Source organism: Haematobia irritans, chromosome 4, assembly GCF_050003625.1.
Source record: "Haematobia irritans isolate KBUSLIRL chromosome 4, ASM5000362v1, whole genome shotgun sequence".
Classification (NCBI taxonomy): domain Eukaryota; kingdom Metazoa; phylum Arthropoda; class Insecta; order Diptera; family Muscidae; genus Haematobia; species Haematobia irritans.
The window spans coordinates 28,583,464-28,871,821 of NC_134400.1; positions in this window are offsets into that span (position 1 = coordinate 28,583,464).

Sequence of the window (288,358 nt, forward strand, 5' to 3'; positions counted from 1 at the left end):
TAAGTTTCTACGCAATCCATGGTGGAGGGTACATAAGATTCGTCCTGGCCGAACTTACGGCCGTATATTCTTGTTTGATTTAATATGTACCACGTATGGACTTACATACAATTTAGAAGACAGTGTTAGGAGGTTTTAAGATACCTTACCATCGGCAGGCGTTACCGCAACTTAAGTAATTCGATTGTGGATGGCAGTGTTTAGAAGAAGTTTCTACGCAATCCATGGTGGAGGGTACATAAGCTTCGGCCTGGCCGAAATTACCGCCGTATGTACTTTTATACCCTCCTCCATAGGAGGAGAAATATTGCTGGTGAAATTCTGAGTCGATCTAAACATGTCCGCCTGTCCGTCTGTTGAAATCACGCTAACTTACGAACGAAACAAGCTATCGACTTGAAACTTGGCACAAGTAGTTGTTATTGATGTAGGTTGGATGCTATATAAACGGATCCCCTGATTTGGCTTGCGGAGCCTCTAAGACTAGCATATCCTATCCGATCTAGCTGAAATTTAATACATAGTGTTGGTATATGGTATCTAACAACCCTACAAAAATTGGTCCACATCGGTCCATAATTATATATAGCCCCCATGCCAAAATTGGTCCGTATCGATCTATATTATATATAGCCCCAAATAAACCGATCCCCAACCACAGAAAAATAACGTTTACCACTCGAGCCAAAAATAATGTACCAAAATGTTATTGCCATAGAAAACTTTGCCAATTTGTATATTTCTATAGAAAATTTTTGTCAAAATTTTATTTCTATAGAAAATTTTATTGCTATAGAAATTTTTGTACGAATTTTATTTCTGTAGACTAGCGTAACCCGGCCCGCTTCGCTGCGCCTTCCGAAGCGTATTTGGAGGAACATTTTGCGTTAACTTGGCCAAGTATATCCTTCGTGCTGAAAACAAATTCGAAAAGATTTGAATTATTTTAAACAAATCGGACTACTTGATTTTTCGTTTATAGGTACAAATACGGCGGGAATGCATATGTAAAACGGTTCGTCTTAAAAAATGTCGTGGAGAGGGTGTACCCTTTCCTCCAAATTTTTTAGATAATGTTCTGTATTCAAGTAGTTGAACAATCTTCTATATTTCTTGTGAATTTTAAATGTGGTTTGTCAAGGAAAGGTATCCTTCTCCTCAACATATCTGAAAATTAAGCATTATATTATAATAACATGCAAAAAATTACTGTTTCCCATCCAATAAATCGGAAAAAGCAAAAATAGTAAAATATTTTACCACATTAACATTTGCTAAAATGTTGGAAAATGATGCACCCTCTACGTTGGCTGCCAATTTCATGTAAATTGAAGTTCTTTACTAAAAAGAAGTCTGGCAGGAGCCTGTGCAAAAATCATAAAATTATTACCGAGTTCCCATTTACGGACAACCCTCTACTTTCAATTTAAGAATAAAAATGGACAAAAGGGAACCCTCTCCCCACCTTCGCTCCACTACGACCTGATATAAATCAACAAAATTTATTTCACTTTTCCCCTTCCCCAACCCCCATTCCCCATCGAATTTAAAAATCATGTACAAATTTAATCACCTCCTCCCACGTTCCCTGTAAATTTCAAGTAGATCGAAGATGTTTAAAGTTTGCTCTATTGTTTTAAAGGGACGTCACTTTCCCCGATACAATATCGACAAACACCGTAGTGAATAGCACCCCTAACCTTCCCTGAAAATTCTTGAAACTTTCCTTCAAGTGCGGTGGGGGGAGGAAAGGAAGTGTCCTCTTCGTTCATAACCTTCCCCCACTGCCTATGTAAATTTCAAGAAAACGTAAGAATTGTTTTTTTTTTCAGTTTTAGAGGAGGACCTCCTCCCCGACCAAGGCCGTAGCCAGGATTTTAATTCGGTGGTGGGGGGGGGGGGGGGGGGTTCAATTTAAAAAAAATATTCATATAATCTCATGTGCAGAAATTTTTATTTATGCATAGGTATGTATACAATATTTTTATAATATTAAATTGATCCGACGGGCTTTTTGGGCAGCAAATAAATCAATGACTTCTTCAGTCGGCACATTTATTCGGCGATGAACCGACATTAATGCCAATCTATTAAGTCTAGTCTTGCTAGTCGAATTTCTAAGATACGTCTTTAATCTCTTCATTGCTGAAAATGAACGTTCGGATGAGCACGTAGTAACTGCAGGGATGGAAAATTCAGTACTATAGTAATTTTTTCAATACTTTTTCACCACGGTCAGTACCGTAGTACCCCCGCGAATGATTTAGTACCTTTTGTGTAGACATTTTTGAGTCGATATCAGATTTATGGTACAATAGCTTTGACAAAATATTTTAATATTTTGAGAAAGTCTTTATCAATCTTATTTGTTAATAGTCTTTTACAAATATGGCAAAACAGACATGTTCATGTGGGAAGAAAATCTCGATTTTGTAAGACATAGTCAAAAACAGGATTTTATTGAACTTCAAGAAAGTTTTAGTCGAAAAAAGAATGCGATTCTATATTATCGATTTTTTATTTCGGTAGAAAATGTTGTCAAAATTTTATTTCTATATAGAATTTTTGCAAAATTTTATTTTTATAGAAAATTTTGTCAACATTTTATTTTCTTTAAAATTCAGTCTCTTGACAATAATCTTCCAGTGAAATTTTTGTTGAAATTTAGTAAAAAGTACCTTTCCGCTCAAAAAATACCTTTTTTGTACTTTCTTAAAAATTGTATTTTCCATCCCTGAGTAACTGGCAAAGTGACCAAAATTTTTAAAAGAATATGCATGTTTGGAAATATCTCTTTATTGCACTCTCCAAGTGCTTCCATCGCTGAATTAGGCTGGTTCTTTTCGCAGGTTTTTTTTTTTTTTTTTTTTTTTTTTTATTTAAGCAATTTCTACAATCATACTATGCTTATATTAACTACAACTAGTCTCTTTATACAGTAGTGACTAACCAGTAGTTTAATTAAGGAATTTTGTAATGTTAATTAATTAATGAATCATAAATTAAAAGCAAAATTTAACTGGTTGTAAAGCGAGTAATAAGGTCATGCGGCTTAAATCTTTGTAATCTTCTTCTCATGTTGCCAATTTGAGAAAGTTCTGCTGCTCCCATGTTTACATGTTGTTGCAGTCTTTCATTATGCCTCTTTGCGAGGTTTACTATTTCTTCCTTTACGGTTTTTACTTGCAGGTCCCGATGCAGATCGCTATTCCTAATATACCATGGCGCGTTTACCGCGTTTCGTAGAACTTTGTTTTGGAAGCGTTGTATTTTCTCAATATGGGTAGCTTTTGCACATCCCCAGAGTTGTATGCCATATAACCAAACAGGCTTTAGTACTTGGTTATAAATCATAAGTTTGTTGTCAAGAGATAGGATGGAATTGCGTCCAAGTAGCCATTGGAGTTCTCGGTATTTTGCCTTCAATTCTACTTGTTTTTTGTCGATATGTTCATGCCACTTGAGTTTGGAATCTAATGTAATCCCGAGATATTTTGCTGAATGCGAATGAGGAATCTGGTTTCCATTTATGAATAGAGGATTGTATGTTATTTGATTTAGAGCGAAATCTATGTGAATTGATTTGTTACTGTTTAATTTTAGATCCCAATCTGTCGTCCACTTATATAAGCTATTCAATGTTAATTGCAAGTTTTGTTTGGTTTCTACAGTGTTTAAACCAGTCGACATGATGACCGTATCATCCGCAAAGGTACCTATGAAACAGTTTTCGCTCGTCGGAACGTCGTGGGTATACAAAAGGTATAACGTGGGGCCCAGAATGCTTCCTTGTGGAACACCAGATGTGATTTGATGTAACTCACTATATGAATTTTCGTAACGAACTCTAAAGTATCGATCTTCCAAGTACGATTGAAGAATATAACAAAATTTAAGCGGTAGTAGCGTACTAATTTTTTGAATGAGGCCAGCATGGTTCACTCTATCAAAAGCTTGGGAAATATCTAAGAATACTGCAGAGCAGACTTTTCTATGTTCAAAAGCCTCTTCTATGTAATTTGTTACCCTATGAACTTGATCTATCGTTGAGTGTTGTTTTCTGAACCCAAATTGATGATATGGAATAATATTCTTCGAAGTTATAATGGTTTCCAATCGGTTGCATAAAAGTCTTTCAAACAGTTTTCCAAGCACGGGTAGTAATGAAATTGGTCTATATGACTGTACATCGTGGGGATTTTTTCCCGGTTTTGGGATCATAATAATTTCGGCAACTTTCCAACAAAGCGGAAAGTAGTTTAACTTCAAGGCGGCATTCATGATGGATGTTATGTTTGCTACACTTATGTATGGTAAGTTTTTCAGAATTTCTCCGCTAATTAGGTCGAATCCTGGTGATTTTTTGTTTTCGATTTTATTTATAGCATCCCATACTTCCTTAAAAGTAAATCTTTCCAGGGACATTATACTGTTGTTCTGAAGAGGATACGTTGGAGTCGTATAATCAGCGCCATTCGATTGTGAATTAGAAAAAGTTGTTTTAAGATGTTCGGCGAAGTGTTGGACTTTCTCAGAGTTACTTTTTAACCATATTCCGTTACAATTGCGTAGTGGAGCTTTCTGATCAATTGGTCTGTTAGTTTGTTGTTTGGTAGTTTTCCAAAGAGAATAGTTAGTTTTACTATCATAGGTAAGATTGGATATAGTTTTATAAAAACATTCTTCATTATATTTTTTAATTATTCTGTTTAATTTCTTCGACGCATTGTTGAAAATTCTCTTGTCTGCCGGAGAACGTGATATTTGCCACCTTTTGCGGAGTTTCCGTTTGGATTTTATTAGATTTATTATGTAGGAGGGATAAGTTCGTGTATTTGTTTGGAAGTTTGATGGTGGAGTACTTTTCCAAGCAGCTTGTTGGATGTTATTAGAAAATTTGAGCACTTCATCTTCGATTTCATCGATGTTTGTAATTTCAGAAATCATTGTCGAATTTCTAACTAAAAATTTGAAGTAATTCCAGTCTGTTTTCTTGTTTGTCAGGGGGAGATTGTAGTTTTGGTTTATGCACTTTTGTAAGTTAAATATATTGGTGTATGATCGGAGCTGAGTTCATAACCATCTTCTATTGCTAATTTGAAGAAGGCAATCTTTCTAGTAATAAAAAAGTCAATTAAGTCAGGACATTTTAAAGCATCAGTTGGCCAGTATGTCGGGTTACCGGTGGAAATTGATTTGCATCCTGTTTGCTTGAGAGCTCTTAACAATTCTTTACCTTTGGGAGTCGTTAGTCTGGATCCCCAGTGTGTGTTTTTTGCATTAAAATCACCGCCCATTATAAAACGATATTTGTGTTTCTCAATTATTTCCCTGTATCTTTCACACTTTATATTGTGTCTAGGTGGACTATAAACAGATGTTACTGATAATGGCATATTGTTTTCCATTAACGTAATTGTTGTGCATTGGAAATCGTCCGAACTATACGTGCTTTCTAGGTAATGATTTATCGATTTTTTAACTATGATTGCGCTTCCTCCTCTTGCATTATTGCTGGGATGTATAGTACTATATATATTGTAGTTTTTGTAATTTAAATAAGATTCTTTGACAAAATGAGTCTCACTCACCAGGCAGACATCGATATTTTTATATTCCAAAATATTTAGGAGTTCGTCTTTATGCCGCAGGTTTTGCGCCATTTAATTTACACATGTGGGTTTGGCTGTTTCGTTGTTGTTGCTATGGCCAAACAAAGCGAGTCATGTTCACAAAAAGAATAACAAACACACATAAAAAGCAGAAAGACATTTTCCAAAAATGAAATTTGTGGTGCGAGAACAAAAACAATTTGCTTTTTTCGACCGTCGTTTGACGGGCTTTTCAACTAGTATTCTATGATTTGTGCTAGTTTTATAGGTAAGCGTTTTTCAAAATAAAACCTCCAGCTTTTCTTCAACATCTTCGATAAAATTTTTCTATGCAGCTAAAAATATATATTTATTTATATCAAAATATTCATTCATTTCGGGGGGGGGGGTTTATCCCCCTCATCCCCCCCCCCGGAATACGGCCTTGTCACCGACTAAATATCGAAAAGTGATGTAGCGTATCTTTTGTAAACGTCCCAGAAAATGTCAAGCAAATTATAAGCCTAAAAGGGCGGCATCTCTTCCGTCCAAATATCACAAAATCAGGTATCAACTATTAATATCGTAACCTCTCCCCAGTCCTTTGTAAATTTCAAGTAACTCGGTAAAAGTTTAATTGTTTCTCTGTATGTACTTAAGAGAAGCGGATGTCTCCCTATGCGCTTTTATTTTTATTAAAAAATCAGGAACCTGATATAAATTTCATAACCCCACCCATTTGTTCCGTAAAATTTCAGACGGGGGAGTTTAGTTTTGTTTGTACTTTCAAACAAAAAAATTTGGGCAAAGGGGTGGTCACCCTCCCCGATCAAATATCGAAAAATCGAAAAAATGAAAATTTCAAGCAAATCGCATAATTTTGTTCCAAGTTTCAAAAAGTAGGGCAAGGGGGAGGTCCCCCTCCCCATCCACATATGAAATCATCGGGTACCCCATATTAATTCCATAACCTCACCACATGTTCTCTGTAAATCTCAGATACTTTAAAGAATTTTAGTTTGTTTCACTGTACTTAAAAAAAAAAAAAGTCGAACAAAGGGGAGGCCCCCCTCCGCCAACAAATATCGAAATAAAAAGTAGCGGATCTTTGTCTAGATGCCAACTCCAATCTTCAATGAAAATTTCAAGCAAATCGGTCAACTTTGGTCCAATTTTCAAAAAGTCTGACGAAGGGGAGGTCCCCCTCCGCGACCAGGTGTCAAAAAATGAGTTACCCTATTTTCACCACATGAACGCCCCCTACGATCTCTGAAAGTTTCAAGTAAATCGGTTCAGCCGTTTCGGAGCCAACTCGGAACATACAAACAAACAAACAAACAAATAAACAAACATAGATTGAATTTTATTTCTGTAGATAATTTTGTCAAAATGTTATTTCTATAGAAAATTTATGAAGCATTTCATAGTTGGAGAGGAATATTTGGCAAAATCTTCCAAACATGAACAATTCTACCAATCTACCAAACAGTAAAAAATCTGCCATTTTAGTTAGACTTGTGTTAATAATTGTATATAGACCCCATATAAAGCGACCCCCATATTTCAATTCTGGCTCTATAATTTCCTATATACACCGGTCAATAATTGAATATATATGTATTTAATCGACCTTTCTTTTGTCTACTATATATCCCGTATCGACTAACTTCCAATTTAGAAGATGATGTTAAGAAGTTTTAAGATGCCTTGCCACCGGCCGCAACCGAAGTAATTTAATTGTGGATAACAGTATTTCGTAGAAGTATCAACGCGATCCATGGTGGAGGGTACATAAGGTTCGGCCTGCCCGAACTTACGGCCGTATGTACTTATTTTTGTTTTAATTTCTTCATTCATAAGGATCCAAAAAACGGAGTTCTTCCGTTCTATAACAAGCCCCAGTAAAATTCTTTGAAGATAATCCAAGTTTGCACTACTAACGGATCACACCCCCATCCGAGAGTGCATTATATCAATTTGTAACACTTTGTTTCAGCTATATGATACAATCAGGGATATAAGCTTTTTCGTACCAATTCTTAATTGTGTATGTGATTTTTTCTCATTTTCACAATTTCAGAGTGATGTCCAAGAACACCAAGGCTTCCAATGAATTTAGGTCACTGCAGTTCCATAAACCAACGAACACCAAGTGGAGCCATCAAACATCTTTCACCATTTAACTGTTAAGCCGATGACACTTGGGTCATTGTTGAATTTGTAGCTTGGAAAAAATATATTCAACACTTTTTTATTATTGTTCTGGTGGTTAGAGACTATTCCGATAGCAGCAGCAGTCGATTTGCAACATATCCGCAAATATGTTGACGCATTTTTTCTACTGATCCGTCTTACTTTTCAATTTGCACCGACTGTTGGTACTTTGGTTTGTCGTTCGGTAAACTTTAAACAAAGCAAAAGCAGAATCCATGCCTAGTTATTTCTTCCTCATCGTTGCCATCATTTACCTTTGGCAAACTGTTTTTTTTTTTTTTTTTTTTTGACGCATCACTTAACTGATTGGTCCATCAGTCTACATCCATTGAGTTTGTCATACTGGGCAAAGACGTTAAGCCTTTTTGGCTGAACAATCATGAGTGCGTTTCATCATCAAATGCCAGACTGATAGTACCCGGTTGGCGTGTGAAGAAAAGAAATATTTCCAAACCTAGACCTACACAGCACACAAACAAAAAAAATCCCAATTATATACTGCCGTAAGTTCGGCCAGGCCGAATTTTATGTACCCTCCAAAATGGATTACGTGGAAACTTCTACGAAAGTCTGCCATCCACAATCGAATTAATTGGGTTGTGGTATCTTAAAACTTATTAACATCGTTTTCTAAATTGTGAGTTAGTATATACGTGGTATATATTAGTCAAAACAAGTAAGGAAAGTCTAAAGTCGGGCGGGGCCGACTATATTATACCCTGCACCACTTTGTAGATCTAAATTTTCGATACATACATTTAAAGATCACTCGATCTGGACAGAATTTGATAGACTTCTACAAAATCTATAGACTTAAAATTTAAGTCGGCTAATGCACTAGGGTGGAACACAATGTTAGTAAAAAACAAGTAAGGAAAGTCTAAAGTCGGGCGGGGCCAACTATATTATACCTTGCACCACTTTGTAGATCTAAATTTTCGATAGCATATCACATCCGTCAAATGTGTTGGGGCCTAGGTTTGTCCCCAATACATACAATTAAATATCACTCGATCTGGACAGAATTTTATAGACTTCTACAAAATCTTTAGACTCAAAATTTAAGTCGGCTATGATGGAACACAATATTAGTAAACAAATATGGGAAACATTTAAATCTGAAGCAATTTTAAGGAAACTTCGCAAAAGTTTATTTATGATTTATCGCTCGATATATATGTATTAGAAGTTTGGGAAAATTAGAGTAATTTTTACAACTTTTCGACTAAGCAGTGGCGATTTTACAACGAAAATGTTGGTATTTTGACCATTTTTGTCGAAATCAGAAAAACATATATATGGGAGCTAAATCTAAATCTGAACCGATTTCAACCAAATTTGGCACGCATAGTTACAATACTAATTCTACTCCCTGTGCAAAATTTCAACTAAATCGGAGTTAAAAATTGGCCTCTGTGGGCAAATATGGGAGCTATATCTAAATCTGAAGCGATTTGGCTGATATTTTGCAAGTTTCTCGAGACCCATAAAATATTCGGATGTACGGAATTTGAGGAAGATCGGTTGATATACACGCCAATTATGAACAGATCGGTGAAAAATATATATGGCAGCTATATCTAAATTTGAACCGATTTTTTCCAAAATCAATAGGGATCGTCTTTGAGCCGAAACAGGACCCTATACCAAATTTTAGGACAATCGGACTAAAACTGCGAGCTGTACTTTGCACACAAAAATACATCAACAGATAGACAGACAGACGGACAGACAGACAGACAGACAGACAGACATCGCTAAATCGACTCAGAATTTAATTCTAAGCCGATCCGTATACTAAACGGTTGGTCTATGATTACTCCTTCTTGGCGTTACATACAAATGCACAAACTTATTATACCCTGTACCACAGTAGTGGTGAAGGGTATAAATATGGGAAACGTTTAAATCTGTAGCAATTTTAAGGAAACTTCGAAAAAGTTTATTTATGATTTATCGCTCGATATATATGTATTAGAAGTTTAGGAAAATTAGAGTCATTTTTACAACTTTTCGTCTAAGCAGTGGCGATTTTGCAAGGAAAATTTTGGTATTTTGACCATTTTTGTCGAAGTCGGAAAAACATATATATGGGAGCTATATCGAAATCTAAACCGATTTGAACCAAATTTGGCACGCATAGCTACAATACTAATTCTACTCCCTGTGCAAAATTTCAACTAAATCGGAGCACAAAATTGGCTTCTGTGGTCATATGAGTGTAAATCGGGCGAAAGCTATATATGGGATCTATATCTAAATCTGAACCGATTTCAACCAAATTTGGCACGCATAGCTACAATGCTAATTCTACACCCTGTGCAAAATTTCAACTAAATCGGAGTTAAAAATTGGCCTCTGTGGTCATATGAGTGTAAATCGGGCGAAAGCTATATATGGGAGTTATATCTAAATCTGAACCGATTTCAACCAAATTTGGCACACATAGCTACAATGATAATTCTACTCGCTGTGCAAAATTTCAACTAAATCGGAGCAAAAAATTGGCCTCTGTGGTCATATATGAGTAAATCGGCCGAAAGCTATATATGGGAGCTATATCTAAATCTTAACCGAGTTCAACCAAATTTGGCACACTTGACTACACTACAAATTCTACTCTTAGTGCAAAATTTCAACCAAATTGGGGTAAAAATCTGGCTTCTGGGACCGTATCGTATCGTCACGAAATGAGTAAATCAAAACATTTTTAGTGAAGATAGAATAATTTGCTTTAGCAACGACGAAACTTTGTATGAGACACGAAGTAACTATCAAACAAAAGACAAACACAATCGTCGATCAGTTGATTGGCAGAAGTCAATGAATGCAGGCTGTGAGCGGGTCTGTGCTTTTTATCGTATGTGCCAACATTAAACAAAATAGGAATGGTGTGTATGTGTGTGTAACAGGGATGGAAAATACAATTTTTAAGAAAGTACAAAAAAGGTATTTTTTGAGCGGAAAGGTACTTTTTACTAAATTTCAACAAAAATTTCACTGGAAAATTATTGTCAAGAGACTAAATTTTAAAAAAAATAAAATTTTGACAAAATTTTCTATAGAAATAAAATTTTGCAAAAAAATCTGTAGAAAAAAATGTTGCAAAATTTTTTCTATAGAAATAAAATTTTGCAAAAAATTCCTATAGAAATAAAATTTGTACAAAATTTTCAATTGAAATAAAATTTAGACAAAATTTTCTATAAAAATAAAATTTTGCAAAAATTCTATATAGAAATAAAATTTTGACAACATTTTCTACCGAAATAAAAAATCGATAATATAGAATCGCATTCTTTTTTCGACTAAAACATTCTTGAAGTTCAATAAAATCCTGTTTTTGACTATGTCTTTTACAAAATCGAGATTTTCTTCCCACATGAACATGTCTGTTTTGCCATATTTGTAAAAGACTATTAGCAAATAAGGTTGATAAAGACTTTCTTAAAATATTAAAATATTTTGTCAAAGCTATTGTACCATAAATCTGATATCGACTCACAAATGTCTACACAAAAGGTACTAAATCATTCGCGGGGGTACTACGGTACTGACCGGGGTGAAAAAGTATTGAAAAAAGTACTATAGTACTGCATTTTCCATCCCTGGTGTGTAACATACTCTTATAGTTATATATAGAAAACGAAATAACTTCATCTACACAGAAATGGAAATTATAACACGAATGGATTTGGAATTCCGATTACATTCGAATACTTCAAAACATTGTTGAGTGCTTGCTTTACTGGGTTCTATTTGTTTTGGTTCACAATGTGCAAAGTTTCTATTTCACTCGTTTGAGAAATGGACACTGAAGTTACTACTCGAATTGTGTGGCGTGAGCTTGAAGTATTCGCTTGTGTATTCGTAGCAGAGGTTTGATCTATTCTGAGCCAAAACACATACTTGTGCCAAATTTGAAGTCGATTGGACTAAAACTGCGACCTAGACTATGATTACTAAAATGTGTTCACGGACAGACGGACATCGCTATATCGACTCAAGAGCCCACCCTGAGCATTTTTGCCAAAGACACCATGTGTCTATCTCGACTCCTTCTGGGTGTTGCAAGCATATGCACTAACTTATAATACCCTGTTCCACAGTGTGGCGCAGGGTATAAAAAGGTATGTATAGGTAAGTCTACAAATAATTACGAATCCATATGGACTTTTGCACGGTACGTAGAGAGCTAGAATTGAACAAGTATATACGGCCGTAAGTTCGGCCAGGCCGAATCTTATGTACCCTCCACCATGGATTGCGTAGGAACTTCTACTAAAGGCTGTCATCCACAATCGAATAACTTGGGTTGCGATAACACTTGCCGATGGCAAGATATCGTAAAACTTTTTAACACTGTCTTCTAAATTGTAAGTTAGTCCATAAGGGGTATATATTAAACAAAAAAAGGCCGATTAAATACGTATATAATTCAGTTTGACAATTCAGTTTGACAAGATTTTCTATAGAAATAAAATTTTGACAAAATTTTCTATAGAAATAAAAACTTGACAAAATTTTCTATAGAAATAAAATGTTGACAAAATTTTCTATAGAAATAAAATGTTGACAAAATGTCCTATAGAAATAAAATGTTGACAAAATTGTCTATAGAAATAAAATGTTGACAAAATTTTCTACAGAAATAAATTTTTTACAAAATTTTCTATAGAAATAAAATGTTGACAAAATTTTCTATGGAAATAAAATGTTGACAAACATTGCTATAGAAATAAACTTTTTACAAAACTTTCTATAGAAATGAAATTTTGACAAAACTTTCTATAGTAATAAAATTTGACAATTTTGACATGGCTGTTAGAGGCCATATACTAACGAAATGTACCAAATTTCAACCGCATCGGATGACTTTTGCTCCTCCAAGAGGCTCCGGAGGTCAAATCTGGGGATCGGTTTATATGGGAGCTATATATAATTATGGACCGATATGGACCAATTTTTGCATGGTTGTTAGAGACCATATACTAACACCACGTACTAAATTTCAATTGGATCGGATGAATTTTGCTCATCCAAGAGGCTCCAGGGTTCAAATCTGGGGATCGGTTTATATGGGAGCTATATATATTTATGGACCGATATGGACCAATTTTTGCATGGTTGTTAGAGACCGTATACTAACATGAGGTACCAAATTTCAACCGGATCGGATGAATTTTGCCCCTCCAAGAGGCTCCGGAGGTCAAATCTGGGGATCGGTTTATATGGGGGCTATATATAATTATGGACCGATATGGACCAATTTTTGCATGGTTGTTAGAGACCGTATACTTAGACCACGTACCAAATTTCAACCGGATCGGATGAATTTTGCTGCTCCGGAAGGCTCCGCAAGCCAAATTTGGGGATCGGTTTATATGGGGGCTATACGTAAACGTGGGCCGATATGGCCCATTTTCAATACCATCCGACCTACACCAATAACAACTACTTGTGCCAAGTTTCAAGTCGATAGCTAGTTTCGTTCGGAAGTTAGCGTGATTTCCACAGACGGACGGACAGCCGGACAGACGGACGGACGGACGGACATGCTTAGATCGACTCAGAATTTCACCACGACCCAGAATATATATACTTTATGGGGTCTTAGAGCAATATTTCGATGTGTTACAAACGGAATGACAAAGTTAATATACCCCCATCCTATGGTGGAGGGTATAAAAAGGGGGTCGTTTATATGCGGGCTATATACAATTATGAACTTGATATGGACCATTTTTTGTGAGATTAGGGATCGATTTATCTGAGGGCTATATATAACTATAGATCGATATGGACCTAGTTAGACATGGTTGTTAACGGCCATATACTAGCACAATGTACCAAATTTCAACTGACTCGGATGAAATTTGCTCCTCCAAGTGGCTCCAAAACCAAATCTCGGGATCGGTTTATATGATTATGGACTGATATAGACCACTTTTGGCATGGTTGTTAAATATCGTATACTACCACCACGTACTAAATTTCAACCAAATCGGATGAATTTTGCTTTTCCAAAAGGCACCGGAGGTAAAATCTGGGGATAGGTTTATATGGAGGCTATATATAATTATGGACCAATTTCGACCAATTTTTGCATTGGTATTTGAGGCCATATATTAACGCCACGTACAAAATTCCAACTGAATCAGAAGAATTTTGGTTTTCCAAGAGGTCAAATCTGGTGATCGGTTTATATGGGGGTTATATATAAATATGGACCGATGTGGACCAATTTTTGCATGGTCATTAGAGACCATATACTAACACCATGTACCAAATTTTAGCCGGGTCGGATGAAATTTGCTTCTCTTAGAGGCTCCGCAAGCCAAATTGGGGGATCGGTTTATATGGGAGCTATATATGATTATTGACCGATATGGACCTATTTTTGCATAGTTGCTAGAGACCATATTCTAACACCATGTACCAAATTTCAGGCGCATAGGATGAAATTTGCTTCTCTTAGAGGCTCCGCAGGGCAAATCGGGGGATCGGTTTATACGGGGGCTATATATAATTATGGATCGATGTGGACCAATTTTTGCGTGTATGTTAAAGACCATATACTAGTACTATGTACCAAATTTCAGCCGGATCGGATAAAATTTGCCTCTCTTAGAGGCTCCGCAAGCCAAATTTGGGGATCGGTTTATATGGGGGCTATACGTAAAAGTGGACCGATATGGCACATTTGCAATACCATCCGACCTACATCAATAACAACTACTTGTGCCAAGTTTCAAGTCGTTAGCTTGTTTCGTTCGGAAGTTAGCGTGATTTCAATAGACGGACGGACGGACATGCTCAGATCGATATAGTTTATGGGGTCTTAGAGCAATATTTTCATGTGTTACAAACGGAATGACAAAGTTAATATACCCCCATCCTATGGTGGAGGATATAAAGAAATTTTGTCAAATGTTTATTTCTATGGAAAATGTTGTCAATTTTTTATACCCTCCATCATAGGATGGGGGTATATTAACTTTGTCATTCCGTTTGTAACACATCGAAATATTGCTCTAAGACCCCATAAAGTATATATATTCTGGGTCGTGGTGAAATTCTGAGTCGATCTAAGCATGTCCGTCCGTACGTCCGTCTGTTGAAATCACGCTAATTTCCGAACGAAACAAGCTATCGACTTGAAACTCATCGATAACAACGCAAGTAGTTGTTATCGATGTAGGTCGGATGGTACTGAAAATGGGCCATATCGGTCCACTTTTACGTATAGCCCCCATATAAAGGGACCCTCAGATTTGGCTTGTGGAGCCTCTAACAGAAGCATCTTTCATCCGATCCGGCTGAAATTTGGTACATGGTGTTGGTATATGGTATCTAACAACCATGCAGAAATTGGTCCACATCAGTCTATAATTATATATAGCCCCCATATAAACCGAACCCCAGATTTGGCTTGCGGAGCCTTAACGAGAAGCAAATTTCATCCGATCCGGCTGAAATTTGGTACATGGTGTTGGTATATGGTCTCTAACAACCATACAAAAATTGGTCCACATCGGTCCATAATTATATATAGCCCCCATATAAACCGATCCCCAGATTTGGCTTGCGGAGCCTAAAAGAGAAGCAAATTTCATCCGATCCGGCTGAAATTTGGTACGTGGTGTTGGTATATGGTCTCTAACAACCATGCAAAAATTGGTCCATAGCGGTCCTCAATTATATATAGCCCCCATATAAACCGATCCCCAGATTTGGCTTGTGGAGCCTCTAAGAGAAGCATATTTCATCCGATCCGGCTGAAATTTGGTACATGGTGTTGGTATATGGTCTCTAACAACCATGCAAAAATTGGTCCATATCGGTCCTTAATTATATATAGCCCCCATATAAACCGATCCCCAGATTTGGCTTGTGGAGCCTCTAAGAGAAGCATATTTCATCCGATCCGGCTGAAATTTGGTACATGATGTTGGTATATGGTCTCTAATAACCATGCAAAAATTGGTCCATATCGGTCCTTAATTATATATAGCCCCCATATAAACCGATCCCCAGATTTGGCTTGCGGAGCCTCAAAGAGAAGAAAATTTCATCCGATCCGGCTGAAATTTGGTACAGGATGTTGGTATATGGTCTCTAACAATCATGCAAAAATTGGTCCACATCGGTCCATAATTATATATAACCCCCATATAAACCGATCCCCAGATTTGGCTCACGGAGCCTCTAAGAGAAGCATATTTCATCCGATCCGGCTGAAATTTGGTACAGGATGTTGGTATATGGTCTCTAACAATCATGCAAAAATTGGTCCACATCGGTCCATAATTATATATAACCCCTATATAAACCGATCCCCAGATTTGGCTCACGGAGCCTCTAAGAGAAGCATATTTCATCCGATCCGGCTGAAATTTGGTACAGGATGTTGGTATATGGTCTCTAACAATCATGCAAAAATTGGTCCACATCGGTCCATAATTATATATAGCCCCCATATAAAACGTTCTCCAGATTTGACCCCCGGAGCCTCTTGGAGGAGCAAAATTCATCCGATCCGGTTAAAATTAGGAACGTGGTGTTAGTATATGGTCGCTAACAACCATACCAAAATTGGTCCAATCACACAAAAATTCGTCCATATCGGTTCATAATCATGGTTGCCACTAGAGCCAAAATAATCTACCAAAATTTTGTTTCTATAGAAAATTTTGTCAAAATGTTATTTCTATAGAAAATTTTGTCAAAATTTTATTTCTAGAGAAAATTTTGTTAAAATTTTATTCGGTTCATAATAAAATTTTCATCATTTTCAAAATTTTATTTCTATAGAAAATTTTGTCAAAATTTTATTTCTATAGAAAATTTTGTCAAAATTTTATTTCTATAGAAAATTTTGTTCAAATTTTGTTCGGTTCATAATCATGGTTGCCACTCGAGCCACAAATAATCTACCAAGATTTTATTTCTATAGACAATTTTGTCAAAAGTTTATTTCTATAGAAAATTTTGTTAAAATTTTATTTCTGTAGAAAATTTTGTCAAAATTTTATGTCTACTTTGTCAAACTGAATTATATACGTATTGGATCGATCTTTTTTGATTTAATATATACCACGTATGGACTTACATACAATTTAGAAGATGGTGTTAGGAGGTTTTAAGATACCTTGCCATCGGCAAGCGTTACCGCAACTTAAGTAATTCGATTGTGGATGGCAGTGTTTAGAAGAAGTTTCTACGCAATCCATGATGGAGGGTACATAAGCTTCGGCCTGGCCGAACTTACGGCCGTATATACTTGTTTTTTATTGAAAATCGTGATTGTTCCTATATTCCATACACCAATTACAACGGGAAATCTGTGAAGTGGTCAAACAATGATGAATTCAAAAATGCACCCTTCAATTTAACAAAAGAATAAAGAAGTTAACGCCAAATTGTTTTCACCTAAATAGAATAGACATTGGACAACGCTCTGGCCTCAATGGAGTGATCCAGTTGGAAGCTTGCATTTTTACTACAGGCACATTGCGAATCAATTCAGAACGAAATACAAAAATCCCTGAATAAATTCTGATCAGAATGTTGGCTATGTTTTAGCATTATGCCTGCCTCACATGGCAATGTGGGCCAGCATTATACAGTCTTCTGCAAGTCAAAGCAGCCATGACCAATGCCAATATTGCCGGCTTATGGATCCCACGATGGAGGTCTCAAAAAGAATCTCTGTTTCCATGACTACCACCACCACCTTCGATAGGAATTTATGAAGTGTAGAATTAAAAATAATGTTATGGATTCAACTGAAATTCCACATCGTACAATAATTTTCTGTATTATTAGCGGTAGTGATTTGGATGGGGCCAGACTTCTCAGACGACAATGAATAAAATGCAAGCATTGCCAATCAGGTTTCAGCTTCATGGCTTATGCCGTCATTCCAAGACGAACGAAGCCAGTTGATGTTTGCTCTCCAAAAACGTAACGTTTGAGTGAGTCATTTTCGATAAATTTATGATTATTGTTGATGGATAAATAAATAGCTTAACTCTATGGTCATAATGCCTTAAGTGTTAATAATTGTTGTTGTAAATTATTATTAAGTCTTGTTGTTTTCGTTTTTGTTTTAGGGGTTTTGTTGTTTCATTTAACAAAATCTTGGGGATATTTAATGGCTGTAATATTTAAATTTGATTGTTCAAGATTTTAATGGAAAACGGACGTACCATTAACTTTGTAAAAATGTCACAAAAAAAAAACTATGATGACTCTATACGAAATAGTAGATGGCCAGTTAAGCTAGTGGGAAAAAGTTTACCCACAATCTCTTAAGTGACTCAATTAAATTGAATTCCACTCAATGATCCAAGAGATATTTACATACCCTTCACCGCAGAAAAGGAATTATACTATACTCTTCCATTCCATTTAAAGAGCATCGTAATATTGGCCTCATACCCCAGTACACTCGTATATGCCCTACGGAATATTGACAAAAAATAACAAAATTTTCTATAGAAAATTTGACAAAATTTTCCATAGAAATAAAATTTTGAAAAAATTTTCTATAGTAGTAAAATTTTGATAAAATTTTCTATAGTAGTAAAATTTTGATAAAATTTTCTATAGATAGATTTTGGCAAAATTTTCTATAGAAAAAAATTTAATGAATATTTTCTATAGAAATACAATTTTGATAAAATTTTCTATGGAAATAACATTTTGACAAAATTTTCTATAGAAATAACATTTGACAAAATTTGCTATAGAAATAAAATATTGACTACATTTTCTATAGATATAAAATAAAAAAATTTCTATAGAAAAAGTTTAATGAACATTTTCTATAGAAATAAAATTTTGATAAAATTTTCGAAGGAAATAACGTTTTAACAAAATTTTTTATAGAAATAAAATGTTGGCGAACTTTTTATACCCTGCGCCACACTGTGGAACAGGGTATTATAAGTTAGGGCATATGTTTGTAACACCCAGAAGGAGACGAGATAGACACATGGTGTCTTTGGCAATAATGCTCAGAGTTGGTCCCTGATTTTCGAAGAAATAGGTTCAGATTTAGATGTATCTCCCATATATATCTTTCGCCCGATTAGCACTTATATGGCCCCAGAAGCCAGAGTTTAACCTTGATTTACTTGAAGTTTAGCAGAAACATAACACTTGGTCGCAGGGAGCCACCGTGGTGCAATGGTTAGCATGCCCGCCTTGCATACACAAGGTCGTGGGTTCGATTCCTGCTTCGATCGAACACCAAAAAGTTTTTCAGCGGTGGATTATCCCACCTCAGTAATGCTGGTGACATTTCTGAGGGTTTCAGAACTTCTCAAAGTGGTTTCACTGCAATGTGGAACGCCGTTCGGACTCGGCTATAAAAAGGAGGTCCCTTGTCATTGAGCTTAACATGGAATCGGGCAGCACTCAGTGATAAGAGAGAAGTTCACCAATGTGGTATCACAATGGACTGAATAGTCTAAGTGAGCCTGATACATCGGGCTGCCACCTAACCTAACCTAACACTTGGTCGCATAGTGTCACAAGTGTGCAAAATTTGATTGAAATCGGTTCAGATTTAGATATAGATCCCATATATATCTTTCGCCTGATATGGCCCCAGAAGCCAGAGTTTTAACCTAATTTGCTTGACATTTTGCACTAGGAGTACAATTAGTAGTGTAATCAAGTGTACAAAATTTGAAATCGGTTCAGATTGAGATATAGCTCTCATATATATGTTTGCGCCGATATGGACTTATATGGCCCCATAAGCCAGAGTTGTAGCTCCCATATATATCTTTCGCCTGATATGGACTTATATGGCCCCAGAAGGGAGCCACCGTGGTGCAATGGTTAGCATGCCCGCCTTGCATACACAAGGTCGTGGGTTCGATTCCTGCTACGACCGAACACCACAAAGTTTTTCAGCGGTGGATTATCCCACCTCAGTAATGCTGGTGACATTTCTGAGGGTTTCAAAGCTTCTCTAAGTGGTTTCACTGGAATGTGGAACGCCGTTCGGACTCAGCTATAAAAAGGAGGTCCCTTGTCATTGAGCTTAACATGGAATCGGGCAGCACTCAATGATAAGAGAGAAGTTCACCACTGTGGTATCACAATGGACTGAATAGTCTAAGTGAGCTTGATACATCGGGCTGCCACATAACCTAACCTAACCTATGGCCCCAGAAGCCAGAGTTTTACCCCAATTTGGTTGAAATTTTGCACTAGGAGTACAATTAGTAGTGTAGTCAAGTGTGCAAAATTTGAGTGAAATCGGTTCAGATTGAGATATAGCTTCCTTCGCCCGATTTACACTCATATGACCACAGTGGCCAATCTTTTACTCCGATTTACTTGAAATTTTGTGCAGGGACATTCCAACTGTCTGTACCAAATTTGGTTGCAATCGGTTCAGATTTAGATATAGCTCCCATATATATCTTTTTCTGATTTCGACAAAAATTGCCAAAATATCAACATTTTCCTTGTAAAAATTACTAATTTTCCTAAACTTCTAATACATATATATAGAGCGATAAATCATAAATAAACTTTGGCGAAGTTTCCTTAAAATAGCTTCAGATTTAAATGTGTCCCATATTCATATATCTTCCACCATATTATGGGGGTATATTAACTTTGTCATTCCTTTTGTAACACATCGAAATATTGCTCTACGACCCCATAAAGAATATATATTCTGGGTCGTGGTAAAATTCTGAGTCGATCTAAGCATGGCCGTCCGTCCGTCCATCTGTTTAAATCACGCTAACTTCCGAACGAAACAAGCTACCGACTTGAATCTTGGCACAAGTAGTTGTTATTGATGTAAGTCGGATGGTATTGCAAATGGGCCATATCGGTCGACTTTTACTTATAGCCCCCATATAAACGGACCCTCAGATTTGCCTTGCGAAGCCTCTAAGAGAAGCATATTTCATCCGATCCGGCTGAAATTTGGTACTTGGTGTCGGTATATAGTCTCTAATAACCACGTACAAATTGGTCCACATCGGTCCATAATTATATATAGCCCCCATATAAACCGATTCCCAGATTTGGCTTGCGGAGCCTCAAAGGGAAGCAAATTTCATCCGATCCTGCTGAAATTTGGTACATGGTTTTGGTATACGGTCTCTAACAACCATGCAAAAATTGGTCCAAATCGGTCTATAATTATATATAGCCCCGATATAAACCAATCCCCAGATTTGGTTTGCGGAGCCTGAAGAGAAGTAAATTTCATCCGATCCGGTTGAAATTTGGAACATGGTGTTATTATATGGTTCTAGCAACCGTGCCAGAATTGGTCCATATCGGTCCATAATTACATATAGCCTCCATATAAACCGTTCTCCAGATTTGACCTCCGGAGCCTCTTGGAGGAGCAAAATTCGTCCGATCCGGTTCAAATTTGGAACGTGGTGTTAGTATATGCACCTTCAAAAAAATCGCTTCTTTAACATATGTTCCAAACTTATTTTGCAGGGAGCACATATATTATTGGATACTGCCGAAATATTAATATGTTAGTTTTATGTGAACATATTATATGTTTGGAAGCATTTTGAGCCCAAAAATATTATATGCTTGGAAGAATTTTTCGCAAAGACGATTGTGCTCATTCCCTAACATACTCGTAATTTTCAATTCTACGAAATATTTTAGTTCTTGGCACCTTTTTCTGCAATACAAATAATGTTGAAGAAATTATTCACTTTTATAAATTTTTTAAATTTTACCTTTCGCCTGCACGGAGAATCGAACCGAGGACCATACAGTTTGTAAGCCAACACACTATCCACTGGGCTACGTAGCTGTTATATTCACCAGTGGATAGTTATCGTTATAAGTTACATTCATATAGCATATTTTGCAGTGCCCACGAGCCCATGCAAACATAACATTATTTAACAGAAACATACATTTGTTTGCCACGTTGAGCAGTGGTTAGCATGTCTGCCTTGCATGCAAAGGATCGTGGGTTCAATCCCTACTCCGACCAAACACTTTTTTTTAATTTACACATTTATATTAATACTATATTAAATTTTTATAATGAAACTTCGAAATGTGGGTTATTAAATATTTATAGTCAGTAACAGTGCTTGATATAAACGAAATTGACTGATTTTTGGATAAAATAACTTTTTTATTGCAAAAATAAAAATTTGCTAACAAAAAACTGTTTTTGGTACAAAACTTTTAAATTTGGAAGGAATTCAAAAACTCTAACAAAAGAAGAACGTGGAGTCGAGTATGAACATACATAAATAATTTTATAATATATAAATTAATTTATTTAGGCATAAACAGTTTTTTAGTAGCATTTAACACCATCGCTCTACAACGCCTTTTATTTTTATACCCTCCACCATAGGATGGGGGTATATTAACTTTGTCATTCCGTTTGTAACACATCGAAATATTGCTCTAAGACCCCATAAAGTATATATATTCTGGGTCGTGGTGAAATTCTGAGTCGATCTAAGCATGTCCGTCCGTCCGTCCGTCCGTCTGTTGAAATCACGCTAACTTCCGAACGAAACAAGCTATCAACTTGAAACTTGGCACAAGTCGTTGTTATCGATGTAGGTCGGATGGTATTGAAAATGGGCCATATCGGTCCACTTTTACGTATAGCCCCCATATAAAGGGACCCTTAGATTTGGCTTGTGGAGCCTCTAACAGAAGCATATTTCATCCGAGCCGGCTGAAATTTGGTACATGGTGTTGGTATATGGTCTCTAACAACCATGCAAAAATTGGTCCACATCGGTTCATAATTATATATAGCCCCCATATAAACCGATCCCCAGATTTGGCTTGCGGAGCCTAAAAGAGAAGAAAATTTCATCCGATCCGGCTGAAATTTGGTACATGGTGTTAGTATATGGTCTCTAACAACCATGCAAAAATTGGTCCACATCGGTCCATAATTATATATAGACCCCATATAAACCGATCTCCAGATTTGGCTTGCGAAGCTTCAAAGAGAAGCAAATTGCATCCGATCCGGCTGAAATTTGGTATATGGTGTTGGTATATGGTCTCTAACAACCGTGCAAAAATTGGTCTACATCGGACCATAATTATATATAGCGCCCATATAAACCGATCCCCAGATTTGGGTTCCGGAGCCTCAAAGAGAAGCAAATTTCATCCGATCCGCCTGAAATTTGGTACATGATATTGGTATATGGTCTCTAACAACCATGCAAAAATTGGTCCATATCGGTCCATAATTATATATAGCCCCCATATAAACCGATCCCCAGATTTGGCTTGCGGAGCCTAAAAGAGAAGAAAATTTCATCCGAACCGGCTGAAATTTGGTACATGGTGTTAGTATATGGTCTCTAACAACCATGCAAAAATTGGTCCACATCGGTCCATAATTATATATAGACCCCATATAAACCGATCTCCAGATTTGGCTTGCGAAGCTTCAAAGAGAAGCAAATTGCATCCGATCCGGCTGAAATTTGGTACATGATGTTGGTATATGGTATCTAACAACCATGCAAAAATTGGTCCATATCGGTCCATAATTATATATAGCCCCCATATAAACCGATCCCCAGATTTGGGTTGTGGAGCCTCTAAGAGAAGCATATTTCATCCGATCCGGCTGAAATTTGGTACATGTTGTTGGTATATGGTCTCTAACAACCATGCATAAATTGGTCCATATCGGTTCATAATTATATATAGCCCCCATATAAACCGATCCCCAGATTTGGCTTGCGGAGCCTAAAAGAGAAGAAAATTTCATCCGATCCGGCTGAAATTTGGTACATGGTGTTAGTATATGGTCTCTAACAACCATGCAAAAATTGGTCCACATCGGTCCATAATTATATATAGACCCCATATAAACCGATCTCCAGATTTGGCTTGCGAAGCTTCAAAGAGAAGCAAATTGCATCCGATCCGGCTGAAATTTGGTATATGGTGTTGGTATATGGTCTCTAACAACCGTGCAAAAATTGGTCCACATCGGTCCATAATTATATATAGCGCCCATATAAACCGATCCCCAGATTTGGGTTCCGGAGCCTCAAAGAGAAGCAAATTTCATCCGATCCGCCTGAAATTTGGTACATGATATTGGTATATGGTCTCTAACAACCATGCAAAAATTGGTCCACATCGGTTCATAATTATATATAGCCCCCATATAAACCGATCCCCAGATTTGGCTTGCGAAGTCTCCAACAGAAGCAAATTTCATCCAATCAGGTTGTAATTTGGAACATGGTGTTAGTATATGATCTTTAACAAGCGTGCCAGAATTGGTCAATATCGGTCCCTAATTATATATAGCCCCCATATAAAACGTTCTCCAGATTTGACCTCCGGAGCCTCTTGGAGGAGCAAAATTCATCCGATCCGGTTCAAATTAGGAACGTGGTGTTAGTATATGGTCGCTAACAACCATACCAAAATTGGTCCAATCACACAAAAATTGGTCCATATCGGTTCATAGTCATGGTTGCCACTAGAGCCAAAAATAGTCTACCAAAATTTTATTTCTATAGAAAATTTTGTCAAAATTTTATTTCTATAGAAAATTTTGTTAAAATTTTATTTCTAGAGAAAATTTTGTTAAAATTTTATTCGGTTCATAATAAAATTTTCATCATTGTCAAAATTTTATTTCTATAGAAAATTTTGTTCAAATTTTATTCGGTTCATAATCATGGTTGCCACTCGAGCCAAAAATAATCTACCAAGATTTTATTTCTATAGAAAATTTTGCCAAAAGTTTATTTCTATAGAAAATTTTGTGAAAATTTTATTTCTATAGAAATTTTTGTTAAAATTTTATTTTTGTAGAAAATTTGTCAAAATTTTATGTCTACTTTGTCAAACTGAATTATATAAGTATTGGATCGCTCTTTTTTGATTTAATATATACCACGTATGGACTTACATACAATTTAGAAGATGGTGTTAGGAGGTTTTAAGATACCTTGCCATCGGCAAGCGTTACCGCAACTTAAGTAATTCGATTGTGGATGGCAGTGTTTGAAAGAAGTTTCTACGCAATCCATGATGGAGGGTACATAAGCTTCGGCCTGGCCGAACTTACGGCCGTATATACTTGTTCTTTAATAATTCATTTTAAAGAAAAACTTTTTAAATTGTTTTAGCTGCAAAACTCGAACTTAATGCCCGCTTTTATATGTGAAGGTGTCCGTCAACTCCTCGTGGACTACTTATTAATAAAGAGGAACTAAACTTTGTTTTTATACATTGTACTGTGTAATTTTTCACTATTTCCTCCTTATTTCATTTTACTGTTCCAACTCTAAAAAGAGTATAGTTGCCTTTCGTTATTTTTATGAAGACCCCTGATTTCTTTTAACGAACCAAGAAAAAAATTGTGCCCATAATGCCAAAATGATAAACAAAACACATGTCCACACACATATAAAATGCTGCTCTCAAGGCGAAAACATATGCTGTTTGTTTTTCAAATGTCTATTCTCTTGGTTCCGAATGTCTATTCTCTTTATTCAAATTAAATAACATTTAGACTTAAGCATATTAAATTTTTGGCCTTATCATAAAACAGTTTTCCGAAACAACATACAAGCGGTTTCACAGAAATTGTTCTCTTTTGATTCTTTCGCTGTGTTATGTTGATATCTTTCGTCAACTCACCCGGTTTCCATCTCTATTTCTTCATCTATACTCTCTCTGTCGCTTTGAATATAAAATCTCAACATATGTATGTTTAATTGAAATTTGTAAATTTATATATGTTTGCATTCACACATATGATTTTTATGAAACATTCATGCCCCAAACATAATATATTCTAACATATTAACATAGATGTCCCAAACATTTAGTGTTAGTTTAGGAACATTACATGTTTGCACTTAAATATATTATGTTTTAAAATTGTGCCCAAAACACATTTTGTTTATATCGGAACATATGAAAAACATATTTTTCTAACAGTGTGGCCGCTAAAAACCATTCCAAAAGTGGTCCATATCGGTCTATAGTTATATATAGCCGATCCCCAATCACACAAAACGTGGTCCATATCGGTTCATAAACACGTTTGCCACTCGTGCCAAAAATAATATACCAAATTTTATTTCTATAGAAAATTTTATAAAAATTTTATTTCTATAGAAAATTTTGTTACAACTTTATTTCTATAGAAAATTTTGTCAAAATTTTATTTCTGTAGAAAATTTTGTCAAAATTTTATTTCTATGGAAAATTTTGTCAAAATTTTATTTCTATAAAAAATTTTGTTAAAATTTTATTTGTATAGAAAATTGTTTAGAAGAAGTTACTACGCAATCCACGGTGGAGGGTACATAAGCTTCGGCCTGGCCGAACTTACGACGGTATATATTTGTTTTTAATAACATTATGTTCCACTCTAGTGCATTATCCGACTTAAATTTTGAGTCTATAGATTTTGTAGAAGTCTATCAAATTCTGTCCAGATCGAGTGATATTTAAATGTATGTATTTGGGACAAACCTTTATATATAGCAACCAACACATTTGACGGATGTGATATGGTATCGAAAATTTAGATCTACAAGGTGGTGCAGGGTATAATATAGTCGGCCCGCCCGACTTTAGACTTTCCATACTTGTTATAGAAATAAATTTTCACAAAATTTTCTTTATAAACAAAATTGTCCGTCTAAGACCATGTTATTCAAAACAGGACAACACCCCCATATAAGGACAACAGGGTTACCTAGAAATGGCATACTCATGACAGTCTAAACATTGCTAACAATTTGCAAAAACATCTGTTTTTCCAAATCCTCAAAAGCACCTTGACTCTTGTCCACTCATCAAGCCACCCCTCTCCTGGCCAGTGTCATTGATTGGGAAAAATAAACACCTGATTGTGAAAACACACCACCATCACCACCACTATCATCGCTATACAACCGGGGGAATCGACTCAGAGCTGAAATAACAATGGCAATTTGTTAATATGATAAAGTCATGCTACATAAAGAGCCTTGGAAAATTTTTGCTTGTTCACTAAACCATCGAAATTGAGGTGTTCCATGAGTAGTCGCATGTATCACAGATAGTTGTCCCCTTTTTTGCTTTTGTGGCTACTCTCTGTTGATTTTATGGTCAAGTGCGACTTACCATACATCCTCGGGCTAGTGGCAAGGCCATTGAACTTGGTTTTTATTTTTATTCAATGTAGGATTTGTTAGCTAATGTGACCACATTAGCTACACAGTTAACAGGAATATGCGTTTCTAACAAGGCACGAAGAACACAATTGCATCAAAACAAGTGGAAATGGAACAATTTTGTTGTTAATCGATTTAAATGCAACTTCCCAAAATCGACTAAAACAACCACTGGAGTGTTTAGTGTGAGAATGTACATCCAGGAAATGGAGGGTTTGGTTTCCATTCGAACTAATGTCACCAAATGGCTGTACAAGTAAAAACATAATGTACACTGCCCATATAGAGCAGTCGCTGACAGGATATAGCAATATGGAAAGATTACACTCAAAGAAAAGAGTGAGCAGCAGGGGAATTCAACAATCCCTTTAAAAGTAGATTGAGATTTTATGCTATATTAGTGTAGATTAGGGGACTGTAGGTACATGAAACGATGAAGCACACTAGGTATGCAAGTATAATTTAATTTGGGAAGTTGCCAATCGATCCAAAAATAATTTACAAAAATTTGAAGAAAATTTTACCAAAAATCCTATTTTGCAGTTTTTGATCACATTTTATTTCTATAGGACATTTGGTCAACGTCTTATTTTTATATCAAATTTTTTCACAACTTTATTTCTATGGAAAATTTTTTAAAATTTTATTTCTATAGAAACTTTTGTCAAAATTTTATTTCTATATAAAAGTTTGCTAAAATTTTATTTCTATAGACAATTTTGTAAAAATTATATTTCTATGGAAAATTTTGTCAAAATTGTATTTCTATGATACAAAAATTTGAAGAAAATTTTACCACAAATCCTATTTTGCAGTTTTTGATCACATTTTTTTTCTATAGGAAATTTGCTTCACGTCTTATTTTTGTATCAAATTTTGTCACAACTTTATTTCTATGGAAAATTTTTTAAAATTTTATTTCTATAGAAACTTTTGTCAAAATTTTATTTCTATATAAAAGTTTGCTAAAATTTTATTTCTATAGACAATTTTTAAAAATTCTATTTCTATGGCAAATTTTGTCAAAATTGTATTTCTATGAAAAATTTTGTCAAAATTTTATTTCTTTTTTGTCTATGTCAAAAAATTATTTCTATGGAAAATTTTGTCAAATTTTATTTGTATAGAAACTTTTGTGAAAATTTTATTTTTTAGCAACTTATGTGAAAATTTTATTTCTATAGAAAATTTTGTCAAAATTGTGTTTCTATAGAAAATTTCGTCAAAATTCTATTTCTAGGGAAAATTTTGTCAAAATTGTATTTACATGGAAAATTTGTCAAAATTTTATTTCTTTTTGTCTTTGTCAAAATTTTATTTCTATAGAAAATTTTGTCAAAATTGTTTTTGTATGGAAAATTTTTGTAAAAATTTTATTTCTATAGAAAATTTTGGCAATATTCGATTTCCTTGGATTTTTTTAAATGTTATTTCTATAAACAATTTCTTCTATAGAAAATTTTATCAAAATTTTTTTTCTGTATCAAATGTTGTCAAAATTCTATTTCTATGAAAAATTTTGTCAAAATTTTATTTCTATAGAAAATTTTGTCAAAATTCTATCTATATGGAAAATTTGATCGAAATTTTGTTTCTATAAACAATTTTGTCAAGATTTTATTCTTATAGAAACTTTTGTCAAAATTTAATCAGGAAATTTTATTTCTATAGAAAATTTTGTCAAACTTTCATTTCTGTAGAAAATTTTGTCAAAATTTTTGTTCTATAGAAAATTTTCTCAAAATTTTATTTCTTTAGATAATTTTGTCTAAATTCTATTTGTATGGGGAATTTTATCAAAATTTTGTTTCTATAAACTTTTTTCTCAAATTTTTATTTCTATAGAAAATTTTATTTCTTTAGAAATTTTTACCAAAATTTTATTTCTATAGAAAATTTTGTAAAAATTCTATTTCTATAGAAAATTGTGTCAAAATTTTATATCTATAGAAAATCTTGTCAAAGTTTTATTTCTATAGAAAATTTTGTCAAAATTTTATTTCTATGGAAAATTTTGTCAAATTTTATTTCTATAGAAAATTTTGTTTCTATAGAAAATTTTGTCAAAATTCTATTTCTATGGAAATTTTTATCAAAATTGTATTTCTATAGCAAATTTTGTAAAAATTTTATTTCTTTTTTGTCTTTGTCAAAATTTTATTTCTATAGAAAATTTTGTCAAAATTGTATTTGTATGCAAAATTTTTGTCAAAATTTTATTTTTATAGAAAATTTTGTCAATATTCGATTTCGTTGGAATTTTTTTTAAATATTATTTCTAGAAACAAATTTGTCGAAATTTTTTTCTATAGAAAATTTTTTTTCTGTATAAAATTTTGTCAAAATTATATTTCTATGGAAAATTTTGTCAAAATTTTATTTCTAAAGAAAATTTTGTCAAAATTCTATTTGTAGGGAGAATTTTATCAAAATTTTGTTTCTATGGAAAATTTGATCGAAATTTTGTTTCTATAAACAATTTTGTCAAGATTTTATTCTTATAGAAACTTTTGTCAAAATTTAATCAGGAAATTTTATTTCTATAGAAAATTTTGTCAAAATTTCATTTCTATAGAAAATTTTTTCAAAATTCTATTTCTATGGAAAATTTGATCGAAATTTTGTTTCCATAAACAATTTTGTCAATATTTTACTCTTATAGAAACTTTTGTTAAAATTTAATCAGGAAATTTTATTTCTATAGAAAATTTTGTCCAAATTTCATTTCTATAGAAAATTATGTCAAAATTTCATTTCTATAGAAAATTTTGTCAAACTTTCATTTCTATAGAAAATTTTGCCAAAATTTTTGTTCTATAGAAATAAAATTTTCTCAAAATTTTATTTCTATAGAAAATTTTGTCTAAATTCTATTTGTATGGAGAGTTTTATCGAAATTTTGTTTCTATAAACTTTTTTTTCAAAATTTTATTTCTATAGAAAATTTTATTTCTTTAGAAATTTTTACCAAAATTTTATTTCTATAGAAAATTTTGTCAAAATTCTATTTCTATGGAAAATTTGATCGAAATTTTGTTTCTATAAACAATTTTGTCAATATTTTACTCTTATAGAAACTTTTGCCAAAATTTAATCAGGAAATTTTATTTCTATAGAAAATTATGTCAAAATTTCATTTCTATAGAAAATTTTGTCAAACTTTCATTTCTATAGAAAATTTTGCCAAAATTTTTGTTCTATAGAAATAAAATTTTCTCAAAATTTTATTTCTATAGAAAATTTTGTCTAAATTCTATTTGTATGGAGAATTTTATCGAAATTTTGTTTCTATAAACTTTTTTTTCAAAATTTTATTTCTTTAGAAATTTTTACCAAAATTTTATTTCTATAGAAAATTTTGTCAAAATTCTATTTCTATAGAAAATTGTGTCAAAATTTTATTTCTATAGAAAATCTTGTCAAAGTGTTATTTCTATAGAAAATTTTGTCAAAATTTTATTCTATGGAAAGTTTGTCAAATTTTATTTCTATGGAAAATTTTGTTTCTATAGAAAATTTTGTCAAATTCTATTTCTATGGAAATATTTGTCAAAATTGTATTTCTATAGAAAATTTTGTAAAATTTTTATTTCTTCTTTGTCTTTGTCGAAATTGTATTTCTATAGAAGATTTTGTCAAAATTGTATTTGTATGCAAAATTTTTGTCAAAATTTTATTTTTATAGAAAATTTTGTCAATATTCGATTTCTTTGGAATTTGTTTTTAAATATTATTTCTATAAACAAATTTGTCGAATTTTTTTCTATAGAAAACTTTGTCAAAATTTTGTTTCTGTATAAAATTTTGTCAAAATTCTATTTCTATGGAAAATTTTGTCAAAATTTTATTTCTATAGAAAATTTTGTCAAATTGTTATTCCTACAGAAAATTTTGTCAACATTTCATTTGTTTATGCTGAGTACTGTTAGAATGAACATGGTCTGTGGCCCAAATGTTTGTCAGTCCATGACAGCAATACCGACTAAAAGAAATTTTCTTCTGAGTGTCTGCTGTCTTTCTATACTAACACTTGTTTATGATGATTTTTTTAATATTATTTCTATAAACAAATTTGTCGAAATTTTTTTCTATAGAAAATTTTGTCAAAATGTTGTTTCTCTATAAAATTTTGTCAAAATTCTATTTCTATGAAAAATTTTGTCAAAATTTTATTTCTATAGAAAATTTTGTCAAAATTCTATTTCTATGGAAAATTTTGTCAAAATTTTATTTCTATAGAAAATTTTGTCAAAATTTTGTTTCTATGGAAAATTTGATCGAAATTTTGTTTCTATAAACAATTTTGTCAAGATTTTATTCATATAGAAACTTTTGTCAAAATATAATCAGGAAATTTTATTTCTATAGAAGATTTTGTCAAAATTTCATTTCTATAGAAAATTTTGTCCAAATTTTATTTCTATAGAAAATTTTGTCTAAATTCTATTTGTATGGAGATTTTTATCAAAACCTATAAACCTTTTTTCAAAAAAATTTTTTTTCTATAGAAAATTTTATTTCTTTAGAAATTTTTGCCGAAATTTTATTTCTATTGAAAATTTTGTCAAAATTTTATTTCTATAGCGAATTTTGTCAATTTTTTTTGTAAAAATTCTATTTCTATAGAGAATTTTGTCAAAATTTTATTTCTATAGCGAATTTTGTCAAAATTTTATTTCTATAAAAAATTTTGTCAAAATTTTATTTCTATAAAAAATTTTGTCAAAATTTTATTTCTATAAAAAATTTTGTCAAAATTTTATTTCTATAGAAAATTTTGTCAAATTGTTATTCCTACAGAAAATTTTGTCAACATTTCATTTCTTTATGCTGAGTACTGTTAGAATGAACAGGGTCTGTGGCCGAAATGTTTGTCAGTCCATGACAGCAATACCGGCTATAAGAAATTTTCTTCTGAGTGTCTGCTGTCATTCTATACTAACACTTGTTTACGATGAGCCAAAATGAAAAACACCAAAATACCCACCAGTGAAAACAATAATATTTGTAACAATTGTTTGTTCTAAACATGTTTTCAAACATAAAACCTTATTTGTTATGTGGACGGATGCATAGAATGGCGAAAACACCCATTTTTGTACGTAATGGCAGTTTGAGTCTGTTTTTGTTGTAACCGTAACCCAATGTCTGGTTTTGTTTTGATTGCTGCAGACCATTTTCACTACATGGCAATGCTTTTGTTTTGGTATCGGTGTTGTGTTGATTCTATTGTGTTTTTTGCTTTCTAATAACAACAAATGTTGTTTTATAATCATTTCTCCTTTGGAAAGGACCAAAACTACAAACACAATGTGTTAATCAAACATCATAGCAATAGAGAGAGAGTAAAAATGGGTGTGGTAGCCATATTTGTCTAAAAGGGGCATATGTTCATATGGGAGTTATAGACAAATCTGAATCGATTTTGACGAAGTTTGAATATCAATTCCACCGAAGGGGGAATAAAATATGGGTTATCTCAGTATATTTTGATAAATCGGAAGTTCATAAACGTATATTTGAGAGCTATGGACACAGATGTCACTCAAACCAAATATAATCGACCAAAAAATTAAGAACATTTTACCAAGAAAATCTTATTTTGCAGTGTTTAATCAAATTTTATGAAAAACAAAATATTTCTTTGATAGTATGACATAAAACGAAAATTCAAATTCTTCGCCACTTAATACTAAATTTTTAGAAAATTTAGTCATAATTTTATTTTTATAGATTTTTTTTATATTTCTATTTTTCTAGAACATTTTCTTTCCTATAGAAATTTTTGTCAAATTTGTACTTCCGTTTTATTTATTTCTATCGAAGATTGTGTCAATAATTTATTTCTATAGACATTTTTGATAACATTTTATTTCTATAGAATTTTTATACCCTGCGCCACACTGTGGAACAGGGTACTATAAGTTAGTGCATATGTTTGTAACACCCAGAAGGAGACGAGACAGACACATGGTGTCTTTGGCAATAATGCTCAGGGTGGGTCCCTGAGTCGACATAACCATGTCCGTCTGTCCGTCCATCCGTCTGTCTGTGAACACATTTTTGTGATCAAAGTCTAGGTCGCAATTTAGGTCCAATCGCCTTTAAATTTAACACATGTTCCTAATTTGGGTCAGAATAGAACCCTATTGATTTTGTAAGAAATCGCTTCAGATTTAGATATAGCTCCCATATATATCTTTCGCCCGATATGCACTAATATGGACCCAGCAGCCAGAATTTTATACCGATTTGCTTGAAAATGTGAATAAACATAACACTTAGTCGTATAGTCAAGTGTGCAAAATTTGATTGAAATCGGTTCAGATATAGATATAGCTCCCATATATATCTGTCGCCCGATATGGACTTATATGGCCCAGAAGCCAGATTTTTGGCCGAATTTGGTTGAAATTTTGCACTAGGAGTACAATTAGTAGTGTAGTCAAGTGTGCAAAATTTGATTGAAATCGGTTCAGATGTAGATATAGCTCCCATATATATCTTTCGCCCGATATGGACTAATATGGTCCAAAAAGCCAGAGTTTTGGACCAATTTGGTTCAAATTTTGCACATGGAGTAGATTTAGCATTGTAGCTATGCGTGCCAAATTTGATTGAAATCGATTCAGATTTAGATATAGCTCCCATATATATCTTTCGCCCGATATGCACTTATATGGACCCAGAAGCCAGAGTTTTATCCCGATTAGCTTGAAATTTTGCACAAGGAGTACAATTGGTAGTATAGTCATGTGTGCCAAATTTGAATGAAATCTGTTTAGATTTAGATATAGCTTCCATATATATTTTTCGACCGATATGGACTTATATGGCCGCAGAAGCCAGAGTTTTAGCCCAATTTGGTTGAAATTTTGCACTAGGAGTACAATTAGTAATATAGTCAAATCGCCACTGCTTATTCGAAAAATTATAAAAATGACTCTAATTTTCCTTAACTTCGAATACATATATATCAAGCGATAAATCATAAATAAACTTTGGCGAAGTTTCCTTAAAATTGCTTCAGGTTTAAATGTTTCCCATATTTATACCCTTCACCACTACTGTTTATACCCTGCGCCACACTGTGGAACAGGGTATTATTTTTTACTAACATTGTGTTCCACCCTAGTGCATTGGCCGACTTAAATTTTGAGCCTATACATTTTGTAGAAGTCTATCAAATTCTGTCCAGATCGATTGATATTTAAATGTATGTATTTAGGACAAACCTTTATATATAGCCCCCAACACATTTGACGGATGTGATGTGAATTTAGATCTACAAAGTGGTGCAGGGTATAATATAGTCGGCCCCGCCCGACTTAAGATTTTCCTTACTTGTTTTTTAATATTTTATTTCTTTAGTTTTTTTTTTGTCAAAACTTTATTTCTGTAGAAATAAAATTTTATTTCTATCGAAAATGTTGTTAAAATTTTATTTGTATAGAAAATTTTGTCAACATTTTATTTCTATACAAAATTTTTTCAGAATATTATTAATTTTTCAAAATTTTATTTCTATAGAAACTTTGGCAAAATTTTATTTTTTAGAAAATTTTGTCAAAATTTAATTTCTGTGAAAACTGTCAAAATTTTATTACTATACAATTTTTTTTTTTTTGAATATTTTGTCAAAATTTTATTTCTATAGAAAAATTTTATCAAAATATTATTTCTACGAAAATTTTGTCAAAATTTTATTTCTGTAGAAAATTTGGTCAAAAGTTTATTTCTATAGAAAATTTTGTCAAAATATTATTTCTTTAGAAAATTTTATTAAAATTTTATTTCTATAGAAAGTTCTGTCAAAATTTCATTTCTATAGAAAATTTTGTCAAAATTTTATTTCTATAGAAATTTTTGTCAATATTTTATTTCTTATATTTGTTTAGTTCGGCTTGAAGTTATGTAAATAAAAACAAATAATTTTTTTTTTAGTTGTACTTTTTATTTAAAATATTCTAATAAAGGGTGATTCTTTTGAGGTTAGGATTTTCATGCATTAGTATTTGACAGATCACGTGGGATTTCAGACATGGTGTCAAAGAGAAAGATGCTCAGTATGCTTTGACATTTCATCATGAATAGACTTACTAACGAGCCACAACGTCGAATTTTCAGTGAATGGGCCCTAGAAAAGTTGGCAGAAAATCCGCTTTTTTATCGACAAATTTTGTTCAGCGATGAGGCTCATTTCTGGTTGAATGGCTACGTAAATAAGCAAAATTGCCGCATTTGGAGTGAAGAGCAACCAGAAGCCGTTCAAGAACTGCCCATGCATCCCGAAAAATGCACTGTTTGGTGTGGTTTGTACGCTGGTGGAATCATTGGACCGTATTTTTTCAAAGATGCTGTTGGACGCAACGTTACGGTGAATGGCGATCGCTATCGTTCGATGCTAACAAACTTTTTGTTGCCAAAAATGGAAGAACTGAACTTGGTTGACATGTGGTTTCAACAAGATGGCGCTACATGCCACACAGCTCGCGATTCTATGGCCATTTTGAGGGAAAACTTCGGAGAACAATTCATCTCAAGAAATGGACCGGTAAGTTGGCCACCAAGATCATGCGATTTGACGCCTTTAGACTATTTTTTGTGGGGCTACGTCAAGTCTAAAGTCTACAGAAATAAGCCAGCAACTATTCCAGCTTTGGAAGACAACATTTCCGAAGAAATTCGGGCTATTCCGGCCGAAATGCTCGAAAAAGTTGCCCAAAATTGGACTTTCCGAATGGACCACCTAAGACGCAGCCGCGGTCAACATTTAAATGAAATTATCTTCAAAAAGTAAATGTCATGGACCAATCTAACGTTTCAAATAAAGAACCGATGAGATTTTGCAAATTTTATGCGTTTTTTTTAAAAAAAAAGTTATCAAGCTCTTAACAAATCACCCTTTATATCGAAACGTCTCCGATGTATCGTCTTAAGGGAAATTTCTTTAAACAAATAACAGAAAACATTCGACACATTAATAAACAAAAATATTGATAATTACTTTTAGAAGAAAAGAACAATAAACTTATTCGCAAACGAGTAAATTTACAACTAAAGGCTAATTTGATTTTCTAGATTTTTGTAAAATATTTCGATAAATATGTGCAAAATAGTCTGTATCAGTCTTAAAATTCATCCGCCTTTCTGTATGTACATTTATAATATGTAGCATTTCCAGTGTAAATCTCCTTTTATAGTTGGTTTCTTGCGTAAAAATAATAAACTTATTCGCAAACGAGTAAATTTACAACTAAAGGCTAATTTGATTTTCTAGATTTTTGTAAAATATTTCGATAAATATGTGCAAAATGGTCTGTATCAGTCTTAAAATTCATCCGTCTTTCTGTATGTACATTTATAATATGTAGCATTTCCAGTGTAAATCTCCTTTTATAGTTGGTTTCTTGCGTAAAAATATCTACGTCCTTAAGATTTGGCTTATGTCCTGTTAGAGTGCAATATGCAGCAAGTGCCGTCTTTTGCTCTAAGGGTTTGTCAGTGACTTCTGATGAGATTCTACTTTTTAATTTATTTTTATAAGGAACATTTTGTCCAAATTTTTTTTCAATAGAAAAATTTGTCAACATTTTATTTCTATAGAAAATTTTGTCAAAATTTTATCTCTATAGAAAATTCAGTCAAAATTTTATTTCTATAGAAAATTTTGTCAACATTCTATTTCTATACAAAATTTTGCCAAAATTTTTTGATATAATTAGTTAAAATTTTATATATATATATATATATATATATATATATATATATATATATATATATATATATATATATATATATATATATATATATATATATATATATATATATATATATATATATATATATATATATATATATATATATATATATATATATATATATATATATATATATATATATATATATATATATATATATATATATATATATATATATATATATATATATATATATATACATATATTTGCATTCAACTAACTCGGATGAAATTTGCTCCTCCAAGAGGATCCAAAACCAAATCTCGGGATCGATGTATATGGGGGTTATATATGATTATGGACTGATATGGACCACTTTTGGCATGGTTGTTGGATACTATATACTAACATCACGTACTAAATTTCAACTCAATCGGATAAATTTTGCTCTTCCAAGGGGCTCCGGAGGTCAAATGTGGGGATAGGTTTATATGGGGGCTATATATAATTATGGACCGGTTTCGACCAATTTTTGCACGGTCATAAGAGACCATATACTAACACCATGTACCAAATTTCAGCCGTATCGGATGAAATTTGCTTCTCTTAGAGGCTCCACAAGCCAAATCGGGGGATCGGTTTATATGGGGGCTATATATAATTATTGACCGATATGGACCAATTTTTGCGTAGTTGTTAGAGACCGTATATTAAAACCATATACCAATTTTCAGCGGGATCAGATGAAATTTTCTACTCTTAGAGGCTCCGCAAGCCAAATCTGGGGATCGGTTTATATGGGGGCCATATATAATTATGGACCGATGTAGACCAATTTTTGCATGGTCATAAGAGACCATATACTAACACCATGTACCAAATTTCAGCCGGATCGGATGAAATTTGCTTCTCTTAGAGGGTCTGCAAGCCAAATTTGGGGGTCCGTTTATATGGGGGCTATACGTAAAAGTGGAACGATATAGCCCATTTGCAATACATCAATAACAACTACTTGTGCCAAGTTTCAAGGCGGTAGCTTGTTTCGTTCGGAAGTTAGCGTAATTTCAACAGACGGACGGACATGCTCAGATCGACTCAGAATTTCACATCGACCCAGAATATATATATTTAGTGGGATCTTAGAGCAATATTTCGATGTGTTGCAAACGGAACGACAAAGTTAATATACCCCCATCCTATGGTGGAGGGTATAAAAAGTGTTGAAAAAATTTAAAAAAAAAAATTTTGTAGCTTTTTGGCCAAATTCAAAAACCTTAGTTAAACTCAATTTTCTTTCATATAAAAATACCCATTTTTGAGTCGAATCTCTTAATTATAAAAACAAATCAACTTCATAGAAAAGTTTATCGACTTTTGGACAAGGAAAAAAAACTTTATATCAGAGAAATACGTCGTCTATGCTAAGCAAAATTCGCATTCGTATTTTTGGTCTCACGAAAATATTTGTTTCAGTGTATAAAGCAAACACCCTATCAGGCTTTGATATCCATCACGAATGACTTTATTTCTGAATGCAATAGATCAAAATGATTTGATATAATGAACTGTCACTGGAATAAATCTGTTAGCTGTGAGACGTGCGAATTACAAGTAATAGCAATCTGAAGTTGGTTTCAATACATATCAGCCACACTGTTGAAGAAACTACAGTCAAATCAAAGCCATAATGAATTTTCTCTAGGGAATAAGTTTAGCATTGGCCCTCAAACATCAGGGTCCAGCTATTGCATAGAAATTTCATGTTGCACAACAACGAGCAACACGACTTTAAGCCGTCATATTCTAACAAATTCCCTTAGAACCATTTCCGTTTTTCGCATGTACATGCATGCATGTTTGCTTTGTATCAAATTCTCGCTATGCATGTAATTGTGCACAGGATTCATGCAATTTCCTCCGCTACCTATCTACCCTACCACTAGAGCCTTTATGTCTGATAGTTCTGTCGCCGTTGCCCCAACACTATTGTTTCCCTTACTCTCTCCCCACTCCTTTGCCATGGATTCATTGTTTGGTTGTTCGTTCGCTATGGTTAACGTTAATGGCGTTACAAATGCATTGCAATACTACTGTTCGGTAAAAATTCGTTTCAGCTACGAACAATCCACACATTGTGGACTCTCACTCACTCATATCGGCCTATTCCAAAGCAGACATACATGCTCACACACACTTACGAGAGTTCTCCCACTTGTAAGCAGTTTTCATTCACCCTGAAACTCCTGTATTTTGCGCGCTGTGTTGTCGCTCTGATTGTGCATATACTAGAAAATGCTCTAGTATTAGGTGTATGTGAGTGCGTTTAAGAGAGATATGTTTATTACTTTTGTGCCTGCTTATGTGTAGCACTATGTGGGGTGGCAGCTGGCAAGGGGTGGTGTTGGTTGCATTGTTTTCGAGGACATGTTCTTCAACAGGAAATTTGCGATAATGGCACGTGTTTTTATCATAATAGAAACAATAGGACCGTTTCTATATAGAGAATTGTTTTTTTGATCCACACTTTACAATTATGAGGAATGTTCTAATAATGTAGGAAACTCATTTTGTGAATGTCAGTTCAATCGGATGAAACTATGATGAACACAATAAAAAAGCCAAAGTGAAGCTATCCGAAGTGAAAATATAGGTGTAGTTATAGTTCTTCAGCACCGTGAAAATTGGTTAATTTGGGAATATTATTTATCGTATGTCATTTCTATTAACAGGTTGGCTGATAAGTCCCCGGTCTGACACATAGATGGCGTCGCCAGTATTAAATGCATATTATTATACCCTCCACCATAGGATGGGGGTGTATTAACTTTGTCATTCCGTTTGTAACACATCGAAATATTGCTCTAAGACCCCATAAAGTATATATATTCTGGGTCGTGGTGATATTCTGAGTCGATCTGAGCATGTCCGCCCGTCCGTCCGTCCGTCTGTTGAAATCACGCTAACTTCTGAACGAAACAAGCTATCGACTTGAAACTTGGCACAAGTAGTTGTTATTGATGCAGGTCGGATGGTATTGAAAATGGGCCATATCGGTCCACTTTAACGTATAGCCCCCATATAAACGGACCCCCAAATTTGGCTTGCGATTGCTCTAAGAGAAGCAAATTTTATCCGATCCGGCTGAAATTTGGTACATGGTGTTAGTATATGTTCTCTAACAACCGTGCAAAAATTGGTCCATATCGGTCCACTTTTACGTATTGCCCCCATATAAACGGACCCCCAAATGTGGCTTGCGATTGCTCTAAGAGAAGCAAATTTCATCCGATCCGGCTGAAATTTGGTACATGGCGTTAGTATATGGTCTCTAACAACCATGCAGAAATTGGTCCATATCGGTCTATAATTACATATAGACCCCAAAACCGATCCCCCGATTTGGCTTGCGGAGCCACTAAGAAAACCAAATTTCATCCAATCCGGCTGAAATTTGGCACATGGTGTTAGTATATGGTCTCTAACAACCATGCAAAAATTGGTCCACATCGGTTCATAATTATATATAGCGTCCATATAAACCGATCCCACGACTTGGTTTGCGGAGCCTCTAAGAGAAGCAAATTTCATCCGATCCGGCTGAAATTTGGTACATGGTGTTGGTATATGTTCTCTAATGACCATGCAAAAATTGGTCCACATCGGCCCATAATTATATAGCCCCCATATAAACCGATCCCCATATTTGACTTCCGTAGCCTCTTAGAGGAGCAAAAAACATCCGATCCGATTGAAATTTGGTACGTGGCCATGCCAAAATTGGTCCATATCGATCCATAATTATATATAGCCCCCATATAAGCCGATCCCCAGATTTGACCTCCGGAGCCTCTTAGAGGAGCAAAATTCATCCGATCCGGTTAAAATTTGGTACGTGGTGTTAGTATATGGTATCCAACAACCATGCAGGAATTGGTCCATATCGGTCCATAATTATATGTAGCCCCCATATAAATCGATCCCCAGATTTGGCTTGCGGAGCCTCTAAGAGAAGCACATTTCATCCGATCTGGTTGAAATTTGGTACGTGGTGTCAGCACATGATAACGGTTCATAATCATGGTTGCCACTCGAGCCAAAAATAATCTACCAAAATTTTATTTCTATAGACAATTTTGCTAAAATTTTATTTTTATAGAAAACATTGTTAAAATGTTATTTTTATAGAAAATTTTGTCAAAATTTTATTTCTATAGAAAATTTTTTCCAAATTTTATTTCTTTGGTTTTTTTTTCCAAATTTTACTTCTATAGAAAATCTTGTCAAAATTTTATTTCTATAGAAAATTTTGTTAAAATTTTATTTCTATAGAAAAGTTTGTTAAAATTTTATTTCTGTAGAAAATTTTGTCAAAATTTTCTTTCTATAGAAAATTTTGTGAAAATTTTATTTCTATAGAAAATTTTGTTAAAATTTTTTTATGTCTATGGAAAATTTTGTCAAACTGAATTATATACGTATTTGATCGATCTTTTTTGATTTAATATAACCACGTATGGTCTTACATACAATTTAGAAGACGGTGTTAGGAGGTTTTAAGATACCTTGTCATCGGCAAAAGTTACCGCAACCCAAGTAATTCGATTGTGGATGGCAGTGTTTAGAAGTTTCTACGCAATCCATGGTGGAGGGTACATAAGCTTCGGCCTGGCCGAACTTACGGCCGTACATAATTGTTTTTATATAGTACCAACCTTCAAATGATTCGTGTCAAAATTTGACGTCTGTAAGTCAATTAGTTTGTGAGATAGAGCGTCTTTTGTGAAGCAACTTTTGTTATTGTGAAAAAAAATGGAAAAAAGGAATTTCGTGTTTTGATAAAATACTGTTTTCTGAAGGGAAAAAATTCGGTGGAAGCAAAAACTTGGCTTGATAATGAGTTTCCGGACTCTGCCCCAGGGAAATCAACAATAATTGATTGGTATGCAAAATTCAAGCGTGGTTACCGACGAAAACATCAAAAAATCCACAAAATGATTTTGAATGACCGTAAAATGAATTAGAAGAGGCCTTAAAAATATCAAAGGAACGTGTTGGTCATATCATTCATCAATATTTGGATATGCGGAAGCCCTGTGCAAAATGGGTGCCGCGCGAGCTCACATTTGACCAAAAAACAACAACGTGTTGATGATTCTGAGCGGTGTTTGCAGCTGTTAACTCGTAATACACCCGAGTTTTTCCGTCGATATGTGACAATGGATGAAACATGGCTCCATCACTACACTCCTGAGTCCAATCGACAGTCGGCTGAGTGGACAGCGACCGGTGAACCGTCTCCGAAGCGTGGAAAGACTCAAAAGTCCGCTGGCAAAGTAATGGCCTCTGTTTTTTTGGGATGCGCATGGAATAGTTTTTATCGATTATCTTGAGAAGGGAAAAACCATCAACAGTGACTATTATATGGCGTTATTGGAGCGTTTGAAGGTCGAAATCGCGGCAAAACGGCCCCATATGACGAAGAAAAAAGTGTTGTTCTACCAAGACAACGCACCGTGCCACAAGTCATTGAGAACGATGGGAAAAATTCATGAATTGGGCTTCGAATTGCTTCCCCACCCACCGTATTCTCCAGATCTGGCCCCCAGCGACTTTTTCTTGTTCTCAGACCTCAAAAGGATGCTAGCAGGGAAAAAATTTGGTTGCATTGAACAGGTGATCGCCGAAACTGAGGCCTATTTTGAGGCAAAATCGAAGGAGTACTACCAAAATGGTATCAAACAATTTGAAGGTCGTTATAATCGTTGTATCGCTCTTGAAGGGAATTATGCTGAATAATAAAAACGAATTTGACAAAAAAAATGTGTTCTTCTTTGTTAGACCGGGGACTTATCAGCCAACCTGTTAGAAGCATATAAAACCCAAAATCAGTCATCTCTTTTGCGGGATCTATAAGGAAGCCTACAGCTGGGAGTCACCGTGGTGACAAGGGACCTCCTCTTTATAGCCGAGTCCGAACGGCCTTCCACATTGCAATGAAACCACTTGGAGAAGCTTTGAAACCCTCAGAAATGTCACCAACGTTATTGAGTGGGATAATCCACAGCTGAAAAACTTTTTGGTGTTCGGTCGAAGCAGGAATCGAACCCACGACCTTGTGTATGCAAGGCGGGCATTCTAAGCATTGCACCACGGTGGCTCCCCATACAGGACTTGCTTCATTTCCACCACAAAATCTCCGGATCTCAATCCGTTGGGCTTTTGCGTATGAACCATTTGGGGAAGTAGGGTCCGCAATAAGAATAAGTATGTTAAGTCTAAAGCAGGACGGTGCCGACTATATTATACACTCCACCACCAAAATTTTTGGTACAATCTCAAATCCATCAAACTCTGAACCGATTTGGATAAAATGTTTTAACTCTAACAAGTTCTCTACAATTACAATTTAAATTGGATAACGCCTTACACGGACGAAAAAGGCTGTTTTTCATATGTTTGGGTGTAAGAATTACATGTTTGGAACTCAAATTTTTTAACACAATATTTTTAAGTGCAAGCATATAATGTTCAAAAACTAGTATAATATGTTTGGGACATATATATTAATGTGTTAGAACATATTATATTTGGGACATAAAATATTTGTAAATATAATATGGTTAGATGCAAACATATATTAATTTGGAAATAGCCTCTAAACATATATGTGTTTAGAAAGAGAGACCTAGAGAGCATGCTGCAAGTAAAATAATGGAAGTAACCAATTGTTGCCTTAAAAAAAATTCATTAAAATTTTTTACTACCAGTATATGCCCTAAGGTGAAACATAATATGAAGCAAAATGTGTTTGGGGTATATGTTACAGAAGCGATTTTTTTAAGGTTGTAGGAGGAAACACAATGTTGGTAAAAACAAGTATACACAGTAGTAAGTTCGGCCGGGCCGAATCTTAAATACCCACCACCATGAATCAAATACAATAGTTTCCTTCGAAAATTTCAGGGGGGTTTGATGACAGATATTTTCCCAAGCAGATCAGTTCAACCAGTACACTTACCGAAGATAAATGTAAAGATTTTACCTATGAAGACTAGATCACATTCTGATTTTATAAGAACCATTTTTGTTTGAGTTTTAGAGGAATCATAAACATCTCTTGTAAGTGTGCAGGAAAATGATCAAATAGCGCCTTGATTTGAAATCTAAAATCTGTGGATTTTCATTCCAATTATTGAAATGATTACGAGAAGTAAAATCTGGAAATTTTGCATTCCGTTTCAAGCAATTTTCATGATCAGTGCTCCTTCTAAAATCCTCAATAAGTGAAATCGGTCTATATGGAGGCCTTACCAAATGGACCGATAAAACTAAATCATATACCCTTTATTATGGGTCCAAAATCCCAGTATATTTTAAATTTGTGGCAAATCGGATAAAAACTACGGATTCTGGAAGCCTAAGAAGTAATATCGTGAGTTTGGTGTAACGGGGCTATACCAAAACATGGAAGGATACACACAGTATCCAGCACATTTAATTGTAGTTCTAGAATCTATACTCCAAATCGGGTGGCCAGTTTATAAGGGGGCTATATCAAAGACTCTACCGATACTCAATATATTCGGCACACTTCTTTATGGTCCTAGAATACCTCTAGATTTCCAATCTCAGGCAAATTGGATAAAAACTACGGATTCTAGAAGCCCAAGAAGTAAAATCGGGGGATCGGTCTATATGGGGGCTATATCAAAACAGGGTCCGATAATCACTATTTTCGGCACATCTCTTTATTTTCCCAGAATACCTCTAGATTTCCAATCTCAGGCAAATTGGATAAAAACTACGGATTCTAGAAGCCCAAGAAATAAAATCGGGAGATCGGTCTATATAGTGGCTATATCAAAACAGGGTCCGATAATCACTATTTTCGGCACATCTCTTTATTTTCCCAGAATATCTCTAGATTTCCAATCCCAGGCAAATTGGATAAAAACTACGGATTCTAGAAGCCCAAGAATTAAATCTGGAGATCGGTCTATATGGGACCGAAAATCATAATTGACCGATAATCACCATTTTCGGCACATCTCCTTATTTTCCTAGAATACCTCTACATTTCTAATTTCAGGCAAATTGGATAACAACTACGGATTCTAGAAGCCCAAGAATTAAATATGGGGATCGGTCTATATGGGGGCTATATCGAAACAGGGTCCGATAATCACCATTTTCGGCACATCTCTTTATTTTCCTAGAATACCTCCAGATTTCCAATCTCAGGCAAATTGGATAAAAACTACGGGATCTAGAAGCCCAAGAATTAAATCTGGAGATCGGACCGAAAATCATAATGGACCGATAATCACCATTTTCGCCACATCTCTTTATTTTCCTAGAATACCTCTACATTTCTAATTTCAGGCAAATTGGATAAAAACTACGGATTCTAGAAGCCCAAGAAATAATATCGGGAGATCGGCCTATATGGGGGCTCTATCGAAACAGGGTCCGATAATCACCATTTTCGGCACATCTCTTTATTTTCCTAGAATACCTCTAGATTTCCAATCTCAGGCAAATTGGATAAAAACTACGAATTCTAGAAGCCGAAGAAATAAAATCGGGAGATCGGTCTATATGGGGGCTATATCAAAACATCAGCCGGTACTCATTATTTTCGACACACGTCTTTAAGGTCCTAGAATACCTCTAGATTTCAAATTTCAAGCAAATTGGATAAAAACTACGAATTCTAGAAGCCGAAGAAGTAAAATCGGGAGATCGGTCTATATGGGGGCTATATCAAAACATGGACCGATACACCCCATTTTCTGCACACCTCTTTATGGTCCTAGAATACCTCCAGATTTACAATTTCAGGCAAATCGGATAGAAAATACACTTTCTAGACGCCCAAGAAACAAAATCGGGAAATCGGTTCATATGCGGGCTATACAAAAACTTGGACCGTATACTTTTTGATGGTCATAAAATACCTCTAGATTTGCAATTTCAGGCAAATTGGATAAAGACTACAGTTTTTATAAGCCCAAGACCCCAAATCGAGAGGTCGGTTTATATGGGGACTATATTAAAACTTGGACCGTTATAGCCCATCTTCGAACTTGGCCTGCCTGCAAACAAAAGGCGAATCTGTGCCAAATTTCAGGATGATAGCGCCATTATTGAAGGCTATAGCGTGATTACAACAGACAGGCACACGGACAGACGGACATGCTTACATCGTCTTAGAATTTCTCCCATTACCGATTTTCGAAAAAATGTTAGAGTTCTGCAATGACCTGAGGTAGAACACAAAATGTCAATACAAAACAAGTAAGTAAAATCTAAAGTCGGGCAGGGCCGACTATATTATACCCTTCACCACAATGTACACCAAAATTTGTCTTGCCATCGCAACTTCTTCAAATTTGTTTGGAGTTATTATGAAGGTTTATATTCCCATATTGAAATATATATATCTTAACCGATTTGAAGATATATGGTCTATTGTGGGTTATGAAGATATATGGTCTATTGTGGGTTAGCAAGTCGGGCGATATTTACACAAGTCTTATTTAAAACTTATTTAAAACTCAACCATTCTGTGGAAAGTCTGGCATTACAGTGTGTAGGTTATGATTACGATATTGGGAAATCATCACAAAATTTTGTGTACAATGTGGGTATTTTGAACAACTATATTGAGGATTTATTTAAATCTGTACCAAATTAGATCACACTTGACACACTTAAATAGCGAATTAAATATATTCTCTGTAGAAACTATCAAATGCCATTAAAAATGGGCTTAAAATATGAAACATTCTACCATATTTCCCAAACTCTGGTGTACACATACATGGGAGCTGTATCTAAATCTGAACCGATTTTGACCAAATATGACATGCATAGTAAAAATAATAATTCTGCAATCTGTGCGAAATGTCACGTAATTAGGAGTATAAATTTGGCCTCCGTGGTCATATGAGTGTAAATCGGGCGAAAGTTATATATGGGAGCTATCTATCTAAGGGCGTTTTCATTTCGCAAAAAATATATTGCCCTGGTGTTACACTACTTTTTCCCTCATTGTATTTTCGCTCAAATTATAGTGTCATTCCAAAGTTATTGTTAATTCGTAATATTGTGAGGGATTCAAGATCCAAAATCTATGACAGTGTCCTTTATATTTGGCAATCAATTTCGAGAATGTTGCACCTTTTTTCCCAATCGAAATCACCATAAGCTATATCTAAATTTGAACCTATTTCAACCAAATTTGGCACACATAACGATACCATCAAACGTACCTCTCGTGCAAATTTGAAGCAAATCACGTCAAAACTCTGGCTTTTGAGGCCATATAAGTCCAAATCGGGCGAAAGATATATGTAGGAGCTATATCTAAATCTGAACCGACTTAAATCAAATTTACCATGCATTGGTAGAATATCAATACTACTCTCTATGCAAAATTTCACGAAAATCGGTAGTAAACTTTGGCCTCTGTGGTCATATGAGTCTAAATCGGACGAAAGATATATATAGGAGCTATATCTAAATATGAACCGATTTGACTGATATTTTGCAAGTTTTTCGAGACTCATAAAATATTCGGATGTACGGAATCTGAAGAAAAACGGTTGATAAAGACGCCAACTATGACCAGATCGGGGATAAATATATATGGCCGCTATATCTAAATCTGAACCTATTTTTTTCCAAAATCAATAGCGATTGTCCTTGTTCCAAAAAACGACCCTATGCCAAATTTAAAGACGATCGAACTTAAACTGCGACCTATACTTTGCGCACAAAAATATATGAACAGACATACAGACGGACAGACAGACAGACAGACAGACGGACATCGCTAAATCCACTCAGAAATTAATTCTAAGACGATCGGTATACTAAACGATGGGTCTCAGACTTTTCCTTCTTGGCGTTACATATGAATGCACAAACTTATTACACCCCGTACCACAGTAGTGGTGAAGGGTATAAATATGGGAAACATTTAAATTGGATCCAATTTTTAGGCAAATTCGCAAACGTGTATTTATGATTTATCAGTCGATAGATATGTATTGGAAGTATGGGAAGATTTGAGTCATTTTTACAAACTTTAATTTTTGCCCAAAATGGGGAAAAAACTTATACACTGGAGCTGAACCGATTTCAACCAAATTTGACACGCATAGCTACAATGTCAATTCTATTCCCTGTGCAATTTCACGTAAATCGGATCACAAATTTGACATCTGTTGTCATAGTTATGAGTGTAAATAGGGCGAAAGATATATATAGGAGCTATATCTAAATCTGAACCGATTTCAACCGAAATTGGCATGTATATCAAGAATGTGAGTAAAACTTTGGCCTCTGTGCGTATATGAGTCTAAATCGGGCGAAGGAGATTTATGGGAGCTATATCTAAATCTGAACCGATTTCAACCAAAATCGGCACACTTTACGACACTATTAATGGTACTCCTTGTTCAAAAGATAAAGCAAATTTGGGTAAAACTCTGACATCTGGAGCCATAAGTGCACCCTCCAAAAAATCGCTTCTATAACATATACCCCAAACACATTTTGCTTCAAGCATATATATTTGCAGGATTGGTCCAAACAAAATATTGTTTGTATTGTTCAAAACTTATTATGTTTCACCTTATCAGGAGTGATATCTGACGTCTCGAGAACACTAGCATATCTAGTGTACGATTGAAGTTTAAATTTAAAGTAATTCACATCACAAAATTTTTAATTCACATCCAAAACACTGAATTCGTATCACACTTAAGAAGTGATGTCAATTCAGTGCAACGGTTGTTGAAATGGCGGACATCCCTCCTTTGATAAGCCCATGTTAAATTCACCGGTTCTGCGACAATTTTGTACCACTTCCGGATATACAAAAAGAAAATTTTCACTACTTCTTTGGCGACTCTTTTTTTTTTGCTGCGCAATTTAGAGAACAATACTTCGAAGGTACAGTACAGAACATTAAGGTACAGCTATCACATTACCAGTGATTCGATTGCGAGTGAATTTAGTAAAGTTTTTGTACGTAAGCCATGGAATGGGGCACATACCATTCGGCATGGTCAAACTTTATACTATCTACACATAGGTCCATTTACAAAGCAATATTTTACTGATAAACCTAAGAAGATGGAGGGCTTTGATACCACTTAGCTATTGACAAAACAAAAAAAAGAAACAAGTATAAAGGGTGATACGGTCAAAATTTGGTCAATATAAGCTTGACGTATATCTTTCAATTGTGCATTTAAAAAACCTGAACACCCCTCATTTTGAAGGTGTGTGTGTGTGTAGAATGTTGCTCCTATTTTGATTTTGGAATTCATTCTTCAGTTGTCAAAATGCCGTCCAAGCAAGAAGAGCAGCGTATCAAAATTTTGCTCGCGCATCACGAAAATCCGAGCTACTCGCACGCAAAGCTGGCAAAATCGCTAAAAGTTGCCAAATCTACCGTTACAAATGTAATTAAAGTGTTTGGGGAACGTTTGTCGACAGCCAGGCAGTCTGGATCGAGGGGAAATCGAACACCGGAAGCCTCTGAGACGACAAAGAGAGTTGCCGGTAGTTTCAAGCGAAACCCTAACCTCTCTCTCCGAGATGCCGCAAATAAGCTGGGTGTATCGTCTACAACCGTGCATCGAGCCAAAAAACGAGCCGAACTATCGACATACAAGAAGGTAGTGACTCCAAATCGCGATGATAAACAAAATACGACGGCCAAAGCGCGATCCCGGAGGCTGTACACGACGATGCTGACGAAGTTTGACTGCGTGGTAATGGACGACGAAACCTACGTTAAAGCCGACTACAAGCAGCTTCCGGGACAGGGGTTTTATACGGCAAAAGGAAGGGGAAAGATAGCAGATATTTTCAAGCACATAAAACTGTCAAAGTTCGCAAAGAAATATCTGGTTTGGCAAGCCATCTGTAACTGTGGCTTGAAAAGCAGCATTTTCATAGCTTCCGGGACTGTCAACCAAGAAATTTACGTGAAAGAGTGTTTGAATAAACGTCTGCTGCCTTTCCTGAAGAAACACGGTTGTTCCGTACTGTTTTGGCCGGATTTGGCATCTTGCCATTACGGTAAAAAGGCCATGGAGTGGTACGCCGCCAACAACGTGCAGGTGGTTCCCAAGGACAAGAACCCTCCCAACACGCCAGAGCTCCGCCCAATTGAGAAATACTGGGCTATTGTCAAGCGGAACCTAAAGAAGACCAAAAAAACTGCTAAGCACGAGCAGCAGTTCAAGGCAAACTGGCTTTCTGCGGCTAAGAAGGTGGACAAGGTGGCTGTACAAGATCTGATGGCAGGTGTCAAGCGTGAAGCCCGGCAATTCGGATTTGGAAAAGCGAAAGCCTAACTGAATATTTTTCCTGAATTTTATACTAATTGAACTTGAAAAAGAAATTTAATTTGATTTTTTTAAATAAACGATTTCACCGATTTACATGCGTTTTCCCTTGACCAAATTTTGACCGTATCACCCTTTATATGGCCGTAAGTTCGGCCAGGCTGAATCTTATGTACCTTCCACCATGGATTGCGTAGATACTTCTACGAAAGACTGTCATCCACAATCGAATTACTTGGGTTGTGGTATCTTAAATCGTTTTCTAAATTGTGAGTTAGTCCATACGTGGTATATATTTGACAAAAAAGGTTTGTGTAGGTAAGTCTACAAATAATTACGAATCAAAATCTCGGGATCGGTTTATATAGGGTCTATATATGATTATGGACTGATATGGACCACTTTTGGCATGATTGTTAAATATCATTTACTACCAACACGTACCAAATTTCAACCAGATGGGATGAATTTTGCTTCTCCAAAAGGCACCGGAGGTCAAATCTGGGGATCGGTTTATATGGGGGGCTATATATAATTATGGACTGATATGAACCAATTCCTGCATGGTTGTTGGATACCATATACTAACATCACGTACCAAATTTCAACCGAATCGGATGGATTTTGCTCTTCCAAGGGGCTCCGGACGTCAAATCTGGTGATCGGTTTATATGGGAGCTATATATAATTATGGACCGATGTGGACCAATTTTTGCATGGGTGGTTGAGACCATATATTAACACCACGTACCAAATATCAACTGCATCAGATGAATTTTGGTCTTCCAAGAGGCTCCGGAGGTCAAATCTGTTGATCGGTTTATATGGGGGCTATATGTAATTATGCACCGATGTGGACCAATTATTGCATGGTCATTAGAGACCATATACTAACACCGTGTACCAAATTTCAGCCGGATCGGATGAAATTTTCTTCTCTTAGAGGCTCCGCAAGCCAAATCTTGGGATCGGTTTATATGGGGGCTATATATAATAATGAAACGATGTGGACCAATTTTTGCACGATTGTTAAATACCATATACTAACATCATGTACCAAATTTCAGGCGGATCGGATGAAATTTGCTTCTCTTAGAAGCTCCCCAAACCAAATCGGGGGATCGGTTTATATGGGGGCTATATATAATTATAGGCCGATGTGGACCAATTTTTGCATGGTTGTTAGAGACCATATACTAACACCATGTACCAAATTTCAGCCCGATCGGATGAAATTTGCTTCTCTTAGAGCAATCGCAAGCCAAATTGGGGAATCGGTTTATATGGGGTCTATATATAATTATGGACCGATGTGGACCAATCTCTGCGTGGTTGTTAGAGACCATATATTCATACCATGTACCAAATTTCAGCCGAATCGGATGAAATTTGCTTCTCTTAGAGGGTCTGCAAGCCAAATTGGGGGGTCCGTTTATATGGGGGCTATACGTAAAAATGGACGGATATGGCCCATTTACAACACCGTCCGACCTACATCAATAACAACTACTTGTGCCAAGTTTCAAGTCGATAGCTTGTTTCGTTCGGAAGTTAGCGTGATTTCAACAGACGGACGGACGGACGGACATGCTTAGATCGACTCAGAATTTCTCCACGACCCAGAATATATATACTTTATGGGGTCTTACAGCAATATTTCGATGTGTTACAAACGCAATGACAAAGTTAATATACCCCCATCCTATGGTGGAGGGTATAAAAATACTTGTGCCAAGTTTCGTTCGGAAGTTAGCGTGATTTCAACAGACGGATGGACGGACGGACATGCTCAGATCGACTCATAATTTCACCACGATCCAGAATATATATACTTAATGGGGTCTTACAGCAATATTTCGATGTGTTACAAACGCAATGACAAAGTTAATATACCCCCATCCTATGGTGGAGGGTATAAAAATGCCATATACCAATTTACATAAGCCTGACTATACACATGGTTCATCGCTGGCTAATTCAAATTTGTATTGCCTTAAGTTTAGATCTGGCAGTGGGAGATAATTCATTTTTCGTCTTATTACTATTTTCCTGTAGAAATTACGAGAATTATTCCTCTCAAATTGAACCATTTTTCAACACCACTGTGCATCATCATTTCCCAAATTCCAATACCATCCCTCGTTTGGCGGCACACTTCTCCTACTCATATCATGGCAATGCAGACTAGCATATAACTTGCAGCCTCTCTACAAAGGCACATGTATCATTAACATCCCCCTCACTAAAGTGTGCCAATGGGAATCGTACTCCGGTCCATGCCATTCACGTGCAAACGGCGAACGGTTACATTTTTTCTCTAATTATCCATTGGTCTTGGTCGACATTGGTGTTGGTGTTTACGCTGGCGTCTTCATATCAATACATATTACATACTTTGTTCATGTGCACATATTAAAGCGATACAAAAAAGAAAAATTAATTAATTTTTTCATTTAGTAAATTTCACACTTTTACACAATTTTACTATATATCAAATGTGATTGCTGACGCCGGGGTGGGTGAGTCCTTGCCGTTTTATTGTTTTCTTTTTACACTGGCGTTTAATAGTAATTAAATTGATAGAAATCTTTTGTTCATTTAATTTCATCTCTTTTACTTCCTATATGTGCCATAACAAATTATTGTGGCATTTATATGGAATGCCATTGTAACTCAGTGCAAATGCAAGGACTAGTAACTTTGTGGAAGTATGGGTTTGTAAGTGTGTCTGTGTGTTAGTAATTTATTACGATAAATTTCAAGTTCCGGTTTGAAATTTATTTTTTAGATCTTTTTATATTTTCTTTTATATCATCAATATCTTGGAGATAGGCATTCACATATTAAATCCCTTCACATATTAAATCTCTGTCTAATACTTTTTCCTCGGGAGCAGTGTTGCCAGTAATTCTCTGGATATTGTCCACAAATTCGGATGCTTTCGTTCCCAAACATACCCAATTTTTGACAAAATTTTATGACTAAAATAAATAAATAGACTCTACTGTAGAATATTAGTAATGATTGAAATTTTTGCAGTACCTGTTGGCGAATTGCAATAACATAAAGATTTCGAAACAAAAAAAAAATCACCATAAATTCCCAAATTTATGGAAATTCCCCATCAAATCCCAAGAATACCAGTTCAAAAATGTCGTGCCCATTCACGAAAATATACCTAATTTGAAGAAAAAACAAGTAAAGGGTTATTTGTTAAGAGCTTGATAACTTTTTAAAAAAAAAAAACGCATAAAATTTGCAAAATCTCATCGGTTCTTTATTTGAAACGTTAGATTGGTCCATGACATTTACTTTTTGAAGATAATTTCATTTAAATGTTGACCGCGGCTGCGTCTTAGGTGGTCCATTCGGAAAGTCCAATTTTGGGCAACTTTTTCGAGCATTTCGGCTGGAATAGCCCGAATTTCTTCGGAAATGTTGTCTTCCAAAGCTGGAATAGTTGCTGGCTTATTTCTGTAGACTTTAGACTTGACGTAGCCCCACAAAAAATAGTCTAAAGGCGTCAAATCGCATGATCTTGGTGGCCAACTTACCGGTCCATTTCTTGAGATGAATTGTTCTCCGAAGTTTTCCCTCAAAATGGCCATAGAATCGCGAGCTGTGTGGCATGTAGCGCCATCTTGTTGAAACCACATGTCAACCAAGTTCAGTTCTTCCATTTTTGGCAACAAAAAGTTTGTTAGCATCGAACGATAGCGATCGCCATTCACCGTAACGTTGCGTCCAACAGCATCTTTGAAAAAATACGGTCCAATGATTCCACCAGCGTACAAACCACACCAAACAGTGCATTTTTCGGGATGCATGGGCAGTTCTTGAACGGCTTCTGGTTGCTCTTCACTCCAAATGCGGCAATTTTGCTTATTTACGTAGCCATTCAACCAGAAATGAGCCTCATCGCTGAACAAAATTTGTCGATAAAAAAGCGGATTTTCTGCCAACTTTTCTAGGGCCCATTCACTGAAAATTCGACGTTGTGGCAGATCGTAAGTCTATTCATGATGAAATGTCAAAGCATACTGAGCATCTTTCTCTTTGACACCATGTCTGGAATCCCACGTGATCTGTCAAATACTAATGCATGAAAATCCTAACCTCAAAAGAATCACCCTTTATATACGCCCGTAAGTTCGGCCAGGCCGAAGCTTATGTACCCTCCACCATGGATTGCGTAGAAACTTCTACTGAAGACTGTCATCCACAATCGAATTACTTGGGTTGCGGTAACTTTTGCCGATGACAAGGTATCTTAAAACTTCCTAATACCGTAATATATACCACGTAGTCCATACGTGGTATATATTAAACTTAAAATGGCCGATTAATTACGTATATAATTAAGTTTGACAAAATTTTATATAGAAATAAAATTTTGATAAAATAAAATTTTCACAACATTTTCTATAGAAGTAAAATTTGAACAAAATTTTCTATAGAAATACGACTTTAACAAAATTTTCTATAGAAATAACATTTTGACAAAATTTTCTATAGAAGTAAAATTTTAATAAAATTTTCAAAATATTTAAAATTTTGACAACATTCTCTATAGAATTAAAATTTTGACAACATTTTCTATAGAAATAAAATTTTGCCAAAATTTTCTATAGAAATAAAATTTTGACAAAATTTTCTATAGGAATAAAATTTTAACAAAATTTTCTATAGAAATAAAATTGTGTTAGATTATTTTTGCTCGAGTGGCAAGCATGATTATGAACCGATATGGACCAATTTTTGTGTGATTGGGGATCGGCTATATATAACTATAGACATATATGGACCAATTTTGGCATGGTTATTAGCGGCCATATATTAACACCACGTTGTAAATTTCAACCGGATCGGATGAATTTTGCTCGTCCAAGTGGCTCCGGAGTTCAAATCTGGGGATCGGTTTATATAGGGGCTATATATAATTATGGACTGATATGGACCAATTTTTGAATGCATCTTTGAGACTATATACTAATACCATGTACCAAATTTCAGCCGGATCGGATGAAATTTGCTTCTCTTAGAGGATCCGCAAACCAAATCTGGGAATCGGTTTATATGGGGCCTATATATAATTATGGACCAATTTCTGCATGGTTGTTTGAGACCATATACTAACACCACGTACCAAATTTCAACCGGATCGTATGAATTTTGCTCCTCTAAGAGGCTCCGGAGTTCAAATCTGGGATCGGTTTATATGGGGGCTATATATAATTATGGACCGATATGGACCAATTTTTGCATGGTTGTTAGAGACCATATACTAATACCATGTACAAAATTTCAGCCGTATCGGATAAAATTTGCTTCTCTTAGAGCAATTGCAAACCAAACTTGGGGGTCCGTTTATATGGGGGCTATACGTAAAAGTGGACCGATATGGATCAATTTTTGCATGGTTGTTAGAGTCCATATAGTGACACCATGTACCAAATTTCAGCCGGATCGGATGAAATTTGCTTCTCTTAGAGCAATCGCAAGCCAAATTTGGGGGTCCGTTTATATGGGGGCTATACGTAAAAGTGGACCGATAAGGACCAATTTTTGCATGGTTGTTAGAGACCATATACTGACACCATGTACCAAATTTCAGCCGGATCGGATGAAATTTGCTTCTCTTAGAGCAATCGCAAGCCAAATTTGGGGGTCCGTTTATATGGGGGCTATACGTAAAAGTGGACCGATATGGATCAATTTTTGCATGGTTGTTAGAGACCATATAGTGACACCATGTACCAAAGGATCGGATGAAATTTGCTTCTCTTAGATGCTCAGATCGACTCAGAATTTCACCACGACCCAGAATATATATACTTTATGGGGTCTTAGAGCAATATTTCGATGTGTTACAAACGGAATGACAAAGTTAATATACCCCCATCCTATGGTGGAGGGTATAAAAACCTGGCGGATTGCAATAAAATTAAGATTTCGAAATACAAAACTTCCAAAAAAAAATTCTTAAGATTTCGTCACACAAAAATCCCCACAAAATATTCTCAAATATATGGAAATTCCCCATCAAACCCCCCTAAGTTCCCAGCTCAAAAATGTCATGGCCATTCACGAAAAATATACCCAATTTGGAGAAAAACCCGTGGCGGATTTCAATAAAATCAAGATTTTGAAACACAAAAATTCCAAAATCCCTAAGTTCCCTGCTTAAAAAATGCCCAAAATCTATTTAAATTCCCCACAAAATCTCCAACTCTCCAGCTCAAAAATTTCGTGCCCATTCACGACAAAATATCCCCAATTTGGAGAAAAAGAAACTTGGCGGATTGCAATAAAATTAAGATTTCGAAACACAATAATTCCAAAATCAAATTCTTAAGATTTCGTAACACAAAAATCCCCACAAAAAATTCCCAAATATATGGAAATTCCCCATCAAATCCCCCTAAGTTCCCAGCTCAAAAATGTCGTGCCCATTCACGAAAAATATACCCAATTTGGAGAAAAAACCCTGGCGGATTGCAATAAAATTAAGATTTCGAAACTCAAAAATTCCAAAATCAAATTCTTAAGATTTCGAAACACAAAAATCCCTTAAATTTATTGAAATTCCCCATCGAATCCATCCACGAAAAATATACCCAATTTGGAGACAAATTCCTAGCGGATTGCAATAAAATTAAGATTTCGAAACTCAAAAATCCCCACAAAAATTCCCAAATTTATGGAAATTCCCCATCAAATACCTAAGATGGATAAAATTTCCTGGCAAATTGTAATAAAATCAAGATTTCGAAACACCAAAATGCCCAATAAATCCCCAAATCTATGGAAATTCCCCACAAACTCCCCAGCTCAAAAATTTCGTGCCTATTCACGAAAAATATACCCAATTTGGAGAAAAACACCTGGGGATTGCAATAAAATCAAGATTTCGAAACAAAAAAATTCCAAAATCAAAATCCTAAGATATAGAAACACAAAAATGCCCACAAAAAATTCCCAAATATATGGAAATTCCCCATCAAATCCCCCTAAGTTCCCAGCTCAAAAATGTCGTGCCCATTCACGAAAAATATACCCAATTTGGAGAAAAAAACCTGGCGGATTGAAATAAAATTGAGATTTCAAAACACACAAATTCCAAAATCAAATTCTTAGGATTTCGAAACACAAGAATCCCCACAAAAATCCCTTAAAATTATGGAAATTCCTCATCAAATCCCTGCTCAAAAATTTCGTGCCCATCCACAAAAATATACCCAATTTGGAGAAAACTTCCTGGCGGATTGCAATAAAATGAAGATTTCAAAACACAACAATTCCCAACTTTATTGAAATTACCCCATCAAATCCCTAAGTTCCCAGCTCACATTTGAAGAAAAACACTTGGCGGATTGCAATAAAATCAAGATTTTGAAACACAAAAATTCCAAAATCCAATCCCTAAGTCCCCAGCTCAAAAATTTCGTGCCCATTCACGAAAAATATCCCCAATTTGGAGAAAAATTCATGGTGGATTGCAAGATTTTGAAACACAAATATACCTAAACGTAATGGAAATTCCCTATCAAATCCCTAATTCCACAGCAAAATTTCGTGCCCTTCAATGAAAAATATTCCCAATTTTTGGGAAAAATCCCCAATACCGTCAACACTGCTCTGGAGGACACTTTATGTCGTACAATAAAATTTGCTTTGGCATTTAGTTGATAATCAGTCATGGGTAGGCAGATAAAAAGAGGCATGACATTCTTCTATTACTTTACGGCAAAGCAGCAACTTACCTAAATAATTAAGGATACATTTGAAGGATTTTCGAAAAATCCATGATAGAGCTCTAGCGATTATGGAGATTAGTTCACTGAACAATGGATAATTTAAAGAATAAACTCGTTTAACCACTAATTAAATGTGGGGGTGAATTTAACATCAAGGCCAATTACAAATTTAAATATCTTGATGGAGTATTCACTTAACAAATGAAGAAAGTGACAAAGCAAATAAAATTTAAATTTAGAGCATAGCCATCACCATTCACTGAAAATATTAATTTCTTTTCTAGGAAACGAAATTTTTGACCATCGAATTTTTATACCCTCCACCATAGGATGGGGGGTATATTAACTTTGTCATTCCGTTTGTAACACATCGAAATATTGCTCTAAGACCCCATAAAGTATATATATTCTGGGTCGTGGTGAAATTCTGAGTCGACCTTAGCATGTCCGTCCGTCTGTTGAAATCACGCTAACTTCCGAACGAAACAAGCTATCGACTTGAAACTTGGCACAAGTAGTTGTTATTGATGTAGGTCGGATGGTATTGCAATGGGCCATATCGGTCCACTTTTACGTATAGCCCCCATATAAACGGACCCCCAAATTTGGCTTGCAATTGCTCTAAGAGAAGCAAATTTCATCCGATCCGGCTGAAATTTGGTACATGGTGTTAGTATATGGTCTCTAACAACCATGCAAAAATTGGTCCACATCGGTCCATAATTATATATATAGCCCCCATATAAACCGATCCCCCGATTTGGTTTGCGAGGCCTCTAAGAGAAGCAAATTTCATCCGATCGGGCTGAAATTTGGTTCATGGTGTTAGTATATGGTCTCTAACAACCATGCAATTGGTCCACATCGGTCCATAATTATATATAGCCCCCATATAAACCGATCCCCAGATTTGGCTTGCGAGGCCTCTAAGAGAAGCAAATTTCATCCGATCCGGCTGAAATTTGGTACATGGTTTTAGTATATGGTCTTTAAAAACCATGCAAAAATTGGTCCACATCGGTCCATAATTATATACAGCCCCCATATAAACCGATCACCAGATTTGACCTCCGGAGCCTCTTGGAAGACCAAAATTCATCTGATTCAGTTGAAATTTGGTACGTGGTGTTAATATATGGCCTCAAACTCCCATGCAAAAATTGGTCGAAATCGCTCCATAATCATATATAGGCCCCATATAAACCGATCCCCAGATTTGACCTCCAGAGCCCTTTGGAAGAGCAAAATTCTTCCCATTCGGTTGAAATTTATTACGTGATGTTAGTATATGGTATCCAACAACCATGCAGGAATTAGTTCCTATCAGCCCATAATTGTATATATATATATATATATATATATATATATATATATATATATATATATATATATATGTATATATATATATATATATATATATATATATATATATATATATATATATATATATATATATATATATATATATATATATATATATATATATATATATATATATATATATATATATATATATATATATATATATATATATATATATATATATATATATATATATATATATATATATATATATATATATATATATATATATATATATATATATATATATATATATATATATATATATATATATATATATATATATATATATATATATATATATATATATATATATATATATATATATATATATATATATATATATATATATATATATATATATATATATATATATATATATATATATATATATATATATATATATATATATATAAACCGATCCCCAGATTTGACCTCCGGTGCCTTGTGGAGAAGCAAAATTCATCCGATCTGCTTGAAATTTGGTACGTGGTGATCGTATATGATATTTAACAACCATGCCAAAAGTGGTCCATATCAGTCCATAATCATATATAGCCCCATATAAACCGATCTCGAGATTTGGTTTTGGAGCCTCTTGGAGGAGTACTGTGCTAGTATTTGGTCATTAACAACCAGTTATAAGATACCACAACCCAAGTACTTCGATTGTGGATGACAGTCTTTCGTAGAAGTTTCTACGCAATCCATGGTGGAGGGTACATATGATTCGGCCTGGCCGAACTTACGGCCGTATATACTTGTTCTTTCTTTGCATGCATACCTCGAAATTTTTAATATCAGGCAAATCGAATAATAATTGCGGTAAGAAAGGAGATGCTGGGCTCCATTTACTTTCAAGCTCTCACTGATCTGCGGTGATAGCCTGAGAGTTAAGGAACATACTTCCCTTCATCAGGGTCTCTGGTTGGTTGTTATAAGATTCTTCTTAAATCTTAAGATACAATATTCTTCTTAAATCTAAAGATACAATATTTCAATTAATTTAAGGACGAATTAAAAATGAGTTTCTTTACTTTAAGGAAATTTTGCCTTTGTTCAAAGACATACGACTTAAACGGAGGGACGCAAATTTTGCAAAATTTCTGTCCTAAATTTAATAAAAACAAATCTTTGACGCATTGATCATAAACTTTATTTCAATTTCATTATTTTAAAGAAATTTGTGCTTAATATTTTGCAAATTGCACATCCAACAATTAAGGTTGCGTAATCTTTAATACCACTTAAAAAATATTTTTTTTTTGTGTTCGCGAACTTAGCCTATAGCCTCTATTAACTATGCTAAAAGTGGTCCATATAAACCGACCAATTTTTGCATGTAGGCATATATTGACATCACACAAGGGATGATAAATGATGTTGACGAAAAAGTAATAACACGGATATACGGCAGTAAGTTCGGCCAGGCCGAATCTTATGTACCCTCCACCACAGATTGCGTGGAAACTTCTACGAAAGACTGTCATACACAATCGAATTACTTGGGTTGAGGTATCTTAAAACTTCTTAACATGGGTTTCTAAATTGTGAGTTAGTCCATACGTGGTATACACTAGACAAAAAAGGTATGTATAAGTAAGTCTACAAATAATTACGAATCGATATGGACTTTTGCACGGTACTTAGAGAGCCAGAATTGAAATATGAGGGCCGCTTGTATGGGGGCTATATACAATTATGAACTTGATATGGACCAATTTTTGTGTGATTGGGGATCGATTTATCTGAGGGCTATATATAACTATAGACCGATATGGACTTAGTTAGGCATGGTTGTTAACGGCTCACTTAGACCATTCAGTCCATTGTGATAAAGTAGTCGACCCCATAAAGTAGTCTCTAATAACCATGCAAAAATTGGTCCACATCGGTCCATAATTATATATAACCCCCATATAAACCGTTCCCCAGATGTGATCTCCGGAGCTTCTTGGAGAAGCAAAATTCATCCGTTCCGGTTGAAATTTGGAACGTGGTGTTAGTATATGGCCGCTAATAACCATGCCAAAATCGGTCCATATCTGTCTATAGTTATATATAGGCGATCCCCAATCACACAAAAAATGGTCCATATCGGTTCATAATCATGGTTGCCACTCGAGCAAAAAATAATCTACCAAAATTTTATTTTTATAGAAAATTTTGTCAAAATGTTATTTCTATAGAAAATTTTGTCAAAATTTTATTTCTATAGAAAATGGTGTTAAAATTTTATTTCTATAGAAATTTTTTTTCCAAATTTTACTTCTATAGAAAATGTTGTCAAAATTTTATTTTGTCAAAATTTTATTTCTATAGAAACTTTAAACTTAATTATATACGTATTTAATCGGCCATTTTTAGTTTAATACATACCACGTATGGACTAAATGGTGATACGGTCAAAATTTGGTCAAGGGAAAACGCGTGTAAATCGGTGAAATCGTTTATTTAAAAAATCAAATTAAATTTCTTTTTCAAGTTCAATTAGTATAAAATTCACGAAAAATATTCAGTTAAGCTTTTGCTTTTCCAAATCCGAATTGCCGGTCCTCACGCTAGACACCTGCCATCAGATTTTGTACAGCCACCTTGTCCACCTTCTTAGCCGCAGAAAGCCAGTTTGCCTTGAACTTCTGCTCGTCCTTAGCAGTTTTTTGGTCTTCTTTAGGTTCCGCTTGACAATAGCCCAGTATTTCTCAATTGGGCGGAGCTCTGGCGTGTTGGGAGGGTTCTTGTCCTTGGGTACCACCTGCACGTTGTTGGCGGCGTACCACTCCATGGCCTTTTTACCGTAATGGCAAGATGCCAAATCCGGCCAAAACAGTACGGAACAACCGTGTTTCTTCAGGAAAGGCAGCAGACGTTTATTCAAACGCTCTTTCACGTAAATTTCTTGGTTGACAGTCCCGGAAGCTATGAAAATGCTGATTTTCAAGCCACAGGTACAGATGGCTTGCCAAACCAGATATTTCTTTGCGAACTTTGACAGTTTTATGTGCTTGAAAATATCTGCTACCTTTCCCCGTCTTTTTGCCGTATAAAACCCCTGTCCCAGAAGCTGCTTGTAGTCGGCTTTGACGTAGGTTTCGTCGTCCATTACCACGCAGTCAAACTTCGTCAGCATCGTCGTGTACAGCCTCCGGGATCGCGCTTTGGCCGTCGTATTTTGTTTATCATCGCGATTTGGAGTCACTACCTTCTTGTAAGTCGATAGTCCGGCTCGTTTTTTGGCTCGATGCACGGTTGTAGACGATACACCCAGCTTATTTGCGGCATCTCGGAGAGAGAGGTTAGGGTTTCGCTTGAAACTACCGGCAACTCTCTTTGTTGTCTCAGCGGTTTCCGGTTTTCGATTTCCCCCCGATCCAGACTTCCTGGCTGTCGACAAACGTTCCCCAAACACTTTAATTACACTTGTAACGGTTGATTTGACAACTTTAAGCGATTTTGCCAGCTATGCGTGCGAGTAGCTCGGATTTTCGCGATGCGCGAGCAAAATTTTGATACGCTGCTCTTCTTGCTTGGACGGCATTTTGACAACTGAAGAGTGAATTCCAAAATCAAAATAGGAGCAACATTCTACACACACACCTTCAAAATGAGGGGTGTTCAGGTTTTTTAAATGCACAATTGAAAGAAATACGTCAAGTTTATATTGACCAAATGTTGACCGTATCACCCTTTATTTGCTTTATAGATCTCACACCTCTATATATTTATGCCAAAGTTGCTATATCCCCGCCCATCCATTACCAAAAAATTAAATGCAACACACTTTTCTTATAGCGACCAGATACGCATTTGAATACGAATATTGGTATACGACTATAGAACTTTGCATTAGGTATGAATTGTATACAATTAATGCAACACATGTACGTACGTTAGGCATTCCAGGAAATTTTCGAAAAACTTTAGAAACTGTCCAAAACATATGTGTACAAGAAACTACCATTAAATATTACAATGTTATAGACCCAAAGCAGGGGATGCGTTTGGGTTAAAATTAATTAAATGCAATGAGATTTCATATTTGCAACTGATATCAATTAAGGCCTATTAATAAATTATTATATGAAAATCTAATTAATAAACTCCAGCGGCAACTGTTTCCAGTGCAATTCTTACGGCTCATAGTAAAAACAAATCATGCAAAAAGTCACATAATCGATATCTGAAGCAAATTTCTGGCCTCTCCCCACTTTGGCTTATGTGAGACCTTTATTTACTGAGCAAATTGTGTTTTTGTTTAGTTTTTCCATGTTGTGATCATTGCTAGAGGCCCTCTATGCCTAATTCTCTCCACTTCAATAGAAAATGAATATTTCCTTTTCTCTTCCCAGAAACTATCTAGCCACATCCCCGACCCCCCACCCTTGACAAATAAAGAATTTCACTACAAAAGCATAAAACTACCATTAAATATAATCAAGTGGAAATTTGTGGTTAATGTTTTTGCATAGATTTTTTTACATATACCCATGAAGAATTGAACATATTTCAGGAGTTTCGATTATAACTAAATGCGACGGAGGGTGCGAGGGAACTTCTATTCGTAATTCAAGTCAACCATTCTCTTTGTTTTCCATGTCACAAAAGTTAGTTTGTAATAAATAATAAAGCAAATGTTATGATTTCCAGTCCATGTTCAGTCTTTCGATTTTGATATTAGTCACGCATTTATCAAGGTGCCTTACACAACGAACTTATGGCAAAATGAAAATGACCCATAAGTGCTCTTGATTGCTGTGCGTTGGTGGATATAAATTATTAAAGTTCACCATTAATAATAATAAGAAATTTTATATTAGAAGAATTTCATTTGCGCACATTTAATAAATGTTATGGACAATTTCAGCAATGTGTTCAGCATAATAATTTTATTGCTATAGAAAATTGAATAAAAATTTTATTTCTAAAGAATATTATCTCAATTTTTTTTTTGTGTTTTTGAAAAATTGTTCTAAAGAAAATTTTTTCAAAATTTTATTTCTTTAGGAAATTTTCTCAAAATTCTATTCCGAGAGAAAATGTGTCAAAATTTTATTTCTATAAAAAATGTTGTCAAAATTTTATTTCTATAAAAAATTTTGTCAAAATTTTATTTCTATAAAAAATTTTGTCAAAATTTTACTTTGTCAAAATTTTATTTCTATGGCAAATTTTGTCAACATTTTTTTTCTATCGAAAATTTGGTCAAAATTTTATTTCCATAGAAAAGTTTGTAACAAAAATTTATTACAATAGAAAATTTAATCAAAATGTCTATTCTATACAAAACTTAGTCTAAATTTTATTTCTATAGAAAATTTTGTTAACTTTTTATACCCACCACCATAGGATGGGGGGTATATTAACTTTGTCATTCCGTTTGTAACACATCGAAATATTGCTCTAAGACCCCATAAAGTATATATATTCTGGGTCGTGGTGAAATTCTGAGTCGATCTGAGCATGTCCGTCCGTCCGTCCGTCCGTCTGTTGAAATCACGCTAACATCCGAACGAAACAAGCTATCGACTTCAAACTTGGCACAAGTAGTTGTTATTGATGTAGGTCGGACGGTATTGCAAATGGGCCATATCGGTCCACTTTTACGTATAGCCCCCATATAAACGGACCCAAAAATTTGGCTTGCGAGGCCTCTAAGAGAAGCAAATTTCATACGATCCGGCTGAAATTTGGTACATGGTGTTGGTATATGGTCTCTAACAACCATGCAAAAATTGGTCCACATCGGTCCATAATTATATATAGCCCCCTTATAAACCGATCCCCCGATTTGGCTTGCGAGGCCCCTAAGAGAAGCAAATTTCATCCGATCCGGCTGAAATTTGGTGCATGGTGTCAGTATATGGTCTCTAACAACCATGCAAAAATTGGTCCACATCGGTCCATAATTATATATAGCCCCCATATAAACCGATCCCCAGATTTGGCTTGCGAGGCCTCTAAGAGAAGCAAATTTCATCCGATCCGGCTGAAATTTGGTACATGGTGTTAGTATATGGTCCTTAACAACCATGCAGAAATTGGTCGATATCGGTCCATAATTATATATAGCCCCCACATAAACCGATCCCCCGATTTGGCTTGCGAGGCCTCTAAGAGAAGCAAATTTTATCCGATCCGGTTGAAATTTGGTACATGGTGTTAGTATATGGTCCTTAACAACCATGCAAAAATTGGTCGACATCGGTCCATAAACCCAGCCAACTGCACTCAAATCGATGATTTGACGGTGGCAACGGAAAAGAGAGCCGGCTATCATGTAAAACCCTTCTTCGGAAGGTTCAAGTGTGGTTCATTGTAGGGTTTAATGAACTGCCTCAATTTATTCTGATATTGGTTGATAGTTTTGCTGCAAGTAGAGGATGCTGATGAGGAATGTGGTAATTCCGAAACGTGCGTTCATCCAACCATCTTGCACTCCATAGGGCTTTGCCCAAATAAATTTGACAAACATTCTTTTCCTGTTGGTTAAGCTACACTTGTAGTTTAGTCAATGCATGGTTTTAAGCTGAAATTGAAAAAACAACAAATAAAATTTTGACAAAATTTTCTATAGAAATAAAATTTCTTACAAATATTTTTGAGTGTTGTTGACCTATTTTATGTTTATTCTGATTATTAATTTTATTCGGCTTGAGGTCATAGAAACAATCGATTATTGATTTGTTTTAATATTTATTTCCAATATTTCGGTTAGTGCCACTAACCATCTTCTGGGATTTTGTATCTACATAAAATACAAAAATTAAATTACTTTTAATGTTCACAAATCACAATATTATTTTAGATATAATATATTGAAAATAACTAACGTTACAAAATTTTTTATAGAAATAAAATTTTGACAAAATTTTCTATAGAAATAAAATTTTGACAAATTTTTTATAGAAATAAAATTTTGACAAAATTTTCTATAGAAATAAAATTTTGACAAAATTTTCTATAGAAATAAAATTTTGACAAAATTTTCTATAGAAATAAAATTTTGACAAAATTTTCTATAGAAATAAAATTTTTTAAAAATATTTTTGAGTGTTGTTGACCTATTTTATATTTATTCTGATCATTAATTTTATTCGGCAAACAATCGATTATTGATTTGTTCTAATATTTATTTCCAATATTTCGGTTAGTGCCACTAATCATCTTCTGGGATTTTGTATCTACATGAAATACAAAAATTAAATTACTTTTAATGTTCACAAATCACAATATTATTTTAGATATAATATATTGAAAATAATTAACGTGACAAAAATTTTAATAGAAATAAAATTTTGACAAAATTTTCTATAGAAATAAAATTTTGACAAATTTTTCTATAGAAATAAAATTTTGACAAAATTTTCTATGGAAATAAAATTTTGACAAAATTTTCTATAGAAATAAAATGTTGACAAAATTTTCTATAGAAATAAAATATTGACAAAATTTTCTATAGAAATAAAATTTTGGTAGATTATTTTTGGCTCGAGTGGCAACCATGATTATGAACCGATATGGACCAATTTTTGTGTGATTGGGGATCGGTTATATATGACTATAGACAGATAACACCACGTACCAAATTTCAACCGGATCGGATGAATTTTGCTCCTCCAAAAGTCTCCGGAGGATAAATCCGGGAATCGGTTTATAAGGGGACTATATATAATTATGGACCGATGTGGACTAATTTTTGCACAGTTGTTAGAAACCATGTACCAACTTTCAGCCGGATCGAATGAAATTTGCTTCTCTTAGAGGCTCCGCAAGCCAAATCTGTGGATCGGTTTATATGGGGGCTATATATAATTATAGACCGATGTGGACCAATTTTCGCACAGTTGTTAGAGACCATATACAAACACCATGTTCCAAATTTCAACCGGATCGGATGAATTTTACTCCTCCGAGAGTCTACGCAAGCCAAATCTGAGCGTTGGTTTATGTGGGGGCTATACGTAAAAGTGGTCCGATATGGCCCATTTTCAATACCATCCGACCTACATCAATAACAACTACTTGTGTCGATAGCTTGTTTCGTTCGGAAGTTAGCGTGATTTCAACAGACGGACGGACGGACGAACAGGCTTAGATCGACTCAGAATTTCACCACGACCCAGAATATATATACTTTATGAAGTCTTAAATATTTCGATGTGTTACAAACGGAATGACAAAGTTAATATACCCCCCATCCTATGGTGGATGGTATAAAAAAATAATTCTATAGAAAGTTTTACTAAATGTTTTTTTTTTTTTTTTTATAGAAACTTTTGTTTAAATTTTATTTTTATAGAAAATTTTGTCGAAATCGTATTTCTATAGAAATTTTTTTCAAAATTTTGTTTCTGTAGAATATTTTGTCAGAATTTTATTTTTTATAGAAATTTTTTTCAAAATCGTATTTCTATAGAAAATTTTGTCAAAATTTGATATCTATAGAAATTTTTTTCAAAATTTAATTTCTGTAGAAAATTTTGTCAACATTTTATTTTTATAGAAAATTTTGTCAAAAATTTATTTCTATCGAAAATGTCAAAATTTTATTTCTGACGAAAATTTTGTCAACATTTTATTTCTATCGAAAATTTATTTCCATAGAAAATTTTGTAGCAAAAATTTATTACTATAGAAAATTTAATCACTGTCATTTCTATTGAAAATTTAGTCACAAAATTTTATTTTTATATAACATTTTGTCAAAATTTATTTTTTTAGAAAATTTATTTTAATAGAAAATTTTGTCAATATTTTATTTCAGTAGTAACTTTTGCAAAAATTTTTTCTATAGAAGATTTTGTTAAAGTTTTAATTCTACAGAAAATTTTTTTGTCAAAATTTGATTTCTATAGAAAATTTTGCCACAATTGTAATTTTACTGAGAAAATTGTGTCAATAGAGTTGAATAGAAAATTTTGCTAATTTTTTTTACAGAAAATGTTGTCAAAATTTTGTTTTTATAGAAAATTTTGTCAAAATTTTGTTTTTATAGAAAATATTGTCAAAATTTTGTTTTTATATAAAAGATTTTATTTCTATAGAAAAATTGTGTGAAAATTTTATTTTTGTAGAAAATTTTGTCAAAATTTTATTTTTATAGAAAATTTTGTCAAAATTTTATTTCTATAGAAAATATTTGCGAAATTTTATTCCTATAGAAATTTTTCTCAAAATTTTATTACTGTAAAAAACTTGTGACAAGTTGTTTTCTATAGAAAATCAGCTAATAATAAGGCTTTTGGCCTTATTATTAGATGATTCTAGTATAAATTGGAACGGATAGTTTACCTGCAGGTACAGGTTATACATTGTCTGGATATGGCTCTTGTAGTCACCAGTCACTTGACCTTGTCTTATTAGCCATTCCAACCCAGACATACAACAATAGCGTATGTATCTCTCAAAAGTAGACAGTGGTTCAAATGTTCAATTTCGGTTCTGAAAAGTAATTATTGTCTTATACCCCAATATTCCTATATCCAGAGATGAAAACACGTATATAAGTCCACTTTAGTCTATTCATCTATCTCTATGTCCATCCGCTACTGTAGTTCACACACTGTTTGTGAGTGTGTGTATGGTTTTTTTTTAAGAGGGATTAACGTCAAAAAATTCAAGTAGCTGCCATAAATATTGCATCTGACAGATGCAACAAAGACAAAAGCAATGCAGACAATGGGGCTGAGTACCAACATACTGATAAAATCGCTCATGTAATACCGGCATTTACAAGATACTCTTACTTGGACTGTGTGGAAATATGCTGCTGGTAAAATGGATACAGAATCCAAATAGCATGTGTCGCTTATTGGTTTAAGGTTCAATTTTGTTTGTATCAAACCATCTGTCCGTCCATCCATCTCGGTAAGTACTTCAGTCTACATGTCAGTCTCTCTGTTTGGCTATCATAAGAGATCTATGTGAGTATGACCAGTCTATGAAGTTAATCTCAACTTTTATGAGAATAACTTAAAAAAGTATATGTAGCCAAAATACATGCTACGAGAATTGAATGGATTTTCTTATTTAATTAATTTCTATAGATTTTTTTTGTCAAAATTTTATTTCTATGGAAAAATTTGCAAAATTTTATTTATATAGAAAATTTTGTCAAAATGTTGTTTCTGTAGAAAAATTTTTTAAAATTTTATTTACATAGAAAATTTTGTCAAAATTTTATTTTTCATAGAAAATTTTTTCAAAATTTTATTTTTCATAGAAAATTTTGTCAAAATTTTATTTTTCATAGAAAATTTTGTCAAAGAAAATTTTGTCAAAATTTTATTTTTCATAGAAAATTTTGTCAAAATTTTTATTTTCATAAAAAATTGTGTCAAAATTTTTTTTCTATAGAAAAATTTGTCAAAATTTTATTTATATAGAAAATGTTGTCAACATTTTATTTATTTTCATAAAAAATTGTGTCAAAATGTTTTTTCTGTAGAAAATTTTGTCAAAATTTTATTTCTATAGGAAATTTTGTCAAAATTTTATTTATATAGAAAATTTTGTCAAAATTTTGTTTCTGTAGAAAAATTTGTTAAAATTTTATTTATATAGAAAATGTTGTCAATATTTTATTTATATAGAAAATTTTGTCTAAGTTTGCTAAACAAATTTTAATTCTGCAGAAAATTTTTTCAAACTTATATTCTAGAAAAATTTTTATTTCTAGAAAAATTTGTATTTGTGTGGAACATTTTGTCAAAATTTTTGGAACATTTACTCACAGTTTTATTTCTATAGAAAATTTTCTCAAAATTTTACTTCCAAAGAAAGTATCTCAAAACAATGTTCCAATAAAAAAAATTATTAGAAACGTTTCTCAAATGTTAATTTCTATAGATTTTTTTTTGTTAAAATTTTATTTCTATGGAAAAATTTGTCAAAATTTTATTTATATAGAAAATTTTGTCCAAATTTTGTTTCTGTAGAAAAATTTGTTAAGATTTTATTTATATAGAAAATTTTGTCAAAATTTTATGTTTCATAGAAAATTTTGTCAAAATTTTATTTTTCATAGAAAATTTTGTCAAAATTTTTATTTTCATAAAAAATTGTGTCAAAATTTTTTTTCTATAGAAAAATTTGTCAAAATTTTATTTATATAGAAAATGTTGTCAACATTTTATTTATATAGAAAATTTTGTCAAATTTTGCCTAAAAAAATTTTTGCAAATATCTCACGTTTCTTTTGCCAAGTCAAATCATCGATATCGATGTAGTATGAATTTATTTTTGTGGAAAATGTTGTCAAAATTTTATTTGACAAAAAATTTAGTCAAAATTTTGTTTCTGTAGAAAAATTTGTTAAGATTGTATTTATATAGAAAATTTTGTCAAAATTTTATTTTTCATAGAAAATTTTGTCAAAATTTTATTTTTTATAGAAACTTTTGTCAAAATGTTATTTCTATAGAAAACTTTGTCAAAATTTTATTTCTATAGAAAAATTTGTTAAAATTTTAATTATATAGAAAATGTTGTCAATATTTTATTTATATAGAAAATTTTGTCATATTTTGCCTAAAAAAAATTTTGCAAATATCTCATGTTTCTTTTGCCAAGTCAAATCATCGATATCGATGTAGTATGAATTTATTTTTGTGGAAAATGTTGTCAAAACTTTATTTGTCTTTGTAGAAAATTTTCTCAAAAATTTTCCCAAATTTTATTTTGATTGAAAAATTTCTACAAATTTTACTTTATAGCAAATATTGTCAAAATTTTATATCTATTGTAGGTTTTGACAAAATTTTATTTCTATTCTCAAAATTATAGTTCCATAAAAAATTTTTTTCATAATTTTATTTCTATAGAAAATGTTCTCAAATTTTTATTTTTAAGGCCATTTTTTATAAATTTAGTTTCTATGTTATATGAAATTTTGGCAAGATTTTGTTTGAAAATAAAATTATACCAAATTTTCTATAGAATTAAAATTTTAAGAAGATTTTGTATAGAACTAAATTTTTCATTCAATTTTTTATTGAAATAAGCATTTGAGAAATTTTCTACAGACATACAATTTTGACAGATTTTCCACAAAAATAATTTTTTTTTTTAAGAAATTAAAACTTTGAAGAAATTTTCTATAAAAATCAAATTTCGACAAAATTTTCTATAGAACTAAATTTTTGACAAAATTTTCTATAAAAATATAATGTCTAGAAATTTTCGAAATAAAATTTGGGAAAAATTTCTATAGAAATAAATTTTGAGATAATTTTCTAGACAAATAAAATTTTGACAAAATTATCCACAACAAGTATATACGGCCGTAAGTTCGGTCAGACCGAATCTTATGTAGCCTCCACCATGGATTTTGTAGAAACTTCTACTAAAGACTGTCATCCACAATCGAATTACTTGGGTTGTGGTAATATTTACCGATGGCAAGGTATCTTAAAACTCCTTAACATCGCCTTCTACTTTGTAATTTAGTCCATACATAGTATATATTAGACAAAAACGGTATATATAGGTAATTACGAAACGATATGGACTTTTGCGCGGTAATTAGAGAGCCAGAATTGAAATATGGGGGCTATATACAAATATGAACCGACATGGACCAATTTTTGTGTGATTGTTGATCGGTTTTTTTGAGGGGTATATAACTATAACTATAAACCGATATGGACATAGTTTTGCATGGTTGTTAGCAGCCATATACTAGCAACATGTACAAAATGTCAACTGAATCGGATGAAATTTGCTCCTCCACGAGGCTATATATGATTATGGACGATATGGACCAATTTTTGCATGGTTGTTAGTGTCCATAAACTTACACAAAATATACAATTTCAACTGAATCGAATGAAATTTGTTCCTCCAAAAGGCTCCAATACCAAATCTGGTGATCGGTTTATATGGGGGCTATATATGATTGACCAATTTTTGCATGGTTGTTAGAGATCATATACTAACACTACGTACCAAATTTCAAACGGATCGTATGAATTTTGCTCGTCTAAGAGCCTCCGGAGTTTAAATCTGGGAATCGTTTTATATGGGGGCTATATATAAATATGGACCGATATGGATCAATTTTTGCATGGTTGTTAGAGATCATATATTTGTACCACGTATCAAATTTCAACCGGATCGGATGAAATTTACTTCTTTGAGAAGCTCCGCAAGCCAAATCTGGGGGTCCGGTTATATGCGGGCTTTACGTAAAGTTGGTCCGATATCGCCCATTTGCAATACCATTCGACCTACATCAATAACAACTACTTATGCCAAGTTTCAAGTCGATAGCTTGTTTCGTTTGGAAGTTAGCGTGATTTCAACTGACGTACGGACGGACGGACAAGCTTAGATCGACTCAGAATTTCACCACGACCCAGAATGCATATACTTTATGGGGTCTTAGAGCAATATTACGATGTGTTACAAACGGAATGACATAGTTAATATACCCCTGGTGTAGGGTATAAAAATAAATTCATACTGTACTCGAATCGATGATTTGACTTTGGCAACGAAAAAGTGATAGAAATAAAATTTTGAGAAAATTTTCTATAAAAAATAAAATTATGAGAAATTTCCTAAAGAAATAAAATTTTGAGAAAATTTTCTATAGAAAATAAAATTTTGAGAAATTTTTTAAAGAAATAAAATTTTGAGAAAATTTTTAACAGAAATAAAATTTTGAGAAAATTTTCAATAGAAATAAAATTTTGTCTGGAAATAAAATTTTGATGAAATTTCCTATGAAATTAAAACTTTGAGGAAATTTTCTAAAGAAATAAAGTCATGACAAAACTTTCTATAGATATAAAATATTGACAAAAATGTGTATAGAAATAAAATTTTGTAAATATTTTCTATCGAAATTCAATGTTGAGGAGATTTTCTATAAGAATAAAATTTTGAGCAAATTTTCTATCAAAATAAAATGTTGAGAAAATTATCTATAGAAATAAAATGTTGAAAAGATTTGCTATATAAACAAAATTTTGAGAAGATTTTCTAAAGAAATAACATTTTGAGAAGATTTTCTATCCAAATAAAAGTTTGAGCAAATTTTTTATCGAAATAAAATGTCGAGAAAATTTTCTATAGAAATAAAATTTTAAGAAGATTTTCGATAGCAAAAAAATTTGAGAAAATTTTCTATAGAAATCAAATTTTGATAAAATTTTCTATGGAAATAAAATTGTGATACAATTTTCTATAGAAATAAAATTTTTACAAAATTTTTCAAAGAAATAAAATTTTGACAAAAATTTCTATACAAATAATATTTTTAGAAGACTTTCTTTAGAAATAAACATTTGAAAAATGTTTAATAGAAATATATCTTTTATTTTTATTTAATTTGTCTATAGAAATAAAATTTTGACATATGTTAATGTTCAATATATCTATGGGAAATTTATTCTATACACGCTCACAAAAAATCGCTTCTGTAACATATACTCCCAAACATATTTTGCTTCAAGCATATACATTTTTGGGTATTGCCCAAACATTTATATGTTTGATCTCTTCCAATATATAATATGTTTGAAAGCATATTGGTCTAAACAATATATGTTTGGGTAGTCTAAGTTCCAAACATTTTGTATTTTTGCATCCAAATTCAATAATGTTGTCTTCCAAAAAACAATATGTTATTATGTGAACATATAATATGTTTGGAAGCATTTTGCACCCAAAAATATTATATGCTTAAAAAAAATCTCCCAAACAATATTGTGCTCAAAATTTTATTTATTTATTTATATATTTACAATCATAATGAATTATGAAAATGAACAGGTAATATAGGTGCTAACAACATAGGTTTTCGACCTGAATGCTCAAAATTTTGTTTCTCCCCCACATCTTTTTCACTTCCACGAGATTTTTTAGTTCTTAGCACCTTTTTCTGTAATACAAACATTGTAGAAGAAATTATTCAATTGTATGATTTTTTTTTATTTTAATTTTACCTTTTGCCGGACGGGGATTCGAACAGCGGACCACACAGTTTGTAAGGATCAAAGAAGTAGCTGATCAATTGCCCAAGGAAAAATAAAATGTTAATTTTGTAATAACAAGCAACAACCACCAACTTAATTCAATATCGCTCCCTGTTAAATAGCGCCCCAAGCTACTAAACACATATATGTTTATAGGCTATTTCTAAATTAATATATGTTTGCATCCAAGCATATTATATTTACAAACATTTGATGTCCCAAACATAATATGTTCTAACATATTAACATATATGTCCCAAACATGTTATGCTAGTTTATGAACATTATATGCTTGCACTCAAAAATATTGTGTTTAAAAATTTGTGTTCCAAACATATAATGTTTATAGCCAAACATATGAAAAACAGTCGTTTTCATCCGTGTAGAAAACATTTTATTTGTATAGAAAAATTTTGTCAAAAGTTGTTTTACAAAATTTATTGTGAGCACCTCGTAACTGCAGTGCCCCATCTACGAATTATACCTCATTCATTCATTTTTGGGATTTAGTTCATTTGCTCCATGTTTCTATTTTGGTTTATTAGACACTTGATCCATTCGTAATTTATGCTGAGATTTGTGTTAATAGCTTTTTATAGCTCCGCCAGAATGGTTATAGTCAGACTAATCAACCATCTACTCAAGTGCTGCCATAGTAGTCTATGGCAAACTATTTATTTGAAATACAATTAAAGTTTATTTGAAAAATACACACTTAAATGTACAAAGATTTTCTTTCTTGTTATTGATGTTCGTGTTCATATTCTTCTGGAATTTAACATGATATTCTGTTGAGTAGGTCTTTCTCGAAGATAATTGAGAATAGGGCACGTTATGGAGAAGTTTTTCCCGCTTGACGTTTTTTTTCCTCTATTTTTGTCAAAATATCATGCAGTGTTTAATTTTGGTGGTTGGAAACATAAGAAAAATGAATTTTAGTTTTTTCAAATTTAATGACTTTCTAATCCTATGTGCGTGCTCATAATTGCCGGAAGTTTAATTCTTCTCATAGGTACCTTATTTATTGATGCATTATGACTGGGTTAGTTTCATCTCTTCTATCATAGCGAAATAGAAAATTTTAGGGAATTTTTCATAATTCTATTCAAATATAAGGCTTGGCTGATATTTTCATAAAATTCCAAAGGGGAAATTATGGACCATTCTCTCTCTCCTTTTGCTTTGGGAGTATGGGAATATTGCAATAGAAAAATTTTATTTCTATAGCAAATTTTCCAAAATTTATCTTGTATAGAAAATTTGGTCAAAATTTCATTTCTACGCCCTCAGAAAAAATCGCTTCTCTAACATATGTTCCAAACATATTTTGCAGGAAGCACATATATTAGTGGATACTGCCGAAACATTAATATGTTTGTTTTATGTGAACATATAAGTTGTGAAGCATTTTGAGCCCAAAAATATTATATGCTTGGAAGAAATTTCCCCAAAGAAGATTGTGCTCATTCCCTCACATAATTTTCACTTCCACGAATTTTTTTAGTTCTTGGCACCTTTTTCTGTAATACAAATAATGTTGAAGAAATTATTCAATTTTATAATTTTACCTTTACCTGGACTGAGAATCGAACCGGGAACCATGCAATTTGTAAGCCAACACACTACCACTGGGCTACGTAGCTGTTATAGTTACCAATAGACAAATATCGTTATAAGTTACATTTATATAGCATAGTTTGCAGCGCCCACGAGCCGATGCAAACAAAACATTATTCAACAGAAACATATATTTGTTGGCCACGTGGAGCAGTGGTTAGCATGTCCACCTTGCATGCAAAAGGTCCTGGGTTCAATCCCTACTCCGACCGAACACCAATTTGTTTTTTAATTTTTGTATTTATATTTATACCCTGCTCCACACTGTGGAACAGGGTATTATAAGTTAGTGCATATGTTTGCAACACCCAGAAGGAGACGAGATAGACACATGGTGTCTTTGGCAAAAATGCTCAGGGTGGGTTCCTGAGTCGATATAGCGATGTCCGTCTGTCCGTCTGTCCGTGAACACATTTTTGTAATCAAAGTCTAGGTCGCAGTTTTAGTCCAATCGACTTCAAATTTGGCACAAGTATGTGTCTTGGCTCAGAATAGATCCCTATTGATTTTGGAAGAAATCGGTTCAGATTTAGATATAGCTCCCATATATATATTTCGCCCGATATGGACTTATATGGCCCCAGAAGCCAGAGTCTTACCCTAATTTGCTTAAAATTTTGCACAAGAAGAACAATTAGTACTATAGTCAAGTGTGCCAAATTTTATTGAAATCGGTTCAGATTTAGATATAGCTCCCATATATATCTTTCGCCCGATATGCACTAATATGGACCCAGCAGCCAGAGTTTTATACCGAGTTGCTTGAAATATTGTATTAACATAACACTTAGTCGTATAGTCAATTGTGCAAAATTTGATTGAAATCGGTTCAGATTTAGATATAGCTCCCATATATATCTTTCGCCCGATATGGACTTATATGGCCCCAGAAGCCAGATTTTTGGCCGAATTTGGTTGAAATTTTGCACTAGGAGTACAGTTGGTAGTATAGTCAAGTGTGCAAAATTTGATTGTAATCGGTTCAGATTTAGATATAGCTCCCATATATATCTTTCGCCCGATATGGACTAATATGGTCCTAAAAGCTAGAGTTTTGACCCAATTTGGTTGAAATTTTGCACAGGGAGTAGATTTAGCATTGTAGCTATGTATGCCAAATTTGGTTGAAGTCGATGCAGATTTAGATATAGCTCCCATATATATCTTTCGCCCGATATGCACTTATATGGACCCAGAAGCCAGACTTTTATCCCGATTAGCTTGAAATTTTGCACAAGGAGTACAATTGGTAGTATGGTCATGTGTGCCGAATTTGATTGAAATCGGTTCAGATTTAGATATAGCTTCCATATATATTTTTCGCCCGATATGGACTTATATGACCCCAGAAGCCCGAGTTTTGGCCCAATTTGGTTGAAATTTTGCACAGGAAGTAGATTTAGCATTCTAGCTATGCGTGCCAAATTTGATTGAAATCGGTTCAGATTTATATATAGCTCCCATATATAGCTTTCGCCCGATTTACACTCATATGACCACAGAGGCCAATGTTTTGCTCCGATTTAGTTGAAATTTTGCACATGGAGTAGAATTAACATTGTAGCTATGTCTGCCAAATTTGGTTGAAATCGGTTCAGATTTAGATATAGCTCCCATATATATGTTCTTCTGATTTCGACAAAAATGGTCAAAATACCAACATTTACAAGGCCACTGTTTAGTCGAAAAGTTGTAAAACTGACTCTAATTTTCCTAAACTTGTAATACATATATATCCAGCGATAAATCATAAATAAACTTTTGCGAAGTTTCCTTAAAATTGCTTCAGATTTAAATGTTTCCCATATTTATACCCTTCACCACTACTGTGGTAAAGGGTATAATAAGTTTGTGCATTTGTATGTAACGCCAAGAAGGAAAAGTCTGAGACCCATCGTTTAGTATACCGATCGTCTTAGAATTAAATTCTGAGTCGATTTAGCGATGTCCGTCTGTCTGTCTGTCTGTCTGTCTGTCTGTCTGTCTGTCTGTCTGTCTGTCTGTCTGTCTGTCTGTCTGTCTGTCTGTCCGTCTGTCTGTCTGTTGATGTATTTTTGTGTGCAAAGTACAGCTCGCAGTTTTAGTCCGATTTTCCTAAAATTTGGTATAGGGTCCTGTTTAGGCTCAAAGACGATCCCTATTGATTTTGGAAAAAATCGGTTCAGATTTAGATATAGCTGCCATATATATTTTTCACCGATCTGGTCATAATTGGCGTGTATATCAACCGATCTTCCTCAAATTCCGTACATCCGAATATTTTATGAGTCTCGAAAAACTTGCAAAATATCAGCCAAATCGGTTCAGATTTAGATATAGCTCCCATATATAGCTTTCGCCCGATTTACACTCATATGACCACAGAGGCCAATTTTTTGCTCCGAGTTAGTTGAAATTTTGCACAGGGAGTAGAATTAGCATTGTAGGTATGCGTGCCAAATTTGGTTGAAATCGCTTCAGATTTAGATATATCTCCCATATATAGCTTTCGCCCGATTTACACTCATATGACCGTAGAGGCCAATTTTTAACTCCGATTTAGTTGAAATTTTGCACAGGGAGTAGAATTAGCATTGTAGCTATGCGTGCTAAATTTGGTTGAAATCGGTTCAGATTTAGATATAGCTCCCATATATAGCTTTCGCCCGATTTACACTCATATGACCACAGAGGCCTATTTTTTGCTCCGATTTAGTTGAAATTTTGCACAGGGAGTAGAATTAGCATTGTAGCTATGCGTGCCAAATTTGGTTGAAATCGGTTCAGATTTAGATATAGCTCCCATATATATATTTTTCTGATTTCGACAAAAATGGTCAAAATAACAACATTTTCCTTGTAAAATCGCCACTGCTTAGTCGAAAAGTTGTAAAAATGACTCTAATTTTCCTAAACTTCTAATGCATATATATCGAGCGATAAATCATAAATAAACTTTTGCGAAGTTTTCTTAAAACTGCTTCAGATTTAAATGTTTCCCATATTTATACCCTTCACCACTACTGTGGTACAGGGTATAATAAGTTTGTGCATTTGTATGTAACGCCAAGAAGGAAAAGTCTGAGACCCATCGTTTAGTATACCGATCGTCTTAGAATTAAATTCTGAGTCGATTTAGCGATGTCCGTCTGTCTGTCTGTCTGTCTGTCTGTCTGTCTGTCTGTCTGTCTGTCCGTCTGTCTGTCTGTCTGTTGATGTATTTTTGTGTGCAAAGTACAGCTCGCAGTTTTAGTCCGATTGTCCTAAAATTTGGTATAGGGTCCTGTTTCGGCTCAAAGACGATCCCTATTGATTTTGGAAAAAATCGGTTCAGATTTAGATATAGCTGCCATATATATTTTTCACCGATCTGGTCATAATTGGCGTGTATATCAACCGATCTTCCTCAAATTCCGTACATCCGAATATTTTATGAGTCTCGAAAAACTTGCAAAATATCAGCCAAATCGGTTCAGATTTAGATATAGCTCCCATATATAGCTTTCGCCCGATTTACACTCATATGACCACAGAGGCCAATTTTTTGCTCCGATTTAGTTGAAATTTTGCACAGAGAGTAGAATTAGCATTGTAGCTATGCGTGCCAAATTTGGTTGAAATCGGTTCAGATTTAGATATAGCTCCCATATTAGGTAGGGTCACGGCCTAAGGCAAAAAAAAAAGTTGATGCAGTCACCCCCCAGTTTTGTAGCATATTTGAAGACAATTTCAGAACACTAAAACTTTTTTTTTCCGTGCACCCTACGACCCCCCGAAATACAATTTACTGTGCTGTGTCGTCATTTGAAGTCCGATCGAAAAGAAACGCATATCGTTGTTCATGGTTGATCAGGGGCTATATTTCGTGCATTGGTCATTTTTGACTCCGACGTCAAATTTGATTTTTAATTTTTTTATTTCGCTTCTTATACCCCTGTGATGCCCATTTCTTATAACCATTATAAAGATCTTATCAAAATATGAAACTTTTGCTTTGAAAGTATTTAATTATATTCATAAACAAAAAAGTTACAGAGATTTTAAAAAGTCAATAGGTCACCCTACACCATCAAATAGCTTTTGCTGTGTTGTCATGATATACGATCGAAACCACATGCACATCGTTATTGACATCTACGAAATTAATTTGAAAGGTATTTAATACACACAAACTGTTTATCTGTAAATTTCTAACCGTATCATTGTATACATACTCGTTGTGTGTACTACGGCATTTTCTGCGTTATGCAAAGTGCATGTGTTTTTGCTAGAACAATTTGAGAGCCTACTGTTTTCATCACGTTTATTTATAAGGTTTATTAATAATTTTCTAATTGATGTATTTCCGACAGTTGGAATTTTCGTAATTTTCCATAATTCTGTTACCACTTACTTTTATTGTTAGATTGATTGTTAGATTTTAAAACAGTAGGCTCTCAAGTTGTTCAAGCAAAAACACAAGAACTTTGCATAACGCAGAAAATGCCGTAGTGCACACAACGAGTATGTGTACAACAGAGAACTGCAACCGGTGGCTTTTTTTCGTATTGCAATCTTACCCACAAAATATCGGTGGCAGTGAGTAAGACACCAATTACCATGCGATCTATTACATTGATACAAATGCGAGAATAAAAACACCAATAATATATAACAATGTTCGTATGCAGTGTCTTGCAATCATAAACCAATCGACATCGTAACAACGCTCGGTAAACAAAAAACGAGGTTGGCACTTAAGTGTGATTGCACTCAACAACAACAATTACTAGCAGTTGGCATTAGCTCAAGAGAATTGAGAGAGTAATACATAAGAGAATACCAAACTGCTGAGATATGGGTAACCAATTTGTGTGATTGCTTTACTACGGTGTTTTCGAGAGACCAACACTCATACTAACAAACACCGACAGTCGTCGGTTGCATTGGATATTGGTGGTTGAATTTGTTTTTACCAATTGGTGTTTTAAGATTGCAAATGTTGGTGTTTACTAAATACACTGGTCGGCTGCGGTAGATCGCAGCCGTTCTCTGGTGTACAATGATACGGTTAGAAATTTACAGATAAACAGTTTGTGTGTATTAAATACCTTTCAAATTAATTTCGTAGATGTGAATAACGATGTGCATGTGGTTTCGATCGGATATCATGACAACACAGCAAAAGCTATTTGATGGTGTAGGGTGACCTATTGACTTTTTAAAATCTCTGTAACTTTTTTGTTTATGAATATAATTAAATACTTCCAAAGCAAAAGTTTCATATTTTGATAAGATCTTTATAATGGTTATAAGAAATGGGCATCATAGGGGTATACGAAGCGAAATAAAAAAATTAAAAATCAAATTTGACGTCGGAGTTAAAAATGACCAATGCACGAAATATAGCCCCTGATCAACCATGAACAACGATATGCGTTTCTTTTCGATCGGACTTCAAATGACGACACAGCACAGTAAATTGTATTTCGGGGGGTCGTAGGGTGCACGGAAAAAAAAAAGTTTTAGTGTTCTGAAATTGTCTTCAAATATGCTACAAAACTGGGGGGTGACTGCATGAACTTTTTTTCGCGACCCTATCTATCCCATATATAGCTTTCGCCCGATTTACACTCATATGGCCATAGAGGCCAATTTTTAACTCCGATTTAGTTGAAATTTTGCACAAGGGGTTGAATTAGCATTGTAGCTATGCATGCCAAATTTGGTTGAAATCGGTTCAGATTTAGATATAGCTCCCATATATATGTTTTTCTGATTTCGACAAAAATGGTCAAAATACCAACATTTTCCATGTAAAATCGCCACTGTTTAGTCGAAAAGTGACTCTATTTTTCCCTAACTTCTAATGCATATATATCGAGCGATAAATCATAAATAAACTTTTGCGAAGTTTTCTTAAAATTGCTCCAGATTTAAATGTTTCCCATATTTATACCCTTCACCACTACTGTGGTACAGGGTATAATAAGTTTGTGCATTTGTATGTAACGCCAAGAAGGAAAAGTCTGAGACCCATCGTTTAGTATACCGATCGTCTTAGAATTAAATTCTGAGTCGATTTAGCGATGTCCGTCTGTCTGTCTGTCTGTCTGTCTGTCTGTCTGTCTGTCTGTCTGTCTGTCTGTCTGTCCGTCTGTCTGTCTGTCTGTTGATGTATTTTTGTGTGCAAAGTACAGCTCGCAGTTTTAGTCCGATTTTCCTAAAATTTGGTATAGGGTCCTGTTTCGGCTCAAAGACGATCCCTATTGATTTTGGAAAAAATCGGTTCAGATTTAGATATAGCTGCCATATATATTTTTCACCGATCTGGTCATAATTGGCGTGTCTATCAACCGATCTTCTTCAAATTCCGTACATCCGAATATTTTATGAGTCTCGAAAAACTTGCAAAATATCAGCCAAATCGGTTCAGATTTAGATATAGCTCCCATATATAGCTTTCGCCCGATTTACACTCATTTGCCCACAGAGGCCAATTTTTAACTCCGATTCAGTTGAAATTTTGCACAGGGAGTAGAATTGGAATTGTAGCTATGCGTGTTAAATTTGGTTGAAATCGGTTCAGATTTAGATATAGCTCCCATATATAGCTTTCGCCCGATTTACACTCAAATGACCACAGAGGCCAATTTTTTGCTCCGATTTAGTTGAAATTTTGCACAGGGAGTACAATTAGCATTGTAGCTATGCGTGCCAAATTTGGTTGAAATCGGTTCAGATTTAGATATAGCTCCCATATATAGCTTTCGCCCGATTTACACTCATATGACCGTAGAGGCCAATTTTTAACTCCGATTTAGTTGAAATTTTGCACAGGGAGTAGAATTAGCATTGTAGCTATGCGTGCTAAATTTGGTTGAAATCGGTTCAGATTTAGATATAGCTCCCATATATAGCTTTCGCCCGATTTACACTCATATGACCACAGAGGCCAATTTTTTGCTCCGATTTAGTTGAAATTTTGCACAGGGAGTAGAATTAGCATTGTAGCTATGCGTGCCAAATTTGGTTGAAATCGGTTCAGATTTAGATATAGCTCCCATATATATATTTTTCTGATTTCGACAAAAATGGTCAAAATAACAACATTTTCCTTGTAAAATCGCCACTGCTTAGTCGAAAAGTTGTAAAAATGACTCTAATTTTCCTAAACTTCTAATGCATATATATCGAGCGATAAATCATAAATAAACTTTTGCGAAGTTTTCTTAAAACTGCTCCAGATTTAAATGTTTCCCATATTTATACCCTTCACCACTACTGTGGTACAGGGTATAATAAGTTTGTGCATTTGTATGTAACGCCAAGAAGGAAAAGTCTGAGACCCATCGTTTAGTATACCGATCGTCTTAGAATTAAATTCTGAGTCGATTTAGCGATGTCCGTCTGTCTGTCTGTCTGTCTGTCTGTCTGTCTGTCTGTCTGTCTGTCCGTCTGTCTGTCTGTCTGTTGATGTATTTTTGTGTGCAAAGTACAGCTCGCAGTTTTAGTCCGATTTTCCTAAAATTTGGTATAGGGTCCTGTTTCGGCTCAAAGACGATCCCTATTGATTTTGGAAAAAATCGGTTCAGATTTAGATATAGCTGCCATATATATTTTTCACCGATCTGGTCATAATTGGCGTGTCTATCAACCGATCTTCTTCAAATTCCGTACATCCGAATATTTTATGAGTCTCGAAAAACTTGCAAAATATCAGCCAAATCGGTTCAGATTTAGATATAGCTCCCATATATAGCTTTCGCCCGATTTACACTCATTTGCCCACAGAGGCCAATTTTTAACTCCGATTCAGTTGAAATTTTGCACAGGGAGTAGAACTGGAATTGTAGCTATGCGTGTTAAATTTGGTTGAAATCGGTTCAGATTTAGATATAGCTCCCATATATAGCTTTCGCCCGATTTACACTCAAATGACCACAGAGGCCAATTTTTTGCTCCGATTTAGTTGAAATTTTGCACAGGGAGTACAATTAGCATTGTAGCTATGCGTGCCAAATTTGGTTGAAATCGGTTCAGATTTAGATATAGCTCCCATATATAGCTTTCGCCCGATTTACACTCATATGACCGTAGAGGCCAATTTTTAACTCCGATTTAGTTGAAATTTTGCACAGGGAGTAGAATTAGCATTGTAGCTATGCGTGCTAAATTTGGTTGAAATCGGTTCAGATTTAGATATAGCTCCCATATATAGCTTTCGCCCGATTTACACTCATATGACCACAGAGGCCAATTTTTTGCTCCGATTTAGTTGAAATTTTGTACAGGGAGTAGAATTAGCATTGTAGCTATGCGTGCCAAATTTGGTTGAAATCGGTTCAGATTTAGATATAGCTCCCATATATATATTTTTCTGATTTCGACAAAAATGGTCAAAATAACAACATTTTCCTTGTAAAATCGCCACTGCTTAGTCGAAAAGTTGTAAAAATGACTCTAATTTTCCTAAACTTCTAATGCATATATATCGAGCGATAAATCATAAATAAACTTTTGCGAAGTTTTCTTAAAACTGCTCCAGATTTAAATGTTTCCCATATTTATACCCTTCACCACTACTGTGGTACAGGGTATAATAAGTTTGTGCATTTGTATGTAACGCCAAGAAGGAAAAGTCTGAGACCCATCGTTTAGTATACCGATCGTCTTAGAATTAAATTCTGAGTCGATTTAGCGATGTCCGTCTGTCTGTCTGTCTGTCTGTCTGTCTGTCTGTCTGTCTGTCTGTCTGTCTGTCCGTCTGTCTGTCTGTCTGTTGATGTATTTTTGTGTGCAAAGTACAGCTCGCAGTTTTAGTCCGATTTTCCTAAAATTTGGTATAGGGTCCTGTTTCGGCTCAAAGACGATCCCTATTGATTTTGGAAAAAATCGGTTCAGATTTAGATATAGCTGCCATATATATTTTTCACCGATCTGGTCATAATTGGCGTGTCTATCAACCGATCTTCTTCAAATTCCGTACATCCGAATATTTTATGAGTCTCGAAAAACTTGCAAAATATCAGCCAAATCGGTTCAGATTTAGATATAGCTCCCATATATAGCTTTCGCCCGATTTACACTCATTTGCCCACAGAGGCCAATTTTTAACTCCGATTCAGTTGAAATTTTGCACAGGGAGTAGAATTGGAATTGTAGCTATGCGTGTTAAATTTGGTTGAAATCGGTTCAGATTTAGATATAGCTCCCATATATAGCTTTCGCCCGATTTACACTCAAATGACCACAGAGGCCAATTTTTTGCTCCGATTTAGTTGAAATTTTGCACAGGGAGTACAATTAGCATTGTAGCTATGCGTGCCAAATTTGGTTGAAATCGGTTCAGATTTAGATATAGCTCCCATATATAGCTTTCGCCCGATTTACACTCATATGACCGTAGAGGCCAATTTTTAACTCCGATTTAGTTGAAATTTTGCACAGGGAGTAGAATTAGCATTGTAGCTATGCGTGCTAAATTTGGTTGAAATCGGTTCAGATTTAGATATAGCTCCCATATATAGCTTTCGCCCGATTTACACTCATATGACCACAGAGGCCAATTTTTTGCTCCGATTTAGTTGAAATTTTGCACAGGGAGTAGAATTAGTATTGTAGCTATGCGTGCCAAATTTGGTTGAAATCGGTTCAGATTTAGATATAGCTCCCATATATATATTTTTCTGATTTCGACAAAAATGGTCAAAATAACAACATTTTCCTTGTAAAATCGCCACTGCTTAGTCGAAAAGTTGTAAAAATGACTCTAATTTTCCTAAACTTCTAATGCATATATATCGAGCGATAAATCATAAATAAACTTTTGCGAAGTTTTCTTAAAACTGCTCCAGATTTAAATGTTTCCCATATTTATACCCTTCACCACTACTGTGGTACAGGGTATAATAAGTTTGTGCATTTGTATGTAACGCCAAGAAGGAAAAGTCTGAGACCCATCGTTTAGTATACCGATCGTCTTAGAATTAAATTCTGAGTCGATTTAGCGATGTCCGTCTGTCTGTCTGTCTGTCTGTCTGTCTGTCTGTCTGTCTGTCTGTCCGTCTGTCTGTCTGTCTGTTGATGTATTTTTGTGTGCAAAGTACAGCTCGCAGTTTTAGTCCGATTTTCCTAAAATTTGGTATAGGGTCCTGTTTCGGCTCAAAGACGATCCCTATTGATTTTGGAAAAAATCGGTTCAGATTTAGATATAGCTGCCATATATATTTTTCACCGATCTGGTCATAATTGGCGTGTCTATCAACCGATCTTCTTCAAATTCCGTACATCCGAATATTTTATGAGTCTCGAAAAACTTGCAAAATATCAGCCAAATCGGTTCAGATTTAGATATAGCTCCCATATATAGCTTTCGCCCGATTTACACTCATTTGCCCACAGAGGCCAATTTTTAACTCCGATTCAGTTGAAATTTTGCACAGGGAGTAGAATTGGAATTGTAGCTATGCGTGTTAAATTTGGTTGAAATCGGTTCAGATTTAGATATAGCTCCCATATATAGCTTTCGCCCGATTTACACTCAAATGACCACAGAGGCCAATTTTTTGCTCCGATTTAGTTGAAATTTTGCACAGGGAGTACAATTAGCATTGTAGCTATGCGTGCCAAATTTGGTTGAAATCGGTTCAGATTTAGATATAGCTCCCATATATAGCTTTCGCCCGATTTACACTCATATGACCGTAGAGGCCAATTTTTAACTCCGATTTAGTTGAAATTTTGCACAGGGAGTAGAATTAGCATTGTAGCTATGCGTGCTAAATTTGGTTGAAATCGGTTCAGATTTAGATATAGCTCCCATATATAGCTTTCGCCCGATTTACACTCATATGACCACAGAGGCCAATTTTTTGCTCCGATTTAGTTGAAATTTTGCACAGGGAGTAGAATTAGCATTGTAGCTATGCGTGCCAAATTTGGTTGAAATCGGTTCAGATTTAGATATAGCTCCCATATATATATTTTTCTGATTTCGACAAAAATGGTCAAAATAACAACATTTTCCTTGTAAAATCGCCACTGCTTAGTCGAAAAGTTGTAAAAATGACTCTAATTTTCCTAAACTTCTAATGCATATATATCGAGCGATAAATCATAAATAAACTTTTGCGAAGTTTTCTTAAAACTGCTCCAGATTTAAATGTTTCCCATATTTATACCCTTCACCACTACTGTGGTACAGGGTATAATAAGTTTGTGCATTTGTATGTAACGCCAAGAAGGAAAAGTCTGAGACCCATCGTTTAGTATACCGATCGTCTTAGAATTAAATTCTGAGTCGATTTAGCGGTGTCCGTCTGTCTGTCTGTCTGTCTGTCTGTCTGTCTGTCTGTCTGTCTGTCTGTCTGTCCGTCTGTCTGTCTGTCTGTTGATGTATTTTTGTGTGCAAAGTACAGCTCGCAGTTTTAGTCCGATTTTCCTAAAATTTGGTATAGGGTCCTGTTTCGGCTCAAAGACGATCCCTATTGATTTTGGAAAAAATCGGTTCAGATTTAGATATAGCTGCCATATATATTTTTCACCGATCTGGTCATAATTGGCGTGTCTATCAACCGATCTTCTTCAAATTCCGTACATCCGAATATTTTATGAGTCTCGAAAAACTTGCAAAATATCAGCCAAATCGGTTCAGATTTAGATATAGCTCCCATATATAGCTTTCGCCCGATTTACACTCATTTGCCCACAGAGGCCAATTTTTAACTCCGATTCAGTTGAAATTTTGCACAGGGAGTAGAACTGGAATTGTAGCTATGCGTGTTAAATTTGGTTGAAATCGGTTCAGATTTAGATATAGCTCCCATATATAGCTTTCGCCCGATTTACACTCAAATGACCACAGAGGCCAATTTTTTGCTCCGATTTAGTTGAAATTTTGCACAGGGAGTACAATTAGCATTGTAGCTATGCGTGCCAAATTTGGTTGAAATCGGTTCAGATTTAGATATAGCTCCCATATATAGCTTTCGCCCGATTTACACTCATATGACCGTAGAGGCCAATTTTTAACTCCGATTTAGTTGAAATTTTGCACAGGGAGTAGAATTAGCATTGTAGCTATGCGTGCTAAATTTGGTTGAAATCGGTTCAGATTTAGATATAGCTCCCATATATAGCTTTCGCCCGATTTACACTCATATGACCACAGAGGCCAATTTTTTGCTCCGATTTAGTTGAAATTTTGCACAGGGAGTAGAATTAGCATTGTAGCTATGCGTGCCAAATTTGGTTGAAATCGGTTCAGATTTAGATATAGCTCCCATATATATATTTTTCTGATTTCGACAAAAATGGTCAAAATAACAACATTTTCCTTGTAAAATCGCCACTGCTTAGTCGAAAAGTTGTAAAAATGACTCTAATTTTCCTAAACTTCTAATGCATATATATCGAGCGATAAATCATAAATAAACTTTTGCGAAGTTTTCTTAAAACTGCTCCAGATTTAAATGTTTCCCATATTTATACCCTTCACCACTACTGTGGTACAGGGTATAATAAGTTTGTGCATTTGTATGTAACGCCAAGAAGGAAAAGTCTGAGACCCATCGTTTAGTATACCGATCGTCTTAGAATTAAATTCTGAGTCGATTTAGCGATGTCCGTCTGTCTGTCTGTCTGTCTGTCTGTCTGTCTGTCTGTCTGTCTGTCTGTCTGTCTGTCTGTCCGTCTGTCTGTCTGTCTGTTGATGTATTTTTGTGTGCAAAGTACAGCTCGCAGTTTTAGTCCGATTTTACTAAAATTTGGTATAGGGTCCTGTTTCGGCTCAAAGACGATCCCTATTGATTTTGGAAAAAATCGGTTCAGATTTAGATATAGCTGCCATATATATTTTTCACCGATCTGGTCATAATTGGCGTGTCTATCAACCGATCTTCTTCAAATTCCGTACATCCGAATATTTTATGAGTCTCGAAAAACTTGCAAAATATCAGCCAAATCGGTTCAGATTTAGATATAGCTCCCATATATAGCTTTCGCCCGATTTACACTCATTTGCCCACAGAGGCCAATTTTTAACTCCGATTCAGTTGAAATTTTGCACAGGGAGTAGAATTGGAATTGTAGCTATGCGTGTTAAATTTGGTTGAAATCGGTTCAGATTTAGATATAGCTCCCATATATAGCTTTCGCCCGATTTACACTCAAATGACCACAGAGGCCAATTTTTTGCTCCGATTTAGTTGAAATTTTGCACAGGGAGTACAATTAGCATTGTAGCTATGCGTGCCAAATTTGGTTGAAATCGGTTCAGATTTAGATATAGCTCCCATATATAGCTTTCGCCCGATTTACACTCATATGACCGTAGAGGCCAATTTTTAACTCCGATTTAGTTGAAATTTTGCACAGGGAGTAGAATTAGCATTGTAGCTATGCGTGCTAAATTTGGTTGAAATCGGTTCAGATTTAGATATAGCTCCCATATATAGCTTTCGCCCGATTTACACTCATATGACCACAGAGGCCAATTTTTTGCTCCGATTTAGTTGAAATTTTGCACAGGGAGTAGAATTAGTATTGTAGCTATGCGTGCCAAATTTGGTTGAAATCGGTTCAGATTTAGATATAGCTCCCATATATATATTTTTCTGATTTCGACAAAAATGGTCAAAATAACAACATTTTCCTTGTAAAATCGCCACTGCTTAGTCGAAAAGTTGTAAAAATGACTCTAATTTTCCTAAACTTCTAATGCATATATATCGAGCGATAAATCATAAATAAACTTTTGCGAAGTTTTCTTAAAACTGCTCCAGATTTAAATGTTTCCCATATTTTTTTACTAACATTGTGTTCCACCCTAGTGCATTAGCCGACTTAAATTTTGAGTCTATAGATTTTGTAGAAGTCTATCAAATTCTGTCCAGATCGAGTGATATTTAAATGTATGTATTTGGGACAAACCTTTATATATAGCCCCAACACATTTGACGGATGTGATATGGTATCGAAAATTTAGATCTACAAAGTGGTGCAGGGTATAATATAGTCGGCCCCGCCCGACTTTAGACTTTCCTTACTGGTTTTTTACTAACATTGTGTTCCACCCTAGTGCATTAGCCGACTTAAATTTTGAGTCTATAGATTTTGTAGAAGTCTATCAAATTCTGTCCAGATCGAGTGATATTTAAATGTATGTATTTGGGACAAACCTTTATATATAGCCCCAACACATTTGACGGATGTGATATGGTATCGAAAATTTAGATCTACAAAGTGGTGCAGGGTATAATATAGTCGGCCCCGCCCGACTTTAGACTTTCCTTACTGGTTTTTTACTAACATTGTGTTCCACCCTAGTGCATTAGCCGACTTAAATTTTGTCTATAGATTTTGTAGAAGTCTATCAAATTCTGTCCAGATCGAGTGATATTTAAATGTATGTATTTGGGACAAACCTTTATATATAGCCCCAACACATTTGACGGATGTGATATGGTATCGAAAATTTAGATCTACAAAGTGGTGCAGGGTATAATATAGTCGGCCCCGCCCGACTTTAGACTTTCCTTACTGGTTTTTTACTAAAATTGTGTTCCACCCTAGTGCATTAGCCAACTTAAATTTTGAGTCTATAGATTTTGTAAAAGTCTATCAAATTCTGTCCAAATCGAATGATATTTAAATGTATGTATTTGGGACAAATCCTTGTATATATCACCCAACACATTTGACGGATGTGATATGGTAACGAAAATTTAGATCTACAAAGTGGTGCAGGGTATAATATAGTCGGCCCCGCCCGACTTTAGACTTTCCTTACTTGTTTTATATTATTAAATGAAATTTTTACAATGAAACTTCGAAATGTGTGTTATTAAAGATTTACAGTCAGAAAAGAACAGTGCTTGATATAAACGAAATGGACTGAGCTTTTGGATAATTTTTTTTATTGCAAAAATAACAATTTTGTAGCAAAAAACTGTTTTTGGTATAAAAGCTTGAAATGTTGGAAGGAATTCAAAAACTCTAACAAAAGAAGAACGTGGAGTCGAGTATAAACATACATAAATAATTTTATAATATACACATAAATTTAGTTAGCCGTGAACAGTTTTTTACTAGCATTTAACACCATTTTAAATGCATTTAAAACTTATCTTATTTTGTACTTAATTTCATTTTTATACCCTTCACCACTACTGTGGTACAGGGTATAATAAGTTTGTGCATTTGTATGTAACGCCAAGAAGGAAAAGTCTGAGACCCATCGTTTAGTATACCGATCGTCTTAGAATTAAATTCTGAGTCGATTTAGCGATGTCCGTCTGTCTGTCTGTCTGTCTGTCTGTCTGTCTGTCTGTCTGTCTGTCTGTCTGTCTGTCTGTCTGTCTGTCTGTCCGTCTGTCTGTCTGTCTGTTGATGTATTTTTGTGTGCAAAGTACAGCTCGCAGTTTTAGTCCGATCGTCCTAAAATTTGGTATAGGGTCCTGTTTCGGCTCAAAGACGATCCCTATTGATTTTGGAAAAAATCGGTTCAGATTTAGATATAGCTGCCATATATATTTTTCACCGATCTGGTCATAATTGGCGTGTATATCAACCGATCTTCCTCAAATTCCGTACATCCGAATATTTTATGAGTCTCGAAAAACTTGCAAAATATCACCCAAATCGGTTCAGATTTAGATATAGCTCCCATATATAGCTTTCGCCCGATTTACACTCATTTGCCCACAGAGGCCAATTTTTTGCTCCGAGTTAGTTGAAATTTTGCACAGGGAGTAGAATTAGCATTGTAGCTATGCGTGCCAAATTTGGTTGAAATCGGTTCAGATTTAGATATAGCTCCCATATATAGCTTTCGCCCGATTTATACTCATATGAGCACAGAGGCCAATTTTTTGCTCCGATTTAGTTGAAATTTTGCACAGGGAGTAGAATTAGCATTGTAGCTATGCGTGTCAAATTTGGTTGAAATCGGTTCAGATTTAGATATAGCTCCCATATATAGCTTTCGCCCGATTTACACTCATATGACCACAGAGGCCAATTTTTTGCTCCGATTTAGTTGAAATTTTGCACAGGGAGTAGAATTAGCATTGTAGCTATGCGTGCCAAATTTGGTTGAAATCGGTTCAGATTTAGATATAGCTCCCATATATAGCTTTCGCCCGATTTACACTCATATGACCATAGAGGCCAATTTTTAACTCCGATTTAGTTGAAATTTTGCACAAGGGGTTGAATTAGCATTGTTGCTATGCGTGCCAAATTTGGTTGAAATCGGTTCAGATTTAGATATAGCTCCCATATATATGTTTTTCTGATTTCGACAAAAATGGGCAAAATACCAACATTTTCCATGTAAAATCGCCACTGTTTAGTCGAAAAGTTGTAAAAATGACTCTATTTTTCTTAACTTCTAATGCATATATATCGAGCGATAAATCATAAATAAACTTTTGCGAAGTTTTCTTAAAATTGCTCCAGATTTAAATGTTTCCCATATTTTTTTACTAACATTGTGTTCCACCCTAGTGCATTAGCCGACTTAAATTTTGAGTCTATAGATTTTGTAGAAGTCTATCAAATTCTGTCCAGATCGAGTGATATTTAAATGTATGTATTTGGGACAAACCTTTATATATAGCCCCAACACATTTGACGGATGTGATATGGTATCCAAAATTTAGATCTACAAAGTGGTGCAGGGTATAATATAGTCGGCCCGCCCGACTTTAGACTTTCCTTACTGGTTACCCTTAAGGCCGGTATTAAGTTGGCATTATCGTTCTAAAATGACCCTGTTTTGCCTTTTACTTTTCTTTAATAATTCATTTTAAAGAAAATAACCTTTTTCAATTTTTTAGCAAAACTCGAACTTAATGCCCGCTTCCGAATGTCTATTCTCTTTACACGAGTATTCAAATTAAATAATATTTAGACTTTCCGAAACAACATACAAGCAGTTTCACAGAAATTGCTCTCTTTTGATTCTCTTGCTGTGTTATGTTGATATCTCTCGTCAACCCTCCCGGTTTCCATCTCTATTTCTATACTCTCTCTCTCTGTCGCTCTCTGAATAAAATATCACAATATAAATATGTTTACTCGAAATTTGTAAATTTATATATGTTTACATTCGCACATATTATTTTTATGAAACATTCATGCCCCAAACATAATATATTCTAACATATTAACATATGTGTCCCAAACATTTAGTGTTAGTTTAGGAACATTACATGTTTGCACTTAAATATATTGTGTTTAAAAATTGTGCCCGAAACACATTTTGTTTATATCGGAACATATGAAAAACATATTTTTCTAACAGTGTATAGAAAATAATATAATTTCATTTCTAAAAATTTGTCAAAATTTCATTTCTATGGAAAATTTTGCAAAATTATATTTCTCTAGAAAATTTGGTAAAAACTTGATTTCTGTAGATTTTTTTAAGAATTTTATTTCTATTAGAAATTGTTATCAAAATTTTATTTCTATACAAAATTTTGTCAAAATTTTATTTCTATAAAAAAAATTTGCCAAATTTAATTTCTGTAGGCAATGTTCCCAAATATTTATTTCTATAAGAAAATTTGCCAAAATTTCATTTCTATAAAAAAAAATTTCAAAGAGAAATTTTATTTCTATTGATAATTTGGCAAAATTTAATTTCTATTGAAAATTTTGTCAACATTTTATTTCTAACGAAAATTTTGTCAACACTTTAGTTCTATAGAAAATTTTGTCCAAATTTTATTTCTATAGAAAATTTTGTCAACATTTTATTTCTAACGAAAATTTTGTCAACATTGGATTTCTATAGAAAATTTTGTCCAAATTTTATTCCTATAGAAAATTGTGTCACAATTTTGTTTCTATTGGAAATTTTGTCACAATTTTGTTTCTGTTGAAAATTTTGTCAACATTTTATTTCTATAGAAAATTTTGTCAACATTTTATTTCTATAGAAAATTTTGTCCAAATTTTATTTCTATAGGAAATTAGGTCCTAATTTTATTTCTATTGAAAATTTTCCCTAGAAAATTTTGTCAAAAGTTTAATTGTAAAGAAAATGTTGTCAAAATTTTAGTTCTATAAAAAGATTTTATTCTTATAGAAAATTATGTCACAATTTTATTTCTATTAAAAATTTTGTCATCATTTTATTTTTATAGAAATTTTAACAAAAATTTTATTTCTATCTAAAATTTTGTCAAAATTTTATTTTAATAGAAAATTTTGTCAAAATTTTATTTCTATAGAACATTTTTTCAAAAAATTTTTTTTCTATAGAAAATTTTGTCAAAATTTTATTCCTATAGAAAATTTTGTTTAAAATTTTTTCCTATAGAAAATTTTATCAAAATTTTTATACCCTTCACCACTATTGTGTGTATAATAAGTTTGTGCATTTGTATGTAACGCCAAGAAGGAGTAATCATATACCAACCTTTTAGTATACGGATCGGCCTAGAATTAAATTCTGAGTCGATTTAGCGATGTCCGTCTGTCTGTCTGTCCGTCTGTCTGTCTGTCTGTCTGTTGGTGTATTTTTGTGTGCAAAGTACAGCTCGCAGTTTTACTCCGATTGTCCTAAAATTTGGTATGGGGTCCTGTTTCAGCTCAAAGACGATCCCCATTGATTTTGGGAAAAATCGGTTCAGATTTAGATATAGCTGCCATATATATATTTCACCGATCTGGTCATAATTGGCGAGTATATCAACCGATCTTCCTCAAATTTCGTACATCCGAATATTTTATGAGTCTCGAAAAACTTGCAGAATTTCAGCCAAATCGGTTCAGATTTAGATATAGCTCCCATATATAGCTTTCGCCCGATTTACACTCATTTGCCCACAGAGGCCAATTTTTAACTCCGATTTAGTTGAAATTTTGCGCAGGGAGTAGAATTAGCATTGTAGCTATGCGTGTCAAATTTAATTGAAATCGGTTCAGATTTAGATATAGCTCCCATATATAGCTTTCGCCCGATTTACACTCAAATGACCACAGAGGCCAATTTTTACTCCGATTTAGTTGAAATTTTGCACAGGGAGTAGAATTAGCATAGTAGCTATGCGCGCCAAATTTGGTTGAAATCGGTTCAGATTTAGATATATCTCCCATATATAGCTTTCGCCCGATTTACACTCATATGACCACAGAGGCCAATTTTTAACTCCGATTTAGTTGAAATTTTGCGCAGGGAGTAGAATTAGCATTTTTGCTATGCGTGCCAAATTTGGTTGAAATCGGTTCAGATTTAGATATAGCTCCCATATGTTTTTCTGATTTCGACAAAAATGGTCAAAATACCAACATTTTCCTTGTAAAATCGCCACTGCTTAGTCGAAAAGTTGTAAAAATGACTCTAATTTTCCTAAACTTCTAATACATATATATCGAGCGATAAATCATAAATAAACTTTTTCGAAGTTTCCTTAAAATTGCTTCAGATTTAAACGTTTCCCATATTTATACCCTTCACCACTACTGTGGTACAGGGTATAATAAGTTTGTGCATTTGTATGTAACGCCAAGAAGGAGTAATCATAGACCAACCTTTTAGTATACGGATCGGCTTAGAATTAAATTCTGAGTCGATTTAGCGATGTCCGTCTGTCTGTCTGTCCGTCTGTCTGTCCGTCTTTCTGTCTGTCTGTCTGTCGGTCTGTCTGTCTGTCTGTCTGTTGATGTATTTTTGTGTGCAAAGTACAGCTCGCAGTTTTAGTCCGATTGTCCTACAATTTGGTACAGGGTCCTGTTTCGGCTCAAAGACGATCCCTATTGATTTTGGAAAAAATCGGTTCAGATTTAGATATAGCTGCCATATATATTTTTCACCGATCTGGTCATAATTGGCGTGTATATCAACCGATCTTCCTCAAATTCCGTACATCCGAATATTTTATGAGTCTCGAAAAACTTGCAAAATATCAGCCAAATCGGTTCAGATTTAGATATAGCTCCCATATATAGCTTTCGCCCGATTTACACTCATTTGCCCACAGAGGCCAATTTTTTCTCCGAAATTTGAAATTGAAATTTTGCATAGGGAGTAGAATTAGCATTGTAACTATGTGTGCCAAATTTGGTTGAAATCGATTCAGATTTGGATATATCTCCCATATATAGCTTTCGCCCGATTTACACTCATATGACCACAGAGGCCAATTTTTAACTCTGATTTAGTTGAAATTTTGCACAGGGAGTAGAATTAGCATTGTAGCTATGCGTGCCAAATTTGGTTGACATCGGTTCAGATTTAGATATAGCTCCCATATATATGTGTTTCCGATTTCGACAAAAATGGTCAAAATACCAACATTTTCGTTGTAAAATCGCCCCTGCTTAGTCGAAAAGTTGTAAAAATGACTCTAATTTTCCTAAACTTCTAATACATATATATCGAGCGATAAATCATAAATAAACTTTTGCGAAGTTTCCTTAAAATTGCTTCAGATTTAAATGTTTCCCATATTTATACACATCACCACTACTGTGGTACAGGGTATAAAAAGTTTGTGCATTTGTATGTAACGCCAAAAAGGAAAAGTCTGAAACCTATCGTTTAGTATACCGATCGTCTTAGAATTAAATTCTGAGGCGATTTAGTGATGTCCGTCTCTCTGTCTCTCTGTCTGTTTGTCCGTCCGTCTGTTTGTATATATAATTTTGTGTGCAAAGTACAGCTCGCGGTTTAAGTCCGATCGTCCTCAAATTTGGCACAGAGTTTTTCATTGGCTCAAAGACAATCGCTATTGATTTTGGAAAAAATCGGTTCAGATTTAGATATAGCTGCCATATATATTTATCAGCGATCTGGTCATAATTGACGTATTTATCAACGAATTTTCTCAAAATTTCGGCCAGCCAAATATTTTGGGGCTTTCGTAAGATGTGCAAAATATCAGCCAAATCGGTTCAGATTTCGATATAGCTCCCATATATATCCTTCGTCCGATTTGAACTTACAAGACCTCAAAAGCCGGAGTTTTGTACTGATTTGCTTCAAATTTTGCACAAGGAGTACGTTTAATAGTATAATTCAGTGTGCTAAATTTCGGTGAAATCAGTTCAGATTTAGATATAGCCCACATATATATCTTTCGCCCGATTTAGACTCATATGGCCTCAAAAGCAAGAGGTTTGCCATGATTTCTTCAAATTTTGCACAAGGAGTACGTATGAGTAGTATCGTTAAGCGAGCTAATTTTGGTTGAATAGCTTCCACATATATCTTTCGGCCGATTTACACCAATATGACCACGGAGGCCAAAATTATTCTCCCATTTATGTTTTTTGCTGAGATAGCCGGATTATTATTCTAACTACACAGAAACAAATTTCACGAAATTTTTTCCAATTAAAGTCTTAATTGAGTTTTAAACCAGTAAGGAAAGTCTAAAGTCGGGCGGGGCCGACTATATTATACCCTGCACCACTTTGTAGATCTAAATTTTCGATACCATATCACATCCGTCAAATGTGTTGGGGCTATATATAAAGGTTTGTCCCAAATACATACATTTAAATATCACTCGATCTGGACAGAATTTGATAGACTTCTACAAAATCTATAGACTCAAAATTTAAGTCGGCTAATGCACTAGGGTGGAACACAATGTTAGTAAAAAAATATGGGAAACATTTAAATCTGGAGCAGTTTTAAGAAAACTTCGCAAAAGTTTATTTATGATTTATCGCTCGATATATATGCATTAGAAGTTTAGGAAAATTAGAGTCATTTTTACAACTTTTCGACTAAGCAGTGGCGATTTTACAAGGAAAATGTTGTTATTTTGACCATTTTTGTCGAAATCAGAAAAATATATATATGGGAGCTATATCTAAATCTGAACCGATTTCAACCAAATTTGGCACGCATAGCTACAATACTAATTCTACTCCCTGTGCAAAATTTCAACTAAATCGGAGCAAAAAATTGGCCTCTGTGGTCATATGAGTGTAAATCGGGCGAAAGCTATATATGGGAGCTATATCTAAATCTGAACCGATTTCAACCAAATTTAGCACGCATAGCTACAATGCTAATTCTACTCCCTGTGCAAAATTTCAACTAAATCGGAGTTAAAAATTGGCCTCTACGGTCATATGAGTGTAAATCGGGCGAAAGCTATATATGGGAGCTATATCTAAATCTGAACCGATTTCAACCAAATTTGGCACGCATAGCTACAATGCTAATTGTACTCCATGTGCAAAATTTCAACTAAATTGGAGCAAAAAATTGGCCTCTGTGGTCATTTGAGTGTAAATCGGGCGAAAGCTATATATGGGAGCTATATCTAAATCTGAACCGATTTCAACCAAATTTAACACGCATAGCTACAATTCCAATTCTACTCCCTGTGCAAAATTTCAACTGAATCGGAGTTAAAAATTGGCCTCTGTGGGCAAATGAGTGTAAATCGGGCGAAAGCTATATATGGGAGCTATATCTAAATCTGAACCGATTTGGCTGATATTTTGCAAGTTTTTCGAGACTCATAAAATATTCGGATGTACGGAATTTGAAGAAGATCGGTTGATAGACACGCCAATTATGACCAGATCGGTGAAAAATATATATGGCAGCTATATCTAAATCTGAACCGATTTTTTCCAAAATCAATAGGGATCGTCTTTGAGCCGAAACAGGACCCTATACCAAATTTTAGGAAAATCGGACTAAAACTGCGAGCTGTACTTTGCACACAAAAATACATCAACAGACAGACAGACAGACGGACAGACAGACAGACAGACAGACAGACAGACAGACAGACAGACAGACAGACAGACGGACATCGCTAAATCGACTCAGAATTTAATTCTAAGACGATCGGTATACTAAACGATGGGTCTCAGACTTTTCCTTCTTGGCGTTACATACAAATGCACAAACTTATTATACCCTGTACCACAGTAGTGGTGAAGGGTATAAATATGGGAAACATTTAAATCTGGAGCAGTTTTAAGAAAACTTCGCAAAAGTTTATTTATGATTTATCGCTCGATATATATGCATTAGAAGTTTAGGAAAATTAGAGTCATTTTTACAACTTTTCGACTAAGCAGTGGCGATTTTACAAGGAAAATGTTGTTATTTTGACCATTTTTGTCGAAATCAGAAAAATATATATATGGGAGCTATATCTAAATCTGAACCGATTTCAACCAAATTTGGCACGCATAGCTACAATGCTAATTCTACTCCCTGTGCAAAATTTCAACTAAATCGGAGCAAAAAATTGGCCTCTGTGGTCATATGAGTGTAAATCGGGCGAAAGCTATATATGGGAGCTATATCTAAATCTGAACCGATTTCAACCAAATTTAGCACGCATAGCTACAATGCTAATTCTACTCCCTGTGCAAAATTTCAACTAAATCGGAGTTAAAAATTGGCCTCTACGGTCATATGAGTGTAAATCGGGCGAAAGCTATATATGGGAGCTATATCTAAATCTGAACCGATTTCAACCAAATTTGGCACGCATAGCTACAATGCTAATTGTACTCCCTGTGCAAAATTTCAACTAAATCGGAGCAAAAAATTGGCCTCTGTGGTCATTTGAGTGTAAATCGGGCGAAAGCTATATATGGGAGCTATATCTAAATCTGAACCGATTTCAACCAAATTTAACACGCATAGCTACAATTCCAGTTCTACTCCCTGTGCAAAATTTCAACTGAATCGGAGTTAAAAATTGGCCTCTGTGGGCAAATGAGTGTAAATCGGGCGAAAGCTATATATGGGAGCTATATCTAAATCTGAACCGATTTGGCTGATATTTTGCAAGTTTTTCGAGACTCATAAAATATTCGGATGTACGGAATTTGAAGAAGATCGGTTGATAGACACGCCAATTATGACCAGATCGGTGAAAAATATATATGGCAGCTATATCTAAATCTGAACCGATTTTTTCCAAAATCAATAGGGATCGTCTTTGAGCCGAAACAGGACCCTATACCAAATTTTAGGAAAATCGGACTAAAACTGCGAGCTGTACTTTGCACACAAAAATACATCAACAGACAGACAGACAGACGGACAGACAGACAGACAGACAGACAGACAGACAGACAGACAGACAGACAGACAGACAGACAGACGGACATCGCTAAATCGACTCAGAATTTAATTCTAAGACGATCGGTATACTAAACGATGGGTCTCAGACTTTTCCTTCTTGGCGTTACATACAAATGCACAAACTTATTATACCCTGTACCACAGTAGTGGTGAAGGGTATAAAAATATTCAATTAAACATTTAATTGAATCAACAAATGTTTTAATTGAAATTAAAATCAATCACACAAATTAATAGTTTCAATTAATTTTTTAATTGACTGTCAATTAATTTTTTAATTGATACTATTATTTCTGTGATTGAAGACATTTCAATTAAACATTAATTGGATCAATTAGTTTCGTGACTGAATCAGAAAAAATTTTTTTTGTGTGTATGCATGTCAAATTTGGTCAAAATCGGTTTATATTTAGATATAGCTTCCATATATATGTACGCCAGGGTAGGGGAAATATGGTAGAATGTTTCATATATTAGACCCATTTTCAATGGGAGTTTCCTCTAATTGACTCGATAGTGTCCACAGAGTATACATTTAATATGTTTTTAAAGTGTGTCATCTTAAGCTAATATGGCCAAAATACCCACATTTTACACAAAATTCTGTGATGATTTCCCCATATCGTAAACATATTCTACACACTGTAATGCTAAACTTTCCACAGAATAAATAAAAATAAAGCACCGACTTGTGGAAATATCACCCGAATTGGCCAAATAATATATCACAACCCACAATTGACCACATATCTTGGCGAGATTTGACCAATGTCCTTGTAAAATTGCCACTGCTGAGTAGCAAAAATTTTAAATATTACTCAAATTGTCCTATATCTCGAATACATATGTATATGTATATGTTTCATCCCAGGGTGTTAGCCGATTTAATTTTTAATTCTAGCGATTTTGTAGAAGTACAAAAAATTGTCTCCAAATCGTTTCACATATAAATATTTGTATATAGGAATATAAATTTTGATAATAACTCCCAACAAATTTGAAGGAGTTGATATGATAACACGAATTTTGGTCTTCATAATGGTGAAGGGTATAATATAGTCGGCCCCGCCCGACTTTAGACCTTACTTACTTGTTTTCCTATAGAAAATAAACCAATTTTTACGAACCTTCTATTCGACAAACACCAAAATGAAATCGTAATTTCCAGTTGAGATGTTCTTCCAGTTGTAATCCCCGTATGAATTTCTAACAAAGCCATATTTTTACTCATAACAAGCAGAAAAACAAATGCTAAAAAGAAAAAAACTCGACCATCAATATGAGCCAAACATTTTTTGGAATTTCATCAAGGCAAAGCGTTTGCATCTACATAAGAAAACAAAGAAACAAATATGCATAGTTTTCTAAGCAAATAATAACAAAAAAAAAAAAAGGTTAACATTGTTTGCATTCTTTCCGAATTATGCAGATCCATATAAAGCATCAGCTCAGTTCTAACATCAAAGAAGCCAAATAAATGGATGTTTCACTATACGCATAAAAAATGCAACGCACTACACTTGTGGAGAATGCCATTGGGACAGCCTTAGAAGCTCAAACTTAAATGTTTGCACGCAGAGAAGGAATATGATCACTTCAAACATATTTTAAGAGCAAAATGTTATTTTTGTATGGTGACCATGTAACATGTTTGCCACTAAAATGTTATTTTCTCGTCAAATATAACCTGCTTGCCGAAATCAGATACATGATTTCCGAGAAAATAACATGGTTGCGGAAACCATATTACATGGTCACCACCCAAAAATAACATTTTGCTCTTAAAACATGTTTGAGGTGATCATATTCCTTCTCTGGGTGTGGATCGAAATCTTTGTGGTGGAACTGTAGGGCCCAATGTCTAGTGGGTGAACCCTTGGTCCGAAAGTTTTAGTGGTGGAATTATAAGCTTAATATCTCTCAGTAAAGGAACCTTAAGCTGAAGATCTCTTTAGCTTTAGGTCCGAAAATCTCAATTTTGAAACTTTAGTCTGAAGGTCATTGCGGTGGAAATGTTGGCTCTAAAGTCTCAATTGTGTTTATTTCATGGAATATTTTTTCATGCCTTATTTAAAAATATATTTAGGAGAGAATTTTTCAAGGGTTTGCTGATTCTAATAATTTAGCCACCACTTTATATGGATTCTAATATATTTCTCTTGATGTTTATTATTTTTTTTTTCGACTATACAGCAACTGAAACAATAAACATTATTTTTTAGCATACACTACCTTATATGCAGCAAAATCCGACACAAAAAATCTAAAAAAAAAACATTTTTGTTTTTATTTCAAAGCCTCAAGTGAGCAGCTGTAGTACAACAAAATGTGGGATTTATTGGATTGTAATAGCAGAGAGTTAGATAAAACAAATATATTCGGCCGAATCTTATGTACCCTTCACCTAAATTGCAAGTTAGTCCATACGGGGTATATATTAAACAAAAAAACAAATTTTGACAAAATATTCTATAGAAACAAAATTTTGACAAAATTTTCTATAGAATTAAAATTTTAACAAAATTTTCTATTGAAATAAAATTTTGGTAGATTGTTTTTGGCTCGAGTGGCAACCATGATTATGAACCGATATGGACCAATATTTGCATGATTATTAAATACCATATACTAACAACACGTACCACGGATCAGGGAGCCACCGTGGTGCAATGGTTAGCATGCCCGCCTTGCATACACAAGGTCGTGGGTTCGATTCCTGCTACGACCGAACACCATACAGTTTTTCAGCGGTAGATTATCCCACCTCAGTAATGCTGGTGACATTTCTGAGGGTTTCAAAGCTTCTCTAAGTGGTTTCACTGGAATGTGGAACGCCGTTCGGACTCGGCTATAAAAAGGAGGTCCCTTGTCATTGAGCTTAACATGGAATCGGGCAGCACTCAGTGATAAGAGAGAAGTTCACCACTGTGGTATCACAATGGACTGAATAGTCTAAGTGAGCCTGATACATCGGGCTGCCACATAACCTAACCTAACCTAACCTAGAGACCATGTACCAAAATTCAGCCGGACCGGATGAAATTTGCTTCTCTTAGAGGCCTCGAAAGCCAAATCGGGGAATCGGTTTATATGGGGGCTATATATAATTATGGACCGATGTGAACCAATTTTTGCATGGTTGTTAGAGACCATATACTAACAGCATGTACCAAATTTCAGTCGGATTGGATGAAATTTGCTTTTCTTAGAGGCCTCGCAAGCCACATTTGGGGGCCCGTTTATATGGGGGCTATCATCACTTGCAGTATATACGTGCGTCCAAAAATGGCTCAATATACTACCATTACATATTAGCCATCTTTACACGACTTAATCCTGCACTCACCATTGTATATATTTCTTTTGAGAAATCATTTTTTGATCCACAACGTATTGTAATTCACTTTTTTTCTACACCCGTTTATAAATCATTATTCATTTTATATCTTTACCGCTTCAAGTTTTTTTATACCCACCACCATAGGATGGGGGGTATATTAACTTTGTCATTCCGTTTGTAACACATCGAAATATTGCTCTAAGACCCCATAAAGTATATATATTCTGGGTCGTGGTGAAATTCTGAGTCGATCTGAGCATGTCCGTCCGTCCGTCCGTCCGTCTGTTGAAATCACGCTAACTTCCGAACGAAACAAGCTATCGACTTGAAACTTGGCACAAGTAGTTGTTATTGATGTAGGTCGGATGGTATTGCAAATGGGCCATATCGGTCCACTTTTACGTATAGCCCCCATATAAACGGACCCCAAAATTTGGCTTGCGAGGCCTCTAAGAGAAGCAAATTTCATCCGATCCGGCTGAAATTTGGTACATGGTGTTAGTATGTGGTCTCTAACAACCATGCAAAAATTGGTCCACATCGGTCCATAATTATATATAGCCCCCATATAAACCGATCCCCCGATTTGGCTTGCGAGACCTCTAAGAGAAGCAAATTTCATCCGATTCGGCTCAAATTTGGTACATGGTGTTAGTATATGGTCTCGAACAACCATGCAAAAATTGGTCCACATCGGTCCATAATTATATATAGCCCCCATATAAACCGATTCCCCGATTTGGCTTGCGAGGCCCATAAGAGAAGCAAATTTCATCCGATCCGGCTGAAATTTGGTACGTGATGTTAGTATATGGTCTCTAACAACCATGCAAAAATTGGTCCACATCGGCTCATAATTATATATAGCCCCCATATAAACCGATCACCAGATTTGACCTCCGGAACCTCTTGGAAGACCAAAATTCATCTGATTCAGTTGAAATTTGGTACGTGGTGTTAATATATGGCCTCAAACTCCCATGCAAAAATTGGTCGATATCGGTCCATAATTATATATAGGCCCCATATAAACCGATCCCCAGATTTGACCTCCAGAGCCCCTTGGAAGAGCAAAATACTTCCCATTCGGTTGAAATTTGGTACGTGATGTTAGTATATGGTATCCAACAACCATGCAGGAATAAGAAGTTTTTAGATACCACAACCCAAGTAATTCGATTGTGGATGACAGTCTTTCGTAGAAGTTTCTACGCAATCCATGGTGTTGGGTACATAAGATTCGGCCTGGCCGAACTTGCGGCCGTATATACTTGTTTTTATACCCTCCATCATAGGATGGGGGTATATTAACTTTGTCATTCCGTTTGTAACACATCGAAATATTGCTCTAAGACCCCATAAAGTATATATATTCTGGGTCGTGGTGAAATTCTGAGTCGATCTAAGCATGTCCGTCCGTCCGTCCGTCCGTCCGTCCGTCCGTCCGTCCGTCTGTTGAAATCACGCTAACTTCCGAACGAAACAAGCTATCGACTTGAAACTTGGCACAAGTAGTTGTTATCGATGTAGGTCGGATGGTATTGAAAATGGGCCATATCGGTCCATAATTATATATAGCCCCCATATAAACCGATCCCCAGATTTGGTTTGTGGAGCCTCTAAGAGAAGCATATTTCATCCGATCCGGCTGAAATTTGGTACATGGTGTTGGTATATGGTCTCTAACAACCATGCAAAAATTGGTCCATATCGGTCCATAATTATATATAGCCCCCATATAAACCGATCCCCAGATTTGGCTTGTGGAGCCTCTAAGAGAAGCATATTTAATCCGGCTGAAATTTGGTACATGGTGTTAGTATATGGTCTCTAACAATCACGCAAAAATTGGTCCACATCGGTCCATAATTATATATAGCCCCCATATAAACCGATCCCCAGATTTGGTTTGTGGAGCCTCTAAGAGAAGCATATTTCATCCGATCCGGCTGAAATTTGGTACATGGTGTTGGTATATGGTCTCTAACAACCATGCAAAAATTGGTCCATATCGGTCCATAATTATATATAGCACCCATATAAACCGATCCCCAGATTTGGCTTGTGGAGCCTCTAAGAGAAGCATATTTAATCCGATCCGGCTGAAATTTGGTACATGGTGTTAGTATATGGTCTCTAACAATCACGCAAAAATTGGTCCACATCGGTCCATAATTATATATAGCCCCCATATAAACCGATCCCCAGATTTGGCTTGTGGAGCCTCTAAGAGAAGCATATTTCATCCGAATCGGCTGAAATTTGGTACATTGTGTTGGTATATGGTCTCTAGCAATCGTGCAAAAATTGGTCCACATCGGTCCATAATTATATATAGCGCACATAAAAACCGATCCCCAGATTTGGGTTGCGGAGCCTCTAAGAGAAGCAACTTTCATCCGATCCGGCTGGAATTTGGTACATGGTATTGGTATACGGTCTCTAGCAACCGTGCAAAAATTGGTCCATATCGGTCCATAATTATATATAGCCCCCATATAAAACGTTCTCCAGATTTGACCTCCGGAGCCTCTTGGAGGAGCAAAATTCATCCGATCCGGTTCAAATTAGGAACGTGGTGTTAGAATATGGTCGCTAACAACCATACCAAAATTGGTCCAATCACACAAAAATTGGTCCATATCGGTTCATAATCATGGTTGCCACTAGAGCCAAAAATAATCTACCAAAATTTTTTTTCTATAGAAAATTTTGTCAAAATTTTATTTCTAGAGAAAATTTTGTTAAAATTTTATTCGGTTCATAATAAAATTTTCATCATTGTCAAAATTTTATTTTTATAGAAAATTTTGTTCAAATTTTATTCGGTTCATAATCATGGTTGCCACTCGAGCCAAAAATAATCTACCAAGATTTTATTTCTATAGAAAATTTTGTCAAAAGTTTATTTCTATAGAAAATTTTGTTAAAATTTTATTTCTGCAGACATTTTTGTCAAAATTTTCTTTCTATAGAAAATTTTGTGAAAATGTTTATTTCTATAGAAAATTTTATTTCTATAGAAAATTTTGTTAAAATTTTATTTCTGTAGAAAATTTTGTCAAAATTTTATGTCTACTTTGTCAAACTGAATTATATACGTATTGGATCGATGTTTTTTGATTTAATATATACCACGTATGTACTTACATACAATTTAGAAGATGGTGTTAGGAGGTTTTAAGATACCTTGCCATCGGCAAGTGTTACCGCAACTTAAGTAATTCGATTGTGGGTGGCAGTGTTTAGAAGAAGTTTCTACGCAATCCATGATGGAGGGTACATAAGCTTCGGCCTGGCCGAACTTACGGCCGTATATACTTGTTTTTTTTTAAACTGAGCATACCTAAAGACTTACAAAAAAAATTCATAAACATAACGGTTCCTGCCACTATTTTTATCAACTATTTTAAAATTTAAGAAAGAGAAATAACCCCCAACATCCATATTGGGGAATTATTTCATTATGACAAATTTGGGTGTTATTTCATTTGAAATAACTCCCCAGAATTGAAAATGAAATAGTTCTCCAAAATATGAAATAACTCCCCAAAAGTCGTTGTTTTTGGCCCCTGTAGAATAAATTGGGGACATATTTCATTTTTATACCCTCCACCATAGGATGGGGGTATATTAACTTTGTCATTCCGTTTGTAACACATCGAAATAGTGCTCTAAGACCCCACAAAGTATTCTGGTTCGTGGTGAAATTCTGAGTCGATCTGAGCATGTCCGTCCGTCCGTCCATTCGTCCGTCCGTCTGTTGAAATCACGCTAACTTCCGAACGAAACAAGCTATCGCCTCAAAATTTGGCACAAGTAGTTGCTATTGATGTAGGTCGGATGGTATTGCAAATGGGCCATATTGGTCCACTTTTACGTATCTCTCCCCCATATAAACGGACCACCAAATTTGGCTTGCGAATCCTCTAAGAGAAGCAAATTGCATCAGATCCGGCTGAATTTTGGTACATGGTGTTAGCATGTGGTCTCTAACAACCATGCAAAAATTGGTCCACATCGGCCCATAATTATATATAGCACCCATATAAACCGATCCCCCGATTTGGTTTGCGGAGCCTCTAAGAGAAGCAAATGTCATCCGATCCGGTTGAAATTTGGTACATGGTGTCAGAATATAATCTCTAACAACCATGCAAAAATTGGTTCACATCGGTCTATAATTATATATAGCCCTCATATAAATCGATCCCCCGATTTGGTTTGCGGAGCCTCTAAGAGAAGCAAATTTCATCCGATCCGGCTGAAATTTGGTACATGGTGTAAGTCTATCGTCTCTAATAACTGTGCAAAAATTGGTCCACATCGGTCAATAATTATATATAGCCCCCATATTAACCGATCCCCCGATTTGGCTTGCGGAGCCTCTAAGAGAATTTTGGCATTGGTCTCTAAGAACAATGCCAAAATTGGTCCATATCGGTCCATAATTATATATAGCCCCTATATAAATCGATCCCCAGATTTGGCTTGCGGAGCCTCTAAGAGAAGCAAATTTCATCCGATCCTGCTGAAATTTGCTACATGGTGTTAGTATATGGTCTCTACCAACCATGCAAAAATTGGTCCATAGGGGTTCATATGTATATATAGCCCCCAAATTTGACCTCCCGACCAAATTTCATCCGATCCGGTTGAAATTTGGTACATTTCGCTAGTGTGTGACCGATAACAACCATGCCAAAATTGGTCCGTATCGATCTATATTATACATAGCCCCCAGATAAACCGACTCCCAATCACAGAAAAATCACGATTGCCACTCGAGCCAAAAATAATTTACCAAAATGTTATTGCCATAGAAAATTTTGTCAAAACTTTATATTTCTACAGAAAATTTTGTCAAAACTTTATATTTCTATAGAAAATTTTGTCAAAATTTTATTTCTATAAAAAATTTTGTCAACACTTTATGCCTTTAGGAAATTTTGTCAAAATATAATTTCTATACAACGTTTTGTCAAAAATTTTTTTAAAATTTTGTCAAAATTTTATTTCTATAGAAAATTTTGTCAGAATTTTATTTCTATAGAAAATTTTGTCAGAATTTTAATTCTGTAGAAAATTTTGTCAAAATGTTATTTCTATAGAAAATTTATGAAGCATTTCATAATTGGAGAGAAATATTTTGCAAAATCTTCCACAACATCAAGAATTCTACCAATCTACCAAACAGTAAAAAATCTGCCATATTTGGTAGACTCGTGTTCATAATTGTGTATAGCCCCCATATAAAGCGACCCATATATTTCAATTCTGGCTCTATAATTACCACACAAAAGTTCATATCCGTTCGTAATTATCTCTTTCCTATATATACCGGTCAAGAACTGAATATATACGTATTTAATCGAGCTTTCTTTTGTCTACTATATATCCCGCATGGACTAACTTACAATTTAGAAGATGATGTTAAGAAGTTTTAAGATGCCTTGCCATCGGCCGCAACCCAAGTATTTTAATTGTGGATGACCGTCTTTAGTAGAAGTTTCTACGCAAACCATGGTGGAGGGTACATAAGATCGGCCTGGCCGAACTTACGGCCGTATATACTTGTTTTAGTTCTTAGCGGTCGTATACTAACGTCACGTACCAAATTTCAAACGAATCGGACAAATTTCAGAATTTCACCTTGACCCAGAATCTATACACTTTATAAGGTGTAAGACTGGTCGGTGTGTTACAAACGGAATGACAAAGTTAATATACCCCTATGGTGGTTTAAACATTTTAACTAATAGAAGCTAGAACACATCCAATGCATAACATGCATGTATCCTAAAAACTATTCCAACTTTACACACGCAAACATTCCAAAGGATTCAAATGGCTTTGTATTCGCATTTGCTATGAGTGTGTTTGTGTGTGTAGTCGTGTGTGAATGTGTTTATCTTCATTTAACACTGTATGTACTGGCTTATTTGGACCTGTTTAATATTTGAAATGTAATCCCCAAAAAACAATTGGAATCTTTCTTTCCTTGTTCCATTTGCTAATGGTTATTGCCATGATTGTAGTTGCATCGACATTGGAATGAATGTAATCGCCTTTTTGGATGTTTTTTTTTTTTTTTTGATAGCTAAAAATCACATCACCAGATGCACATACTGGTGATCAGGTAATCGGTAATGGGGTCATTACCATTACCCACATTCGTAAGTACGTATTTGTAAATACTCAAGAAATGTTAATAGACAATATTGTCAAAATTTTATTTCAATAAAAAATTTTGTGAAAATTTTATTTCTATAGAAAATTTTGTCAAAATTTTATTTTTATTTATTTAGAAAATTTTGTCCAAAATTTTATTTAAATTGAAAACTTTGTCAAAATTATATTTGTAAATACTCAAGAAATGTTAATAGACAATATTGTCAAAATTTTATTTCAATACAAAATTTTGTGAAAATTTTATTTCTATAGAACATTTTGTCAAAATTTTATTTTTATTTATTTAGAAAATTTTGTCCAAAATTTTATTTAAATAGAAAACTTTGTCAAAATTATATTTCTATCGAAAATTTTGTTAATGTTTTATTTATATATAAATTTTGTCAAAATTATATTTCTATAGAAAATTTTGTCAAAATTTTATTTCTATAGAAAATTTTGTCAAAATTTTATTTCTAGAGATTTTTTTTCTAGAGAAATGTTTTCCAAAATTTTATTTCTATATAAAATATTTTCAATATTTTATTTTTATATAAAATGTTGTCAAAATTTTATTTCTATAGAAAAATTTTTTCAAAATTCTATTTGTATGGAAAATTTTTTAAAAATTTTATTTCTATAGAACATTTTGTCAAAATTTTATTTCTTTAGAAAAATTTGTCAAAATTGTATTTCGTTGTTGTTGTTTTTGATTACAGCTTAAAACCATACATTGAGTAAACTACAAGTGTAGCTTAACAAACAAAGGAAAATAATATTTGTCAAATTAATTTGGGCAAAGCCCTATAGACTGCAAGATGGTTGGACGGACGCACGTTTCGGAATTACCACATTCCTCATCAGCATCCTCCACTTGCAGCAAAACTATCAACCAATTATCAGAATAAATTCAGGCAGTTCAATATACCCAAGGCGAACCACACTTGAACCTTCCGAAAAAAGGTTTATGACAGCCGGCTTATGTCGAAATAAATTCATACAAACATTTCTCTTTTCCTTTCCTTTCCTTTCCTTTCCTTTCATTCCTTTCTTTCAAATCATCGATTTGAATGCAGTTGGCTGGGTTTATTTTGAGCGTGCTTCCTATTTATACCCTTCACCACTACTGTGGTACAGGGTATAATAAGTTTGGGCATTTGTATGTAACGCCAAGAAATAGTGGTCATAGACCCATCGTTTAGTATACCGATCGGCTTAGAATTAAATTCTGAGTCGATTTAGCGATGTCCGTCTGTCTGTCTGTCTGTATATGTTATTTTGTGCACAAAGTACAGCTCGCAATTTAAGTCCGATCGTCCTCAATTTTGGCACAGGGCCGTTTCTTGGGACAGAGACAATCGCTGTTGCTTTTGGAAAAAATCGGTTCAGATTTAGATATAGCTGCCATATATATTTATCCCCGATAATAAGCCACCGTGGTGCAATGGTTAGCATGCCCGCCTTGCATACACAAGGTCGTGGGTTCGATTCCTGCTACGACCGAACAACAAAAAGTTTTTCAGCGGTGGATTATCCCACCTCAGTAATGCTGGTGACATTTCTGAGGGTTTCAAAGCTTCTCTAAGTGGTTTCACTGGAATGTGGAACGTCGTTCGGACTCGGCTATAAAAAAGGAGGTCCCTTGTCATTGAGCTTAACATAGAATCGGGCAGCACTCATTGATAAGAGAGCAGTTCACCAATGTGGTATCATAATGGACTGAATAGTCTAAGTGAGCCTGATACTTCGGGCTGCCACATAACCTAACCTAACCTAACCTATCCCCGATTTGGTCATAGTTAGTGTGTTTCACAACCGATTTTCTTGAAATACCGTACATCCAAATATTTTATGAATCTCGAAAATCTTGCAAAATATCAGCCAAATCGGTTCAGATTTAGATATAGCTCCCATATATATCTTTCGTCCGATTTAGACTCATATGACCACAGAGGCCAAAGTTTATTACCGATCTTCGTGAAATTGTGCACAGAGGGTAGAATTGACATTCTACCAATGCTTGGTAAATTTGATTGAAATCGGTTAAAATTTAGATATAGCTCCCATATATATCTTTCGTCCGATTTGAACTTATATGGCCACAAAAGCCAGGGTTTTGCCGTGATTTGCTTCAAATTTCGCACAAGGAGTACGTTTAGTAGTATCGGTAATTGTGCCAAATTTGGTTGAAATCGGTTCAGATTTAGATATGGCTCCCATATATATCTTCCGTCCGATTTGCACTCATATGACCAGGGGGCCAAAGTTATACTGCCATTTACGTGAAATTTCGCATAGATAGCAGAATTATTATTCTAACTATGCATGTCAAATTTAGTCAAAATCGGTTCACATTATATATAGCTCCCACATATACGTACACCAGAGTTGGGGAAATATGGTAGACTGTTACACATTTTAGACCCATTTTCAATGGAAGTGTCCTCCAATTAACTGGATAGCGTTAGCCGATTTAAATTTTAATTCTAGAGATTTTGTAGAAGTAAACAAATTGTCTCCTCTATGTTATATAGCTTCCAGCAAATGTGAAGTAGTTGAGATGGTAACACAAATTTTGGCCTACATTGGGGTGAAGGGTATAATATAGTCGGCACCGCCCTACTTTAGACTTTACTTACTTGTTTTTTATTCGTTTTGTTTTATATAGAAAATTTTATCAAAATTTTATTTCTATAGAAAATTTTGTCAACATTGGATATCTTTAGAAAATTTTGTCAAAATTTTATTTCTGTAGAAAATTTTGTCAAAATTTCTTTCGAAAATTTACTTTGACAGAGTATTCTATAGAAATAAAATTTTGAAAAATTTTCTATACAAACAGAATTTTGAAAAATTTTCTATAGAATAAAATTTTGAAAAATTTTCTATAGAATAAAATTTTGAAAAATTTTCTATAGAATAAAATTTTGTCAAAATTTTATTTCTAGAGAATTTATTTTCAATTTTTTTTCTAGAGAAATGTTTTCCAAAATTTTATTTCTATAGAAAATTTTGTTAATATTTTATTTTTATATAAAATTTTGTCAAAATTTTATTCTATAGAAAATTTTTCAAAATTTTATTCTATAGAAAATTTTTTAAATTTTATTCTATAGAAAATTTTTCAAAATTCTATTTGTATAGAAAATCTTTCAAAATTTTATTTCTATAGAACATTCTGTCAAAATTTTATTTCTATAGAACATTTTGTCAAAATTTTATTTCTTTAGAAAATTTTGTCAAAATTTTATTTCTGTAGAAAATTTTTGTCAAAATTTTATTTCTTTAGAAAATTTTGCCAAAAATTTATTTCTATAGAAAACTTTGGAATACATTTTTTTCTTTAGAAATTTTTGACAAAATTTTATTTCTTTAGAAAATTTTGCCAAAATTTTATTTATATAGAAAATTTTGTCAACATTGGATTTCTATAGAAAATTTTGTTAAAATTTAACTTCTATAGAAAATTTTGTCAAAATTTTATTTCTATAGAAAATTTTGTTAAAATTTAACTTCTATAGAAAATTTTGTCAATTTTTTTTTCAAATTTTTATTTTTATTTCTTTAGAAAATTTTGTCAAATTTTTTTTTTATTTCTTTAGAAAATTTTGTCAAAAATTTTTTTTATTTCCTTAGAAAATTTTGTCAAAATTTTATTTCTATTGTCAGATTTTGTCAACATTTTATTTTTATAGAAAATTTTGTCAAAATTTTATTTTTATAGAAAATTTTGTCAAAATTTTATTTTTATAGAAAATTTTGTCAAAATGTTATTTCTTTAGAAAATTTTGTCACAATTTTATTTCTTTAGAACATTTTGTCAAAATTTTATTTCTATAGAAAATTTTTCAAAATTTTGTTTCTATAGAAAATTTTGTCAATGTTTTATTTATATATACAATTTTTCAAAATGTCATTTCTGTAGAAAATTTTGTCTATATTTTATTTTTGTATAAAATTTTGTCACCATTTTATTTCTTTAGAAAATTTTGTCAAAATTTTGTTTCTATAAAAAATTTTGTCAACATTTTATTTCTATAACAAAAATTTGTCACAATTTTATTTCTATAGAAAATTTTGTCAAAATTTTATTTCTATAGAAAATTTTGTCAAAATTTTATTTCTATAGAAAATTTTGTCAAAATTTTATTTCTATAGAAAATTTTGTCAAAATTTTATTTTTCTTTTTTTAGAAAATTATGTCAAAAATTTTTTTTGTTTCTTTAGAAAATTTTGTCAAAATTTTATTTCTATAGAAAATTTTGTCAAAATTTTATTTTTATAGAAAATTTTGTCAAAATTTTATTTTTTTTTTTTTGAAAATTTTGTCAAAATTTTATTTCTATAGAAAATCTTGTCAAAATTTTATTTCTATAGAAAATTTTGTCAAAATTGTATTTCTATAGAAAATTTTGTCAAAATTTCATTTTTATTTCTTTAGAAAATTTTGTCAAATTTTTTTTTTATTTCTTTAGAAAATTTTGTCAAAATTTTATTTCTATAGAAAATTTTGTCAAAATTTTATTTTTATAGAAAATTTTGTCAAAATGTTATTTCTTTAGAAAATTTTGTCACAATTTTATTTCTTTAGAACATTTTGTCAAAATTTTATTTCTATAGAAAATTTTTCAAAATTTTGTTTCTATAGAAAATTTTGTCAATGTTTTATTTATATATACAATTTTTCAAAATGTTATTTCTATAGAAAATTTTGTCTATATTTTATTTTTGTATAAAATTTTGTCACCATTTTATTTCTTTAGAAAATTTTGTCAAAATTTTATTTCTATAAAAAATTTTGTCAACATTTTATTTCTATAAAAAAAATTTGTCACAATTTTATTTCTATAGAAAATTTTGTCAAAATTTTATTTCTATAGAAAATTTTGTCAAAATTTTATTTCTATAGAAAATTTTGTCAAAATTTTATTTTTCTTTCTTTAGAAAATTTTGTCAAAAAATTTTTTTGTTTCTTTAGAAAATTTTGTCAAAATTTTATTTCTATAGAAAATTTTGTCAAAATTTGATTTTTATAGAAAATTTTGTCAAAATTTTATTTTTTTGAAAATTTTGTCAAAATTTTATTTCTATAGAAAATCTTGTCAAAATTTTATTTCTATAGAAAATTTTGTCAAAATTGTATTTCTATAGAAAATTTTGTCAAAATTTTATTTCTATAGAAAATCTTGTCAAAATTGTATTTCTATAGAAAATTTTGTCAAAATTGTATTTCTATAGAAAATTTTGTCAAAATTTCATTTTTATTTCTTTAGAAAATTTTGTCATTTTTTTTATTTCTTTAGAAAATTTTGTCAAAATTTTATTTCTATAGAAAATTTTTTAAAATTTTATTTCTATAGAAAATATTATTTCTATAGAACATTTTGTCAAAATTTTATTTCTTTAGAAAATTTTGTCAAAATTTTAATTCTATAGAAAATTTTGTCAATATTTTATTTCTATAGGAAGTTTTGTCATAATATAGAAAATTTTGTCAACCGTGAATGAGATACGCCGTTCGGACTGGATTAGGTTAGGTATAAGCCATTGTGATGTCACAGTGGTGAACTTCAATATTATCATTGAGTGCTTCCCGATTTCATATTTAGCTTAATAAGAAGGGACCACAAAGGGATGACAAGTATTTGTGGTTTTACCAAACAATTTCCACTGTTTTCATTGATTTTACCTCCAAACATTAAGGGTAAACCAATAGATCAAGGAACTAATTTTTTTTTTTTCAAAAGACTCCACTCATTTTATGTCATTGGAGAGTCAAGCACACAGTTTTTATTTTCAATCTTTAAAATTGCCCACTAAGTTATTTACCTTAACAGCAGGATGCATTCCTTGGAACCTTAAACAGCTAAGGTTTTTGCGTGATTATGGCACTCATTGGGTTACATTTGCGGGGGGAGGCATGGCCCAAAAAATATAGATCTCCTGCTGTGAATACGAGTAAAGCTTTTTCAAATAATCAAAGTTATAGCTTCATTTTTACATTTATTGTAAGCTAACAATGAAGCCAAACGAAGTAGACGAAGACTTAGATGGGAGGGAAAAAAATTCTCGCAATTTTGACTGACATTTATTCATGCTGTCATGTACCACTCAAGTTTGGACCATAAAGAAGAGGAGAAAACAACCAAAACTGGGTACAACAATTGATTGGGGAGGTTAGATGAAAAAAAAAAACCAAACGCTTCTGGCTGATGGATTGGGTTTTTCTTGGATTGAATTGGTACGAGTATGCAGAATATTTGGTCTAATTCAACCACCCCCAAAAAATTCCCATGTAATAGTGGTTTTGCTAATTCATGAGGAATTTCACTATTGTTCACCAAGAGAAACACAAAAATTCTTTAGCAAACCAAGCATCTCAAAGTTGTAGTCCTGTTAAAATGCTTAAGAATAAAAATGGACAATTACATCAAAATAAAACGAATTCCCCATTCAATGCAGACTCTACAAACCACCCTGCAAGAGTAACAAGATAATAGTACGTGATGGTGGTAGTGCTCATGGACAGTGGTACAAAATAATAAATAAGGGAACGTATATATGAACGTAAGTTCTTATGACTGAAATTGAGTCCTCCAGGAGGCTCCAGAAGTCAAACCTGTGGATCACTCTATGACCAATTTTTAATACCGTCAGATTAACATTAAGAAGAACGATTCGTGCTAGGTTTTAAGCAGATTTCAACAGACAGACCGAAATTTTCAGATCGACTCAGAATTCCACCCACCCGACCAAAAATAAATATAAAGTAGGGGGAAACATGTAAGAAAAGTGTAAAGAGGGGCGGGGTTGACTATATTATACACTACAACACTCTGACTGCGACCTTGACTTTGATAGTAAAAATGTGATCACAGACAGACGGACATGGCTATATCGACTCAGGACCGGCCCTAAGCATTATTATTTCTCGGTTCATTTCTACAAAACTCCGGATCTCAATAAATTTTTGCGCATGGGACATTTTGCACGCAGAGAAGGAATATAATCACCTCCTGGAGCGAAATGTTATTACACAATTCTTGCAATTTCTTACCAAACATAAAATGTTTGTCGAAATCAAGTACTTTATGTTCGAAAAAATAATATGGTTTCGACAACTATGTTACATGTTCACCGTTCAAACATTACATTTTGCTCCAGGCGGTGGTTAAATTCCTTCTCTGGGTGAGGAGAGTACGGTTGGCATTAATACAATACCAAAGTGTCGATCATCTCACTAAAGCGCTTCGCCGGGAATGGGCTAAAACCACGGTCGGCCATAGTTTCTAGAATTCTAACAAAGTGGTAGATTTTTTACCGTTTGGTTGATTGGTAGAATTTTTGAAGTTTTGATAGATTTTGAAAAATAATGGTCTCCAACTAAGAGATCCTTCAATTTTCTATAGAAATAAAATTTTGTGAAAACTTTTTATAGAAATAAAATGTTGTGAGAGGAGGGGGATCACCACTTTTTCCGACTTTTTTTTAAGTACAATGAAAAAACTAAAATTCTCTAAATTACTTGAGATTTACCGAGGACATGAGGTGAGGTTATGAAATTAATATGGGGTACCTGGTGTGTTCGTATGGGGACGGGGAGGGGGACACCCCCCTTACCCGGCTTTTTGAAACGTGGAACAAAATTACCCTATTTACTTGAAATTTTCATAGCGGCTACTTTATTTTTCGATATTTGGTCGGGGAGGGGGACCACCCCTTTACCAAACTTTTGTAAAGTACAGTAAAAACAAAACTAAAATCTTCTGACTGAAATGAAACAAGTATATACGGCCGTAAGTACGGCCAGGCCGAAGCTTATGTACCCTCCACCATAGATTGCGTAAAAACTTCTACTGAAGACTGTCATCCACAATAGTATTACTTGGGTTGCGGTAACACTTGCCGATGGCAAGGTATCTTAAAACTTTCTAACACCGCCTTCTAAATTGCAAGGTATTCCATACGTGGTATGTATTAAACTAAAAAAGCCGATTAAATACGTATATAATTAAGTTTCACAAAATTTTTTATAGAAATAAAATTTTGACAAAATTTTCTATAGAAGTAAAATTTGGACAACATTTTCTATAGAAATAAAATTTTGTCAAGATTTTCTATAGAAATAAAATTTTGACAAAAATTTCTATAGAAATAAAATTTTGACAAAATTTTCTATAGAAATAAAATGTTGACAAAATTTTCTATAAAATAAAAAACAAGTATATAAAGCAGTAAATTCGGCCGGGCCGAATTTTAAATACCCACCACCATGAATCAAGTATAATAGTTTACTATGAAAACTCTTGGTCGTTGTGGGTTACTTGATAATATATAGAATTGTAGGGGGTTTGATGACAAATCTTCTTCCAAACGAGCCAGCTCCCGAAGACAAACTTTAAAGATTCTACCTATGAAGACCAGATAAGATTCTGGATTTATGAGAACCAATTTTGTTAGAGTTTTAGAGAAAATATAAACATGTCGTTTAGAGAAAATCTTAAATCTGTAGATTTTTCCGCATTTATTTAAATACGATGAGTAAAATCTGGAACTTTTACTTTCAGTTTGAAGCAATTTTCATGATCAGTGCGCCTGCTATACCCTGAAAGAAGTGTATTCTTTTTTGAGAAACGTAATTTTAGACAAGCAAAGTTTCCTTTTGACACAAATTTTAGAGACAATCGTTGAATAAACGAAAACACTTTATAATTTTATTATAGATTACTAATTTCCAGCAAATCGGATAAAAACTACGGATTCTAGAAGCCCAAGAAATAGAGCCGGGAGTTTGGTGTATATGGGGGCTATACCAAAACATGGACCGATGGGCACCATTTTCGGCACACCTTTTTATGGTCCCAAGAGAACTCTAGATTTTCAATTTCAGGAAAATCGGATAAAAAATATAGTTTCTAGAAGCCCTAGAAGCAAAATCGGGAAATCAGTCTCTATGGGGGCTATATCAAAACATGGAACGATGAGCACCATTTTCGGCACACCTTTTTATGGTCCTCAAATACCTCTAGATTTCCAATTTCAGGCAAATCGGATGGTAAATATAGTTTCTAGAAGCCCTAAAAGCAAAATCGGGATATCGGTCTATATGGGGGCTATACCAAAACATGGACCAATGAGCACCATTTTCGCCACACCTTTTTATGGTCCTCAAATACCTCTATATTTCCAATTTCAGGCAAATTGGATAAAAAGTACGGTTTTTATGGGCCCAAGACTCCAAATCGGGAGGTTTGTTTATATGGGGGCTATATCAAAACATGGACCGATTCGGACCGTTTTCGACACACCTCTTTACGGTCCCAAAATACCTTTAGATTTTCAATTTCATACAAATCGGATAGAAAATACTGTTTCTAGACGCGTAAGAAGCAAAATGGGGAGATCGGTCTATATGGGGGCTATACCAAAACATGGACCGATATGGACCATTTTCGACACACCTCTTTATAGTCCCACAATACCTCTAGATTTCCAATTTCAGGCAAATCGGATGGTAAATATAGTTTCTAGACGCCCAAGAAGCAAAATCGGGAGATCGGTCCATATGGGGGCTATATCAAAACATGGACCGATACGAACGATTTTCGACACACCTCCTTATGGTCCTAAAATACCTCTAGATTTTCAATTTCAGACAAATAGGATAGAAAATACTGTTTCTAGACGCCTAAGAAGCAAAATCGGGAGATCGGTCTATATGGGGGCTATACTAAAACATGGACCGATACGGACCATTTTCGACACACCTCTTTATAGTCCCAAAATACCTCTAGATTTCCAATTTCAGGCAAATCTGATAAAAACTACGGTTTTTATAGGCCCAAGACCCCAAATCGGGAGGTAGGTTTATATGGGGACTATATCAAAACTTGGACCGATATAGCCCATCTTCGAACTTGACCTGCCTGCAAACAAAAAACTAATCTGTGCCAAATTTCGGGACGATAGTGCCATTATTGAAGGCTGTAGCGTGATTACAACAGACAGACAGACAGACAGACGGACAGACGGACATGCTTATATCGTCTTAGAATTTCTCTCTGATCAAGAATATATATACTTTATATAGTCGGAAATCGATATTTCGATGTGTTACAAACGGAATGACAAACTTATTATACCCCCGTCACCATTTTATGGTGGTGGGTATAAAAATATATGGGGTCTGAGACTAATATTTCGATGTGTTACAAATGAAATAACAAAGTTTATATCCTATGGTGGAGGGTAAGAAAAGGCACATTAAAATTAACCTCTCATAACACCTCCCAAATGTGCATAAAATTTAAATTTAAGCGACCGTGCGCGTCCACCTTTCAGAGGTTTCACCCCCTCCCATTTTAATTCGTCGAAAAGATAGAAATATATCGTGAATTACGATTTGTGATATATACGAGTATGTACTCTTCACTTAACTCTGAAAACCACTGTGCAATTCATATGTGTATGTATATGTATTCATCAGTATTTCGTACTCATTGTGGGTGGTTGTAAATCATTACCCATATGTGTTCCCCGGCTAAAGACGAGTATTTAGCAAACCTCAAGAGTCTCACTTTAAGACGCATTTCGTTTTAGTCCTTGTCCTCTGGGGAGGGGTGGGAGTAATGCGTGAGTGAACATGAGGGTATGTTGTATACTCGTCTATACATAGAGATGAGGGTTGGCACTAGCATGGTGGCTCCCACTGAGAGTTGGGGGGCTTAAAGCAAAGACCCTCTAATGATGGCAAAGATACCCTTTTTGGGTATCGTAAATAAATTGTCCTTAGCTCTAAGGGTTGATTTTCATAACAGAAATGTTTCCTTTTTTTCAATTTATGTTCATTTTTTTTTCTGTGCCTTGTAAATTAACGAGTAGTAGTAGTCGAATTTTCACTATTCCATGTATGTCATGCCAATGTCTACACTAAAGCTTTGTTATTCACTATGGGAATCATTCGAATCAATATTCGTTTCATTTTAGCCATATAAATTTCGATTATTACTCGTGCAGAAATTCCTCATGGTGTGAAGGGAATACATAGTGATAGAAATAGAAAGATTTTAAGATTTTATTTAAGCAGTTTTATATTTATTTATTCGATGGTATATAAACTTATTCAAACAAATAGTTTCTGATTTACATGTTTTTATCTCAAGACTTATAAGATCCCAAAGGACAAAAAAAATCTATAGAAATAAAATTTTGACAAAATGTTCTATAGAAATAAAATTTTTAGAAAAATTTCTTTAGAAATAAAATTTGAGAAAATTTTCTATAGAAATAAAATCTTGACAAAAGTTTGTATAGAAATAAAATTTTGACAAAATGTTCTATAGAAATAAAATTTTGGCTAAATTTTCTATAGAAATAAAATTGGGAGAAAATTTTCTATAGAAATACAATTTTGACAACATTTTTTTTATAGAAATAAAATTTTTGATACCATACTCTATAGAAATAAAAGTTTGAGAAAATTTCCTATAGAAATAAAATTAGAAATTATAGAAATTAAATTTTGACAAAATGTTCTATAGAAATAAAAATTTGACAAAATTTTCTATAGAAATAAAATTTTGACAAAATGTTCTATAGAAATAAAAATTTGACAAAATTTTCTATAGAAAAAAAAAAATACAAAATTTCCTATAGAATTAAATTTTGACCATATTTTCTATAGAAAGAAAATTTTGACACAATTATTTATAGAAATAAAATTTTTGCAAGATTATTTATAGCAATAAAAATTTGAAAAAGTTTTCTATACAAATAAAATTTTGAGAACATTTTCAATACAAACAAAAATTTGACAAAATTTTCTATAGAAATAAAATTTTGAATATTGTCTATAGGAATAAAACTTTGAAATAAAAGGTAGATAAAATTTTCTATAGAAATAAAATTTTGACAAAATTTTCTATAGAAATAAAATTTTGACAACATTTTCTATAGAAATAAAATTTGGAGATAATTTTCTATAGAAATAAAATTTTGACAAAATTTTCTAAAGAAATAAAATTTTGACAAAATGTTATATAGAAATACAATTTTGACCAAATTTTTTTATAGAAATAAAAAGTTTGAGAAAATTTCCTTTAGAAATGAAATTAGGAATTATAGAAATTAAATTTTGACAAAATATTCTATAGAAATAAAAATTTGACAAAATTTTCTATAGAAAAAATTTTTTAAAAAATTTCCTATAGAATTAAATTTTGGCCATATATTCTATAGAAATAAAATTTTGACACAATTTTTTATAGAAATAAAATTTCGGCAAGATTATTTATAGCAATAAAAATTTGAAACAGTTATCTATACAAATAAAATTTTGAGAAAATTTTCAATACAAACAAAAGTTTGACAAAATTTTCTATAGAAATAAAATTTTGACAAAATTTTCTATAGAAATAAAATTTTGCCAAAATTTTCTATAGAAATAAAATTTGGAGAAAATTTTCTATAGAAATAAAATTTGGAGAAAATTTTCTATAGAAATAAAATTTGGAGAAAATTTTCTATAGAAATAAAATTTTGACAAAATGTTCTATAGAAATACAATTTTGACAAAATTTTTTTTATAGAAATAAGATGTTTGAAAAAATTCTCTATAGAAATAAAAAGTTTGAGAACATTTCCTTTAGAAATAAAATTAGGAATTATAGAAATTAAATTTTGACAAAATTTTCTATAGAAATAAAAATTTGACAAAATTTTCTATAAGAATGAAATTTTGACAAAATTTCCTATAGATCTAAATTTTGACCAAATTTTCTATATAAATAAAATTTTGACAATATTATTTCTAGTAATAAAAATTTGAAACAATTTTCTATACAAGTAAAATTTTGAGAAAATTTTCAATACAAACAAAAGTTTGGCAAACTTTTCAATAGAAAAAAAAATTTGACAATATTTTCTATAGGAATAAAACTTTGAAATAAAATGTAGCAAAATTTTTATATAAAAAATTTTTTTTTACAAAATTTTCTATGGAAATATAATTTTGACTAAATTTTCTATAGAAATAAAATTTTGACACAATTTCTTTATAGATATTTTATATATTGACACAATTTTCTATAGAAATAAAATTTTAACAAAATTTTGGATAGAAATAAACTTTTGACAAAATTTTTTATTAAGATTTTGACAAAATTTACATAGAAATAAAATTTCTATAAAATTTCAAAATTTTCTATAGAAATAAAATTTTGACAAAATGTTTAATGGATAGAAATAAAATTTTTCTTACTTCAAAAACATACGATGCATATGTTTTTAACTCATGGACGAAGATATTAAAGATTCATGACCTAAATTTTATGAAAACAATTTTTAAGTAAAGATTATGAACCTTCCTTTAATTACAAATTTCCTATTAAAAAAGATCTTTGATATTGTGAAAATTGCATGTGCTACAATGTATTTGGTATTGTCCTGAGTATTAGTACAATAGTTTTTTTGACTGTATATTAATATTACATTTCCCATGTCAAAATTATTAACATATTGTAAAGCTTAAAACGCATAATGTTCTGAAGCGTAACATCAAAATTGTTTTGCAACAGCATTTGGAAAATAGTATCATAACCTCTTCTGCAAAAATATCACACAGTTATTGGGGTACCCTTGAAGATATGGAACACAACTAGTAGACAAAATAAATATTTTTTTTTTTTGACATTTTAGAAGCAAAAAGATAAGTCAAATGTCATCATTTCGAAAGGCTTTTTCCAAATGCCATCAATTTCGAATGACAACATTGAAAATGGTGTGTATTCAAAGGGGAATAACGAAGAGGAAACAAATCCCAAAACTCTATATGAATTAATATTCATACAACATACAGGGTAGACGAAAAATTTAAGGGAAGCCTATCACATGACATGGCGTAAGGAGATAAAGAGATACACACGAAAAAATAGTTCTGTACTACAAAACGAAAATGTAAATCAACCAAGGAAAATAATTTTTAAAGTAATGATTATAACTGTTGTTTTAATTGTTTGTTATAAAGAAATTCGTCCTTAATATTGCGAAAATTGTCTGTCTTAAAAAGTAGGTTCCAACTCTTTAATTTTGGTTCAATTTTTGCTACAGTCTATAAAGACATGATAGGTAAGTAACCTTTGTCGAATTTACTTTAGCCTGAAAAGAGCAACTTCAACTTCAAAAGAAATCTTCGTTGATCTTAAATTGCGTTTCCTGCACTGAAAAAATTATGTCGTGAGGCCAAAGATTTCATATCCTTAACATTCGAATGCAAAATCTAGCTTGGCATAGAACACGCATTACTCTGATGTAAACTTTTTTCGTTGTCCAGAAGTTAACAAACTTGTCAATAGACATGTTGTATTTATAGTTAATTCGTCTTAAAAATGATTACCTTACCATGAAAGTATATAGAAATAAACGTTTGATAAAATTTTCTATAGAAATATAATTTTGACAAAATTTTCTATGGAAATAAAATTTTGATAAACCTTTTCCATAGAAATAAAATTTTGATAAAATTTTCTATAGAAATAAAATTTTCAAAAGATTTTCCATAGAAATAAAATTTTGACAAAATTTTCTATCGAAATACAAATTTGACAAAATTTTCTATAGAACTACAATTTTGACAAAATTTTATACAGAAATAAAATTTTGATAAAAATTTTTATAGAAATAAAATGTTAATAAAATCTTCTATAGAAATAAAATTTTGACAAGATTTTCTATGGAAATAAAATTTTGACAATATTTTCTATCGAAATAAAATTTTTACAAATATTTCTGTAGAAATAAAATCTTGACAAAATTTTCTATAAAAATAAAATTTTGACAAAATTTTTTATGGAAATAAAATTTTGATAAAATTTTCTATGGAAATAATATTTTGACAAAATTTTCTATTGAAATAAAATTTTGACAATATTTTCTATAGAAATAAAATTTTTACAAATATTTCTATCGAAATAAAATGTTTACAAAATTTTCTATAGAAGTAAAATTTTGACAAAATTTTCTATAGAACTAAAATTTTGATAAAATTTCTTATAGAAATAAAATTTTAATAAAATTTTCTATACCTTAACATGAAAGTATATAGAAATAAACTTTTGATAAAATTTTCTATAGAAATATAATTTTGACAAAATATTCTATGGAAATATAATTTTGAGAAAATTTTCTATAGAAATAAAATTTTGATAAAATCTACTATAAAAATAAAATTTTGATAAAATCTTCTATAGAAATAAAATTTTGATAAAAATTTTTATAGAAATAAAATGTTAATAAAATCTTCTATAGAAAAAAAAAATGTTAATAAAATCTTCTATAGAAATAAAATTTTGACAAGATTTTCTATGGAAATAAAATTTTGACAATATTTTCTATCGAAATAAAATTTTTACAAATATTTCTATAGAAATAAAATTTTGACAAAATTTTCTATAGAAATAAAATCTTGACAAAATTTTCTATAAAAATAAAATTTTGATAAAACTTTCTATGGAAATAATATTTTGACAAAATTTTCTATTGAAATAAAATTTTGACAATATTTTCTATAGAAATAAATTTTTTACAAATATTTCTATCGAAATAAAATGTTTACAAAATTTTCTATAGAAGTAAAATGTTGACAAGATTTTCTATAGAACTAAAATTTTGATAAAATTTCTTATAGAAATAAAATTTTAATAAAATTTTCTATACCTTAACATGAAAGTATATAGAAATAAACTTTTGATAACATTTTCTATAGAAATATAATTTTGACAAAATATTCTATGGAAATAAAATTTTGAGAAAATTTTCTATAGAAATAAAATTTTGATAAAATCTTCTATAGAAATAAAATATTGATAAAATCTTCTATAGAAATAAAATTTTGATAAACCTTTTCCATAGAAATACAATTTTGATAAAATTTTCTACAGAAATAAAATTTTGACAAGATTTTCTATAGAAATAAAATTTTAACAAGATTTTCTATAGAAATAAAATTTTGACAAAATTTTCTATCGAAATACAAATTTGACAAAATTTTCTATAGAACTACAATTTTGACAAAATTTTATACAGAAATAAAATTTTGATAAAAATTTTTATAGAAATAAAATTTTAATAAAATTTTCTATAGAAATAAAATTTTGATAAATTTTTCTATAGAAATAAAATTTTGATAAAACTTTTCTCTAAAAATAAAATTTTGATAAAATTTTCTATGGAAACAAAATTTTCTATGGAAATAAAATTTTGACAAAATAACGTTTTTTATAGAAATAAAATTTTGATAAAATTTTCTATAGAAACAAAATTTTGACAAGATTTTCTATGGATATAAAATTTTGACAATATTTTCTATCGAAATAAAATTTTTACAAATATTTCTATAGAAATAAAATTTTGACAAAATTTTCTATAGAAATAAAATCTTGACAAAATTTTCTATGAAAATAAAATTTTGATAAATTTTTTTATGGAAATAAAATTTTGACAAAATTTTCTATGGAAATAATATTTTGACAAAATTTTCTATCGAAATAAAATTTTTACAAATATTTCTATCGAAATAAAATGTTTACAAAATTTTCTATAGAAGTAAAATTTTGACAAAATTTTCTATAGAACTAAAATTTTGATAAAATTTCTTATAGAAATAAAATTTTAATAAAATTTTCTATACCTTAACATGAAAGTATATAGAAATAAACTTTTGATAAAATTTTCTATAGAAATATAATTTTGACAAAATATTCTATGGAAATATAATTTTGAGAAAATTTTCTATAGAAATAAAATTTTGATAAAATCTACTATAAAAATAAAATTTTGATAAAATCTTCTATAGAAATAAAATTTTTATAACAATTTTTATAGAAATAAAATGTTAATAAAATCTTCTATAGAAAAAAAAATGTTAATAAAATCTTCTATAGAAATAAAATTTTGACAAGATTTTCTATGGAAATAAAATTTTGACAATATTTTCTATCGAAATAAAATTTTTACAAATATTTCTATAGAAATAAAATTTTGACAAAATTTTCTATAGAAATAAAATCTTGACAAAATTTTCTATAAAAATAAAATTTTGATAAAACTTTCTATGGAAATAATATTTTGACAAAATTTTCTATTGAAATAAAATTTTGACAATATTTTCTATAGAAATAAATTTTTTACAAATATTTCTATCGAAATAAAATGTTTACAAAATTTTCTATAGAAGTAAAATGTTGACAAGATTTTCTATAGATCTAAAATTTTGATAAAATTTCTTATAGAAATAAAATTTTAATAAAATTTTCTATACCTTAACATGAAAGTATATAGAAATAAACTTTTGATAACATTTTCTATAGAAATATAATTTTGACAAAATATTCTATGGAAATAAAATTTTGAGAAAATTTTCTATAGAAATAAAATTTTGATAAAATCTTCTATAGAAATAAAATATTGATAAAATCTTCTATAGAAATAAAATTTTGATAAACCTTTTCCATAGAAATACAATTTTGATAAAATTTTCTACAGAAATAAAATTTTGACAAGATTTTCTATAGAAATAAAATTTTAACAAGATTTTCTATAGAAATAAAATTTTGACAAAATTTTCTATCGAAATACACATTTGACAAAATTTTCTATAGAACTACAATTTTGACAAAATTTTATACAGAAATAAAATTTTGATAAAAATTTTTATAGAAATAAAATTTTAATAAAATTTTCTATAGAAATAAAATTTTGATAAATTTTTCTATAGAAATAAAATTTTGATAAAACTTTTCTCTAAAAATAAAATTTTGATAAAATTTTCTATGGAAACAAAATTTTCTATGGAAATAAAATTTTGACAAAATAACGTTTTTTATAGAAATAAAATTTTGATAAAATTTTCTATAGAAACAAAATTTTGACAAGATTTTCTATGGATATAAAATTTTGACAATATTTTCTATCGAAATAAAATTTTTACAAATATTTCTATAGAAATAAAATTTTGACAAAATTTTCTATAGAAATAAAATCTTGACAAAATTTTCTATGAAAATAAAATTTTGATAAATTTTTTTATGGAAATAAAATTTTGACAAAATTTTCTATGGAAATAATATTTTGACAAAATTTTCTATCGAAATAAAATTTTTACAAATATTTCTATCGAAATAAAATGTTTACAAATTTTTCTATAGAAGTAAAATTTTGATAAAATTTTCTATATAACTAAAATTTTGATAAAATTTCTTATAGAAATAAAATTTTGACAAAATTTTCTATAGACAAAAAATTTTGACAAAATTTGCTATAGAAATAAAATATTGACAACATTTTCTATAGATATAAAATATTGCCCAAATTTTCTATAGGAATAAAATTTTGGCAAAATTTTCTATAGAAAAAAATTTAATGAATATTTTCTATAGAAATACAATTTTGACTACATTTTCTATGGACATAAAATTTTGACAAAATAAGATTTTTTATAGAAATAAAATTTTGATAAGATTTTTTATAGAAATAAAATTTTGATAAAATTTTCTATAGAAATAAAATTTTGACAAGATTTTCTATTCAAATAAAATTTTGACAATATTTTATATCGAAATAAAATGTTTACAAATATTTCTATCGAAATAAAATTTTGACAAAATTTTCTATAGAAATAAAATTTTGACAAAATTTTCTATCGCAATAAAATTTTGACAATATTTTCTATCGAAATAAAATTTTGACAAAATTTTCTATGGAAATAAAATTTTGACAAAATGTTCTATGGAAATAAATATTTGATAAAATTTTCTATCGAAATAAAATTTTGACAATATTTTCTATCGAAATAAAATTTTTACAAATATTTCTATCGAAATAAAATTTTGACAAAATTTTCAATACAAGTAAAATTTTGAAAAAATTTTCTATAGAAATAAAATTTTGACAAAATTTTCAATGGAAATAAAATTTTTACAAATATTTCAATCGAAATAAAATGTTTACAAAATTTTCTATAGAAGTAAAATTTTGACAAAAATTTCTATCGAAATAAAATTTTGACAATATTTTCTATCGAAATGAAATATTTACAAAATTTTCTATCGAAATAAAATTTTGACAATATTTTCTATCGAAGTAAAATTTTTAGAAATACTTCTATCGAAATAAAATGTTTACAAAATTTTCTATAGAAGTAAAATTTTGACAAAATTTTCTATCGAAATAAAATTTTGACAATATTTTCTATCGAAATAAAATTTTGACAATAGAAATAAAATTTTTACACATATTTCTATCGAAATAAAATATTTACAAAATTTTCTATAGAAATAAAATCTTGACAAAATTTTCTATGAAAATAAAACTTTGACAAAATTTTTTATGGAAATAAAATTTTGATAAAATTTTCTATGGAAATAAAACTTTAACAAAATTTTTTATGGAAATAAAATTTTGACAAGATTTTCTATCGAAATAAAATTTTGACAATATTTTCTATAGAAATAAAATTTTTACAAATATTACTATCGAAATAAAATGTTTACAAAATTTTCTATAGAAGTAAAATTTTGACAAAATTTTCTATAGAACTAAAATTTTGATAAAATTTTTTATAGAAATAAAATTTTCCTTAACATGAAAGTATATAGAAATAAACTTTTGATAAAATTTTCTATAGAAATATAATTTTGACAAAATTTTCTATGAAAATAAAATTTTGATAAAATTTTCTATAGAAATAAAATTTTTATAAAATCTTCTATAGAAATAAAATTTTGATAAACCTTTTCCATAGAAATACAATTTTGATAAAATTTTCTATAGAAATAAAATTTTGACAAGATTTTCTATAGAAATAAAATTTTGACAAGATTTTCTGTAGAAATAAAATTTTAACAAAATTTTCTATCGAAATACAAATTTAACAAAATTTTCTATAGAACTACAATTTTGACAAAATTTTGTACAGAAATAAAATTTTGATACAATTTTTTATAGAAATAAAATTTTAATAAAATTTTCTATAGAAATAAAATTTTGATAAAATTTTCTATGGAAACAAAATTTAGAAAAAATTTTATATGGAAATAAAATTTTGACAAAATAACTTTTTTTATAGAAATAAAATTTTGATAACATTTTCTATAGAAATAAAATTTTGACAAATTTTTCTATGGAAATAAAATGTTGACAAAATTTTCTATGGAAATAAAATTTTTACAAATATTTCTATCGAAATAAAATGTTTACAAAATTTTCTATAGAAGTAAAATTTTGACAAAAATTTCTATCGAAATAAAATTTTCACAATATTTTCTATCGAAATAAAATGTTGACAATGTTTTAGGGTCGGTTTCTATGAGGCCATTTATAATCTTGGACCGATATGAACCAATTTTTGTATCACACACCAAATTTCAAACGAATCGGATGAGGCTCCGCTACTCGAGCCACAACTATTCTACCAACATTTGAAGAAAATTTTACCAAAAAACTATATAATAAAAATATTATTTTCTAGTTCTTTATCGAATTTTTATGGTTGTTGTGAAAACAATTGCTTTTTCGATAGAAATGATTTATTATTTTATTGTAGATGTTAATTTATTAATATAGTGACCATTTATGGTCACTATTAGGATTGTTCATAGGATTAGGATATTTTATATTAGAGAAAAGCGTCTTCTATGCTAAGCAAAATTTGATTTCGTATTTTAAAGACACGAAATGTTTGACCTCACGACAATAATTTTGTCAGTGCGTGATTTTAACAAACGGACGGACGGACATGCTAGGTCGACTCAGAATTTCACCACGACCCAGAATATATATACTTTATGGGGTCTTAGAGCAATATTTCGATGTGTTACAAACCCCCCGTCCTATGGTGGATGGTATAAAAATTGTGTCTAAAATTTGTCCTTTCTTCAAATCTCCACTTCTTTGGCTGGGAATCAATACCAAAATATTTAATATAAAGAAAAAATCTTTGAAACCGCTCATACTTTTTTATAGTGTAGAAAAGATTTTTTTTTGTCGTGTACAATGGATAAGGGGCACGTCAATAGAGACTTGCCGGCATCTACTGAATGACAGCCAGCCCATCCAAGATGAAGGTAGTTCAAAAAGTGGTGAATGGGGAAGGGAGACTGCTGGTTCACTACTCACTACTGGTGGCTGCTGTCTTCTGAGGTTTTTTGATATCATTATTTGTTGATTTTTAGATTAGTTGTTGACATGCGGCTTCATTAGTTGTTATTATTTCTCAGCTTTGCTCTGAGAAAAGAAAAAGCAAATTCATTAGAAGAAATATTTTTCCTAACTGAATGGCATTTGCGGCGGCTGGGAGGGTATGATGGTGGTTGATCCCCTTACACTTCCATTTCCATGCATCATAATAATAGAAATCCCATTCGAAACCAATAAAAATTGCAAAACAATATCATTAAAATGATTTTGATTGATGCTCCCGGAAGGGGTTGGTTGATTGGTTGGTTGGTATCTATCGCTTACACTCACCCACACACATAAAGCAAACATTCACACATAGTTATTTTTCTATTTGCCTCAAATATGGAGAAGTCAGATCTACGGTTAGACGCAAATCAATTTTCATTTTTTTTGATTGCTTGTTTTTTTTTTCTACTGTTACTGTCATATTGATATTTGACACTTTGCCTATATCGGCTAATTTGTAGCCAAAAATGTCATTTAAAGATGATTTCTATGTCGATAACCATAGTTGCCGATTCACTTTAAGCCCAATAACATTTATTGGCTAAGGTTTATTTATTCCTTACTTAAGAGCATAACCCTCGTTTGGACTTATTAGAAAATTTAACTTGAACTCTTGAATTTCCATGAAATGTTTTGGGATATATAAAAGGAAACTCTGTGCTTTAATACCCAGCAAAAAAAGGAACGGACACTCCATTAATTTTTTCCAGACCCAAAAAAGTGAACCCACCATGAAAGAAAATCTAGGTTTACTTTAGAAAGTTTTAACTAAAATAATTTTCTAATTGCAACATGTTACAAATAAGTCAATAATTGAAGAAAATTTATTACAAATGTTGTTAAAAAAAGTTCTTATGTTAAAAGAAACAAGTATATACGGCCGTAAGTTCGGCCAGGCCGAAGCTTATGTACCCTCCACCCTCCACCATGGATTGCGTAGAAACTTCTACTGAAGACTGTCATCCACAATCGAATTACTTGGGTTGCGGTAACACTTGCCGATGGCAAGGTATCTTAAAACTTCCTAACACCGTCTTCTAAATTGTAAGTCAATCCGTACGGGGTATATATTAAACTAAAAAAAGGCCGATTAAATACGTATATGACTAAGTTTGCCAAAATTGTTTATAGAAATAAAATTTTGACAAAATTTTGTATCGTAATAAAATTTTGACAAAATTTTCTATAGAAATAAAATTTTGACAAAATTTTCTATAGAAATAAAATGTTGACAAAATTTTCTATAGAAATAGAATTTTGAAAAAATTTTCTATATAACAAAATTTTGACAAAATGTTCTATAGTAATAAAATTTTGACAACATTTTCTATAGAAATACAATTTTGGTAGATTATTTTGGGGGATCGGCTATATATAACTATAGAACGATACGGACCAATTTTGGCGCAATGTACCAAATTTCACCACGTACCAAATTTCAACGAGATCGGATGAATTTTTCTCCTCCAAGAGCTCCGGAGGTCAAATCTGGGGAACGGTTTATATGGGGGCTACATATAATTATGGACCGATATGGACCAATTTTTGCATCGTTGTTAGAGACCCTATAATAACACCACGTTCCAAATTTCAACCCGATCGGATGAATTTTGCTTCTCCAAGAGGCTCCGGAGATGAAATCTGGGGAACGGTTTATATGGGGGCTACATATAATTATGGACCGATATGGACCAATTTTTGCATCGTTGTTAGAAACCATGTACCAACTTTCAGCCGGATCGGATGAAATTTGCTTCTCTTAGAGGCTCCGCAAGCCAAATCTGGGGATAGGTTTATATGGGGGCTATACATAATAATGGACCGATGTGGACCAATTTATGCATGGTTGTTAGAAACCGTATACTAACACCACGTACCAAATTTCAACCGGATCGGATGAATTTTGTTCCTGCAAAAGGCTCCGGAGGTAAAATCTGGGGATCGCTTTATATGGGGGATATATATAATTATGGACCGATGTGGACCAATTTTTGCACAATTGTTAGAGACCATATACTTACACCATGTACCAAATTTCCGCCGGATCGGATGAAATTTGCTTCTCTTAGAGGCTCCGCAAGCCAAGTCTGGGGATCGGTTTATATGGGGACCGATTTGGACCAATTTTTGCATGGTTGTGAAAGACCATATACAAACATCATGTACCAAATTTCAACAGGATCGGATGAAATTTGCTTCTCCTAGAGGCTCCGCAAGCCAAATCGGGGGATCGGTTTATATGGGGGCTATATATAATTATGGACCGATGTGGACCAATTTTTGCAAAGTTGTTAGAGACCATATACTAACAGCATGTAATAAATTTCAGCCGGATCAGATGAAATTTGCTTCTCTTAGAGGATCCCCAAGCCAAATTAGGGAGTCCATTTATATGGGGGCTATACGTAAAAGTGGACTGATATGGCCCATTTGCAATACCATCCGACCTACATCAATAACAACTACTTGTGCCAAGTTTCAAGTCGATAGGTTGTTTCGTTCGGATGTTAGCGTGATTTCAACAGACGGACGGACGGACGGACATACTTAGATCGACTCAGAATTTCACCACGACCCAGAATATATGTTCTTTATGGGGTCTTAGAGCAATATTTCGATGTGTTACAAACGGAATGACAAAGTTAATATACCCCCTATCCTATGATGGAGGGTATAACAAGTTTTCTGTTAAAATTTTATTTCTATAGAAAATTTTGTGAAGGTTTTATTTCTACGAGTATAGAAAATTTTGTTAAAATTTTTTTCTATAGAAATGTTTTTTATACCCACCACCATAGAATGGTGACGGGGGTATAATAAGTTTTTCATTCCGTTTGTAACACATCGAGATATCGATTTCCGACTATATAAAGTATATATATTCTTGATCAGCGAGAAATTCTAAGACGATATGGCCATGTCCGTCTGTATGTCTGGCTGTCTGTCTGTCTGTTGTAATCACGCTACAGTCTTCAATAATGAAGCAATCGTGCTGAAATTTTGCACAAACTCGTCTTTTGTCTGCAGGCAGGTCAAGTTCGAAGATGGGCTATATCGGTCAAGGTTTTGATATAGTCCCCATATAAACCGATCTCCTGATTTTGCTTCTTGGGCGTCTAGGAACTATATTTTCTATCCGATTGCCTGAAATTGAAAATCTAGAAGTATTTTAGGACCATAAAGAGGTGTGTCTAAAATGGTCCGGATCGGTCCATGTTTTGGTATAGCCGCCATATAGACCGATCTCCCGATTTTGCTTCTTGGGCGTGTAGAAACTGTATTTTCTATCCGATTTGCCTTAAATTGAAAATATAGAGGTATTTTAAGACCATATCGAGGTGTGACGAAAATGGTCCGTATCGGTCCATGTTTTGGTATAGCCGCCATATAGACCCATCTCCCGATTTTTATTCTTGAGATTTTATAAACTGTATTTATTACCCGATTTGTTTGAAATTGGAAATCTAGAGGTATTTTGGGACCATAAATAGGCGTGCCGAAATTGAGGTGTATCGGTCCATTTTTTTGGTATAACCCCCATATAGACCGATCTCCCGATTTTACTTCTTGGGCGTCTAGAGAATATATTTTCTAGCCGATGTGCTAGAAATTGAAAATCTAGAGGTATTTTAAGATCACAAATAGGTGTGTCGCAAATGGTGCCTATCGGTCCATGTTTTGGTATAGACCTCATATAGACCTATCTCCCGACCTTATTTCTGTGGCTTCTAGAATCCGTGGTTTTTATCCAATTTGCCGGAAATTAGAAATCTATAGGTATTTTGGGACCATAAAGAGGTGTGTCGAAAATGGTCCGTATCGGTCCATGTTTTGGTATAGCCCCTATATAGACTGATCTCCCGATTTTACTTCTTGGGCTTGTAGAATTCGTAGATTTCACCCAATTCGTCTAAAAGTGGAATTCTAGAGGTATTTGAGGAACATTAAGAGGTGGTGAGTATTGGTCCATGTTTTGGTATAGCCCCCATATAGTCCTAACTCCCGAATTTTTTTTCTGGTACTTCTGGAATCCGGCTGACCACAAATAGGTCAGTCGATTATAGTGTGTGTCGACCCATGTTTTAGTATAGCCTCCACATAGACCGATCTCCAGATTTAAATCCTTGGGCTTCTAGAAACTGTAGTTTTTATCCGATTTGCACGAAAATGTATATACACTGGAATTGTAGACCCTCAAAACTCTGTATCGCATTTATTTTTACCAGTACGTTTGGTAAGGCATCGATATAGACCGATTTCTCTTCTTAAGGGTACACCCAAAGAAAAAATATTTTCCTCCGGAATGAAAATTTAGACAATGATCATTAAAATTTCCAGATTTTACTCATCGTATTCATTTAAATAATAGCGGAAAAATCGACAGATTTAAGATTTCAAAACAAGGCGTTCTTTCATCATATACACGATATGTTTATGATTTCTCTAAAATTCAAATAAAATTGGTTCCCATAAAGCCAGAATCTGATCTAGTCTTCATAGGTAGAATCTGGTTGAACTGATTTGCTTGGGAGAAAATTTGTCATCAAACCCCCTAAAATTCTATATATTAACATGAAACCCGATACGACGAAGAGTTTTCAAAGTAAACTATTTGATACATGGTGGTGGATATTTAAGATTACTGCTGTATATACTTGTTTTTATACCCTCCACCATAGGATGGGGGGTATATTAACTTTGTCATTCCATTTGTAACACATCGAAATAGTGCTCTAAGACCCCATAAAGTATATATATTCTGGGTCGTGGTGAAATTCAGAGTCGATCTGAGCATGTCCGTCCGTCCGTCCGTCTGTTGAAATCACGCTAACTTCCGAACGAAACAAGCTTTCGACTTGAAACTTGGCACAAGTAGTTGTTATTGATGTAGGTCGGATGGTATTGCAAATGGGCCATATCGGTCCACTTTTACGTATAGCTCCCATATAAACGGACCCCCAAATTTGGCTTGCGAGGCCTCTAAGAGAAGCAAATTTCATCCGATCCGGCTGAAATTTGGTACATAGTGTTGGTATATGGTCTCTAACAACCACGCAAAAATTGGTCCACATCGGTCAATAATTATATATAGCCCCCATATAAAGAGATCCCCAGATTTGGCTTGTCGAGCCTCTAAGAGAAGCAAATTTCATCCGATCCGGCTGAAATTTGGTACATGGTGTTGGTATATGGTATTTAACAACCATGCAAAAATTGGTCCACATCGGTCCATAATTATATATAGCCCCCATATAAACCGATCCCCAGATTTGACTTCCGGATCCTCGTGGGAGAGCAAAATTCAACCGATTCGGTTGAAATTTGGTATGTGGTCTTAATATATTGCCACAAACACCCGTGCAAAAATTGGTCGAAATCTGTCCATTATCATATATAGCCCCCATATAAACCGATCCACAGATTTGACTTCCGGAGCCCCTTGGAAGAGCAAAATTCATCCGATTTGGTTGAAATTTGGTACGTGATGTTAGTACATGATATTTAACAACCATGCCAAAAGTGGTTCATATCAGTCCATAATCATATATAGCCCCAATATAAACCGATCCCGAGATTTGGTTTTGGAGCCACTTGGAGGAGCAAATTTCATCCGAGTAAGTTGAAATTTGGTACGTGATGTTAGTATATGGTATCCAACAACCATGCAGGAATTGGTTCATATCAGTCCATAATTATATATAGCCCCCATATAAACCGATCCCCAGATTTGACCTCCGGTGCCTTTTGGAGAAGTAAAATTCATCGGATCTGGTTGAAATTTGGTACGTGGTCCATATCAGTCCATAATAATATATAGCCCCAATATAAACCGATCCCGATATTTAGTTTTGGAACCTCTTGGAGGAGCAAATTTCATCGGAGTCAGGTGAAATTTGGTACATTGTGCTAGTATATGGCCGTTAACAACCATGCCGAACTAGGTCCATATCGGTCTATAGTTATATATAGCCCTCAGATAAATCGATCCCCAATCACAGAAAAATTGGTCCATATCAAGTTCATAATTCTATATAGCCCCCATATAAGCGCCACCCATATTTCAATTCTGGCTCTCTACGTACCGTGCAAAAGTCCATATCGATTCGTAAATATTTGTAGACTTACCTATACATACCTTTTTTGTCTAATATATACCACGTATGGACTAACTCACAATTTAGAAAACGATGTTAAGAAGTTTTAAGATACCACAATCCAATTAATTCGATTGTGGATGACAATCTTTCGTATAAGTTTCTACGCAGTCCATGGTGGAGGGTACATAAGATTCGGCCTGGCCGAACTTACGGTCGTATATACTTATTTACTAATATTGTGTTTATCGCAGGGCGTTAGCCGATTTAAATTTTAAGACTACAGATTTTGAAAAAGTCTAAAAATGTTTGTCCTAATTTGAAGGAGTAACGATGGTATCAAAAATTTGTAAATAAAAGTTTTTTGGTATACATAGTGGTGAAGCGTATAATATAGTCGGCTCCGCCAGACTTTAGGCTTTACTTACTTGTTGTTGTTGTTTTTTATGCCTTTGTTCAATAAAATATGCTAACACATAAACACTCCAAACGTCTCTACACTGAAAAAAATATTGACCTAATATGGAAGATTATGCCACTTAAATTTTGGGACTCAAAATTTACGCAATGCTAAGGACAAAACAATCGTTAAAACAATGACATTTTAATTAAAAGAAAGTTTATAAACCTTACTTCAAAAATTTTTTTCATTAAATTTAGGACACGAATCTTGAAGTTTTGCATCTCTCTGCTGAAGTTGTAGATCTATGAAGTAAGGCAAATTTTCCTTAAAATAAAGAAAAACATTTTTAATTTAAAGACGTCGTCTTTAACTCAACTGACATATTGAATTTTTAAATTTAACATAAAAACGCTTCAACTATAGGCTAAGACTTATTTTAGGGATTTGCATCTTTGGTTTAAAGTTTTTTTTAGCATTAAGAAAACTGTTTTTACTTTGAAGTACCTGGCATTATTTGGATTTTGAAATTGGAATTTGTTTGTACATAAATAACATACCTTTATTAATATACCGCAAAAAGAAAATAAAAACTCGATGAATGACACGATGAATCTGTATCCAATTTTAATTTTATTGATCGTAGATTTAAAGCTAGGGAGGTCCATAAAAATGTCTTTATTTTAAAGAAGCCGTATCTTTGGCTCGAAATTAATACCAAAATCCTTAAGGGAAGGTCAAAATCTTTGGATCCAAGTAAACTTTTTGTGAGTGTAATTATAAATTTTGGGATAATATTCGGCTTCGGTCGATTATAGCTTTTTGCCGACTATCGGCTTCGGTCAAACAACCACGCTTCGGTCAAGCTCTATTATATATAGCTCGTTTAAATTTGGAATTTTTTGTCTTTTTATTTATTTTTAGAAAAAACAAGTAAGGAAAGTCTATAGTCGGGCGGGGTCGACTATATTATACCCTGCACCACTTTGTAGATCTAAATTTTTGATACCATATCACATCCGTCAAATGTGTTGGGGGTATATATAAAGGTTTGTCCCAAATACATACATTTAAATATCACTCGATCTGGACAGAATTTGATAGACTTCTACCAAATCTATAGACTCAAAATTTAAGTCGGCTAATGCACTAGGTTGGAACACATTCTTTGTAACAACTATGGGAAACATTTAAATTTGAAGCAATTTTAAGGAAACTTCGCAAAAGTTTATTTATGATTTATCGCTCGATATATATGTATTAGAAGTTTAGGAAAATTAGAGTCATTTTACACAACTTTTGGGCTAAGCAGTGGCGATTTAATAAGGAAAATGTTGATATTTTTACCATTTTTGTCGAAATCAGAAAAACATATATATGGGAGCTATATCTAAATCTGAACCGATTTCAACCAAATTTGGCACGCGTAGCTACAATGCTAATTCTACTCCCTGTGCAAAATTTCAACTAAATCGTAGTTAAAAATTGGCCCCTGTGGTCATATGGTTGAAAATCGGGCAAAAGCTATATATGGGAGATATATCTAAATCTGAACCGATTTCAACCAAATTTGGCACGCATAGCTACAATGCTAATTCTACACCCTGTGCAAAATTTCAACTTAATCGGAGTTAAAAATCGGCCTCTGTGGTCATATCAGTGTAAATCGGGCGAAAGCTATATATGGGAGATACATCTAAATCTGAACCGATTTCAACAAAATTTGGCGCCCATAGCTACAAAGCTAATTCTACTCCCTGTGCAAAATTTCAACTAAATCGGATCAAAAAATTGGCCTCAGTGGTCATATGAGTGTAAATCGTCCGAAAGCTATATATTGGAGCTATATCTAAATCTGAACCGATTTCAACCAAACTTGGCACATATAGCTACAATGCTAATTCTACACCCTGTGCAAAATTTCAACTTAATCGAAGTTAAAAATCGGCCTCTGTGGTCATATCAGTGTAAATCGGGCGAAAGCTATATATGGGAGCTATATCTAAATCTGAACCGATTTAAATAAAATTTGGAACACTTGACTATAGTACTAATTGTTCTTCTTGTGCAAAATTTTAAGCAAATTAGGGTTTCTTATATGGCTTCTGGGGCCATATAAGTCCATATCGGGCGAAATATATATATGGGAGCTATATCTAAATCTGAACCGATTTATTCCAAAATCAATAGGGATCTATTCTGAGCCAAAACACATACTTGTGCCAAATTTGAAGTCGATTGGACTAAAACTGCGACCTAGACTTTGATTACAAAAATGTGTTCACGGACAGACGGACAGACGGACATCGCTATATCGACTCAAGAGCCCACCCTGAGCATTTTTGCCAAAGACACCATGTGTCTATCTCGTCTCCTTCTGGGTGTTGCAAACATATGCACTAACTTATAATACCCTGTTCCACAGTGTGGCTCAGGGTATAAAAATAATTACTTTTACGTTGCATTCGTCTTTCGTCTTCTTGGTGAATTTTCTTATTTGGCCTGGTCTTAAATATCTAAGATTTCTAAGATTTACCATTGAGAAATGGCATACATCAAATTTTGTGTACAAGAAATTTTCTTTTAAAATAAGTAATAAGGAAAATATTATTTTTGGGAAATTAAATTCAGGTCCTTTGGCACTAAACGCACCTACATCAATTTTCATGCTATTCTTCGGAGTACAAGACTACAGGTAAAATCCAAGTACAACTACTGATGAAGGGCAGAATTGAAGTAAGGCATAAAATAACAAAAAACACAAAAGTTAGTGGTGTGGCATTATAATGAAACAGGCAACATAAAAACAAAATAACAATAACAAACCATTGGCAAACATCATGCGAGCAGCAACAGCAACCTTATTACAATAAAAGGAGCGTGTCCTACAACGTCCACAACTAGGCAATTTATCCAATCCATAGAGAAAACAAGAGCAACAGTACTACCAGCTACGAGCAAAGAGCGAACAAACAAACAAACCCACCAATGCCAATTGCAAACATCATTCGAAGCGCAGCTACAGCTATAGGGCTAAATGAAGTAAGGAAATTTTATTTCACATACAAAGCCGTGAGCCGAGAATAAACAGTTCTCAATTTAATTATGTCTAAATTTGGTTTTGAAAAATAAACACTCACAGGGTGTCGTGGTGTAAGTCAAGCGACCTGTAAGTCTGTTACAATGTCTACTGGTTGAGTGGCAGTCACACGCGACTTGGAAAACTAAATAAACGATGTCGATTTTAGCAGTATTCCTATTTTTTCAGAAAAAAAAACTCATTGCATCCAAAGGCAAAGAATAGTCACTGGGAAAAAATTCTGCTAAAAACAAAAACAAATTTTTCCATAGAAGTAAAATTTTTACAAAATTTTCTATAGAAATAAAATCTTGAAAAAATTTTCAACAGAAATAAAATTCTGACAACATTTTCTATAAAAAAAATTTTTTTTTGACAAAAATTTTTATAGGACTATAATTCTGACAAAATTTTCTATAGAAAGAAAATTTTGACAAGTCTTAACACGATTTTCTGTATAAATAATATTATGACAGAATTTCCTATAGAAATAACATTTTGGCAAAATTTTCTATAGAAATAAAATTTTGGCAAAATTTTCTATAGAAACAAAATTTTGGCAAAATTTTCTATAGAAACAAAATTTTGGCAAAATTTTCTATAGAAATACAATTTTACCAAAATTTTCTATAGAAATAAAATTTTCTATAGAAATAAAATTTTAGCAAAATTTTCTATAGAAATAAAATTTTAGCAAAATTTTCTATAAAAATAAAATTTCGGCAAAATTGCCAATAGAATTAAATTTTGTCAAAATTTTTTATAAAAAAAAATTTGAGACAATTTTTTTATAGACATAAAATTTAGGGAAAAATTTTTTTATAGAAAAAAAATTGAGAAAATTTTTTATAGAAATAAAATTTTGGAAGTTGCTAAAATTTTTTATAGAAATAAAATGTTAAATTGTTTTATAGGAATAAAATTTTGGCAATATTTTCTATAGAAATACAATTTTGACAAAATTTGCTATAGAAGTAAAATTTTGACAAAATTTTCTATAGAAATAAAATTTTGACAAAATTTTCTATGCAATAGAAATGAAACGTTGATAACATTTTCTATGGAAATAAAAGTTTATCAAAATCTATATATATAAAATTCAATCTATGTTTGTTTATTTGTTTGTTTGTATGAACCGAGTTGGCTCCGAAACGGCTGAACCGATTTACTTGAAGCTTTCAGAGATCATAGGGGACGTTCATGTGGTGAAAATATGGTACCTCATTTTTTGACACCTGGTCGCGGAGGGGGACCTCCCCTTTGTCGGACTTTTTGAAAATTGGACCAAAGTTGACCGATTTGCTTGAAATTTTCATTGAAGGTTGGGGTTGGCAACTAGACAAAGATACGCTACTTTATATTTCGATTTTTGGCGGCGGAGGGGGACCTCCCCTTTGTTCGACTTTTTTTAAAGTACAGTGAAAAAACTAAAATTCTCTAAATTATCTGAGATTTAAAGGGAACATGCGGTGAGGTTATGGAATTATTATGGGGTACCTGATGATTTCATATGCGGACGGGGAGGGCGACCTCCCCCTTGCCCTACTTTTTGAAACTTGGAACAAAATTATGCGATTTGCATGAAATTTTCATTGAATGTTGGGGTTGGCATCTAGACAAAAATCCGCTACATTATTTTTCGATATTTGGTCGGGGAGGGGGGCCACCCCTTTGCCCGACTTTTTTTAAAGTACAGTGAAAACAAAACTAAACTCCCCCGACTGAAATTTTATGGAAAAATGGGTGAGGTTATGAAATTTATATCAGGTTCCTGATTTTTTAATAAAAATAAAAGGGCATAGGGAGACATCTGCTTCTCTTAAGTACATACAGAGAAACAATTAAACTTTACCGAGTTACTTGGAATTTACAGAGGACTGGGGAGAGATCGTAACCTCTGTCAACCGTAATAGTTGATACCTGATTTTGTGATTTTTGGACGGAAGAGAGGCCGCCCCTTTAGGCTTATAATTTGCTTGACATTTTCTGGGACGTTTACAAAAGATACGCTTTTCGACATTTGGTCGGGGAGGAGGTCCTCCTCTAAAACTGCAAAAAAAAAATGGCTCTATTAACCATGTTCCTTAATCTATATCTGTCCATAAAGCTCGAAAAATAATTGTATAATTAGATATAATGCATTTGGACGTCAATTGCCTGTTTCGGTATCAGGCTAACATGAAATATAAAAAATTTAAGTTTTCTTAAAATTTACAAAGGAAGCGGGGGAAAAGGTTTTAAATGAAGAGGCAACCTTCATTGCCCCACACTTGAAGGAAAGTTTCAAGAATTTTCAGGGTAGGTTAGGGTGCTATTCACTACGGTGTTTGTCGATATTGTATCGGGGAAAGTGACGTCCCTTTAAAACAATAGAGCAAAAATTAAACATCTCCGATCTACTTGAAATTTACAGGGAACGTGGGAGGAGGTGATGAAATTTATACATGATTTTTAAATTAATATATTAATTTTGCGATATCTGGTTGGGGAAGGGGAAAATTTAAATAAACTTTGTCGATTTACTTCGATAGAATTTATAGGGACCATTGAGTAGTTGCGAAATTAATATAGGGTACGTGATAGTCCGATATCAGGTCAGAGTGGAGCGAAGGTGGAGAGAGAGTTCCCTTTTGCCGGTTTTTTCTCTTAAATTGAAAGTGGAGGGTTGTCCGTAAATGGGAACTCGGTATATAATTTTATGATTTTTGCACAGGCTTCTTTCTTCCAGACTTCTTATTAGTAAAAAGAGGGTTTCCTTTTGTCCGTTTTTTTTTTCTTAAGTTGAAAGTAAAGGGTTGTCTGTAAATGGAAACTCGGTACATAATTTTATGATTTTTGCACAGGCTTCTGCCAGACTTCTTTTTAGTAAAGAACTTAAATTTACATGAAATTGGCAGCCAACGTAGAGGGTGCATTATTTTCCAACATTTTAGCAAATGTTAATGTGGTAAAATTTTTTACTACTTTAACCTTTTCCGATCTATTGGATGGGAAACAGTAATTCTTTGTATGTTATTATAATATAATGCTTAATTTTCAGATATGTTGAGGAGAAGGATACCTTTCCTTGACAAACCACACTTAAAATTCACAAGAAATATAGAAGAAGTAGTCCGATTTGTTTAAAAGAATTCAAATCTTTTCGAATTTGTTTTCAGCACGAAGGATATAGTTGACTAAATTAACGCAAAATGTTCCTCCAAATACGCTTCGGAAGGCGCAGCGAAGCGGAAAATTTTTCTATAGAAACAAAATTTTTAAAAAAATTCTATAGAAATAAAATTTAAACAAAATTTTCTATAGCAATAACATTTTGTTTAAATGTTCTATAGAAATAGAATTATGTTAATATTTCCTATAGAAAATTCTATAGAATAAAAGTTTCGACAAAATTTTCCATAAAAATAAAATTTTCTATAGAAATAAAATTCTGACAAAATTTTCTATAGAAATAAAATTTTTATAACATTTTCTATAAAAGTAAAATTTTACAAAATTTTCTATGGATATAAATTTTTTACAAAATTTACTATGGATATAAAATTTTGAGAAATTCTTTGACAAAATTTTGTATGGATATACAATTTTGACAAAATTTTGTATGGATATACAATTTTGACAAAATTTTGTATGGATATAAACTTTGACAAAATTTTCTATGGATATAAAATATTGACAAAATTTTCTATGGATATACAATTTGGACAAAATGTTTTATACTAATTTTCTTTTTTTGTTTTACTATACTTTTCGTTTTGTGTTTACTATAATTTTTCAACTTATTTTTCCCAGTGTATTGTATGTTTGAATAAAAACCGATCAATTCTGCCCTTAGCTAAAGTACCCCAGGTTGGGTGAAGCAAGAATTTCTAACTAACTTGTGTGTTGACTGATTGTTGTAGCTCAATTGAAAAGGAACTGAGCAAATATTAAACCTGACAAATACATCACTATAGGTTTCGTGTTCTAAAACGTCTAGAAAGTTGCAGTGAATCAATGAGAGCTGCTGCTGCTGTTGCTGACAAATTGGTAACACGCGATAGCTGCCAACGGCTCGTATACAAAGTCAATCTTTATGTCCGTCCGCATCAAGGTTTCTTCTAAGTTCCTTTACAATGGCAAAGCCAAAGTAACAAAGAAAAGAAAACAAAAGTATACATCAGAAACTATGAAGTTAGGCGAAGTGGAAATTACTTCAAATACAAAGGAACAAAATGAATGTGAGATATTCAATTCCCTTTCGTGTTTTGGCCGTGTTATTTTCCATTTAAGACTTGGCACGCCATAAACTGCTGCCAGGACTCGAGAATTAAGTGTCCTTATCTCGGCACGTAAATGCACTGTCCAATCGTTGTCGCGACTAATGCATCATAGGTGCAGCTTAATCAAAATGGATGTCCACAGAGGTAAAGCTATTGGTCTGAATACCTTATCGACTGTGAAAAGGATTTTTTTCGAACAATTCCTATGACACGAAAACTACTGTTCTCTGCCTTTAATTTGCACATAAAATGTTAATGGTCCAGGTAAACCCTCAACGCAAATGCTCACCTAATAACCGTAATCGCAAGTTGAGAATTAGCATATAACCAAAGAATATATAACGAGTTAATGAAATTTTTTGCAATCCCATCAACTTTGGGATTTTTAATGCCAACATTACACTGAAACAAGTATATACGGCCGTAAGTTCGGCCAGGCCGAATCTTATGTACCCTCCACCATGGATTGCGTAGGAACTTCTACTAAAGGCTGTCACCCACAATCGAATTACTTGGGTTGCGCTAACACTTGCCGATGGCAAGGTATCGTAAAACTTTTTAACACTGTCTTCTAAATTGTAAGTTAGTCCATAAGGGGTATATATTAAACAAAACAAGTATATACAGCACTAAGTTCGGCCGGGCCGAATCTTAAATACCCACCACCATGAACCAAATATTAGGGTTTCCTTTGAAATTTCAGGAGGGCTTGAGGACTTGAGGGCACTTCCCGAAGATAAATTTAAAGATTTCACCTATGAGGACTATATCAGATTCTGGATTTATAAGGACCATTTTTGTTTGCGTTTTAGAGGAATCATTAACATCTCTTGTAAGTGAAAGGAAAATTATAAATCGTTCTTATGGGGGCTATACTAAAATATGGACCGATACTCACCGTTTTCGGCACACCTCTTTATGACCCGAAAATACCTCTAGATTTCCAATTTCAGGCAAATGGGATAAAAACTTCGGATTCTAGAAGCCCAAGAAGTAAAATCGGGAAATCGGTCTATATGGGGGCTATACCAACATATGGACCGATACCCACCATTTTCGGCACACCTCTTTATGGTCCTAAATTACCTCTTCATTTCCAATTTCACAAAAATTGGATAAAAACTACGGTTTCTATAAGCCCAAGACCCAAATCGGGAGGTCGTTTTATATGGGGACCATACCAAAACATGGATCGATACTCACAATTTTTGGCACACGTATTTGTAGTCCTACAATACCTCTAGATTTCCAATTTCAGGTAAATTGAATAAAAACTGCGGTTTCTATAAGCCCAAGAAGTAAAATCGGGAGATCGGTCTATATGGGGGCTATACCAAAACATGAACCGATACTCACCATTTTTGGCACACCTCTTTATGGTCATAAAATACCTCTAGATTTCAAATTTCAGGCAAATTGGATAAAAACTTCGATTTCTATAAGCCCAAGACCCCAAATCGGGAGGTCGGTTTATATGGGGACTATATCAAAACCTGGACCGATATAGCCCATCTTCGAACTTGACCTGCCTGCAGACAAAAGACGAGTTTGTGCAAAATTTCAGCACGATTGCTTCATTATTGAAGACTGTAGCGTGATTACAACAGACAGACAGACAGACAGACGGACAGACGGACATCGTTATATCGTCTTAGAATTTCTCCCTGATCAAGAATATATATACTTTATATAGTCGGAAATCGATATTTCGATGTGTTACAAACGGAATGACAAACTTATTATACCCCCGTCACATTCTATGGTGGTGGGTATAAAAAAGGCCGATTAAATACGTATATAATTCAGTTTGAAAAATTTTCTATAGAAATAAAATTTTGACAAAATTTTCTATAGAAATAAAAACTTGACAAAATTTTCTATAGAAATAAAATTTTGACAAAATGTTCTATAGAAATAAAATGTTGACAAAATTTTCTACAGAAATAAATTTTTACAAAATTTTCTATAGAAATAAAATTTTGACAAAATTTTCTATGGAAATAAAATGTTGGCAAACATTGCTATAGAAATAAACTTTTTACAAAACTTTCTATAGAAATGAAATTTTGACAAAACTTTCTATAGTAAAAAAAATTTGACAATTTTTACATGGCTGTTAGAGGCCATATACTAACGAAATGTACCAAATTTCAACCGCATCGGATGACTTTTGCTCCTCCAAGAGGCTCCGGAGGTTAAATCTGGGGATCGGTTTATATGGGAGCTATATATAATTATGGACAATATATGGACCAATTTTTGCATGCTTGTTAGAGACCGTATACTAACATCAGGTACCCAATTTCAAACGGATCGGATGAATTTTGCCCCTCCAAGAGGCTCCGGAGCTATATATAATTATGGACCGATATGGACCAATTTTGCATGGTTGTTAGAGACCATATACTAACACCACGTACTAAATTTCAATTGGATCGGATGAATTTTGCTCATCCAAGAGGCTCCAGAGTTCAAATCTGGGGATAGGTTTATATGGGAGCTATATATAATTATGGACCGATATGGACCAATTTTTGCATGCTTGTTAGAGACCGTATACTAACATCAGGTAACCAATTTCAAACGGATCGGATGAATTTTGCCCCTCCAAGAGGCTCCGGAGGTCAAATCTGGGGATCGGTTTATATGGAAGCTATATATAATTATGGACCGATATGGACCAGTTTTTGCATGGTTGTTAGAGACCATATACTAACACCACGTACCAAATTTCAATCGGATAGGATGAAGTTTGCTCCTCCAAGAGGCTCCGGAGGTCAAATCTGGGGATCGGTTTATATGGGAGCTATATATATTTATGGACCGATATGAACCAATTTTTGCATGGTTGTTAGAGACCGTATACTAACATCAGGTACCAAATTTCAACCGGATCGGATGAATTTTGCCCCTCCAAGAGGCTCCGGAGGTCAAATCTGGGGATCGGTTTATATGGGGGCTATATATAATTATGGACCGATATGGACCAATTTTTGCATGGTTGTTAGAGACCGTATACTTAGACCACGTACCAAATTTCAACCGGATCGGATGAATTTTGCTGCTCCGGAAGGCTCCGCAAGCCAAATTTGGGTATCGGTTTATATGGGGGCTATACGTAAACGTGGGCCGATATGGCCCATTTTCAATACCATCCGACCTACATCAATAACAACTACTTGTGCCAAGTTTCAAGTCGATAGCTAGTTTCGTTCGGAAGTTAGCGTGATTTCCACAGACGGACGGACAGCCGGACAGACGGACAGACGGACGGACGGACATGCTTAGATCGACTCAGAATTTCACCACGACCCAGAATATATATACTTTATGGGGTCTTAGAGCAATATTTCGATGTGTTACAAACGGAATGACAAAGTTAATATAACCCCATCCTATGGTGGAGGGTATAAAAAATATGTACGTGACATTAAAGATTAGCCAAGCCGGCTGAAATTTGGTACATGGTGTAAGTATATCGTCTCTAACAACCATGCAAAAATTGGTCCATATCGGTCCACTTTTACGTATAGCCCCCATATAAAGGGACCCTCAGATTTGGCTTGCGATTGCTCTAAGAGAAGCAAATTTCATCCGATCCGGCTGAAATTTGGTACATGGTGTTAGTATATGGTCTTTAACAACCATGCAAAAATTGGTCCATATCGGTCCATAATTACATATAGCCCCCATATAAACGGACCCCCAAATTTGGCTTGCGATTGCTCTAAGAGAAGCAAATTTCATCCGATCCGGCTGAATTTTGGTACATGGTGTTAGTATATGGTCTATAACAACCATGCAAAAAGTGGTCCATATCGGTCCACTTTTACGTATAGTCTCCATATAACGGACCCCCAAATTTGGCTTGCGATTGCTCTAAGAGAAGCAAATTTCATCCGATCCGGCTGAAATTTGGTACATGGTGTTAGTATATGGTCTTTAACAACCATGCAAAAATTGGTCCATATCGGTCCATAATTACATATAGCCCCCATATAAACGGACCCCCAAATTTGGCTTGCGATTGCTCTAAGAGAAGCAAATTTCATCCGATCCGGCTGAATTTTGGTACATGGTGTTAGTATATGGTCTATAACAACCATGCAAAAAGTGGTCCATATCGGTCCACTTTTACGTATAGCCTCCATATAAACGGACCCCCAAATTTGGCTTGCGATTGCTCTAAGAGAAGCAAATTTCATCCGATCCGGCTGAATTTTGGTACATGGTGTAGTATATGGTCTATAACAACCATGCAAAAAGTGGTCCATATCGGTCCACTTTTACGTATAGCCTCCATATAAACGGACCCCCAAATTTGGCTTGCGATTGCTCTAAGAGAAGCAAATTTCATCCGATCCGGCTGAAATTTGGTACATGGTGTTAGTATAGGGTCTCTAACAACCATGCCAAAAATGGTCCATATTGGTCCATAATTACATATAGCCCCCATCATTAGCGTAGCTAGACAATTTTCCTATGGGGGGCTATAGCCCCCCTAGCTAAAACTTTATAGACTGAACTTATAGGTTCAACTAATGTTTTATTTCATAAAATTGAATAAAAAATAGATATCAAAATAACTCGACAATCAATTTATAATAAAGCAACTAAAAGTACACTACGGAAAATTGGTGCAAATTGCCACTGACGTACCTATCACAGAACTGGTACCTGAGCTCCAGTTAGTTCCAATTTTCACATTTAGTGAAATAAAATTATCAGAATAACCCTTTGTTCGACATATTTCAAAAGTTTTTTTTTTATTTCGGGTTCGATTGGAGCCCAAATTGAAAGAGATTTCTAAGAGTTTGTCCGAGACTGGTTCCTGAGGACCTGTTTATGGGTTGCTCCTGCTAAATTGTCCCATGACGTGTCCTTTGGGATGAGTCCAAGACGCGTCTTAAAATGAAAGTTTACTCCGTCAATGACAAACCTATGTTAAAGTGGACGGTCCCTTCCATACTTTTTGACCAGAACTGGGACTGGTCCATACACAGTTCTGTGGTTGATCCATTTCCCGTAGGGTAGTTCCACACTTTTCCCAGCAAAAAATGGGAGTTGTTCTAAAGGCACAACTTTAAAAGCACTTCCAAAAATGTCCTCAAAAAAGAAGTTAACTATTTCAACTACACAGGAAGTTTTTTACTTCACTTTTTTATATGTTAATGCGTAATTTTTTGTTTTCTTTTTTCAAATAGTTTAAAAAAAGAGTAAGAATAAATAAAATGGTACAAATTATTCAAATTTTGCCACAAAAATGCTAAATCCATTATAGAAAAATCGATAATATTTGAAAATATTCGAGGAAAAACGTTTCAAACAAGCGTTAGAATGCATTAAAAATCATAAAAAGTATAAAAATTATTTATTAGGGAAAATATCACAAAATTTTTAATTCACATTCAAAACACTAAATTCGGATCACACCTTAAGAAGTGATGCAAATTCATTGCATATTACATTCATCGCTTCTCCGCCAATTTTGTACCATTTTCAGACCCAAAAAGAACATTTTCACTTCTTTTTTGGCGACGCTTTTTTGCAGCATTATTAAGATATTAATTTATGAAAGAATAGTTTTAATATCAATTACTATTTTTTATTCAACTAAATCATAAGTTAAACCACACCTTTATTTCATAAATATCAGACTTCTACCACAACCAAAGTAATTCGATTGTGCATGAAAGTCTTTAGTGGAACTTTGTGCGTTGTACGAGTATATACTTGTTTAATTTTTATAAAAATGTAAAATCGTAAATAGGTTTTCAAATTCCTGGGGGGGGGCTAAAATTTTTCTGGGGGGTCTAAGCCCCCTCCCCAGAGGCCTTCCTACGCTTATGGCCCCCATATAAAACCGATCCCCCGATTTGGCTTGCGGAGCCTCTAAGAAAACCAAATTTCATCCGATCCGGCTGAAATTTGGCATATGGTGTAAGTATATGGTCTCTAACAACCATGCAAAAATTGGTCCACATCGGCCCATAATTATATATAGCCCCCATATAAATCGATACCCAGATTTGGCTTGCGGAGCCTCTAAGAGAAGCAAATTTCATCCGATCCGGTTGGAATTTGGTACGTGGTGTCAGCATATGATATCGGTTCATAATCATGGTTGCCACTCAAGCCAAAAATAATTTACCAAAATTTTGTTAAAATTTTATTTCTATAGAAAATCTTGTCAAAATTTTATTTCTATAGAAAATCTTGTCAAAATTTTATTTCTATGGAATTTTTTTTTCCAAATTTTATTTCTATAGATTTTTTTGTTCCAAATTTTACTTCTATAGAAAATGTTGTCAAAATTTTATTTCTATAGAAAAATTTTGTTAAAATTTTATTTCTATAGAAAATCTTGTCAAAATTTTATTTCTATAGAAAATTTAGTCAAAATTTTATTTCTATAAAAAATTTTGTTAAAATTTTATTTCTATAGAAAAATTTGTCAAACTGAATTATATACGTATTTGATCGATCTTTTTTGATTTAATATAACCACGTATGGACTTACATACAATTTAGAAGACGGTGTTAGGAGGTTTTAAGATACCTTGCCATCGGCAAGCGTTACCGCAACTTAAATAATTCGATTGTGGATGGCAGTGTTTAGAAGAAGTTTCTACGCAATCCATGGTGGAGGGTACATAAGCTTCGGCCTGGCCGAACTTACGGCCGTACATACTTGTTTTACTTTGACAATTTCATTAATCTTGAAAAATTTTTTCAGAATTAATAAGGCCAAGTTGGCTTTAGTCCAACGAAATTTTCTTTCCTATAAAGATACCCAGTTTTAAGTTGAATCACTTAACTATAACGACAAAATGATTTTTTGAATACCCACAAAATGTTCTCCATGTATTTGTGATTATCTAAGATATCTCTACTGTATCAAACTCGAGTCGATATTTAAAAATTTCTTTACCTATTGTTATGGTCTGAATATCTTTAAAATAAATTTACATACAAATACCCCATGTTTGTGATGGCGTATGTGCTAGTTTTCATATCATTCGATACAACTCCTCAACAATGAGGACACATTATGGTATGCTATGATATACAAAAGTTTTCATAAGAAAATTGCGACAATTGAAATGTTGACCTGAGGATAGAAAAGAATTGAAAAGCAAAGAGGATTTTTTAATAAACCAAATGTAAAAATATTTTGATTTTAGGTATACAAATCAAAAATGCTGATGATTTCTCATTTGTGGTAAACCAAACAAATAGAAAAAGGACCCAATTGGAATTCAATATGATATAAGAGTTTTTCTATTGTCATTTGTCATTTGAGATATTGGGCTATTAATATGCGGTCGAGAAAAAGAATCGTTACAACACGGATCAGGAAATTTTAAACAATATAAAGCATGGTGTTCGCACCCTCCTGAGCATACAGGTTACTCACATTTCTATAGAAAATTTTGTCAAAATTTTATTTCTATACAAAATTTTGTCAAAATTTTACTTTTATAGAAATTTTTTTCAAAAATTTATTTCAATAGAAAATTTTGTCAAATGTTTATTTCAATAGAAAATTTTGTCACAATTTTATTTTTAAAGAAAATTTTGTCAAAAAAAAATGTTTGTTTAGAAAATTTTCTCAAAATTTTATTTTGAAAGAAAATTTTGTCAAAATTTTATTTCTATAGAAAATTTTGCCATAACTTTATTTCTACAGAAAATTTTATCAAAATTTTATTTCCGTAGAAAATTTTATCAAAATTTTACTTCTATAGAAAATTTTGTGAAAATTTTATTTCTATAGAAAATTTTACAAAATGTTATTACCATAAAAAATTTTGTCAGCGTAGTTCACATCTGAAAAATATTTGGTGTTCGGTGTAAACAAGGTATGAACCCAGGACCCTTTATACCCATATGCCCTGTAACAATCTTGAACTTGGTCGATAATTATATATAGTCCCTATATTTCCGGAGCTTCCTAGAATGATCCTGAGGTGCTCAAAGGGTTTTCCTAATACCTGCCTTGGACCTTGTTCACATGGATCGGACTGCTGGGCGATTCTCTCCTACACACAATTTTTTTTGTGATCCAATCACGAAATTAATTGATCCAATTATTTGTATACCCTCCACCATAGGATGGGGGGTATATTAACTTTGTCATTCCACTTGTAACACATTGAAATATTGCTCTAAGACCCCATAAAGTATAGGTATATATTCTGGGTCGTGGTGAAATTCTGAGTCGATCTAAGCATGTCCGTCCGTCTGTCTGTTGAAATCACGCTAACTTCCGAACGAAACAAGCTATCGACTTGAAACTTGGCATAAGTAGTTGTTATTTATGTAGGTCGGATGGTATTGCAAATGGGTCATATTGGACCACTTTTACGTATAGCCCCCATATAAACCGACCCCCATATTTGGCTTGCGGAGGCTATTAGAAAAGCAAATTTCATCCAATACGGTTGAAATTTGGTACGTGGTGTTAGTATAGGGTCGCTAATAACCTTGCAAAAATTGGCCCATATCGGTCAATAATTCTATCTAGCCCCCATATAAACCGATCCCCAGATTTGACCTCTTAAATCTCTTGGAGGAGCAAATTTCATCCGATTCGGTTCAAATTTGGTACATGGTGTTAGTATATGGCCGCTAATAACCATGCCAACATTGGCCCATATTGGTCTATAGTTATATATAGCCGATCCCCAATCACATAAAAATTGGTCATAATCATGGTCACTCGAGCCAAAAATAATCTAGCAAAATTTTATTCCTATAGAAAATTTTGTCAAATTTTATTTCTATAGAAAATTTTGGCAAAATTTTATTTCTAGAGAAAATGTTGTCAAAATTTTAATTCTATAGAGATTTTAATTCTATATTGAAAATTTTGTCAAAATTTTATTTCTTTAGAAAATTTTGTCAAAATGTTATTTCTATAGAAAATTTTGTTAAAATCGTATTTCTATTGAAAATTTTGTCCAAATTTTACTTCTATAGAAAATGTCAAAATTTTATTTCTATAGAAAATTTTGTCAAACTTAATTATATACGTATTTAAACGCCCTTTTTATACCCTCCATCATAGGATGGGGGTATATTAACTTTGTCATTCCGTTTGTAACACATCGAAATATTGCTCTAAGACCCCATAAAGTATATATATTCTGGGTCGTGGTGAAATTCTGAGTCGATCTAAGCATGTCCGTCCGTCCGTCCGTCTGTTGAAATCACGCTAACTTCCGAACGAAACAAACTATCGACTTGAAACTTGGCACAAGTAGTTGTTATCGATGTAGGTCGGATGGTATTGAAAATGGGCCATATCGGTCCACTTTTACGTATAGCCCCCATATAAAGGGACCCTCAGATTTGGCTTGTGGAGCCTCTAACAGAAGCAGATTTCATCCGATCCAGCTGAAATTTTTATATATGGTGTTGGTATATGGTCTCTAATAACAATGCAAAAATTGGTCCACATCGGTCCATAATTGTATATAGCCCCCATATAAACCGATCCCCAGATTTGGCTTGCGGAGCCTCAAAGGGAAGCAAATTTCATCCGATCCGGCTGAAATTTGGTACATTATGTTGGTATATGGTCTCTAATAACCATGCAAAAATTGGTCCATATCGGTCCTTAATTATATATAGCCCCCATATAAACCGATCCCCAGATTTGGCTTGTGGAGCCTCTAAGAGAAGCATATTTCATCCGATCCGGCTGAAATTTTGTACATGGTGTTGGTATATGATCTCTAACAACCATGCAAAAATTGGTCCACATCGGCCCATAATTATATATAGCCCCCATATAAATCGATCCCCAGATTTGGCTTGCGGAGCCTCTAAGAGAAGCAAATTTCATCCGATCCGGCTGAAATTTGGTACATGATGTTGGTATATGGTCTCTAACAACCATGCAAAAATTGGTCCATATCGGTCCATAATTATATATGGCGCCCATATAAACCGATCCCCAGATTTGGCTTGCGGAGCCTCTTGGAGGGGCAAAATTCATCCGATCCGGTTCAAATTAGGCACATGGTGTTAGTATATGGTCGCCATACCAAAATTGGTCCAATCACACAAAAATTGGTCCATATCGGTTCATAATCATGGTTGCCACTAGAGCCAAAATAATCTACCAAGATTTTATTTCTATAGAAAATTTTGTAAAAATTTTATTTCTATAGAATATTTGTCAAAATTTTATTTCTAGAGAAAATTTTGTTAAAATTGTATTCGGTTCATAATAAAATTTTCATCATTGTCAAAATTTTATTTCTATAGAACATTTTATTCAAATTTTATTCGGTTCATAATCATGGTTGCCAATCGAGCCAAAAATAATCTACCAAGATTTTATTTCTATAGAAAATTTTGTGAAAAGTTTATTTGAAAAAATAAAAAGTTTGTTAAAATTTTATTTCTGTAGAAAATTTTGTCAAAATTTTATGTCTACTTTGTCAAACTGAATTATATACGTATTGGATCGATCTTTTTTGATTTAATATATACCACGTATGGACTTACATACAATTTAGAAGATGGTGTTAGGAGGTTTTAAAATACCTTGCCATCGGCAAGCGTTACCGCAACTTAAGTAATTCGATTGTGGATGGCAGTGTTTAGATGAAGTTTCTACGCAAGCCATGATGGAGGGTACATAAGCTTCGGCCTGGCCGAACTTACGGCCGTATATACTTGTTCTTTGTTAGACCGTGGACTTATCAGCCATCCTGTTATATATAGCCCCCATATTAACCGGTCACCAGATTTGACGTCCGGAGCCTCTTGGAGGAGCATGTATATGGTCTTTAACTACTATTCCAAAATTGGTCCATAATCGATCCCCTGATGTGGTTTTGAAGCCTCTTGGAGGAGCAAATTCTGGCACCCTAATTATCACGCAAAAGTTTATTCCGGTTTGTAATTATTTGTGTACTTTCCTATATAGAGCGGTCAATAACTGTATTTTAAATATACGTTTTTAATCTGCCTTTTTTGTCTAATATATACCACGTATGGACTAACTTACAACAACACTTGCCGATGGCAAGGTATATTAAAACTTCTTAACACCGTCTTCTCAATTGTAAGTTAGTCCATGCGGGGTATATATTAAACATAAGAAGCCGATTAAATATGTATATAATTCAGTTTGACAAAATTTTCTATAGAAATAGAAATTTAAAAAAAAATTTTCTATAGAAATAAAATTTGGACAAAATTGTCTATAGCAATAAAAATTTTAACAAAATTTTCTATAGAAATAAAAATTTAAAAAAAAAAAATTCTATAGAAATAAAATTTGGACAATATTGTCTATTGCAATAAAAATTTTAACAAAATTTTCTATAGAAATAACATTTTGGTAGATTATTTTTGACTCGAGTGGCAACCATAAATATGAACCGATATGGACCAATGTTTGTATGATTGGGTATCGGCTATATATAACTATAGACTGATATGGACCAATTTTGGCATGGTAGTTAGCGGCCATATACTAACACCACGTTCCAAATTTCAACCGGATCGGATACATTTTGATCCTCCAAGAGGTTCCGGAGGTCAAATCTGGCGAACATTTTATATGGGGGCTATATATAGTTATGGACCGATGTGGACCAATTTTTGCATGGTTGTTAGAGACAATATGCTAACACCAAGTACCAATTTTCAACCGAATCGGATGAATTTTGCTCCTCCAAGAGGTTCCGGAGGTCAAATCTGGGGAACGTTTTATATGGGGGCTATATATAGTTATGGACCGATATCGACCAATTTTTGCATGGTTGTTAGAGACAATATGCTAACACCAAATACCAAATTTCAACCGAATCGGATGAATTTTGCTCCTCCAAGAGGTTCCGGAGGTTAAATCTGGGGATCGATTTATTTGGGGGCTTTATATAATTATGGACCGATATCGACCAATTTTTGCATGGTTGGTAGACACCATACACTAACACCACGTACCAAATTTCAAACGGACGGGATGAATTTTGCTCCGTCAAGAGGCTCCGGAGTTCAAATCTGGGAATCGGTTTATATGGGGGCTATATAATTATGGACCGATATGGACCAATTCTAGCATGGTGGTTAGAGACCATATACTAATACCACGTACGAAATTTCAACCGAATCGGATGAAATTTGCTTCTCTTGGAGGCTTCGTAAGCCAAATCTGGGGATCGGTTTATATGGGGGCTATATATAATTATGGACCGTTGTGGACCAATTTTTGCGTGGTTGTTAGATATTATATACCAACATCACGTACCAAATTTCAGCCGGATCAGATGAAATTTGCTTCTCTTTGAGGCTCCGCAAGGCAAATCTGGTGGCCCGTTTATGTAGGGGCTATACGTAAAAGTGATCCGATAGGGCCCATTTGCAGTACCATTCGACCTACATCAACAGCAACTATTTGTGCCAAGTTTCAAGTCGATTGCTTGTTTCGTTCGGAAGTTAGCGTGATTTCAACAGACGGACGGACGGACATGGTTAGATCGACTCAGAATTTTACCACGACCCAGAATATATATACTTTATGAGGTCTTAGAGCAATATTTCAATGTGTTACAAACGGAATGACAAATTTTATATAGCCCCCATCCTATGATGGAGGGTATAAAAATAAATAAGTTTGAATTTTGCTCCTATAAACTTTTCCAATTGGGTTTAGTCATTTATTTATGTGAAAATGTTTCTTCATATTTCCTATTAAACCTCTCAATTACATTGGTCATAGGTAAATATTATTTGTAGTTCTTTAAACATTTAAATTGAATTCTTTTCTAATAATATTAGAGAAAAATAATTGAAGAAAACAATTATGCGAAATCATTGAAGCGAACCATATAGATAACACAAATCTCCGTATCTCCATCCATGTCCTTTCGGTATACAAATGGATATACAATTACATATTTTCTATTTGCAAATGTGTTACATGGGAAACAATGAAAATCAATTCAAATCGATGACATTTTCAAAATTTAAACAACTATCCAAATATATGAACTTACACAAATCCTTACAAAAGGACTACTTGCTTAGATTGATTGCAATGGAAAAGCTCATTGATGAAATTGATACAAAAATTTCCAGATGCAATTGCATACTCATTCCGACTGAATATGGAAGTTTTATCCTTTTGCATTTCGGTTTTTATTCAATTTTACATTTGGAATGTGTTGGTAAAATTCCCAATTGTTGTAGCCTATGGCAATACATGTTAGAAAATAAAATAAAATGAGTTAGAGAAATATCTTGTGGACTATATTGAATTGCAACAAACAGAGAAAATGAAGGTGCTGCAATTTATTGGATATCTAAATTCATTTTAAATTGAAATAAACTTCGTAGACTAGTTTTTATGCTTGAATCAATACAAGGACAACACACGAAGATGGAAAATGAAAAATGTTGCTACACTTAAACAAATCAATCATGGGCCATGAAGTTAAATAAGAAGAAATAAAATAGTCCAAGAGTTCAGCTCAATATGCTCAAACAGGGATATGAAATCTTTGCAAAATATTTAAATAATTAAAAAAAAAAAACAAACAAGTATATACGGCCGTCTTCTACTGAAGACTGTCATCCACAATCGAATTACTTGGGTTGCGGTAACACTTGCCGATGGCAAGGTATCTTAAAACTTCCTAACACAGTAATATATACCACATAGTCCACACGTGGTATATATTAAACTAAAAAAGGCCGATTAAATACGTATATAATTAAGTTTAAAGTTTCTATAGAAATAAAATTTTGACAAAATAAAATTTTGACAACATTTTCTATAGAAGTAAAATTTGGAAAAAATTTTCTATAGAAATAAAATTTGGATAAAATTTTTTATAGAAATACAATTCTGACAAAATTTTCTATAGAAATAAAATTTTGACAAAATTTTCAATAGAAATAAAATTTTGACAAAATGTTCTATATAAATAAAATTTTGTCAAAATTTTCTATAGAAATAAAATTTTGACAAAATTTTCTATAGAAATAACATTTTGGTACATTATTTTTGGCTCGAGTGGCAACCATGATTATGAACCGATAAGGACCAATTTTTGTGTGTTTGGGGATCGCCTATATATAACTATAGACCGATATGGACCAATTTTGGCATGGTTATTAGCGACCTTATACTAACACCACGTTGCAAATTTCAACCGGATAGGATGAATTTTGCTCCTCTAAGAGTCTCCGGAGATCAAATCTGGGGAACGGTTTATATGGGGGCTATATATAATTATGGACCGATATGGACCAATTCTGCCACGGTTGTTAAAGATCATATACTAACACCATGTTCCAAATTACAACCGGATTGGATGAAAATTGCTTCTCTTGGAGACTTCGCAAGCCAAATCTGGGGATCGGTTTATATGGGGGCTATATATAATTACGAACCGATGTGGACCAATTTTTGCATGGTTGTTAGAGACCATATACCAATACCATGTACCAAATTTCAGCCGGATCGGTTGAAATTTGATTTGACCAATGCCCTTATAAAATCGCCACTGCTGAGTAGCAAAAATTTTAAATATTACTCAAATTGTCCTGTATTTCGAATACATATGTATATGTATATGTTTCATCCCAGGGTGTTAGCCGATTTAATTTTTAATTCTAGCGATTTTGTAGAAGTACAAAAAATTGTCTCCAAATCGTTTCACATATAAATATTTGTATATAGGAATATAAATTTTGATAATAACTCCCAACAAATTTGAAGGAGTTGATATGGTAACACGAATTTTGGTCTTCATAATAGTGAAGGGTATAATATAGTCGACCCCGCCCGACTTTAGACTTTACTTACTTGTTTTCATTTGATTCCCACAGAAAATTTTGTCAAAATTTTATTGCTAGAGAAAATTGTGTCAAAGTTTTATTTCTATAGGCAAATTTGTCAAAATTGTATTTCTATAGAAAATTTTGTCAAAATTTTATTTCTACAGAAAATTTTCTCCAAATTGTATTTCTATAGAAAATTTTGTCAAAATTTTATTTCTATAGGCAATTTTGTCAAAATTGTATTTCTGTCTGTCTGTCCGTCTGTCTGTCTGTTGATGTATTTTTGTGTGCAAAGTACAGCTCGCAGTTTTAGTCCGATTGTCCTAAAATTTGGTACAGGGTCCTGTTTCGGCTCAAAGACGATCCCTATTGATTTTGGAAACAATCGGTTCAGATTTCGATATAGCTGCCATATATATTTTTCACCGATCTGGTCATAATTGGCGTGTATATCAACCGAACTTCCTCAAATTCCGTACATCAGAATATTTTATGAGTCTCGAAAAACTTGCAAAATATCAGCCAAATCGGTTCAGATTTAGATCTAGCTCCCATATATAGCTTTCGCCCGATTTACACTCATTTGCCCACAGAGGCCAATTTTTTGCTCCGATTTAGTTGAAATTTTGCACAGGGAGTAGAATTAGAATTGTAGCTATGCGTGCTAAGTTTGGTTAAAATCGGTTCAGATTTGGATATATCTCCCATATATACCTTTCGCCCGATTTACACTCATTTGCCCACAGAGGCCAATTTTTGCTCCGATTTAGTTGAAATTTTGCATAGGGAGTAGTATTAGCGTTGTAACTATGCGTGCCAAATTTGCTTGAAATCGGTTCAGATTTGGATATATCTCCCATATAAAGCTTTCGCCCGATTTACACTCATATGACAACAGAGGCCAATTTTTAACTCCGATTTAGTTGAAATTTTGCATAGGGAGTAGAATTAGCATTGTAGCTATGCGTGCCAAATTTGGTTGAAATCGGTTCAGATTTAGATATAGCTCCCATATATATGTTTTTCTGATTTCGACAAAAATGGTCAAAATACCAACATTTTCCTTGTAAAATCGCCACTGCTTAGTCGCAAAGTTGTAAAAATGACTCTAATTTTCCTAAACTTCTAATACATATATATCGAGCGATAAATCATAAACTTTTTCGAAGTTTCCTTAAAATTGCTTCAGATTTAAACGTTTCCCATATTTTTTTACTAACATTGTGTTCCACCCTAGTGCATTAGCCGACTTAAATTTTGAGTCTATAGATTTTGTAGAAGTCTATCAAATTCTTCCAGATCGAGTGATATTTAAATGTATGTATTTGGGACAAACCTTTATATATAGCCCCCAACACATTTGACCGATGTGATATGGTATCGAAAATTTAGATCTACAAAGTGGTGCAGGGTATAATATAGTCGGCCCCGCCCGACTTTAGTCTTTCCTTACTGGTTTTTTACTAAAATTGTGTTCCACCCTAGTGCATTAGCCAACTTAAATTTTGAGTCTATAGATTTTGTAAAAGTCTATCAAATTCTTTTCAAATCGAGTGATATTTTAATGTATGTATTTGGGACAAACCTTTATATATAGCCCCCAACACATTTGACGGATGTGATATGGTATCGAAAATTTAGATCTACAAAGTGGTGCAGGGTATAATATAGTCGGCCCCGCCCGACTTTAGACTTTCCTTACTTGTTTTTATAGAAAATTTTGTCAAAATGCTATTTCTGTAGAAAATTTTGTCAAAATTTTATTTCTGTAGAAAATTATGTCAAAATTTTATTTCTATAAAAAATTTTGTGAAAATTGTATTTCTATAGAAAATTTTTTCAAAATTTTATTTTAATAGAAAATTTTTTCAAAATTTTATTTCTATAGAAAATTTTTTCAAAATTTTATTTTTATAGAAAATTTTTTCAACATTTTATTCCTTGAAATAATTTTGTCAAAATGTAGTTCATAGAGAAAATTTGTCAAAATTTTATTTCTATAGAAAATTTTGTCAAAAATTTACTTTTATAGAAATTTTTGAAAATTTTGTCAACGTTTTATTGCCAGAGAAAATTTTGTCAAAATTGAAAAAATTACAAAGGAAAAGTTAAGAAATTCAAGTAATCATAATAGACATAATTGTCGAAGTGGACATCAACTCGGTCCTAGAATTCGGTCCTGACAAGGGAGGAATTAAATACGGGAGACACATGTAGCGATAACGAACTGAACTGGGCAAAAAAGTGAAATTCTAAATATATATTTAGTTTTGTTTTTACCGATTTTGGTTTGGACTTAATTATTTAAGTTGTTCATTGCACCAATATATATTTTTGTTTTTTTTATACCCTCCATCATAGGATGGGGGTATATTAACTTTGTCATTCCGTTTGTAACACATCGAAATATTGCTCTGAGACCCCATAAAGTATATATATTCTGGGTCGTGGTGAAATTCTGAGTCGATCTAAGCATGTCCGTCCGTCCATCCGTCCGTCCGTCCGTCTGTTGAAATCACGCTAACTTCCGAACGAAACAAGCTATCGACTTGAAACTTGGCACAAGTAGTTGTTATCGATGTAGGTCGGATGGTATTGAAAATGGGCCATATCAGTCAACTTTTACGTATAGCCCCCATATAAAGGGACCCTCAGATTTGGTTTGTGGAGCCTCTAAAAGAAGCATATTTCATCCGATCCGGCTGAAATTTGGTATATGATGTTGGTATATGATCTCTAACAACCATGCAAAAATTGGTCCACATCGGTCCATAATTATATATAGCCCCCATATAAACCGATCCCCAGATTTGGCTTGTGGAGCCTCTAACAGAAGCATATTTCATCCGATCCGGCTGAAATTTGGTATATGGTGTTGGTATATGGTCTCTAACAACCATGCAAAAATTGGTCCACATCGGTCCAAAATTATATATAGCCCCCATATAAACCGATCCCCAGATTTGGCTTGCGGAGCCTAAAAGAGAAGCAAATTTTATCCGATCTGGCTGAAATTTGGTACATGGTGTTGGTATATGGTCTCTAACAACCATGCAAAAATTGGTTCACATCGGTTTATAATTATATATAGCCCCCATATAAACCGATCCCCAGATTTGGCTTGCGGAGCCTCAAAGAGAAGAAAATTTCATCCGATCCGGCTGAAATTTGGTACATGATGTTGGTATATGGTCTCTAACAACCATGCAAAAATTGGTCCATATCGGTATTTAATTATATATAGCCCCCATATAAACCGATCACCAGATTTGGCTGGTGGAGCCTCTAAGAGAAGCATATTTCATCCGATCCGGCTGAAATTTGATACATGGTGTTGGTATATGGTCTCCAACAATCACGCAAAAATTGGTCCACATCGGTCCATAATTATATATAGCCCCCATATAAACCGATCCCCAGATTTGGCTTGAGGAGCCTCAAAGAGAAGCAAATTTCATCCGATCCGGCTGAAATTTGGTACATGATGTTGGTATATGGTCTCTAACAACCATGCAAAAATTGGTCCACATCGGTCCATAATTATATATAGATCCCATATAAACTGATCTCCAGATTTGGCTTGCGAAGCCTCAAAGAGGAGCAAATTGCATCCGATCCGGCTGAAATTTGGTACATGGTATTGGTATATGGTCTCTAACAACCGTGCAAAAATTGATCCACATCGGTCCATAATTATATATAGCGCCCATATAATCCGATCCCCAGATTTTGGTTGCGGAGCCTCAAAGAGAAGCAAATTTCATCCGATCCGCCTGAAATTTGGTACATGATATTGGTATACGGTCTCTAACAACCATGCAAAAATTGGTCCACATCGGTTCATAATTATATATAGCCCCATATAAACCGATCCCCAGATTTGGCTTGCGAAGTGTCCAAGAGAGGCAAATTTCATCCAATCCGGTTGTAATTTGGAACATGGTGTTAGTATATGACCTTTAACAACCGTGCCAGAATTGGTCCATATCGGTCTATAATTATATATAGCCCCCATATAAAACATTCTCCGGAGCCTCTTGGAGGAGCAAAATTCATCCGATCCGGTTCAAATTAGGAACGTGTTGTTAGTATATGGTTGCTAACAACCATACCAAAATTGGTCCAATCACACAAAAATTGGTCCATATCGGTTCATAATCATGGTTGCCATTAGAACCAAAAATAATCTACCAACATTTTATTTCTATAGAAATTTTATTTCTATAGAAAATTTTGTCAAAATTTTATTTCTATAGAAAATTTTGTCAAAATTTTATTTCTATAGAAAATTTTGTCAAAATTTTATTTCTATAGAAAATTTTGTCAAAATTTTAGTTATATAGAAAATTTTGTCAAAATTTTATTTCTAGAGAAAATTTTGTTAAAATTTTATTCGGTTCATAATAAAATTTTCATCATTGTCAAAATTTTATTTCTATAGAAAATTTTGTCAAAATTTTATTTCTATAGAAAATTTTGTTCAAATTTTATTCGGTTCATAATCATGGTTGCCACTCGAGCCAAAAATAATCTACCAAGATTTTATTTCTATAGAAAATTTTGTCAAAAGTTTATTTCTATAGAAAATTTTGTTAAAATTTTATTTCTGTAGAAATTTTTGTCAAAATTTTCTTTCCATAGAAAATTTTGTCAAAATTTTTATTTCTACAGAAAATTGTGTGAAAATTTTATTTCTATAGAAAATTTTGTTAAAATTTTATTTCTGTAGAAAATTTTGTCAAAATTTTATGTCTACTTTGTCAAACTGAATAGTATACGTATTGGATCGATCTTTTTTGATTTAATATATACCACGTATGGACTTACATACAATTTAGAAGATGGTGTTAGGAGGTTTTAAGATACCTTGCCATCGGCAAGCGTTACCGCAACTTAAGTAATTCGATTGTGGATGGCAGTGTTTAGATGAAGTTTGTACGCAATCCATGATGGAGGGTACATAAGCTTCGGCCTGGCCGAACTTACGGCCGTATATACTTGTTTTTTTTTAATTCTATAAAAATTTAGAATTTAAGTTAAAATTTAAATATCTCGTCATTTCGCCTCTCTCTCAACATGCGCTATGCGAATTACTACCATCAACACGATACCAATGCTATGCTTGAAATTTCTTTGTGTGAATACCGTCTGACTGAAACAATTTTCAATGTAATTTATCATCGGAAAGTACTACAGGAGTTTCAAGCGCATCAACATGGCAGAGTGATGAGGCATGGGGAATTACCATGTAACATCTTGCAAAAGGAACTGGCTTTGCAGCAAGGACTTTGTAATGAATTGCAATTTTTATTTTCAACCAGACTTCTGTATGGTTTTTCTACTCCAAAGTCTATAGGTTATATTGTACATTGAAGTAAGTCATTATTGTTGTACTTTTTTATTTAAATTTCTAGCATAATTTTGTAAAAGGTTAGAACTTAAAAACATGAGTAAATAGGAATTTTGTTTTAGGTGTTTCGAATTATCAAGCAAGTAGAAGAAAATCGATTAAAAGTAAGGACAATCGGACAGTTGACTTTTGTTTACTTTCAGGCTCATACACTTAAATTTAAAATCCGTCCCCATATTCCATTTTTGGAGACTCCTGTAGAATCCGGGTGAAATGGGGTATGTCCTCTTGGAGGAAAAGAATTCATGCGATCCGGTTGAAATTTGGTATGCCAGCTACCTTCTTCGATTTTGTTGTCATTGCTCTTAATGGCATAACTATTTCTGCATTTGTGTATTTATTGAATACATAAAATTATGAGTAATTTGTTAGTCCAATATTCCACAAGAAAGAGTTTAGGGATTTATTTAGTGATTTATGAATTTATCCAATATTATTTCGATTATTTACTATGGTAATAACATTTAATTATTGTTTGTAGCAAATAGCAAACATCACATAGCACACATATATTATATTTGGCCTACTCTACCAACTCCCTAGTGTAAGAAGATCTAAAGTGATTGAAAATATCTGTAAGATATTCATTATTGTTAGATGCTTTTGTGATGGTGTATATGTATGTGTATATTAGTGTATATGTGGTGGTATATTGATATAGTAGAAATGGGAAATTCATCGAATATAAATTTGTTCGTTCATACAATGTAATTCTTCTGAAAATTGTTATGCACGAATGATTGATTCTAATTCTAAATAAGGCCCTAAAGCAAATGCAAATGTGTTTATGTGTGTTCGTGTGTTCATGTGTGGGAAATTACAAGAATGTTGAATCACGCCTTCTATAGGCTTACCAGATGTTTTGCTGCAAAGCCTATGATATCTGCTATTATATCTTCCAATTTGAATCAAAGTCAATGTTTATCTTAAAGGGAAATACTTGCCTCACAAAATATAAGGGCTACGGAGTTTACTTCCTGGAATTGACATTGTAATGCAACATTTTTTCATTTGTATACCCTCCACCATAAGATGGGGGTATATTAACTTTGTCATTCCGTTTGTAACACTTCGAAATATTGCTCTAAGACCCCATAAAGTATATATATTTTGGGTCGTGGTGAAATTCTGAGTCGATCTGAGCATGTCCGTCCGTCCGTCTGTTGAAATCACACTAACTTCCGAACGAAACAAGCTATCGACTTGAAACTTGGCACAAGTAGTTGTTATTGATGTAGGTCAGATGGTATTGCAAATGGGCCATATCGGTCCACTTTTACGTATAGCCACCATATAAACAGACCCCCAAATTTGGCTTGCGAGGCCTCTAAGAGAAGCAAATTTCATCCAATCCGGCTGAAATTTGGTGAATGGTGTCAGCATATGATCTCTAACAACCACGCAAAAATTGGTCCACATCGGTCCATAATTATATACAGCCCCCATATAAACCGATCCCCAGATTTGGCTTGCGGAGCCTCAAAGAGAAGCAAATTTCATCCGATCCGGCTGAAATTTGGTACATGGTGTGGATATATGGTCTCTAACAACCATGCAAAAATTGGTCCATATCGGTCCATAATTATACATAGACCCCATATAAACCGATCTCCAGATTTGGCTTGCGAAGCCTCAAAGAGGGGCAAATTGCATCCGATCCGGCTGAAATTTGGTACATGGTATTGGTATATGGTCTCTAACAACCGTGCAAAAATTGGTCTACATCGGTCCTTAATTATATATGGCGTCCATATAAACCGATCCCCAGATTTAGGTTGCGGAGCCTCAAATAGAAGCAAATTTCATCCGATTCGCCTGAAGTTTGGTACATGATATTGGCATGTGGTCTCTAACAACCATGCAAAAATTGGTCCACATCGGTTCATAATTATATATAGCCCCCATATAAACCGATCCCCAGATTTGGCTTGCGAAGTCTCCAAGAGAAGCAAATTTCATCCAATCCGGTTGTAATTTGGAACATGGTGTTAGTATATGATCTTTAACAACCGTGCCAGAATTGGTCCATTTCGGTCCCTAATTATATATAGCCCCCATATAAAATATTCTCCAGATTTGACCTCCGGAGCCTCTTGGAGGAGCACAATTCATCCAATCCGGTTCAAATTAGGCACGTGGTGTTAGTATATGGTCGCTAACAACCATACCAAAATTGGTCCAATCACACAAAAATTGGTCCATATCGGTTCATTTCTATAGAAAATTTTGTTAAAATTTTATTTCTGTAGAAAATTTTGTCAAAATTTTACGTCTACTTTGTCAAACTGAATTATATACGTATTGGATCGATCTTTTTTGATTTAATATATACCACGTATGGACTTACATACAATTTAGAAGAGGAGGTTTTAAGATACCTTGCCATCGGCAAGCGTTACCGCAACTTAAGTAATTCGATTGTGGATGGCAGTGTTTAGATGAAGTTTCTAGGCAATCCATGATGGAGGGTACATAAGCTTCGGCCTGGCCGAACTTACGGCCGTATATACTTGTTTAGTTTAATATATACTACGTATGGACAACCTTGTAATTTAGAAGACGATGTTAGGAAGTTTTAAGATACCTTGCCATCGGCAAGCTTTATCGCAACCCAAGTAATTCGATTGTGGATGACAGTCTTCAGTAGAAGTTTCTACGCAATCCATGGTGGAGGGTACAAAGATTCGGCGTGGCCGAACTTACGGCCGTATATACATGTTTTTTTTTTAACATCTCCCATAGAAGAGGGGTATATTAATTTTGTCTTTCAGTTTGCCACACATCGAAATATTGGTCACAGATCGAACCAAAAACAACGTACCAGAAACGAAAGAAAATTTTAACAAAACAAGTAAGTAAAGTCTAAAGTCGGGCGGGGCCGACTATGTCATACCCTTCACCACTCCTTCAAATTTGTCTGGAGTTATTATGAAGGTTATATTCCCATATTGAAATATCTATACCTTAACCGATTTGAAGATATGTGGTCAATTGTGGGTTATGATATATTATTTGGCCAAGTCAGGCGATATTTACACAAGTCGGAGCCTTTTTATACCCTCCACCATAGGATGGGGGTATATTAACTTTGTCATTCCGTTTGTAACACATCAAAATATTGCTCTAAGACGCCATAAAGTATATATATTCTGGGTCGTGGTGAAATTCTGAGTCGATCTGAGCATGTCGGTCCGTTCGTCCGTCCGTCTGTTGAAATCGCGCTAACTTCCGAACGAAACAAGCTATCGACTTGAAACTTGGCACAAGTAGTTGTTATTGATGTAGGTCGGATGGTATTGCAAATGGCCTTTTTTCACTTTTACGTATAGCCCCCATATAAACGGACCCCCAAATTAAGCTTGCCGATCCTCTGAGAGAAGCAAATTTCATCCCATCCAGTTGAAATTTGGTACGTGGTGTTTGTATATGGTATCTAACAACCATGCAAAAATTGGTCCACATCGGTCCATAATTATATATAGCCCCCATATAAGCCGATCCCGAGATTTGGTTTTGGAGCCTCTTGGAGGAGCAAATTTCATCCGAGTCAATTGAAATTTGGTACATTGTGCTAGTATATGGCCGTTAACAACCATGCCTAACTAGGTCCATATCGGTCTATATTGATATATAGCCCTCAGATAAACCGATTCCCAGAATTGGCTTGCGGAGCCTCTAAGAGAAGCAGATTTCATCCGATGCGGCCGATATTTGGTACATGATGTTGGCATATGGTCTTTAACAACCATGCAAAAATTGGTCCACATCGGTTTATAATTATATATAGCCCCCATATAAGCCGATCCCCAGATTTGGATTGCGGAGCCTGTAAGAGAAGCAAATTTCTTCCGATCCAGTTGAAATTTGGAACATGGTCTTAGTATATGGTCTGTAACAACCGTGCCAGAATTGGTCCATATCGGTCCATAATTATATATAGCCCCCATTCTCCAAATTTGACATCCGGAACCTCTTGGAGGAGCAAAATTCATCCGATCCGGTTCAAATTTGGAACGTGGTGTTAGTATGTGGTCTCTAACAACCGTGCCAGAATTGGTCCATATCGGTCCATAATTACATATATAAACCGTTCTCCAGATTTGACCTCCGGAGCCTCTTGGAGGAGCAACATTCATCCGATCCGGTTCAAATTTGGAACGTGGTGTTAGTATATGGCCGCTAACAACCATTCCAAAAGTGGTCCATAGTCTATAGTTATATATAGCCGATCCCCAATCACACAAAAATTGGTCCATATTGGTAATCTACCAAAATTTTATTTCTAAAGCAAATTTTGTCAAAATTTTATTTCTATAAAAAATTTTGTTAAAATTTTATTTTTATAGAATTTTTTTTTAAAATTTCATTTCTATAGAAAATTTTGTCAAAATTTTATTTCTATAAAAAATTTTGTTAAAATTTTATTTTTATAGAAAATTTTTTTAAAAATTTCATTTCTAAAGAAAATTTTATCAAAATTTTATTTCTATAGAAAATTTTGTCAAAATTTTATTTCTTTAGAAAATTTTTTCAAACTGAATTATATACGTATTTAATTTAATATATACCACGTATGGGCTTACTTACAATTTAGAAGACGGTATTAGGAGGTTTTAAGATACCATGACATTGGCAAGCGTTACCGCAACCCAAATAGTTCGATTGTGGATGGCAGTGTTTAGAAGAAGTTTCTACGCAATTCATGGTGGAGGGTATATACTTGTTTTATTCTTAGGAAAAATTTTATCAAAATTTTATTGCTATATAAATTTTTGTTAAAATTTTATTTCTAGAAAAGATTTTGTAACAAAATTTTGTTCCTAGCGAAACTTTTCTCAAAATTTTATTCCTTGAGAAAAATTTGTTATAATATTATTTCTATAGAAATTTTTTACAAAATTTCATTCCTAGAGGAAATTTCGTCAAAATTTTATTTATACCATAAACCACCTAGTGGTCAAGGTATAATAACTTTGATCTGCCAAAAAATGTGCCTACTAGAAATATTGCTGTTAGACCCCAAAAAATTTATATACCGATCGACTCAGAAGCACCTCCTGAGTCGATCGGTATATATATATATATATATATATATATATATATATATATATATATATATATATATATATATATATATATATATATATATATATATATATATATATATATATATATATATATATATATATATATATATATATATATATATATATATTTCATCGAAATCGGTTCAGATTTAGATATAGCTCCCATATATATGTAACATATGTACGCCTTAATGTTCTTACATAAGGAAATGCGGGTTATCTCCCAATCCTATACCACTCATACCCCACAAACTATGTTTACAAATTCAGGAGGGGTGGTTTAGGGTATGATATAGTCGGCCCCACCCGACTTTCTACTTTACTCACTTGTTTTAAAGATTTTTTTTTTTCAAAATCTTATTCCTGAAGAAATTTTTTTCAAGATTTTATTGCTGGAGAAAATGTTATCAAAATTTTATTTTTATAGAAAATTTTGTCAAAATTTTATTTCTATTTTTGCACAGGGAGTAGAATTAGCATTGCAGCTATGGGTGCCAAATTTGGTTGAAATCGGTTCAGATTTAGATATAGCTCCAATATATAGCTTTTGGCCGATTTACACTCATATGACCACAGAGGCCAATTTTTTGCTCCGATTTAGTTGAAATTTTGCACAGGGAGTAGAAATAGCATTGTAGCTATGCGTGCCAAATTTGGATGAAATCGGTTCAGATTTAGATATAGCTCCAATATTTTTGGCCGATTTCCCATATATGGGAGATATATCTAAATCTGAACCGATTTCAACCAAATTTGGCACGCATAGCTATAATGCTAATTCTACTCCCTGTGCAAAATTTCAAATAAATTGGGCCAAAACTCTGGCTATTAGAACCATATTAGTCCATATCGGGCAAAAGATATATATGGGAGCTATATCTAAATTTGAACCGATTTCAATCAAATTTTGCACACTTTACTGCACTTCTAATTGTACTCCTAGTGCAAAATTTCAAACAAATTGGGCCAAAACTCTGGCTTCTAGGATCATAGTAGTCCATATCGTGCGAAAGATATATATGGGAGCTACATCTAAATCTGAATCGATTTCAACCAAATTTGGCGCGCATAGCTACAATACTAAATCTACTTCCTGTGCAAAATTTCAACCAAATTGGTCCGAAACTCTGGCTTGTAGGACCATATTAGTCCATATCGGGCGAAAGATATATATGGGAGCTATATCTAAATCTGAACCGATTTCAATAAAATTTTGCACACTTGACTATACTACTAATTGTACTCCTAGTGCAAAATTTCAACCAAATTCGGCCAAAAATCTGGCTTCTGGGGCCAAATAAGTCCATATCGGGCGAAAGATATATATGGGAGCTATATCTAAATCTGAACCGGGGGCCATATAAGTGCATATCGGGCGGAAGATATATACGGGAGCTATATCTAAATCTGAACCGATTTCTTCCAAAATAAATAGGGTTCTATTCTGAGCCAAAACACATACTTGTGCCAAATTTGAAGTCGATTGGACTAAAACTGCGACCTAGACTTTGATTACAAAATGTGTTCACGGACAGACGGACATGGCTATATCGACTCAGGATCCCACCCTGAGCATTTCTGCCAAAGACACCATGTGTCTATCTCGTCTCCTTATGGGTGTTGCAAACATATGCACTAACTTATAATACCCTGTTCCACAGTGTGGCGCAGGGTATAAAAACAGGTACATTTTTAACTTTCTCATTCCGTTTGTAACACATCGAAATATTGCTCTAAGACCCCATAAAGTATATATATTCTGGGTCGTGGGGAAATTCTGAGTCGATCTGAGCATGTCCGCCCGTCCGTCCGTCTGTTGAAATCACGCTAACTTCCGAACGAAACAAGCTATCGATTTGAAACTTGGCACAAGTAGTTGTTAAGAAGATACCACAACCCAAGTATTTCGATTGTGGATGACAGTCTTTCGTAGAAGTTTCTACGCAATCCATGGTGGAGGGTACATAAGATTCGGCCTGGCCGAACTTACGGCCGTGTATACTTGCTTCAGTTACACTTCACTTTTTTGTGTTCACATAAAACCACGTGCCACTTCTGAATAAATAAATTAACACAAAACACAGTTTTCTCCGTCCATTCCAAGAAACAATCAACACACGACTGACGCGTAAAATAATAATCGTGCGTACCTGCTCAATGCTTTTATAAAATTCTTTTCGCTGCAAAAAAGTTAAAATTAAATGACCACGAAAAAAATGTACATGGTCTTTATGGCCATGGAATGGTTCTAGACATGCCTATACGTAACCCATAAAAAACAAAAAAATGGATGGTCAGGTACATGATTTTCCCGATCATGTAATGGTCTCAAATTCAATCATTTAAATAATATAACATGTTTGCGGCATTTGAGAACCATTTAAATGCTTATTGCCAACATATATTTTTCTCCGCTCGAAAATTATTTTTACAAAGACAAAATACATGGTTTTCGCGACAATTACATATTCTAGATAAGCATTAAATGGATGCGGCAATCATGTGCAAACATGTTTTTTCTGTGCGTGTAGAAGAAATTTTGTCAAGATTTTATTCCCGGTGAAAATTTCATCAAAATTTCATTCCCGGAGGAAATCTTGTCAAAATTTCATTCCTTTAGAAAATATTATTGTTAACGATAGAAATTACAAAAGCACTTTGATCTCTTGCATTGAGAAATTAAGTAATTTGTGATGGATTGTGTGATTACTTTATATGAATTATTGCTCTTCTATATATTAAATTTGCGGCCTTAAATAACGACGATTTTTAAAATAAATTATTACTTGTGAATCATGTTGACGGGATCATAAAATTCAGCCTGTACGAATTATTCCTCATAATATCTGCCTACATGACTTCATTAGAAATTCGAGTAATCTGGCAGTACCCTACAAAATCTACCTCTATACATTATGGTAAATTGTATGAAGTATTCTTATCCTGCTGTTCTGTGTTAGACTATCTCAAATACATTCACTCAAGGCACTCGTTCATTATTTTTACATATCCTGGGTATGTTTATTATTAGAGATTTCTGAGATTCCTTGAGGCATTTTAAATATTTAATTTGCAATTGACTTTATAATTTCATTATGTATTCATACGAAATATTTGATGAACATTTTACTCGTATTATAGGCCTACAGTTCATAGTATTTTGTGGTAACGGAAAATCTCTCAAACACAACATTCAATTTTGTTTTATTCATCTTCAATGCATTCAACCATCCGGCAATTTACTTTTCATTTCCATTCATTCAGAATTGCCATGTATGGCCCTTAACTAAAATTTTGTTATGGACAATAACAGAATTTGTTTAGTGATGCAATGTTCTCGCGAAAATATTTGCTTTAATATATTTACCTGCTTATGTATAGAATCTAGGCATCTATTGAACGTGAAAAGATTTTAGGGATTACTAGAGGTATGTATTGGATAGTGTAGGACAATCTGGAAGGACTTCACAGTTTCTTTTTATACCCTTCACCACTACTGTGGTACAGGATATAATAAGTTTGTGCATTTGTATGTAACGTCAAGAAGGAAAAGTCTGAGACCCATCGTTTAGTATACCGATCGTCTTAGAGTTAAATTCTGAGTCGATTTAGCGATGTCCGTCTGTCCGTCTGTCTGTCTGTCTGTTGGTGTATTTTTGTGTGCAAAGTACAGCTCGCAGTTTTAGTCCGATTGTCCTAAACTTTGGAATATGGTCCTGTTTCGGCTCAAAGACGATCCCTATTGACTTTGGAAAAAATCGGTTCAGATTTAGATATAGCTGCCATATATATTTTTCACCGATCTGGTCATAATTGGCGTGTATATCAACCGATCTTCCTCAAATTCTGTACATCCGAATATTTTATGAGTCTCGAAAAACATGCAACATATCAGCCAAATCGGTTCAGATTTAGATATAGCTCCCATATATAGCTTTCGCCCGATTTGCACTCATTTGCCCACAGAGGCCAATTTTTTGCTCCGATTTAGTTGAAATTTTGCACAGGGAGTAGAATTAGCATTATAACTATGCGCGTCAAATTTGGTTAAAATTTTCCTTGTAAAATCGCCACTGCTTAGTCGAAAAGTTGTAAAAATGACTAAATTTCCTAAACTTCTAACACATATATATCGAGCGATAAATCATAAATAAACTTTTGCGAAGTTTCCTTAAAATTGCTTCAGATTTAAATGTTTCCCATATTTATTTTTTACTAACATTGTGTTCCACCCTAGTGCATTAGCCGACTTAAATTTTGAGTCTATAGATTTTGTAGAAGTCTATCAAATTCTTCCAGATCGAGTGATATTTAAATGTATGTATTTGGGACAAACCTTTATATATAGCCCCCAACACATTTGACGGATGTGATATGGTATCGAAAATTTAGATCTACACAGTGGTGCAGGGTATAATATAGTCGGCCCCGCCCGACTTAAGACTTTCCTTACTTGTTTATTCTACCCTCCACCATACATTGCCAGAAAGGTTTCTTTTCAGAGGAAGGAAATTGTAGACAAACAAATTTGTGATATAAAAATTTCCTGTAGAAATAAAATTTTGACAAAATTTTCTATAGAAATAAAATGTTGACAAAATTTTCTATAGAAATAAAATTTTGACAAAATTGTCTATAGAAATAAAATTTTGACAAAATTTTCTATAGAAATAAAATGTTGACAAAATGTTCTATAGAAGTAAAATCTTGACGAAATTTTCTATAGAAATAAAATGTTGACAAAATTTTCTATCGAAATAAAATTTTGACAAAATTTTCTATAGAAAAAAACAAATTTCACAACATTTTCTATAGAATTAAATTTACACAAAATTTTCTATAGAAATAAAATTTTCACTAAATTTTCTACAGAAATAAAATTTAACAATATTTTAACAAAACTTTTTAATGAAACTTAAACTTTGCTAAATTTTGTATAGAAATAAAATTTTGGCACAATTTTCCATAAAAATAAAATGTTTGCCAAATTTTCCATAAAAATAAAATTTTGACAAAATTTTCTATAGAAATAAAATTTTGACAAAATTTTCTATAGAAATAAAATGTTGACAAAATTTTCTATAGAAATAAAATTTTGACAAAATTTTCTATAGAAAAAAAATTTTCACAAAATTTTCTATAGAAATAAAATTTTCACTAAATTTTCTATAGAAATAAAATTTTAAAATATTTTCTATAGAAATAAAATTTTAGCAAAATTTTCTATAGAAATAAAATTTTGACAAAATTTTCTATAGAAATAAAATTTTCACTAAATTTTCTATAGAAATAAAATTTAACAATATTTTAACAAAATTTTTTATAAACATTAAACTTTGCTAAATTTTGTATAGAAATAATATATTGACAAAATTTTCTAGAGAAATAAAATTTTCACTAAATTTTCTATAGATATAAAATTTTGACAAAATTTTCTATAGAAATAAAATTTTGACAAAATTTTCTAAAGCAATAAAATTTTGCCTACATTTTCTATAGAAATAAAATTTTGTATAGACATAAAATTTTGACAAAATTTTCTACAGAAATAAAATTTTATAAAAATTTTCTATAAAAATATAATTTTAACAAACTTATAGACTTATAGAAATTAAATTTTGACAAAATTTTCTATAGAGATAAAATTTTGACTAAATTTTCTATAAAAATAAAATTTTAACAATATTTTCTATAGAAATAAAATTTAAAAAAAAATTTCTATAGAAATAAAATTCTGACAAAATTTTCTACAGAAATAAAATTTTATAAAAATTTTCTATAGAGATATAATTTTAACAAATTTTTTATAAAAATTAAACTTTGCTAAATTTTCCATAGAAATAAAATTTTGACAAAATTTTCTAGAGAAATAAAATTTTGGCACAATTTTCGTAAAAATAAAATTTTGACAAAACTTTCTATAGAAATAAAATTTTGACAAAATTTTCTATAGAAATAATATTTTGACAAAATTTTCTATAGAAATAACATTTTGACAAAATTTTCTATAGAAAAAAAAAAACAAATTTCACAACATTTTCTATAGAAATAAAATATTGACAAAATTTTCTATAGAAATAAAATTTTGACAAAATTTTCTACAGAAATAAAATTTTGACAAAATTTTCTACAGAAATAAAATTTTATAAAAATTTTCTATAAAAATATAATTTTAACAAGTTTTTTTTTATAGAAATTAAATTTTGACAAAATTTTCTATAGAACTAAAATTTTGACAAAACTTGCTAGAGAAATAAAATTTTGGCAAAATTTTCCATAAAAATAAAATGTTGGCAAATTTTGACAAAATTTTTCATAAAAATAAAATTTTGACAAAATTTTCTATAGAAATACAATTTTGTAAAAATTTGCTATAGAAATAAAATTTTGTAAAAAATTTCTATAAAAACAAAATTTTGTAAAAATTTTCTATAGAAATAAAATTTTGACAAAATTTTCATATAGTGGTCATGGTATAAAAACTTTGATTTATAAAAAAAATGTGTTTACCAGATTAGATATTGATTTTACACCCCATAAAATCTATATAGGTTGACTCAGAATCGCCTCCTGAGTCGTACTAGCCCTTGATGTTCGTCCGTCTGTCTATATATTTGTTGTTCGCAGTATTCCGGTCGCAAATATTAATCGATTGTGATAAAATTTTATAAAGGCGTTTTCTTAGGCACAAGGACAAACACTATTAACTTTGAAAAAAATCGAGTCAGTTTTAGATATAGTCGCCCATGTATATGTATCGCCCGATTTCAACCAATGGTGTCGTGTTCATGGTTGCCACTCATGCCAAAGATAATCTATCATAATTTAAAGAAAATCAAAAATTTACCAATATAAAAAAAGTCTTATTTTGAAGTTTTCGAATCATTTTTGTGGGTAGGTTAGGTTAGGTGGCAGCCCTATGTATCAGGCTCACTTAGACTATTCAGTCCATTGTGATACAACATTGTTGAACTTCTCTCTTATCACTGAGTGCTGCCCTATTCCATGTTAAGCTCAATGACAAGGGACTTCCTTTTTATAGCCGAGTCCGAACGGTGTTCCACATTGCAGTGAAACCACTTAGAGAAGTTTTGAAACCCTCAGAAATGTCACCAGCATTACTGAGGTGGGATAATCCACCGCTGAAAAACTTTTTGGTATTCGGTCGGAGCAGGAATCGAACCCACGACCTTGTGTATGCAAGGCGGGCATGCTTACCATTGCACCACTGTGGTTTAGTATGAGTAAACAAAATGTTTTATTATTTAATTTAAAAGTTTATTTATTATATATTTTGATCTCTCCCTTGAATTATAGATTTGTCGAATTTTCGAAGAGCAAAAAGGAGAATTTACTCACAGTATATTTTGATCGAACACAACTTAATTTTTTAAGATATTGATTTTATGGAAAATTTGGAATTTTTTTTGTCTATACACTGAAAAAAATATTGCCGTGAGGTCAAAGATTTCATGTCTTTAAAATACGAATGCAAATTTTGCTTAGCATAGAAGACACATTTCTCTAATAGAAAGTTTTTTTTGTCCAAAAGTCGACAAACTTTTCAATGAAGTCGTATTGTCCTTATAATTGAGTGATTTCACTTAAAAATGGGTATCATAACATGAAAGAAAAATGTTTGAGCTAAGGTTAATTTGACTTTAATAATTCAGAAAAATTCTTTAAATTTAATGAAATTGTCATTAAATTTGTTGCCTTTTTGCATCTTGACTACAAAGTAAAAAATCGTTCTAATATAGGACATATTTTTTACTTGAAACATAGCATAATTTCTACTCGAAGTCGAGTCTTAATTTGGAAAATAAAGTTGTTGTTAACTCGCTTTTAAAGGCCTTTGATAGCATATGAAGAAAAAAAAGCAAAACAAGTATGTACGGCCGTAAGTTCGGCCAGGCCGAAGCTTATGTACCCTCCACCATGGATTGCGTAGAAACTTCTTCTAAACACTAACATCCACAATCGAATTACTTAAGTTGCGGTAACGCTTGCCGATGGCAAGTTATCTTAAAACCTCCCAACACCGGCTTCTAAAATTGTATGTAAGTCCATACGTTGTTATATTAAATCAAAAAAGATCGATCAAATACGTATATAATTCAGTTTGACAAAATTTTCTATAGACATAAAAAAATTTTAACAAAATTTTCTATAGAAACAAAATTTTCACAAAATTTTCTATAGAAAGAAAATTTTGATAAAATTTTCTACAGAAATAAAATTTTAACAAACTTTTTACAGAAATAAAATTTTAACAAACTTTTTTATAGAAATAAAATTTTGACTAAATTTTCTATAGAAATAAAATTCTAACAAAAATTTTCTATAGGAATAAAATTTTGAACACATTTTCTATAGAAGTAACATTTGGAACAAAAAAATCTATAGAAATAAAATTTGGAAAAAATTTTCTATAGAAATTAAATTTTGACAAGATTTCCTATAGAAATAAAATTTTAACAAACATTTTCTATAGAAATAAAATTTTAACAAAATTTTCTATAGAAATAAAATGTTGGTAAATTATTTTTGGCTCGAGTGGCAACCATGATTATGAACCGATATCATATGCTGACACCACGTACCAAATTTCAACCGGATCGGATGAAATTTGCTTCTCTTAGAGGCTCCGCAAGCCAAATCTGGGGATCGAATTATATGGGGGCTATATATAATTATGGACCGATATGGACCGATTCCTGCATGGTTATTGGATACCATATACTAACACCACGTACCAAATTTCAACCGGATCGGATGAATTTTGCTCCTCTAAGAGGCTCCGGAGGTCAAATCTGGGGGTCGGCTTATATGGGGGCTATATATAATTATGGATCGATATGGACCTGTACATAATTATGGACCGATATGGACCAATTTCCGCATGGTTGTTAGATACCATATACTAACACCATATACCAAATTTCAGCCGGATCGGATGAAATTTGCTTCTCTTAGAGCAATCGCAAGCCAAATTTGGGGGTCCGTTTATATGGGGGCTATACGTAAAAGTGGACCGATATGGCCCATTTGCAATACCATCCGACCTACATCAATAACAACTACTTGCGCCAAGTTTCAAGTCGATAGCTTGTTTCGTTCGGAAGTTAGCGTGATTTCAACAGACGGACGGACGGACATGCTCAGATCGACTCAGAATTTCACCACGACCCAGAATATATATACTTTATGGGGTCTTAGAGCAATATTTCGATGTGTTACAAACGGAATGACAAAGTTAATATACCCCCACCATATGGTGGAGGGTATAAAAAGCGAAAAATTAAATTTGCTTTCTAGAAGCAAGTACGCAAACCCCAAATTTAAAAGAGAATTGTGTCTTAAAAGTATCCTTACTTGTAATCTCCGGTTCTTTGGCTCGGAATCAATACCAAAATTTTTAAAGTAAAGACAAAATCTTTGGAACCGTGCATGCTTTTTTTCAGTGTAGCAATATTTTATTTCTTACTATTTTTATACCCTTCACCACTACTGTGGTACAGGGTATAATAAGTTTGTGCATTTGTATGTAACGCCAAGAAGGAAAAGTCTGAGACCCATCGTTTAGTATACCGATCGTCTTAGAATTAAATTCTGAGTCTATTTAGCGATGTCCATCTGTCTGTCTGTCTGTCTGTTGGTGTATTTTTGTGTGCAAAGTACAGCTCGCAGTTTTAGTCCGATTGTCCTAAACTTTGGTATAGGGTCCTGTTTCGGCTCAAAGACGATCCCTATTGATTTTGGAAAAAATCGGTTCAGATTTAGATATAGCTGCCATATATATTTTTCACCGATCTGGTCATAATTGGCGTGTATATCAACCGATCTTCCTCAAATTCTGTACATCCGAATATTTTATGAGTCTCGAAAAACATGCAACATATCACCCAAATCGGTTCAGATTTAGATATAGCTCCCATATATAGCTTTCGCCCGATTTGCACTCATTTGCCCACAGAGGCCAATTTTTTGCTCCGATTTAGTTGAAATTTTGCACAGGGAGTAGAATTAGCATTATAGCTATGCGCGTCAAATTTGGTTAAAATTTTCCTTGTAAAATCGCCACTGCTTAGTCGAAAAGTTGTAAAAATGACTAACTTTCCTAAACTTCCTAAACACATATATATCGAGCGATAAATCATAAATAAACTTTTGCGAAGTTTCCTTAAAATTGCTTCAGATTTAAATGTTTCCCATATTTATTTTTTACTAACATTGTGTTCCACCCTAGTGCATTAGCCGACTTAAATTTTGAGTCTATAGATTTTGTAGAAGTCTATCAAATTCTTCCAGATCGAGTGATATTTAAATGTATGTATTTGGGACAAACCTTTATATATAGCCCCCAACACATTTGACGGATGTGATATGGTATCGAAAATTTAGATCTACACAGTGGTGCAGGGTATAATATAGTCGGCCCCGCCCGACTTTAGACTTTCCTTACTTGTTATAGAAAATTTTGTCAAAATTAATTTCTATAGAAATTTTGTCAACATTTTATTTCAATAGAAAATTTTATCAAAATTTTATTTCTATAGAAAATTTTGTGAACATCAAATTTCTATAGAAAATTTTGTCAAAATGTTATTTCTATAGAAAATTTTGTCAAAATTTTATTACTATAGAAAATTTGTTAAAATTTTATTACTATAGAAAATTTGTTAAAATTTGTTTTTTAATAGAAAATTTTAAGAAAATTTTATTTTTATAGAAAATTTTGACAAATGTTTATTTTTATAGAAAATCTCATTTCTATAAGACAATTTTGTCAAAATTTTATTGCTATAGAAAATTTTGTCCAAATTTTATTTCTATAGAAAATTTTGTCAAAATTTTATTTCTGTAGAAAATTTTGGTCATATTTTATTTCTATGGAAAATTTTGTTACAGTTAAATTTTTTAGAAAATTTTCTCAAAATTATATGTGGAATGCCATCAAATCTGGACTTCACTTTCCGATGTTTTTATCGGTGCAATACTACCAGGATCACACTAGGGATCTAGCATAAGATCCACACAAAATTTATTCACATTTAAATGCCGAAAGGCTCTAACGACAGCCATTTGTGGCACGAATAACTTTTTTTCTGAGTGCAAGCCGTCACAAGAGCGGTTTAGAAATAATAGTAACATAAACTGAATTTAGCTACAATACATATCAGCCATAATGTAAATACCTATGGTAAATTTATTAAACATACAAATGACTCCATCTTTGGATTGTAAAGGACATTTACAGAGTATATCAATATCAAGGAATATTTCAATTAAATGCATTCAATCAAGCATATCATTGTCATTTGATTTTTGAAAATTGCATATAAATCAGATAGTCAGCCACTCGTTCACTCACCCCCTCACTCAGTCAAAACAAGCAAGTGCTTTGGTGATACATTTTAATACTCGGTATGAAATTGAATGGCTTCAATATTTCATCCATATCTAACCTATTTCAATATCTATTGGCATTTCTTACACCTGATTTCCTGATAGAAGTACACTCATGATTGCATGTGCATGCTTACATACGATTCTTGTATATGTATATCTATGAAGTTACTCTGCTTTGAGGGTTCTAGAATGTGAAATATTTTGTCTCGTATCGTATCGAAGAAGGATGTCACACAACATCCTGTGTTATTTATACTGTTATGGATGATTTTTCGGGATTCATATATTCAAACTCAAATGTCAAAATAAATTGAGTTTGTGATGTTCTATACGAAAATGAAAACCAATCAAGATATTGCATGGCATAATACTACGGAGGGTATTTGTATACAGAAATTTAGTGAACTATTTCATGTGGTTGTGAAGTGAACTATTCCAGATGAGTTTTTGTACCTTAAAACACATAATGATAAGGAAATGTTTACAAAGTTTTCTCTAGAAATAAAACTTTCACAAAATCTTCTATAGATACCAAATATTGACAAAATTTTCTATAGAAAGAAAATTTTCTATAAAAATAAAATTTTGACAAAATATTTTATAGTAAGTAAAATTTTGGCAACATTTTCTATAGAAATATAATTTTGAGAAAATTTTCTATAGAAATAAAATTTTGAGACAATTTTCTAAAGAATGAAAATGTTGACAAAATTGTCTTTAGAAATAAGAGAAACCAAATTTCGACAAAATTACCTATAGAAATAAAATTGTGAGCAAATTGTCAATAGAAATAAAATTTTGACACAATTTTCGATAGAAATAAAATTTTAACAAATATTTCTACTGAAATAAAATTTTGATAAAATTTTCTATTGAAATAAAATTTTGAGAAAACTTACTATAGAAATATAACTTAGTGACAATTTTCTATAGAATGAAAATTTTGACAAAATTTTCTATTGAAATAAAATTGTGTGCAAATTGTCAATAGAAATAAAATTTTGACTAAATTTTCTATAGAAATAAAACTTTGACTAAATTTTCTATAGAAATAAAATTTGGATAGAATTTTCTATAGATAAAAAATTCTGACAAAAATCAAAAACAACAATAAAAATAAACGAGTATATACGGCCGTAAGTTCGGCCAGGCCGAAGCTTATGTACCCTCCATCATGGATTGCGTAGAAACTTCTTCTAAACACTGCCATCCACAATCGAATTACCTGGGTTGCGGTAACACTTGCCGGTAGCAAGGTATCTTAAAACTTCCTAACACCGTAATATATACCACATAGTCCACACGAGGTATATATTAAACTAAACAAGTATATACGGCTGTAAGTTCGGCCAGGCCGAAGCTTATGTACCCTCCATCATGGATTACGTAGAAACTTCTTCTAAACACTGCCATCCACAATCGAATTACTTAAGTTGCGGTAACGAATTACTTAAGTTGCGGTATCTTAAAACCTCCTAACACCATCTTCTAAATTGTATGTAAGTCCATACGAGGCATATATTAAATCAAAAAAGATCGATCCAATACGTATATAATTCAGTTTGACAAAGTAGACATAAAATTTTGACAAAATTTTCTACAGAAATAAAATTTTAACAAAATTTTCTATAGAAATAAAATTTTCACAAAATTTTCTATAGAAATAAAAATTTTGACAAAATTTTCTATAGAAAAAAAATTTTGACAAAAATTTCTACAGAAATAAAATATTAACAAAATTTTCTATAGAAATAAAATCTTGGTAGATTATTTTTGGCTCGAGTGGCAACCATGATTATGAACCGAATAAAATTTGAACAAAATTTTCTATAGAAATAAAATTTTGACAAAATTTTCTATAGAAATAAAATTTTGACAATGATGAAAATTTTATTATGAACCGAATAAAATTTTAACAAAATTTTCTCTAGAAATAAAATTTTAACAAAATTTTCTCTAGAAATAAAATTTTGACAAAATTTTCTATATAAATAAAATTTTGGTAGATTATTTTTGGCTCTAGTGGCAACCATGATTATGAATCGATATGGACCTATTTTTGTGTGATTGGACCAATTTTGGTATGGTTGTTAGCGACCATATATTAACACCACGTTCCTAATTTGAACCGGAACCGCCCTCCTCAAAGAGGCTCCGGATTGGATGAAATTTGCTTCTCTTGGAGACTTCGCAAGCTAAATCTGGGGATCGGCTTATATGGGGGCTATATATAATTATGAACCGATGTGGACCAATTTTTGCATGGTTATTAGAGACCATATAACAATACCATGTACCAAATTTCAGGCGGATCGGATGAAATTTGCTTCTCTTTGAGGCTCCGCAACCCAAATCTGTGATCGGTTTATATGGGCTCTATATATAATTATGGACCGATGTGGACCAATTTTTGCATGGTTGTTAGAGACCATATACCAAATTTCAGCCGGATCGGATGCAATTTGATTCTCTTTGAGGCTTCGCAACCCAAATCTGGAGATCGGTTTATATGGAGTCTATATATAATTATGGACCGATGTGAACCAATTTTTGCATGGTTGTTAGAGACCATATACAAACATCATGTACCAAATTTCAGCCGGATCGGATGGAATTTGCTTCTCTTTGAGGCTCCGCAACCCAAATCTGGGGATCGGTTTATATGGGCGCTATATATAATTATGGACCGATGTGGACCAATTTTTGCATGATTGTTAGAGACCATACACCAACACCATGTACCAAATTTCAGCCGGATCGGATGAAATATGCTTCTCTTAGAGGCTCCACAAGCCAAATCTGGGGATCGGTTTATATGGGGGCTATATATAATTAAGGTCCGATGTGGACCAATTTTTGCATGGTTGTTCGAGACCATATACCAACATCATGTACCAAATTTCAGCCGGATCGGATGAAACGTGCTTCTGTTAGAGGCTCCGAAAGCCAAATCTGGGGATCGGTTTATATGGGGGCTATATATAATTATGGACCGATGTGGACCAGTTTTTGCATGGTTATTAAAGACCATATACCAACACCATGTACCAAATTTCAGGCGGATCGGATGAAATTTGCTTCTCTTTGAGGCTCCGCAACTCAAATCTGGGGATCGGTTTATATGGGGGCTATATATAATTATGGACCGATGTGGACCAATTTTTTCACGGTTGTGAGAGACCATATACCAACACCATGTACCAAATTTCAGCCGGATCGGATGAAATATGCTTCTGTTAGAGGCTCCACAAGCCAAATCTGAGGGTCCCTTTATATGGGGGCTATACGTAAAAGTGGACCGATATGGCCCATTTTCAATACCATCCGACTTACATTGATGACAACTACTTGTGCCAAGTTTCAAGTCGATAGCTTGTTTCGTTCGGAAGTTAGCGTGATTTCAACAGACGGACGGACGGACGGACGGACGGACATGCTTAGATCGACTCAGAATTTCACCACGACCCAGAATATATATACTTTATGGGGTCTTAGAGCAATATTTCGATGTGTTACAAACGGAATGACAAAGTTAATATACCCCCATCCTATGACGGAGGGTATATATAATTATGGACCGATGTGGACCAAATTTTGCATGGTTGTTAGAGACCATAAACCAACACCATGTACCAAATTTCAGCCGGATCGGATGAAATATGCTTCTGTTAGAGGGTCCACAAGCCAAATCTGAGGGTCCCTTTATATGGGGGCTATACGTAAAAGTGGACCGATATGGCCCATTTGCAATACCATCCGACTTACATCGATGACAACTACTTGTGCCAAGTTTCAAGTCGATAGCTTGTTTCGTTCGGAAGTTAGCGTGATTTCAACAGACGGTCGGACGGACGGACGGACGGACGGACATACATAGATCGACTCAGAATTTTACCACGACCCAGAATATATATACTTTATGGGGTCTTAGAGCAATATTTCGATGTGTTACAAACGGAATGACAAAGTTAATATACCCCCATCCTATGATGGAGGGTATAAAAAGGCCATTTAAGTACGTATATAATTAAGTTTAAAGTTCCTATAGAAATAAAATTTTTGGGAAAATACAATTTTGACAACATTTTCTATAGAAATAAAATTTGGAAAAAATTTTCTATAGAAATAAAATTTGGAAAACAAATTTCTATAGAAATAAAATTTTGACAAAATTTTTTATAGAAATAAAATTGTGTCAAATTTTTTTATAGAAATAAAATTTTGACAAAATATTTTATAGAAATAAAATTTTGACAAAATTTTCTATAGAAATAAAATTTTGGTAGATTATTTTTGGCTCGAGTGGCAACCATGATTATGAACCGATATGGACCAATTTTTGTGTGATTGGGGATCGGCTATATATAACTATAGACCGATATGGACCAATTTTGGCATGGTTATTAGCGGCCTTATACTAAGATTTCAACCGGATCGGATGAATTTTGCTCCTCCAAGAGGCTCCGGAGTAGAGGTGTGCGCGTGAGGGAGTTTTCACGCACGCTCACGCACGCTCACAAATTCAAAATGTCATTCACGCACAATCACGCACGCCTGTTTTAGAATTGCTCACACTCACGCACGCTCACGAATGAATTCGTAACATTCACGCACGATCACGCACGCCCGTTTTTGAATTGCTCACACTCACGCACGCTCACGATTGAATTCGTAACATTCACGCACGATCACGCACGCCCGTTTTGGAATTGCTCACACTCACGCACGCTCACGAATGAATTCGTAACATTCACGCACGAAGGTTTTTATTGATTCACGCTCACTTACGTTCACGAACCAAAATCCTGCAAAGATAAACACTCACGATTGCAGAATAGTGACTACCGCACGCTCACGACGGGATATATCAACTCACGCACGTTCACGAACAACAAACTTATTCACGCACACTCACGATTCGAAAAAAAAACTACTCACGCACGTTCACGAACAATGAAACGTACTTCCACACACTCACGACTCATAAAAAAACTATTCACGCACGCTCACGATGTAAAATGCAACTCACGCACGTTCACGACTATTATACTTACAAAACAAACGAAAAAATGTAATTCACGAATGAGTACGAACTTAAAAACTTACTCACTCTCGCTCGTGATACAAATGAGCTACCCACACAAATTCGCCAAAATATTTCTAATTAAAAATCTGAAGTTGAAAACGTACTCAATTAAAAAATTAACAGATACAATTAACATTTTAATCAAATCAAAATATAAATTCAATTAAAATTTGAATTGATTTTGGCCGAAAAACTTAATTAATTTTTAATTGATTTATAGTGTTATTGTTTACTTATTTTATTTTTTATTATATTATAATTACATATATTATAATTATACTATATAGAATTATTTTTTTTACATCTAAGCCTAAATTTAATGAACCAATGAAACCAATTATTTCCGAAAATTATTAATTTTTTATTTGGAAGTATGTTTTCAATTTAAAAATGTAAAAATATTCAATCATTATTATACCCTTCACCACTACTGTGGTACAGGGTATAATAAGTTTGTGCATTTGTATGTAACGCCAAGAAGGAAAAGTCTGAGACCCATCGTTTAGTATACCGATCGTCTTAGAATTAAATTCTGAGTCGATTTAGCGATGTCCGTCTGTCTGTCTGTCTGTTGGTGTATTTTTGTGTGCAAAGTACAGCTCGCAGTTTTAGGTCCGATTGTCCTAAAATTTGGTATAGGGTCCTGTTTCGGCTCAAAGACGATCCCTATTGATTTTGGAAAAATCGGTTCAGATTTAGATATAGCTGCCATATGTATTTTTCACCGATCTGGTCATAATTGGCGTGTATATCAACCGATCTTCCTCAAATTCCGTACATCCGAATATTTTATGAGTCTCGAAAAACTTGCCAAATATCAGCCAAATCGGTTCAGATTTAGATATAGCTCCCATATATAGCTTTCGCCCGATTTACACTTATTTTCCCACAGAGGCCAATTTTTTGCTCCGATTTAGTTGAAATTTTGCATAGGGAGTAGAATTAGCATTGTAACTATGCGTGCCAAATTTGGTTGAAATCGGTTCAGATTTAGATATAGCTCCCATATATAGCTTTCGCCCGATATGAACTTATATGGCCCCAGAAGCCAGAGTTTTACCCCACTTTGCTTAACATTTTGCACAAGAAGAACGTGAATTTCATCGTGAGCGTGAATTTTTCGTGAATGTGAGTTTCTTCGTGAGCGTGAATTTTTCGTGAACGTGAATGTCATCGTGAGTGTGAAGTTTTCGTGAATGTGAATTTCTTCGTGAACATGAATTTCTTCGTGAGCGTGAATTTTGTCGTGAGCGTGATTTTGAAAAAAATTTACTCACGCACATTCACGAACAGAATTTGATGTTCACGCACGATCACGCACGACACATTTTTGTTCAGTCCCATTCACGCACATTCACGTGATTTGGTCAAAATTTCATTCACGAATCACGTGACTCACGCGTGAATCACGGGTGTCACGAAAATTTCGTGTCACGCGCACACCTCTACTCCGGAGGACAAATCTGGGGATGGATTTATACGGGGACTATATATAATTATGGACCGATATGGACCAATTTTTGCATGGTCATTAGAGAACATATACCAACACCACGTACCAAATTTCAACCGGATCGGATGAATTTTGCTCTTCTAAGAGGCTCCGGAGCTCAAATCTGGGGAACGGCTTATATGGGGGCTATATATAATTATGGGCCGATGTGGACCAATTTTTGCATGGTCATTAGAGAACATATACCAACACCACGTACCAAATTTCAACCGGATCGGATGAATTTTGCTCTTCTAAGAGGCTCCGGAGCTCAAATCTGGGGAACGGCTTATATGGGGGCTATATATAATTATGGGCCGATGTGGACCAATTTTTGCATGGTCATTAGAGAACACATAGCAACACCATGTACCAAATTTCAGCCGGATCGGATGAAATTTGCTTCTCTTAGAGGCTCCGCAAGCCAAATCGGGGGATCGGTTTATATGGGGGCTATATATAATTATGGACCGATGTGGACTAATTTTTGAACGGTTGTTAGAGACCATATGCTGACACTATGTACTAAATTTCAGCCGGATCGGATGAAATTTGCTTCTCTTATAGGATTCGCAAGCCAAATTTGGGGGTCCGTTTATATGGGGGCTATACGTAAAAGTGGACCGATATGGCCCATTTGCAATACTATCCGACCTACATCAATAACAACTACTTGTGCAAAGTTTCAAGTCGATAGCTTGTTTCGTTCGGAAGTTAGCGTGATTTCAACAGACGGACGGACGAACGAACGGACGAACGGACGGACGGACGGACGAACGGACGGACGGACGGACGGACATGCTCAGATCGACTCAGAATTTCACCACGACCCAGAATATATATACTTTATGGGGTCTTAGAGCAATATTTCGATGTGTTACAAACGGAATGACAAAGTTAATATACCCCCATCCTATGGTGGAGGGTATAAAAATCTGTACAAAATATTCTATGAATAGATTTTTTTTTTTACAAATAGAAAATTTTCTATAAAAATAAAAGTTTGAAGAAAGTTTCTATAGAAATTAAATTTTGACAATATTTTTAGAGAAATAAAATGTTGGCAAAATCTTCAATAGAAATAAAATGTCGACATAATTTGCTACGGGTAAAAAATTGTGACAAAATTTTCTTTGGGAATAAAATTTTGATAAAACCTTCTACAGAAATAAAATTTTCTACAGATAAAAAATTTTGACTCAATTTTCTATTGAAACAAAATTTTGACAAAATGTTGACAAAATTTTGTATAGAAATAAAATTTTGACAAAATTTTCTATAGAAATAAAACTTTGAGAAAATTTTGTAAAGAAATAAAATTTTGACAAAATTTTCTATAGAAATAAAAGTTTAAGGAAAGTTCCTATAGAAATAAAATGTTCACAATATTTTTAGTGAAATAAAATGTTGCCAAAATCTTCAATAGAAATAAAATTTCGACAATATTTTCTACGGGTAAAAAATTTTGGCAAAATTTTCTATGGGAATAAAATTTTGATAAAATCTTCTATAGAAATAAAATTTTCTATGGAAATAAAATTTTGACAAACTTTTTTATAGCAATAAAATTTTGACTCAATTTTCTATAGAAACAAAATTTTGACAAAATTTGATATAGAAATAAAATTTTGACAAAATTTTCCATAGAAATAAAATTTTGACAAAATTTTCTATAGAAATAAAACTTTGAGAAAATTTTGTAAAGAAATAAAATTTTGACAAAATTTTCTATAGAAATAAAAGTTTAAGGAAAGTTCCTATAGAAATAAAATGTTCACAATATTTTTAGTGAAATAAAATGTTGCCAAAATCTTCAATAGAAATAAAATTTCGACAATATTTTCTACGGGTAAAAAATTTTGGCAAAATTTTCTATGGGAATAAAATTTTGATAAAATCTTCTATAGAAATAAAATTTTCTATGGAAATAAAATTTTGACAAACTTTTTTATAGCAATAAAATTTTGACTCAATTTTCTATAGAAACAAAATTTTGACAAAATTTGATATAGAAATAAAATTTTGACAAAATTTTCCATAGAAATAAAATTTTGACAAAATTTTCCGTAGAAGTAAAATTTCGACAAATTTTTTTATAGAAATAAAATTTTGACCAAATTTTCTACAGAAATAAAATTTTGAAAAAATTTTCCATAGAAATAAAATTTTGACACAATTTTCTATAGAAATAAAATGTTGACAAAACAAAATTTTGATAAAATTTTCTATAGAAATAAAACTTTGATACAATTTTCTATAGAAATAAAATTTTGACAAAATTTTCTATAGAAATAAAATTTTGACAAAAATTTGCTATGAATACAATTTTTTCTACGAATAGAAATTTTTGACAAAATTTTAAATAGAAACAAAATTTTGGCAAAATTTTTTATAAAAATAAAATGTTGATAACATTTTCTATAGAATTTTTTTTTTTTAACAAAATTTTCTATGGAAATAAAATTTTGACAAAATTTTCTATAGAAATAAAATTTTGCCAAAATTTTCTATAGAAGTATACAATTTGCTATAGCAAGAAAATTTTGACAAAAATTTCAATAGAAAGAAAATGTTGACAAAATTTTCTATAAAAAGTAAATTTTGACAAAATTTTCTTTAGAAATAAAATTTTGACAAAATACTCTATAGAAATAAAATTTTGAAAATATTTTCTATAGAAATAAAATTTCAATCATAGTTCATTATCCTGGATTAAAAAATGAACTTAGATCCATTACGGCTATCTTAAGAAAAATTTAGTAAGAATTATGGCATCCATATATCTCTCCTGGTTTTTAAAATTTCTATGAGAGTATGGTTTCCTTTATGGCATTGAAGTTATTGCAGATCCTTTGCAATTACACAAAACTACTACCTCCCATTAAATGAATACTAAACCCTATGTCCTTCTCGAAATGCTTCGACTGCAAAAAGAATTTGCAATTGCAAACTTTGTGGTTTACTTCCCTAATGGCTCTGTTAGATTTAATAAAACAAAATAATTTTTCAATGAATAAATTTGTACAAAAATGGTCACCGTTACTGGCTTACAACATGGCTCATGCAAATGCATTTAACACCCAAACAACTCTCTTCTCCTGCGGAAATAACCAACAAAATTTTTATTTTTAATTTCCATGCCAACAATAAACAACAAATTGCTGCAGACATCAAAAACATAAACCCTGTGGTCGTTTTTCTCCAAAGCAATTTTTCGCCATGAACTTCCGACAAATTTTGTTAGATTCTATAAAGGAGTATGGATGGTTGTTCATTTCGTTGGTTTTGTGAGAGAAGCAATATCGATGTGATGAAAATTCTGTAGAGAGAGAGAGCGAGAAAGAAAGAGAAAGGAACTGGAAATGCAACATTTAAATTTATAGTTGTGCTGGCATTAGGGCTACTTCGCAACAATGCTGCTGCAATCATCAACTACAACGGAAATGACATCACCATGATTGCCCCAACACATCTGAGAAGTAAAACAAACGACGGACACAATATTTAGACAAAACCAAGCAGTCACTAACTAACTCCTTGTCATTTGCATATTTGTTTTTTTTTAATTTTGATTTTACCCTAGATGATTGTGTTGTACGTAGGTTTGCGAATTCTTTACATAAGAGTGAAACGCATTTTGTGAATGCCCTCTGGAAAAAGTATATACCACTGGCACCTTGCAACTATTAGGCAAAGGTATTTAACTACACAGCATATGTTAGTAGGTATGTCTCTGAACTTAAGCACAGTTTCGTTAAAGTAAAAAAAAAAACATTTTTGAGTTAAAGAAATCATCCATAAATTAACTAAAAAGTTGGAACATCCTTATTTTAAACCTTGGATAAGTGTCCTTTCCACGTGGGGATTATGGAAATATTTTATTTTTATACCCTCCACCATAGGACATCGAAATATTGCTCTAAGACCCCATAAAGTATATATTCGTGGTTAAATTCTGAGTCGATCTGAGCATGTCCGTCCGTCCGTCTGTTGAATTCACCCTAACTACCGAACGAAACAAGCTATCGACTTAAAACTTGGGACAAGTACTTGTTATTGATGTAGGTCGGATGGTATTTCAAATGGGCCATATCGGTCCACTTTTACGTATAGCCCCCATATGAACGGACCCCCACATTTGGCTTGCAGACCCTCAATTTCATCCGATCCAGTTGAAATTTGGTGCATGGTGTTGGTATATGGTCTCTAATAACTATGCAAAAATTGGTCTACATCAGTCCATAACACTAGGCAACAAATAACAAACTTTTCTCTGTGAATTGTTTCTAGCATATTTTTATACCCTCCATCATAGGATGGGGGTATATTAACTTTGTCATTCCGTTTGTAACACATCGAAATATTGCTCTAAGACCCCATAAAGTATATATATTCTGGGTCGTGTTGAAATTCTGAGTCGATCTAAGCCTGTCCGTCCGTCCGTCCGTCCGTCCGTCTGTTGAAATCACGCTAACTTCCGAACGAAACAAGCTATCGACTTGAAACTTGGCACAAGTAGTTGTTATCGATGTAGGTCGGATGGTATTGAAAATGGGCCATATCGGTCCATTTTTACGTATAGCCCCCATATAAAGGGACCCTCAGATTTGGCTTGTGGAGCCTCTAACAGAAGCATATTTCATCCGATCCGGCTGAAATTTGGTACGTGGTGTTGGTATATGGCCTCTAACAACCATGCAAAAATTGGTCCACATCGGTCCATAATTATATATAGCCCCCATATAAACCGATCCCCAGATTTGGCTTGCGGAGCCTAAAAGAGAAGCAAATTTCATCCGATCCGGCTGAAATTTGGTACATGGTGTTAGTATATGGTCTCTAACAACCATGCCAAAATTGGTCCACATCGGTCCATAATTATATATAGCCCCCATATAAACCGATCCCCAGATTTGGCTTGCGGAGCCTCAAAGAGAAGAAAATATCATCCGATCCGGCTGAAATTTGGTACATGATGTTGGTATATGGTCTCTAACAACCATGCAAAAATTGGTCCATATCGGTCTTTAATTATATATAGCCCCCATATAAACCGATCCCCAGATTTGGCTTGTAGAGCCTCTAAGAGAAGCATATTTCATCCGATCTGGCTGAAATTTGGTACATGGTGTTGGTATATGGTCTCTAACAATCATGCAAAAATTGGTCCACATCGGTCCATAATTATATATAGACCCCATATAAACCGATCTCCAGATTTGGCTTGCGAAGCCTCAAAGAGAAGCAAATTGCATCCGATCCGGCTGAGATTTGGTACATGGTGTTGGTATATGGTCTCTTACAACCGTGCAAAAATTGGTCCACATCGGTCCATAATTATATATAGCGCCCATATAAACCGATCCCCAGATTTGGGTTCCGGAGCCTCAAAGAGGAGCAAATTTCATCCGATCCGCCTGAAATTTGGTACATGATATTGGTATATGGTCTCTAACAACCATGCAAAAATTGGTCCACATCGGTTCATAATTATATATATCCCGTCGAACGGAACGGACGTGTTTTTTAATAGCGGATAAAATCATCGTAATAAGTACCTACTACGAATTTCAAGTGTGGTGGGATATTAGGCCACCATGCAGAGAAATTCAAAGACATCCACTGGGTTGCTAACTTCAGGGCCCAGTGGACGGGTATCGACTGAAGTTATAAATTTGGGCAATGACCAAGAGTTAGGCCCAATTAGTCGACCTGTAGACGGGTCGACAGGTGGCGACAATTTGACAAGTCGGACCTTTTCCAAGGTAACGGCATCAAAAGGAGGTAATCCCTCACGAAAGAGATTCAAAGAACGCAGAAATGCTTTGTTTATCCTAAAGAAATTAGGATCAGTCGACCCAAGCACGTTGTCGGCTAAACAAAGCGATTCCTTAAAATGGGCTCAAGGAATTCTTGAGGCTGGAAAAAGGGAACGATCACCGGATGAGCTGCCATCCTCCAAAAGGGATCAACGATCGTTTGCCTCAGTTGCTAAAGACAGCCTTGTGATGGCTATCATAAATAAAGGAGCATTGGACGGTATGGTTCCAAAGCAAAAATGGGGGGAAATTGAGAATGCTTTGTCTGGCGTCTACTCACAGGTGCTGGAAAAGTTTCCCGGCCCAGATCCTCGACACCAAGAGGCTGGTTGGTATCAAGGACGATTTAAGCTAGTCGCATTTGAGGACCAGAGGTCTATAGAATGTTTTAAAGCTGCTCTGATATTAATTGGTGAAGTTTGGGAAGGAGCTGCTCTAGAGTTAGTCGAGAAGAAAGACATACCGGCTAGACCAAGAGCACATGCGTGGATACCTGCAAACCCTCCTGACCCTGAATCTATTTTAAATAGACTGAAACAATGCAATCCAGATCTTCCAACAGCTGATTGGAAGGTTGGCCGTTTGGATGAAGTGGATGGGCCAAGACGGCATGCAGTGTTTATATTGAACACTCAGTCTTTGCCACATCTAGCAAAGTCCCAGGGCCGTGTATGTTATGGCTTTCATTATATCCAAATGAAGGTGTATAAAAACGATCAGCTAAAGGATTCAGAAATGGACAAGCCTCTGTCTGAATCAGAAGTAAGCGGATCCTCTTGCGAAGTCGAGGGGGATACCAAGACATTTGAAGACATGGATAGATACCGTATGCGTGAGGAGGCTTCTACTGCCTCAGAACTCACCAAAGTTGAACCTATGGTTATTGCGAGAGTCACCGATATCTCTGAACAGGACATTCTTGATGACTCGATTGAAGCGGCTGATGTGACGGTTGTTGAAAATCTCGATGGTCCTACGGATCCTCCAGATAAATCTTCATCATTGTAAGGCTGCATGTGCTGCCTTAAAAGTTCTCCTGATGAAAGGGGACATAGATATAGTTCTTATTCAAGAACCATATGTTTATAAAAACAAAATATGTGAATTAAGTACTCCGGGGTTCAAACTATTGCAGTATACTGGTAATGATATAAATCGAGCCTGTATAATTGCTAAAAACGAGCTCAATTTGTTTCTGCTTCCTTCAATGTGCAATACAGACACTGTCGTTGCAAGTTTAGAAATAGCCAAATGCAAATATTGGGTATCTTCGGTCTACATGGGACATGACAGGGAGATGCCTCCATATGCCGTTAAGACCTTAGTGGAGGAGTCACTGAAAACAAAGACGAAACTCATTATGGGATGCGATGCGAATGCACATCATAGTATATGGGGAAGTAGTGATACTAATGCAAGGGGAGAGTCGCTAATAGAGTTTATTTTGCGTACTAATCTGGTAGTTTGCAACAAGGGAGATGTCCCAACCTTTGTCACTAAAAACAGGCAAGAGGTTTTGGACATCACCTTGGCCTCGCAAGAACTGAATGAAATGATATCTGAGTGGCAGGTTTTAAGTGAACACAGCTTCTCAGATCATCGCTACATCAGTTTCAAATTTGATGTTCATATCACCAAGATCATATTTCCGCCAAATGTTAGGAAAGCTGACTGGAATAGGTATAGGGAATCGTTCAATATGATGATACCGGAAATAACAGAGACAAATATGAGAAATGTGCAAGATATCGAACACGCAGTGGAGCGGATTACTAAGGCCTTCAACATCTCACTGAAAGCTGCATGCCCTAGAGGAAAGCCAAGGGGGAAACATCGACCACCATGGTGGTCTACGGAATTAAGTAATATGAGGAAATCCTGCAGGAAGCTCTTTAACAAGGCAAAGTCCACCAGAGCCCCTGAGGACTGGGACGCTTACAAGAAGAATCTGAGAGGATACAAGCGAGAACTGAGAAAGGCTCAGCATAACTCTTGGAATGCTTACTGCAGCAGTATTGAGAATACGTCCGAGGCTTCCAGACTACGGAAGGTTCTAGCATCCACCAACTCCGCTCCAGGTTTCATTAAAACATCGGAGGGCAATTGGACAACGTCCAGTGAGGAGACGCTGGAGGTACTATTGGACACACATTTTCCCGGAAATCAAACGGTTGAACCATGTACTGGCGGTGCCACAGTTGCTCAGCGGTCGTTTCCTGTCAAGGAAATTATATCGGAAACTAGAATAAGATGGGCGCTAAATAGCTTTGGACCATTCAAATCCCCTGGACCTGATGGAATTTCTCCGGCGGAGTTACAAGCTGTAACTGACAAAATTATCCCCTGGTTGTCGGTGATATATAAAGGATGTATCAACTTATCATATATCCCAGGAAAGTGGAGGGAAACAAAAGTCGTTTTCATACCTAAAGCGGGAAAAGCCTCTTACTCGAGGGCGAAGGATTTCCGACCAATCAGCTTATCCTCATTCCTACTTAAGACTCTGGAGAGGATGATAGATATTTATCTTAGAACTAGCATCGACTCAAGTTTGTTTTCGAAACGACAGCATGCATACTCGAAGGGCAGGTCTACTGAGACCGCACTACATGAACTAGTCAGCTTTATTGAAAGCTCACTATCTGTCAAAGAATACACAATCGTGGCGTTTCTAGACATCGAAGGGGCGTTCAATAATGTCCATCCGAGCTCGATATTAAATGGACTGACAACTCTGAATGTTGATCCATGTATACTCAGGCTGTTAGACGAACTGCTAATGAAGAGACGTATTTCAGCCACACTAGGACAAGCAAACATACAAAAGTATGTGAACAGAGGCACTCCTCAAGGAGGAGTTCTATCACCTCTTCTTTGGAATGTTGCTATAAACGACCTTCTGGTTTCCCTAGAAAAAGAAAGGATACAAGTGTAGAAATGTTTGTCAACATTTTCTTTCTGTAGAAAATTTTGTCAAAATTTTTATTTCTATAGAAAATTTTGTGAAAATTTTATTTCTATAGAAAATTTTGTTAAAATTTTATTTCTGTAGAAAATTTTGTCAGAATTTTATGTCTACTTTGTCAAATTGAATTATATACGTATTGGATCGATCTTTTTATACCCTCCATCATAGGATGGGGGTATATTAACTTTGTCATTCCGTTTGTAACACATCGAAATATTGCTCTAAGACCCCATAAAGTATATATATTCTGGGTCGTGGTGAAATTCTGAGTCGATCTAAGCATGTCCGTCCGTCCGTCCGTCCGTCCGTCCGTCCGTCCGTCCGTCCGTCTGTTGAAATCACGCTAACTTCCGAACGAAACAAGCTATCGACTTGAAACTTGGCACAAGTAGTTGTTATCGATGTAGGTCGGATGGTATTGAAAATGGGCCATATCGGTCCACTTTTACGTATAGCCCCCATATAAAGGGTCCCTCAGATTTGGCTTGTGGAGCCTCTAACAGAAGCATATTTCATCCGATCCGGCTGAAATTTGGTACATGGTGTTGGTATATGGTCTCTAACAATCATGCAAAAAGTGGTCCACATCGGTCCATAATTATATATAGCCCCCATATAAACCGATCCCCAGATTTGGCTTGTGGAGCCCCTAAGAGAAGCATATTTCATCCGATCCGGCTGAAATTTGGTACATGGTGCTGGTATATGGTCTCTAACAATCATGCAAAAAGTGGTCCACATCGGTCCATAATTATATATAGCCCCCATATAAACCGATCCCCAGATTTGGCTTGCGGAGCCTCAAAGAGAAGAAAATTTCATCCGATCCGGCTGAAATTTGGTACATGGTGTTAGTATATGGTCTCTAACAACCATGCAAAAATTGGTCCACATCGGTCCATAATTATATATAGCCCCCATATAAACCGATCCCCCGATTTGGCTTGTGGAGCCCCTAAGAGAAGCATATTTCATCCGATCCGGCTGAAATTTGGTACATGGTGTTGGTATATGGTCTCTAACAATCATGCAAAAAGTGGTCCACATCGGTCCATAATTATATATAGCCCCCGTATAAACCGATCCCCAGATTTGGCTTGCGAAGCCTCAAAGAGGAGCAAATTGCATCCGTTCCGGCTGAAATTTGGTACATGGTATTGGTATATGGTCTCTAACAACCGTGCAAAAATTGGTCCACATCGGTTCATAATTATATATCGCCCCCATATAAACCGATCCCCAGATTTGGCTTGCGAAGTCTCCAAGAGAAGCAAATTTCATCCGATCCGCCTGAAATTTGGTACATGGTATTGGTATATGGTCTCTAACAACCATGCACAAATTGGTTCACATCGGTTCATAATTATATATAGCCCCCATATAAACCGATCCCCAGATTTGGCTTGCGAAGTCTCCAAGAGAAGCAAATTTCATCCAATCCGGTCGTAATTTGGAACATGGTGTTAGTATATGATCTTTAACAACCGTGCCAGAATTGGTCCATATCGGTCCATAATTATATATAGCCCCCATATAAAACATTCTCCAGATTTGACCTCCGGAGCCTCTTGGAGGAGCAAAATTCATCCGATCCGGTTCAAATTGTCAAAATTTTATTTCTATAGAAAATTTTGTCAAAATTTTATTTCTATAGAAAATTTTGTTCAAATTTTATTCGGTTCATAATCATGGTTGCCACTCGAGCCAAAAATAATCTACCAAGATTTTATTTCTATAGAAAATTTTGTCAAAAGTTTATTTCTATAGAAAATTTTGTTAAAATTTTATTTCTGTGGAAATGTTTGTCAAAAATTTCTTTCTATAGAAAATTTTGTCAAAATTTGTATTTCTATAGAAAATTTTGTGAAAATTTTATTTCTATAGAAAATTTTGTTAAAATTTTATTTCTGTAGATAATTTTGTCAAAATTTTATGTCTACTTTGTCAAACTGAATTATATACGTATTGGATCGATCTTTTTATACCCTCCACCATAGGATGGGGGTATATTAACTTTGTCATTCCGTTTGTAACACATCGAAATATTGCTCTAAGACCCCATAAAGTATATATATTCTGGGTCGTGGTGAAATTCTGAGTCGATCTAAGCATGTCCGTCCGTCCGTCCGTCTGTCCGTCTGTCCGTCTGTCCGGCTGTCCGTCCGTCTGTGGAAATCACGCTAACTTCCGAACGAAACTAGCTATCGACTTGAAACTTGGCACAAGTAGTTGTTATTGATGTAGGTCGGATGGTATTGAAAATGGGCCATATCGGCCCACGTTTACGTATAGCCCCCATATAAACCGATCCCCAAATTTGGCTTGCGGAGCCTTCCGGAGCAGCAAAATTCATCCGATCCGGTTGAAATTTGGTACGTGGTCTAAGTATACGGTCTCTAACAACCATGCGAAAATTGGTCCATATCGGTCCATAATTATATATAGCCCCCATATAAACCGATCCACAGATTTGACCTCCGGAGCCTCTTGGAGGGGCAAAATTCATCCGATCCGGTTGAAATTTGGTACCTGATGTTAGTATACGGTCTCTAACAACCATGCAAAAATTGGTCCATATCGGTCCATAAATATATATAGCTCCCATATAAACCGATCCCCAGATTTGACCTCCGGAGCCTCTTGGAGGAGCAAACTTCATCCTACCCGATTGAAATTTGGTACGTGGTATTAGTATATGGTCTCTAACAACCATGCAAAAACTGGTCCATATCGGTCCATAATTATATATAGCTCCCATATAAACCGATCCCCAGATTTGACCTCCGGAGCCTCTTGGAGGGGCAAAATTCATCCGATCCGTTTGAAATTGGGTACCTGATGTTAGTATACGGTCTCTAACAAGCATGCAAAAATTGGTCCATATCGGTCCATAATTATATATAGCTCCCATATAAACCGATCCCCAGATTTGACCTCCGGAGCCTCTTGGAGGAGCAAAAGTCATCCGATGCGGTTGAAATTTGGTACATTTCGTTAGTATATGGCCTCTAACAGCCATGTAAAAATTGTCAAATTTTATTACTATAGAAAGTTTTGTCAAAATTTCATTTCTATAGAAAGTTTTGTAAAAAGTTTATTTCTATAGCAATGTTTGTCAACATTTTATTTCCATAGAAAATTTTGTCAAAATTTTATTTCTATAGAAAATTTTGTAAAAAATTTATTTCTGTAGAAAATTTTGTCAACATTTTAGTTCTATAGACAATTTTGTCAACAATTTAATTCTATAGAACATTTTGTCAACATTTTATTTCTATAGAAAATTTTGTCAAAATTTTATTGCTATAGAAAATTTTGTCAACATTTTACTTCCATAGAAAATTTTGTCAACATTGTATTTCTATAGAAAATTTTGTCAAGTTTTTATTTCTATAGAAAATTTTGTCAAACTGAATTATATACGTATTTAATCGGCCTTTTTTTGTTTAATATATACCCCTTATGGACTAACTTACAATTTAGAAGACAGTGTTAAAAAGTTTTACGATACCTTGCCATCGGCAAGTGTTATCGCAACCCAAGTAATTCGATTGTGGATGACAGCCTTTAGTAGAAGTTCCTACGCAATCCATGGTGGAGGGTACATAAGATTCGGCCTGGCCGAACTTACGGCCGTATATACTTGTTTGATTTAATATATGCCACGTATGGACTTACATACAATTTAGAAGATTGTGTTAAGAGGTTTTAAGATACCTTGCCATCGGCAAGCGTTACCGCAAGTTAAGTAATTCGATTGTGGATGGCAGTGTTTAGAAGAAGTTTCTACGCAATCCATGATGGAGGGTACATATGCTTCGGCCCGGCCGAACTTACGGCCGTATATACTTGTTTAATTTAATTATACCACGTATGGACTTGCTTACAATTTAGAAGACGGTGTTAGGAGGTTTTAAGATACTTTGCATCGGCAAGCTTTATCGCAACCCAAGTAATTCGATTGTGGATGACAGTGTGTAAAAGAAGTTTCTACGCAATCCATGGTGGAGGGTACATAAGCTTCGGCCTGGCCGAATTTACGGCCGCATATACTTGTTATTATTATCTTCTAAAAACATACATTTCGTCCCTGTAATGGATAAATAAAAGTTTCAAATATATATCCAATAACTAAAGATATAAAAATTACGTTTTAAAATCAAAGTTGGGTCAAATGGCCCAAGGAGTGCACAAGGGTTAAGGAAGCCACATCTTTGTCTCGGAATCAATACCAAAATCCTTAAGGGGAGGTCAAAATCTTTGGATCCAAGTAAACTCTTTTTGAGTATAAATTGACTATAAAACGTCTCCCCGTCTAATAGATTGACTAAGGAATTTCTCTTCAATCTATTACTCTAACCTAACCTATATAGAAGTCAACCAACTAAATATACAGCATCGTTTTCAAGTGCTTTCATATTTTCATCCTCGATATAAGCATACTAACAATACAACTGTTTTCAATTTAACTTGGAGCAATAGCTCTCTATGCCATGTTCCGCATATTTCATGTGAAAGTAATGGATATTGCTGGAGAAATAAATCATCACATGCTTCATATTCGATCGTAGCCATTTTACATTACATTGTCCCAAAAACCAAAAACAATGGAGGTAGCCCAAAAGTGAATGTCGAGATTATCTTTACAAGACCTAGGATGATTGTTGTTACATTTCTGACACTGTTCTTCTGATTACTGACCGCCTATGGTTCTATGGTTGTTTCATGAATATCACCACATGGCATGTTGAGAAAAAAAAGAGTGGCATACACTTTAGTTACTTTTTTAGGGACAGTGGGAAGAAAATGAAGAAGTTAATAAATTTTTCTCAATTTTTTTTCTTGGATAACAAACAAGGTTGCCACTCGTGTCAAAAATAATCTACCAAAATTTTACGAATTAAATACCAAATTACAAATACCCAACTAAAAAAATTTGTCAAAATTTTATTTCTATAAAAAATTTTGTCAACATTTTATTTCTATAGAAAATGTTGTCAAAATTTTATTTCTAAAGAAAAGGTTGTCAAATTTTATTTCTTTAGAAAATTTTGTCAAAATTTTATTTCTATTGAAAATTTCGTCAAAATTTTATTTCTATAGAAAATTTTGATAAAATTTCATTTCTATAGAAAAAAATTTTATTTCTAAAGAAAATTTTGCATAAATTGTATTTCTAATGAAAATTTTGTCAAAATTTTATTTCTATAGAAAATTTTGTCAAAATTTTATTTCTTTAGAAAGTTTTGTCAAAATTTTATTTCTATAGAAAATTTTGTCAAAATTTTATTTTTTCTGTAGAAAATTTTGTCACAATTTTATTTCTATAGAAAATGTTGTCAACATTTTATTTCCATGGAAAATTTTGTAACAATTTTATTTCCTTAGAAAATTTTATCAAAATTTTATTTCTATAGAAAATTTTGTCAAAATTTTAATTCTATAGAAAATTTTATCAAAATTGTATTTCTATAGAAAATTTTGTCAAAATTTTATTTCTATAGAAAATGTTGTCAACATTTTATTTCTATGGAAAATTTTGTCACAATTTTATTTCTTTAGAAAATTTTATCAAAATTTTATTTCTAATGAAAATTTTGTACAATTTTTATTTCTATAGAAAATTTTGTCAATATTTTATTTCTAATGAAAATTTTGTCAAAATTTTATTTCTATAGAAAATTTTGTCAAAATTTTATTTCTATAGAAAATTTTATCAAAATTTTTTTTCTATAGAGAATTTTGTCAAAATTTTATTTCTAATGAAAATTTTGTCAAAATTTTATTTCTATAGAAAATTTTGTCAAAATTTTATTTCTATAGAAAATTCTGCCAAAATTTTTTTTTTTTAAGAAAATTTTATCAAAATTTTATTTCTATAGAAAATTTTATCAAAATTTTATTTCTATAGAGAATTTTGTCAAAATTTTATTTCTATAGAAAATTCTGTCAAAGTTTTATTTCTATAGAAAATTTTGTCAAAATTTTATTTCTATAGCAAATGTTGTCAAAATTTTATTTCTCTAGAAAATTTTGTCAACATTTTATTTCTATTGAAAATTTTGTCAAAATTTTATTTTTATAGAAAATTTTGTCAACATTTTATTTCTATTGAAAATTTTGTCAAAATTTTATTTTTATAGAAAATTTTGTCAACATTTTACTTCTATGGAAAATTTTACCAAAATTTTATTTCTAATGAAAATTTATTTAAAATTTTTTTTTTATAAAAAAGTTAGTTAAAATGTTATTTCTATGAAAATTCTGTAAAAATTTTATTTTTATAGAAAATTTTGTCAAAATTTTATTTCTATAGAAAATTTGGCAAAATTTTATTTCTATAGAAAATTTTGTCAAAATTTTATTTCTATAGAAAATTTTGTCAACATTTTATTTCTATAGAAAATTTTGTCAAAATTTTATTTTTATAGAAAATTTTGTCAACATTTTATTTCTATACAAAATTTTGTCAAAATGTTATTTCTTAGAAAATTTTGTCAAAATTTTATTTTTATAGAAAATTTAGTTAAAATTTTATTTCTATAGAAAATGTTGTCAAATTTTTATTTCTGTACAAAATTTTGTCAACATTTTATTTCTATAGAAAATTTTTTTCAACATTTTACTCCATGTTCCAATAATTTGAAGAGCATAAACTTAATATTTTGCGTTTGTCAAAATTTTATTGTCATTGTCAAAATTTTATTTCTATAGAAAATTTTGTCAAAATTTTATTTCTATAGAAAATTTTGTTCAAATTTTATTCGGTTCATAATCATGGTTGCCACTCGAGCCAAAAATAATCTACCAAGATTTTATTTCTATAGAATATTTTGTCAAAAGTTTATTTCTATAGAAAATTTTCTATAGAAATAAAATTTTGACAAAATTTTCTATAGAGATAAAATTTTGACAAAATTTTCTATAGAAATAAAATTTTGACAAAATTTTCTATAGAAATAAAATTTTGACAAAATTTTCTATAGAAATAAAATTTTGACAAAATTTTCTATAGAAATAAAATTTTGAAAAAATTTTCTACAAAAATAAAATTTTAACAAAATTATCTACAGAAATAAAATGTTGACAAAATTTTCTATAAAAATAAAATTTTGACAAAATTTTCATAGAAATAAAATTTTAACTAACTTTTTTATAAAAATAAAATTTTAAATAAATTTTCATTAGAAATAAAATTTTGACAAAATTTTCCATAGAAGTAAAATGTTGACAAAATTTTCTATAGAAATAAAATTTTGACAAAATTTTCAATAGAAATAAAATGTTGACAAAATTTTCTATAAAAATAAAATTTTGACAAAATTTTCAATAGAAATAAAATTTTGACAAAATTTTCTATAGAAATAAAATTTTGATAAAATTTTCTATATAAATAAAATTTTGGTAAAATTTTCTATAAAAATAAAATTTTGACAGAATTTTCTATAAAAATAAAATTTTGACAAAATTTTCTATAGAAATAAAATTTTGACAAAATTTTCTATAGAAATAAAATGTTGACAAAATTTTCTATAGAAATAAAATTTTGACAAAATTTTATTTTTTCTATAGAAAATTTTGTTACAATTTTATTTCTATAGAAAATGTTGTCAACAATTTATTTCTATGGAAAATTTTATAACAATTTTATTTCCTTAGAAAATTTTATCAAAATTTTATTTCTATAGAAAATTTTGTCGAAATTTTACTTCTATAGAAAATTTTATCAAAATTGTATTTCTATAGAAAATTTTGTCAAAATTTTATTTCTATAGAAAATGTTGTCAACATTTTATTTCTATGGAAAATTTTGCCAACATTTTTTTCTATAGAAAATTTTGCCCAAATTTTATTTCTAATGAAAATTTTGTACAATTTTTATTTCTATAGAAAATTTTGTCAATATTTTATTTCTAATGAAAATTTTGTCAAAATTTTATTTCTATAGAAAATTTTGTCAAAATTTTATTTCTATAGAAAATTTTATCAAAATTTTTTTTCTATAGAGAATTTTGTCAAAATTTTATTTCTAATGAAAATTTTGTCAAAATTTTATTTCTATAGAAAATTTTGTCAAAATTTTATTTCTATAGAAAATTCTGCCAAAATTTTATTTCTATAGAAAATTCTGCCAAAATTTTTTTTTTTTTTAAGAAAATTTTATCAAAATTTTATTTCTATAGAAAATTTTATCAAAATTTTATTTCTATAGAGAATTTTGTCAAAATTTTATTTCTATAGAAAATTCTGTCAAAGTTTTATTTCTATAGAAAATTTTGTCAAAATTTTATTTCTATAGCAAATGTTGTCAAAATTTTATTTCTCTAGAAAATTTTGTCAACATTTTATTTCTATTGAAAATTTTGTCAAAATTTTATTTTTATAGAAAATTTTGTCAACATTTTATTTCTATTGAAAATTTTGTCAAAATTTTATTTTTATAGAAAATTTTGTCAACATTTTACTTCTATGGATTTTTTATCAAAATTTTATTTCTAATGAAAATTTATTTAAAATTTTATTTCTATAGAAAATTTTGTCAAAATTGTATTTCTATAGAAAATTTTGTCAAAATTTTATTTATATAGAAAATTTTGTCAACATTTTATTTCTATGGAAAATTTTGTAACAATTTTATTTCTATAGAAAATTTTGTCAAATTTTTATTTCTGTACAACATTTTGTGAACATGTTATTTCTATAGAAAATTTTTTCAACATTTTACTCCATGTTCCAATAACTGGAAGAGCATAAACTTAATATTTTGCGAAAAAATAAAATAAAATTTTGTTGAGTGTTAAATCCGATTTTTTTTAGTGAACATAAAATTCGCCCTTGCGAAACTTTCGACTGTACTTACTTGGTTCTTCTTGACCAGATAGATAGCCACCTTCTTTGGGGTAATTCTTCCCACTGTTTTGTAAATGAACGTAGCTATTCCTCTGTTAAATTTACTTCTTGCTATCAACCAATGTTGTAAGTATTGGACATGTTACTAGAGCAAGTTAAGATCTAGAAATACAAAAAAAAAAAGTAAAAAAATCGAAATATACAAAATTTCTTCTACATTCTTACCCACATCCCCCCTCCGCCGTTACCAGCACATCTTGCACTTCCATAAAGCATCATTTCATTTCCATTGCACTGACATTTCTCGGGGCAAGAGTGCTCCAGTACTTGCTGCTTCTTCTGCTGCTGCTCGTGTCTTTTTCTTATGTGAACAAGGGGATGCCCCTACTGTTTTGATTTTTATCCCAGCGTGAATATGCAAATTGTGGCCCAAACACAAACACGGCTACTCTCTGTGGCGATTGCATTTTGCAACGTAGAAGAATTCGAAACTACAAACAAGGAAAACCAGACAAACCTTTTTTCTGTTTTTTCTTATGAGGGTAAAACATTTGTTTTTGTTTCTTCCGTTTTCTCTGTATAATACATGCATTTTTCCAAAAGAGTTAGACCATTTGGATAGCGACATTAGCAGTAGGCGATTTAGGGTATCCGATTTTTTTAATAGTTTGACGGTGACGAAGTGTTTCCCCCCTGCCCGGCTTCTTAAGAAATTGACCGCGATTGCTTCCGTGGTCCATGACAAAACTTTTTATAGCAATAAAACTTTGACAAAATTTTCTAAAGCGATAAAATTTTGACAAAAATTTCTACAGAGAAAAAATTTTGATAAAATAATTTTAGAGATAAAATTTTGTCAAAATTTCTAAAGAAATAAAATTATACAAAATTTTCTAAAAAGATAAAATTTTGACACAATTTTCTATATAGATAAAATTTAAAAAAAAATGTCTCTAGAAATAAAGTTTTGACAAAGTTTTGTATGGAGATATTATAAAATTTTAAGCTGAAATCAAAATCGATAAAATTTTTTTTTAATTTCTGAAGAAATAAAATTATACAAAATTTTCTTAAAACAATTTTCTATATAGAAAAAATTAAAAAAAATCTTTAGAAATAACATTTTGATAAAATTTTTTCTAGAAATAAAGTTTTGACAAAGTTTTGTATGGAGATATAATAAAATTTTAAGCTGAAATCAAAATCGATAAAAATTTTTTTTTTAAATTTCTGAAGAAATAAAATTATACAAAATTTCCTAAAAAAATAAAATTTTGGACACAGTTTTCTATATGGATAAAACTTTAAAAAAAATGTCTCTAGAAATAACACTTTGATAAAATTTTCTATAGAAATAAAATTTTGACAAAGTTTTGTATGGAGATATAATAACATTTTAAGCTCAAATCAAAAACGACAAAAAAAAAAATTAATATGAATATGAATAAAACTTAAAAAAAATGTCTCTAGAAATAATATTTTGATAAAATTTTCTATAGAAATAAAATTTTGACAAAGTTTTGTATGGAGATATAATAAAATTTTAAGCTGAAATCAAAAACGACAAAAAAAATTGATAACATTTTCTCTAAAAATAAAATTTTTAAAAATTTTTATATAGAGATAAAATTTTGACAAAATTTGCTTTAAAAATAAAATTTTGACAAAATTTTCTAATGAGATAAAATTTTGAAACAAAATTCTATAGAAATAAAATTTTGACAAAATTTTCTTTAAAAATAAATTTTTCTCTAGAAATAAAATTTTGACAAAATTTTCTCTAGAAATAAAATTTAGCCGAAATTTTCTATAGAGAAACATTTTTCTTTAGAAATAAAATTTTGAAAAAATATTCTAAGAAATAAAATTTTGGCGAAATTTTGGCAAAAATTTCTTAAGAAATAAAATTTTGACCAGATTCTCTACAGAAATAAAATGTTGACAAAATTTTTTATATAAATAAAATTTTGACAAAATTTTCTATACAAATACAACCCTACGGGAAATGGACCAACCAAAGAACCGGTACAGGACTAGTCCCTGGTGTGTATGGACCAGTCCCAGTGCTGGTCAAAACGTATGGAAGGGACCGGTCACTTTAACATCGGTTTGTCATTGACGAGGTAAATTTACATTTTAGGACGCATCTTGGACTCATCCGAATGGACACGTCCTGGGACAATTTAACAGGAGCACCCCATAGACAGGTCCTCAGGAACCAGTCTCGGAAAAACGAGTACGGAAATAAATGAATTACGACTATTTAAATATTGCAACTAACTGGAGCACAGGTATTAGGGTAGGGTAGGGAAATTTTTCGATAGAATTGAAATTCAGCCGAAATATTCTATAGAAATTCAATTATGAAAAAATTTTCTGTAAAGACAAAATTTTAGCAAAATTTTCTATAGAAATAAAATTTTGACAAAAGTTTCTTTAGAAATAAAATGTTTCCACATCCATAGTTATTAGCTTAGGCAACCAAGATTACTGTGTGGCTGTTGAGAAATGATCAGCAAAATTCCTGTCCAATTTTTATGTTTCCAAATGCTTGTTTGCCTATCGCTGATATGAAATGCCAAGGGTTCTTGTTTTAATACCACCGCTGGAGACCTTAAGACAGAGTAAGATTGAAAAAACACACAAAAAGTTAAAAAATGTAAATGTATCCCATTGGCGCTCTTGCTGTTCTTTATCCAACATTGAGTTGTTGGTGCTGTTGCTGCTTCAGCATGGTCTTCTAGCTTTCAGACATTCCTTTGGTTTCTTTGTTAAGTGTGGCGCAATGTTTCTTCCTCAATCTGTACAAGTACAAGAAGCAATGTAATTTAAATTTGCATATGCATACAATGCAATGTCGGTTATTATATCAGATATTTTCTTTCATTCTTCCTCTATGGGGTGTCCAATGATATGGCCGGCGACTAAGATGTTTGATAATAGCTTTGGCTATGATCATATGTAAGTGAGTATTCTAAGTTCTTGGCTAAAATTTGGACTATGGGTATTTGCTTTTGGAAAACTAGCATGAAAACAAGTTAGTAAGGCCGTGAGACTCTCCAGAAATTAAAATTTAAGTCGCAGTGTGTAGATTTTTTTTGACAAAATTTTCTATAGAAATAAAAATTTTTAAAAATTTTCTATAGAAATAAAATTTTTGCAAAATTTTCTATAGACATAAATTTTTCAAATAGAAATAAAATATTGACAAAATTTTCTAAAGAAATAAATTTTTGACAAAATTTTTCTATAGAAATAAAATTTTTAAACAATTTTCTATAAAAAGTAAATATTTAAAATATTTTGTATAAAAATAAAATTTTGAAAAAATTTCCTTTAGAAAACAAATTACGACAAAATTTTCTATAGAAATAAAATTTAAGAAATTTAATTTTCCATATAAATACAATTTTCTAAAAAATAAAATCTTCATAAAATTTTCTTTAGAAATAAAATCGTGACAAAATTTTCTATAGAAATAAAATTTGGCAAAATTTTCTTCGGAAAAACAAAATTTTTTGATAAAATTTCTATTGAAATATAATCTAGACAAAACTTTCTATAGAAATAAAGTGTAGACAACATTTTCTATAGAAATAAAATTTTTGACAAAAATTTTCAATAAAAATAAAATGTTGACAAAATTTTCTATCGAAATGAAACTTTGAGAAATTTTCTAGAGAAATAAAGTTTTGAGAAAATTTTCTAGTAAAATAAAATGTTTTGCAAAAAGAAATAAAATTTGGGAAAATTTTCTAGAGAAACATAAAATTTTGAGAAAATTTTTCAAAGAAATACAATTTTTTGAAAAATGTTCTCTACTTTGATACAATTTTTTATACAAATAAAATTTTCTTTCTGTAGAAAATGTTGACAAATTTTCTATAGAAATAAAATTTTGAAAAAATTTTCTAAGGTAACCAAAAAAAGGAGCCACCGTGATGCAATGGTTAGCATGCCCGCCTTGTATATACAAAGTCGTGGGTTCGATTCCTGATTCGACCGAACACCAAAATTTTTTTCAGCGGTGGATTATCCCACCTCAGTAATGCTGGTGACATTTCTGAGGGTTTGAAAGCTTCTCTAAGTGGTTTCCCTGCAATGTGGAAAGCCGTTTGGACTCGGCTATAAAAAGGAGGTCCCTTGTCATTGAGCTTAACATGGAATCGGGCAGCACTCAGTGATAAGAGAGAAGTTCACCAATGTGGTATCACAATGGCATGAATAGTCTAAGTGAGCCTGATACATCGGGCTGCCATCTAACCTAACCTAACCTAAGGAAACCAAAAAACTGACACAATTTTCTATAAAAATAAAACTTTGTCACAGTTTTCTATAGAAATAAAATTTTGACAATATTTTCTATAAAATTAAAATTTCATAACATTTTTTTTAGAAATAAAATGTTCGGAAAATTTCCTGTTGAAATAAAATTTTGAGAAAATTTTCAATAGAAATAAAATTTTGACAAAATTTTCTTTAGCAATAAAAATTTTATAATATTTGCGATAAAAATTTCGAAAATCTTGAATTTTCACAACATTTTCTATTAAAATAAAATTTTGATAAAATTGTCTATAGAAATAAAATTTTGATAAAATTTTCTATTGAAATAAAATTGTGATATAATTTTCTATAGAAACAAAATTTTGACAAAATTTTCTATAGAAATAAAATTTTGACAAAATTGTCTATAGAAATAAAATTTTGACAAAAGTTTCTATAGAAATCAAATGTTGACAAAATTTTCTATAGAAATAAAATTTTGAAACAATTTGCTAAGGTAACCAAAAAAACTGACACGATTTTCTATAAAAACAAGTAAGGAAAGTCGATTGAACAAGGAAAATGTTGGTATTTTGACAATTTTTGTCGAAATCAGAAAAACATATATATGGGAGCTATATCTAAATCTGAACCGATTTCAATCAAATTTGGCACACATGACTATATTACTAATTGTACTCCTAGTGCAAAATTTCAACCAAATTGGGCCACAACGCTGGCTTCTGGGGCCATATAAGTCCATATCGGGCGAAAAATATATATGGAAGCTATATCTAAATCTGAACCGATTTCAATCAAATTTGGCACACATGACTATACTACCAATTGTACTCCTTGTGCAAAGTTTCAAACTAATCGGGATAAAACTCTCGCTTCTGGATCCATATAAGTGCATATCGGGCGAAAGATATATATGGGAGCTATATCTAAATCTGAATCGTTTTCAACCAAATTTGGCACGCATAGCCATAATGCTAAATCTACTCCCTGTGCAAAATTTGAGCCAAATTGGGCCAAAACTCTGGCTTTTAGGACCATATTAGTCCATATCGGGCGAAAGATATTTATGGGAGCTATATCTAAATCTGAACCGATTTCAATCAAATTTTGCACACTTGACTATACTACTAATTGTACTCCTAGTGCAAAATTTCAACCAAATTCGGCCAATAATCTGGCTTCTGGAGCCATATAAGTCCATTTCGGGCTAGAGATATATATGGAAGCTATATCTAAATCTGAACCGATTTCAATCAAATTTGGCACGCTTGACTATACGACTAAGTGTTATGTTTGTACAAAATTTCAAGCAAATCGGTATAAAACTCTGGCTGCTGGGTTCATATTAGTGCATATCGGGCGAAAGATATATATGGGAGCTATATCTAAATCTGAACCGATTTCTTCCAAAATCAATAGAGTTCTATTTTGACCCAAATTAGGAACATGTGCCACATTTGAAGGCGATTGGACTTAAATTGCGACCTAGACTTTGATCACAAAAATGTGTTCACAGACAGACGGACGGACGGACAGACGGACATGGTTATATCGACTCAGGGACCCACCCTGAGCATTATTGCCAAAGACACCATGTGTCTATCTAGTCTCTTTCTGGGTGTTACAAACATATGCACTAACTTATAATACCCTGTTCCACAGTGTGGCGCAGGGTATAATAAAACAATGTCACAGTTTTCTATAGAAATAAAATTTTAACAATATTTTCTATAAAATTAAATTTTCATAAAATTTTTTTAGAAATAACATTTTCGGAAAATTTTCTATTAAAATAAAATTTTGAGAAAATTGTCTATAGAAATAAAATTTTGACAAAATTTTCTTTAGCAATAAAAATTTTACAAAATTTGCGATAAAAATTTCGAAAATCTTGACAAAATTTCCTATTAAAATAAAATGTTGACAACATTTTTTATTTAAATAAAATTTTGAGAAAATTGTCTATAGAAATAAAATTTTGATAAAATTTTCTATAGAAATAAAATTGTGACATAATTTTCTATAGAAATAATAATTTGACAAAATTTTCTATAGAAATAAAAATTTGATAAAATTTCCTATTAAAATAAAATTTTGACAACATTTTCTATTAAAATAAAATTTTGAGAAAATTGTCTATAGAAATAAAATTTTGAAAAAAATTTTCTATAGAAATAAAATTGTGACATAATTTTCTATAGAAATAATAATTTGAGAAAATTTTCTATAGAAATAAAAATTTGATAACATTTTCTATAGAAATAAAAATTTGACAAAATGTTCTATAGAAATAAAATTTTGACAAAATATTCTATAGATATCAAATTTTGAAAAAAATTTTCTATAGAAAGAAAATTGTGACATAATTGTCTATAGAAATAAAATGTTGACAAAATTTTCTATAGAAATAAATTTTGAAAAATTTTTCTATAGAAATAAAATTTTTCCAAAATTTTCTATAGAAATAAAATTTTGAAAAATTTTTCTATAGAAATAAAATGTTGACAAAATTTTCTATAGAAATAAAATTGTGACATAATTATCTTTAAAAATTTTTTTTTTTAAATATTCTATAGAAATAAAATTTTGACAAAATTTTCTATAGAAATAAAATTTTGGAAAAATTTTCTATAGGAATAAAATTTTGACAAAATTTTCTATAGAAATAAAATTTTGAAAAATTTTCTATAAAAATAAAATTTTGACAAAATTTTCTATAGAAATAAAATTTTGACATATTTGAGGTAATACGCACTAAGAACGTCAATATTTTATTTCTATAGAAAACTTTGTCAAAATTTATTTCTATAGAAAATGTTATCAAAATTTTACTTCTATAGAAAATTTTGTAAAAATTTTATTCCTATTGAAAATTTTGTTAAAATTTTATTTCTATAGAAAATTTTGTCAAAATTTTATTTCTATAGAAAATGTTGTCAAAATTTTATGTCTATAGAAACTTTTATAGAAATAAAATTTTGACAAAATGTTCTATAGAAATAAAATTGTGACAAAAGTTTCTATAGAAATAAAATTTTGACAAAATTTTCTACAGAAATAAAATGTTAACAAAATTTTCAATAGGAATAAAATTTTGACAAAATTTTCTATAGAAATAAAATTTTGACAACATTTTCTATAGAAATAAATTTTGGCAAAATTTTCTATAGAAATAAAATTTTGATAAAATTTTCTATAGAAATAATGTTTTGGGAAATATTTCTATAGAAATAAAATATTAAGAAATATTCTATAGAAATAAATTTTTGAGAAAATTTTCTATAGAAATAAAATATTGACGTTCTTAGTGCGTATTACCTCAAAAATGTCAAACTTCCTGTCAATAGGCAGATAGCATTACTAGGGTTGGAAAGCCAGAAATATAAATGGAAATTTTGGTTTCTTTACCATTTAGCTGTCATTGACCTGCTTTAGAAAAACACCTGATGCTCTTTAAGTTGAGCGAACAATATCATCTGAACACATAACATTTATTTTTTACATTAATTTTAAAAATGTACTTGATGTCCGTCCATAGTGTTCATAGGATATGGAACTTTATAGCTAAAAATATTCTTGGGTGAATAATAAAAAATTATAAAAATTTATCCAGAATACTAAAGCGACAGCGAAAGACACAAAAAACTAAGAACTTTCCTTTTGAAAAGTCTTAACAACAGATATTTGTATTAAATATTAAATTTTAGGGCTGATACCCATTTCTTCTCCACGCATTCCCCATTTTAACCAACAACAATAATAGCCGGAAAATATTGATATTTCACCAACGGTCTACAACCCCCAATAGCAGTTGGCGAGCAATGAAAATAAAAGCATTTACTGTAAGGCTGTGTATTCTATGGCATTTGGAGTTGGCTTTTGGGGATCTTCTTGTTTGATTGCATAACCCCTGTAAAACGGAAATGACCGCATCGTGAAAATCCTAAGGAAATTCAACGAACGAGTCTCGCACTAAATACCGGCACGCGCCATTCATGCGTAAGCTGCCGATGGATGATGCTACCGCATAAAGATCCCATTATTTCAATTTCCCCTTGTTGTTTTTCTTGCTTTTGTTGTTGTTGTTGGTTTTTGCTAGACACTTTGAATTATTAAAATCAATAGCTTTCTTTGGCTGGACGTATGGTCAGAGAGGAGCAAGGAAATAGAAAAGGAAAAACAATGAACACCAGCTGCAGATGAATAGTTTAATTGGAGATTGTATGTGGGTCATTCCAGGAATCCTAGGCCAGAAAGTCCTAGTGGAGAACTGTAGGTTTGAAAGTTTTAGTCAGGTCCGAAGATTTAAGTGCATGTTTAGTAGGCCAGAAGGGCTTTATGGAGAACTGTAGATCCAAAGATCTCAACAGGAGAAATGTATTCGCGAACGTTTCCAGGTGTAGGCTCGAAAGCCTCAGTAGGATTTCTCTCGTTTGTGGAGAACTTTATTCCCTAAGATTTCAGTGAGTGAGTTGAAGCCTGAATGCTTCAGTGGGAGAACTGATTCAGTGCGTCTCAGTGGGGAAGAACTATATACCCAAAAATATAATCAGGAGAAATATATTCACAAGGTTTCATTTAAGAAAGTGTAGGCCCGAAAGTCTCCGTGCAAGAACTCTGTTCCGAAGAGCTCAGGGCACGCATACTGGGCCAGTAAGACTCAGTACAGAACTGTATTCCCTAAGGTTTCAGTAAGTGGAGGCTTGAAACCTCAGTAGAACAACTGTATGCCAGAATGTCTCAGTGCATGAATTCTAAGTCAGAAAGTCTAAGTGAGGAACTTTAGACCTGAAGATCTCAACAGGAGAAATGTTTCATTTAATAAAGTGTACGCCCTAAAGTATCAGAGGGGGAAATCTGCTCCGAAAGTTACAGTGCATGCATACTAGACAAGAGAGACTCACTAGAAATCAATATTCCTTAAGGTTTGAGTGAATGAGGTGAAGATCTGAATGCCTCAGTGGGAGGATTGTATGTCAGAATGTATCAGTGCGTGTAATCTAGGTCTTCGTGGAGAACTGTGGTTTCGAAGATCTCATCAGGAGAAATGTATAAGCGAAGGTTTAATTTAACGAAGGGTAGGCCCAAAAGTCTCAGTGCGGGAACTCTGCTCCGAAGGTGTCAGTGCATGCATTCTTAGCCAGAATAACTGGGTAGAGAACTGTATTCCCTAAGGTTTCTGTGAATGAGGTGGAGGCTTGAATGCTGTACTCTACACACAAAAAATTTTTTTTTCTGATTCAATCACCAAATAAATTGATTGAAATGTCTTCAATCACGAAAATGGTAGTATCAATCACAGTTTTAATTGGGCATAGAAAAAATTCTTGATTAAAAAATTAATTGATTTTTTTCAGCAAAATTGATTCAATTAAAAATTTAATTGATGTTGATTGCAAAACTCAAATAATTTATTAATTAAAAAAGGTAACTATTTTTAATTACTTTCTGAATTGGCTAAAAGTTTTTATTTGGATTAACAAATGATTGGTTGAAATACATTTTTCATTAAAAATTAAAAAAAAATCAGCACTTTTTTTAACTGAATTAGTCTTCCGAATTTGATTAAAAAGTTAATTGTATCAATTAATTTTTTAATTAAAAATTTTAAAATGTTCAATCATTGACTTAATTAACTTATTTTTCTATCATGATTAAAAAGTTAATTGTATCAATTAATTTATTAATTGAAAAAATTTTCAACTTCAATTAACTTTTTAATTGGAAATATTTTGGTGATATTTTTTTCTGTGTAGGCCAGAAAGTCTTAGTAGAAGACTGTAGATCCAAAGATCTCACCAGGAGAAATGTATTCCTGTAGATTTCATTGAAGAATGTGTAAGCCGAAAGTCTCAGAGGGGGGAACTCTGCTCCGAAGACTTCAGTGCATGCATCTAGAAAACAAAAACTCAGTGGAGAACTGTATTCCCTAGGGTTTGAGTGAGTGAGGCGGAGACTTGAATGCCTCAGTGGGAGAATTGTATGTTGGAATGTCTCAATGCGTAACATCCAGGCCAGAAAGTGTTAGTGTATACCGGAAGATTTCAAAAGACGAATTTTATTCGTGAAATTTTTATTTAACGAGCGGTAGGCCTAAAAGTCTCAGTAGGTGAACTGTAGTGTCGTGCGGCAATTAAAGATCAGATCGACTCAGAGGGGAACTGTAGGTGCGTAGGTTTCAGTAGAAGAACTGTACATCCAAAGAGTTCAGTGGATAAGGTGTAGGTAAGGGAGCCACCGTAGTGCAATGGTAAGCATGCCCGCCTTGCATACACAAGGTCGTGGGTTCGATTCCTGCTTCGACCGAACACCAAAAAGTTTTTCCGCGGTGGATTATCCCACCTCAGTAATGCTGGTGACATTTCTGAGGTTTTCAAAGCTTCTCAAAGTGGTTTCACTGCAATGCGGAACGCCATTCGGACTCGGTGATAAAAAGGAGGTCCCTTCTCATTGAGCTTAACATGGAATCGGGCAGCACTCAGTGATAAGAGAGAAGTTCACCAATGTGGTATCACAATGGACTGAATAGTCTAAGTGAGTCTGACACATCGGGCTGCCACCTAACCTAACCTAAGGGAGCCACCGTAGTGCAATGGTTAGCATGCCCGCCTTGCATACACAAGGTCGATTCCTGCTTCGACCGAACACCAAAAAGTTTTTCCGCGGTGGATTATCCCACCTCAGTAATGCTGGTGACATTTCTGAGGTTTTCAAAGCTTCTCAAAGTGGTTTCACTGCAATGCGGAACGCCATTCGGACTCGGTGATAAAAAGGAGGTCCCTTCTCATTGAGCTTAACATGGAATCGGGCAGCACTCAGTGAAAAGAGAGAAGTTCACCAATGTCGTATCACAATGGACTGAATAGTTTAAGTGAGTCTGACACATCGGGCTGCCACCTAACCTAACCTAAGGGAGCCACCGTAGTGCAATGGTTAGCATGCCCGCCTTGCATACACAAGGTCGTGGATTCGATTCCTGCTTCGACCGAACACCAAACAGTTTTTCCGCGGTGGATTATCCCACCTCAGTAATGCTGGTGACATTTCTGAGGTTTTCAAAGCTTCTCAAAGTGGTTTCACTGCAATGCGGAACGCCGTTCGGACTCGGCTATAAAAAGTAGGTCCTTATCATTGAGCTTAACATGGAATCGGGCAGCACTCAGTGATAAGAGAGAAGTTCACCAATGCGGTATCACAATGGACTGAATAGTCTAAGTGAGCCTGATACATCGGGCTGCCACCTAACCTAACCTAAGGGAGCCACCGTAGTGCAATGGTTAGCATGCCCGCCTTGCATACACAAGGTCGTGGATTCGATTCCTTCTTCGACCGAACACCAAAAAGTTTTTCCGCGGTGGATTATCCCACCTCAGTAATGCTGGTGACATTTCTGAGGTTTTCAAAGCTTCTCAAAGTGGTTTCACTGCAATGCGGAACGCCGTTCGGACTCGGCTATAAAAAGGAGGTCCTTATCATTGAGCTTAACATGGAATCGGGCAGCACTCAGTGATAAGACAGAAGTTCACCAATGTGGTATCGTAATGGACTGAATAGTCTAAGTGAGCCTGATACATCGGGCCACCTAACCTAAGGTGTAGACCCGAATGTCTCTGATTTGTACGTACGAAGGTCGAACTGTGTTAATTCTAGACCATAAAGTCTCATTGGGGAACTGTAGATCCGAAGGTCACAGTAGGAGAACTGTCTTCCCGAAGATTTCAAGAATATTGGTGTTGGATTGAATCTCGCAGTGAGGAATTATAGGCCCAAAGGTATCAATGCGTATATTATAGGCCAGCAGGTCTCATTGGGAAACTGTAGAAAGGAAGATTTCACGAGGTGAACTGTATTACTGAATGTTTCAATGAGGGAATAGTATACCTGAATGTCTCAGAGTGAACTATAGGTCCAAAGGTCTCAGTGCATGAATCCTAGTTCAGAAAGACACAATAGGGAGCTGTAGAACCGAAGGTTTCAGCAGGAAAACTGTTTTCCCGAAGATACCAGCAAGATAATAGTAGGCTAAGATTTCGCATTGTGGAACTGTACGCCGAAAGTATCAGTGTAACTGTATTACTGAAGATTTTATCTAAGGAAGTGTACGCCCGCAAGTGTCAATAGGGAAGTTTTTGTTCGTAGATCTACGTGCGTGAATTCTACCTCATAAAGTCCTGGTAGAGTTCTTTAGATCCGAAGGCCTTAGTATGAGAACTATATCGACGGTTTCATTTAAAGAAATGTACACTCTCTAGTGTCAGTGGGAAACCTGTAGTTCGATTTTCTGATTGGGTTAATTCTAGGTCAGAAAGATTAAGTGAGGAATTGTAGACTCGAAGGTTTCAGCGGGAGAACTGTTTCCCGCAATGAGGAACTGTAGGCCCAAAGGTATCAGTGTGTGATTTCGATTCCAGAAAGTCATGGAACACTGTAGAAACGATGATCTCACCAGGAGAACTGTATTACCGAAAGTTTTAGTGAGTGAAGAGTAGGAGAGGATGTCTAAGTGGGCATTATAGTCTCAGTGAGTTAATACTAATTCAGAAAGACGCAATGGGAACTGTAGATCCTAAAGTCTTAGTAAGACTTATTTAAGGAAGTATAGGCCCGAAAGTCTCACTGTGAAACTCTATTTTTAAAGTTCTCCGTGCGTAAATTCTAGACCAAAAAATCTCAATGAATAACCATAGACCCAGTTCACCAATGTGGTATCACAATGGACTGAATAGTCTAAGTGAGCCTGATACATCGGGATGCCTCCTAACCTATAGACCCAGTAAGAGAGCTGTATTCTCGAAGGTTTAACTGAAGGAAATGTCAGTGGCAAACCTGTGGTTCAATTGTCTCATTTGGTAAATTCTATATCAGAAAGGTTCGGTGGGGAACTGTAGACCCGAAGTTTTCTGCAGAAGAACTGTATTCCGCAGTGAGGAACTGTAGGCCCAAAGGTATCAGTGCATGATTCTAGACCACCAAGTCTCCGTGAGAATCTTTAGACACGAAGATCTTTCCATGAGAACTGTATTCCTGAATGTGAACGAAAAGTACGAGAGGATGTCTACTTAGACATGATGGTGTCAGTTTGGAACTCTAGGCCCAAAAGTCTCAGTGAGTGAGGGGTCCCAGTAGGTGAATTCTATGCCACCAAGTCTACGCGAGAAACTATAGACACGAAGATCTTTCCAGGAGAACTGTATTGCCGAAAGTTTCAGTTAGGGATGGTCTCAGTGAAGAACTGTAGCTCTCAGTGCGTGAAGACCAGAACAGAGGGACTAAGTGGGATACTGTAGATAGGAAAGTCTTTAACAGGGGAACTGTATTCCCGAAAGTCTCAGGGAGAGAAGAACCCAAAGGACTGAATTCTAGGTCCGAAAACGCAGTGGAGAACAGCACAGGAACAGGCTGTATTACCGAATGTTTCATTTTAGGATTGGTACGCCCGCATGTGTCAGTGGAGAAGCTTTTTTTAATTGCAGGTCTCTGTGCGTGAATCCTAGGTCAGAAAGTCTCAGTGGGTGAAGACTAGGGCTGAGAGACTCAGTGAGGATCTGGAGACCTGAAGGTCTTACAACTTTCGCCCGCAGATATCTTTCAAGGAAGTGTAGGTCACAAAATCTCAGAGGGGAGGGGGTGCTCTTGGTCTCAATGCATAAATTCTAGGCCAGACAGTTTCAGTGAGTAACCATAGGTCCGAAGATATCAATGTGAGAGTGTATTTCCAAAGGATTCATTGAATGAAGTTGAAGTCCGAATATCGCGGAAGGCCTCAGTGTGCAACTGTAGACTTAAGGGAGCCACCGCGGTGCAATGGTTAGCATGGCCGCCTTGCATACACAAGGTCGTGGGTTCGATTCCTGCTTCGACCGAACACCAAAAAGTTTTTCAGCGATGGATTGTCCCACCTCAGTAATGCTGGTGACATTTCTGAGCCCGAAGGTCTCTGTGGAATAATAATAGGATTAAATGTCTCAGTGCTATGGACTTCGCGCTCAGAAACGCTACCTAGGACGTTAGAAAAAGCTCCAAACGGCACCGAACTGGAAGCAGAATGATCCTGGCGTAAAAAGTCAGGCTGTTAACAAACTATTTGTATCCGTCCGAGACACAAATTAATTTTTGTCAAGATTGTTATAGCACCCATGTAGTTGGTATAGGGCCATACCAACTACATGGGTGCTATAACAAAACGTGGAGCGATATCAACCATAACATTTGGAAACCACCTATTTTGGAAACCAAAATATCTCTAGATTTTCAATTTCAAGTAAACCGGGTAACAATTAAGGGTCTAGATGACCAAGACATGAAATGGATGTATCGGGCTAAGTATGAACAAAACTTGGAACGAGGTCAGCAAACATGGGTGTCTCTGTGGGGAGTATATTAGAGATTTCTGTCTGTTCACCTATAATACCTCTTGACATCCAATTTCAAGCAAATCGTATAAAAATTACGGTTTTGATACGGTCAAAATTTGGTCAATATAAACTTGACGTATTTCTTTCAATTTTGCATTTAAAAAACCTGAACACCCCTCATTTTGAAGGTGTTTGTGTGTAGAATGTTGCTCTTATTTTGATTTTGGAATTCACTCTTCAGTTGTCAAAATGCCGTCCAAGCAAGAAGAGCAGCGTATCAAAATTTTGCTCGCGCATCGCGAAAATCCGAGCTACTCGCACGCAAAGCTGGCAAAATCGCTAAAAGTTGCCAAATCAACCATTACAAATGTAGTTAAAGTGTTTGGGGAACGTTTGTCGACAGCCAGCAAGTTTGGATCGGAGGGAAATCGAAAACCGGAAGCCGCTGAGACGACAAAGAGAGTTGCCGGTAGTTTCAAGAGAAACCCTAACCTCTCTCTCCGGGATTCCGCAAATAAGCTGGGTGTATCGTCTACAACCATGCATCGAGCCAAAAAACGAGCCGGACTATCGACTTACAAGAAGGTAGTGACTCCAAATCGCGATGATAAACAATATACGACGGCCAAAACGAGTTCCCGGAGGCTGTACACGACGATGCTGACGAAGTTTGACTGCGTGGTAATGGACGACGAAACCTACGTCAAAGCCGACTACAAGCAGCTTCCGGGACAGGAGTTTTATACGGCAAAAGGAAGGAGAAAGGTAGCAGATATTTTCAAGCACATAAAACTGTCAAAGTTCGCAAAGAAATATCTGGTTTGGCAAGCCATCTGTACCTGTGGCTTGAAAAGCAGCATTTTCATAGCTTCCGAGACTGTCAACCAAGAAATTTACGTGAAAGAGTGTTTGAGTAAACGTCTGCTGCCTTTCCTGAAGAAACACGGTTGTTCCGCACTGTTTTGGCCGGATTTGGCATCTTGCCATTACGGTAAAAAGGCCATGGAGTGGTACGCCGCCAACAACGTGCAGGTGGTTCCCAAGGACAAGAACCCTCCCAACACGCCAGAGCTCCGCCCAATTGAGAAATACTGGGCTATTGTCAAGCAGAACCTAAAGAACACAAAAAAAAAACTGCTAAGGATGAGCAGCAGTTCAAGGCAAACTGGCTTTCTGCGGCGAAGAAGGTGGACAAGGTGGCTGTACAAAATCTGATGGCAGGTGTCAAGCGTGAGGCCCGGCAATTCGGATTTGGAAAAGCGAAAGCCTAACTGAATATTTTTCCTGAATTTTATACTAATTGAACTTGAAAAATAAATTTAATTTGATTTTTTAAATAAACGATTTCACCGATTTACACGCGTTTAACCATGACCAAATTTTGACCGTATCACCCTTTTATACTAATTGAACTTGAAAAATAAATTTAATTTGATTTTTTAAATAAACGATTTCACCGATTTACACGCGTTTAACCTTGACCAAATTTTGACCGTATCACCCTTTAGATGCTAAATTCGGGGAAATGCTAAATTCAGCGAGTCAGTTTATATGGGGATCATATCAGAACCTGGACCAATATAGCCAATCTTTCAACTTGAATCTGACTGAAGACAAATACCAACGAATCTGTGCAACAATTAAGAACAGTGGCTCCATTTTTGAAGGCTGACTGTAGCGAGATAACAACAGACAGACGGACATTAAAATCAAAATCTTTTGGATCCAAGTGTGCATTGATATTCGAAGGCTGTATTACGTTTATAAATAAATACAATGGAATGCCTCTCATATTTTTAAGGACAGGGGATGATTGCTATTACACCAAGTCGCATGTGTTAAGAGTAATGGATACGATTAAAGAACAACAACAACAACAACAACAACAGCATCAACTGCGGGTATCTGCAACCTTATGGAAGGGAATTTTTCTTCCTCTCGATATTTCCTTAAGTTCATCTTTAATAACCTTATAAATTATGAGAGCTACCAACAAGAATTTGACTGCAAAAGATTAACAAGTTGTATTTTCCTCCACGATTTTACCAGGATGAGGGCTATAATACTTGAACAAGGGGGATAGGGTGCTGCAGAGGATTATTACTTATGTTCTGGTGTCACCGTCATCTACAGCATCATCAGCATCATCATCAGTTGGCAAAACGATATCATATTCCATTTTAAGCTTCACCAACTGACCATTAATGGCAGTGGCAAATGGCTAAAACTGTGAACAAAACCGGGTGCAAATCTTGTTCTTAGAATTTCCTCACATTCCTTACAATACTTGCATTTTGTCATGCCTGTTTGCATTCTTCCATCATTCGAGTTATGAAAGTTTAAGCATATTGAGGGGGTTTTGAAAGCAGACTATTTTCAGGGTTGCTTGTGATACTGTTTTTTGTCGTATTGAGTTGATATACCCTTGCATTTTGTAAGTAATGCAATAATCTGCTTTCCTGGGCTTCTCGGAACATTCTCCTCATCTTTATTTGATCATTCACAAAGTTTTATGTGAAGTTTTTATGACAATTTGACGTTGGCCATCGTCATCGATTTGTTAACTAAATCTTCTCGACTTGAATGTTATGGTGTACGAAACTATACAAAGATCATAAATACATTACTTAGACCAATTAGTTTCGTTTAGATGACAAATTCGAAGAGGGTAGATTGGAAATAATGGTTAAATCTTGTGGAGAGTCTTACTAATACATAAAAACAAAACCAAACAAGTAGATACGGCCGTAAGTTCGGCCAGGCCGAATCTTATGTACCCTCCACCATGGATTGAATAGAAACTTGTACTAAAGACTGTCATCCACAAAAGAATTACTTGGGTTGCGGTAACACTTGCCGATATCTTGAGGTATCTTAAAACTTCTTAACACCGTCTTATCAATTGTAAGTAAGTCCACACGGGTTATAATTAAAGAAAAAAAAGTCGAATAAAAATTTTTCTATAGAAATAAAATTTTGACAAAAATTTTTATAGCAATAAGATTTTGACAAAATTTTCTATAGAAATAAAATTTTGACAAAATTTTCTATAGAAATAAAATTTTGACAAAATTTTCTATAGAAATAAAATTTTGACATAATTTTCTATAGAAATAAAATTTTGACAAAATTTTCTATAGAAATAACATTTTGACAAAATTTTCTATAGAAATAAAATTTTGATAAAATTTTTTATAAAACAATATATAAAACAAAACGAATGAAGATAGAGGAAGCACGCTCAAAAACAAACCCAGCTAAACTAAATCGACTAAATACAAATCGATGATTTGAGTTTGGCAAAGGAAAAGAGATATGCTTGCAAATTTGTTTAGGCAGTAGCCGACTATTAAACCCTTTTTCGGAAGGTTCAAGTGTATTTCACTTTGGGTTGAGTGAATTACCCGAATTTATTCTGATAATTGGTTGATAGTTTTGCTGCAAGTAGACGATGCTGATGAGGAATGTGGTAATTCCGAAACAGCTGTACATCCAACCATCTTTCAGTCTATAGGGCTTTGCCCAAATAAATTTGACAAGCATACTTTTCCTCTGTTGGTTAAGCTACACTTGTAGTTTAGTCAATGCATGGCTTTAAGCTGAGATCAAAAACAACAATAACGATTGAAGAGAAGCCAACAATAACAAACAAAACGAAATAAAATTTTGACAAAATTTTCTATAGAAATAAAATTTTGACAAAATGTTCTATAGAAATAAAATCTTGACAAAATTTTGAATAGTAATAAAATTTTGAAAAAATTTTCTAAAGAAATAAAATTTTGGTAGATTATTTTTGGGGATCGGCTATATATAACTATAGACCGATATGGACCAATTTTTACATGGTTGTTAGCGACCATATACTAGCGCAATATACCAAATTTCACCACGTACCAAATTTCAACAGGATCGGATGAATTTTCCTCCTCCAAGAGCTCCGGAGGTCGGTTTATATGGGGGCTACACATAATTAAGGACCGATGTGGACCAATTTCTGCATAGTTGTTAGAGACCATATACCTAAACCATGTACCAAATTTCAGCCAGATCGAATGAAATTTGGTTCTCTTAGAGGCTACGCAAGCCTAATCTGGGGATCGGTTTATGTGGGGCTACATATAATTAAGGACCGATGTGGACCAATTTTTGCATAGTTGTTAGAGACCATATACTTACACTATGTACGAAATTTCAGCCGGATCGAATGAAATTTTCTTCTCTTAGAGGCTACGCAAGCCAAATCTGGGGACCGGTTTATATGGGGCTATATATATAGCCTGATTAGGACAAATTCCTGCATGGTTATTAAAGACGATATACTAACACCACGTACAAAATTTCAACTGAATCGGTTGAATTTTGCTCATCCATGAGGCTACGGAATCCAAATCGTGGAATCGGTTTATATGGGGGCTATATGTAATTATTTGTGCATACTTGCTAGAGATCATATACTTACACCATGTACCAAATTTCAGCCGGATCGGATGAAATTTGCTTCTCTTAGAGGCTCTAAAAGCCAAATCTTAGCGTCGGTTTATATGGGGGCTACACGTAAGAGTGGTCCGATATGGGCCATTTGCAATACCATCCGACCTACATCAATAACAACTACTTGTGCCAAGTTTCAAGTCTATAGCTTGTTTTGTTCGGAATTTAGCGTGATTTCAACAAACGGACGGACATGCTTTGATCGACTCAGAATTTCACCACGACCCAGAATATATACACGTTATTGGGTCTTAGAGCAATATTTCGATGTGTTATAAACGGAATGACAAAGTTAATATACTCCCCGTCCTATGGTGGAGGGTATAACAAGTTCAGTTTGATATGATGATCAAAAAAAGTTATTCCTGTAGAAAATTTTGTCAAAATTTTATTTCAAAAAAAAAAAAAAATAATTTTTACTTCTATAGACAATTTTGTCAAAATGTTATTTCTATAGAAAATTTTCTCAAATTTTAGTTTTATAGAAAATTTTGTCAAAATTTTATTTCTATTGAAAATTTTGGCACAATTTTAGTTTTATAGAAAATTTTGTCAAAATTGTATTTCCATAGAAAGTTTTGTCAAAAAATTTATTTTTTTGGCTTTCGCTCAAAATTGTGAAAGGTATATTTCATTTCATTTTATTGAGTACCTACACAACAAGATTAAAATCTTATAATTACAGTGAAGGATTATAAATGTTAAAACATCTCCGACTTATAATAAGTATATACAATAATTACATTTTAAAGATAAAAGAAAAAATAAAAATTTAAATTAATAAAATTAATATTAATATTAAAGAAAAAAATGAAGAAAATTACTTTTGATATTCAGGTTAGGTTAGGTTAGGTGGCAGCCCGATATTTTAGGCTCACTTAGACTATTCAGTCCATTGTGATACCACATTGGTAAACTTCTCTCTTATCACAGAGTGCTGCCCGATTCCATGTTAAGCTCAATGACAAGCGACCTCCTTTTTATAGCCGAGTCCGAACGGCGTTCCACATTGCAGTGAAACCACTTAGAGAAGTTTTGAAACCCTCAGAAATGTCACCAGCATTACTGAGGTGGGATAATCCACCGCTGAAAAACTTTTTGGTGTTCGGTCGAAGCAGGAATCGAACCCACGACCTTGTGTATGCAAGGCTGGCATGCTAACCATTACACCACGGTGGCTCCCATTGCACCACGGTGATATTCAAATCCATTGCATTCTTGATGATTGAAATTGTGAGTCAATATTATATCTACAAGCAAAATTTTAATATTAAATATTCTAATTGTGAAATAAATTTTGAATACTCTTCTTAAAAGATGATGCATTGTATATCGGGTGCCAGAGTGTTCCAGAGACGTATCGTACCAATAAAGAACTGACATTCGGATACAAGACTTGTGCTTCTAAAGGGTATTTTATTCCTGTTCCTATCAAATCTGGTAAACCGAATTCTATCATAAAGATAGCTTGGTTTTCGTCTGTAAATCAATTTTTGTAGAAATACTAACGATTTGACATTAAAAAAAATTTTGTCAAAAGTTTATTTCTATAGAAAATTTTGCGAAAATTTTATTTTATCAAAATTTTATTCTTATAGAACTTTTTTTCTCAATATTTTATTTCTATAGAACATTTTGTCAATATTTAATTGGTATAGAAAATTTTCTCAAAATATTATTTCTATAAAAAATTTTATCAAAATTTATCTCTATAGAAAATTTTGTTAAAATTTTATTTCTAAAAACATTTTTGTCAAAATTTTACTTCTATAGAAAATTTTGTCAAAATGTTATTTCTATAGAAAATTTTCTCAAATTTTAATTTTATAGAAAATTTTTTAAAATTCACTTTTATAGAAATTTTTCTCAAAATTGTATTTATATAGAAAGTTATGTCAAAAATTTATTTCTATAGAAAATTTAGTCAAAACTTTATTTCTATAGAAAAATTTTGCGAAAATTTTATTTTATCAAAATTTTATTTTTATAGAAATTTTTTTCTCAAAATTTTATTTCTACAGAAAATTTTGTCAAAATTTAATTTGTATAGAAAATTTTCTCAAAATTTTATTTCTATACAAAATTTTATCTCTATAGAAAATTGTATTTCTATGGAAAATTTTGTCAAAATTTTATTTCTATAGAAAATTTTATATAAAAATTATTTCTATAGATAATTTTCTCAAAATTTTATTTCTATAGAAAATTGTTTCAAACTTTTATTTCTAAGAACATTTTGTCAAACTTTTATTTCTATAGAAAACTTTGTCAACGTTTTATTACTACAGAAAATTTTGATTAAATTTTATTTCTATAGAAAATTTTGTCCAAATTTTATTTCTATAGAAAATGTTCTCAAAATTTTATTTCTGTAGAAAATATTGTTAAAATTTTATTTCTATGGAAAATTTTGACAAAATTTTATTTCTATAGAAAATTTGACAAAATTTTATTTGTTTTGTTTGTTATTGTTGGCTTCTCTTCAATCGTTATTGTTGTTTTTTTGTTTTTTGACCTCAGCTTAAAGCCATGCATTGACTAAACTACAAGTGTAGCTTAACCAACAGAGGAAAAGTATGCTTGTCAAATTTATTGGGCAAAGCCCTATAGACTGCAAGATGGTTGGATGTACAGCTGTTTCGGAATTACCACATTCCTCATCAGCATCCTCTACTTGCAGCAAAACTATCAACCAATTATCAGAATAAATTCGGGTAATTCACTCAACCCAACGTGAACTACACTTGAACTCCCGAAAAAGGGTTTGATAGTCGGTTACTGCCTAAACAAATTTGCCAGCATATCTCTTTTCCTTTGCCAAACTCATAGCAAATACATACAAATCGATGATTTGAGTTTGGCAAAGGAAAAGAGATATGCTGGCAAATTTGTTTAGGCAGTAACCGACTATCAAACCCTTTTTCGGGAGGTTCAAGTGTAGTTCACGTTGGGTTGAGTGAATTACCCGAATTTATTCTGATAATTGGTTGATAGTTTTGCTGCAAGTAGAGGATGCTGATGAGGAATGTGGTAATTCCGAAACAGCTGTACATCCAACCATCTTGCAGTCTATAGGGCTTTGCCCAAATAAATTTGACAAGCATACTTTTCCTCTGTTGGTTAAGCTACACTTGTAGTCTAGTCAATGCATGGCTTTAAGCTGAGATCAAAAAACAAAAAAACAACAATAAAAATTTTATTTCTATAGAACATTTTGTCAAACTTTCATTTCTATAGAAAATTTTGTCAACATTTTATTTCTACAGAAAATGTTGACAAAATTTTATTCCTTTACGAAATGTGGTCAAAAATTTATTTTATAGAAAATTTGTCAAACTTTTATTCCTATAGAAGATGTTCTCCAAATATTATTTCTGTAGAAAATGTTGTCAAAACTTTATTTCTATGGAAAATTTTGTCAATATTTTATTCCTATAGAAAATTTTGTCAAAAATATATTTCTATAGAAAAATTTATCAAAATGTATTTCTATTGGAAATTGTCTTTTCAACATTTAATATCTATAAAAATTGTATCAATTTTTTTTATAGAAAATTTTTTCAAAATTTTATTTCTATAAAAAATTTTGTCAAAATTTTATTTCTTTAGAAAATTTTGTCAAAATTTCATTTCTATAGAAAATTTTGTCAAAATTTTATTTTTATAGAAAATGTTGTCAAAATTTTATTTCTATAGAAAACTTTCTCAAAATTTTATTTCTATCGAAAATCTTGTCAAAATGTTATTTCTATGGACAATTTTGTCCAATTTTTTTTTTTCTATACAAAATTTTGACAAAATTTTATTTCTATAGAAAATTTTGACAAAATCTTATTTTTATAGAAAATTTTATTTCTATCGAAAATCTTGTCAAAATTTTATTTCTATAGAAAATTTTGTCCAATTTTTTTTTTCTATACAAAATTTTGACAAAATTTTATTTTTATAGAAAATTTTCTCAAAATTTTATTTCTATCGAAAATCTTGTCAAAATTTTATTTCTATGGACAATTTTTTCAAAACTTATTTCTATGGACAATTTTTTAAAAATTTTATTTCTATAGAAAATTTGACAAAATTTTATATCTATAGAAAATTTTGACAAAATTTTATTTCGATAGAAAATTTTCTCAAATTTTATTTCGATAGAAAATTTTCTTAAATTTTATTTCTATCGATAATCTTGTCAAAATTTTATTTCTATACACAATTTTTTCAAAATTTTATTTCTGTAGAAATTTTTGTCAAAAGATTATTTCTACAGAAAATTTTTTCAAAATTTTATTTCTATGGAAAATTTTGTTAAAATTTTATTTCCCGAGAAATTTTTTGGCAAACGTTAATGGCTAGAGAAAATTTTGTCAAAATTTTATTTCTAAAGAAAATTTTGTTAAAATTTTATTTCCAAAGAAAATTTTCTCAAAATTTTATTTCTATAGATATTCTTGTCAAAATTTTATTTCTATAGACAAGTTTCTAAAAATTTTATTTTATAGAAAAAATGTTCTCAAAATTTTATTTCTATAGAAAATTTTGACAAATTTTATTTCTATAGAAAATTCTGTCAATTTTTATTTCTTAGAAAATGTTCTCAAAATTTTATTTTGGTAGAAAATATTGTTAAAATTTTGTTTCTAAAGAAAATTTGTCAAAATTTTATTTCTATAGAAGACTTTGGCAAAATTTTATTTCTATAGAAAATTTTGTCAAAATTTTATTTCTATAGAAAATTTTGTCAAAATTTTCTTACTATAAAAAATTTTGTCAAAATTTTATTTCTATAGGAGATTTTGTTAAAATGTTATTTCTATAGAAGATTTTGTCAAAATTTTATTTCTATAGAAATTTTGACAAAATTTTATTTTTCAAGAAAATGTTGCCAAAATTTTATTTCTACAGAAAATTTTGTCAAACGTTAATGCCTAGAGAAAATTTTATTTCTATACAAAATTTTGACAAAATTTTATTTCTCAAAATTTTATTTCTATAGAAAATCTTGTCAAAATTTTATTTCTATCAAAAATTTGTCAAAATTTTATTTGTATAAGAAATTTTGTCAAAATTTTACTTCTATAGAAATTTTGACAAAATTTTATTTCTATAGAAAATTTTGACAAAATTTTATTTCTATAGAAAATTCTGTCAAATTTTTATTTCTTAGAAAATGTTCTCAAAATTTTATTTCTGTAGAAAATATTGTTAAAATTTTGTTTCTAAAGAAAATTTGTCAAAATTTTAGTTCTATAGAAGATTTTGGCAAAATTTTATTTCTATAGAAAATTTTGTCAAAATTTTATTTCTATAGAAAATTTTGTCAAAATTTTATTTCTATAGAAAATTTTGTCAAAAATTTTCTTACTATAAAAATGTTGTCAAAATCTTATTTCTATAAGAAATTTTATCAAAATTTCATTTCTATAGATAATTTTGTCAAAATTTTATTTCTATAGAAGATTTTGTCAAAACTTTATTTCTATAGAAGATTTTGTCAAAATTTTATTTCTATAGAAAATTTTGTCAAAATTTTCTTACTATAACAAATTTTGTCAAAATTTTATTTATATAGGAGATTTTGTTAAAATTTTATTGCTATAGAAGATTTTGTCAAAATTTTTTTTTCTATAGAAAATTTTGACAAAATTTTATTTTTCTAGAAAATGTTGTCAAAATTTTTATTTCTATAGAAAATTTAGTTCTATACTTCCTTAATTATCTCAATATCTCATCATTTGGAGAAGTTCATGGGATTTTCTGTTTCGGTAAACTACTTTGATATGCCACAAAAGTTTTGCATTTCCGTCTTCACCCTCAACTCCCCCCATCCATGAAGTATTCTGTGGATGACATACAGTATGCGGCCATATGTCTTGCATGCGTTTATTACTACATAAACATAATTGCCCCATAAATCATTGGGTAATTGCTGCAGAATATCATCGTCATCAACATCGCCATACTATTGCCTTGTGGTAATGTGTTTGCAGAATATATATTTTCGCTTCTGAAGCTGGCGTTGCGTGAATTTTCCATACATTTTTATTCAATCTTTGTCCTCAATGGTTTTTCCTTGTGGTTGTTAATTGCAAATTTTCCCTGCTGCCTTTTCTTTCATGGTGTATGGTATCGAAAGAGATGCATTAATGCCAACGCATTTATTTCTTTTTGTGTTTTTTGGCTTAATTTAATGTGCTAAAATGTAATAATTTGTTAAGGAATTATTGAAGTCATATATAATTAGGGTCCAAAATCTTATATTCTTTATGTTTATGTTAGTATACTCTTGCAGGAGCAGTGAACCTCTTTAAATGAATGAAGGTTGAAGGAAACCTGTATTTTAAGTCTGAATGAAATATGGCTTAAGTGTCCGAATTCTATACATAAGAGTGAATCTCATACACCACAAGAAATGTTTCGAAAAGTGAGGACCAGATTTGATCGAGATCCACGCTGCAGTGGAAGCTAACTTGCTTAAACAAATCACGAGAACAGATGCAACCATATCGAAATTAAATTAAATGAAATTTTCTATAGAAATGAAATTTTGACAAAATTTTCTACAAAAATGAAATTTTGACAAAATTTTCTAGAGAAATAAAATTTTGACAAAATTTTCTATAAAAATAAAATTTTGAAAACAAATCTGTAAAAATTTTCTATAGAAATAAAATTTTGACTTCAAAATAAGGTTGTTTTCAAATTTGGTAGACAATTTGGTTAAAATTGTATTTCTATAGAAAATTAGTCAAAATTTTATTCTTAGAGAAGCTTTGGACAAAGTTTTACTCCTAGAGAATATTTGGCAAAATTTAATCCTAAAGAATATTTGGCAACATTTTATTCCTAGAGAAAATTTTATCCAAATGTTATTCCTAGAAAAATTGTTGTCGAAATTTTATTCCTGACGAACATTTTTGTCCAAATGTTATACCTAGAGAAACATTTATCAAAAATTTTACTTCGAGAAATAATTTTATCACAATTGTATTCCTAGACAAAATTTTGTCAAAATGTTATTCTTAGAGAAAATTTTGTCAACGTTTTATTCCTAGTGAAAATTTGTTCAAAATATTATTTTTATAGAAAATTTTGTCAAAATTTTATTTCTATAGAAAATTTTGTCAAAATTTTATTTTTATAGAAAATTTTGTCAACATTTTATTCCAGAGAAAATGTTGTCAAAATTTTATTCCTAGCGAAAATTTTGTCAAAAGTTTTTTTTTTATAGATTTTTTAAATGTTATTCCTCGAGAAAGTAAGGTTACACTGAAAAAAATATTGTCGTGAGGTCAAAGATTTCATGTCTTTAAAATACGAATGCAAATTTTGCTTAGCATAGAAGACGCATTTCTCTAGTATAAAGTTTTTTTCCTTGACCAAAGGTCGATAAACTTTTCAATGAAGTCGTATTGTACTTATAATTAAGTGATTTGATTTAAAAATGGATATCATAACATGAAAGAAAAAATGTTTGGGCTAAGGTCAACTTGACTTTAATAATTTAGAAAAAATCTTTAAATTTAATGAAATTGTCTTTAAATTTGTTGTCTTTTTGCATCTTGACTACAAAGCAAAAAATCGTTCAAATATAGGACATGTTTTGCAACACTTTATTTTAAAGACGTTTTGTACTTGAAACACAGCATAATTTCTGCTAGAAGTCGAGCCTTAATTTGGAAAATAAAGTCGCCGTTAACTTGTTTTTAAAGGACTTTGATAGCATATGAAGAAAAAAAGCTGAAAAAGCGAAAAATTAAAATTTGCTTCCTAGAAGCAAGAACACAAAACCCCATTTTAAAAGAGAATTGTGTCTTAAAAGTATCCTTACTTGTATTCTCCGCTTCTTTGGCTCGGAATCAATACCAAATTTTTTAAAGTAAAGACAAAATCTTTGGAACCGGGTATGCTTTTTTTCAGTGTAGGTTAGGTTATCTTATTCTTTTAAAAAAATTTGTCACAATGTTATTCCTAGAGAACATTTCGTCAAAATTTTATTCCTGGAGAATATTTTGTCAAAATGTTATTCCTAGAGAAAATTTTGTCAACGTTTTATTCCTAGTGCAAATTTTGTAAAAATTTTATTCTTAGAGAAAATGTTGTCAAAATTTTATTCTTAAAGAAAAATTTGTCAAAAGTTTATTTTTAGAGAATATTTTATTAAAATGTTATTCCTACACTGAAAAAAAACATACCAGGTTCCAAAGATTTTGTCTTTAATCTAAAAATTTTGGTATTGATTCCGAGCCAAAGAAGCGGAGAATACAAGTAAGGACACTTTTAAGACACATTCTCTTTTAAATTTCAAAGTCCTTTAAAAACGAGTTAACGAATCCAAATTCAGACTCGACTTCCCGTAAAAATTATGCTATGTTTCAAGTAAAAAACTTCTTTAAAATAAAGTTTTTAAAAACATGTCCTATATTTGAACGATTTTTTGCTTTGTAGTCAAGATGCAAAAATACAACAAATTTAAAGACAATTTCATTAAATTTAAGGAATTTTTCTGAATTATTAAAGTCAAGTTGGCCTTAGACCAAAATATTTTCTTTCATATTATGATACCCATTTTTAGGTCAAATCACTTAATTATAAGGACAATACGACGTCATTAAAAAGTTTATCGACTTTTGGACAAGGAAAAAAACTTTATATTAGAGAAATGCGTCTTCTATGATATGCAAAATTTGCATTCGTATTTTAAAGGCATGAAATCTTTGACCTCCCGACAATATTTTTATCAGTGTAGAGAAGGTTAGGTTAGGTTATTTTATTCATTGAGAACATGTGGCAAAATGTTATTCCTAGAAAACATTTGGTCTAAATTTTATTCCTGGAGAACACTCTGTCAAATTGTATTCTTCGAGAAAATTTTGTAAAAATTTTGTTCAAATTTTATTTATATACAAAATCAAAACATCAAGGATTCTACCAAGCACTAAAAATGTGCCATTTTTAATTGAATTTTACCAACTGTGGCAACCCTGCAATCGTTTTCAAAATTGGTTCAGAATAGAACGCTATCGATTTTGGATTTTTCCTCCGATTTACGTGAAATTGGCCAATTGTTTTGTTCGGAAATAACTGTGATTTTAACAGACAGACGAACAAGTTTCAATTCTATCACAACGACCATTTTAAATAACCTAAGAGGCCATTGTTGATATTGTCTTGTAGAGGATATAATGAACTTTAAATTCCAATTCCATGGGGCTGTCATTTGTACTTTGGTAGCACTTTGTGCCATCTATCCTGTACTCTTCCGCATGATATCATTAAATATTTCACGGTAAGGAGTCTCGCTCCTTATAATTGCAGTAAAAACAAGTATATACGGCCGTAAGTTCGGCCAGGCCGAAGCTTATGTACCCTCCATCATGGATTGCGTAGAAACTTCTTCTAAACACTGTCATCCACAATCGAATTACTTAAGTTGCGGTAACGCTTGCCGATGGCAAGGTATCTTAAAACCTCCTAACACCATCTTCTAAATTGTATGTAAGTCCATACGTGGTATATATTATATAATTCAGTTTGACAAAGTAGACATAAAATTTTGACAAAATTTTCTACAGAAATAAAATTTTAACAAAATTTTCTAAAGAAATAAAATTTTCACAAAATTTTCTATAGAAATAAAATCTTTCTAGATTATTTTTGGCTCGAGTGGCAACAATGATTATGAACCGAATAAAATTTGAACAAAATTTTCTATAGAAATAAAATTTTTACAAAATTTTCTATAGAAATAAAATTTTGACAATGATGAAAATTTTATTATGAACCGAATAAAATTTTAACAAAATTTTCTCTAGAAATAAAATTTTGACAAAATGTTCTATAGAAATAAAATTTTGACAAAATTTTCTATAGATATAAAATTTTGGTAGATTATTTTTGGCTCTAGTGGCAACCATGATTATGAACCGATATGGACCAATTTTTGTGTGATTGGACCAATTTTGGTATGGTTGTTAGCGACCATATACTAACACCACGTGCCTAATTTGAACCGGATCGGATGAATTTTGCTCCTCCAAGAGGCTCCGGAGGTCAAATCTGGAGAATGTTTTATATGGGGGCCATATATAATTATGGACCGATATGGACCAATTCTGGCACGGTTGTTAAAGATCATATACTAACACCATGTTCCAAATTACAACCGGATTGGATGAAATTTGCTTCTCTTGGAGACTTCGCAAGCCAAATCTGGGGATCGGTTTATATGGGGGCTATATATAATTATGAACCGATGTGGACCAATTTTTGCATGGTTGTTAGAGACCATATACCAATATCATGTACCACATTTCAGGCGGATCGGATGAAATTTGCTTCTCTTTGAGGCTCCGCAACCCAAATCTGGGGATCGGTTTATATGGGCGCCATATATAATTATGGACCGATGTGAACCAATTTTTGCACGGTTGTTAGAGACCATATACCAACACCATGTACCAAATTTCAGCCGGATCGGATGAAGTTTGCTTCTCTTTTAGGCTCCGCAAGCCAAATCTGGGGATCGGTTTATATGGGGGCTATATATAATTATGGACCGATGTGGACCAATTTTTGCACGGTTGTTAGAGACCATATACTAACACCATATACCAAATTTCAACCGGATCGGATGAATTTTGCTCCTCCAAGAGGCTCCGCAAGCCAAATCTGAGCGTAGGTTTATATGGGGGCTATACGTAAAAGTGGTCCGATATGGCCCATTTGCAATACCATCCGACGTACATCAATAACAACTACTTGTGCCATGTTTCAAGTCGATAGCTTGTTTCGTTCGGAAGTTAGCGTGATTTCAACAGACGGTCGGACGGACATGCTTAGATCGACTCAGAATTTCACAACGACCCAGAATATATACACGTTATGGGGTCTTAGAGCAATATTTCGATGTGTTACAAACGGAATGACAAAGTTATTATACCCCCATCCTATGATGGAGGGTATAAAAATATTGCTATTGCTGTAAACCATCACCAATGAGTGGTTTTCTTATACCCTCCACCATAGGATGGGGGTATATTAGCTTTGTCATTCCGTTTGTAACACATCGAAATATTGCTCTAAGACCCCATAACGTGTATATATTCTGGGTCGTTGTGAAATTCTGAGTCGATCTAAGCATGTCCGTCCGACCGTCTGTTGAAATCACGCTAAACCTACGCTCAGATTTGGCTTGCGGAGCCTCTTGGAGGAGCAAAATTCATCCGATCCGGTTGAAATTTGGTACATGATGTTAGTATATGGTCTCTAACAACCATGTAAAAATTGGTCAACATCGGTCCATAATTATATATAGCCCCTATATAAACCGATCCCCATATTTGGCTTGCGTAGCCTCTAAGAGAAGCAAATTTCATCCGATCCGGCTGAAATTTGGTACATGGTGTAAGTCTATGGTCTCTAACAACTATGCAAAAATCGGTCCACATCGGTCCCTAATAATATGAAGCCCCCATATAAACCGATCCCCAGATTTGGCTTGCGGAGCCTTGGTACATAGTACTAGTATATGGTATTTAACAAACATGCAAAAATTGGTCCACATCGGTCCATAATTATATATAGCCCACATATAAACAATTTTTTCTATAGACAATTTTGTCAAAATTTTATTCCTATAGAAAATTTTATTTCTATGGAAAATTTTGTCAAAATTTTATTTCTATAGAAAATTTTGTCAAAATTTTATTTCTATAGAAAATTTTGTCAAAATCTTATTGCTTTAGAAAATGTTGTCAAAATTTTATTTCAATAGAAAATTTTTTATTCGGCTTTTTTTTTTGTTTAATTATAACCCGTGTGGACTAACTTACAATTGAGAAGACGGTGTTAAGAAGTATTAAGATACCTTGCCATCGGCAAGTGTCACAACAACCCAAGTAATTCGATTGTGGATGACAGTCTTTAGTACAAATTTGTATGCAATCCAAGGTGGAGGGTACATAAGCTTCGGCCTGGCTGAACTTACGGCCGTATATACTTGTTTTTGGATTGGGAACATAGTACTATGACAATGCCCTTATATGATATCTTTGTATATGTGTGAGTGTGTTATTTTAAGGATCTCCTCATTGTTATTAAAGCGAAGTACATCTCTTCACATATGCAAGTAGAGTATGCGATGCGATAAAAATGAATGGCTAAAGCGTTTATGCATCCCCCACTTAGCGACCTATTGACTACAGAGTTTCATCATTGAATGGTTGGTTCTCTATGGAGCCGTCTCTATCTACACCAGAAACGATCCTTGCTGGTACATGTACTTACAATTATTTCCTTAAAGTACTATGACTGTTTCAATTTAAATGTTTTATCGATACCATTTGGGCTCTGTCCTTATTTTATGAATGAGGGGTAAGGTAATTTCATATGTAGGAGGTGTGTGTGGGGGGATTCATGCGGTTCATAAAGACCTTGATCCACTTTTTTACAGACAGGATTGCTTTCATTGATGTGTACCACACACACATACATACAGAGAAATGTTTATTTTTATTTATAATTGAAAATTGTCGTAAACGTTTAACATCCTTGTGGGTTGGAGACGGGAGCGTTGGCTAAGTATAAGTATAACCATGCTCAGAGTATAACTTCTCCACCTATGGTATGTAATTTCATGCTTATTTAAATATTCTTTGACTTGTGGGTTAAAAACACACACAACTGCCACGTTGTCTCGTTTTCTTCAAAACGTCTCCGATTGCTATGAATTGCTGTCGTATGGTTGTGGAGCGGGGGGAATATTAAAAGCATATAGGAAAGCCAACACTTTTTTCTGTGTGGCCAGGGGAAGGGATCCACCATTCCTTACCACCTTTCCTTAAATATCACATTAAAGGCATCAATGTCTACGCCCGCACCCCCTCCCCAAATCGTGCTTGCCGTCATATCAGCCTTGCCGGCGACACGTGACTATCACAGTGTCACTACAATATAGGCTGCGACAGCTGCTGTTGCTGCCTTTAGTGCACGCGTGTCTTTCTAGAGTGGAGTCAAGCGTTTTACATCTCAAGTGTATGTCTTTCTATTTTTAGGTATTCCCTCCCCCACCCAAAGCGATATTTTAAGGGGTTCCTAAGCTTAAATTTCTTAAGAAGTCACTGTTAATTGCCTAATTTGGAGAAACTAAAATGCATTACAATGAGGCTTGAAACTCAAATTGCCTTGGCGTTGACTTTAGGGTGGTGTTAAATAGAAAAATATCACCACCTTGAGTTGGAGTGATGGGTCTGAGATGTCTAAGGCTTCATGAGTTATGACACAAGATTCTTGTTAATATCACACGCTTGAGGATATAATTCATAAATGCTGGCAATAGTCTAAGTGTCAGTTGATATCCCTCTAATGAATCTTAGGATATTACCATTGCAGCAATTGTTGATTTAAATGTCACAGGTGGTAAATAATGCATTAAACAATGTGACATAATAATTATTCCCATCTACTAATGAAGAAGGTTTATTAGATGTTAATATCAGAGGTAAATACCGACAAACACTAAAGTTGGTTGACGTTAACCTCCCTATACCCGAAACTTACCTTACCTCGAAAGAATTTTCTTCTTCAAAAATTCAATAAAAATTATAATTGATTCCACAATATTTATACCCTGCACTATAGGATGGGCGGTATACTAAGTTGGTCATTTCGTTTGTAACACATCGAAATATTGGTCTTAGACTCCATAAACTATATAAATTCTGGGTTGTGGTGGTATATATTAGAAAAAAAGGTATGCAAGTCTACAAATAATTACGAATGATATGGACTTTTGCACGGTACCTAGGGAGTCAGAGTTGAAATATGGGGGTCGCTTATATGGGGGCTATATACAATTATGAACTTGATATGGACCAATTTTTGTGTGATTGAGGATCGATTTATCTGAGGGCTATATATAACTATAGACCGATATGGACATAGTTAGGCATGGTTGTTAACGGCCACACGCTCACAAAAAATCGCTTCTGTAACATATACTCCCAAACATATTTTGCTTCAAGCATATATATTTTTGGGTATTGCCCAAACATTTATATGTTTGATCTCTTCCAATATATAATATGTTTGAAAGCATATTGGTCTAAACAATATATGTTTGGGTAGTCTAAGTTCCAAACATTTTGTATTTTTGCATCCAAATTCAATAATGTTGTCTTCCAAAAAACAATATGTTATTATGTGAACATATAATATGTTTGGAAGCATTTTGCACCCAAAAATATTATATGCTCAAAAAAATTCTCACAAACAATATTGTGCTCAAAATTTTATTTATTTATTTATATATTTACAATCATAATGAATTATGAAAAAACAGCTAATATAGGTGCTAACAACATAGGTTTTCGACCTGAATGCTCAAAATTTTGTTTCTGCCCAATTGTATATTCCCCCACATCTTTCTCACTTCCACGAGATTTTTTAGTTCTTAGCACCTTTTTCTGTAATACAAACATTGTAGAAGAAATTACTCAATTGTATGATTTTTTTTATTTTAATTTTACCTTTTGCCGGGCGGGGATTCGAACAGCGGACCACACAGTTTGTAAGGCTCAAAGAAGTAGCTGATCAATTGCCCAAGGAAAAATAAAATGTTAATTTTGTAATAACAAGCAACAACCACCAACTTAATTCAATATCGCTCCCTGTTAAATATCGCTCCAAGCTACTAAACACATATATGTTTATAGGCTATTTCTAAATTAATATATGTTTGCATCCAAGCTTATTATATTTACAAACATTTTATGTCCCAAACATAATATGTTCTAACATATTAACATATATGTCCCAAACATGTTATGCTAGTTTATGAACATTATATGCTTGCACTCAAAAATATTGTGTTTAAAAATTTGTGTTCCAAACATATAATGTTTATAGCTAAACATATGAAAAACAGTCTTTTTCATCCGTGCATATACTAGCAAAATGTACCAAATTTCAACTGACTCGGAGGAAATTCACTCCTTCAAGAGGCTCCAAAACCAAATCTCGGGATCGGTTTATATGGGGGCTATATATGATTATGGACTGATATGGACCACTTTTGGCATGGTTGTTAAATATCGTATACTACCACCACGTACCAAATTTCAACCAGATCGGATGAATTTTGCTTCTCCAAAAGGCACCGGAGGTCAAATCTGGGGATCGGTTTATATGGGGGCTATATATAATTATGGGCTGATATGAACCAATTCATGCATGGTTGTTGGATACCATATACTAACATCACGTACCAAATTTCAACCGAATCCGATGAATTTTGCTCTTCCAAGGGGCTCCGGAGGTCAAATCTAGAGATCGGTTTATATAGGGGCTATATATAATTATGGACCGATTTCGACCAATTTTTGCATGGGTGTTTGAGGCCATATATTAACACCACGTACCAAATATCAACTGAATCAGATGAAGTTTGGTCTTCCAAGATGCTCCTGAGGTCAAATCTGGCGATCGGTTTATATGGAGCTATATATAATTATGCACCGATGTGGACCAATTTCTGCATGGTCATTAGAGACCATATACTAACACCATGTACCAAATTTCAGCCGGATAGGATGAAATTTGCTTCTCTTAGAGGCTCCGCAAGCCAAATCTGGGGATCGGTTTATATGGGGGCTATATATAATTATGGACCGATATGGACCAATTTTTGCATGGTTGTTGAAGACTATATACTAACACAATGTACCAAATTTCAGCCGGATCAGATGAAATTTGCTTCTTTTAAAGGCTCCGAAAGCCAAATCGGGGGATCGGTTTATATGGGGGCTATATATAATAATGGACCGATGTGGACCAACTTTTTCATGGTTGTTAGAGACCATATACTAACACCATGTACCAAATTTCATCCGGATCGGATGAAATTTGCTTCTCTTAGAGGCTCCGCAAGCCAAATCGGGGTATCGGTTTATATAAGGGCTATATAGAATTATTGACCGATGTAGACCAATTTTTGCATAGTTGTTAGAGACCATATACTAACACCATGTACCAAATTTCAGCCGGATCGGATGAAATTTTCTTCTCTTAGAGGCTCCATAAGCCGAATCTGGGGATCGGTTTATATGGGGGCTATATATAATTATTGACCGATGTGGACCAATTTTTGCATGGTTGTTAAAGACCATATACTAACACAATGTACCAAATTTCAGCCGGATCGGATGAAATTTGCTTCTCTTGGAGGCTCCGAAAGCCAAATCGGGGGATCGGTTTGTATGGGGGCTATATATAATTATGAACCGATGTGGACCAATTTTTGCATAGTTGTTAGAGACCATATACTAACACCAGTTACCAAATTTCAGCCGGATCGGATGAAATTTTCTTCTCTTAGAGGCTCCGCAAGCCAAATCTGGGGATCGGTTTATATGGGGGCTATATATAATTATGGACCGATGTGGACCAATTTTTGCATGGTTGTTAGAGACCATATACTAACACCATGTACCAAATTTCAGCTGGATCGGATTAAATTTGCTTCTCTTAGAGGGTCTGCAAGCCAAATTTGGGGGTCCGTTTATATGGGGGCTATACGTAAAAGTGGACCGATATGGCCCATTTGAATTCCATCCGACCTACATCAATAACAACTACTTGTGCCAAGTTTCAAGTCAATAGCTTGTTTCGTTCGGAAGTTAGCGTGATTTCAACAGACGGACGGACGGACATGCTCAGATCGACTCAGACTTTCACCACGACCCAGAATATATATACTTTATGGGGTCTTAGAGCAATATTTCGATGTGTTACAAAAGGAATGACAAAGTTAATATACCCCCCATCCTATGGTGGAGTGTATAAAAATATTAGAATTTTTAAATTTTTTTGGTCGAAACTGGGGTTAAATTACGTGGATGTAAATTAGTGATCTGATTTTAGTCATCTCAAATATTTTGTATAGGTAGTGGTAGTGTCTTTTGAACTAAAACCAAAAAAGAAATCAATTTTAGAATACACCCACGGAAAAATTATTTTCTTCCGGAATGGAATTTTAGACAAACGAATTTTCCTTTTGCTAAAAAGTATTTTCTTTAAGAGCAAATAAACCCGATTTTTTTTGAAAGCGTTACAACGATTGCATCTGACCTTTTTATTTGTCTTTAAATATAATATTTGAGTGTCAAAAGAAAACTTTGTGTATCTTAAATTTCGTTCCCCACAAAAGAAATTTCTTCTTTATTTTTTCAATTTTTTTTAAATTTTGGGATTTTTCCACCCAAAAAGGATAATTTACAAGAGACGCCAAAGAAAATTATATTTATTAATTATTATTTTTTTTCGGGTTGATTATAGTGTATATTATTGAATTAACAAAAAATAAGATTCGGCTATATTTAATTAGAAATATTTTGAAAATATTTTTACTTTTGGAGAATATTTTTGATAAAAACAAAACCCCTCATTTATAACAACAGAAGAATTTGGGATGAACGAGTTTTTGTCATGTATTACGGTTTATGCTAATTTTATTAGGTTTTTGTTTTCGATTTTAGTTAATGTTTGTTATTAGCAAATCCACAAAAAAAAATCAGTAAATTTTATAAATTAACGTTATTTGTAGATTTTTTGTTTAAATTTTAACACATTTGCCTTTTTGATAGCATTTTGAGGAATTGTAATAAAAAATTATATCTTTGAATTTTATTTCTTTTTATGATTTTGTTTTATATTTGTTGTTAGTTTTCCATACAGAAAATAATATAATTGCTAATTTTAAACTTCTAAAAATAAAAGTTTGAAAATTTGTGAAAATTTCCAATTTTTTACTTTATGTCCACCTTGCGGTCCACCTATGCTCTCAAAATTTGAATTGGTCAGTATCGCGGCTCTAACCATACCACGTTTCAAATCACGATCAATACCCGTACACAAATGATGGGCATTCGCTTATTTGTGTTATCTCAACCCTCTATGCAGTCATACACTTTTGATCCCCAGGACGTAGGTATTGCATATCGCACAACTTTTAGATATGACCCCAATATAACGATCCTTGGATTTGACTTGTGGAACTTCTTGGAAGACCAAATTTCATACGATCCGATTGAAATACGGTACATAATGTAAGCGTGCTAAAAGCATAGTGAACGGTTTGTACTCACGCTTGCCACAGTTGGTAGAAGTTTTGATGTTTTGGTAGATTTTGCAAAACAGCTATGAGGTACCTTGTATTGAAATAAAATTTCCTGTAGAAATAAAATTTTGACAAAATTTCCTGTAGAAATAAAATTTTGACAAAATTTCCTGTAGAAATAAAATTTTTACTAAATTTTCTGTAGAAATAAAGTTTTGACAAAATTTTCTATAGAAATAAAGTTTTGACAAAATTTTCTATAGAAATAAAGTTTTGACAAATTTTTCTATAGAAATAAATTTTTTACAAAATTTTTTGTAGAAATAAAATTTTTACAAAATTTTTTGTAGAAATAATTTTTTTACAAAATTTTCTATAGAAATAAAATTTTGGCAAAATTTTCTATAGAAATAAAATTTTAACATAATTTTCTATAGAAATAAAATTTTAACAAAATTTTTTATAAAAATACAGTTTTTACAAAATTTTCTATAGAAATAAAATTTGTAAAAAAATTTCTATAGAAATAAAGTTTTGACAAAATTTTATATAGAAATAAATTTTTTACAAAATTTTTTGTAGATATAAAATTTTTACAAAATTTTCTGTAGAAATAAGATTTTGACAAAATTTTCTAACGAAATAAAATTTTGACAAAATTTTCTATAGAAATAAAATGTTGACAAAATTTTCAATAAAAATAAAGTTTTGACAAAATTTTCTATAAAAATAAAATTTTGACAAAATTTTCAATAAAAATAAAGTTTTGACAAAATTTTCTATAAAAATAAAATTTTGTAGAAATAAATTTTTACAAAATTTTCTATAGAAATAAAATTTTGGCAAAATTTTCTATAGAAATAAAATTTTAACAAAATTTTCTATAGAAATAAAATTTTAACAAAATTTTTTATTAAAATATAGTTTTGACAACATTTTCTATAGAAATAAAATTTGTAAAAAAATTTCTATAGAAAAAAAGTTTTGACAAAATTTTATATAGAAATAATTTTTTTTACAAAATTTTTTGTAGATAAAAAATTTTTACAATATTTTCTGTAGAAATAAGATTTTGACAAAATTTTCTATAGAAATAAAATGTTGACAAAATGTTCAATAAAAATAAAGTTTTAACAAAATTTTCTATAAAAATAAAATTTTGACAAAATTTTCTATAGAAATAAAATTTTGACAAAATTTTCTATAGAAATAAAGTTTAGACAAAATTTTCTATAGAAATAAAGCCTTGACAAAATTTTCTATAGAAATACAATTTTTACAAAATTTTCTATAGAAATAAAGTTTTGACAAAATTTTCTATAGAAATAAATTTTTTACAAAATTTTTTGTAGAAATAAAATTTTAACAAAATTTTTTGTAGAAATAAAATTTTTACAAAATTTTCTGTCGAAATAAAGTTTTAACAAAATTTTCTATAGAAATAATTTTTTACAAAATTTTCTATAGAAATAAAATTTTGACAAAATTTTCTATAGAAATAAAAATTTTGGCAAAATTTTCTATAGAAATAAAATTTTAACAAAATTTTTTATAAAAATAAAGTTTTGACAAAATTTTTTATAGAAATAAAAATTTTAAAAAATTTTCTATAGAAATAAAATGTTGACAAAATTTTCTATAAAAATAAAAATTTCACAAAATTTTCTGTAGAAAATAAGATTTTGACAAAATTTTCTAACGAAATAAAATTTTGACAAAATTTTCTATAGAAATAAAATTGACAAAATTTTCTATAGAAATAAAGTTTTGCCAAAATTTTCTATAAAAATAAAATTTTGACAAAATTCTCTATAGAAATAAAATTTTGACAAAATTTTCTATAGAAATAAAGTTTTGACAAAATTTTCTAATCAAAATAAAATTTTTACGAAATTGAATTTCTTAATTTCCTATTTATTAATTGATGTTGGTGCCTAATTCTATCATTTCTGTGATTGTTGAAGTTGCAATGAAGGATTAATAGGATCTATTAATTTTGCGATTGAAGACAAAAATATATCCTCCCTTGCATATCCATCATTTGTGAGTGAATTCAATTCGAGTGGGGTGAAAAAGTGGGTGACAATGTTATCGTCAACATGAATTCAAAAAATATCTATGTAATCACATGGTCCATCACATCTAATACACTTTTCCAGATAAAAACATATTCCCGATATCATTTGATCAGAATTCGTGTTTTTTGCATAGTTTTGCAAAAATATCCTCCAAAGCGATTATCAATTAAACAAACACCCACACAAGGACCAACTTCTTTTTCAAAGCCACATATAAACCTGGTAATGGTTTGCAAAACGATCCGTGAGTTGGTCGCCGTTAGTATGCAGAACCTTGCCATTCAACGTCAGGATGTATGGCTCCACGCAGTTCATTTTCGTTTAGTATGCATACGTGTTTTATTTATTTTTTCTTCTCTCTCTCTCTCTCATTTTTTTGTTCGTCCTTTCTTTCATTGCACCACAGGTTTTTCATGTTTTCCAATCAAAATTTATTGACCGAGAATTTTCAATCAATCGTTTTGTGGTTTTAGCTACGAATAGATATTTTACCAACATCATCATCATCGTCATCAGCAGCAGCCGCATCATTTCTATGGATGTCGCCATCGTCTTTCACCTTTGGTATCGTTGGTCCTATAGAGTTATCCGCATATCGTCCTTGTGGTTTATGATACCTGGCTAAAACCATGTAAGTATATCAAAGTCCATGCATGCGCGAAGGAGTATACATCATACTCACATGGCCAAACATACATACACACACGTATATAACATTGGCGCTTGAACACCATGCATTCATGCAAAACCAGTCGTAGAGCAATTAAGGACGTTTTCATAATCATCACAGAGATGTTTGTTATTGCTGAGTGATAATGCGAGGGGTATGAAAGGTGATGACTACAGAGAAAGTTGACTCAAACTACCTATTGGACAATGGTGATTAGAGATTGTAATCACAATCAAACTGACGACTTATTTAAAATTAGGAAAAGCCCACTTTTAGATTATTTTAAAAATTTGCAAAACAAAACTTCTCTAAACTAAACTTCTCTAATTTTAAAATGTTTCCAAATAAAGAAAAATCAACTTTTTGATACTACGACTTTATCAAAATTAAGAAAAGTTTTCAAAATTTGGAAACGTTAACAAATTTGGGAAAATCTATAGTTTTTGAAAGACTTTGATTTTTGGAAAAACTTCACTTTCTAAAATTTAGAAAAGTAAAAAATTTTATCGTGGCCAAAATCAAAACTGCATTAGTCTACTTTTGACGACTTTTTGATTTTCGATTAATTTAAAAATGGTACATTTTGAAATTTTATAAGAGTCGATATTCTGCAGTTCTGCTAATTTTTCTACATTTAAAAATTAGGAAAAGTCATTGTTTAAAATTCTAGAAAGTCGCTTTCTGATTTTCCGAATTTTAGAAAATTTTAAAACGTCTACTTGTCAAATTTTCGACGAATATTTGGGGGCTATATATATATATATATATATATATATATATATATATATATATATATATATATATATATATATATATATATATATATATATATATATATATATATATATATATATATATATATATATATATATATATATATATATATATAAATAAAAATATATAAAATATAGATCGATACCGACCAAATTTGGCATGGTTGTTATCGGCCATACACTAGCGAAATGTACCAAATTTCAACCGGATCGGATGAATTTTGCTCCTTCAAGAGGCTCCGGAGGTCAAATTTTAGGATCGGTTTAAATATGGGTTATATACAATTATGAACCAATATGGATCAATTTGTGCATGGTTGTTAGAGACCCTATACCAAAACCATGTACCAAATTTCAGCCGGATCGGATGAAATTTGCTTCTCTTAAACGCTACGCAAGCAAAATCCGGTGATCGGTTTATATTGGGGCTATATATAATTATGAACCGATGTGGACCAATTTTTGCACAGTTATTAGAGACCATATACTAACACCATGTACCAAATTTCAGCCAGATCGGTTGAAATTTGCTTCTCTTAGAGCAATCGCAAGCCAATTTTGGGGGTCCGTTTGTATGGGGGCTATACGTAAAAGTGGACCGATATGAACCAATTTTTGCACGATTGTTGGAGATCATATACTAACACCATGTACCAAATTTCAGCCGGATCGGATAAAATTTGCTTTTCTTAGAGCAATCGAAATCCAAATTTGGGGGTCCGTTTATATCGGGGCAATACGTCAAAGTGGACCGATATGAACTAATTTTTGCATGATTGTTGGAGATCATATACTAACACCATGTACCAAATTTCAGCCGGATCGGATGAAATTTGTTTCTCTTAGAGCAATCGCAAGCCAAATTGGGGGGTCCGTTTATATGGGGGCTATACGTAAAAGTGGACCGATATGGACCAATTTTTGCACGGTTGTTAGAAACCATATACTAACATCATGTACCAAATTTCAGCCAGATCGGATGAAATTTGCTTCTCTTAGAGCAATCGCAAGCCAATTTTGGGGGTCCGTTTATATGGGGGCTATACGTAAAAGTAGACCGATATGAACCAATTTTTGCACGATTGTTGGAGATCATATACTAACACCATGTACCAAATTTCAGTCGGATCGGATGAAATTTGCTTCTCTTAGAGCAATCGCAAGCCAAATTTGGGGGTCCGTTTATATGGGGGCTATACGTAAAAGTGGACCGATATGGCCCATTTGCAATACCATCCGACCTACATCAATAAAAACTACTTGTGCCAAGTTTCAAGTCGATAGCTTGTTTCGTTCCGAAGTTTGCGTGATTTCAACAGACGGACGGACGGACAGACGGACGGACATGCTTAGTTCGACTCAGAATTTCACCACGACCCAGAATATATACTTAGAGCAATATTTCGATGTGTTACAAACGGAATGACAAAGTTAATTTACCCCCTACCCTATGGTGGAGGGTATAAAAAAATTAAAAACAAGTATATGCGGCCGTAAGTTCGGCCAGGCCGAATCTTATGTACCCTCCACCATGGATTGCGTAGGAACTTCTACTAAAGGCTGTCACCCACAATCGAATTACTTGGGTTGCGATAACACTTGCCGATGGCAAGGTATCGTAAAACTTTTTAACACTGTCTTCTAAATTGTAAGTTAGTCCATAAGGGGTATATATTAAACAGAAAAAAAGGCCGATTAAATACGTATATAATTCAGTTTGACAAAATTTTCTATAGAAATAAAATTTTGACAAAATTTTCTATAGAAATAAAAACTTGACAAAATTTTCTATAGAAATAAAATGTTGACAAAATTTTCTATGGAAGTAAAATGTTGACAAAATTTTCTATAGCAATAAAATTTTGACCAAATTTTCTATAGAAATAAAATGTTGACAAAATGTTCTATAGAAATAAAATGTTGACAAAATTGTCTATAGAAATAAAATGTTGACAAAATTTTTTACAGAAATAAATTTTTTAAAAAATTTTTTATAGAAATAAAATTTTGACAAAATTTTCTATGGAAATAAAATGTTGACAAACATTGCAATAGAAATAAACTTTTTACAAAACTTTCTATAGAAATGAAATTTTGACAAAACTTTCTATAGTAATAAAATTTGACAATTTTTACATGGCTGTTAGAGGCCATATACTAACGAAATGTACCAAATTTCAACCGCATCGGATGACTTTTGCTCCTCCAAGAGGCTCCGGAGGTCAAATCTGGGGATCGGTTTATATGGGAGCTATATATAATTATGGACCGATATGGACCAATTTTTGCATGGTTGTTAGAGACCATATACTAACACCACGTACTAAATTTCAATTGGATCGGATGAATTTTGCTCATCCAAGAGGCTCCGGAGGTCAAATCTGGGGATCGGTTTATATGGGGGCTATACGTAAACGTGGGCCGATATGGCCCATTTTCAACACCATCCGACCTACATCAATAACAACTACTTGTGCCAAGTTTCAAGTCGATAGCTAGTTTCGTTCGAAAGTTAGCGTGATTTCCACAGACGGACGGACAGCCTGACAGACGGACAGACGGACGGACGGACGGACGGACGGACGGACATGCTTAGATCGACTCAGAATTTCACCACGACCCAGAATATATATACTTTATGGGGTCTTAGAGCAATATTTCGATGTGTTACAAACGGAATAACAAAGTTAATATACCCCCATCCTATGGTGGAGGGTATAAAAAGATCGATCCAATACTATATATTATATACGTATATATATATATACGTATATATAAACTGAATTATATACTATATAATTCAGTTTGACAAAGTAGACATAAAATTTTGACAAAATTTTCTACAGAAATAAAATTTTAACAAAATTTTCTATAGAAAAAAAGTTTCACAAAATTTTCTATAGAAATAAAAATTTGACAAAATATTCTATAGAAAGAAAATTTTGACGAAAATTTCTACAGAAATAAAATGTTAACAATATTTTCTATAGAAATAAACTTTTGACAAAATTTTCTATAGAAATAAAATCTTGGTAGATTATTTGTGGCTCGAGTGGCAACCATGATTATGAACCGAATAAAATTTGAACAAAATTTTCTATAGAAATAAAATTTTGACAAAATTTTCTATAGAAATAAAATTTTGACAAAATTTTCTATAGAAATAAAATTTTGAAAATGATGAAAATTTTATTATGAACCGAATAAAATTTTAACAAAATCTTCTCTAGAAATAAAATGTTGACAACATTTTCTATAGAAATAAAATTTTGACAAAATTTTCTATAGAAATAAAATTTTGGTAGATTATTTTTGGCTCTAGTGGCAACCATTATTATGCACCGATATGGACCAATTTTTGTGCGATTGGACCAATTTTGGTATGGTTGTTAGCGACCATATACTAACACCACGTTCCTAATTTGAACCGGATCGGATGAATTTTGCTCCTCCAAGAGGCTCCGCAAGCCAAATCTGGGGATCGGTTTATATGGGGGCTATATATAATTAAGGACCGATGTGGACCAATTTTAGCATGGTTGTTAGAGACCATATACCAAAACCATGTACCAAATTTCAGCCGGATCGGATGAAATTTGCTTCTCTTAAACGCTCCGCAAGCAAAATCTGGGGATCGGTTTATATGGGCGCTATATTTAATTATGAACCGATGTGGACCAATTTTTGCACAGTTATTAGAGACCATATACTTACACCATGTAATAAATTTCAGCCGGATCGGATGAAATTTGCTTCTCTTAAAGGCTCCGCAAACAAAATCTGGGGATCGGTTTATATGGGGGCTATATATAATTATGAACCGATGTGGACCAATTTGTGCATTATTAGAGACCATATACTTACATCATTTACCAAATTTCAGCCGGATCGGATGAAATTTGCTTCTCGCAAGCCAAATTTGGGGGTCCGTTTATATGGGGGCTATACGTAAAAGTGGACCGATATGGCCCATTTGCAATACCATCTGACCTACATCAATAACAACTACTTGTGCCAAGTTTCAAGTCGATAGCTTGTTTCGTTCGGAAGTTAGCGTGATTTCAACAGACGGACGGACGGACATGCTTAGATCGACTCAGAATTTCACCACGACCCAGAATATATGCTTTATGGGGTCTTAGAGCAATATTTCGATGTGTTACAAACGGAATGACAAATGACGGAAATACAAACGGAATGCACCATCCTATGGTGCAGGGTATAAAAATCCAATAAAACCTAATACGTCTATTATTACAAAACAAACCATTTTATAGCCACAATTGTCCAAAGTTGCCCACAGGCAACATTCTCTATCGCCCAAACGAATGGGTGTGGCGACCCGAAATTTTGGCTAGACGCTTTTTAAATGACTTAAGCATGATTAAGAGTATAGAAAAATTTTAGCGATACCTATAAAAATTCGGGGTCGAAAGGGTTAACGACATATTACTTGAAACATAGCATAATTTCTACTTGTACTCGAGACCTAATATGAAAATTTAACTTGTCATGTAACATGATTTTAAAGGAAGAAAAAATCACTATGCACATGAAGAAAAAATCTGACAAAAAAGGAATAAATTTAACTTTGTTTCGTATAATTAAATACGCAAAACTTTAATTTAAATTTATCCTTACTTGAATTCTCCGCTTTTTTGGCTCGCAATCAATATCAAAATCATTAGTGTAAAGATGAAATATGTAGAACCGTGCCTTTTTTTCAGTAGTTTTGTCTATAGTATGGTTTGCAAACAAAAATCGCTTGCAAATTATTGATTTTTTTAATCAAAATTCGTACTCTTCTAAGAAACTTCATCGCGTCACCGTGGTACAATTGTTACCATGCCCGGTTGGCAACATCCTATTTCATTTTCATTTCCACTACTTTTTCTCCCCTATATCCATTCATATATGTATATATTTGAAAAAAATGAACTTTTACTACTCTCCATTTACATGGATTCCATCGATATTGAATCGAATACATTCACATTAAGATATATCGTTTAACAATAATGAAAAAAGGATAATAAATTCTAAAATACTTAACATCGATTTATATACAATACCTATGAGTGAATAGTAGTATGTGTGAGCATGTATGTATGTGCTCTGAAAATTGATTGCATAAATTTCAAAGCAAACATTCCCACACACGCACACACTTATACACACACATGGGATCCCCTCATACTGAATTTCATAGAGAGTCACAGAGCCCAATATATATGCGAGTGTATAATAAACGCTATTGATATTTTATATTAACAAAAATACACCTCTAGTATCAAGAGAGTTGTCCATATATCGCTTAAATGATTATATATGGAAATTGAGGTTTCCGCAAATTCAAAGTGGATCATAAAAATTTTATAGATACGATACGGTATATAATCAAGAGGATTAGAGGCAATCGAAATAATGAGGTATGATATGGAATGCCATTGAATGGAGAGACCAATCATTCAATGGCAAAGAAAAACAAAATCATTGATTTTACATTGGTCATCACTTACAAGTACATATGAAATAAAATAGAAATAAAATTTTTACAAAATTTTCTATAGAAATAAAATTTTGACAAAATTTTCTATAGAATTAACATTTTGACAAAATTTTCTATAGAATTAACATTTTGACAAAATTTTCTATTGAAATAAAATTTTGAAAAAATTTTCTATTGAAATAAAATTTTGAAAAAATTTTCTATTGAAATAAAATTTTGAAAAAATTTTCTATTGAATAAAATTTTAACAAAATTCTCTATAGAAATAAAATGTTGACAAATTTTTCTACAGAAATACAATTTTGACAAAATTGTCTATAGAAATAAAATTTTGACAAAATTTTCTATAGAATTAACATTTTGACAAAATTTTCTATTGAAATAAAATTTTGAAAAAAATTTCTATTGAAATAAAATTTTAACAAAATTTTCTATATAAATAAAATTTTGACAAAATTTTCTATAGCAATAAAATTTTGACAAAATTTCCTATAGAAATAAAATTCTGACAAAATTTTTTTTAGAAATAAAATTTTGACAAAATTAATTAAAAGTTTGACAAAATTTTCTATAGAAATAAAATTTTGACAAATTTTTCTATAGAAATAAAATTTTGACAAAATTGTCTATAGAAATAAAATTTTGACAAAATTTTCTATAGAATTAAAATTTTGACAAAGTTTTCTATTGAAATAAAATTTTGAAAAAATTTTCTATTGAAATAAAATTTTAACAAAATTTTCTATATAAATAAAAATTTGACAAAATTTTCTATAGCAATAAAATTTTGACAAAATTTCCTATAGAAATAAAATTCTGACAAAATTTTCCTTAGAAATAAAATTTTGACAAAATTAATTAAAAGTTTGACAAAATTTTCTATAGAAATAAAATTTTGACAAATTTTTCTATAGAAATAAAATTTTGACAAAATTGTCTATAGAAATAAAATTTTGACAAAATTTTCTATAGAATTAAAATTTTGACAAAGTTTTCTATTGAAATAAAATTTTGAAAAAATTTTCTATTGAAATAAAATTTTAACAAAATTTTCTATATAAATAAAATTTTGACAAAATTTTCTATAGCAATAAAATTTTGACAAAATTTCCTATAGAAATAAAATTCTGACAAAATTTTCTTTAGAAATAAAATTTTGACAAAACTGTCTATAGAAATAAAATTTTGACAAAATTTTCTATAATTAAAAGTTTCACAAAATTTTCTATTGAAATACAATTTGAACAAAATTTTCTATAAAAATAAAATGTTGACAATATTTTCTCTTGAAATAAAATTTGAACAAAATTTTCTATAGAACTAAAATTTTCACAAATTTTTTTATATAAACGAAATTCTTTTTGTTTTGTTATTGTTGGTTTTGTTCTTTAAGCATTGTTGTTGTTTTTTATTGCAGCTTAAAACCATACATTGACTAAACTACAAGTGTAGCTTAACCAACAGAGGAAAAGAATGTTTGTCAAATTTATTTGGGCAAAGCCCTATAGACTACAAGATGGTTGGATGGGCGCACGTTTCGGAATTACCACATTCCTCATCAGCATCCTCTACTTGCAGCAAAACTATCAACAAATTATCAGAATCAATTCAGGCAGTTTATTAAACCCAACTATAAACAACACTTGAACCCTCCGAAAAAAGGTTTTACATTGATAGCCGGCTTATGCCGAAATAAATTCAAAACAAACATATCTCTTTTTCTATGCCACTGTCAAATCATCGATTTGAATTCAGTTGGCTGGGTTTATTTTGAGCGTGCTCCTCTTCTTCTTCCATTCTTTTTGTTTTGTTATTTTTGGTTTTGTTCTTTAAGCATTGTTGTTGTTTTTTATTGCAGCTTAAAACCATACATTGACTAAACTACAAGTGTAGCTTAATCAACAGAGGAAAAGAATGTTTCTTCAAAATTTTCTCTAGAAATAAAATTTTGAAAAAAATTGTCTAGAAAAATAAAATTTTGACAAAATTTCCTATAGAAATAAAATTTTGACAAAATCTCCTAGAATTAAAAGTTTGACAAAATTTTCTATTGAAATAGAATTTGAACAAAATTTTCTATAAAAATAAAATGTTGACAAAATTTTCTCTTGAAATAAAATTTTTACAACATTTTCTATTGGAATAAAATGTGAACAAAATTTTCTATAGAACTAAAATTTTGACAAAATTTTTTATATAAATAAAATTTCGACAAAATTTTCTTTAGAAATAAAATTTTGACAAAATAGAAATAAAATTTTGGCAAAATTTTCTATGATTAAAAGTTTGACAAAATTTTGTATTGAAATTAAATTTGAACAAAATTTTCTATAAAAATAAAATTTGACAAAATTTTCGATTGAAATAAAATTTAAAAAAAAAAACGAGTATATACGGCCGTAAGTTCGGCCAGGCCGAATCTTATGTACCCTCCACCATGGATTGCGAAGAAACTTCTACGAAAGACTGTCGTGGATGACCGAATCGAAATACTTGGGTTGTGGTATCTTAAAACTTCTTAACATCGTTTTCTAGATTGTGAGTTAGTCCATACGTGGTATATATTAGACAAAAAAGTTATGTATAGTTAAGTCAACAAATAATTACGAATCGATATGGACTTTTTGCACGGTACGTAGAGTGCCAGAATTGAAATATGGGGGTCGCTTATATGGGGGCTATATATAATTATGAACTTGATATGGACCAATTTTTGTGTGATTGGAAATCGATTTATCTCAGGGATATATATAACAATAGACCGATATGGACCTAGTTAGGCATGGTTGTTAACGACCACATACTAGCACAATGTACCAAATTTCAACTCACTCGGATGAAATTTGCTCCTCCAAGAGGCTCCAAAACGAAATCTCGGAATCGGTTTATATGGGGCTATATATGATTATGGACTAATATGGACCACTTTTTGCATGGTTGTTAAATATCATATGCGATCACCACGTACGAAATTTCAAGCAGATCGGAAGAATTTCGCTTTTCCAAAAGGCACCGGAGGTCAAATCTGGGGATCGGTTTATATGGGAGCTATATATAATAATGGGCTGATAGGAACCAATTCCTGCATGGTTGTTGGATACCATATACTAGCATCACGTAACAAATTTCAACCGAATGGGAAGAATTTTGCTCTTCCAAGCGGCTCTGGAGGTCAAATCTGGGGATCGGTTTATATGGGGCCTATATATAATTATGCACCGATTTCGACCAATTTTTGCATGGGAGTTTGAGGCCATATGTTAACATCACGTACCAAATTTCAACTGAATCAGATGATTTTTGGTCTTCCAAGAGGCTTCGGAGGTAAAATCTGGTGATCGGTTTATATGGGGGCTATATATAATTATGGACCGAAGTGGACAAATTTTTGCATGGTTGTTAGAGACCATATACTAACACCATGTACCAAATTTCAGCCGGATCGGATGAAATTTGCTTCTCTTAGAGGCCTCGCAAGCCAAATCGGGGGATCGGTTTATATGGGGGCTATATATAATTATAGACCGATGTGGACCAATTTTTGCATGGTTGTTAGAGACCATATACTAACACCATGTACCAAATTTCAGCCGGATCGGATGAAATTTGCTTCTCTTAGAGGTCTCGCAAGCCAAATCGGGGGATCGGTTTATATGGGGGCTATATATAATTATGGACCGATGTGGACCAATTTTTGCATGGTTGTTCGAGACCATATACTTACACCATGTACCAAATTTCAGACGGATCGGATGAAATATGCTTCTCTTAGAGGCCTCGCAAGCCAAATTTGGGGGTCCGTTTATATGGGGGCTATACGTAAAAGTGGACCGATATGACCCATTTGCAATACCATCTGACCTACATCAATAACAACTAATTGTGCCAAGTTTCAAGTCGATAGCTTGTTTCGTTCGGAAGTTAGCGTGATTTCAACAGACGGACGGACGGACGGACATACTCAATTCGACTCAGAATTTCACCACGACCCAGAATATATATACTTTATGGGGTCTTAGAGAAATATTTCGATGTGTTACAAACGGAATGACAAAGTTAATATACCCCCCATCCTATGGTGGAGGGTATAAAAATTCCAATACACTTTCAATTTCAACATATTTTCCTAAATATTCTTAATAACTTTTTTCTAAACTACCGATAAAATATTAATAACTTTCATTTAAAAGGTTTAATAAACAAACACCTATATATGTCTCAAAAATACAAAATATTCCATGCCTTTATATTTCCTTGTTGCTTAAAAGATGCAACAACCCACCCCGACGCCAACTATACAACTGAAGCATGCCAAACAAAATCAAGCAAAGCCAAAACATTTCTACAACAACAAAAACACATGTTCCTTTATTGAAAACATCACCCCATCCAGCCAAATAAACCATCCGCGAATAACAAACACACACACAAATCACTAAATGAACAAAAACAAGTATATACGGCCGTAAGTTCGGCCAGGCCGAAGCTTATGTACCCTCCATCATGGATTGCGTAGAAACTTCTTCTACAGAAATAAAATTTTAACAAAATTTTCTATAGAAATAAAATTTTCACAACATTTTTTATAGAAATAAAAATTTTGACAAAATGTTCTATAGAAAGAAAATTTTGACAAAAATTTCTACAGAAATAAAATTTGAACAAAATTTTCTATAGAAATAAACTTTTGACAAAATTTTCTATAGAAACAAAATTTTGACAATGATGAAAATTTTATTATGAACCGAATAAAATTTTAACAAAATTTTCTCTAGAAATAAAATTTTGACAAAATTGTCTATAGAAATAAAATTTTGGTAGATTATTTTTGGCTCTAGTGGCAACCATGATTATGAACCGATATGGACCAATTTGTGTGTGATTGGACCAATTTTGGTATAGTTGTTAGCGACCATATACTAACACCACGTTCCTAATTTGAACCGGATCGGATGAATTTTGCACCTCCAAGAGGCTCCGGAGGTCAAATCTGGAGAATGTTTTATATGGGGGCTATATCTAATTATGGACCGATATGGACCAATTCTGGCACGGTTGTTAAAGATCATATACTAACACCATGTTCCAAATTACAACCGGATTGGATGAAATTTGCTTCTCTTGGAGACTTCGCAAGCCAAATCTGGGGATCGGTTTATATGGGGGCTATATATAATTATGAACCGATGTGGACCAATTTTTGCATGGTTGTTAGAGACCATATACCAATATCATGTACAAAATTTCAGGCGGATCGGATAAAATTTGCTTCTCTTTGAGGCTCCGCAAGCCAAATCTGGGGATCGGTTTATATGGGGGCTATATATAATTATGAACCGATGTGGACCAATTTTTGCACGGTTGTTAGAGACCATATACAAATATCATGTACCAAATTTCAGGCGGATCGGATCAAATTTGCTTCTCTTTGAGGCTCCGCAACCCAAATCTGGGGATCGGTTTATATGGGCGCTATATATAATTATGGACCGATGTGGACCAATTTTTGCACGGTTGTTAGAGACCATATACCAACATCATGTACCAAATTTCAACCGGATCGGATGAAATTTGCTGCTCTTTGAGGCTCCGCAAGCCAAAATCTGGGGATCGGTTTATATGGGGGCTATATATAATTATGGACCAATGTGGACCAATTTTTGCATGATTGTTGGAGACCATATACCAACACCATGTACCAAATTTCAACCGGATCGGATGAAATATGCTTCTCTTAGAGGCTCCACTAGCCAAATCTGGGGATCGGTTTATATGGGGGCTATATATAATTATGGACCGATGGGAACCAATTTTTGCATGGTTGTTAGAGACCATATAGCAACACGATGTACCAAATTTCAGCCGGATCGGATGAAATTTGCTTCTCTTTTAGGCTCCGCAAGCCAAATCTGGGGATCGGTTTATATGGGGGCTATATATAATTATGGACCGATGTGGACCAATTTTTGCATGATTGTTAGAGACCATGTACCAACACCATATACCAAATTTCAGCCGGATCGGATGAAATATGCTTCTTTTAGAGGCTCCACAAGCCAAATCTGAGGGTCCCTTTATATGGGGGCTATACGTAAAAGTGGAGCGATATGGCCCATTTGCAATACCATCCGACCTACATCGATAACAACTACTTGTGCCAAGTTTCAAGTCGATAGCTTGTTTCGTTCGGAAGTTAGCGTGATTTCAACAGACGGACGGACGGACGGACGGACGGACGGACGGACGGACGGACGGACATGCTTAGATCGACTCAGAATTTCACCACGACCCAGAATATATATACTTTATGGGGTCTTAGAGCAATATTTCGATGTGTTACAAACGGAATGACAAAGTTAATATACCCCCATCCTATGATGGAGGGTATAATAAAAGCAACCCCACGCTCATGTATACACAACATCCCTGCAAACATTGTCTATCGAAAGTGTATCGAAGTAGTTTCAGCGCGGAAGATAAAACTTTCGCAGGCGATATCACCTTCTTATCGAATTAGGGTCCCCGTTCGGGAACAAATGTCCCACTACGCGATAGTGTTCTCTGGGGATCGGTTTATATGGGGGCTATATATAATTATGGACCGATGGGAACCAATTTTTGCATGGTTGTTAGAGACCATATAGCAACACGATGTACCAAATTTCAGCCGGATCGGATGAAATTTGCTTCTCTTTTAGGCTCCGCAAGCCAAATCTGGGGATCGGTTTATATGGGGGCTATATATAATTATGGACCGATGTGGACCAATTTTTGCATGATTGTTAGAGACCATGTACCAACACCATATACCAAATTTCAGCCGGATCGGATGAAATATGCTTCTTTTAGAGGCTCCACAAGCCAAATCTGAGGGTCCCTTTATATGGGGGCTATACGTAAAAGTGGACCGATATGGCCCATTTGCAATACCATCCGACCTACATCGATAACAACTACTTGTGCCAAGTTTCAAGTCGATAGCTTGTTTCGTTCGGAAGTTAGCGTGATTTCAACAGACGGACGGACGGACGGACGGACGAACGGACGGACAGACGGACGGACGGACATGCTTAGATCGACTCAGAATTTCACCACGACCCAGAATATATATACTTTATGGGGTCTTAGAGCAATATTTCGATGTGTTACAAACGGAATGACAAAGTTAATATACCCCCATCCTATGATGGAGGGTATAATAAAAACAACCCCACGCTCATGTATACACAACATCCCTGCAAACATTGTCTATCGAAAGTGTATCGAAGTAGTTTCAGCGCGGAAGATAAAACTTTCGCAGGCGATATCACCTTCTTATCGAATTAGGGTCCCCGTTCGGGAACAAATGTCCCACTACGCGATAGTGTTCTCGGGGAATCGAACCAGTGACTAAAAGTAGTTATAAAAGCGATAGTTATTTTTTAAAAAATAACAAGTATATACGGCCGTAAGTTCGGCCATGCCGAATCTTATGTACCCTCCACCATGGATTGCGTAGGAACTTCTACTAAAGGCTGTCATCCACAATCGAATTACTTGGGTTGCGATAACACTTGCCGATGGCAAGGTATCGTAAAACTTTTTAACACTGTCTTCTAAATTGTAAGTTAGTCCATAAGGGGTATATATTAAACAAAAACAAGTATATACGGCCGCAAGTTCGGCCAGGCCGAATCTTATGTACCCACCACCATGGATTGCGTAGAAACTTCTACGAAAGACTATCATCCACAATCGAATTACTTGGGTTGTGGTATCTTAAAACTTCTTAACATCGTTTTCTAAATTGTTATTTAGTCCATACATGGTATATATTAGACAAAAAAGTTATGTATAGTTAAGTCTACAAATAATTACGAATCGATATGGACTTTTTGTACGTAGAGAGCCAGAATTGAAATATGGGGGTCGCTTATTTTTGTGTGATTGGGGATCGATTTATCTGAGGGCCATATATAACTATAGACCGATATGGACCTAGTTAGGCATGGTTGTTAACGACCATATATTAGCACAATGTACCAAATTTCAACTCACTCGGATGAATCTCGGGATCGGTTTATATGGGGCTATGTACGATTATGGACTGATATGGACCACTTTTGGCATAGTTGTTAAATATCATATACTACCACCACGTACCAAATTTCAAGCAGATCGGATGAATTTTGCTTCTCCAAAAGGCACCGGAGGTCAAATCTGGGGATCGGTTTATATGGGAGCTATATATAATTATGGACTGATAGGAACCAATTCCTGCATGGTTGGTGGATACCATATACTAACATCACGTACCAAATTCCAACCGAATGGGAAGAATTTTGCTCTTCCAAGGGGCTCTGCAGGTCAAATCTGGGGATCGGTTTATATGGGGCCTATATATAATTATGGACCGATATCGACCAATTTTTGCATGGGAGTTTGAGGCCATATATTAACACCACGTACCAAATTTCAACTGAATCAGATGAATTTTGGTCTTCCAAGAGGTTCTGGAGATCAAATCTGGTGATCGGTTTATATGGGGGCTATATATAATTATGAACCGATGTGGGCCAATTTTTGCATGGTTGTTAGAGACCATATACTTACACCATGAACGAAATATAATCCGGATCAAATGATATTTGCTTCTCTTAGAGGCTCCGCAAGCAAAATCTGGGGATCGGTTTATATGGGGGCTATATATAATTATGAACCGATGGTGAGCAATTTTTGCATGTTTGTTAAATACTAGCACTTTGTACCAAATTTCAACCAGATCGGATGAAATTTGCTTCTCTTAGAGGCCTCGCAAGCCAAATCGGGGGATCGGTTTATATGGGGGCTATATATAATTATGGACCGATGTCGTCCAATTTTTGCATGGTTGTTAAAGACCATATACTGACACCACGTACCAAATTTCAGCCGGATCGGATGAAATTTGCTTCTCTTAGGGGCCTCGCAAGCCAAATCGGGGGATCGGTTTATATGGGGGCTATATATAATTATGGACCGATGTGGACCAATTTTTGCATGGTTGTTAGATACCATATACCAACACCATGTACCAAATTTCAGCCGGATCGGATGAAATTTGCTTCTCTTAGAGGCCTCGCAAGCCAAATTTTGGGGTCCGTTTATATGGGGGCTATACGTAAAAGTGGACCGATATGGCCTATTTGCAATACCATCCGACCTACATCAATAACAACTACTTGTGCCAAGTTTCAAGGCGATAGCTTGTTTCGTTCGGAAGTTAGCGTGATTTCAACAGACGGACGGACGGACGGACATGCTCAGATCGACTCAGAATTTCACCACGACCCAGAATATATATACTTTATGGGGTCTTAGAGCAATATTTCGATGTGTTACAAACGGAATGACAAAGTTAATATACCCCCCATCCTATGGTGGTGGGTATAAAAAGGCCGATTAAGTACGTATATAATTCAGTTTGACAAAATTTTCTATAGAAATAAAATTTTGACAAAATTTTCTATAGAAATAAAAACTTGACAAAATTTTCTATAGAAATAAAATGTTGACAAAATTTTCTATGGAAGTAAAATGTTGACAAAATTTTCTATAGCAATAAAATTTTGACAAAATTTTCTATAGAAATAAAATGTTGACAAAGTTGTCTATAGAAATAAAATGTTGACAAAATTTTCTACAGAAATAAATTTTTTACAAAATTTTCTATAGAAATAAAATTTTGACAAAATTTTCTATGGTAATAAAATGTTGACAAACAATGCTATAAAAATAAACTTTTTACAAAACTTTCTATAGAAATGAAATTTTGACAAAACTTTCTATAGTAATAAAATTTGACAATTTTTACATGGCTGTTAGAGGCCATATACTAACGAAATGTACCAAATTTCAATCGCATCGGATGACTTTTGCTCCTCCAAGAGGCTCCGGAGGTCAAATCTGGGGATCGGTTTATATGGGAGCTATATATAATTATGGACCGATATGGACCAATTTTTGCATGCTTGTTAGAGACCGTATACTAACATCAGGTACCCAATTTCAAACGGATCGGATGAATTTTGCCCCTCCAAGAGGCTCCGGAGGTCAAATCTGGGGATCGGTTTATATGGGAGCTATATATAATTATGGACCGATATGGATCAGTTTTTGCATGGTTGTTAGAGACCATATGCTAACACCACGTACCAAATTTCAATCGGGTAGGATGAAGTTTGCTCCTCCAAGAGGCTCCGGAGGTCAAATCTGGGGATCGGTTTATATGGGAGCTATATATATATATATTTATGGACCGATATGGACCAATTTTTGCATGGTTGTTAGAGACCATATGCTAACACCGCGTACTAAATTTCAATTGGATCGGATGAATTTTGCTCATCCAAGAGGCTCCAGAGTTCAAATCTGGGGATCGGTTTATATGGGAGCTATATATAATTATGGACCGATATGGACCAATTTTTGCATGCTTGTTAGAGACCGTATACTAACATCAGGTACCCAATTTCAAACGGATCGGATGAATTTTGCCCCTCCAAGAGGCTCCGGAGTTCAAATCTGGGGATCGGTTTATATGGGAGCTATATATAATTATGGACCGATATGGATCAGTTTTTGCATGGTTGTTAGAGACCATATACTAACACCACGCACCAAATTTCAATCGGGTAGGATGAAGTTTGCTCCTCCAAGAGGCTCCGGAGGTCAAATCTGGGGATCGGTTTATATGGGAGCTATATATATATATTTATGGACCGATATGGACCAATTTTTGCATGGTTGTTAGAGACCGTATACTAACATCAGGTACCAAATTTCAACCGGATCGGATGAATTTTGCCCCTCCAAGAGGCTCCGGAGGTCAAATCTGGGAATTGGTTTATATGGGGGCTATATATAATTATGGACCGATATGGACCAATTTTTGCATGGTTGTTAGAGACCCTATACTTAGACCACGTACCAAATTTCAACCGGATCGGATGAATTTTGCTGCTCCGGAAGGCTCCGCAAGCCAAATTTGGGGATCGGTTTATATGGGGGCTATACGTAAACGTGGGCCGATATGGCCCATTTTCAATACCATCCGACCTACATCAATAACAACTACTTGTGCTAAGTTTCAAGTCGATAGCTAGTTTCGTTCGGAAGTTAGCGTGATTTCCACAGACGGACGGACAGCCGGACAGACGGACAGACGGACGGACGGACGGACATGCTTAGATCGACTCAGAATTTCACCACGACCCAGAATATATATACTTTATGGGGTCTTAGAGCAATATTTCGATGTGTTACAAACGGAATGACAAAGTTAATATACCCCCATCCTATGGTGGAGGGTATAAAAAGGCCGATTAAGTACGTATATAATTCAGTTTGACAAAATTTTCTATAGAAATAAAATTTTGACAAAATTTTCTATGGAAGTAAAATGTTGACAAAATTTTCTATAGCAATAAAATTTTGACAAAATTTTCTATAGAAATAAAATGTTGACAAAATTTTCTATAGAAATAAAATGTTGACAAAATGTTCTATAAAAATAAAATGTTGACAAAATTGTCTATAGAAATAAAATGTTGACAAAATTTTCTACAGAAATAAATTTTTTACAAAATTTTCTATAGAAATAAAATTTTGACAAAATTTTCTATGGTAATAAAATGTTGACAAACAATGCTATAAAACTAAACTTTTTACAAAACTTTCTATAGAAATGAAATTTTGACAAAACTTTCTATAGTAATAAAATTTGACAATTTTTACATGGCTGTTAGAGGCCATATACTAACGAAATGTACCAAATTTCAACCGCATCGGATGACTTTTGCTCCTCCAAGAGGCTCCGGAGGTCAAATCTGGGGATCGGTTTATATGGGAGCTATATATAATTATGGACCGATATGGACCAATTTTTGCATGGTTGTTAGAGACCATATGCTAACACCGCGTACTAAATTTCAATTGGATCGGATGAATTTTGCTCATCCAAGAGGCTCCAGAGTTCAAATCTGGGGATCGGTTTATATGGGAGCTATATATAATTATGGACCGATATGGACCAATTTTTGCATGCTTGTTAGAGACCGTATACTAACATCAGGTACCCAATTTCAAACGGATCGGATGAATTTTGCCCCTCCAAGAGGCTCCGGAGGTCAAATCTGGGGATCGGTTTATATGGGAGCTATATATAATATGGACCGATATGGACCAGTTTTTGCATGGTTGTTAGAGACCATATACTAACACCACGTACCAAATTTCAATCGGGTAGGATGAAGTTTGCTCCTCCAAGAGGCTCCGGAGGTCAAATCTGGGGATCGGTTTATATGGGAGCTATATATATATATTTATGGACCGATATGGACCAATTTTTGCATGGTTGTTAGAGACCGTATACTAACATCAGGTACCAAATTTCAACCGGATCGGATGAATTTTGCCCCTCCAAGAGGCTCCGGAGGTCAAATCTGGGAATCGGTTTATATGGGGGCTATATATAATTATGGACCGATATGGACCAATTTTTGCATGGTTGTTAGAGACCATATACTTAGACCACGTACCAAATTTCAACCGGATCGGATGATTTTTGCTGCTCCGGAAGGCTCCGCAAGCCAAATTTGGGGATCGGTTTATATGGGGGCTATACGTAAACGTGGGCCGATATGGCCCATTTTCAATACCATCCGACCTACATCAATAACAACTACTTGTTCCAAGTTTCAAGTCGATAGCTAGTTTCGTTCGGAAGTTAGCGTGATTTCCACAGACGGACGGACAGCCGGACAGACGGACAGACGGACAGACGGACGGACGGACGGACATGCTTAGATCGACTCAGAATTTCACCACGACCCAGTATATATATATACTTTATGGGGTCTTAGAGCAATATTTCGATGTGTTACAAACGGAATGACAAAGTTAATATACCCCCATCCTATGGTGGAGGGTATAAAAATGATGATCGGAGGCACCGAGCATTGAACTCGGAACCTTTCGTTTTGAAGTCAGAGGCTCTCCCTCTGTGCCACACAAGCTCGTTGGTTGATAGTGGCTTTTTACACACATGTACTCTCAGAGAGGTGCTATTGAAAAATCAGCTATGTCGATGTTTGGAGTCTATATTTAGATTTTTCATCGCTGTTAGAGTCGAATTTGTTTCGAAATGGAAACACCCCACGCGATAGTTGTTTTTATTGTTACTGTGCTTGAGATTTTACTACCAGAAAACTTCCTGGCGATCCGAAATAGTGACATCTTAACGAAAGACGATAAAACTATCACCCAAATGTTGGCAAGGATACCCAGCCCTCGCTACCATTTCTCATTAATGCATTACTCTCACCCAAACAAAACTCAAGTTACATCATATTTACATTAATCACATTCCACTATGCCGATAAAGATCTCTGTACTATGCATTAGTTCATCGCATCTGCTGACAATTTACTCTAAGAACAATATTCGTAAAGGCACACCACTTTATGAACGATGAGACGTTTAACTTAAAATTTGAAAAAACTTAATGAAATATTATCTACTATTTTTGACGAAAATGTCTATAAATTTAATTACATGTGAACTAAAATACTTCATTGGGTAATTTTTTACCAACAATTATTAACTATAGGAATTGTCAGTAAGAAATTGCTATCCACTTTCAAGTTCATTTTTCGTAAAAAAATATTTTCTCATACAAAAAAATCTTATAGTAAATCGCACTTATTATTTAGAAAGTACTTTACATTTCCCAAGTAGTTTAATAGCATGACAAACGAATTTTTAACTACCAGTTAAGAAATTTTTTAAGAAAATTTCCATCGTATTTTGTAGGCCATGAACTAAACGATTGCTACTTAGAATTTGTAAAATTTCCTTTAGAGTAGTTAATTTTCGTTGAAGATACGAAAAATGAACTAAAATTCTGGAAAATTATTGTAAAAATCTTCTTAAATTTACGAGACACTTTTTTTTCTGTGTATTTTCTTCACATAAATATTTATTTTTATTTTCCACTCTAATATATAAATCGCAATCATCGAAATGCCTATTAAACCACTTTAAAACTAATATGGTTGTATCGAGAGAACGAACAAACAATTTCCCATAAAAATATTATCAACAATTTTTTTTCGATTTACGAGTCTATTATAATGTCATAACTCATAGAAAATACTTTGGCATAGCATATTTTAAACATTGTCGTACTTTTTTGGCATATTTTCAGGACATCATTTGTCTTTGTGGTTGCCACATAACAAAACAACAAAAAAGGAATCTTTACCTCAACAATTTTTGGCATGCGAAGCATTTTTACTAAACTCGTAAGAGGCAAAGTCGTGCGTACATAGTTTTTTCTCATACATGAGCACAAATGAAATTAGGCTAAATAAGTTTGAAGCTTTTGTTCATAATTTTTCGGTTGAACAAAATTTTAAATTGTTTAACGAAACTAAAAGTTTGGAGTAGAAGCAAGACTTTTATTTTTGAAATGTAAAAAAAAAAAACCAAAGCAAAAATTATCTTACTTCCAGTTTTGGATGGAAGTTTAGGGTTGGTATATTAATTTGGTGCTTGCAATATAAAATTCTAATTTCTTTAAACAAATTTTTTTCAAAATTTTATTTCTATAGAAAATTTTGTCAAAATTTTATTTCTCTTCGTTTTGTTTTGTTATTGTTGGTTTTGTTCTTTAGCATTGTTGTTGTTTTTTATTTCAGCTTAAAACCACACATTTACTAAACTACAAGTGTAGTTTAACCAACAGAGGAAAAGAATGTTTGTCAAATTTATTTGGGCAAAGCCCTATATACTGCAAGATGGTTGGATGGACGCACGTTTCTGAATTACCACATTCCTCATCAGCATCCTCTACTTGCAGCAAAACTATCAACCAATTATCAGAATAAATTCAGGCAGTTCAATAAACCCAACAATGAACCACACTTGAACCTTCCGAAAAAAGGTTTTGCATGATAGCCGGCTTATGCCGAAATAAATTCGAAACAAACATATCTCTTTTCCTATGCCACTGTCAAATCATCGATTTGAGTGCAGTCGGCTGGGTTTATTTTGAGCGTGCTTCATCTTCTTTTTCGATTCGTTTTGTTTTGCTATCATACAAAACCTTTTTTCGGAAGGTTAATGTGTGGTTCATAATTGGTTGATAGTTTTGCTGCAAGTAGAGGATGCTGATGAGGAATGTGGAAATTATGAAACGTGCGTCCATCCAACCATCTTGCAGTCTATAGGGCTTTGCCCAAATAAATTTGACAAACATTCTTTTCCTCTGTTGGTTAAGCTACACTTGTAGTTTAGTCAATGTATAGTTTTAAGCTGAAATAAAAAAAAAAACAACAAAATTTTATTTCTATAAAAAATTTTGTCAAAATTTTATTTCTATAGAAAATTTTGTCAAAATTTTATTTTTATAGAAAATTTTTTCAACATTTTATATGTCAAGAGAATCAAAATTTTATTTCTATAGAAAATTTTATCAAAATGTTATTTCTAGAATTTTGTCAAAATTTTATTTCTATAGAAAATTTTGTTAAAATTTTATTTTTATAGAAAATTTTGTCAAAATTGTATATTTCAAGAAAATCAAAATTTTATTTCTATAGAAAATGTTGTCAAACTATATCTTCTTCTTTCTATAGAAAATTTTATCAAAAATTTCATCACAATTTTATTTCTATAGAAAATTTTTTCAAAATTTTATTTCTATGGAAAATTTTGTCAAAATTTTATTTCTATACAAAATGTTGTCAAAATTTTATTTCTATAGAAAATTTTGTCAAAATTTTATTTTTATAGAAAATTTTGTCAAAATTTTATTTCTATAGAAAATTGTGTCAAAATTTTATTTCTATAGAAAATTTTGTCAACATTTTATTTCTATAGAAAGTCTTGTCAACATTTTACTTCTATAGAAAATTTTGTAAAAATTTTATTTCTATACAAAATGTTGTCAAAATTTTATTTCTATAGAAATTTTTGTAAAAATTGTATGTCTATAGAAAATTTTGTCAAAATTTTGTTTCTATACAAAATTTTGTTAAAATTTTATTTCTGTCGAAAACTTTGTCAAAATTTTATTTCTATAGAAAATTTTTTTATCTATAGAAAATTTTGTCAAAACTTTATTTCTGTAGAAAATTTTTGTCAAAATTTTATTTCTGTAGAAAATTTCATCAACATTTTATTTCTATAGAAAATTTTGTCCAAATTTTATTTCTGTAGAAAATTTTGTCAAAATTTTATTTCTATAGAAAATTTTGTCAAAATTTTATTTCTATAGAAAATTTTTTTCAATTTTTTTTTTTCGATGGCAAATTTTGTATTTTTTTTTATTTCGCAAAAAAATATTGGCAATTTTTAATTTCTTTAAACAAATTTTTTCAAAATTTTATTTGTATAGAAAATTTTGTCAAAATTTTATTTCTGTCGAAAACTTTGTCAAAAGTTTATTTCTTCAGAAAATTTTTTTTGTCTATAGAAAATTTTGTAAAAATTTTACTTCTATAGAAAATTTTTGTCAAAATTTTATTTTTGTAGAAAATATTATCAACATTTTATTTGTATAGAAAATTTTGTCAAAATTTTATTTCTGTAGAAAATTTTGTCAAAATTTTATTTTCATAGAGAAATTTGTGAAAATTTTATTTCTGTAGAAAAAATTTGTCAAAACTGTATGTCTGTAGAAAATTTTGTCAAAATTTTATTTCTATAGAAAATTTTGTCAAAATTTTATTTCCATAGAAAATTTTGTCAAAATTTTATTTCTATAGAAAATTTTGTCAAAATTTTATTTTTATAGAAAATTTTGTCAAAATTTTATTTCTATAGAAAATTTTGTCAAAATTTTATTTCTATAGAAAATTTTGTCAAAATTTTATTTCTATATAAAATTTTGTCAAAATTTTATTTCTATAGAAAATTTTGTCAAAATTTTATTTCGTTTGGTTTATTATTGTTGGCTTCTCTTCAATCGTTATTGTTGTTTTTGATCTCAGCTTAAAGCCATGCATTGACTAAACTACAAATGTAACTTAACCAACAGAGGAAAAGTATGCTTGTCAAATTTATTTGGGCAAAGCCCTATAGACTGCAAGATGGTTGGATGTACAGCTGTTTCGGAATTACCACATTCCTCATCAGCATATCTCTTTTCCTTTGCCAAACTCAAATCATCGATTTGAATGTATTTGGCTGGGTTTGTTTTTGAGCGTGCTTCCTCTATCTTCATTCGTTTTGTTTGTTATTGTTGGCTTCTCTTCAATCGTTATTGTTGTTTTTGATCTCAGCTTAAAGCCATGCATTGACTAAACTTTTTCGGGAGGTTCAAGTGTAGTTCACTTTGGGTTGAGTGAATTACCCGAATTTATTCTGATAATTGGTTGATAGTTTTGCTGCAAGTAGAGGATGCTGATGAGGAATGTGGTAATTCCGAAACAGCTGTACATCCAACCATCTTGCAGTCTATAGGGCTTTGCCCAAATAAATTTGACAAGCATACTTTTCCTCTGTTGGTTAAGCTACACTTGTAGTTTAGTCAATGCATGGCTTTAAGCTGAGATCAAAAACAACAATAAAATTTTATTTCTATAGAAAATCTTGTCAACATTTTATTTCTATAGAAAATTTTGTCAACATTTTATTTCTATAGAAAATTTTTTCAAAATTTTATTTCTATAGAAAATTTTGTCAAAAGTTTCTATAGAAAATTTTGTCAAAATTTTATTTCTATAGAAAATTTTGTCAAACTTTTTCTTCTTCTTTCTATAGAAAAAGTTATCAAAAATTTCATCAAAATTTAATTTCTATAAAAAATTTTTGTCAAAATTTTATTTCTATAGAAAATTTTGTCAAAATTTTATTTTTATAGAAAATTTTGTCAAAATTTTATTTCTTTAGAAAATTTTGTCAAAATTTTATTTCTATAGAAAATTTTGTCAAAATTTTATTTCTATAGAAAATCTTGTCAATATTTTATTTCTATAGAAAATTTTGTCAAAATTTTATTTTTACAGAAAATTTTTTATCTATAGAAAATTTTTTCAAAATTTTATTTCTATAGAAAATTTTGTCAAAATTTTATTTCTATAGAAAATTTTGTCAAAATTTTATTTCTATAGAAAATGTTGTCAAAATTTTATTACTATAGAAAGTTTTGCAAGTAGATCAGATATCCTTAAGGAGAAAAAAAATTCCCCAAATGTCTAAATGCTACCTCTCTCCACGTGCCACAAAGGCATCATTTTAAATTAGAAGCAAGAAAAGGAAATAAATAAAATATCAAGCTAGTTTTACGAAACACAACGTTCTTTGCTACACCGTAAAAAAATCGGTCGGTTTCAAATATTTTGTCTGTGGATAATTGATATAGGTACAAAAGGTTGAAAGTCATGTAGCAAATTTAGTCGAAATGGGTTAATAATTGCGTCCGGAATCCTGCGAACAACAAATACACAGACAGACGGATGGACACTAAGGACTAGATCGACAAAGGAGATTCAGGTGATTTTGAGTTGATAGGTATATATTTTATGGGTTCTAAAATCAATATTTCTGGTAAGCATATTTTTTTGGTAGATCAAAGTTATGATACCATGACCACTATATGGTTGCACTAAGGAGACAGTTGAGGAGCACTGTAGTGGAATTTTGATGGAATTTTTGATTTTTTTTAATTAATCTGCTTTTCGCTTTATGACGCCCAGCATGGGAAATATGACCAAAAGAAGGTTTTCATATAAAAGTTTCGATTTTTTCAGGATTTGAATGTAATTTTCGATTTTTTTGTGGTGGTCACCAATTAAGCTAATTTTGGCTATATGACTCTTAATTTATGAGAAATGAAAAAAATTTAGTTTTTATCAGGATTTGGATGGAATTTTCGATTTTTTTGATGGTGGCCACGAATTAACCTCCTTGTCCCTCTAATACGCTGAATTTGGGAAATATAAGCAAAATAAATTCTTCGATATGTGTGATCACGAGTTAACCCTTTCACTACCGAAATAAACCTAATGATCAAAACTTTTAATTTTCTTCTGTTTTTACTTGTACTAACAGCATGTAGAACAAAAATTGTCATTTTGAAAACCTACCTCAATTACTTCAAGTGCTATATGAGCTTGTTCTGGAAACTTGATTCTTGAATTGTGACCAAATAGCCTTACGAAAATAAGCGCTATGTGGCCTATGATATTTTTCAAAGTGTGAGAAAAAATACCAAAAAGAACAGCTATAGTTTTTGTATAAATGTCCATTTACTAGAATCATACAGTACAAACATTTTCTCAAATTTTCGTATTTTTCGTTATTGTTAAAGAAGTTTATAAAAATGTATTTTAGACCTCACCAATATGGATAATATTTATAGCTTACTTAGATTAAAGCCCCTTCTTAAAAATAAAATCGAGAAATAAATCGAAACTAAATGGGAAAATACAATTTGGTGTCTTTTTCAAATGTCCTTCTAAGTGGACATCGGTAGTGAAAGGGTTAACTGCCTTTAGGAGATATGAGTAAAAGAATTTTTCATAAAAACAATTTCGATTTCTTTTAGGATTTGGATGGAATTTTCGATTCTTTCGATGGGGGTGTTAAGAAATTAACTCCACACTGAAAAAAAAACATGCCCGTTTCTAAAGATTTTGTCTTTATACTTACTATTTTTGTATTGAGAAGTTTTTTAGACTATAGAAATGCATTTTCTATGCTTAGCAAATATCGCATTCCTACTTTGGCAAAATTTTGGAAAATTGGCCAAAATGTAAAGAGCAATTTTGCAAAATTTTGTCAAAATGTTATTTCTAAAGAACAATTTGTCAAAATGTTATTTCTAAAGAACAATTTGTCAAAATTTTATTTCTATAGAAAATTTTGTCGAAATCTTATTCCTACAGAAAATTTTTCAAAAAATAGAAAATAGAAAATTTTTTAATTTTTATCAAAATATTATTTCTAAAGAATATTTTGTCAACATTTTATTACTATAGAAAATTCTTTCAAAATTTTATTTCTATAGAAAATTTTGTCAAAATTTTATTTCTATAGAAAATTTTATCAAAATGTTATTTCTAAAGAAAACTTTGTCAAATATTTATTTCTATAGAAAATGTTTTCAAAATTTTATTTCTATAGAAAATTTTATCAAAATGTTATTTCTAAAGAAAACTTTGTCAAAATTAAATTGCTATAGAAAGTTTTTTTCAAAATTTTATTCCTATAGAAAATTTTTTCAAAATTTTATTTCTATAGAAAATTTTATCAAAATGTTATTTCTAAAGAAAAATTTGTCAAAATGTTATTTCTATAGAAATTTTTTTCAAAATTTTATTTCTATAGAAAATTTTTTTCATTTTGATCAAAATGTTATTTCTAAAGAATATTTTGTCAAAATTTTATTTCTATAGAAAATTTTTTCAAAATTGTATTTTTATAGAAAATTTTGTCGAAATTTTATTGCTATAGAAAATTTTGTCAAAATTTTATTTTTATAGAACATTTTGTCGAAATTTTATTGCTATAGAAAATTTTTCAAAATTTAATTTCTATAGAAAATTTTTCAAAATTTTATTTCTATAGAAAATTTTTTTCATTTTTATCAAAATGTTATTTCTAAAGAATATTTTGTCAAAATTTTATTTCTATAGAAAATTTTTTCAAAATTTTATTTTTATAGAAAATTTTGTCAAAATTTTATTCCTATAGAAAATTTTTTGCAAAATATTATTTTTATAGAAAATTTTGTCAAAATTTTATTCCTATAGATTTTTTTTTCAAAATTTTATTTCTAAAGAAAACTTTGTCAAAATTTTATTTCTATAGAAAATTTTGTCACAATTTTATTCCAAAAGAAATTTTTTTCAAAATTTTATTTCTATCGAAAATTTTATCAAAATGTTATTTCTAAAGGAAGCTTTGTCAAAATTTTATTTCTATAGAAAATTTTGTCAAAATTTTATTTCTGTAGAAAATTTTGTCAAAATTTTATTTCTATAGAAAATTTTGTCAAAATGTTATTTCTATAGAGTTAAAGAGAGCCAAAGGAAGATTACTAAGAGAAGTTTTCCAGTCTTAGACCCGAAAAATGCTTTTTCTATCTTCAGCAAAAAACGCATTCCTATTTGAAAGACATGTAAATTTTTTGCTCCAGATAATATATTTTTTCAGTGTACCAAAAGGACTTCATAGATGTTGATGATTTTCACCTAAGTGGCCAAGGACATTGGTGTATGCATGGACAAATGGATGAATGGGTGAGGTTCTTGTGATATAATTGTGGCTCCTAAAAATTCAGCACCTGTCGGTGTGCGGGTGTGTGAGTGTGCTTGTCCTGTCTCCTCTCTGTGAAACGTGACTGTCCCCCCGATCTTCGTTTTTCACATAAAAAGGTAATTTTCACATTTTGTGTTCATTTCACCGTTGGGGTAGGACGACACAAATTATGAATATGACACAAAATGTTGGTTTTGCCATTTTATTCGTTTCGTTTGCACATTTTTCGTTTGCTGGTTCTTAATTAAATAATAAAATGAACATTAGTCTCGATGGTTATGTAAATGTAATCATTACAATTTGACAAACATTTTTGCTGGTTGTCATTTCATTTTTTGTTTTTTGGCTAACTAATTAACCTTCACGAAAAGGACAATTCTGGTTAAGGTATTGTACACAAGTGTACAGGAAGTGCGACCGTGTGTGTGGGCGTGTTTATTTATAAAACAAGGAAATTCATGTAAGACAGGATATTAACAGAGTGTCCTTGTTGAGATATGATGTAATGGTTTTCTAGGTATATGGGAAAGTCAAATGGTGTTAATTTTTCGCATGTATCCATAAGGTATGTTTCTTATGGAATAAATTTGAAAATATTACCCAAAGATATTAGTATGTACACATTAACTACTTGCGTTATTGCTTGGAATATTCGAGCTACAAAGTACTTCATCAATATTCTTGAAGAGATTGAGCAAGAGGGATACAAAACACACCTTAGGATTTTAACATTTATATTATAAATATGTAAGTGTCGTCCTGCTTTCCTTTGGTGCACAGGCCATACTAAAGCAACGTATGTACGGCCGTAAATTCGGCAGGTCGAAACCTAAATTCCACCGAATTTTAATTCCGTAGACTTTTATTCCCATTTCTCGAATATGATTGACATACAAATTCGACAGTTTTTATGCCATAGCAATTTTTTGAAATTTTGGCAAAATTTTCTATAGAAATAAAATTTTGACAACATTTTCTATAGAAATACAATTTTGCCACAATTTTTCTATAAAAATAAAATTTTGACAACATTTTCTATAGAAATACAATTTTGCCACAATTTTTCTATAAAAATAAAATTTGACAAAATTTTCTCTAGAAATAACATTTTGACAAAATTTTCTATAGAAATGAAATTTTGACAAAATTTTCTATAGAAATAAAATATTTAAAAAAATTTCTATAGAAATAAAATTTTTACAAAATTTTCTATAGAAATAAAATTTTTACAAAATTTTCTATAGAAATAAAATTTTGACAAAATTTTCTATAAAAATAAAATTTTGACAAAATTTTCTATAGAAATAAAATTTTTACAAAATTTTCTATAGAAATAAAATTTTTGTTTTTTTGTTTTTTGATCTCAGCTTAAAGCCATGCATTGACTAAACTACAAGTGTAGCTTAACCAACAGAGGAAAAGTATGCTTGTCAAATTTATTTGGGCAAAGCCCTATAGACTGCAAGATGGTTGGATGTACAGCTGTTTCGGAATTACCACATTCCTAATCAGCATCCTCTACTTGCAGCAAAACTATCAACCAATTATCAGAATAAATTCGGGTAATTCACTCAACCCAACGTGAACTACACTTGAACCTCCCGAAAAAGGGTTTGATAGTCGGCTACTGCCTAAACAAATTTGCCAGCATATCTCTTTTATTATTCTGATTATTATTCTGATAATTGGTTGATAGTTTTGCTGCAAGTAGAGGATGCTGATGAGGAATGTGGTAATTCCGAAACAGCTGTACATCCAACCATCTTGCAGTCTATAGGGCTTTGCCCAAATAAATTTGACAAGCATACTTTTCCTCTGTTGGTTAAGCTACAATTGTAGTTTAGTCAATGCATGGCTTTAAGCTGAGATCAAAAAACAAAAAAACAACAATAACGATTGAAGAGAAGCCAACAATAACAAACAAAACGAAATAAAATTTTGACCAAAATTTCTATAGAAATAAAATTTTGACACAATTTTCTATAGAAATAAAATTTTGACAAAATTTTCTATAGAAATAAAATTTTGACAAAATTTACTATAGAAACAAAATTTTGACAAAATTTTCTATAGAAATACAATTATGCCACAATTTTTCTATAAAAATCAAATTTTGACAAAATTTTCTATAAAAATAAAATTTTGACAAAATTTTCTATAGAAATAAAATTGTTTCATTCGTTTGTTTTGTAATTGTTGGTTTTTGTTCTTTAATCATTGTTGTTGTTGTTTTTGATTTCAGCTTAAAACCATACATTGACTAAACTACAAGTGTAGCTTAACCAACAGAGGAAAAGAATGTTTGTCAAATTTATTTGGGCCAAGCCCTATAGACTCTGTTAGTTAAGCTACACTTGTAGTTTAGTCAATGTATGGTTTTAAGCTGAAATCAAAAAAAAAACAACAACAACAATGATTAAAGAACAAAAACCAACAATAACAAAACAAAACGAATGAAAGAAAGAAGAGGAAGCACGCTCAAAATAAAACCCAGCCAACTTCATTCAAATCGATGATTTGACGGTGGCAAAGGAAAAGAGAGATGTACGAATTTATTTCGGCAAAAGCCGGCTATCAATGTAAAACCTTTTTTCGGAGGGTTCAAGTGTGGTTTATTGTTCGGTTTAATGAACTGCCTGAATTTATTCTGATAATTGGTTGATAGTTTTGCTGCAAGTAGAGGATGCTAATGAAGAATGTGGTAATTCCGAAACGTGCGTCCATCCAACCATCTTGCAGTCTATAGGGCTTTGCCCAAATAAATTTGACAAACATTTTTTTCCTCTGTTGGTTAAGCTACACTTGTAGTTTAGTCAATGTACGGTTTTAAGCTGAAATCAAAAAAACAACGAAATACAATTGTGACGAAATTTTCTATAGAAATAAAATTTTGACAAAATTTTCTATAGAAATAAAATTTTGACAAAATTTTCTATAGAAACAAAATTTTGGCCAAAATTTTCTATAGAAATAAAATTTTGGCAAAATTTTCTGTAGAAATAAAATTTTGGCAAAATTTTCTGTAGAAATAAAATTTTGGCAAATTTTTCTATAGAAATAAAATTTTGACAAAATTTTCTATAGAAATAAAATTTTGACAACATTTTCTACAAAAATTAAATTTTGACAAAATTTTCTATAGAAATAAAATTTTGACAAAATTTTCTATAGAAATAAAATTTTGACAAAATTTTCTATAGAAATAAAATGTTGACAAAATTTTCTATAGAAATAAAATTTTGACAAACTTTTCTATAGAAATAAAATTTTGACAAAATTTTCTATAGAAATAAAATTTTTACAAAATTTTCTATAGTAATAAAATTTTGACAACGTTTTCTATAGAAATAAAATTTTGACAAAATTTTCTATAGAAATAAAATTTTGACAAAATTTTCTATAGAAACAAAATTTTGCCAAAATTTTCTATAGAAATAAAATTTTGACAAAATATTCTATAGAAATAAAATTTTGACAAAATTTTCTATAGAAATAAAATTTTGACAAAATTTTCTATAGAAATAAAATTTTGACAAAATTTTCTATAGAAATAAAATTTTGATAAAATTTTCTATAGAAATAAAATTTTGACAAAATTTTCTATAGAAATAAAATTTTGACAAGATTTTCTATAGAAATAAAATTTTGACGAAATTTTCTATAGAAATAAAATTTTGACAAAATTTTCTGTAGAAATACAATTTTGCCACAATTTTTCTATAAAAATAAAATTTTGACAAAATTTTCTCTAGAAATAAAATTTTGACAAAATTTTCTATAGAAATGAAATTTTGACAAAATTTTCTACAGAAATAAAATGTTTAAAAAAATTTCTATAGAAATAAAATTTTTACAAAATTTTCTATAGAAATAAAATTTTGACAAAATTTTCTCTAGAAATAAAATTTTGACAAAATTTTCTATAGAAATGAAATTTTGACAAAATTTTCTATAGAAATAAAATGTTTAAAAAAATTTCTATAGAAATAAAATTTTTACAAAATTTTCTATAGAAATAAAATTTTGACAAAATTTTCTATAGAAATAAAATTTTGACAAAATTTTCTATAGAAATAAAATTTTGACAAAATTTACTATAGAAACAAAATTTTGACAAAATTTTCTATAGAAATACAATTTTGCCACAATTTTTCTATAGAAATAAAATTTTGACAAACTTTTCTATAGAAATAAAATTTTGACAAAATTTTCTATAGAAATAAAATTTTTACAAAATTTTCTATAGAAATAAAATTTTGACAAAATTTTCTATAGAAATAAAATTTTGACAAAATTTTCTATAGAAATAAAATTTTGACAAAATTTTCTATAGAAACAAAATTTTGCCACAATTTTCTATAGAAATAAAATTTTGACAAATTATTCTATAGAAATAAAATTTTGACAAGATTTTCTATAGAAATAAAATTTTGACAAAATTTTCTATACACATTAAATTTTGACAAAATTTTCTATAGAAACAAAATTTTGGCCAAAATTTTCTATAGAAATAAAATTTTGACAAAATTTTCTATAGAAATAAAATTTTGACAAAATTTTCTATAGAAATAAAATTTTCACAAAATTTTCTATAAAAATAAAATTTTTACAAAATTTTCTATAGAAATAAAATTTTGAAAAAATTGTCTATATAAATAAAATTTTGACAAAATTTTCTATAGAAATACAATTTTGCCACAATTTTTCTATAAAAATAAAATTTTAATAAAATTTTCTATAGAAATAAAATTTTGACAAAATTTTCTATAGAAATAAAATTTTGACAAAATTTTCTATAGAAATAAAATTTTGACAAAATTTTCTATAGAAATAAAATTTTGACAAAATTTTCTATAGAAATAAAATTTTGACAAAATTTTCTATAGAAATATTATTTTGACAAAATATTCTATAGATACAAAATTTTGGAAGGACTATAGTAGAAATAAAATTTTGATAAAATTTTCTATGGGAATAACATTTTGACAAAATTTTCTATAGAAATAAAATATTGACAAAATTTTCTATAGAAATAAAATTTTGGCAAAATTTTCTGTAGAAATAAAATTTTGACAAAATGTTTTATAGAAATACAATTTTGCCACAATTTTTCTATAGAAATACAATTTTGACAAACTTTTCTATAGAAATAAAATTTTGACAAAATTTTCTATAGAAATAAAATTTTGAGAAAATTTTCTATAGAAATAAAATTTTGACAACATTTTCTATAGAAATAAAATTTTGACAACATTTTCTATAGAAATAAAATTGTGACGAAATTTTCTATAGAAATAAAATTTTGACAAAACTTTCTATAGAAATACAATTTTGCCACAATTTTTCTATAGAAATACAATTTTGACAAAATTTTCTATAGAAATAAAATTTTGACAAAATATTCTATAGATACAAAATTTTGAAAGAAATAGAATCTTAACAAAACTTTTCATAGAAATACAAATAAATTTTTCTATAGGCAAAAAATGTTGACAAAATTTTCTCTAGAAATAAAATTTTGGCAAAATTTTCTATAGAAATACAATTTTTCTATAAAAATATAATTTTGACAAAATTTGCTATAGAAATAAAATTTAGACGAAATTTTCTATAGAAATAAAATTTTGACAAAATTTTCTATAGAAATAAAATTTTGGCAAAATTTTCTGTAGAAATACAATTTGGTCACAATTGTTCTATAAAAATATAATTTTGAAAAAATTTTCTATAAAAATAAAATTTTGACAATATTTTCTATAGAAATAGGTTAGGTTAGGTTAAAGTGGCAGCCCGATTGAGATTCGGGCTCACTTAGACTATTCAGTCCATTGTGATACCACATTAACTAAAAGTACCTATTACATATGGGCACTTCTAGTTTTAACCGCTGAACCTTCTCGATTATTTTCTTCTGTTGAACCAACCAGATTATTCCAAAAACATTAGCAGACTGCTTAAGTTAACGTTTTCCAGATCCGCCAGTAATCTGAAGCTATATGCACCTAAAAGTTGCTTGCGCTTTACACAAAATGCGGGACACTCACACAAGAGGTGTTTTATTTATTCCTTTTCCTCCGCATCATGACAGCTCATACAATAGTCATTATACTACGCGTCTATAGTTTTTGCAAAATCGCCTATCAGGCAGCGACCCGTTATAGCAGATATCAGGAGCGATATCTGACGTCTCGAGAACACTAGCGTATCTAGTGTGCGGTTTAAGTTTAAATGGGGCCATATTTGCTTGGTGTCGTTACAGCCCTTGCAATTCTCCCATCGAACATTTGCCATCATAACAGCCGTCTCACGCAGCATGAGCTTGCAGGTAGCTAGGGGCATACCAACAGATTCTAGTTCCCCTGGAATATGTAAGGTAGTCCCTAGCCTTGCCAACTCATCGGCTTCGCAGTTCCCCGGTATGTTCCTATGGCCAGGCACCCATATTAGGTGAATATTGTACTGTTCAGCCATCTCATTGAGAGATTTGCGGCAGTCGATGGCCGTTTTCGAGTTGAGGAACACAGAGTCCAAGGATTTTATTGCAAGTTGACTGCCTGAGTATATATTAATGCCCACATTTTTTGGAACATTACTTCTCAGCCAATTCGCCACCTCTCTTATTGCTAATATTTCAGCCTGAAAAACACTACAGTGATTAGGTAATCTTTTCGTTATTCGAAGTTCCAGATCATTAGAATATACTCCGAAACCCACATGTCCATCCAATTTGGAGCCATCAGTGTAGAAATCTACATATTCATTATTCCCCGGGGTCTGTGTGCACCACGCCTCACTGTTGGGGATTATAGTCTCAAACTCAAACACTACGTTAGGCACATCTGGCATTATTTTGAGGACCGACTTTGACCGTAACATTTTTCCGACCACAGCGATAGCTCGCGCAACCGCACAGCCGTTGTTTCAGCCCACTGTTTGGCCAAAAAGGCAATAGATGCAATATGACATTAAGGGAATTTGTTCCTGTCTTGCTGAATGCGTCTGAAATACACAAACACGCCATACGCTGAACTTTATCTAAACAAGTCGGTTTCTGAAGTGTCGGCCACCAGACTACAACACCATATAGCATTATAGGTCTAACCGCTGCCGTGTATAGCCAATGCACAATTTTTGGTTTTAGTTCCCACTTTTTTATACCCTCCACCATAGGATGGGGGTATATTAAATTTGTCATTCCGTTTGTAACACATCGAAATATTGCTCTACGACCCCATAAAGTATATATATTCTGAGTCGTGGTGAAATTCTGAGTCGATCTGAGCATGTCCGTCCGTCCGTCCGTCTGTTGAAATCACGCTAACTTCCGAACGAAACAAGCTATCGACTTGAAACTTGGCACAATTAGTTGTTGTTGCTGTAGGTCGGATGGTATTGCAAATGGGCCATATCGGTCCACTTTTACGTATAGCCCCCATATAAACGGACCCCCAAAGTTGGCTTGTGATTGCTCTAAGAGAAGCAAATTTCATCCGATCCGGCTGAAATTTGATACATGGTGTTAGTATATGGTCTCTAACAACCATGCAAAAATTGGTCCATAGCAGTCCACTTTTACGTATAGCCCCCATATAAACCGATTCCCAGATTTGGTTTGCGGATCCTCTAAGAGAAGAAAATTTCATCCGATCCGGCTGAAATTTGATACATGATATTAGTATATAGTCTCTAAGCACCATTCAAAAATTGGTCCATATCGGTCCATAATTATATATAACCCCTATATAAACCGATCCCCAGATTTGAACTCCGGAGCCACTTGCACGAGCAAAATTCATCCGATCCGATTGAAATTTGCAACGTGGTGTTAATATATGGCCGCTAATAACCATGCCAAAATTGGTCCATATCGGTCTATAGTTATATATAGCCGATCCCCAATCACACAAAAATTGGTCCATATCGGTTCATAATCATGCTTGCCACTCGAGCAAAAATAATCTAGCAAAATTTTTCGAAATTTTATTCCTATAGAAAATTTTGTCAAATTTTATTTCTATAGAAAATTTTGGCAAAATTTTATTTCTGTAGAAAATGTTGTCAAAATTTTAATTCTGTAGAGAATGTTGTCAAAATTTTAAATCTTTTGAAAATTTAGTAAAAATTGTATTTCTATAGAAAATTTTGTCAAAATGTCATTTCTATAGAAAATTTTGTTAAAATTTTACTTCTATAGAAAATGTTGTCAAAGTTTTATTTTTTCAAAATTTTATTTCTATAGAAAATTTTGTCAAACTTAATTATATACGTATTTAATCGGCCATTTTAAGTTTAATATATACCACGTATGGACTACGTGGTATATATTACGGTATTAGGAAGTTTTAAGATACCTTGTCATCGGAAAAAGTTACCGCAACCCAAGTAAATCGATTGTGGATGACAGTCTTCAGTAGAAGTTTCTACGCAATCCATGGTGGAGGGTACATAAGCTTCGGCCTGGCCGAACTTACGGCCGTATATACTTGTTCCTATTGTCTTATTGCACGAGTATAAAGCTACCGTTGCTTTTCTCGCCCTTTCTTCAATATTAAGCTTAAAGTTCAGCTTCCTGTCCAAAATAACGCCAAGTTATTTTGCACACTCACCAAAGGGAATTTCAATACCCCGTAAGGAAATGGGCCTAACCGTGGGAGTTTTGCGATCTTTGCAGTACATGACTAGTCCTGTATTTGCGGGATTTAATCCAAGACCATTGTCTTTCGCCCATTTCTCAGTCATCCGGAGGGCCCTCTGAATAATATCCCTGATTGTGGATGGGAATTTTCCCTTGACTGCTATAGCCACATCATCTGCGTATGCCACCGCTTTTATCCTTTCTTTTTCTAGTGTAACCAGAAGGTTATTTATAGCAACATTTCAAAGAAGAGGTGATAGAACTCCTCCTTGGGGAGTGCCTCTGTTCACAAACCTTTGTATGTTTGCTTGTCCTAGTGTGGCTGAAATACGTCTCTTCATTAGAAGTTCGTCTAACAGCCTAAGTATACATGGATCAACATTCAGAGTTGTCAGTCCCTTTAATATCGAGCTCGTATGGACGTTATTGAACGTCCCTTCGATGTCTAGAAACGCCACGATTGTGTATTCCTTGACAGATAGTGAGCTTTCAATAAAGCTGACTAGTTCATGTAATGCGGTCTCACTAGACCTGCCCTTCGGTCCATATTGGTCTATAATTATAAAGGGTGTTTCTTTTGAGGTTAGGATTTTCATGCATTAGTATTTGACAGATCACGTGGGATTTCAGACATGGTGTCAAAGAGAAAGATGCTCAGTATGCTTTGACATTTCATCATGAATAGCCGAACGATCTGCCACAACGTCGAATTTTCAGTGAATGGGCCCTAGAAAAGTTGGCAGAAAATCCGCTTTTTTATCGACAAATTTTGTTCAGCGATGAGGCTCATTTCTGGTTGAATGGCTACGTAAATAAGCAAAATTGCCGCATTTGGAGTGAAGAGCAACCAGAAGCCGTTCAAGAACTGCCCATGCATCCCGAAAAATGCACTGTTTGGTGTGGTTTGTACGCTGGTGGAATCATTGGACCGTATTTTTTCAAAGATGCTGTTGGACGCAACGTTACGGTGAATGGCGATCGCTATCGTTCGATGCTAACAAACTTTTTGTTGCCAAAAATGGAAGAACTGAACTTGGTTGACATGTGGTTTCAACAAGATGGCGCTACATGCCACACAGCTCGCGATTCTATGGCCATTTTGAGGGAAAACTTCGGAGAACAATTCATCTCAAGAAATGGACCGGTAAGTTGGCCACCAAGATCATGCGATTTGACGCCTTTAGACTATTTTTTGTGGGGCTACGTCAAGTCTAAAGTCTACAGAAATAAGCCAGCAACTATTCCAGCTTTGGAAGACAACATTTCCGAAGAAATTCGGGCTATTCCGGCCGAAATGCTCGAAAAAGTTGCCCAAAATTGGACTTTCCGAATGGACCACCTAAGACGCAGCCGCGGTCAACATTTAAATGAAATTATCTTCAAAAAGTAAATGTCATGGACCAATCTAACGTTTCAAATAAAGAACCGATGAGATTTTGCAAATTTTATGCGTTTTTTTTTTAAAAAAAGTTATCAAGCTCTTAACAAATCACCCTTTATTGCCCCAAATAAACCGATACCCAGATTTGACTTCCGGTGGCTCTAGAAAGAGCAACATTCATCCGAACCGATTGAAATTTCGTACACGATGCCTCCTCGCAACTGTGATAAAAATGATCCATATCGCTGTGGACACCCACCGTCGCCAAAATTTCAAGACTCATCCATTTAAAATGGTTTATATAGGCCTTGCGTAATTTAATGTACACTCAAAAAAAGTTTACTTGGTCCAAAAATGTTAACCTTCACTTTAGGATTTTTGTAATAATAATAAAGACATTTTCAGGGAACTGTCTAGGTTCAAATCTACGCTGACAAAAATATTTACGTAATATTTAAGACTACGCAACCAATATTTTAGGATGCACAATTTACAAAATATTAAGAACAATTTTCTTTAAAATAACGAATTTTTAATCAAACTAAAGTTTATATTCTTTGATTAAAAAAAAATATATATTAAATTTAGGACACAAATTTTTTAAATTTACGTCCTTTGTTTTAGTCGTATATTTTTGAACTAAGATAAAATATCCTTAAAGTAAAGAAACACAGATTTGATTTAAAGAAATCATCCTTAAATTCATTGCAATATAAATTTTAGATTTAAGATAAAAACGCAAAAACTTATTTTGAGGATTAAGCATCTTTGGTTCAAAGTTTTTGTTTTCGGAATTAAGAAACCAGGTTTTTATTTGAAGTATCCGATATAATTTTTAAACTGGCATTTGTTTCGACATGAATAGCTTTATTAATATACCGCGAAAAAAGAACGAAAATTCGATAAATGAGATTTGTAACCTAATTTTAATATAATTTATCTCAGATTTAGAGCCAGATAGGTCGCTAAAAAATTCCTTTATTTTAAAGAAGCCGCTTCTTTGGTTCGGGAACAATACCGAAATCTTTAATTTTGGAATTCGAATTTCGCATTCGTATTTTAAGGTCATGAAATATTTGGTCTCATGACAATATTTATTTCAGTGTATTAAAACAAACAAGTATATACAGCCGTAAGTTCGGCCAGGCCGAAGCTTATGTACCCTCCACCATGGATTGCGTAGAAACTTCTACTGAAGACTGTCATCCACAATCGATTTACTTGGGTTGCGGTAACTTTTGCCGATGACAAGGTATCTTAAAACTTCCTAATACCGTAATATATACCACGTAGTCCATACGTGGTATATATTAAACTTAAAATGGTCGATTAAATACGTATATAATTAAGTTTGACAAAATTTTCTATAGAAATAAAATTTTGACAAAATAAAATTTTGACAACATTTTCTATAGAAGTAAAATTTGGACAAAATTTTCTATAGAAATAACATTTTGACAAAATTTTCTATAGAAATACAATATAGAAATACAAATTTGACAAAATTTTCTATAGGAATAAAATTTCGACAAATTTTCCTAGATTATTTTTGCTCGAGTGGCAAGCATGATTATGAACCGATATGGACCAATTTTTGTGTGATTGGGGATCGGCTATATATAACTATAGACCGATATGGACCAATTTTGGCATGGTTATTAGCGGCCATATATTAACACCACGTTGCAAATTTCAACCGGATCGGATGAATTTTGCTCGTCCAAGTGGCTCCGGAGTTCAAATCTGGGGATCGGTTTATATAGGGGCTATATTTAATTATGGACTGATATGGACCAATTTTTGAATGGTTCTTAGAGACTATATACTAATATCATGTATCAAATTTCAGCCGGATCGGATGAAATTTTCTTCTCTTAGAGGATCCGCAAACCAAATCTGGGAATCGGTTTATATGGGGGCTATATATAATTATGGACCGATATGAACCAATTTTTGCATGGTTTTTAGAGACCATATACTAACACCACGTACCAAATTTCAACCGGATCGGATGAATTTTGCTCCTCTGAGAGGCTCCGGAGTTCAAATCTAGGGATCGGTTTATATGGGGGCTATATATAATTATGGACCGATATGGACCAATTTTTGCATGGTTGTTAGAGACCATATACTAACACCATGTACCAAATTTCATCCGGATCGGTTGAAATTTGCTTCTCTTTTAGAGCCATCACAAGCCAAATTTGGGGGTCCGTTTATATGGGGGCTATACGTAAAAGTGGACCGATATGGACCAATTTTTGCATGGTTGTTAGAGACCATATACTAACACCATGCACCAAATTTCAGCCGGATCGGATGAAATTTGCTTCTCTTAGAGCAATCACAAGCCAAATTTGGGGGTCCGTTTATATGGGGGCTATACGTAAAGTGGACCGATATGGCCCAATTGCAATACCATCCGACCTACATCAATAACAACTACTTGTGCCAAGTTGCATGTCGATAGCTTGTTTCGTTCGGAAGTTAGTGTGATTTCAACAGACGGACGGACGGACGGACATGCTCAGATCGACTCAGAATTTCACCACGACCCAGAATATATATACTTTATGGGGTCTTAGAGCAATATTTCGATGTGTTACAAACGGAATGACAAAGTTAATATACCCCCATCCTATGTTGGAGGGTATTATATACCCCCATCCTATGGTGGAGGGTATAAAAATGTATATTTTAGTTTTACTCTTGGCAAAATTTATATATTTTAACAAAATTCCTGCCCACTCTGTCATACTTCTCCAGGCCTGAGCCATTAAGAATGGATGGAAGGAAGGACGGTTATCACAAGATCGATTAGGATTTTTTAAGAATATTTCGAATAAAATGTATTTTTTTTTACAAATTCTTAAAGTTACCCTCCGTATACCAGCCTCCTCCTCTTGTCACAAAATTATTTCGATGACGTATACTAATGACCACCTTGAGATATATCGTAACCAACATTGTATAGTGTCCTGATTATGAAGAGGAGCAATAAGTAGTAGCACATGGAAAGACGACACGTTCATATCCCATTTACAATATCTTCCCTTTAGAGTCGTGATGGGACAAGGCGTGGTGGGAGGAAAGAGTAGTAGCTATGGTGGAAACCATAAGCAATTTTCACCATTTCAGGCCAATTCATTATACTATGATTTTAATCGAAAAATTGCTAAATTGCCCATTTCCTATTTAGTTACAGACCAAACCTAAAATGTCGTTATGCTGACAACATTAGCTGGCCACGATATAGCTCGCTGAAGAGAATTTTAACGGTAAACACAAGGACGTAGGACAACTCATGAAAATAACAAACGGCTACATATGTCCATTGTGATTTTTTTGTTTTTGTGCAGAAAAGCCTAAACTCTTAAAGCTTTCAATTTTCCTTTTTCATCTTAATTTGGTGAAATGTGGGAAATTTTCATCATCATGAACAAACAAACCAAAAAAACGTACATATTCCCCTAAGTAGCCACCAGGGTAGCCTTCATTGAATTGCCCACACAAATTGGTAGGACCTCATTGAGTTTTTCTATATACGGCAGCACGTTTGTATATGGGTATGTATGAGTTGGCTCTAACTCTAACGAAGCCGTAAGCATTAATTTGTCAACACGCGTTGTAGCTTTCATTAATTACCAAAATGTCAACTACTAATCCAATATAGAACATTACGTTCCATTCCATGCCTGAGACTAAACGAATTGGCAAAGTTTTTTTTGTTGGCTTCGTAGCTTTCCTGATTCCTCTTTCATTTGCCACTCATCCCAATATCAAGTAGAGCAAAAAAATTATATGTATTTATGTAAAAGGATGTTTATAAATGTATGTGTCGATGTCCTTTTTAGGGATTGTGATGAGAAACAAAAAAAAGGATTTTCGAAAATTTCTAACATATAGTAAGGTCGAATAAATTTTGACAAAATTTTCTATAGAAGAAAATTTTAACAAAATTTTCTATAGAAATAAAATTTTGACAAAATCTTCTATAGAAATAAAATCTTGACAAAATTTTCTATAGAAATAAAATTTTGACAAAAATTTCTATAGAAATAAAATTTTGACAAAATTGTATATAGAACTAAAATTTGTATAACATTTTCTATAGAAATAAAATTTTGTCAAAATTTTCTATAGAAATAAAATTAAGACAATATTTTTTATAGAAATAAAACTTTAATAAAATTTCTACAGGAATAAAATATTGACAAAATTTTCCATGGAATAAAATTTTTATTGATTTTTAATAGAAATAAAATTTTAATAAAATTTTCTGTAGAATTAAAATTTTGGCCAAATTCTCTATAGTAGATATAAAATTTTGACAAAATTTTCTATAGAAATAAAAACTTTACAAAATTTTCTACTCAAATAAAATTATGACAAAATTTTCTATCGAAATATAATTTTCACAAAATTTTCTATAGAAATAAAATGTTGACAGAATTTTCTATAGGAATAAGATTTTCACAAAATGTTCTACACAAATAACATATTGACAATTTTCTATAGAAATATAATTATGACAAAATTTTCTATGGACATACAACTTTGACAAAATGTTCTACAGAAATAAAATTTTGGACAGAATTTTCTATAGAAATAAAATTTTGATTAAATTTGACATTTTTCTATAGAAATAAAATTTTGACAAAATTTTATAAAGAAATAAAATTTTGACATAATTTTCTATAGATATAAAATTTAGACAACATTTTCTATAGAAATAAAATGTGGACAAAATTTTCTATAGTAATAAAATTCTGACAAAATATTTTATATAAATCAAATTTTGACAAAATTTTCTAAAGAAATAAAATTTTTACAATTTTTTTATAGAAATAAAATTTTGACAAAATGTTCTACAGAAACAAAATGTTAACAAAATTTTCTATAGAAATAAAATTTTGACAAATTTTTTCTATAGAAATAATATTTCTACACAATTTTCTATAGAAATAAAATTTTGACAGAAGTTTCTATAGAAATAAAATTTTGACAAAATTTTCCATTTTTTGGGAAAAATTTCTACAGAAATAATATTTTGACAAAATTTTCAACAGAAATAAAATTGTGACAAAATTTTCTATAGAAATAAAATTAAGACAATATTTTTTATAGAAATAAAATTTTAATAAAATTTCTGCAGGAATAAAATGTTGACAAAATTTTCCATGGAATAAAATTTTTATTGATTTTTAATAGAAATAAAATTTTAATAAAATTTTCTGTAGAATTAAAATTTTGACAAAATTCTCTATAGTAGATATAAAATTTTGACAAAATTTTCTATAGAAATAAAAACTTTACAAAATTTTCTACTCAAATAAAATTATGACAAAATTTTCTATCGAAGTATAATTTTCACAAAATTTTCTATGGACATAAAATTTTGACAAAATTTTCTGTAAAAATAAAATGTTGACAG